The sequence below is a fragment of the Cyprinodon tularosa genome, unplaced genomic scaffold (genome assembly GCF_016077235.1).
Source record: "Cyprinodon tularosa strain WSP-4 unplaced genomic scaffold, ASM1607723v1 ctg94, whole genome shotgun sequence".
NCBI classification, from domain to species: Eukaryota; Metazoa; Chordata; class Actinopteri; order Cyprinodontiformes; family Cyprinodontidae; genus Cyprinodon; species Cyprinodon tularosa.
Window position 1 is genome coordinate 4,990 of NW_024039718.1, and position 288,358 is coordinate 293,347.

At 37.6% G+C, this 288,358-nt stretch overlaps 4 protein-coding genes across 11 annotated transcripts; 2 read left to right on the forward strand and 2 right to left on the reverse strand.

Moving 5' to 3' along the window:
* The first annotated feature begins 2,781 nt into the window (after nucleotides 1-2,781).
* On the forward strand, nucleotides 2,782-8,456 carry dolpp1 (dolichyldiphosphatase 1). Its single transcript, XM_038275077.1, has 8 exons — nucleotides 2,782-2,922; nucleotides 3,568-3,668; nucleotides 3,773-3,857; nucleotides 5,361-5,460; nucleotides 5,710-5,808; nucleotides 6,693-6,821; nucleotides 6,906-6,995; nucleotides 7,072-8,456. Exons 1-8 carry the CDS (start codon nucleotides 2,847-2,849, stop codon nucleotides 7,106-7,108), a joined length of 717 nt encoding a protein of 238 aa, XP_038131005.1. The 5' UTR covers nucleotides 2,782-2,846; the 3' UTR covers nucleotides 7,109-8,456.
* Nucleotides 8,457-48,497: 40,041 nt separating this feature from the next.
* Nucleotides 48,498-170,908, reverse strand: LOC119776539 (filaggrin-2). 2 transcript variants are annotated; one of them, XM_038274988.1, is made up of 43 exons: nucleotides 170,556-170,908; nucleotides 168,928-169,674; nucleotides 142,633-143,276; nucleotides 107,906-108,078; nucleotides 101,764-101,793; nucleotides 100,226-100,342; nucleotides 92,018-92,104; nucleotides 88,482-88,841; nucleotides 85,228-85,335; nucleotides 83,129-83,236; nucleotides 82,938-83,036; nucleotides 82,681-82,782; nucleotides 81,757-81,837; nucleotides 81,482-81,562; nucleotides 81,287-81,367; nucleotides 81,086-81,160; nucleotides 80,913-80,993; nucleotides 79,539-79,640; nucleotides 79,072-79,158; nucleotides 78,516-78,578; nucleotides 78,101-78,202; nucleotides 76,766-76,840; nucleotides 76,549-76,665; nucleotides 76,330-76,428; nucleotides 75,244-75,351; nucleotides 74,990-75,091; nucleotides 74,768-74,863; nucleotides 74,550-74,651; nucleotides 74,327-74,428; nucleotides 74,084-74,185; nucleotides 73,850-73,951; nucleotides 73,610-73,711; nucleotides 73,064-73,165; nucleotides 72,834-72,941; nucleotides 72,608-72,709; nucleotides 70,912-70,983; nucleotides 70,716-70,814; nucleotides 70,514-70,630; nucleotides 67,373-67,480; nucleotides 66,440-66,514; nucleotides 63,276-63,443; nucleotides 54,234-54,368; nucleotides 48,498-49,835 (listed from the first exon to the last, which is right to left on the reverse strand). In XM_038274988.1, the coding sequence occupies exons 2-43, from the start codon at nucleotides 169,150-169,152 to the stop codon at nucleotides 49,615-49,617; spliced, it is 5,220 nt and encodes a 1,739-aa protein (XP_038130916.1). In that variant the 5' UTR covers nucleotides 169,153-169,674; nucleotides 170,556-170,908; the 3' UTR covers nucleotides 48,498-49,614. The 2 variants fall into 2 exon arrangements, with proteins under 2 accessions (XP_038130916.1, XP_038130917.1); XM_038274989.1 differs by lacking the exon at nucleotides 83,129-83,236 and having other exon boundaries at nucleotides 170,556-170,907.
* LOC119776540 (piggyBac transposable element-derived protein 3-like) lies at nucleotides 158,278-163,597 on the forward strand. Of its 7 annotated transcripts, none has more exons than XM_038274990.1 (6): nucleotides 159,361-160,122; nucleotides 160,231-161,064; nucleotides 161,321-161,371; nucleotides 162,803-162,872; nucleotides 162,956-163,068; nucleotides 163,141-163,596. In XM_038274990.1, the coding sequence occupies exons 1-4, from the start codon at nucleotides 159,930-159,932 to the stop codon at nucleotides 162,856-162,858; spliced, it is 1,134 nt and encodes a 377-aa protein (XP_038130918.1). In that variant the 5' UTR covers nucleotides 159,361-159,929; the 3' UTR covers nucleotides 162,859-162,872; nucleotides 162,956-163,068; nucleotides 163,141-163,596. The 7 variants fall into 7 exon arrangements, 6 of the variants coding, with proteins under 6 accessions (XP_038130918.1, XP_038130919.1, XP_038130920.1 ...); XM_038274991.1 differs by having other exon boundaries at nucleotides 163,144-163,596; XM_038274992.1 differs by having other exon boundaries at nucleotides 163,011-163,068.
* Nucleotides 170,909-238,857: 67,949 nt separating the features above from the next.
* Nucleotides 238,858-244,611, reverse strand: tmem50a (transmembrane protein 50A). Its single transcript, XM_038274914.1, has 7 exons — nucleotides 244,497-244,611; nucleotides 243,908-244,013; nucleotides 243,622-243,734; nucleotides 240,908-240,975; nucleotides 239,527-239,619; nucleotides 239,321-239,381; nucleotides 238,858-239,236 (listed from the first exon to the last, which is right to left on the reverse strand). The coding sequence occupies exons 2-7, from the start codon at nucleotides 244,007-244,009 to the stop codon at nucleotides 239,191-239,193; spliced, it is 483 nt and encodes a 160-aa protein (XP_038130842.1). The 5' UTR covers nucleotides 244,010-244,013; nucleotides 244,497-244,611; the 3' UTR covers nucleotides 238,858-239,190.
* Nucleotides 244,612-288,358: the final 43,747 nt, after the last annotated feature.

Sequence of the window (288,358 nt, forward strand, 5' to 3'; positions counted from 1 at the left end):
AGGTTTTCTCTGTAAGATGTTTTTTGGGTTGCAGATCCCCGACGGGGCAAAAAGATGCCAAACTAAATGTACCTGTCTTGTGTAATCCTATGGAAAGCATTCCCACTATAGACATTTTAATTGTATTTCAGATATTCACTTGCTTCTTTAAATTTCTTATTTGTATCAGATCAGATCAGCATCTTTTTTACATTAATACATATTAATAAATGTTTGTGAAAATGACTCGACGGTCTGTATTGTTGGATTTATTGGATGATTGAGCCAAAGCTGTGAATAGGCAGGGCAGTTCTACGGGACATGATTTGGTCTGCAGCTTTGTGTTTCTGATTTGCACTTTAGCAAATTTTATTTTAATAATCTGTGTCAGAGTACACATATACAAATTGTCAGATTATTTATTGCAACATGTGACTGTTGCATGTATAAAACTGAACATATAACTGCTGTAAAATCTAAAAACTGTTGTAAAGAAAACTTTATTATGAGAATAGTTTGTTCAATCACAGGGTTTTGTTTAAGTGTCCATCTCTAGAACTTGTTTTACTTTCTTCGCGTGTGTGAATTGATCTGACATCAGATTGTTTTTCTGTCCTGTATGCATTGTAAAGTTTTTTTGTTCTTCTAGACTCAACCTGATTTTGATCCTTTATAATTAAAAGTTATAATTAGATATGGTCTTTAAAAAACAACCTGTATGAATTAGTACAATTTAAGCATGGACCTAAATTGCAGTGATATTTAGATGATTAAAGGTTTTCAAAAAGGCCACAAATGTTTATTATCTTTTTCTGCTGTAATACTGTAAGCCACATTACAAGTGTCCTACTCATGTCTTTTTCCCCCCCTTTATATTTTAATAATGCACTTTGTCAAATGATTTACATCCTCCATAATAAATCTTATTTTTTGTTATTAAAGCTGTCTTCATTTTATTTAGTCTTTTTTTAATGGTTTGGCTGTACTTCTGTTCAACCTGAATTCAACACTTACTGACTGGCCTTTGCATTTAGGAAGAATTGTGGGATTAAAGTTTAATGTTTTAATACATTTGGATGGTGATCAGTGCCCAGCAGATTTTAGCTAAATTGTCTGGGTTGTGTGAATGTATATTTACTCTGTTTGTCCCTTAATAATCAGCTTTCACAATCATATTCTGAAGCTTAATGTTGAGCAGCTTTGATTCAGATGCTAGTTTTAGCATCATTTTGAATGATTTCACATTTGAGCCCAAACTTGTATTTACACGTTCCCCCCTATAGACGTTTTAGAGTAAATTCTGAGCTCTTAATACTTTTTCTTAAGGATTTTATTAAAAAGACCATCTTTTTATTAGATGACTGTGATGTAAATGCTGTAAATATTTTGAAACAGGTTACTATTCTTTACTAGGTTTTTCTTAACAGTATGTTAAACTAGTATAGGCAGAGAAAAATTAAAGATTTGTTTGTTTGCAATAAAAAAATTCAAGATAAGTTTCTGAAAGGCAAAGATTACAATTATAAAAAGACCTTTTGTCAAAATCCCTTGACTATCCCAAACAAGTCTTTCATAATTAACTTAATAGGTAATGAGGGTGAAGTTCTTTGCACAAGGGCACAACTGTGACGGATGAGTTTGGATTCAGACTAGCAACCCTGGTTTGTACTGAATCACCTTTAAAATGGGAAAAAGAAACAGAAAAGCAACTTGACAACTCATATTGGTTTACTTAAATGTTTTTTTTGAGTCCTTGAAAAGTAGACAACTTTTATCAGCTTGCTTGGAAACAGAGACTCTGGAACATATGTATCGAAAACGTATCATTCTCTCTGGTTTCTGCTTAACTTTTTGATATTTACTGGCATTTTATTTCTGTTTGCTCTTATTGCTTTAAGTAGCTATAAATATAAGATTTCAGAAAACTTTCCCCTTCTATTATCAGTTATTAAGATTATTAATTTTCCCTCCCATAAAGTGTGAAGATTTTGTAGGGAATTTTTTTATTAGGCTGCGTTTTTTCTGAACGCCTCTGCGTGTTAGTATCAGAATCACATGCTCTCTGTATCAGTGCAGCATTCTTATCTCTTTCTGTTTCTTATTTCCTTTTTGTATCCATCTGTTGATTTGTGCTCTATTGTGTTCTTTATGCTCGAGCCTCAAATGTGTAAAAAAAAAAAATCAAAATCAAATAAAAGCTCAGTGTGACTGAGACTAACTTGATATTTTCAGGGTTTGGAGTGGATAGCCATTTTCCTTCCAGGTGATGTTTATCCCCTTTAAGACAATCATATTTTATTATTTTTAGGAAAGGTATTCTGATTTTGTTAGGATATTTGAGAGATAAGGTGATGTTTGTTTTTGCATCAGTAGTTTTTTTGCAGTATAATTTGTTTTTTTTAGGTAGTGCATTGTGTTTTTCTCTTTTCTGAGATCATTTTTCTTTTATGATATGCAGTTTAACTTAGCTGTAAGAGTAAGAATTGTGTTCTTTTGATATTATTTGCTTACTTGCTTTGCAACTGACCCACCTTTGTTTTTTTCACTAGTGGAACAAAAAATAATATTTCTACCTTCAAAAAATATGTCCTAAAATTATTTATATGACAATGAATGAGGGCATCTAGTTGCTTCGATTATAAGTGGATTCTTATTTATATGTTTGTTATAGTTTTATATATTTTTTTATCACTTATTTTCATTCAATAATTCTCCTCTATGGACAGAATCTCTCTTAAAGAGAGCGCGGCTCTGATTGGACGGCTCCTCTGCTGCCGGGGTCTCTTTGAATAAACAACACGATCCCTCAGTGGCTGGAATCGTTTTGGGGGCGTGGCACCGAGCTGCCCCGGTTGTGTCCGGGTAAGATGGCGTTGGAAGAGCAGTGCTCGGCACCACCTCGATGGCAGGCCATATCAGTGACACACGTAGAGTTTCCCGAGGGTATGTAAAACTCTGTAATGTTTGCGTACCGACTGTAACGCTGTTAACCGTTCGTCGCGGTTGAAAATATCCAAAGCACTGTGAACGGGTATGATTGGTACTGAATGGACACAGACGTTAGTGGCTGCCAAATAGTGAGCCATTGAGCAACACATTGCACGCAGTGGGCTGCCAAATTGTGAGACAGTTCCGCATGCGCAGTTTGTAACAGCGTTCACAATGACGGCTAGCCTGCTAGCTAGCTGTTTCTACATGAGCTTTGCAGTCCCCCTCATAAAATAATATATATATATATATATGACAAATGTCTTGTTATAAACATGTGACAGTACTGCAATGCTTATTATTTTAGCGCATAACGTAGAGTTTTGCTATGAACTTATTCCCATGTATAAGATTATTACCAAGACTGGTGCTAACGTATAAAGCTCAATGGCCTTGTGTTAAAAGCTCCAACAGCCACACTTCACCTGAATTATCAACTTATAATATTTGCTGTGCTGGCTTGTTCAACAGCCAACGTTTATGAGTTTTTTTTTTTTTTTTTTGCTCTGTGTCTTTGTTTGCCATCCAGTTTCTGGTTCTGCTGATGAAGGTTAGGATTGTTTTTAATTGTCTTCAACATAAGTTCTTTTTATGTTTCAGGGGATCTCACGGGAAAACTGCTGGCCTACATTAGTCTCCTTCCCGTAGCTATTCTTGTGGGCTTTGTCACACTCATAGTGTTTAAACGGGAACTGCACACAGTGAGTAGTGTTCATGAGAAAGTCCTCTTTGATATCTGAGCAGATATTTTAAGAAGCATCTGTGAACCTTCATATATTTTTCTTTTTTTTGTCTCCTTTTCTAGATCTCATTCTTCACTGGAGTGCTCCTAAATGAAGGAGTGAACTGGCTGCTCAAGCACATTCTTAGAGAGCCGCGCCCTTGTGCAGGTGAGAGAACAAGTTCTTTGGTTTAATTAATTTGCAAGACCGGGGAAAATATTATGTCAGACATACAAGTCGGATGTAATTGTTTGGAATGTGTTCAATTAACAATGAATTCAAACATGACACTGAATCTTGAGTTATTGTATTGATACTATTAGAATATGGTATTCTTGGATAAGGATTTATGTCTTGGGCTTTTTTTGTAGTTTTTCTAGTCAAAAACTATAGCGATGGTGAATATCTGAAGTGAAAGAAGACAAATTCTTACAAAATCCTATCTTAAGTGTAATACAAAACCAGTTTTTGTGTTATTTAAAAAGAACAAAAAAGTTGCACAGTTTGGATGGGAATTGTGCCTGGAAACATCACTCTTCATGATTTTACATTGATTATCTGTTGGTTTTCGGTGTGGACTTTGACTGGGACATTCTAACACACCACCTTGATCTATATCTGGCTATTGTAACTGTGTGTTTACAGTCACTGTCCTGCAAAAAGGAAAACCTCTGCCCCAGGTTCTTAACATGTCTAACAGGATCGTCCTGTATTTAGCTTCTTGCTTCTTCCCATCCAATCTAATCAGCCTGATGATGCCACTGTGATGCCATTCTGCAGCAAACCTCTTCATAGAATGTTGTACTTACATTTTCAAAGTGCGCTCTTTTAACTGATTGGTTTACGTCTGAAGTTAGTTGGATGCAAAACTATTATTATGGAACATCGGTGTAAAGTAGGTTGTCACATTTGTTTCAGATTTAAAATGGGTTTTGAAAAGCATATAGGATTTCCTCTCCATATGAACATATTTTATCAGCTGGTGGCTGTAATGTGACAAAATATGACAGTTTTCAAAGGAAATTAACTTGAGCATGTTGTTTTTTTTTGCTAGACAGTATAAAACTATAACTCTTAACAGGATCTAGTTTACTTGTTTATGGTTTAGCTCTAATATATTTACTTTTTCAGTACCTCATTTGATTAGAATGCCATCTAAAGTTTACCGATGGCGTCCTTTTACTCTTAATCCCCAGCCAGTTCCCTTTTCAAATTCCACTGCTGAAAACTAAAAATACAACTTTTCATATAATCTGCGAAAGAATCCGTCCCTTTCTAACTTTTATACAAGTTTTCACACTACTCTTCTCTTTAGTTGGTGTTGGGGCATTCCTGCCTCAAAGCCTAAAAAAAAAAATACAATTTTTTTGTTTTTTGGGGGTCTTATAAAGAACCCCCAAATTTTTTTTTAGAAGTTTTGAATCATATTAACTGTTTTAACTGCGATTTGCTACAATCTTATTTACATGTTACAAGTAAGATGTTTGCTTATGTCTATAGTTACAAACAAATACAAACTTTTAAACCTAGTATTTTGTTTTATGGTCTATAGCACAAAACTTAAAATCCAAATTGGATATATTTTCTGCCACACTATGTTGAAGGACCTTTGTGACGCAAATGTCAATTGTTAGATTATTGAGCTTGTTTTTCTTTTTTTTTTCTCTGTAGGCTCCCACACAACTGTGTATGCTGAGTACGGCATGCCTTCGAACCATTCCCAGCTTATCTGGTTCTTTGTTGTTTACTTCTTTCTTTTTCTTTATTTAAGGTGAGTTTTTTCCCCCAGCATTTTTACTGGAGGTTAAAGGTTGAGTTATGAAACTTTTAGGAGCAGAATAACCTGCTAAAATCAATAGTCAACACAGTTACTTTTTTTTTTTTACCTTCAATTTCTTTTTCTTTGTTGTTTTTACACTCTAAAGAATATATGCCATTATATGAAGCACAATAAAGTCTTTGGAATCAGTTATTTTTTTTACATGAGGAACACTGTGTGATCTCTGCTGATCATTTACAGAATGCATCAGACAAATAATGCTCGATGTGTGGATCTGCTGTGGAGGCACGTCTTGTCCATCATCCTGCTGGGCCTGGCCTCATCCGTCTCATACAGCAGGTTAGCATGTCATCCCATCTTTTCCTGAAATCAGAAAGGTGTTCTGAAATGCAACTGTAATATAGATGCTTTTAATATAGATGCTATTTATTGTTTTAATTATTGTTAGTTAAAAGCAGATGCTTTGATTGGTTTAAAAATGGAAGCCTAGATGCATATTATTCAGCTTTTAGATCTGCTGAGACCGTTCACTGACATAGATTTCATCATTTCCCCAAGGACGGATTTGGCAGATGTTCATGTGCAGCCAAAAATGAGCAACCGTGTGGGCTGTGCAGTGACAATGTGGTAGAAAGCTAAATGGATCCCTTGTTTTTATGCTTCATAGATTAACTCGAGAAATAATTTTTAGTGGTATACCAGCTCTAAATGGAGGATTTAAATTGAGGAATAGTTTTGGAATTTTTTTTTTTTTAGTACCTCTGTGTCATGATTTTTTTTTTGTTTATTTTTCACAATGTTAAATTTTTTTCAATGTTTTTTTTACCTTCAGAGTAACTATATTTCTATAAATCTGCCTAAAACTAGTTGAGTTTTGTAGAGCTGAAAAGAGATATTTTGATACTGAATCAGTGTTATAGTAAGGCATGTGCTCCCACATAAAATATATTTTATGACACATGTATGATCTTAAAAGTGACAGAATTACTGTTTTGATATTCTAGCAGTTTTGAAGTCTCATTGTAAATACATTTTCTTGATCCATTCAACAGTTAAGGTATTAATATCATAGGAGGATGTTTTCAAAAGCCAAAAACAACCTCTTATATAGCAGAAAGGATTAATTAGCTGTTGGAAAATAAGTTTAGATATAATGTAATTTACCTATTTATTTATTTTTATGATTATTTATTGAACTCCTTTTGCCATGTCTCTTATTTCAGGGTCTATCTGTTGTATCACACCTGGAGTCAGGTTTTCTATGGGGCTGTGGCCGGCAGTACGATGGCCATCATCTGGTTCTTTTTCACACAGGAGGTGTTAACACCTCTGTTCCCCAAAATTGCTGCATGGTGAGTAAATAACTCTTCCCCATGATATCAAGCTTTTGGAAATGTAATGTCTTTTGATTTTCATTGTACCAATTTGTTCAACAGGCCCATATCAGAGTACTTCCTGGTTCGAGACACAAGTTTGATTCCCAATATCTTATGGTTTGAGTATACAGTGACCAGATCAGAGGCTAGGTAAGATTCTGTCCCCGTGAAATCTTGCTACACTACATCTGCCAAATTCAAATGTATTTATTTTCTGTACTTTCAGGAACAGACAACGAAAGCTGGGAACAAAACTTCAGTGATCTGCAGATCAGCAGCACTGTGAAAACTGAGTCCAGGCCCACACTTAGCACACACAGATACTTTCATTCACTAACATAAACAGAAGCTCAAACGAAAAAAAAAAACACACTGGGGAATCATATTTTGGACTGACTTGGCTGCAAGAAATGTTGGGCTGAAAGCATTTACCAGGTGGAGAAAGAGTTGGTGGCGCCTACAGCCTGGGCTTGTCCGTCCACACGCCTTTCTCTCTTGTACAGCTTGCCCCAAATGCTCTTCAGTGCATGCAAGACTGTGCAAGAGGCATTCTATTTAATGATAGATTAATATATATTTTAACTATAAACGCACGCTGACAGTAGGCAGTTTACTGTAAGAGATTCAAAAGAGCCGCAATGGAGGCTTTGATCAAGTTTCAAACAAATGATGGGCGTCATAAAAGCATGAATTTAATGTTTTTTTTGTTTGTTTTTTCTTTTTTACTTTTTTTGTACTTTTAATTTGGATAACAGATGAGTGAGTGGGGAAGGGTTGTTGGTGACATCTTTGTTGGTATTTTGTGGAATTAACCCTTTTTCATTGTTATATAATACAAAATGAACAATTTCTGAAATTGGTCATGATGTAATGTAAATACAAAAAACTGCACTTTGTGAAATTTGCAAGTTAAAAAAAGACTAACACTAGTTAAATGTTAAGATCCTCCCCTTCTTTTTCTTCACAAGTCCTTGCTTTGTGTCTTTGACTCAGTCCTAATATCTGATCTGTAGGCACTGTAAATCTTAACATACCATCTGTAACCTTGATTATCACGGTTCTAATTTCTGTTCAATTTTTTATTTTATTTTTTTTGTCTGAGGGTGATGAGACTGAATCACAGCTGTGAGTTTGTTATTCCAGGAGATACAGTGCTGATGTGCTGCAAAGTTCTTTTTGTTATTGCCTCGTACATAGTAGCAACCTGGGAACAGCGTTCCCGGGAATGGTTTTATTTTGAAAATTCCATCTCTTATCTTGTTTTCTGTTTTTGCAGAGAAGTTTTCTTTTCATCTGCATTTCCAAAGTAACATTCCTTATCATTTAGTGTTTAAACATCATAACTGTTGGGGGGGGGGGGGGTATGTTTTGTGTTCTGTATTGTTTTTTTTTTTTTGAAGAAAGATTGAAAAACACGCCTCAGGTCAGTTGTAGCATGTGATTATGCTTTTTCCTCGCAGCCTACGGCAGCTAATGTTGAAAGCTGTCAAGTGGGGATTTGAAGCTGATTAAAATGGTCATATCATTAGCTTCACAAAGGGAAGTATTTCTCTTAGTTTTTTTTTCTGTGTGTATCCTCTATCAGGCTGAATAAAATGTGTTTATGTACAAGAAGTGAGTTCAGTGTGGTATTTTGACATATATTTGGTTTTCCTTCTGCATTAACAGATGTTACATTTAAAAGAAAAGCAACCCTGATGCAAAATTGTTGGTTTCCAAGTAGTAGATTTGGAGCGGGACCACAGCTGTACATTGATGTGAAAGACCTTCCTTTGGCAATTAAGCAAGTTTGCCATTTTTACATTTGCCAAATATTCCTCAGACTTTATTTTTTGACTATATGGTCTTAAAACCTGAAACAGCCTTTTTGAATTAAATCTCCATTTGTTAGTTTTTTAATTGTATCAACAAAGATATGAAAACTTTTTCAATACTTTGTAGCGATGCTAAATCTGAGTCAGCAACACATCAACCACAGTTGTTTGCATGTGTAAACATATCTTTGCATATAGATAATTGTGAACTATCTTTAAACTCCTTGTCAACCACAGTTTTTACTAGGCTTTTTCCCCCCCTCCAGCCCATAGACATGCATATAAGAGTAGACCCAGCATCCACCGCTTTCGCCTGTGGGCACTAATGTGATTGGTAGCGCCATCTTGGGGCGGTCGACAGCTCCGCTCAGTTTAATGTGTTGAGAAGGCACGGAATCTATTTTAATCAACTTTTAATATTGAATATTGAACAAATTGTCATGGTTTTGTTGATGAAAACAAATGTTTCAGTGTATTTAAATATTCTTAGCGGTAAACCTGTACCTTTCAGAGTGGCCTTTTATTGTGGGCAGTCTACAGTGCAACCCTATGCAGTAATTACATGCTCACTTTCACTGATTCATACTGCTTTGTGAACAATATTTGTGGAAAATTATGAAATGGGCGCAAAACCAAAAGTTGCGTTTATATTTTTGAGTCTGTGTGTGTATTTATATATATGTGTGTGTATGTGTGTATGTATCTCTGTCAAACATGGCCAAACAGCCTACACAAATGGAAACAAGGCAGGACACTGAAGAAAAATAACTTGCTACTTTGCGTGTCCAATAACGCGTTCTTTTTATATACATATGTTGCTGCTGATTTTTAGGAGAACAAGGTTGGGTCTCTCTCCTGTCCTATTTAAATGATCCACTTCATGTCAGACGTGTCATGTATTTGATATAAGTGCACCAGTCTTTAATGCAGCAGAAAAAGCCTATAACATTATACTACCAAGCCTGTGCTTCATAGTTTAGATGGTTTTTCATAGTTTGGTCTTTCTGCCACAATATTATTTGAAGAGTTCAAACTGAATCGCCCCTGGAATTCAGTTCCTTAGGTGATCGTTTTGCTGGATGATAGAGGAGCAAAAGAGCAAAGAAAAAAACTGAAGAACTGTTTTGTTTCATATTTTCCAAAATTTTTTTGCATGCTAAATCCAATTGTACTTTGGTATTCTTCTTCAAAGATCTTGTGTTTTGCTCTTTACCACATAGCCCAGAATATGGGCAGATTGTTGCCTGATAAACCATACATCCAGACATGCCTGCATCTACTTTAATGTTGCTGTGATTCTCTTGGCAGCCTCTGTTCTTCTCTATTCATCCATTTTACAGGGATGCTTAATTTTGGGACTGTTACTGTCCATCCATACGTTTCCTCTTAATCATGAAAATCTTCAATTTATTTAATGTATTGCAAATTCTTTTTGTCTTTCTGTGGTTTAGCTCATTGAGTAGGGAGCGTGAATATAATCATTCATCTCAAAAGAAAATATGCGTTATACTGAATCAGCTTCCAAGTAAATGTTCATCTACGGTCCCTCCTATAAGCTTTAGAGGCTCTTCTTGGATCATAGCACACTTAATGGAACCATGTTTTTTTATACATTTATAAATATTTTATTATGAGATTTCAGTACTTTTTGTTTAAAATAAAATTTAAAGACAGGTTAAACGTTGAAAACCTGAAAACATTGAAAAAGATTTGACTTAGTCTTTTAGCATCACAAATATCTGGGATTTTGACATCTAATCATTTGTTAATGAATAACAAAGAATAGCTGGACTAGTATATATTATAAAATGACTTAGATTTATTTTGTATACATGAGTGTATGGTTTTGTGGTTTTAAGTAAAAAAAAAAAAAAAAAAAAGGAACAATGAATAATTCACTCCCTGGTGAGTTGGCCATTTATGCCGCTGATTGGTAGTAAACACCACAGCAGCAGCAGAGCTAGAATATTTGCATACAGAACAGCTGAATACAAACTGTGATTGATGTAAATAATATAGTAAAAACAAGGTTTAGTGGAAAGACTAGACTGCATGAGTGGAGGACGGCAACCATTACAAAATATCAGACATTCTGTGTACAGTGTGATAATGGCAGCATCAGATTTTGGGTGTAAGTCTGATTGAGGGGAGAAAAACCTCTGCAGCAGAGAAGCACAATAAATAAGAGTTTATGTTGAAAGTTTGGTAATTGAGGAAACAACGGATGTTTCAGCAAGTTTGTTACCATTGTTTAATAGAGAGATGAACTAACATAACGCCTTACAAATCTCAAATGGGAAAAAGTTATTATACATCAGTAGCAAGATTGTCAAATTAACATGGCAAATGAATATTGTAAATGTCTAAAATATGTTTTTTCCTTAACTGAAAGCTGGCTTGTATAAGTCTTAAATTGGAGTTTGTGACTGGAAAGATGGCAGAAGCAAGAGAAGTAAGCTCAATGAAAAGGTCAAGTTCTGGTTGTTATAAAACATAAAGGTCACCGTTTGTCAGATCAGCAAAAAAACTATTTTGTTCTGCACACCAGACTATATTCATACAGTTCAAAAACTTGTTACTAAGAAAGAAACCCAGAACAAAAACAGTGGGTAAAAAACAAGACTCCTGTTGCATTTAATGGTGATTGCTGGTTGCTTTTACAAATAAATGGAGCTTGCAATCCATCAATCAGACAAGTTTGCGATTCCTCTATAAAGAGGATAATTTGAGGGTCCTCGTTGGGTAATAATACTTTACTCTAAAATTTAAGAATAAGTTTAGAAACTAAAGAATAAGACCTAAAAATCAATCAAAGGAAATTCTGAAGGGCATTTCAAAGCTTTAGTTACATTGAATCCAGAGTTGAATAACATACATAAATAAACTGCTCCCTTTATTGTTTAGATTATATTGAGCTTTAATGAGGGAAGACAGGAAATTAAAATATCTTAAATTGACAAAAGCAAATCTGTTTTCTTTAATGACATTGTATTGTTAAAAACCCTACATGTTAATGTGAAATATGCTTTTCTAAATGTTTCAAAGACGGCGAGCGAAGAATGTAGCTTCTGATGGAATAAGGTTTAAGAATGTAGATTCTAACTTGTATAACTGAATAACTATTGCACAGTTCCTTAAATGACGCCATCAATACTAGACAACTTACCGTTCCCTGCTGAAAAAATGGTCCCCTCAGCATTATGCTATCCCCACCACTTTTTTTTATACTTCTTGAAAACAAAAACTTTCTTTTCACAGCGACTTTCTTTATGACACTTCTCCATAAGCACCACATTTGTAGAGGTCATCATTTATAGCTGTCGTGTCAATAGTTTCTACCACCTGAGGGGTGGATCTTTGCAGCTACTCTAAAGTTATAACATAATCTCAGTGATGTGTAACATCTTTGTGTCTCTAAACTTGTGGAATCTGTTTGTTCATTTATGCTCTCTAACAAATCTCTGATATCCCACTGAATCGCTCAGACATAATCAGACAAAAAGGGAGTCTGCTTACTAATCAAGTGACCTTTAAATCCAGCGGGTTACATTAAATTTGATTATGGCTGGGAGAGTAAATCAGGGCCACATTAAGTTTTTTTTTTTTAGAAGGTATTACTGAAAACAATTGTTACTTTTCCTTCAGTTTCACTGTGATTATTGATCAAATAGGTTTGTTACTTTTATAGAAAGTTTTAATTGAATGGAAACATAAAAACCTTCAGTATTTTTTGTACTCCACTGCAGATACAGAGTGTGGGTGAGGGATCAAAGTAGAATGTGAATCCTTCAATGATTAAAGGTGTTTATAGCTTGCCATATGTTCATCAGTTTAAGAAAAAAAATTAAACCAAGTATTATTATTTTTAATAATACTTAAGCGGGAAAAGGCTTTTAGAGTTGCTTACAAAATGGAATAATCAGGAATCCATCACAAAATTCGGCTGTGGATTATCATCTTTCCCACAAATTTGAATAGATTTTTCTCTGATCAATTACATATTTTGTATCACGGTATGTTAAAGATAATACATTAGGGTAACAAAAAAGTATTTAAGTATTTCAGAAAAAAAAAGTAAGATACAACATAGCTGTAATGATAAATGAGTACCACTAGATGACCCCCTTCTTATATTTTTGGTCCAGCATTTAATGACGCAAACATCATTAAATAATACTCATTATAAAGCAGATATTAAATGTTGTGCATTATCATCAGTAAACATAGAATTATTAGTATAAAACAACCAGTTTGTCTTCATGATGGATTAAACTATTTTCAACCTTTATTATTGCCCATAGATTTGAAGAAAAAAAAAAGGTGAAAAACTTGTGATACCATTTTAAAATACATAATAAATGGATTTTATTGAATTATTTTTGTATACATGGCAAAGATTGTGAATCTTTATCTTTGACTGAAATGAAGAAGCGTGAGTCTTGTGTCGCTCAGGCTTCACACTGTGGGTCAAACACTTATGTGAATAGAAAGAAAGTTGATGCATCCACTAATTAGGACTAAAATAAATGAAATAATGTGTGAACAGTTCAATTATGTAATTGTATCTAATGAAGCAATTTGTATCCTTGGTGCCAACAAAATGCGAAACACTGAGGAAAGTGTTATAATTAGAGGCTGTGGAGGCACAATTTTCACCCCAAACAAAATGTTTGCACAGATTGTGCTGTTGCTTAACAAATGCATGAGCTGTGCCACAATACGTGCTCAAATGCCGCCTTCACTTTTCTTTTTTTGGGTTCCCTGAAACATAAAAAACACCAACTTCAAGAGTCTCCATATAACTATCTATCCACAGTATCACACATCCTCATTAAGTTGTGCAATATCCTTAAAATTAACAGTTTTTGTGGACACAAAAACAACCACTTCACAACGTTTCTGGATAAATAGTTGGATCTTGACTTGAGGTTTCAGTTAAGTTTGTAAGATAATATAAAAAAGAAAACTCACAACAAATCTTTCCACATTTGAGATAAATGTGTCTTGATTATGCATGCATTAAGCCCTTCTAGAGAAATGATCTTTGATACCTGAGAGACAGTTTCATCATTATATCTTGAACAAGCTCACATGGAAAGACATTCCCTCAACACTCAAGCACTGATGAGGGAAGAATATTTTTTGACTAATGGACTAAATCTATGTGTTGGAAAAACACATTGATTCTGTTCTCTGAAGTTTTATTTAGTTTATCATTATTCCATTAACTAAGTTCTCCTGCAACCCACAAAAGCCCATTTTTTTCCCCAACCTGCAAATCAGTGTTTCAGTGTGAATTTGATTAGCTATTGCAGAAGCATTCTGCAGAAGCTGTCAGTGATAAAGGAAAATGTGCTACAACAGTTTAGCCATTTATATTTTACTAGTTATAATTCAATTCAATTCAGTTTATTTATATAGCGCCAAATTCACAACACATGTAATCTCAAGGCACTTTACAGTTCAACCAGATCATACAGTCAAATTGATACAAAGTTTTCTATCTAAGGAAAACCAGTTGATTGCATTGACTCATTGACTCAAATACAATCCCCCACACTAAGCATGCTTGTAGCGACAGTGGAGAGGAAAAACTCCCTTTTAACAGGAAGAAACCTCCAGCAGAACCAGGCTCAGTGTGAGCGGCCATCTGCCGAGGCCGACTGGGGTTCAAGGAGACAGAAGCAGAGATACAAAAAGCAGCTGTAAAAGGCGGCCCCGTCCAGGAAACACACAGCCAGGCAGACGAGCTCCAAGGCAGCTCCCATGCCAGAGGACGAAGAGAGCACATCCACTCAGTCACGGTCAGAGAAACAGGACCACACTGGAAAACAGGCTGATCTCCAACATCTATTAACAAGGGTGTTGATAGAAGCAGCACAGCTGATGTTTCTTTCCAGGATGACGTCACAGCCAAACAGGAACAGACGAGGCAAAGCTACTCTGAGGAAAAGCAGAGAGAGCAGAAGGTTAGAGATTGAACTAACAGATTCTGCAGAATAGGAGAACAGAGAGAGAATGAAGCAGAATGATGAAATGGGGGTGAAAAGTAAAGCGGACCACATTCAGCTTTCTAACATGGATTTGCAAACTTTGCTGCAACTGAAAATATAAATCTCCTTATTTCTTGATGCATTTGTTTTTAAACTGTAAAAAAAAAAACCTACCGGTAAATTGTTTGCTTATCTTGAGAAAAAAAAACTATTTAAGAATTATTTTTATTTTTATTTTATTGCCTGGGAATATTTTATATTTTTGTTATGCTTTAACTTTTAGTGATGTTATAACTATAGTATATATTGCCTTCTTGCTAAACCCAGCACTCGCACTGGTATTCCTGTATTTTAACATAACTGGGGAAAGCTTGGATCATGGCATAGTTTTACAAGCTCTGATAAATGAATGCACAACATTTGAATTAATCTGAGGCACACTTCTCATGTGGCATAATGGAAAAATCAAAAGGCTTAACTGACTTAATTGGTACAATTTCCAGACTCCAGAAATTCTGACATCACTCTTTTTAGAAATGATGCACTAGTTTAAACTCCCTTGGGAATTCCCACCCAATATAACATTAGACGGAAAACAGGTTCAGGTCACTGAGCAATTAGTGGAGATCAACCCCAGGAAAGAAGAAGAGGTCTTGAAGACTGAAGCTAGTAGGAGAAGGTCAGTATTGAGACAAAACAAAACTTCAGTCTTACCAGAAGAAATAATTAAAAAGTAAAGATATCTCAAAGACAAAGCTACTCAGGAAACATGACTCATTGTTAGAGTCATGCCTTCTGCTCTGGTAAAACCACATCAGATTTATTTGCCACAATGAAGACTGTGGCACTTTAAGAAAAAGAACAGAATAGAATTAAAAATTTATTATAATTACTTTGTCACAAGTACAAAGCAACAAAAAGTAGTTTCCATCTATCCAGAAGTGCTATACAGGATATACATATATTTTTAGACTATGTATGTATTTACTATAAATGGTACATGTACTGTAAACAGAGAGTAATTGTAAGAGGCTATAAAAGAAATGAATATGAAAAGTATATACAGATTAGATCTGTGGGGTCACAAATTATGACAGATAATTACAGATAAAGGATTTGCAGAGCAAAAAGATAGAGCTCTTAAGGCAATACCTATCAAAACCATCCCAAATGTATAGCAGGGGGATGGAGGCATCATATTTATGGATGTTTAGGGGCAGGAGAAGACCTGGACTTCGAAATAAAAAAGGCATCACTATGTAAAAAGAACAGTTCTTCCAAATGAGCAATGTAAATGATCATATAGCTATATTAATCACCAAGTGGCCCTAACAACAGCAACAGTAATGTTTTAGCGAGGCTATCACAAAGCCCTGATCTTAGTTGCATTATAAAATTGTTGTGCAGAGTTGAAAAAATGCATGGTAGCAAGCAGGTCTATCAACCTGACTCAGATATACCAGCTCTGTTGAAAGCAATGACCCAAGCTTGTGGATTGATCACCAAAAAAATTCAAAGCATGGTAAATAGTTTAAAGGCAATGCTGCTAAATACAACTGAAATGTAAAAAAATAAATACACTAGGAACAATGACATACATTACTGACTGTGGATCATGTTTGGGAAAATAAAAAGGAAAGGGGTGCTTGTTTGGAGGGGGGTGCAGTTTCTTGACAAAAGTCAGTTTGTGATTTAATTACCTAAATATTGTTTTAGACTACATCAGGAACATATCAGAAATAACACAAAAACCGTCTTCATTTTCTACAAAAATAGAAAAATTGGTCTTCTTCGCTTGCCTGGAATCGTTTAACAAATAATCTAATATTTTCTTTGGACAGGCTTGTGTGCCATTTAGACATAAACAAAACCATCAAAGTTTTGTCTGACAGGATCAACACAGCCTGAGCTGTTAGCAGCTAGACACGCAGTTAAAAGGACAGAAATGCCTTTTAAAAGTCCAAACTGAGGAAAAGAAGGATCTTTTTTTATGACATTGTTATAATTTTGGTGTATTTTTAGGGAGAACTTGGGCGCATTCCTTTTCTCTGCAATGTATGACTCAATCGGAGAATAATGTATAACTTATCCCCCTACCTACCCAGGAGAAGTGTTAATAAATAAAGAGAGAAAAAATCAATACATATGCAAAGTAAGGACATTTTATGACCCCAAAACGCATGCAGATGTACCTGCACCTAGTTTTACAGTGATACACAACAAAGTCTTGTTTATAAAATAAAACGTGTCATAAGTTTGAATTTTTCTGAAACATCACCTATAGTTTCCTCAACAGACTCCTATTCTGATAATAACTCCTGTTAAATTAGAGAGGTGTATTCCACAGATAATCACTGTTGGATCTAAAATATTTGATTCTTAAAAAAAAAATGGTTCGGTCTTTTTTAGATGCAAAAGCACAGGAAAAAAAACACACAGTGTGGAAACTGTCGTCTTTTTCTTGGCAGAGTTAGGTCCTGATCCCAGCCCAGTGGGTGAATATGCTTTTCTATTTTTACACAGAGCATTTTGAGCTCATTTTAATATTGCAAAGGAATAAACAAAGAGTGCTTTCATGCTGTTCTGCATGGCCTGGGACTATTTATACTATAACCGTGAACAGCAACATCTGCTTTCAAACACATAAACCTGTCTGTGGACCTCATTGTCTTAGGAGTTTTCAAGTATTACTATAGATTTTTTAATTTAAAAACAAAACCCTGGAACTTCACATTTTTTTCTTTTCATTCTTTTTTTGAAATGGAGGTGTGTTTGTGAGCTTTTACATTATTATCACAAGGGTAGACTTTGATCAATTATTAAAACTAGGTCTGAAACAATTAATTGCATTAATCGTAATTAATTGATTATGGAAATAATTGTCAAATAATTTAGTGATCGATTAATTGTTAACTGGAGTATAGAGACTCTAAAACATGCCTTTAGCTGACAGAGCGACCCACTTAGAGCAGTAAATATGACAAACATGAACATTTTGCATTGAAAAAAGATTAGATAAAATTTTGTCTTTAAACATGTTCTATCTAGAACTCCTCAACTGGAAAAGTTTGAGTTTCACCTGGTTTCATTTCGCAAAGTCTTTGGCTATCAGATTATGAATAAATAAATCAAAAAAACTATTGACAGATGAATCAATATGCAAAATAATCGATAGTTGCAGCCCTTTCCTCTATTGGAGTGTGGCATGAAGAACGGTTCTGTTGAAACGGTGCTATTATTGATTATCAGTGTCCCAGTATCAGCTTTCCCTCTGTTCCATATGGTGGACACGGCACATACGTAGAAGAGGAGACCAAAACTGAACTTCCAGGTCTCTATGTAAAATGTGTGGCAAAGAAAGGATTCTGCAGATTACCCTGAACACGCATACCCCACAATGAAGCAAGGGGGTGGCAGCATCATCCTGTGAGGAGGCTTTCCTTTAGTGGGGCTTGGTAAGCTGGTGGAAGATAATGAGAGGATGGATGATGTGAAATGCAGGACAGTCTTAGAAAGAAACTAGTTTGAAACGTCAATATTCTTGAGACAAACGTAGTCATCTTACAGGAGCAGCTAAAGTATAATTAAATGATGGTATGGATCAGAGAACATGTACTCTATAGCCCAGTTAAAGTCCAGAGACACTTGAAATTATAAATCTTTGGCGTGACTTGAAACCTTCAAATACTTTTTTATCACCTGTTTGAGCTAATTTAAGTGGAACAAGCAAAATGTTCAGTCTCTAGATATACAAAGCAAAAAGCGCAAATCTAGGAAAACACAGAAGGGGCTTTTTTGCAAAATATAAATATGAAGGTTAAACATTCATGCTTCATCTCTGAATTGTGTTTCTAAAAACCTCTAATGTATAATTTTCCTGCTACAAACACACCCTACTTTCTCTTAATCTATCATTTCAAATTCCAGGTTAAACATTCATGTTTCATCTCTGAATTGTGTTTCTAAAAACCTCTAATGCAGGCACGTGCAGAGGGGGGGGCTAAGGGGGCTTGAGCACCTGCCCCTTTTGCTCCATGATCCCAATGTGCCCTTTTGGTCCCTTTTTTTTTTTTTTTTTTTTTATTGATTGTATGTCTCACAATTTTGTAATTTATCATTGTTCATTAAACTCTGAAAGCTATGTGACTTTGTTAATATTCTGTCCTAAAATGCGATAAGATGTGCCCTTTTTTTTTTTGAGCACCTGCCCCTTTAGTGGTCTCTGCACGGCCCTGCTCTAATGTATAATTTTCCTGCTACAAACACACCCTACTTTCTCTTAATCTATCATTTCAAATTCCAGGTTAAACATTCATGCTTCATCTCTGAATTGTGTTTCTAAAAACCTCTAATGTATAATTTTCCTGCTACAAACACACCCTACTTTCTCTTAATCTATCATTTCAAATTCCAATAGAATATCTCAAATTGTCTATGTAAAGTGCCTTGAGATGACGTTTTGTGAATTGACGCTATGTAAATAAACTGAATAAAAATTGAATGTTAAAGATATGAAGCAAAATATAAATGTTTAGGAAGGGAAAATACTTTTTCTTAACAAGTAAATAAATTTTTTTTGGACTAGTAATGTTTGTTAAAAGTAATTATGATTATGATGGAAATGAACAAGATTCTCTTGCTTAATTTATGAAAAACTGCATCATGACAGTTTGCTGCAGATAATTCTGGCTGCTCGACCTCTAAACAAGCGATTTTTAAGTCTTAATCTAATCAAACAAACAATAGTTAGAACCCGCTTCTCTAAGCATCTCTAAACATCATTTGAAAGGAGAGGTAAATACAGCTGAACAAACACCAAAGTTTAAAGGACCTGCAAGATTTTTTTGCGTAATCTGCACTCTTACTGTAAAATCCATCATAAAGTGTATTTCGGCAGTGATGTAATTTTTTTTTTACCTAAAGCAGGAAGCTGAATGGTGTCAAACATGCTGCTGCTTTCACATATTTCTGAGATCAAGCTGCATTTCATCACTACAGGCTAAGCAATAACTCCTTACTGACCGTGGATCCATAAAGCAAAATGGAGCATAGAGATGCAACACATCTCTACACATTCGTTGTCCTTATTTTGCTGCTTTAAACTTCACTTAACATTTATGCCTTAAAATGTATCTACCATCCTTTTGCTTCACGGCATTTACTTTTAAATCCTTTCTCATCTCATTATTTATTTTTTACATGTCACAATACACTATTTCGCTTTGGAAAAATATAAAAAATGTGCACATTTTGCCATGACACAGCCATAAAACTTTATTGTGCTTCTTGGAATAACTGATTCTACATAATAAATAAAGCATACATACGGTAATATAAAACAGCTTTAAACATCTTAAAAATCATTGTTTAGTGTTTTTGATATAGAAAGATTATGGCACAACTTCAAACCTGACAGGACATGACCTCTTAACAGAATTTTTATGCTCAAGGACACCATTAATAAGAGATATTGCTTTACGGACAATTGTAAAAGAAGGTGCAACAAGTCATGCAGAAGAAACAACAAATTCAACTGTGTTGGCCTAAACTCTCTGTGGGAAGAACACTTTAAAATTTCCTTAAATTATCCAAAAAGTACTGTGATGACCGCAAAATTGAAAGTAGATGTTCACAAACTCCCTTCCTCCAGAGTTTCTGAGTTTATTATGGAAATTGGCAAAGCTGATAGAGAACCTCAAAAACTGTACAGCTGTAATTATATTAAAAAGTAAGTGCACGAAAATAAACTCATAACACGTGTGTCTGTTTTCTTCATAGGAAAAAACAAGATTAAATCAGCAAATAAAAACCCAAAACATTGCCGGCACAACCAATAACTTATATAACGTATCAGGATACACTTTTATTTTGATCATTTATTTCAATTTTATTTCTGGTCATGTAACTCCGCCTCCCAGCTCAGTGCGACAGTGGGCTGCTGTGACAAGAAATCCCATGATGCTTTCTGTTCGTCTAGTGACCATGGATGATCACTACTTTTCAAGGTGCATTGTGGGAAATTTTGAGTCCTGTACATCTTCATCCACTAGGCCATTGGTACAAATTTATTTCATTTTATGGCTTAATGAGAGAAGTGGGCTTTACGCTGCCCTGGAAAGCTTTTAAACCTGGGTTTGAATGGAGACAAATTCATTCTCAAGCACGTATCAAGGTGCTCATTCGTGAGCCTGGATCGATATTTATTTTTCATTATGGTCAGGGTGGGAAATCCTGCTTCACAGCAGTATTTTGAGCCAAACATACCGTATTTTCACGACCATAAGGCGCACCGTACTAAAAGGCGCACTCTCAGTTATGTGTCCCATTTCTGTATTTAACACACACATAAGGCGCACCGGACTATAGGGCGCGTTTTTTATATACCGGTACATGTCCTCTACTATCTTTAAATACCTCTACTGCGTATTTAAAAATACAGCGGGGGCAAAACTGAATATGACTGTGCTTTATTCATGTATTTATTACAAAGTATTAATCAAACCTGGGTGCTGGCCGTGAGACAGACACATCGCAGATGACACAGCGCTGTGATTACTCCTAAATTAACTTAAAATCCTGAAACCTGCCGACGGAATATGTTCGCTTTTATTGCCGGTATCCTGGTGCCTGCAGTTTAAATTATTTAGATGAAAAACACCTGCCAGCAGCCGCGGTGAACCTGGAGGCTACCCAGTCTAGAGGCTGCTGATGAAGGGATTTCTGCTGTCGGTGCACCGCTGGTATGTGGGGGTCTGAGCGCCTCCGACAGAAATAGATAATCTGGATGAACTGACTGCAATTATGAAGTTTTCAGGTGGACTTTCTCACTTAAAAACATATTAAAACTACTTTATTCCCACTGATCACAGCAAATATAGCTGCAAGATTTAGATTATTTAGATGAGAAAACACCTGCCAGCCACCGCGGTGAAGAGGAGGAGACCCGCCCAGAGGCTGCTGTTGAATTAAGTTTTCAGGGAGAAAAATACAGCGGGAGCAAAACTGAGTATGATTGTGCTTTATTCATGTATTTATTACAAAGTATTAATCAAACCCATCAAAGTCATCATCCTCTGTTTCTGAATTAAACAGCTGCGCTAAATCAGACATGCCAATTTCCCATTCTTCGCTGTCAGAGTCACTTTCCGTGCAGCGCGGCTCCTCAGAAATAATGCCGGCTTTTGCGAAAGCTTGAACAACAGAGCCAGCAGACATGTTAGTCCAAGCATCTACAATCCATCCGCAAACGGTGGCGTAACTTGCCCGGCGCTGCCTTCCACTTATCCTGAAACTGTGGTCTCCATCTGTCATTCATCGCTCCCACGCCGCTCGCAGCCTTACTTTGAAAGGCCGCTTCACACCGACGTCGAGCGGTTGAAGTTCCTTTGTCAGACCTCCCGGGATAACGGTGAGCACAGCATCCATTTGATTCACCATGTTTTTCTCATCAGCTGTGAGATGGGCACGCATGGAGTCACAGATTAACAGCGATGGTGATGCGTGGAAAAAAACACCTGTTCTCCTCACATACACCTGCCTCAGCCATGATTTCATCATCTCCTCATCCATCCAGCCCGTTTCATTTGCGTTAATATCATATGTCATCAGAGCGCTGTGTCTGTCTCGCTGTCAGCTCCCAGATCAGCTTCTCTGATTGGTTGATGCGGCGCGTCCAGCAGCAAAACTTCAATTTTTCCATCTCGAGCAGCAGCAGCGCGTTGGCGGTGCATCAGATGCTTAAACGCTCCTGCTGCTCAAAACGCGCTGCGGGACCTTTTGCTGCGCCTATACGCGCGTCAACCATTGACTTTGCATGTAAACTCGCTGCTTCTGCTGCACCTGCTGGGTCCTGTTCACACCGATGTCGAGCGGTTGAACAGCGAGCACAGCGTTAATTTGTTTCACCATGTTTTTCACATCAGCTGTGAGATGGGCACGCATGGAGTCACATATTAACAGCGATGGTGATGAGTGGAAAAAAAACACCTGGTCTCCTTACATTCAGCCACTCTTTCATCATCTCCTCAATGAGGTGGTCTCAAAAGTCGCAGTTACAACACACATAAGGCGCACCGCACCAAAGGGCGCACCGCACATTTTGAGGAAAAAAAAAGACGTTTAAGTGCGCCTTATAGTCGTGAAAATACGGTACTCAAAATGTCCAGGGTCATCTTTGAGCACACATTTCCCTTGTTTTCACTAGTTCGTCACGGTTCTTCCAGCGCTCCACACTACCTCTGCTTTCAATTTCTTATCGCCCGGCTTGTCACAGGTTTGCCTGCTGTGTCTAAAAGTGGTTCGCCACAGAGATACAAGCTGACGCGGCTTATTGGCTAATTTGTATCACCTGTAGCCTGGTCCTGGAAGCTCTGGAAGGCTTTACCATATTACCAGGAGAAGCGGCGCAAGTGAAGTTAGACAGTGTCGTCGGACAACATGCGGTAATGTATACATGTTTTAAATCAGGTTGGGTCCGGATTAGCCAACAGGTGGGTCCGGATCAGGACCCCGTCCTGTTAATCCGTGACCTCTGCACTAGACCGTCGGACAGTCATTTAAAATGGTGTAACCACTTTATAGTGACCTATATAGACAAACAAACTGCTATATGAATCTATTAGTTTTGCAATGAAACTTTGACTGTGACCTAATGTTCCCAGTTCTTCTCCTATGTCAACACTAACTCAGCAGTGGACTAGAAGCAAATTGGGGAGAATGGTGCATATCAATTAAAGCAACATCAGTCTATGCAGTATACCCAAAATCTATAGAATTGATATTAATTAATTCATTCAGGCTGCCTTTTAATAGCAAGAAGCACATCGACATCCGCTTGTCTTTAATGACTATTCTCAAGATTGCATAATAAGGGAAAAGCACATTGTTCATATTACATGTTTCATGATCTGAGTAATTAATTCCCTGACTGACATCGAGTTTAAGAAATTGTGAGCTGACCCTATTTCTCGTTTATCTAACCTGAGATAACTGGGTGTTTTAGTGGCAGTTTTGGAAATATAAATAACCAATGTTTAACTTACACTGAAATGTCTAAAAAGATGCTTTTTACTGATGATGTTGTTGCATTTTTTCCAATTGCTTCTTCTGTAATTTATACCACTCAGATAAAAATGAAAACAAAACACCCTGTTTTCCATTTTCACCTTATCAATTTTCTTTTGGGTTCAAAGATTACATTCACACATTTATCACTGCACAGAATCTAAATCCTACTATAAATATTAAAGAAGGCATAATTCCTGCTAGAGGATTAAAGATGTCTGAACAGCTTCACATACAAATGTGTGCATGTTTTAAGTTGGTACCTTTGTGGCTGAGGGGACAGCTATATGGAGGATTTAGTAGGCAGCACCATTGGATTTTTACCACCAAGAACTAAAAGAAATTGGAAGATGTATTTTGTTGCAGACATTTTTATTTAAAAAAAATGTTTAATATGTCCTTTTCAGGTAAAAAAAATATATACTTTTTGCATATTCCATTTGTATATGCCCTTTGTCACACTTAAAAATTTCAGATTATTAAGAAATGTTTAATAAAAGACAAAGATAACTGTAGCTAATAGGGAAAGCTCTTCAGATGAGAATTTCACTTATAAAGAAGGAAAGAGAGAAAATACAGGTTAATGACCATGTAAATCTAATGGAGAAAGATTATGAACGTGAGCCACTAACCTGATTTACAAGTTCAGTCCATAGCCAGATAACGAGGTAGGATCCAACAAGATGCGGTGGGCGCCGCCTAGAGTGTCCCAGATGCTGAAGCCCCAAAGAACAAGCAGGAGTCCAAAGCTCAGGCAAACAGATCAGAATAGATAAGAAGCTCAGAGGTACATAAGTCTGAAGCCAGGTCAAGCTAACATTTCAGATGGTAACAGGCGGGCTCAGTGGTTGAGAGGCAGAACAGGTCAGGGTCAGGAAATCAGAAACAAAACACTCTCACCACTGTCACAAGAGAACAAGAATACTCTGTCCCTGATGACTGGATGCAAGCAGCTTAAATGTGAACTGGAACAGGTGGATCAGTGGAAAACAAATGAAAACTAGGCAGAGCTAAGCAGGTGGAAGAAATGAACTAATAATCCAGTCATCAGTGCCAAGATCATGACAAAAGAATGAATTTGAAACTAAGTACACATAAGTAATCTGAATTGTATCATTGCACTAATTTGGGAACAGTTTAGAATGAATTTTGCGTTGACTTTGCAGGTAACTAAAGCTAGAATCAAATGCTCATCATCTCTGTGTTTGCTGATTTGGACACCTAAAATCAGCGGGACACCAGGCTGTGGATTACAGCTTGGATCTCTTGATGTTTTCAGCCCTCTCTTGTCTTTCTAATCCTCCCAGTCTGAATGAATGCTTATAAGCCTCCTTAATGTTTTTATATTTTGTCACCTGTTCGATCTTCTGTTGAGTCTTAGCAGAGATGCTGATGCTTCACGCTCAGACCTTATTATACTGAAGAAAAAGCTTCCACAGTTTGTCTTGCTTTGTAGCAATAGAGTGTGAGCATCAAAAAAAGCACTCAAGCAATTTCTTGTTAATTACAGTTTAATGACTTTTTGATAAACATCCTGTGCAATATTTTTGCCACAGACATCCCTAAGTCATTTTGATTGATATTGTAGAAGCTGAAAACAACTGCTCTGAGATCAGTATTATGAAAAAATATTTACATCCCTTTCTGTTTTTGTCACATTAATATTGCTTCCTGATTAATGCAATTTTACCCAATGATTTAACCCAATCCATCCATCCATCCATCCATCCATCCATCCATCCATCCATCCATCCATCCATCCATCCATCCATCCATCCATCCATCCATCCATCCATCCATCCATCCATCCATCCATCCATCCATCCATCCATCCATCCATCCATCCATCCATCCATCCATCCATCTAAAGTTTTATTTAATCAGACAACAGTCTTGCATTATGCACGTAGAGCCTTTTGGTGCCTTTCTGCAAACTCGAAGCTGCTGTCTTCTGCCATCTGGCCACTCTCCCACACATTGCAGATCTGTGAAGCGTTTCACTGACTGTAGTCTTTCCAGAAAAAATACCCCATTACAGCCAAGAGATCCTAAAGTCTAGCTAAAAAGGTCCTTGAACCTCTTTCACCTTGACAACAAAGAATATCGAGTTTTAAGAAAAACTGTCCTCTTTTTACAGATGCTGTCCCTTCAACATTCCACAACACTCTTTCCTGAAATGTATTAATCTTGTGGATAATACACAGTATGTGTTTTAAGTGTCTTGCAGCACATTTCTCCTGTCATTTCATACAGTTTCACAGAACACATCACTGAGTTAAACAGTGAAGATTTACTGCAAAGCTTCTTGTCAGGCTTTGTGTTTAGCTGATGGAACATGTTGCAAAGCGTGCAGTGATGGACAGCATTGATCCTTGTGAGAGCAGCAGGGAGCTCAGTCCACATGCTTTCCTGATTTCTTCAGCTGACAGCAACATTAATGTTGGCTGGTACACTTCTCTGTTGTGACTTTTATCCATTTCTTTTAACTTTACAGTAATTATCACAGCGGTGTCTGGCCCCAATAGGAAAATATATGAAACGTTATAATTATATGAAGTTTTTATGTTGTTGTGAGTTATTATTAAAGGAAAAGTCAGGTCAGCAAGAGATAATCAATTGATTATTATCTATACCTAAAACTAATATGTTCGCGTTGATTTAATGAATTTAGTGTTACAATGCCCACATGCATGGCAGTTGGATGTTGTAATACGTCGGATAAAAGTAAAACAAAGATGTGTTATTTCACCCTTCCGATTCATGATCCTCCATGGACGGGTTTGTCGTTGGATCGCCAACTTGAAGAGGGAAGATTTGCTATAACTTCTGACCAGAGAAAAAAAACCTAATATGTAGCCAACATTTTGAAAAAGAATATTTTCAAGATGACTTGGATAATAGCGCGTTGGGATAAACACCAGATACAGCCTTGGGACTTGATCAACAGACGATACCCCACCATGATGTCACAAACTGGTAGGTGGCAGTAGCGTTCTTTGACAAACATGGATGCCTGCGGTAAAACACATTCAAATGAAAATTACTCCTCATTAAAACAGGATTTCTCAAAACAGATAGTTAACATTCTAGAGCTAGGATAATGTTTTAGAAAACTGCTCCACCTAAAACTATGATTATCAGAAGAAATGAACAGTTTGTGTCGAATAAAATATATCCTTAGTTTCATGTTACATACTAGGGTTTTGTGCAATAGAGCAAAGCAGTGCTTCAACATGAATCCGTCACTCTGACTCTAGACTTTGTAGATTTGCCACAAATTTCTAATAGAAATTAGGTCTGGACTTTGACTAGACCACTCTGATAATTAAAGTCACTTTAGCTCAGTCGATAGGTCATTTGACAGGGAAATACCTCCTTGTCCTTGTTTTAAGGGAAAACATTTCCACAGTGTGATGCTTCCCAATGGTTCAGTGCAGGCTTTTGTAATCAGACTCAGGATTCATTTTAGCTTTCTGTCGACCATAAAAGCTAAACATAAAATGGTAATTTCATCTTGTCGCTTTTTGTTTAACATTTGTTATTCTCTACATCTGTGTTTCCTAACCTTTTTGACTTGTGTACACAAATTAAAGCATTTCTTAAAATATAAGTGGGTCCAAAGTTCTTTAATACAATGTGGTCATTTCCACACACACTTGACGGTCAGGGTGGCACAACCAATTATTTGGTTTACTGGGAAGTTATTTAGCTTTAAATAGTTGGTTTTTCAGTTGGTCTTTGCCTTAGCTTTAAACTGGTTTGACTACAAAAAGACTTCGAAGAATGAAACCAAAAAAGTAGCAAAAATAGATGAATTAGAATATATGCATGTTCATGGCACACTGTAAAAAGTCAAAAAGTGTGTTAAATTTACAATCAGGTGCAGCAATCTCTACTCTTCTTTAAGGTTTTTGTCAGAACATGAAGGAGCATTAATGCATGAAACTTGGCAGGACTTCTTAATCCTCTGTGTGGCCTGAACATGCTGAGCTCAGCAGTTACTGATGTTGAGAAATGAAATTATGTTTATAAAGTGAAACCAGATGGGGGGGTGGGAGGTCAGAAATGATCTGCAAATGATGCTGCATTAAAAAGTAAAATGCTCAGCAGGAACTATTAGTTTAGGTTTTTTTTGGTTTTTTTTCCCAATGAGCTACAGACAGAAAAACAAATGACGCCACTTCCTTTCATCTCCTCTAACTACTGCGCTCTGGCAGGGAAAGCATTAAGTCATTCGCTCAAACACGTCCTCCTCATCCGTGGCAGTGGTACAAGGTGTGATAGCACGGCAGACCTGGTCACAGATGGTACACTTAGGCGACCCAGAGGCTGCCTGCTGGCAGGACACACACATTACACAAGAAACACTGTCATCCTCTGTTTCCGCTTTAGACACATTTACCAAACACTTCCGCCAGGTTCTCATCAGAAGTCACTGATTTGCTCTATGGGTATCTGGCGGGCTTTTCAGGTATTTTGCTTTCCCTTAAGAAGAACGCTGTTATATAAGAACGCTTACAGCTGTGGTATTGTACATCGTAGGAAAAAAGAAGGCAAAAGAGGAGGAAGAAGAGAAGCAATACCTCTGAGGATCCGTGTTAGATAGTAAACAGGAGTAAAATACACACCGAACCCATTCTCTTTAAATGAAACTATTTTCAAATACAGAAGTCAGACATCAGAGCTGTGTGGTATTCAAGTTTTATGATAAATTTCGGCCATAAGGAGCCATATAAAGAGAAATGAGTAGGCAGGAAATAGGAAAATAAGCTTACCTTCCCTGGGTCAGTGCATTGGTCTATATTTGTCTTTTTTCCATGAGTTAAACAATTGATGAATATATTACAAACATCATGGGCTGCTTAGTGGTGCAGTGGGTAGCACTGCTGCCTTGCAACAAGAAGATCAGGGTTGTATTCTCTTTCTGCACTCAGCGGGGACTCAGCGGCCAATTCTGTTCATGCCTGGTTTGAACGTTTCACCAACTGACATTGCATGACCTATTCACTACGACTATTGAGTAAAAGATGCTCAGAGGGCCTGGTGGTGCCAGTGTACGGCAGTAGTTTGCCACCATCAGTGTGTGAGTATGTGCGTTAAAGGATGAATGACTGAATGTAGTGTGATGCGCTTTGGTCAAGTCTCCTCACTTGAAAAACTGCTAATTTAGTTTGTAGAACAGGCTCCTATCATTATAGTGGTGTTAAAACTTTGATTGATTTACCGGTATATAAGTACAGGCCAAAAGAAAGTAGGACAACTAATTTCTCTTTGTTTTATTTATTAGTTTTTAACCAACTCTCAAGCATTGCATTTCTAAATACAAACTGTGCCAAAGTAATAGTATCAAAAATTAAAACGTTCACAAAACTTAGAATTATTTGTTTATTAATACATACTGGGGTGGACCCAGTGAAAGATGTTATGTTATGTCGCCATCTTTGAATACCAAGACATATTACGTGTTGGATTCATAATAGGCCAGGCAATGCGACATGGTATTCATTTTTTATAAAAGCAAAAAATGCTTTGATCGGTTGTTTTGAGTCGATTGGTTTGGTTTGTGCTTATCTGGTTTTATTTCCCATGGTCCTTTGAGGACAAATTCAGAGAATTTATTTGGTGTTGCTTTGAATAGTGTCATATTCAGATCGGCACCTTCTGTCTTCAGTGATCTGAGGTGAATTGTACTAAGAACTCTTTTATGCTTTGCCATTAAATCGGTCCAGAAATCTGTGTCCTTGTCAAAATGAACAATGGTTAACAATATTTCCAAGTCAGATTAGAATGCAAATCAGAGGTCTTCCTTCACATTGGCACTTTGAAAACTGTTGTTGCATCAGTATCTGGCAAATACACAACTGCAGCTTTCATATGGACGTTTAGATGTATGACAGAAGCTGACAGTGCTCTGCCATCCATGAAGAAACTGTAAGCTGACTGCTGCATACCAGAGCAGAGACTCCAAAAGAGATGGAAATGTGCTGCTTAACAGAGTGTGCTAAAAAAAAGAAAAAAGAAAAAAAAGAAAACAGAGCAACTTGTGGAGACTTTTTGAAATATTCAAAGCAAAATAAATAAAACAAAATTGAATCATTTTTTACCAGGAAATGTTTTGATCTTTTCTGGGGTTGCTGAGTGTGCATGGGAGCTGTTAAATATTGTAAATGACAAAAGATGCATCCAGCAACACATAAGTGAGCTAATTGCATTGTAGGCCATTTTTAAAGGCTTTATGGTACTTTTCAATTTTTTTTTTTTGCAGAAAGAAGTCTGTTAATGTGCTGGCAATTATTTAGTATGATTTGTAACATTTTCCATGCAGAACACCCAGTGTATCTGCTTATTCATCATTCCCTCAGTTTACTTTAACAATGCCTTCCAAATGTATTTTTTTGCTTTTGTTTATTGCCACATGACAACCACAAACAATATTGTTATTTGACTTTGTGCAATAAACCAAGTCAAAGCAGTGGTAAGAACATTCTTTACCTATAGAAATCTAAAAAAGTGTATAGAATGTATGTATTAAGCCTCTACAATCTTTGGACTGAAATATTTGATCAATTTCTTTTTTCAAAACAACTCAAGCTCAGTTAGATTGAGCAAAAGGATTTTGGTGTGGATTGTGACTGGGCCACTTTCTACACTATAATGCTTCACCATGGTTCACTGTGAGGTTTTGTTCCCTTTCAGTTTCTGCTAAAGAGTAAAATCTAAAACCTTATGTCTCTTTTGCTCTGTTCTGTGTATGGCTTGTTGCAAACTACAAATAGAATTTATTATGGGTTTCTTTAAACAACATCTTCCTCCTTGCTCCTCTTCCATAACCCTAACCCTAACCTAACCTTCCATTTGTGAAGTAACATTTTCCATGCAGAACACCCAGTGTATCTGCTTATTCATCATTCCCTCAGTTTACTTTAACAATGCCTTCCAAATGTATTTTTTTGCTTTTGTTTATTGCCACATGACAACCACAAACAATATTGTTATTTGACTTTGTGCAATAAACCAAGTCAAAGCAGTGGTAAGAACATTCTTTACCTATAGAAATCTAAAAAAGTGTATAGAATGTATGTATTAAGCCTCTACAATCTTTGGACTGAAATATTTGATCAATTTCTTTTTTCAAAACAACTCAAGCTCAGTTAGATTGAGCAAAATGATTTTGGTGTGGATTGTGACTGGGCCACTTTCTACACTATAATGCTTCACCATGGTTCACTGTGAGGTTTTGTTCCATTTCAGTTTCTGCTAAAGAGTAAAATCTAAAACCTTATGTCTCTTTTGCTCTGTTCTGTGTATGGCTTGTTGCAAACTACAAATAGAATTTATTACGGGTTTCTTTAAACAACATCTTCCTCCTTGCTCCTCTTCCATAACCCTAACCCTAACCTAACCTTCCATTTGTGAAGTAACAAGAATCTCTTGACTTCTTCTATGAAAAATTCTGTCTTCACATAGCCTGTTAGTTTAGCCTGGCAGTAATGGTGGTAGTGGGTTTGCAGTTGTGACATTTTTTTTTTTTTTGTGGGTGTTATTGATTAAGCAATATTTTCTAACATGTAGAACGCTTGAGAAATGATATAGCTTTTTTCTTGAGTACCTCTTAACAGGACAGCTCCTTCAACACTAAAATTAAAATATTCTCACGTTTACTCTTTTCCGCCAGATTTGATTTCTAAAGGCAAGTGGTTGCACTCAATTTTATTTAGGAGACTAAAAGAAAAAAGGAGTTAAATAAAAAATGGATATTTAATTTTCATATGTGAGGCTGCCCAGTGGAGCAGTGGATAGCTCTGCTGCACTGCAGCAAGAAAGTTCTGGGTTTGTTTTAGGGGTTATAATGATATTGGTATTTCTTTTTAAATAGCTTTTTTCTTTCTTCTGTATCTTATGGGTGCCAAGTACCACTTTCATTCACTATTTCATAATGCCAAATGTTAATCTTGTCTTAATTTGTTTAACTGTTTTAGGCTTTTTTTTCTTGCAAGTGGAAACAGGTAAAAAATATCCAACAGATTAATTGCAGTGTTACTTGTAAAATAGAGTAAATTTCTTAAGATTTCTTTAAAGACTCTCTTAAATAAGAATAACTGATTTCTTGCTTAGATTTTAATGTTATTCTTCAAGTTAAAATGTAGGTCCAAAATGGTTTGCTTGTAAAAGCCATCTGGATTTGCAGTGACTGCTGGAGGTGACGGTAATATTTTTCCTATGAATAAAACTGTTGAATTTGCAGGTGGAATCACCTTGCACCTGTGGTTTTGGCCTTTTGCAAATAGACACACCAGATGTATAATTGATTCAATGCAAAATATTCATGTCTAACTTTTCATGCAAGGCCAGATATGACAGCCCTGAAAGCTTTCCTTTCTAGCTTTTTTTTGTTACTTTAGTGAGACAGAAAGATAACGGAATAAAACCAATTTCAAGTTTTAAACTTTACATGATGAACAGAATAGTTTTTGTACCATTTAAATTTTTCAATTTGTGTTTGGACTGGAAGATAATGAAGACTGCTGTTTTTAAAGAGTTTTTAAAGAAGAATAAGTGAAAACCTAATAAGTCTCATGAAGAAAGCAAAATAAAATGAAAGTTAAAAGATCAGGGGCTTTAAATTTGGGTAGAAATGAATGGAAATAAATTTGTTAGAAGAGGAAAATAATAATAAAAATTCTTGTTGATTTAAAAAAACCCCAGAACAAACTAAAAATAGTTCAGTGTGTCATGATCTTGGCATTGATCAGTGAATTATTAGTAAATTTTTTCCACCTACTTAACTCCACCCAATTTTCATTTGCTCTCATCTGATCCACCATTTCAAGTTCCTGATTAAGTTGCCTGTTTCCCACCATCAGTGCCAGATTATTCGAGCCAAGTGTGAGAGTTATCTAGCGTACCCTGTAGTGTGATAAGCTGATCCTGACTTGTTTCTGTCTCCGCACTCTTTAGCTTGGCTTGCCCCTGTTCCGGTCTGTTTCTGCCTGTTCCTGTTTTCGGACTGCTGTTTGGATTATGGAGCCTAGGCGGAGTTCAATTGAAGAAACTGATTGCTCGCCTTCATCCGCCTAAGACACAGCAAATCAGCTTTGAACCACACCTCCATGAAAGCCTATTGGCATCCAAAGTTCATCTTAAAAGGCGTCTGATTTGCAACTTGTCTGCTACCTTGTGCACAGGTGGTGGTTGCGCTGTGTGACTTCATTCAGATAACCCCATTTCAACCCACCTCCAGCCCCTCCTCCACCATCGTAGCTAAAACTTCATCAGAGTGTCATTACCCCCGGCTGCTTACTGCATTCTGCATCTCATTTCAACTGGTCCAGCAGAAGACCGCCCTGTGTAGCCTGGTTCTGGCAGAGGTTACTTCCCAATGGGGAGTTTTTCCTCTCCACTGTCGCTTCATGCTTGCTCATCATTGACAGGTTCCTCAGCCTGTGTTATCTGTGTTAACTGGACTTCCATCTTCCAGGTCCCTGAGTGAAGCTCTAGTATCAGCTCACGCAGTCCACTGGATCTCCTCATAAAGCTCAGCATATCGTCTTGCTAAACAGCAGTCTACAGACCGACCAATTTCATCTATCTCCACTCCACCACCAGTTTCAGGCCTGGGGGGAAACAGCCCTGTTCTTTACTACTGTTCATGCATATCTATCAAAATGCAGTGCTATGTTTCCTGCTGAGGTCTGAGGGCCAAAGATAAAGTAATTACCGGTATCAATAAATTTCTTCTAAATGTCCTTTCTCTTTGTGTGAGTTTTTCAGATTAAACTGTCTGTTAATGACCTTGGATCTGTCCCCTGACCCCAGCTTGGATTCCCCTTCAGTACCTCTTCGTCTCTCTGATCTTCTGGTCTGGACATCTGCTTCTGGTTCGTCACCTGCTCTGGATGCTCCCTTCAGATTCTTCTGCTTTTCCTCGTCTGCTGTCTTCCACTCATCAGTCTGCTTTGCCTCACTTCTGGAACTCTCTGGGCAGCTCTGCTGCGTGCTTTTGGAGAAATCATGCCACTGGTTTCCACTAGTTCTTCTGGGCATGGACAGATCTTAAAAGCCAGGTGAGTGACTCACATGCTCGCTATCATTCCCTGTCTAAGTTTTGTGGTCACTAAACTGAGTATCCATCTCTACAGAGATTCCAGTAAGCCAGTCCCAACTGACGAGCCCAAGTGCTCAGAGCAGTGAATAAAGCTTTTAATTTTAAAATGAAGACAGAGTTGGCCAAGTGGTTAGAGCAGTGCACTTGTGGTCTGAGAAGGTTGCAAGTACCTGGTTCGATTCCCACAGTCTGCACTCTGGATCCCTGAGCAAGACCTACTTTCTGAGCCCTGACACAGTATATTTGTTTTATTAGCAAAGAATATGGAATCGATTTAGCAACCTTAACGATAAAAGCAGCATACTGGCCTGGATCTTCAAAACTAACACGGTACCAAGTTGGAAGGAGATCGGCAATTATTTTAGAGAAGCACTTATTGCTTCATGGTAATTATGGTACAAATTTAAGGCCAATATGGAGGCCATCATTCTAGTGTGAGAGATTGCTCATAAGTAACATCCATCCATCCATCCATCCATCCATCCATCCATCCATCCATCCATCCATCCATCCATCCATCCATCCATCCATCCATCCATCCATCCATCCATCCATCCATCCATCCATCCTGGGATTGAAGCCAGGACTTTCTTACTGCAAGAAAACAGTAATACAAATACAAACTACCTCATTGAGCAGCCTCTTACCATTTCCTTGTTTATGTTCTTGCCATATCCAATGTTCTTTCTTGCCTGATAGATGTTGCATTATTAGGTAATTCCTTTGTGCTAAGGTCAGTTTATTTCCTTACTTACTGCTTCAATCTTGTTATCCGGTCTTCTCAGTTCCTCAGCTTTTCTGCCGCTTGCTCTGTCTCGTTTGTACAGTACCTCATTCATTATAAAAAGCTCAGCTAGTTTACTTCTCATATTCCCTCTTTACCTTCATATTTATGCTCCTGACATTATTCTGTTTACTGCTCAATTCTTCTGTCTTTCCACAACGCGTTTCTGTTCTTCCTGTTTCTCTACCCACAGTCATGACTCTTTTCTGCTTGTGTTGTTCCATTTGTAACTTTGTTTTGTTCTGATTAAATTCCTGATTTTGCTGAGCCGTTCCTGGATCCCTCTTTACATTCTTGGTCTGTACAAACCTCACTATTCACTGCAATGCCAGGCATTGCTGTTATTTGTGAAACAGCAAAACTATGAAGATTTTACATGTACAACTCTGCAGGCCGTAGTTCAATTCAATTCAGTTTATTTATATAGCGCCAATTCACAACACGTCATATCAAGGCACTCCCCAGAACCTACAGTCAAATTGATCCAAAGTTTTCTATCTAAGGAAACCAGGTGATTGCATTGACCCATTGACTTGAATGCAATCCCTCACACTAAGCATGCTTGTAGCGACAGTGGAGAGGAAAAACTCCCTTTTAACAGGAAGAAACCTCCAGCAGAACCAGGCTCAGTGTGATCGGCCACCTGCTGAGGTCGACTGGGGTTCAAGAAGACAGAAGCAGAGATACAAAAAGCAACTGTAAAAGGCGGCCCCGTCCAGGAAACACACAGCCAGGCAGACGAGCTCCGAGCCAACTCCCATGTCAGAGGATGAATAGAGCAAATCCACTCAGTCACGGTCAGAGAAACAGGACTACGCTGGTAAAACAGGCTGATCTCCAACATCTATAAACAAAGGTGTTGATGGCAGCAGCACAGCTGATATTGCCCCGAAATGACCGACCTACTTGCGCACACCCGAACAGCCTCTCTCTCTTCCTTTGTCACGTGAACTCGCTCGGTCGCCCGCAGGGCATGCCAGATGCGCAGCATCATAGCAGTTTTCAGATAGCAGAAACGGTCGCTGACAGGCTGCTTCTCCCGTGCCCCCTTAGGCAGGTAATATACAGATCAAGCAGAATCATTTTGTTGTGCATTAAAATGTCTCATTCAGCAGCACCAAACACGCATTTTGCCGACTGGTCACCAGATAAACTAGTTGTCTCCTTGTAAGATGCTATTTTACTTTTTATATTTTGTATCCATATTTTTTATCTTAAGTGTATACATTAGTCTATTTTATTGCATGACGTATACCCACAGTTTTTAGATATTTTTATAATTTTATTTACCTATTCCATATTATATGTTTCATGTTGCACGATTGTACCACAAAAAATTCCTAGTTTGTGAACTCCTTCACTAACAATGGCAATAAACCTGATTCTGATTCTGAAAGTTTTACACTGTAGCCCAAGTCAATGACAGATAACGTGAGGACGACCACATAGGCTACAAATAATTTTGGTAGAGTTTGCAATTGCAAATCTACGGAAGAGGATTAGGGCTACTGAAAAAAAAATAAGTTAACTGATTTTTAAATTTTATTTCAGTTTAGTATGGGAAAAAAGTCAGAATGCTGACTTTAATCTCATAATTCTAACTTTTTTCTCATAATTCTGACTTTTTGCTGAGAATTCTGACTTTTTGCTCAGTATTCTGACTTTAATCTCAGAATTCTGACAATAAAAAAGTCAGAATTCTGACTTTTTTCCCATGTTAAACTGAAATAAAATTTAAAAATCAGTTAACTTTTTTTTTTTTCAGTGGCCCTAATCCTCTTCTGTACAAATCTATGTGTTAAGACAAACGTTTTCTGTTGTATAGGTTTTGTTAGGCAACATAAATTAACACATTTTGGTCTCTTTATTGTCTTAATTGTATATTGATTTAGTAATTGCAGCACAATGCCAAGAAAGGAGGGTTAATAATATTGAAAAATCTTAAAAGCTGTTCACATTTTATTTTTAAGTGGTTTGTGAAGCAGGTATTAAAATAGCTATTATTTTGTAGGCTACCATAAGTCATATCCACGTGACAAGACTTCCAGTCATGTTGCCCTAATAGCCCATTATTTAAACTAATGTGGCATATTTGTTAAAGCTATTATTATTATTATTATTATTATTATTATTATTATTATTATTATTATTATTATTATTATTATTATTATTATTATTATTATTATTATTATTATTATCATCAATATTATTATTATTATTATTGTCATGATGGTTATTATTAATATATTGTAGCCAGTCACAGCAGGGAAGCTCTATACCATCAACATATAACAGGACAGGAGATGAGGAAGAGTTCAGGGAAGACACAGAGACAGAAAAAGACCAGGATGTGGGAGAACAGATGGGTGAGGGAAAACAGGGAGATGAGCCAGATGAAAGAAGTATGCTTTAGTCTGTTCTGTTGGTGATGTGACTTTTTTCCATTGAAAACTCACGTTTAGAGAATGTTACAAATAAAAGTCAAATTTCATTCAACATGCGTTTATTTTTTTTTATAATTAAGTGTTACACGTGCGCTAAAAAGTGCCCTCCCCCCCCTCCTGAGCACCTGCCCCCCAAAATGTCTGTGCACGCCTCTGAAGCCTATAGCAGCATAACTATAGAGTTAGCTCATGATAACCTGAGCCCCTCTAAATATAAGCTTTATCAAAAAGGAAAGTTTTAAGCCTGCTTTTAAAAGTAGACAGGGTGTCCTGATAACTAAAAGATCTGCCTCCCATTCTACTTTAAGAAAATCTAGGAACCACTAGTAAACCTGCAGATTGAAAGCAAAGTGCTCTGTTTTTTGTAGTTAGCATACAAAGGACAAGGAATTACTCTCTTTTTAAAAAATTAAATATATGCAGAGGTGGGTAATAACTAGTTACATTTACTCGCATAACATTACTCTAATAGAAGTACTTTTAGGAGTAGTTTTACTGACTAAACATTTTAATTTTACTTGAGAAAATATATAATAAAGTACCACTAGTCTTACTTGAATGCACTCAATGAAGAAAAATATTGTTTTTGAGAAAAATGCACCAAAGAGACACATGCTGGTTTTACATTTTTTATTAAAAAAATCTTTTAAATGTTTTTTACCACCCGAAAGTACTGTATGTAATTACTGTCAGTTTTCTTTTCAACTCATTCTTTGAAACACCAGAATTTGCATATAACAATACATTTTGTATCTTTACATCAGTTATAGAATATTTAATTAGATGTTATGATCATTAGCAATGAGCATATCAGTTACTCAGTACCTAAGTAGCCCCTTTACCATATACTTTTTAAACTCTTGAGTCAATTGTTGAATGGCTATTTGCTTTTGCTTTAGTAAAAATACAATGAAGTAGTGCGAGTCTCACTTAAATACAATTTTTGGGTACTCTGCCTACCTCTGGATACAAGGTCTTGACTACACAGACAGTTGTTTGTTATGTGTTATTTCCACATGCATCTGGGATTTTTAGGGAACATAAACAATCCTCTTTTTAAAATAGGTCTTCAAGTAGAAAGATTTCAAAGCTTTGTTTTGCATTTCACGTGAGCCTTGCCTTTCACAAAAAAAGGATGTTGCTCTGTTCAACCTACATGAGTTGTCTGCAAATACCTTTTTTTTTTTTTCAGTTTTCAAGTTTGTTTATTTGTATCTGTACATAAATTAGGTTGGTGTACAAGAGAGGAATATACACAAACAACTCCCAAAAAATGTCAACATACAAATAACAAAATAGTAAAAAGAGCCGCTGGCGGGGTGAGGCATAGTAAAAAAAAAAAAGACAATTACTGCTGGGATAACACTGATCCTGTATCTCTTGGTTCCAAATTTTGGGACCAACAACCTCCATCACGATGGGGCCCCCATAGGGAGTGGCCCTGTGTATATACTACAGTTTTCAGGGGCGCTGCCTGCAGTCGAGCTAAACAAAATCAAAAAGATACTCTGTTCATTCTTAGCATTAAACTCCTCCAGTAATTGAAGGATAATATTGCTAATCCTGAAAATATGTGTGAGTAAAATTTGACCCCTGCAACATTGAAAATTGTCTCTCAGATAATGACTTCATAACTAAATGGCACCAACAGCTTATTTTTTGTTCTTATTCTATTCTTATTCTAGTGTTTAATATGTCAGTTTTTTTTAAATCAAATTATGGTTTTCGAAATCCTTTACAAGCTACTATCCTGTTTATTTAATAGGTATGAATGCGATGTGCTTTGTTTTGCTTAAAAAAAGCACACAATAGAAAAAAACGATTGATTTGCATCCCAATGTTTTCTGTACAGTAGCTAACTTTGTAAAATGCTATATTTGCTTAAAAATGTTATCAGTGGTGGAATGTGATGCTTTGACTCTTTTATTCTGAAATCTTTGTGAAATGCTTAAACAGATTATAGTAAAATATGAAAAAGGTTTCTTGTCTTTTCGCCTTCTCGTCGTGTTTGAGAACTAGGTAAAATATTTATACAGAGTACAGTAGATGACAGGAGCATTCAGAAACAAACTGAGTTTACCACTTGAAACCTAAAAGCACTCTAGAATATTTCATAACAAACACAAGAAAGAGAATCCAAGCCTTCCACCAGGGCACCAACTGTGAGACTCAAATTGGTCCTGGGGATACAAAATCTGAATAAGACATTAAAGCACTTAGATAATTAACATTAAATGCGATTTTTTTAACCATGAGTTGAAGAAAGGTGGAGTCTGACACACAGAGGTGTCAGAGGGGACAGCCAACCCAGCTGCTCTGATCCCACAACCTTTCTGTAGCACTAAAGCCGGCATGCTATGCAGATTACCCCAGGTCATCTTTTTTCCCCCCGAAGGGCAGGTATTTCGAGGGTTACATGTTGCACAGTGGCAGCTGTTTTTCATATGTTAGAAATTTGGAGCGCAGGTGCTTTAAAATTGTGTTTTTAAGGCATAGCAACACAAGGAAAAGGAAGATAGAGGCTGATTGCAGGCATTTTTCACCTGCTTATTGAGTAAACAGTGTAGAAATCATAAAAATCCTGTCACTCTTGAATCTTGAGCAGAATGTGATGACATAAAGGAAGAGATGAGGAATAAACTTAAAAGATCAAATATTTTCTTCTGACTCAAATGTCAATTCAGGTTGGATTTCGTTGTGTTTGTAAAGGGAATTAACTCATTAATTTAAATTGTATCAGGACTGGCAGTTTGGTAGGGAAGAATTTCAGTTGCTGGTGACAAAAATGTAGCATATTTTACAATAAATTCAGGTGTTATAAGAAGAGTGGTAGTTAGCTTTCTTAACTATGCTTTTGGGGAATGAGCGTGCTTAAGTGTTATTAGCTATGTGGGAAAACAAGGAATCAGTGCTATAATAAATCTAGATTAGAAAAACTAATCTGCACCAAAATCTTACAAAGACAGTTGTCTTTTTTTTTTATTTAGATGATACTTTTTTGTGTTCATTGCTTTCTTGTTTTATGGAAGTCATCCGGACTCACTGCATTATTTCATAGATAACTCATTGATCTCTGAGATGAACAAAAAATTAGTAACTTCCCAGGCTAAAAAGTCGATGAAACAGGGGTTTAGTCAAGCTGACATCAGATCGTTCTGTTCATGATAAAAAAATAAAGGTACTTCAACAGTCCGATGAGCCTTCTTGAAATAATTTTTCTGTAAATTTTGACTTCTATTAATTAATTTCAACTCAATGTTGGAGTAATATTTTAATATTATATTTTAATGTTGTTATTCTTTTTCTATGCGATTTATTTCATTTGTATCCAATTTTTAAAGAACAAAATATCATAATTGATTGATTGGTTGACTTTATTGATATCACAGTGGAGAAATTTACTCATTACATCATCAAAGGGTATTAAAGATAATTGCAAGTTATTGCCTTTGTAATGTCGCATTGTTGAATCTGATGGCACCAGGGATAAATGACCTGCAGTAGCCGCTCTGTGCTGCCTGGTGCCCAGAAGACCTCAGGATAGAGGAAGGCCTATGCCACCAAAGAGTCATAGAAGGTTTTAAGCACGGGTCTACTCACTCAAAGGACCTCAGCTCTGACCCTTCTTGTACAGGGCGTTGGTGTTGGTGTTCCACAATTTCTATGTCCTGCCCCTGGTATGTAGTTTTTTTTTTTTTTGTGACAAATTTTGCCTTGTTTTATTCCAGCATTCTGGGAACACAAGGTCCCTTAAGAGTGTTTGTTCCGGTTGAAGTTCTTCACATCACCTCCACCACATTTCTCTATCTAAGTGGGGTTTCTATAATAAATCCCTGAATAGTCTATAAATATAAGGTAGCATTAAATGATACCTAATTCACTTACTTTGGATTTCTTTATGGACACTTATGAAAAGGTCCAGCATGTCGTTGAGTTAATATATGTGTAGATAGCACCAACCAAACACTGCCAAACATTTAATACTAACTGTTGCATACACATAGGTAGTGCCCTAGGGATTCGTAAATTATTAATGCGTGTTCTCACACTCTTAAGCAGCAATTTTCACAAGTTCACAGGCTTCGCTACCAGATTCAGATTGGCAATCTGGAAATTCAGTTTAGAGCCAGATGGGCTGTTTGCACAGTGGGCCAAAAGGTTATGAGAGATGTGACAAGAAATGTGGAGCTAAATATTTTCTAACCAAAAGGAATTAAGCTATACAAGAAGCATCTTCACTCATATCAGATCTTTGAGTGAATTTTTTTCAAGATGATGTTAAAAAGGAAAGCAATGTTTTCTACAAGTTTTTCCACTTTATATATTAAGTGAAAACATTCCAGGAGAGAAAGTGGGATGAAGGAGAACCAAAGGTAAAATAAAATGCTTTTTAACTAGTTAAATAGGTTTTAAAATGAAATTTCGTTTAGTACAGCTTTGCTGTCTGAAAGCTGTTCTAAACGGAATGTTGTTTTGTATACACTCTGTGAAACCAAAATGACAATAAAAGTTGTCTTAGTCTAAGTAAGTCTAAGTTAAAGAAGCATTTATGAAAGAAACAAGCTCACTCTACTGTGATGCAGATGAAAAGTGAACCAAGGTGGATATTCAATACGTTTAAGAAATAAGGGAGAAATTAAAGCAAATTCCAAACAGCAGTAATGCTTAGTGTGAGCAATCTGACAAATTTAAAAGTGACACTGCAAACGCCTCCCAAAGTTTTCTACTAAGGATCTCATATTTTTCCCTTTGGGAAATATAAAAGAAGATAGTGTACTTTGGAATGTGGCAGCCATCCAGCACCATGTATAATATCCTGTCTATCTGTACACATGCTTTATTGTCATAAGGGACTTTTAGTTGGCTTACCAACACTATTACAGTGCCTTACGAAAGAATTCAGCCCCCTTGATCTTTTTTCAACCTTTTTCCACATTTCAGGCATCAAACATAAAGATATAAGATTGTAATGCTTTGTGAAGAATCAACAAGTGGTACACAATCCAAACTTTATTGGATATTTTAAACTTAAACAAGTTAAAAACTTGGGGTGTGTCTCTATCAGTGAGAGAGTGATTTTTTTTAAATTTTTATTCTTCCTTGCAAAACAGCAGGAGCTCAGTGAGATTGGATGGAGAGCGTTTGTTAACAGCAGTTCTTTCCACAGATTCTCAATTGGATTCAGGTGTGGACTTTGACTTGGCCATTCTAACACCTGGATATATTTATTTGAGAACTATTCCTTTGTAGATTTTGCTTTATGTTTTAGATTGTTGGAAAATAAATGTCCTTCCCAGTCTCAGGTATTTTTGCAGACCCCAACAGGTTTTCTTTCAGAATCATTCTGCATTTGGCTCCATCCATCTTTCCATCAATTTTAACCATCTTGCCTGTCCCTGCTGAAGAAAAGTATGCCCAGATCATTATGCTACCACCCCCATGTGCTTTTGAACCCCTACAAAAAAAGAAAACACAATTGCATATACTAGTATCACTCATGAGGCACAGTGGTGCGGAAATAAACTTGCAAAGTGAAAAGCAATGCTTCCCAAATATTTGGTGAGACATTTGAACAATAACTGGACTGCTTTACCAGTAACACAGAAAGGTGACCAAGGGGATGAGAGTGAGAGAGAAGGAGACTACAGAGAAAGTGAAGCAGCTGACATGGGAGAATGAAAGGAATTTGACAGGGAGTCGGGTGACCAAAGAGAGGGAGAGAGAATGCAGGGAAAGACAGTGCAGGAGATATAGATGACCAGGTAATATCTAAAAAAAACCAAAAACTTTCTTTGCTTGTAATCACTGTCAGAACACAGATCTTACTTAATAAGATGAAGCAAGCTCAGTGTTATGATCTTGGCACAGATAACTGTCCTGATTACTCATATCTTTCACCTGCATAACTCCACCCAGTTCTCATTACTGCTCATCTGATCCACCTGCTTCAGCCTCTATTTAACCAGCCTTCAACCAGTCATCAGTACCAGATTATTCTAGCTTTTTGTGAGAGTTCTCTAGCATACCTGAGTGTTTCTAATTGCCTGATCCTTAACCGTTCTGCCTCTGGACCTCTGAGCCTGCCTGTTCTTGGTCTGATCTGTTGGCCTGACCTGTCTTCGGACTCCTGCTCTATTCTGCCAGTGAACCGAACCCGGAAATTTCCTGAGCCATCCTGAATTTCCCTTCGGTACCTCTTCGTATCTCAGATCTCCTGACTCTTACTACCGAGCACGTCCTTAACACCAGCTTTGGCTTCATCCTCTAGATTATCCTGCCTTCATTCATCTGCTAGGTTCTGGTCTCCTGCCTGTCCTCCGACCTCTGGGACTTCAGCGTCTGGGACTCTCTGGGCAGCGCGCACCGCATCTTTTTGGCAGCTGCAACCAGCACCATCCTCTGGGCACAGACTGAACTTTAAGACCAGGTTAGTGACTCATATGTTCATACTGTAATCATCCTCCATCAGATAGAGATGGTCACTAACCTGTGTTCTCCTCCTGCAGAGATTCCTGCCTTAGACGCCAATGCTGTTCGCTGCAGTTCCATCTTAAATAAAAATTTTGTGAAACCTAACTGTCTCTCCACAAAGCCTGGTCCTCTTGTTCAGAGTCTGACAGACAGTTGTTAAAAGTGGTCTTTTATGGAGTGCAAACTGCTACTGCTGTGTGTGGGTGTGTAGTTAAAGCCTGGAGATTGATGAGGAATACGGATAAAATGTAACATGACTGTTCAGACAGTCAGTGCTTAGAAAATTATCTGATACGTATCTGACTTAGTAACACATATGGAAGGGGCACAACTGGATGTTTTGGGGATTAATAGATCCAAATCGGGTCATTCACACTGCAATTAAAAATAGGGATATTGCCTGTATTTCCCTGAAAGGTGAATGCAGCAAAAGTTGTATAAAAATTATACAATCCCCCCACCCCTCCACACCCCCGCGATAAAGAATACTATCTAAGCCTCTGCTTTAGGTCCTCTTTTTTCTAAGATGAGGCATTTTACTTTCTCACTGTTAGACAAAGACACTGAGCTGACTCGGCTGATTGCTGCTTTTCGTGGCATTTACCGTCTAAGAGCTTGTATTTCTCACAGTGTTTCAAAGCTGTTTTCGCTTCACTTTTACCTAAACATACAAAGTACTCTGGGATCATTGGATTAGCTCCTTGGATTTGTTGTGTCTTCTTTGACCAAACTCTCAGTTGTTCATAGCTGATGGCTGTTCACCACAACGCTTTATCAATTGGTGTTTCTTTTCACTATAGCCACATACATGCTGAGTGTGAGGTTTCCCGCAAATTCAACAACTTGATTTAATCAGCTTTCAAAATTACCTACCGTACATCTATCCATGTGGTATTGGTACATAATTAGTCGTTCAATGCAATCATACAGATTTTTTCCTTTTTTTTGTTCGCCATTTAGCATTACAAACTAAACTTGACTGCAGTGAATAAGAATGCATGTTTGAATGTCTTTGCAAATTAAACTGATCATGGAAAGTTCCATTTAAACTGTGTTTTTGTATAAATAAACTCTATGAAATTGTTTAAAAATTCCCCCCAGACTCAGTTAATTCGCAGTTGTAACATAATAAAATGCAAAAAACCTCTGCATTCTGATGAAAACGAATTGTGTGATTCTGCAACATATAGTACTAAAATGGGTTATGATGCCTTTCTTATATGTATTAAAATATCTCACAGCAACAATTGCAACAAAGAAAAGATGCACTGAACAAACTTGGAAACCTCTAAAGCTTTTTCTAATGAAGTTACAGGTAAATCTTAAAAAGTACAGTTTTTTTTTCGAGCAATTTTTCCTGGTAAAATGTCAAAGATTAATTAACTTATTGAAAATGTCACTTTAATGTTCTCTGAAATGATAGTTGATATCTGCATACAAAGAGGTATTCAAATAATATCAGAAGTTGAATGTCAGATGATATACCCAAGGGTCAAGGCACTGATATTTAAGTTTAGATGAAGGAAAACATAAAAAAGAAGAAGAATACATATCTGAAATTTTCCATTAAAGTGAATCTATCCTAAATTAGAATTAGATGTTTAACAAAAACTCTCTGCAACAAATAGGTGATGCCTGCAGTCAATTATGTACCCACAAGAAAATATTTTAAATCTGTATTAAATAAAAATGACCCATTTGCTGTTGTCTGATTCTACATTTTATATAAATATAGCTCCTTGTCCTAAACAAATATTTAACATTTATCTTGTGTGATACAAGCTGGGGGTAATGATTAATGTAAAGATCTGTAACTAATTTGATAAGACAGGGCTTTTTTTCATTGTATATATATATCCTCCTTTCTAAACAACATATGATACTCTGTCTGCCTTTTTTTCCACAGATATTATGTCAAGGTAAGTGCTTTTTTCAAGAGGATAAAATACAAGACCAGCTCCAGTAAAAACCCAGGGAAATTCATACTCTGGAAGAGAAATCAGGTCATGTAAGGAGATGGTATGCTGCACAAAGTATTACTGACAGAACCCCCTTGGCATAATATGAGGCGGCTACCTGGTGTTTGCCTCTTGAAAACAAAGGGATGTATGGTGGGGTGATAAATTTAGGGAAATCAGATGGTAGAGGCCTTTTGGACTCATGTGAAATCTCCGAATAATCCAAACAGCAGGGACAGGCACAGCTGGGGAAACGGTACAAAGACGACATGGACAAATAGAGACATTATTTTCCCAAACTTGGAGTCACATTGAGACAGCTGCTGGAACACGAAGAAAAAACTTTGGTCGCTAACATACTGTATCTCCTCCAAGTACTTTAATATTAGCAGCACTTTGTGTCCAGTACTTTCATTAGAATACAAATAATGTTACCAACAGAAGTCTGTTTGGTTTCTTATCCTTTTACTTAAAAGAATGGCTGGATGTATTAACCTGATAAAGGTTGAATTTATTTTGGAATAAGGTAGATTTCTATAATGGTATGTTATTCTTAATTTTTTTTTTGATACACATGTCTAAAATTGTCTAATTTGATATAAGAAGAAGGCTAACTTTGGATTACGGAGCTTATCCTCATTCGTTCTTTAATGTTTTTTCTTGCTCATCTTAAAGTGGAAATACAATGCATCCTCACTTTTAATGAATGAATGCCATAAATACAAACTGCTACACAGTTTGTTGCTTTGTCTTAAATAAACTCATATTTTTAATTTTTATTTCCAGATATAATAAAAAGAGATCTCCAAAACTCCCCTTTTAATTCAAATAAAAAAGTATTGTGGAATATATCTACTTCATTAACTAAAGGTTTGATTTATCATACTACAAACCATGATTGTTATACTCCCTACCATTTGCTTTTGGCCTTTGTTTTATATAATTTTGTTATACAAACCTTTGCCTGCAATAGTTGCCTAGAACAGGACCCAAGCACTTGAGAAACATCTTTCCTAAAGAGAAGGAAGAAGTCATAAAAAGATACAAAATAGTTAAAGTGGCAAGGAACAAAGAAATTATTGATTCTATATCATAGGATCAATATCGTTTGCAATTAACAACCTTTTTCTAAGGAAGTCCTCTCCTTAATCTTATTTTTTCACAACAAAAAACACAATATAACTATATTATTTAATTTTATTTTTCAGTCATGCCCTTTTTTAAATGACTATTGTGTACATATCAGCAGCACTTTCTTGCTTTCGTGCTGATTTTGATTCAGATTTTTCCTAACAAATTATTTTTTTTTGTGCCAGCATCCACATCCACCGGGTTGTTTTACTTAGCCTATTGAGAAATACCAATAATAGTTCTCTTAAACAGAATATAATGGCACCAGTGAGGTCATACTCTAAACTATAGTGCCTGTAAACTTGCGGTGAAGTAAAACAAAATTTCAGCAGGAGGCTGCATCTTTGCAAGCTTTTGTTTACTGTAAATTCTGTTCAAACATGTTGCTTGCTAAACAGTTTTATATTAGTGGACCATTTTAGCAGATGTTGTAGGTTCAGGTGTCACCAGATCTTTGGACTCTCTTTTTATTGTGAATTTAGATAATTCCCAGGCTCATAAGCTATTTGCTCCCATAAATTTGTTCTTGCAATCAGAGGGGGTAAGGCCAAAACACAGAACTCCTAACACAGCCACTCAGAAATAGGTGTTTTACCCAAATCCCGGAACAAAGGACAGAAGAAAGGAAAGAAGGAGGGAAGGATCGAATGAGGGAGGGAATGAAAAAAATCACAGAAGGAAGGAAGAAAGGAAGGAAGGAGGAAAGAAAGGAAGGATGGGGTAAGGATGAAAAGAAGAATGGAAGGAGGGATGGAGTAGGAAAGGAAGGAAGGAGGTAAAGAAGAAAGGAAGGAGGGAAGAAAAGAAGCAAGGAAGGAAGGAAGGAAATGTTGCACTATAAATGCTTACTCTGAATGATTGAATGATTAAATGATTAAAATGATAAAATGCTCTGCCAATGATTAGAAAAGAAGGGCGACAGAATAAAATAAAATTTTAATCTTAGCCCACTGGTGAGTTGTGCTGTTTTCAGAAGATGACCCCATGAGGCCCCTCAGGGCCGATTGATGCCTGTGGGCACCACGTAGGTGACATCTGCTTTAAAAGATTTTGTTGATATTTTACAAAATTAATTCACAGACACATCTTTTAATGTTATTTTAAGGTAAAATGGCCTAAAATGGCACTATAAGTCACCCAACTTTCACTCTGATACCTCTAAATAAAACAGAGTTTAAATCTGCATCTGTCTGTCTAAACTTGGTTGAGGAGAGAGCCATTATTCCCATCCAGAAGTGAGTGGTAATTAAATACACAGCCTTTATTTACTTAAAAAAACAACAACTTTAAAGTACTGTTACTTTAGTGCACTTTTAATTGTTTTGTTTAGCCTAATGTTTGCAGTTATATTGGTTTTATATGGCAGGGTAGACCGTCAAAAGGATTAAAGAAAATCAGCTGATTTAATTTGTGCTTTTTCAAGTGTTTCAAAAACATTTTTGGTGTGGCCAGTAAACAAGCAACGGTCTTGCATGAGTATTAATACTCATACTTCAGTGAATTTTCTGGCTACTTCATTTACCAGGAGAAAATAGTATACTAGACAGTTAATATTGTCAGTGAAAGTTATTTATCCCCATGGTTAAGCACAGTGGTGGCAGCATCATTCTGGAGGATGAAGTATTAAATACTGAAGAAGAGACATGGTATTTTTATTCTTTTCTTGCTGTATTTCAAGACATAAATCTCCCTTTAAGAACTCCAAAACTCAAGTTTAAACCTGCTGTTACTGTTGGAGAGTTAGAGACAGATTTCATATTGAACCTTGTCTTTCAAAAGAAGTAACTTCATTCGGAATTGGTAGAACCTGTGAAAAAAATCCCAAAGAACAGGATCAACATGTTACTAATATCGACTTTTGAGGGAATGAAATAAAGTACAAGAAAGAATGGCAAATAACAGTCATATTTACTTTAAGCTTTACAATCAGTGTAATAAAATGCACATAAGGAATAGTTGTAAATTTATTTTTTTTTTATAATTTATTGTAACTTCAAACAAAAATAATTTCTACAAAAAATATTCAAATAATGTCATATAATTGATACGTGGTTTACATCTTTCCTTCTCTTCTTTAGACATCTGATTAGTTGAAAGTTGGTAAACTCTGCTTTCTGAATACAGTGTGAGGATTAAATCTCGTTAAGCGTGGCAACAATCACTCATTCCTACAACAACCATAATAGTGACTAATTTCCTCTTTGTCTTTTTTTATTTATTCATAACCCCCTCCCCCCGTATATGATATAATATATATAATCTCAGCGACTGCTAGTGGGCTGAAGGTACATCTCAAAATAAAAATGCAGCAGAAAAAGAACAAATGTCAAATCAAGTCTCATCTTCTTGGGGAGAAATGAAACTTGGATAATATACTATGTAGGCCGTAGCAGCAGAATTAAACAAGCTCATTTGGATCCGCCGGTCTGACCACACACACGCGCACACCTTCACACAAACGTCAGCTGTCAGTCTAACAGATGAGACATCTTTAACTCAACCAAGAAGAAGGGAAACAGAAAAAAAGTAGATCCTGGTGGTTTTCTTTCTTTTCTTTTTTTTTAACAGCCATTCCCTTTGAAGTGAGACAGTGGTGATTTAAGTGTTTTCTTTTATGCTTTTTGGTTTGATGCACATTGCTCCAGCTGAGAAATAAAGGGAACAGTGGTTGGTATGATTTTCTTCCCCTTCGACTGCATCTCTTCTCTCTGAGGCGTTTATTTCTCTGCTTGTCCTTCTCACACCTGAGAACACACTCGGTGTCATAACAGTCCTGTGAGGTGTATAGGTGTGAGCTTGCCGGGGCTTAGGTAGTGTTTGGTGAGAGTGTGTGCTTGTTGGAGTGCTGTTGCAGGGGTCCATGACTCGACAGGCTCTCCCCTCATGTTCTTTGTCGTCTCCCCCCGTTCCCCTTTTAGTGTGTTTATACACACTTATATGCGCACTCTTCTAGTGTCTTAAAGGTGGACAGGAGGGGGGGGGGGGGGGGGGCGGCTTTTTCGTGGCTCAGTGGTGTGATAACGTGGCCAGCAGGTAGCTTAGAGTGCAGAGCAGAAGGGTGGCCGTGGAGAGGTGCGGCGAAGTGGCAAGGTTGCAGTCCTTGCCCGCTTCGCAGCGGGTCTGTTGGCACAATACCCCTTTAAACTCTGGAGGGCAGATGCACTTCTGGTTCATGTAGCACGTTCCCCCGTTCTGGCAAAGGAGCATCTCCTCATCACAAACGTTAGCTGTGAGCAGAGGTGAAGAGAGGGAGGGAAAGATGAAGGGAAAGAGGGTCAGTTAGATGAGAAACAAGATACAGAGCGGGGAGGGCAGAGTTCAGAGCGGAGAGAACAAAGCAGGAAGGATAGTGGGGGGAAGGAAGAGGGACAAGATAAATGCTCTAGTTTTTTCCTTGGGGACAAAAAAAAGTAACACCTGGTTGTTCATGTTTTTTTTTTTGCAGTCCTTTTCCAGTTTTTCTTAAGATTGCACTTTCCCGGTTTTGAGCAAAAAACCCTTTGTAACATCCAGCAAAATATATAAAAAGTGCATGTGTGGAACTTGCTAAAATATGATCTATGGAACGTGGAGTATCATTAAAGTGATATTAAAAAGAATTAATTGGATACATAAAAACTCTTCTTTTTGTCAACAGTCATGTTTCCATGGCCAGAAATGAAGCTTAAGTGAAAATTCAATCTGGAAGACTCTTATCAGTTTCACCTGAACAACCTGCTATTTTCCTTATTTAACTTCAGCCAATCAGCATCAGGACAACACCTCCTTTGAAGCCAATCATCTTGCAAGATCTTCTTCATTAAGCTCCCGCCCTAGCTTCTCTCTCCCACAGGCAAGCAAACTTTCACCCACCTCCACCTCATCTCATCCCTCACTCTCAGACTATTCTCAGGGGAAAGACTACTCTAATCCTGTTCTAGGTTACTCATCCAAGCTGTTGGGAGCTGGAGAAGATCCCATCTTTCTCCAGCAGAGTCCGCCGTGGATCCTCTGAGGGAGCCTCCTGCACAGCTGCAGCTCATCTAGATCATCAGAGGATCCACTATATAAGCTGTCTTCAGACCTTGCCTCAACGCCGCAGTGTTGTTCCAGTTGGTCAGCGCTAAAGCCTTGATCTTTGTTGAATCTTCATGACTTTGAATCCAGATTGGATTCTAATCACTGTCTCTGTGTTTCCAGGAAATCCGTGTCTCCTCCGTGAAAGCTCAGGAAGAGCTAACCTGCCGACCCGACCCTCTGAGCCAAACCCTGAAGATTCTCTGAGAACCTCCAAGCAGCTCTGGACTAGAGCTGGGAAACCAAAGCCAAGGTCTGTTCATTGTAGACGTGAGACGCTGAAGCAGCTAGCGGACTCTGCTGATGAACCCCTCTCCAGAACCAACAGTGACTCTCCCAAAGAGAACCACAAGAACCCTCAAGGTACAATCAGTGCACCTTTGGAATTCAAATCCTGTCAGCAGTCCATAACAACGCTGTCTCTCACGCAGTCGCCAGTGAACCAGTTTTCCCAGGCCCCGAACCTGAACCAGGACTTTCTGTGTGCTTGTGCTAAATAAACTCTGTTTACCCTTTACTCCTGTTTCCGCCTCAGTGGTGTTCTGCATAATTGGGGTCCTCCTTGAGAACCATTCATGACAGAACACTGCGGCCAACAAGATTACCCAGCGGAACCCCTCTGGAGGCTTCTGAAGGATCTCCCGACCCGGGTTCAGAACCTTGAGGTCTCCCTCCGTGCTAGCCAAGATGATTTGGCTAGAAGGATTGAGAGAGCCATTCGTGATGTCCTGGACCAGCTTATGGACAGATTCACCGGTGAGCTCAACACTCAACTTAATAAGTTTTTCCAGGAGTTAGCCGTTTTTCACAGTCAAACAATTCCTAGGACGGAGCCTGTTAAACTTCCTGTTCCGGAGCCAGATCCGCCTCCGATGCCAGAGCCTGTCACGTCACTTCCGGAATTCCGCCCTAGCCTCCCTGAAAAGTTTTCGGGTAATATGAAGGACTGTAGGGGATTTTTGTTTCAGTGCCAACTAATTTTTCAGAACTCTCCTGGCAGTTTCCCAACTGACCAAAAAAAGATTACGTTTATTCTGTCCCAGTTAACCGGACGGGCCCTAGAGTGGGCGGAGGCAAGGTTTCCCTCCGAAGACAGCCTTAGTTGTGACTATTCCGATTTTGTTTCAGAGTTTTCTCAAGTGTTTAATCAAGAGTCTGACCGAACAATTGATTCTCGAGCCCTGTTAGACTTGAGACAGGGTAATTCAACCATGGCCGAGTTCTCCATTGCCTTCCGGGTTAAGGCTGCAGCTTCAGGCTGGAATGAGTGCGCGCTCAAGAGCGCTTTCTACAAGGCTTTAAATGAAAACATTAAAGATGAGCTCGCCGCGCTCGAGGAACCCGAGACCCTGGAGGAACTCATCAGGTTGTCAATTAGCTTAGATAACCGTCTACGAACCAGATCCAGATCAAAGTTTAAGGGTCATATTTTTCCTGTTTCAGTTTCTACAGCTAGGAGAAGGGACACCTCTTCTTTTGCTCCTCCTGAAGTGGAGTTCAAAACTGAGAGGCGTGCCCAGCCAGTATCTGAACCTGTGTCTAGTACTCATTTTGCTTCTCCAGCCTTTGATTCACCGGAGGGGGAGCCTATGCAGATAGGTCACACTAGGCTCACACCCGAGGAGAAGAAGAGAAGGTTTAGGAAGAAGCTTTGCTTCTATTGTGGTAAGCCTGGACATTTTGTTCCTTCCTGTCCTGCGAAGAAAAGGCTTCGGGGGTCATCCGGAATTAAGAGGAGTCTGGTGAAGCATGATTTAAATAGAAGGTCTCCTCATCTTTTGTTACCTGCCACTCTGTTTTGTTCTGATCAGACTCTCACTCTGTCGGCTTTCATTGACTCTGGTTGTGAGAGAAACCTGATTGACCCTAATCTAGTTCAACAGCTGAACATTGAGACCATCCCTCTGAGGAGGCCGTTTAAGGTCTCAGCCATCGATGGAAGGAGTCTACACCAAGTTACCCACAAGACTCAGCCTCTCCTACTTCAAGTTTCTGGTAGTCACCGAGAGACCAGAACCTTTTTGGTTTACCCTTCAGCCTGTTCTCCTTTGGTTCTGGGATACGAGTGGTTGGAGCGACACAACCCTCATATAGATTGGGCTCGTAGACACGTTGAATCGTGGTCTCCCTCCTGCCATGCCTTCAGTCAGTCAACCAGTGCCTGCTCCGCAGAACCTTCTCGAGTCCCTCTTCGGCCGACCCGAGCATCCAGGGGCCCTCGGTGGGCGCCACAGGACACCTCGGAGGCTGCACCGGAGTCGTCGTGGGCGGCTCTCTCCATGTTACAGCCTGAGCTGCAGACGGCGGTCCTCTCTGAGTCTGCTCCGGTGCCGCAGTGGGCGGCCCCGCCCTGCACCTTTTTCTGAGCTGCTACCGGGTGTCTCCCGGTAAGATTTCTGAGACTTTCTTTGTTGACGTCCACCTTTTGTGGATTGTTTTTTGTTCTGGGACTCAGTTTGTTTTTTCCTTTTTCCCTCCGTCCACCCTGGGTGGGTTGGCTTTTTGTTATGGACTCAGCTTCTTGCCTACCTAGTTTGGTGCCCCCTGCGCCCACCCTTGGTGGGATGTTTTTTGTTGTTTCCTTTTGTTTTCCCTAGGTCTTGTCTGAAGCGTCTGGAATCCGCCCTTGGGGGGGGGGTACTGAACCCTGAAGATTCTCTGAGAACCTCCAAGCAGCTCTGGACTAGAGCTGGGAAACCAAAGCCAAGGTCTGTTCATTGTAGACGTGAGACGCTGAAGCAGCTAGCGGACTCTGCTGATGAACCCCTCTCCAGAACCAACAGTGACTCTCCCAAAGAGAACCACAAGAACCCTCAAGGTACAATCAGTGCACCTTTGGAATTCAAATCCTGTCAGCAGTCCATAACAACGCTGTCTCTCACGCAGTTGCCAGTGAACCAGTTTTCCCAGGCCCCGAACCTGAACCAGGACTTTCTGTGTGCTTGTGCTAAATAAACTCTGTTTACCCTTTACTCCTGTTTCCGCCTCAGTGGTGTTCTGCATAATTGGGGTCCTCCTTGAGAACCAATCATGACACAAGCGAATGTTGATTCACAGCTTCAAAGTTTTCTGCCTGGGCCTAAGCACCAAAGAACTTATTTCCTTTATTTTAGAAAAACTTTTTAATTGCAGCTTTTCTCTGTGTGCTTCCTTCCAGGTTGAAATGTAATTTATTTCATTTGCAACATAAACTATTTAATGGATGATGGATTGATGAGCTGTTTGACATCAATCCCTAAAAAAACTGCACATTTCTAATTACACTGTTCTTGATCTTTGTTCCCCACAAACAAATACAAACCAAACTGCATTAATTTCAGCTTTTTAGTATATATGTAAGACTGAAGCACCTGACTAGATGGTATATGAGAGAGGAAGGCGATTCTCTGTAATGGGGTTAAGGTGTGACAGGGTCATCAATTTAAAGAGCAGCTGATGCCTCTAATGAGCTACATGATCTATTCCCCTGTGTATGAAGAAAACATTGGGAGCGGCCATGAGTTAAGTGGCCGGTGCAGTCGAAAATGTCCTGGAAAGGCTGCAACATCCTTCGTCCTGCTTGCACTCACCGTAACAGCCTTGTTTCCAGTAGTATCCTGGCAGGCAGTCGTCACATTTGGCCCCCGTGGCTCCATCTTTACACTGGCAAAAGCCTGTGCCGTTACAGCGGTCATGCACGGAGCCTAGCTGGTTGCAGTTACACTCTGCAGGAAGAGAAACAAAACAAAAAACACTATTCCAACTTTTACGTTGTTGATTATTATTTATGACTTTAATAACTAACATTTCTGCTGCATGTGATCCCCTGCTTTGCGTATCTTGGGTGAGCATGGAAGGAAAAAGCCTCATGAGTTGTTTTCTTATTAATATAAATTTAAAAAAGGAAAAAATCAGTGTGTTAACTTAGATTGTTTTTCTATGTCATGAGACTGAATATCTAAGTGTCCTCCACCTCACAATATAGTTGTTGACATGGTAATGTATTTCACAAATAAAAAATTGATTATTGATTTAAAGGTGACTGTAAAAAACGTAAATCTCTTTTTGAAGTTTTATTTACAGCCATCTTGAAAATTATTAATTCCCCTTCAACTTTTCCATATTCTTTATATGTAAAAAAATTTGATTTATTAACTCATGATTTTGATGGATAGGTGAACACAAAACAGTGCGTGCTTGTGAAGTATAGGGAATAGTAGTTATGATTTTCCTATCCAAAATATATATATATATATATATATATATATATATATATATATATATATATATATATATATATATATATATATATATATATATATATATACATATATATATTGAAAAAAACTAAAGTGCCATCATTTTTTTTCTTTTAACTATTTTGAGTCTCCCTGAATCAAAACTTGTTTAAACCACCATAGGCTGCAATAACAGCTGCAAGTCTTTTGAGAATTGCCTCCACCTGCTTTCTCCATCCATCTTTTAGCATGTATGTCCACAGCAGGATGATTCGACCTTTCAGAGTTGACGCCTGGCATTTTATCTCTGTGTCCCCAGACCAACACACCTGAATCCCCTTAATTATCTCCTCAGCATGCAGTCATATTATACAGGCTTCTGCTAATGACCTCATTGTCTTAGGTCTGTTGAAACAGAGATGCTTTTAAAAGTTGCTGGATTTTGAGGCTGCTGGTGTAGATGGAGCGTTCGAGGGAGTTTGCAGGGTTATCTTTGTGTCTGCTGTTATGACACTGATGTTTGGTCTCATCTGACTAGAGAATCCTCTTTCATATGTTCACTGTGTGACCTACATGCAGTAGTTTATTGGATTGAAGTACTTATGCTTTCTTTGGGCTACATTCTTATAGGCCAGATTTGCAGACTGAATGACAATAGATCTCTCCAGCTCCTGCAATATTACCTTTGGACTGTTGGCTCCCTCTGGCTTGTATTCCATGGCCATTAAGTTGTGCAGCCATTTTTAACTTTGCAACCTCTTTTTTTTTTGGGGGGGGGGGGGGGGGGGGGGGGGGGGGGGGATAACAGCACTCCTTAAAAAAAGTCAGAACATTAATATATAACCTAATCATGCTCTAAAAAACTCTTGTCTGTCTTAATCTCTGCCAAGCCCCGTGTTTTCCTTAGACTGTTCAACAATGAGGTGACTCCTGCCAGCTAAGTCAGTTAGCTCCAGCTGTGCTGCAGCTTCACAAGGGACCTTCCTCACACTTTCCAGAATATATCAAACATACTCTAATGATTTAGGTGGTCTATTTAAGCTCCAAAACCTCCAGATACAATTTGAATTTCATCCACATCCTGCTAAATTGTGTTTTGCGACAAAGTAAAAGAATGCTTAAAATTCTTTTAAAAGGCTTTGAGGTTATGGAAGATTTTTGCTTTAATCATGCTTTGGATTTTTCTTCAGTAAAATGAAGCTTCATCAGATCTACAGCTTTGCGAGGAGTAGGGTGGCCATTTCTATAGCACCAAAAAGGAGGACATTGTGCGGCATATCAATAAATTACTAAGGTGTACATAAGAATCGGGTAAAGTCACATTTATAGCACAATTCTTAGTAGTTTAAAGAGGATGCTTGTGTAGCTGAATAGAACAAAATATTAAAGAAATGTAAAAAAGAATTGGTTCCCAGCATTTGTATTTATTTAATACATTGTGGTGTTTAAAAAGTGACAATTTTTTAACACGATTAATTTGTGCAGAACTGCTGCAATTGATCATAAAGCAGTTGTTTGGAAAAGAAGCTCGAGAAAAAGCTAGAGAATAGGACGATGCAAACTGCAAAAAGTGGCTGGAAAAGAGGAATTCATGACATGGCTGCAGCCTGTCGAGAGTAAAGATGATTTCACCATGTTCTCTATCTATCTATCTATCTATCTATCTATCTATCTATCTATCTATCTATCTATCTATCTATCTATCTATCTATCTATCTATCTATCTATCTATCTATCTATCTATCTATCTATCTATCTATCTATCTATCTATCTATCTATCTATCTATCTATCTATCTATCTATCTATATATATATATATATATATATATATATATATATATATATATATATATATAAACTTGAGTCATGGAACTGTGCTTACAGCTCCTTATTTCATGTAAACTAATAACTTGTGTACATGATACTTGTTGATGGCATTAAAATTATTTCTAATAAAAGAGCATTAAATTAGAGTTCCTCATTCCTGTATAAAACCTGTGAACGCTTAATTTAATCTGACATATTTAAAAAATCCCCATCATCATCCAGCAGATGTTCATTTTCAGCTCAAATATTTTCTTTCTGTTGTGGATTTTTGTAACAGGGATAACTAGGATCATACATACTTTGTATGAACTCTGTTTATTCTCTGCTTCCAAACTCATCATCTCTTCATCCATTCCTGCAATAAGAATTTTCTTTTAAAGTTGTGAGATGCGCTCTAGAATCTCACAACTTCTTCCTGGTCTGTTGAAGCACCAATAGTCTGCATCCAATTATTTAATTAACTGCTCTTAGTTTTTGGGAATATATACAAACTATGCTGTAATTTCTGGATACCGATCTGTTTTTACTATAATTTAATTTGACAAACCGGGTCTTCTCTACATTCTTTTTTCTGTTTGGTGCGATTGCAATAGCGGGTCTTGATCTGGACGGACCGGAGGGGAGCAAAAAATAGCTCAGCTCCGTATTTTGACGGTGAAGGACGGAGAAGACGTACGTGGGCGGGTGACGAGCGGAGGATGTGGAACAGCTCTCATTGATTTACATGACAGACAAGTACTCCGTACGTGAGCGGGGCGGAGCGCTGACGGAGTATGTGGAATCTGGGGGTAAAGGAGGACAAATACACGTCCGGCTGGGTGCAGCGCCGGACGCCGGACAGTGCAATGAAAATCCGGACTGTCCGCCCTAAAGCCGGACATCTGGCCACCCTAGCGAGGAGAGGAGAATGACTTTACAGTGCAGATATGCTGGATAGAATTGCAGAGATTCACAGCTGAAATGTAATTCTTTTCTCTCCTCAATTATCCCTTTGCTTCACTCTTTTCTTGTCTGAAGTCTGACATTTTTAGTATTTACAGGTATTTTTAGTCATCTGAACCAAATCAAGTGTCACTGAACATATTTTTTAATACCTTTTTTCTTTTCAGTGTGTGCAACATTAGTACACAAACTGTCTTCAGGTCTTCTAGAGGTTAAGCTAAGAGTCTTTCTACAAACTGTCGCATGCTTCCAAAAAAATAGCACACATCTCGGCTCCTTGAAGACTTTGCTTTGACTTTCTTCACATTCAGGGCGAATGAAAAAAGCCACAGTATGACAGCTGTCCTTTCATGTCTGAAGGTATTTATCTCTCGATGTTGATGACAACCGTTCAGACACGTAGAGGTGGATGTTTTTTTGATGGCGTGATGTCTGAATTCAAAAATAAGAGTTGAGTATATGGTGTTTCAAAAACAGAGATGCAAACGTACTTCTTTTTATTTAACATTTTTAACCTGATTTTTTTGAAAATCTGATTCAGACATTTTTGTTTTTTTCAAGGGCTCAAAGATATTATATTTAGATGAAAAACAAGTTAAAAACTAATATATTCTGCAAAATATATTATATATGATAGATTATAGTAGGCTAATGAGAATGATATGAATCATGATTATTTTAGAAAGAACTCAGAATTTTTTTTTTGCTGACAGATTAGCATTTTTTTTAATCATTTCAGTTCAGCCCTCTTTAGTCCATACATTGATGTTCCTGCTGTGATTCTGGCCTGACTGATCACCAGTGTTTACATGTTTTATCTTCTCCTCACTGCCAAGCCGAGTGCTCATTCTTTCCACCTGTGCCAAAATCACCCACTCCCAATTAACTTTCCCTAATCCCAAACTGGCGCCTAAGCGCTAACCATGAGAACTAACCCTCCATTTACGCGTTTCTGCGGAGGGTCCGCCACATTAAGTGCCATCCGAAACCACATAGTGGGTAGGGCCAGTGGACCGTTCAGCCCTTAAATAGAGAGTCTGCATCAGTTGCAGACCTGCTGAAATCCGACAGCAGGTGTAACAGCGGCCTGGCGGCAGAAGAAACATGTTCCGCCAAATGTAAATTCTGCTGGTTTGCAGCATTTTCGTCACATTGACATAAAATAAAAAGTTAGTATATGAAAAAATTTTGACTAATTCCAAAATGGAAGGTCTTCTTTGAAATAGTTTTATTTGACATTTGTTTTAAGAAAGGGGCAAATGTTTAATGTTATGATAACTTGCTCCGCATAGCTACAGCCACGCACATAGGGCGTCACTCTGTTGCCGTAGCAACAACTGCTTTCCTTTTTCCGTTGGAGGGAAGAAGCCGTCCCATTCTCGTTTATATTACCCCCTCCTACAATTAACATGCCTTCAACTGCTGTGAGTGAGACTTCATTGGGAGTGACACTTGATAGTTAAGGGTTAGTTGTTAGGGACCAGTTGGGGATTGGGCCCTCGTCAGCTGACTTTATAAGCCTCCACCATTGATCCACTCAGTGCCAGATTTTTTGAAAAGTTTTGTGTCAGTATATTATCCAGTATGCTTTCCTTGCCTGCCTGTTCTGTTCCTGGGTGTCCCGCTCTCTCTTTGCCCTGACTGGATTCCCTTGAAGGCATATTCTGTACCATGACCCTGTTTCTGATCATGACTAGTCGCCCTAAGTTTCAGCCCTTTGGATGTGTTTGCCTGGATCAGCCTCCATGGTTGTGACCCATACTTCAGTTGATTTCGAGCTTTGTCCTTGGATCTGTTTGCCCATTCTGCCAGTAGCTTTTGCTTTACAGAGAGCCTTTCTCTCTCGCCTCCTCTTGACCTGCGGTGATGTTTCCACCAGATTTTTGAGGTTGGCGTTACCCCCCCCCCCCCCCCCCCCCCCCCCCCCCCCCCCCCCGAGCTGAAGGCTCGCTGTTATCTAGTAGATTTATCTATTATTGTTTTTTTTTTCTAAAATCTTTCATTCAACATTCATGTTTGTGTCCGTCTGATTTCTCAGGTCCACTGTCTATCTGGTCATTACAGTTCAAACCCTTAACACTTCTAAGGTAATCCTAAACTATATAAGTTTTAAATTTTAGATTTTGAAATACAGTAAAGACTCCTCAAAACCTTTTAAAGCAGCCCTTAGCTTTGTTTACAGGCAGATGGAGAGAAATGCATTATTTGCTTGTAATATTAATAGTAGGTAGACTGGACTGTCTGCACAACAACTTGCATATCTGAACAGATTTAATGGTGCAGAGCTCAGTTAATGTCTTTTCTGGGTTTTGAATTGATAATTTCAAAAAAGCTTAATTTGCCAAAAATGCACGTCCGGCTGGGATTCCAGGAGCAAAAACAATAAAAGGGAAAGATGTTGAGGCTTCTATTTCTGGGTCACTTGCAGCGCGTACTGACATAGAGCCTGTATGAGCAAATGTGTTTTTTAAAGCCAAGCTGTTTCAAACATGTTTCTTGCTCCAGAGGCTCTTGATTTCTTTGGCCCGCTGAGTGTGCCACCGTGCAGGCAGATGAGCTGATGGGGCCTTATTTGTGCTGACTCCAAGGCCAGGCCCTGTGTGTGCACCGACTGTGGTGAGTTTACCCTCCAGCATCCTGCAGTTCACCTACAGATGGCTCAAAATCAGCACCAGATTTCACCTCCACTGATATACAAACAAAGACGATGAATGTAAATAAACTGAAAACTGCGTCAAAATTTCAGCAAATATCAAACCAGTCGTGTCCTTGGTTGCTCAGGTTCTGCCCTTCAGAATAGTGGATATGATGCAGATTTAAGGTATTGACTTTCAGCTTTAAGGGTGCCTGAGGGCGTTTGCATCATTCATATTGTTGTCCATCTAGCTTCAGGGCACCAGAGCAAATGCCCTAAAACACAAAGTTTTACATCAAGACAATAAAAAGCTCTTGGAGTTTTGTCAGATTGTGTTCATGCTGTTGTGATGAGCTATGATCTGACTGAATGAGAAGGAAAGAAAAGTTAAAATTCTATATTCTTTACCACAGGCTAAGAAACACCAACTATAACTTATCTTCAGCTTTGAACTCTTCTAATCATATACTCTTTTTGAATATATATAGTCCACAATATCTTTTCCCTTCAACTTTTTTGTTATTTTAATGGAAAACATCCCTATAATATAACACTGCCATGACCATTTTGTTTTTATTTTATTATTTTTTTTGTGGAGAAGTGTTTTTTAGGGTGTTTTGCCAAAAATAACATTTTTGCAAGTAGGAGAAAAGAAATATTTTTGTCCACATCTGAGCAGAGCACCTTCTTTCATGTTTGCTTTGTTCCAAGATAGTTTTGCTTTCTAGTGTAATTATATTCATTTGATTTTTTTTTTTTGTTTAATTAGCTTTTAGGATTAATTTATTTTACTAATACTTAGATTTACATTATTTTCATAGTTATAGGACTAGTTGTAGATTGTATTCATACTTATGTTAGTTTTTAGGCACAGGATTCAAAAAGTTCAGAGCATTAAGAAACAAAGGCTATGTTCACACTGCATCCTGAAGTGACCCAACTCTAATTTTTTTGGCCCATATGCGTCCTATATCTGATCTTTTCATGGCTGTCGAAACAACACAGATCCGATTTTTTCCAATGCGACCCAGGCAACCTGGTTATGTGGTCCTAAATCTGATACGAATCTGATGTTTAAAAATGCAACCTGTGTCTGAACGGCCAGGTCGCATTCATCCGACCTGAACGTCATTAGTAACCAACAAAGGTCACTATTCTGGGTCTTGCTATGAAGAAGGCAAGAAAACAACCATGGTGGACAATGATGCGGAGGGCAGTATTTTTGTTTAACCATCTTGAAAAGATTGTGTTTTTATGGTTGGGGAAGATTGCTAGATGCGCGCCGGCACTAGGGTTGTCACAATTCTAAACTTTTCAACTCGATACCGATACTAAGGAAAATATTCGATACCCGATACCATTTTCGATACCACAAGAATAAAAACTCCAAATTTCAACATAAATTTTTTGATTAATAATCAAAATACAATAAATAAATACAATAAACAATACGAACAATATTTTGAGGTTGTTTGCTGTGCACAGTATTAAGCAAGCTTGAAAAAAAAAATGTAAATTAAGTTTTCCTTACTTGGATATGCTTTGCACACATAGCAATGACACTAGCCAAACCGGTTAAGAAACAAAAAGTGAAAAGTGCACAGAATTTTTCAATCCCACAGTTTTCAAAAAGTGCATTTTCCTCTATTCTGCACTTGAGATGGGTGACTGCTTAGGTGGCACTGGTGGTAGCACTGTATCGATACTTCTGAAAATGAGTATTGTATCCGGATACAACGTTTCAGTATCGATACTTTTTTTAATAATCGATACTTTTGACAACCCTAGCCGGCACCATGTTTACTTCCGTAAGCACAGAGCAGGCTGGCATGTGATGTCATTGCATCCTCTACTGCACATGTGGGACACTTGAGTTGTATGACTGCAGTTTACACAGGAGATCACATACAAGTTGCATATATTTGGAAATGTGAATGGCATTGTAGAAAAAATCGGATTTCACAAAAAAAATCGGAATTGAGCATCAAGGCCTGCAGTGTGAAAGTAGCCTATGTAATTCAACACAATATATCTTTTCCAAAAAGTGGTTCATTTGCACCTGATTTTGAGTCCTATGGGTGTGTGTGTGGAGGGAGGGAGGAACTAAACATTTCATATTAATTTGTGAGGCTTATCCAAAAAATTATACGAAAACACAAAGTTGTATCAACAATTTTTGTATACTGTATCTGTCAGTTTTATATAGTACAGTTTCAGTTATAGTTATAGTTTTTTTCCCTTCTAATTGAAGTTGCAATTGTCTTTTTTGTTTGTTTACTTAACCGATAACTCTGCAGTTCCCTGTATAACTTGCAGTTATTGGCAGTTTCCTTTTTGATTAATTTAAAATAACTAAATAAACTCCCCTTTCTTATGTAATGGCTAGACTTTGAGTCAAATGGTTATCCAATAATTAAATATTTGCTCAACTCCAGCATTTAGAAATATGCAGAACACATCCATCCATCCATCCATCCATCCATCCATCCATCCATCCATCCATCCATCCATCCATCCATCCATCCATCCATCCATCCATCCATCCATCCATCCATCCATCCATCCATCCATCCATACACACTCACATAGTCATAGCTAATTAGAGACACTGATTAAGATGCAGAGCACACAAACTACAAACTCTGAAAAACAAAAAATATTTAAAACATGTAAAGTTCATGTGAATATTGGAAAGCATGTCTTAATGGAGGTAATTTCAAACTATTTTTAAAAGAAGGGTTTAATTTGTTAAAGTATGCAATGAAAATGTAACTTATCCCTCGCTTTACTGATCAGGTTTTCCTCCATCCAAAAACAACAAACAAAAAACACAACATATGAGTAATTGCCTTAATTTTAAAAGAAGCTCTGCCAACCCTTTATCTGCCTCTGTGTCCGAGAAAGAGAAAAATTGCACTGTGCTGTTATACTGACACAAACACATGGATCATCCCCTCCCCATGCTCTCACTGCCTCCCAGCAGACTGACCAACACAGACGTTCTCATCATCCAGTTCGGCAGAGGCGTTGCGGAAGTATCCCAGTCTGCAGTGTTGGCAGTTCTGGCCTCTGGTGTTGTGCTTGCAGCTGACACAAGTGACGATGTTCAGGTAGTCGATGTAGCTGCAGCGGTTGGAGTGGCCATAGCACTCACAGTCTGAATGAAAAGAGACATTACAATTTAGTTCTCTAAAAGAAGAGGCTTATGTTTTGACCTTACTTTAAAGTGTAAATGATGGGAACAGGGAAGGAAATTTATTTCAGGTGACAGTAAGAAGTGTAAATTGATTTGTTCTAACAAATCTATCAGACAGGTTTAAACATCAGTTTAAAGAATAAATGGCTCTGTTTGCGTTTTATGGGGCAGCGCTCTCAGCTCTATATTGGGTCCATAAAGACAAACCACTCCCTCTCCATTAGTGCACTCACAGGTTTGCTGAGTCTGCTTTGGTGTGCTGCACTGATTACTGAAGGGAATTCCTTCATCCTCTGTGATTCTGAGGGCACGTATTTGTGTTCATGCATTTAATCTTGTGTAGGTTCAAGCATGTTAATTCTTCCTGGGAATTTAATTACATTACCAGATGACTCGATTATACGCTGCAAAATCATAAACAAGGGAATTGGAGGCGAGGAGGACAGTCAATGTTTCTGTAGCCAAAGCTGACACTGCGAAATCAGCCTCACATGATGAGTCCAGTTTGGAGAAGGGAAATAGATTGATCCAGATCTGTTTTTAGAGATTTACACAATAGAAATGAGATGCATTCAGGGCAGTTTTCCTTTCATAGTTTTTTCTCGTTAAAGTCAAACCCAGGGGTCTGTTGTGCATGAAATAACTTGCAATCAATTTTAGGAATATGAGAGCTCCAGTGGTAATTAAAGGTTGTGAATGCTAAAAATTGGTTTATTTATTACCTTAATTGGAATGTGGTGGAGTTAATATAATGTAGTTTAGATTTAACTCTAACTTTTTTTTTAATCCTGATCCAAGTATAATCACCGTTAGATCAGCAGATTGAAAATCTTCTTGCAAATTTCTGGAGTTAGGGTTAGGGGTACTAATAATATAATTTATTACATTATTTAGCTAAATCTTTCGCTGTTATTGGTGATATAACTGGCTGCTTTCTTGATTGGCAGCACAAACTTTAAGGCTTAGTTTACTTTTTCAATTAGAGTGTTTTTTGATGCAATACAAAAAATTAAGCCTAAATATCTTACTGGTAAATATGAATTTGAAATTAAGCTTGTTAAAAGGGAATCTTGCCACACACTTTTATCAGTGTAATTATTATAAGTGAGAGTTTTTGGACCTTTTTTTTTTTTTTTTATCAAAACACAAGTTCTTAACTTCCTTTCTGAAATCCATTATGAAAGCAGAGCCAAAGACATATTGTTGGTTTTCCATTTTTTTTGTATTGGATGTTTTGGATGACCATGCAAGCTGATCAAATTCATCAAAAGTAATTAGAAAAGCGCTTGAACCCTTCAATCTTTAACAGAATTGACAGAATCGTTCAGTAATGTAAAAAGTGACTTTGCTCCCAGTGCAAAGCTTGCTTAGCAGAGATATTTGCTGGAGGTGATGAGGTACAGAGAGGATGCTAGTTTTTTGTCCGAATAAATCCGATACAGGCTTAAATTCCATTGAATATAAAAATAAATATGATCTCTGACAGAAACAGCATAAAAAAAATAGATTTTATAAAACATTTACCATATTTATTTCAGACAAAATATTTTTTCTAGGAGCAGGAAATATTACCTCTACATCACTGTTTTTTCATGCCAGGAGTGAACACTTGGCTTATATATTTATATTTTGTCACAGACAAAAAAATATGTAAAAAAGCAGAGAAATATTTTATATAATCTTAATAGTGACTTAGTTTTAGAAGAATTTCTATCCAAAATAATAAATTAAAAAGACAAAAATGTTTTTCTTCATTTTCATATGGTTTTACCTTTTTCAGTTTTCTGTTATTGTTCATTGTATGTATGGGCTTTATTTTTATATCTGCATTTAAAGAACCTGTGAGCTGCATTTTAAATGTAATTGTAAACAGATATAAATGCAAAATCATATTTTATTCAGTTGTTGTATTTTTCTACATTTTAAAATAAATATTTTTTAAGTATTGGAAAGTAAAGGCCCAAAGAGTTTAATCTCCTTCTACATTAAAACTCTGATGGAAGTTTTATTTGATATGTAAGCAGCCTCTCTGATTTTTTTAATTTTTTTTAGCAAAACACAAAAAAGTAAATTTGCATAATGATTTAAAGAATTTCTCTTCAGAGACAGATTAATGTGCAGCAACAGAGGTCTCCATGTTGTGCAGAGGCGGTGCAGCCACCAGTGGAGCGATGCTGTCCCACATTCGCTCCGTGATTATCTTGGCTGGGGCTGCTCCCTAATTACGCTTTTATTAAGCTTTAGAAGTTGGCTGCAATAGTGTGCTGCAAGGCATCACTGTCCTCTAAAGAGGCGTTTACCGGGCATGTTTATGCAAATACACATTTAAATGCACATTAAAAAGTCGGAGTTTAGCTGTTTAATCAGCCGTCACATTATTATTTTATTATTGTTCGGCTGATGATGCCAGCTAAAATATTAATGAGCCGGAGAACCATAAAGTGCCTTTCTCAGCACTGAGGGAACCATGCAAGCAGTAGGGGAGACCAGCCTAATTAAATATAAATGGCCAATTACTTTGCAGACTGGAAAGGCAATGGGACATTCTTCCTCAAATTAGCACAATGAGTCAAGATGCTGGTTTATTGGTATTTATCAGTTGTAGATGGTTAACAGTGAAATGTTATTTAGGGAAAGGACGGAGGACTAAGCTGACAAAACAATAATTGGATTTTTTTTTCCTAACAAGCATCCTTTTCAGAGGAAAAAAAGAAATGTAAACAGCAGTTAGATGTTTGAACAGGAATATTGACAAAAAGTGTTGCGTCTTACCTTAATCAAGGACATAAAGTGAACACAACCATGAGAGGGGAGAAGACAGAGTGAAAATAATGCATAAATGGAACATGAAGGAATTTTTCCACACACTTTATACTTTAGAGGATCCAGAGGGTGTATAAAGCCTAATCGACCTGTGCAGCTCTTCAGACCTCATGCTAAAATTATTGGTCTCTTACCTTTAAAATTGTCGTAAATGATCCCCAGTAACTGTTCGACCTGGGGCTCTCCTGAGATCAAAAGTTTCAGAAGTCCTTTGGGGAATGAAGGAATCTGTATTTAACATTCATGTTATTCAGTGTGCTATAGTCTTTTATAGCACTTTACATTCTCACAGCTGGAGTCTGTACAGCCTGGAGGGCTGTGTTAGAATGACACAGGAGTCTAAACAGGAATATAATTGATGTTTGGTGTTTGGGTTCGAAACTAGTTTACCAGATGAAATGGAAGTTTACCTTTAAAGCTGACAAATTATAACTATACAGTGATCTCGACTGGTTAGATATACAAAGCTGGAAAGGATTTATATTAAGTAAATATCTAGTCCTGCCCTCTATATTATAATGAGTAGGATTTGATTGATTTGGCTGAAAAGACAGAAGGTTGTCAAACTCCCAGGAACAGAACAGTTTTTTTATTTTTCAAACTTAAACTTCCATTACACTTAACAGGATACTCAACTTTAAATAAATAAAGCATAAATACTGAAGCATATCTAGTTTGATCCTGAGGAGCTGAAAGGTTTTATAGCCATGGATTTCTTCAGTCAGAAGTTTACATACACAAAAATTAGTGTTCACTTCAACAAGCTGGTAAGGCACAGACAAATAGTTTCTTTTTGGGTGGTGGGGAGGGGGGGGGGGGTGTCTAAAAACCTACAATTTATATGAAATACTAGAGAAATTCTATCCTTAAATGCTGTGGTGATCATTAACTATGGGGATGGGGTGGGAGGGGTGGGGGTGGAATCAGTTAAAAACATTACGATATACCAGCAAAGATTGAAAGATAAGAAACTATAATCTAAGTGGCACAAATAGTTGCAAAATTAAAAAAAAAATAATCCTATGTGTAATAAACCACTGTGTGAGTGTATTAGTATGAGATTCTACCTTTCTTTTTCCCTTTTCCTTTTTCCTCGTCACCCTCTTTCCAGGCACCGTGTCTTGTGGTTCCATGACCACTTCTTCCTCTCTCAGGGTTTTCAAAGAAACTGTGCTCTAAAAAAGAGCCCCAACTCAAAAATCTATTTATATTTTCTCAATATTGATTAAATTCTACTGTTTTACCAAGCGACATACTCTAAAAAGTATTTGGCCACTTACACATTTCTACATTTTCTTGCTTTTTGACATAGTCATGAACTCTACAAACCAGAGTAAACACCAAAAGCAGTTTTCAAAGCTATCCAAACCAACAATGTTTCTATATATAAAATATAATTATTCCACTTGTTGTAAATCATAACTGCTATTGGGCAAACCCATTATTATTGCCTTTCCTGCAGAAAACCCAAATTCCTTAAACAAAACGTGTTTGTCATAAGCTGAATAAAAGTTTGTGTGAAATTTTTCATGCTCTGATATAGAGTAATCCAATGATATATGTAAAAATAAAGTCACTGAGATCCATCAGCCTGAAAGAGGTTGCAAAACTATTCTGTCTTTGTTCTGCAAGCAAACCACAATAAGAACCATTATTTATAAAGAGAGATATTTATGGGGCAATGGATCCTCTAAAGAAGTCAACATTACTCCAAAAGAAGCCATAACTTATCCAGCAGGCCAATAAGAAAACCGAAAAAAAATAAAATAAAATTAAGCACTGCAGATCTCCCTTTCTTTTGCAGAAGTTAGTGTTGATGATTTAACAATAAGAAACTGAGCAAATATGGCATCCACGGGAGAGTTTAAAGGCCAGAACCACTGCAAAAAACAACATTGCATCTCAGGACTTTCGGAACTTATGGGTCGAAGATGAAACTTTAGGAAGAAGTGTGCTGTTCCATCTGTTGGAATGCTACTACAGGATTTCTTGAAGAAATATTTGTAATGTTAACACAAGATAATGTTGCTGTTCCCTCCGCCTTTCACTTGTCTGCCTGGAAGACAAGTGGAGAAGCAGCTGGAGAGACTGAATCATAATAAGTCACCAGGTTCTGTTTGTATCAGCCCGAGTATGGCAAGCCATTTATCATAAAATCAGCTTTACCACATTTACATTAGAGAAATCTTTCATTGGTTTTTGACTAGACATAGTAGTTCATTAAGATATCTGTATTTATATTTAGAGTAGGCAAAATACAAATTTCAGATATTCTAATTCAATTCTGACTAGACTGAATGACGTCAGATTTACCATTAATTTGTAAAGGCTCTTCAGTTTAAGGTATCTTCAAAACATTGCTGACGATCTGAAAGGTATATTTCAGATTTCAACAATTGAATTATGACTAGTCATAAATTAAATTTGAGATATCTCGTTTTTGTTCTGACTAGTCATAAATCAAATTAAAGATATCTCAAATTACCTTGTTATTCAAGGTATCCTGAATGTATTTAAAGAGACAGTATGAGAAAGAATTTCCTGCAAGTCCGCACCCATTTGAGAACGAGCTGCAGCACTAAAAGTTGTGTTAAAAACCGGAGACCAAGCACTTTGTGTTTGGTCAGGCAATTGACGAATGATCTGAAAGACACTGATGATCTGAAAGTCCTCCTTTGAATGGCTTAAAACAAAAAGAAATCTGGTAAGCCCCAATGTGGCATAAGCTTAAATAGATTAATTAAGTACAGAATAATGCAAATACCATTAAATTAAAACATAGCTGTAGTGAGCTACAGCTTTGTAAAGTAAAAGACTCATTGGCAGTTATCACAATCAGCTGATTGCACCTATTGCCACCAAAGCAGGGGCAAGTAGTGAACGTACCATACTTTCCTACATCATAGAGTAGGCAAAATACAAATTTCAGATATTCTAATTCAATTCTGACTAGACTGAATGACGTCAGATTTACCATTAATTTGTAAAGGCTCTTCAGTTTAAGGTATCTTCAAAACATTGCTGACGATCTGAAAGGTATATTTCAGATTTCAACAATTGAATTATGACTAGTCATAAATTAAATTTGAGATATCTCGTTTTTGTTCTGACTAGTCATAAATCAAATTAAAGATATCTCAAATTACCTTGTTATTCAAGGTATCCTGAATGTATTTAAAGAGACAGTATGAGAAAGAATTTCCTGCAAGTCCGCACCCATTTGAGAACGAGCTGCAGCACTAAAAGTTGTGTTAAAAACCGGAGACCAAGCACTTTGTGTTTGGTCAGGCAATTGACGAATGATCTGAAAGACACTGATGATCTGAAAGTCCTCCTTTGAATGGCTTAAAACAAAAAGAAATCTGGTAAGCCCCAATGTGGCATAAGCTTAAATAGATTAATTAAGTACAGAATAATGCAAATACCATTAAATTAAAACATAGCTGTAGTGAGCTACAGCTTTGTAAAGTAAAAGACTCATTGGCAGTTATCACAATCAGCTGATTGCACCTATTGCCACCAAAGCAGGGGCAAGTAGTGAACGTACCATACTTTCCTACATCAGGGCAAGGTGGTTTAGATAGCTTTCACTGCTGATTCACCAAAAAAAGATTTAAATATAGCATTTTGGATTTACTCAAATTTTCTCAGTTTGAAGACCTGAAGCATTTAAGAAATCTGCAAATGGGCCAAAACTTTTCAAGGCACTCTAGTACAAACACCACTACAAAGCCAGCATCATTCACAGATTGTGAGTAAAAACTGCCAATACACTTTCCAAAATATATAGGCCAAACTCACAATAAAGTTGGTGATTTTCTAATTGGGCATGAAGGCAGTGTGAAGAAAATATGAGTGCATGACATTAACAAATGTTTACAAGACTCTGTTTAGAGTAAAGCTGCAATTTCCTCTTTTCCCCTTTTTTACAAACTCACCTTCAACATCACTAAAGATCTTTCAAAAAATGAGATGCACTAATACTACAAGATCAAGATTTAGCACTACAGCTCATATAGACTGGCAGATAATTATTTAGTTGAATGGATATGTTTGGATGCATTTTCCAATCTTACTGTGAGCTGCCAAGCCTAATTTGCTGTAAATGTTTATCTACTCTGCTTTTTCTACGTCGCAGGCAGTTTAGTGTTTATAGCTATTTTAAATCTACAAGCGTCTTACAATGATGGCATAAAAAAACGAAGTACCTTCATTTCCAGCCTTACTATGGCTGTGGGTATCCCCCCCATCCTCCCCGTGCCCTAATGAGATGGCTGACTGGTGTCCATGAGTGCTGTGAGTGTGTTCCTCAAAAACATGAGAGACTGAGAAGCCAGCATTGACAGCAAAATGAATAAAAAAAATTTCATTTATAAGTAGGTCACTTTTGCAGCCTGTAAAAACAGATACCTGTCCTCTTGCTTTCTCCATTAACTCCACTTTTCAGGTTATGTTCTGATGAAGTTATTGATTTGTGGCCATGTTCTTCAGACTTATGAGGAGCTGGGACTTTACAAGCAAGAACAAAATTGTATGACTAACTAATGATAAATGACTATGTACTCTCTATATGGTGAATGCATATTCAGTATTAAACAAGTGTTACCTTGGGTATGCCTCTCCACTCCATGCTCTGATCTGTGCCCATGACTCCCATGTACATGAGACCTGGTAGGGTCTGAAACAAACACTCTCTCTGAGATCTTAGATAAATCAATACTTGTTTTGTGAAATGTAGTTTTTTTTTAGATAGATTTTCATTTTAACATTTTTGTTTGGTATTTTAAGTTTTTTAACTAATTTGTGTCATTTTTTTTTTTTCAACCCAAACTTTTCTGATTCTAATTCAGAGCTGGGTAGAAACCAGTTACAGTCACTCAGTTGCATTTTCTAAACTAACTTAATGAGGGCAATCTTATTTTTAGAGGTAATTTCACTGCACTCCACAGTACTTTTACTTGAGTGAAGATAGGATAAAGTAGTGCAGCTCTTACTTAAGTAAAAGGTAAAGTTACTCTTTACATTTGTAATAACTTTCCTCAAGGAAGAACAGGATGCCTTAAACAAAAATGCACCAGAGAAAAACAGAAACCTCCAGTTTAGGATTGAGACTAATTTTCTGTACCTTAGCTTCATTATTTTCTTCAATGTTATTTTCTATATGTTGATCCTGCTTAGTCATTTGAAGGTTAAGTTAACATGCAGTAAACGCTATGCTATAGGTGTCTACTGGAAGTTAATAAAAGTCACAAAATAAAAAAAAAATTCTTTTGAAGTTTTCTTTGACCCGAAATTGCTAACGTGTAATTGTGTTATATATGATTTTATATTTTAAAACTAAAATTTGTATACAACTATATTTAGTCAAACTTTACATAATTTTTAAAAAGGTTAAATCAGATGTTAACATCAGCTACTTTGTACTTGAGTTGTCCTTTTACCACATTTTTATTAAGAATTTCAATAAATGATTCTTAAGCCATTTATTGGAAGCCTACTTTTTACTTAAACTTGAGTAAAAGTATAAAGAAATACTGCTACTCCTTCTTGATTATAATTTTATTCAGATTGTGTAGATCAGAAAGTAAAACAGTGACTGTGTCCGGATGTCTGCCTTAATCACTATATAGTGCACTATATAGTAGTTGCACTATATGAAATGAGTGTCTGAACATCTAGGGGATGAAAAAGTAGTGGACTCCAAATTTCCCCCAATGCACCTTGAAAAGTAGTGATCGTCCATGGTCACTAGACGAGCAGATATATCCCATGATGCTTTGCCAGGAGAGCTCTCCTGGCAAAGCATCATAGGGTTCGTTGTCACAGCGGTGCTCTGTTGCCATAGGGTGCCGCTACCCGACAGCGGCAACAAATAAAAAGATGACAGGCACCGTTCGGGGAGGCGGAGTCACATGATCAAAAAGGAGCAAAAAGTAGTGATCGTTTGTCTGAACGGTAAGTTAACTGATTTAACTATATCCGCTATATACTACCCGCTCAATATAGTGATTGAAGGATTTAGGGGTTAGGGTGGACGTTCGGACACAGCCAGTGGCTTTCCTCTTATACATGGCAATATGGTAACTTCTGATAGCAGTTGTTTGTACAGAATTTTATTTTAGATTTCATTATGAAAGCCAGATTTACTAGCTAAACATTTCATAAATGGCACAAAGCATTGGCCTATCACATTTAAATAAGCCCGCCCAAACCAATAAAATTTTGGGGGATGAATTTAGCAAATCTTAAAAACTTCTCTGTGTCTGGAACCTTTACCAATGAGCTGTGTCAAACAGATATACCTGTCCTTTCAGTATTTCTGGGTGCGTGCGCCTCTGCTCCATGCCCATGTGAGGCTGTTGATCGGTGAGCATGACTTTCATGTCCATGGGAGTTACCAGGCTCTGAAATTATCATTTTTTTAAAGCTTTTTAAGATTCTTGCCATCGATTCAGTATTTTATTTTATTCATTTTCTAAATGAATGGTTCCGCAGCAGCTCAGCTTTGACTAAATCTAACTAAGATACCTTTCACTTCAACTTTTCTGTGTGAATGCCCCTCCTCTCCGTGGCCATGTGAGGCTGCTGAATTGTGACCATGATTTTCATGTGCATGTCCATGAGACTCCACAGGATCTGAAATAACCATGGTCAACAAAGTTACTTGTCATACTACTGCTCTTCTTTTCTTCTATCTTTAATTTTCAGGGCGGTCAGGGCTGTAGATCTAGCATTTTTTTAGTTTTGAATAGGTATACCTGTCCTTTCAGCTTTATGGTGTGAATGTTCTGCATTTCCGTACGCTTGTGAAGATGGAGATTTGTGACCATGATGTAGATGAGAGTGAGACATATGAGCATCTGAAATAACAGGTAAATCATACAGCATAAGCTAATTGTATCCTCTAACTCTGAAGGGGACATTTTGTCAATCTATATATACTTTTAAAGGGGGCATCTCATGCTCCTTCCTTTTCCCTTTTAAATCATTCAGTTGTGGTCTACATAAAATGGAAGTGGATTGCTTGGTCTGAATTCCTTGTTATTGTTGCTCTTTGGGAGGTACGTCTGAGAGCAAGTCGTTTAGGTGCAGTCCCTTTAAAAGCATAAAAGGCCACTTCACACCCCATCCCCCTGCAGGTACAGAGTGTTCCACTCAACCCCATGCAGCCATTTTTCTAAATTCAACTTTTCTGTACCCATTGAGACTTCAGCTGAAATAAAAAAAAATCTATTTTACACTGTATTTTCCATTTTCTGTAAAAACTCTAATATTGTAGCTATACTGTGTATCTAAAGGTTTACCTGTGCTTTCAACTTTTCTGACTGTATGCTTTGTCTCTCCGTGTCCATGTGAGGTAGTTGATTTGTGACCATGATGTAAATTATTTTGAGAATCATGAGCATCTGTTGAACAATTGTAGAATAATAAGTAAATAATAGCAACTCTTTGGAGCTTTTAACTCTTTAAAGGTTGCATTTTGTTAATTTATGCAATCCTAAAATTATTGACATTTTTTAAAGATCTTTTAGCTAAATGTTTACCTGTGCTTTCATCTTTTTTGACTGTGTGCTCCGTTTCTCCGTGTCCATGTGAGGTAGTTGGTCCGTGGCCATGATGTACTTGATTATGAGACACATGAGCATCTGAAATATTAATTGTTAAAGTAACGTAAATGATGGCAACACTTCGGAGCTTTCGCTTTAAGGGATGTAAGTCTTTAATCTGTGTAATCTTAATTTTGAAAGCTTTCTAACAACTTCTAACTGAGTGTTTACCTGTGCTTTCATCTTTCCTGACTGTATGCTCCGTTTCTCTGTGTCCATGTGAGGCAGTTGATGTATGACCATGATGTACTTGATTATGAGACACATGAGCGTCTGAAATATTAATTGTCAAAAAAAACAACAACTAAATGATGGCAACTCTTCAGATGTTTCAACTCCTTAAGGGATGTATGTTTTTAATCTGTGTAATCTTAATTTTTAAAGGTTTCTAAGAACTTCTAACTGAATGTTTACCTGTGCTTTCATCTTTCCTGACTGTGTGCTCCATTTCTCCATGTCCATGTGAGGTAGTTGATGTATGACCATGATGTACTTGATTATGAGACACATGAGCGTCTGAAATATTAATTGTCAATAAAGTAAGGTAAATGATGGCAACTCTTCAAAGGTTTCCTTAAGGGATGTATGTTTGTAATCTTTTTGAAAGGTTTTTAAGAACTTCTAACTGAATGTTTACCTGTGCTTTCATCTTTCCTGACTGTGTGCTCCATTCCTCCATGTCCATGTGAGGTAGTTGATGTATGACCATGATGTGCTTGATTATGAGACACATGAGCATCTGAAATATCAATTGTTAATAAAATAACAGATAATGAGAGCAAACTTTTGGAACTTTTAACTCCTTAGGGTAATAATCTAGGAAGGTTTCTAAAAACATCTAACTGAATGTTGTACCTGTGTTTTCAACTTTCCTGACTGTATGCTCCATTCCTCCATGTCCATGTGAGGTAGTTGATTCGTGGCCATGATGTACTTGATTATGAGACACATCTGAAATATTAATTGTCAATAAAGTAAGGTAAATGATGGCAACTCTTCAAAGGTTTCAACTCCTTATCTGAATTTGTGTAATCTTAATTTTGAAAGGTTTCATAGAACATCTAACTGGATGTTTACCTGTGTTTTCAACCTTCCTGACTGTATGCTCCGTTTCTCCGTGTCCATGTGGTGTAGTTGATGTGTGACCATGATGTACTTTGGTCTCAGACTCTTGAGGATCTGAAGTATATATATATTTATATATACATTTCCTTTTAGCTTACACGTAAAGGCTCACTCTCTGTGCATTTCGTTTTCTTAAATTGTTTCAGTAAATTAATATATTTAACTAAGAGTTTTGGACTAATACCTAGTTGTTTAGAAACATATACCTGTCATCTCAGTGTTTGTGTTTTTATGTCCCTCTTCTCCGTGTCCATGTGGGGTTACTGATTCGTGACCATGAGAAGCATGTACATGTCCGCTAGAATGATGGGGATCTGAGATAAAATGTTTGCCGTTAAGGATACAAGCAAAGTTTTCTGCTTCTCAAAAGTTTTCAGTTGCTCATTTTGTACATTTTCTTTTTAAAAGATATAAAACATGCTTATTTCTAGAGTTTTTATTTTTATAAATTCTAAGTATCTTGAAAAATCCCTCTCAGCTTTTTCGGATTTTGTTACAAGCACAACCTTCAGTTAAAATTTCAAGATTTTGTTTTTGGGATCTTCACAAAGTAGCAGACAAATGTTAAGTTAAAGGAAAAGAATGGATGATTGACCGTTTTACCTGACAGGAGGGGCAAGGAGTGGGATAGCAGGTCTACAGCTAAGGTGGACTTAGGGAACTACCATAAGCACAGTGAAATACGGCTGCACCACTGTTTTGCTGCTGGGTTGCATTTCTACATCCCTGCTGTGCAAGCAGAGACCGTGAAGCTTCACAGAGCTGATGGAAAGATGAATGCTGTGTAATAATGGGTAAATCCTAGATGGAACCCTATTAGATTCTTCATAAAACCTGAGAGGAGTTGGAGCTTCCCGAACAGGACAGCAGCTCTAAATATAGTTAGATCTATGATGTTTCTGTGTTACAATTTAGAAAAGAATCTTTGCCAATTCTTAGAAAATTTGTTTATATATGTACTTTAATCTGACTAAGAATATACTTTTTGCAAAGAAAATTAAGCTAATATTTCAATCTCTATGTATAAAGCTGATAAAGACATGGGCTGAAACACTTTAAGTTTTAGCTGCTTCGAAAAGCATTCTACAAACTTGAGTTAGGAATTCTATATTGTAAACAAGAGGCTTCATTCTTCAAATTCATATTTTTATTTAAAAATGTGCTTCAACTCAAATAAGATTTGTGGTTCTGACATAACAAAATGTGACAAAGATGCAGAAATGTTCTCTCCATTGGAAACTACCATGATTCTGACCTCACATCACTGCTATAATTACATCCATACTATATACCTGTCCTTTCTACTTTATTGTGTCCATGCCTCTCCTCCCCATGTCCATGTGAGGCTGTTGTTTTGTGCCCTTGTCCGTGGCCCTCATGCATCTGGGAGACTGATGCAATAATGTTCATTAATATAAGGGGCAAACATTCACATCCACCTATGCTGTTTCTAGTAGACATGCACAGTAATATAAAAAGACCACTACAACCAACACAGATTAAATAGGTACCTGTCTTCTGGGTGTTACTATGCCCTCCCTCATCTGTTTCATGCTCAGACAAAGTTGCAGCTTTATGGCCATGAGCTTCATGAGCATGTCCATCAGATGTGTGGGAGACTGAAACAGCTTAACGAATATAACCAGAATTTGAAAGACTAGTTATTATATTTTTTTGCAACACAAATTAGCAAACAATGTTATGCTCGGAATAGTATAGGTGATTTACCTTTTCTCTCCTCAACATGATGGGATGATGTTTGACTTGGAATTACATGTGTGCGGTCCACAGATGTGTGCTGGTCTGGCACAACAAGGTTGTTGTTAATACAAAAAAAAAGATTGTTTTACCTTCATATATTTTTACAATGTGCAACTGGTGGGCAAATCTATCAAATCCTTGAAAGACAAGCATTTTTTCTCTGTTATCTTTCAGGGACTCATTTTTTAAGAATGAATATTTACTTTTCTTTTGGACTTCATAACTTCTGAGAAACTGAAAAATATTTAACTACATAATACTTCGATACTCTGCAGTAAAGATCATAACCTTGGAAATCAATACAGTTAAAAAATTAAAACCATTTATTGGTATTTTAAAATATATATAAATTCTTGTCTTGCTTTGAAAGCAATATAGCATGGTTGTTCATCCCTAATGCAATTAAAAAATGAAGGCATGCATTTGGTCTCCAAGTACAGGATTCCTGTTTTTAATCGAGCATTTTCATTAGAAATCTGAATTTACTTAAAGGTGAAAATTCTAGGTAAAATGTATTTATCTTTATCTTTTAACTTTATTTGTATTTTTTTTAATGGTAAGTTTACCTATAAAATCCAAGGACCTGTTTTCAATAAGACATGGCTACACAACTTTGTTATCATTGGCTAAACACAGCAAGACAAATAGTTATCTGTTTCTTGTTCTTATTGCTCAACAACAAAATAACTACAATCTTCTTCAGACTACTTTCTTCACTTCTGAAAAAATCTGTATTCAGTTGATGATTAAATGGTAGTAATACACAATTTGAGGATAACTTAATAAAATAAGAAGATTTAATACATACAGTACAACATGAAGATCCTGACCCATGTGGCAAAAAGCTTTAACACTGCCCCAATAAAGCAACGCATTAAGAGGAGTTTTCAACCAATAAAATTCATGGAAATAACTTTGTTTTATTGACTGTATTTTCTGTTTTCTTTATTTTTCCCACCACCAACTAATATATTTTGTATTGTGCAGATGTCAGCGAGGAAAGACTTCCATTAACATTATCTATTTATTGCTGTAGAGTAATGTCCCAGAATTGGCTATTTTTTAACTATTGCATTTGAGCAAAAAGAAAACCCTAAGAAAGGCATGGAAAAAGAAGATTTATAAGATGAGAATAAAAAAAAAAGATCTCACAAACTAAAAATCTCACAGGTCATTTCATCAGGAATAAAAACTCCATCTTATAAAACATTCATTTTGCACCACATGCATTTAAAGTCTTCCATACAGAGTTATCCTACCCACTCTCTACAGTCTCTGCATCACTACACCTAAAAGCAGTACCTTTCCTTTCAGCTTGTCTTTCTATGTGCTCCTCAGACCCATGATGTGATGATGTCTGATGGTTATGAGTCCCATGTGCATGCTCCTCAGATGTGTGGTGGCCTAACACATCACATGTTTTTATTATTATTCTAACATCATCCAAAACAACATTGTTTGCCTTTTAATTTAATTATTTTCTTGTTTACTTCTTAGAGACAAAACTAATATAACTGGGCAATTATGGGTATTTTATGATGATAAAGAAAGATTGCAATCACTGGGTAAATATAAAAAACTAGAGCGGAGATGAGAAAAAGGCAACTATAGGGATAAGCCAGTTTATGTTGGGAAACTCTTCAAACTATTCTACATCTGGATCTACCACGCCTACAGAAAGCTAAATCAAGGTTCTTTTTTATTAAATTCACCTCACCTTGTTCAGAGGAAGCTTTGTGGCCATGAGTTCCATGAAGCTGTTGCTCAGGCATATGGGACACTGATAAACATAGCAACATACAGCATTTATACCAAGAAAAAAAAACACCTTTTATTCCTGCACTGCAAAAACTGAAAACTCAATATGTAATATTTTCTTAAAATAAGGTTGTTGTTTTTTTTAAATTAATGAGGTAAGAGAGACACTTCACCAAAGGAACAAGCCAATTTAGATTTAAAAGAAGAAAGAACATTTGCACTGTCTATTTCAGGTGCATATTATCTAATTGTCTGTTTTAAGAGTAAATATACTCATTCCATTGGCAAGTCATCTTATTTACCTACTCAAATTGAGGTTTAATACACTTAATTTAACAATTTTTTAAAACCTATTTCTAGATTGTTTTTGCAGTTTGCCATGATATACCACAGGAGTAACTTCCATATTACTTAAGTTATGCAAATGTAGTTTGTTATTGATTTCCTACTGAAAGATAAAAAGGCAAACGTGCAGCTTTAACCCTTAAACTTACAACTGTACGCTAAATTAATACCTTTAATTTCAGCTGTCCTGTCTGGAGGTTCCTCGTGTCCGTGACCATCTGCTTTAATGTGTCCATGAGTTGCCTGCCTATGCACGTCTGACATGAATGGGCATGAATGTAAAGGAAAAAAAAGCAAAATAAATCGCTTTGTATATTTCTTGAGGAAATGTGATTCATCCTCAGACCCAGTTTCCACGGTGCTTAAGAGAATTTATGTTCATGTTTATATCATTTGAGAAAAGAAAATTGAAATCCTAATAACTTTTAGCTTTAACGAAGTAAGAAGAAACCTGTCCTGCTTGTATCATCCTGTTTATTCACCCCCCCCACCCCCACCCCCCCACTAAAAAGATCTTGTGAGATAATTTTAGAAACGTTCTGCTTCCTTTGTTTTTCCTAAAGCTGACTGATTGACAAAAAATGTATATTTCAAGTATAAAATATATACTATATTTTTGTTACAGCTGGTAAGATACCTTGCATCTTTGCATTTTTTCCAGTCTCCTTTGCTCCATGTACAGATGGTGTTGCTTCATGGCCATGAGCCTGATGTACATTTTCTCCATAATTACTGTGAGCTGAAACATCACAGTTTTCATTACTATAAAAGCCAGACATTTGTTGAAATTTACTCACCTGCTTCTAACTTTAACATTTTCTGCTATTCCACTATAGCATATGCTCTAAAGGCATGTGTCTATCACACAATTTCTTTTGGGGAACTGGGGATCTTAGCTACAGTTACCAGACAGGAAAGCGGGTTAAGAGGGATGCCTTGAAGCAATGGTCCTCAGGTTGGAAGTCAAACCTCCCAACAACCATGTGCAGGACTAACAGCTTCACAATAGGGAATAATAAGCTCTGCTAAGCTCTACAGCTACACCATACTCCACCTGCTACTGAGCATTTTTATAGCAAAGAAAACATGAAAATAAATAATTTACTATTTCAGCACTGTCAGTTTCTAAATGTTATTCTATAGGATGCCTGATGCAATCTACAGCTACTATTTCAGACATGGCAAAATATTAAGGGGCGTCAGAGCAATAAAAAAGTTGGCAGTGCTATGCATCAGCCTGATAACAGTATCACCTCATCTATGCTAAACCTTTTTCCTAATGAACACTCACTCATCTCAGCATGCTGAATGCTTGAAGTCTCTGATATGGCATGGGGACATTTTAACTGTAATTATGCAAAAAAAAACTGGTCCACCTGGGTGTGCCTATAGGCTCTGTATGGTAGACTAACCTTTAGCCCAAGGTTTAGGTAGTTATGTATGCAGAGGGAAAAATAAAACCTAACTTCAGTTGGTAGCTTATTATGGTAGTCATACACACTGTAAATTGTAAAGCCTTCATCCAAGTTCCCACTGAACTTCTAAGTTTGGCCTACATAAAAAAATTATAAAGCCACTAAATAAATAGGAAACTGATTATTTTCCACTTTAAAATCATGTATTAGTAATTTCAACAGGCAGAGCAAGATAAACAGTGTGGGAGCTGCTTTGAACTAGGGTAAAATCTAAAAGCAGAAATATACCTTCTATTTCTCCATGGCTCTGCTTATGGCTTTTCTCCCTGTGTGGCTGGGATAAGGTGGTTGTTTTGTGGTCATGTGGTTGATATTCAAGTCCATCGAACATGTGGGAAACTGTCATATCACAGTTGCCGTTGTCATAAGCAAAGCCAGGAAGAACTAAGATGCATCCCTGTCTTTTTTCTGCCAGGGGGTCATTTGCTGCTGTTAGATGTCAAGTTCAACTGTTGTTCATTTCCTTCAACCTATCTCAACTTCTACTGTAGAGTTTATGTACCAAGGGAGTACTACAATGCTTCTGCATTAAATACCTGTTTCAGTCTTTGTGTTTGTTCCCTCTTGGTGTTCAGGTGAAGGTGGTCTGTGACCATGTATTACAGGCCCGTGTCCCTCTGATTTATTGGAAAACAATCAGAAATAGATTGGTATTGACACAGGGAGAAAAAAAAATTTGAGCAAACTAAATCTTAACAGTTCAAGGTACCTGTTTCTTCCTTTTTTTCATTCCCCTCTTTGTGTTCAGATAAAGGTGTTCTGTGACCATGTATCTCATGTCCCTCTGATTCATTGGAAAAAATCACAACATGATTGACATTGACAGAAGGAGGGAAAAAAAACTAAACTTCAAAACCTATTTTCATAAAAATCAATAGGTTTTCAGTTTTTTAAGAGTTGGCCATGTTACCTGTTTGAGTGTTTGTGCTTTTTTCCTCCACATGTTCAGGTAAAGTTATTCTACGCCCATGTGTCTCATGACCGTGTCCCTCTGATTTGTTAGAAACAATGAAAACATTTAATATTGTCAAAAGGAGACAATAACTATGAATATAAACTTCAAACTTTTAATACACTGTGGCCTCTTTAAGGTTGGCCTTGGTACCTGTTTGAGTCTTTGTGTTTTTTTCTTCTTCACTTTCAGGCAAAGCTGTTCTCTGACCATGTGTCTCATGTCCATGACCCTCTAATTAAAAAAATCAAAAAAATCAATACATAGCTTTATTATTTTATTCTTTTCTGTTACCATGTGTCTCATGTGCATGTCCCACTAATTCATTAGAAACAATCAAAATTCTATTGGTATTTGCGAAAAAAAAGCAAAATTTTAACTTTCAGTAACTGCTCATGCTTTAAGTTATTTAAAATTCGCCATGGTACCTGTTTGAGTCTTTGTTTTTTTCCCCTCTTCATGTTCAGGGAAAGTCGTTTTGTGACCATGTGTCTCATGTCCAAGTCTTTCTAATTTGTGGGGGACAAAATAATCAAGACACAACTGTCATTGTCCAAAGAAGACAAGGAAATTTTAGATTTTAAAATGTAGTAAAGCTTTGCTACTGCGCTCATATTGGAGTCAGGTTGCAGGACAACAACGCTCGAGGACTGGAGTTTAACTGATTGAAAACAACCAAAATATGTTCGGTACTCACAGAAGAAGAAAATACTCTGATACTAAACTTGACCAGCACTTTTAGCATATTTCTATATTTACAAATTAAACAAAAAAATGGCAATGTTTTTCTTAAGCCACAGTTTGGTAAGTTTATTAGATTTTTTTAACCTAATTTTACTGGTAATTAACAAACAACTGACCATACAGTGCTGTGAAAAACTTTTCATTTTTTTCTCACACTGGAATATTTCAAATATTTTAAAAGTTGTTGCTTACAAAGTGAAACCCAGCTAGTTTTGGAGAGCATTTTTTTTTTACTTGTGGAAGAATCAGTGAATGGATGAATTAATAACATACTTTAACATCAGACAATAATATTTTGATAATCTGGAAAATCTAAGTGTGAGAAAAGTAAGAAAAAAACCTGAAAATAATGAGTAAGGAGGTAAATATTTTTCTCAGCTCTGACTCTATCTGACTACACTAGAAGAAAAATACACTTTTCTTTTCCAGATCACTCTCTGTACCCATATCTGGTGTATGCTTGTTATTCTATCCAACCATTTACCACTCTAGGATAAACTACAACTGTTTCACCGAAGGACTGTTGTTTCAAAGGAGCATCTTTTTCCCTCACAAGGCTATTCTTAGAACAATGACTGGTCAGTACATCTAAAAAGAGTTGCTGTTACCTGTCTTGTGGTCGTTTATCTTTGTGTGCTGCTCCTCACCATGACCAGATGAGACAGGTGACCTGGGAACCTCAGATACATGCCCTTCTGACATATAGGAAACTGACAAACCACCGTTTTTAGCAAATTATTTGCAAAATCTAAAACACTTTCTACTGTCTGTCAGTAAAAATATGAATCCATGGTTCTCTACTGGGGTCATCACTACAGGTCAACCATCAAATCAGCTAAATGATGATTCTAAGAATAAAGAATACCTGTCCTCTCAGTCTCATTGCTGTCCTCGCCGTGCCCAGAGGGGACTTTTGTTTTATGTTCATGACTCTCGAGTATGTGTCCTATAGATCTATGATGGTCTGACAAATCACAATAAATATAAGAAACAAAAATGATTTAAAAGGTTTTGCAAATTTACTTTCAAAGAAATAACTTCCCCAAATGTAAAGACCTGTCATTTCATTGTGACTTTCTATTTGCTTCCCTGCCTCTCCATGCTCAGAAAAAGGCACTTTGTGGCCATGAGTTACATGTCTGTACTCTTCAGATCTGTGGTTGTCTGAAAAATGAGAAGATTAACTTGAATAGCAAAAATAAATGTCAGTTATAAACTGTTTTTTTAGGGCACCCCTCAGCAGTAAGAGGTGAAACCTAACATTGTGCATGTATTAATTTATTAAAAGTTTGCCCCCTGAACATTGCATGATTGGTAAAAACAAAAAGTGAGAGATCACTGTTTGAAAAATTATAATTTATGCAATAAGCCTAAGTAATTGTTTTGAGAATCAGCTAATATGTTAAGACTTTTCCTATTAGACACTGAGAACAGAATGCCTGGATGTGTAGATTATATCTTCATAACTGCAGCAATGAATTGGTGGTGACAGTTGAAGATACTGTTGTGAAAGCTGATGTGCCTCATCTGAGCTTCAGCTAATGCATGGAGCTGTGTATAGCCAGCTCTAATATCATATAAAGCAACAAACACAATTTACGCCTCCACTTAAGTGTTCAGTTATGGATCCCCCACATCAGTCTACATAAACGACTCAGAAATCTGTAAGCAGAGCAGATCAAATAAACCAGAGACATTTTTATATTCTCTGTAATTAATCAGAATCAGCAAACTTCTTTCCCTTGATAAAAAAAAAAAAAGAAACATTGTGGTTTAAAGAGATATTTTTGGTTTTCAGCTAATAAAATAGAAGTCACAGACTCTGTCCTTTCTGTTTTGGTTCATTGTAGAATCTACGCTTGCTTTCAAATGACGTCTTTACAGCCATAGTTGCATGATGTAATGGTGAGGGAGACAGCGTCTTTGAAAATAGCTGTTGTTGAACAGCAGGGAAGTGTTAAATTGTGTCTCTTGATCTCTCATTTCAGTCCTCAAAGACATTTTTTACCTCAAAATAGAGCTCACCTGGGCCCCTGGTATGACAAGTTAACATTTCTCATCTGGAAATGCTGCAGTTTTTGAGTTTCTGGATTTGTTTGTGTATTTTTTGATTATTATTTTTGTTTTGTTTTGTCCAAAAGCATCTACAACAAAGAGATAAAGAGATACATACAACATTTACTCTCTACTGCCATGTGCATGTCTTTTCACTCATTGTCAGTCTGATATTATATGATAATGATTATATATATATACATATATATATATATATATATATATATATATATATATATATATATATATATATATATATATATATATATATATATATATATATATATATATATATATATATATATATATAAATTGCAACATATATATATATATGTTGCAATTTAGTTATGACCAATCAGAAGCTTATTAGCTGCATCAGGTGTAGTTAGGTGGAATAAATAGGAATAAATATTTTGCTCTTATGCCTAAGACACCAGAATTGTCTAAGCAGGTTTCTGAAGAGACAAAAAACAAATGACGTACAAAAAGTCCCTTAATGTTCCTGGAGAAAGAAGGCATAGTAGAAATATTATAAGTCAGAAGGAAAGAAGATACATTATTTGGATTTTATAGAATGAGGAAGCTATCAATGGCTGAAACCAGATTCCTGAGCTGGTAAAAAAAACACAGACTAGACTAGGTGGCAGCAGGCACCGAGGTTTCAGTTTCCAGAAAAAAGGCACATGATAAATGCTAAAGGGATCCATACCTAAACCCCAAGACATACTACACTAATACTGGAAAGCACAAATAATCTGATCCATATGGTTCCCTACACACAAAGAGAAAGTGGTTGGTACCCATCGTTTGATAAAATAAAAACCCACAATAGTAACAGACAGAACTTGAATCTGTAAAAATTAATTAATTAAAATTTGTGGATCCATGTAGAGTGCGGTACACACCATTTCAAAATACATCACAGTGACTACCAGTAGCCCTATATATACACACCCACTGACTGATTACAGGATTGTAGGAATTTGTGATGCTCAACTGATGCCAATTTGTATAATTTGTTTATAAACATACATTTCAGTTAATATTCAGCCACTTTAACTACAAATGTCTACACAAAACTACTTTAAATGTCAGCTGACCTTTTGCCACTGCATTTCCCTCCTCCTCCCCCCTTTCTTCATGCCCAGACGAAGGTTTTGGTTTGTGGCCACCAGTCTCATCTCGGGGTTCCCCAGACCTGTGGGCACCTATTACAAAGCAATAACCTTTACACCAAAAGAGTTTCAATTCATTTGCCACTTTTCTCCCAAAAGCCTGTTGCTCAGCTGTTTTTCATTTTAAACCCATCAGTTTCTGTCGCTGTCTAAGTGAATCTGTCACAATACTCTTCGTGTCAAAAATGTTCAGAAAGACAGACTGTTTTGTCAGTGAAAAGATTAATTTATATAGAGTTGACCTTGATTTTTTATAGGGCCATTTTTTACCACAAGCTTTCTCCTTGCATGATAAAATTTTTATCTAGAATACTGTTCAAACTCAGAGCAAAACCTACTGCTACATTTACGTGAAATGTGTGTCATTTCAGATGTCTCTTTTTCCCTCTTCTGCCCTGTCTTGCTTGTGCTCAGAGGAGCTTGTTTTGCATCCATGAATCTCATGTACAACCTTGACAGAGACTGAGAAACCACAATCACAATCCTCTAAACAAAACATAGACCTTTTATGGTATTTTACCAGCTATTTCTTCAGGAAAAGGAACTTTATAGCTACTTCGATACTAAAGTAGGTAAAGATTACTGATCTCCTGTCATAAGCTGAAACCTAGTTTTCTTTCTGTCTATCTTTCTCTCTCTGTCATTTAACAGACTGGTCCATCGGGGCCTCAGCCCTTGGCTTGGAAGAAAAGGCTGTGGGAGTCAGAGGGGTAAGAGAAGCTCCTTCATCACTATATTTTCACTCTGGGTGTGAAAGGTAAGACATGATCTTGCTTTTATGTGAATGTCATATGTCTGAATGTTTATTCCCTTTTCTTCATCCAAAATATGCTGATCTAAACCACCAAAGAACTGTCTTATGACCCAGTAATGTCTTCACAACATTGTCATTTTCTTTGTTGAGATGAGCAAAAAACAACTGTAATCAATATGAGCAGACCTAGCATGCACAAACCAATTATAATGCATTTTTAATTGCATAAAATGCCTTTTTCTCCTTCAGGGTTTTATCTTATTCCCACGATCCTCTGCTGTATGCTTTTTGGGCTAACACACTAAGCCCAAGTGAGAGAGGAGAGATGTGAAACTGAATTAGTTTATACAGAGCAGATCAGAAGTTTGTGTACATTTATCACTGAAAATAATTGCTCACTATTTAATCATTTTATATTTATTTCGTAACACTATTATATTTCCAATTACAATTTAATTAACTGGTACAACTTTAAAAACAGAAATTAGATAAAATATATTTTTTTAATCTTGAGGAAGAGTACACACTTTGTTAGCATTAACATAATCCCTGCATCTGTCTAACTGGGTATTTCACTATTAGTCTCTACATAAATAATACAAAGTTGACAAGTGAGGTCTTTTGCTCACGGGAAAAGGGCTGAGGTTAACTATCACTGAGGCTTGATTTTAGCCGTTTTCCCCCCAAACTAGTTTTCTGTGTGTTTAGATCACCTAACCTTGGTGATCTTTGGTGGAACTTGACATACTTCAAGTAAGTAGAACGTGTTTTGCTGCAACTGGTATTGGTGCATTAAACAAAAGGATAGCAGGTAAAATAATATAGAAAAAAATACCTCTACGGTCTGAACTTCAGCTCAAATCACCAGCCAAACTTCTGAAGATTGAACACAACAGTATTTTCCAAAATCCCAATGATTTCAAACAAAGAATTGGAGAACTATACCAAAAAGCTGGGTCAGTGTTGGGTCAGTGTTGCATTTCTGGTAAGAGGAAATGTTAAGTGTTCTGCCAGATTTATCCCAGGAGCTTGTTTATGGAAAAAAGCTCATAAGAAACTACAGAATAAATGTAAACGCTTTAAATTGCCATAACCAACAGTGTAAACACTTGACCAGCATTATAGATCAAGAATCTTGCTAAACAGAGGCATTATTTACTGACTTAAAACACTATAGCCTTGCTCAAAGAGATGGTTTCTATTAGAAAAACTGAATAACCAATCAAACTGAGTGACCACACTTTGAACATCATTAAGGGACTAATGATTGCTGGACAGCAAGAGACTGGAGAGCCGCATGGTTCCATCTGTGTTCCTCCCATTGGGTGTTTAGAGCATGCAAAGTGCATCTTCTTCATAGAGGGGATTCAGCAAGCATCCTGCTCCCATGCGGTGCATCCCCCTTCAGGCTACCTCCCATCCACTCGCTCTTATTCATGCCTCCCTCCCCTACCTTCCCCGGGGCTCCTGTGAGACAGGACGTCAGCAGCTGTTCTCACAGCTCCCAGGACCGTTTCACACAACTGGCATCATGCCATTTCTGCATCTCATCAAAGTTTACCCTGCCTACGTCTCTACTTGTGTCCTCCTCTGGCCCCACCAGACCCGCCTTCTCACACATCTGTCAACACTCGCTCGCTGTAGTGAAGCAGGATTCTGAATCACGGTTGTTTTGGGGGCTGCTCTTGCTCAGCGAAGAGCGTAAATGAATTTGATCTTGGTAACCTGCGCTGCCTTGGGGGCAGGATGATTCTCCACATTAATCTCAGTCAGCTCAGCCCAAACAGTCTAACATCAGACATTGGCAGCTGAAGCATCCCGGGTTCTTGATCGTTCTGCAGCTAGTAAAAGCGAAGGGGTGGGTGAGAGTCGGGTAGGCTTTGTAAGGAAAGACAGTGATGAAAGTCTTCATCTGCCCCCTTGCTGGCAAGCTGACACCATGGCTAAACCAACAGACAGTTACCTCTAACAACACAAGATGGCTTTATTCCTACATTCAGGCTTTGTACATTAATACTACAAATGCCGTAGTTTGTAATCTGCTGCAGCTGGGTGAGGTTAAGTCGGGCTTTGCCCTGATTCTGTCTACATTGCCTCTGCGTCTTTTCTTCACTCTGATCATGTGGCTGATATTCCTAAGTCCCCTCAATGTCTCTAAATGATGCAAACACAATGCCAACTGAAGTCATTCCCTCATAGACTCCCGCATATGCACAATAATCTTTCTCTCACCAGACCTCTCACTCAAACACGCACCAGGGAGATGTCAGTACTCAACAAGAATGGATGACATGATAGGATGCAGATCAGCTTTAATGATAACAGCTTGTGAAGAAAAAACATGTGAGGGGTTCCCTTTCATTATGCCATCAGTCAGCATAGTAAATTTGACTTCTCTTTGTAATCCTCTAAGGATTTGTCTTACCTGCTTCAGTTGACCTTGAGTGATGCTGAACTTGGACAGCGGACTCTTCTATGGCTTTATGGTGATGATGAATATTTTTGACAGAGTGATGGGAAGAAACTTCTGGGACAGGGTGAGGCAGATGTGAGTGTTCATGGACTGTTTCTGAATGAATTAACTCCCGTGGTGTAGGGGAAACTCTGTGTTCCCCCAGCAGAGAGGACGAGGGAGGAGGATGAACCTCTGTTCTGACAGGAAGTGTGTCAGATTGTCCCACTGGTATCAGTGGAGGCTCAGAGGAAATGCTGGTGGATAAAGCATGGTGCGTTTGAGGCACTGAGTTCTCTGTAAATCTGCTTTCTGCTGCCGGAGCTCTGCTGTCTGTTGAATCAGGTGCAGGAAGACAGAGAATGTAAATGCAATGAGGAATGAGCAAGCTAAAGAATTAGCATAAGAGATGCTGCCTCAGATTGCTTATCTGAAGAAAGCCAAGCTTTTGTTTTCCCAATCCAAACACACACATACACCTATGCAAGCACACTCATAAGTGAGAACGCACAATGAAAGTGTGATTTCACACTGCTGAGATAGGCTAAACTGAAAAGCTGTTCCACAACCCTTTCACTGCTAGAAACTGTATTCTGAATAAAAACACTGTGCATATTATGGACCGAATTATGGACCATTGTTGTTGTGGTTCTAAAGTAAAAATATATAATTTCTTTCACTGCTTGTTACCATTTTGCAAACTTTTTATTCTGTATATGGTTAGATTTTGTCTTTGATCATTTAATACTTTCAGAAAAGCAGTGTATGATACCTTTATCTACAACAACACAATGCCAAGAACCACTTGAGGACATCATCTATATTCATAAATTATCCTCTGAAAAGTTATTACAACTTTTGCTTTTATATACATTTTCCAATTTCTATGTTAAATAGAGACATGTGTTATAGTTCATTTACACCCTCTTAAAAGCATTCCTATTTTATCTGTATTTTTTTTATATACACTGAGTATGACAAGTTTCATTGATAAAACCTGGCGCATGTTTTCTGCGACCTATCATCTACTCTGAACATTTTTTCTGCCTGTTGTAACTTTGATCTACAGTAAAACTTTGATTTTAGGAACTGGTAAATTTCACAGAGTTTTAACAACCACAGCCTAGAATCGGTGTTCCAAAGGAGTACGGAGCACCCCGACACTCAGATAACCTGCAGTAGCGGCAGCAGCAGGGATCCTTGTTTATCAAAAAAATGTTAATAAGCAACTTGCTGATTTTTGGCTTGTTGATTTGAATTATATTGCATTTAAAGTTAACAGAAAGTATGAGCATTAAAGTATTTTAAACTGAGGTGTAGAAAGATTTAACTGGCTAAAACCTTTCCCACAGAACTCCATATAAATATTCCTTCTCTTCTCTTTTATTTTATTATTATTTTTTTAAACTATTTTTCAAGGTTGCACTTTTAAATAAGATAAAATTGTCCAGAGATGTTCCAAACGAAATTTCTTTTCGTTTTACACTTGTGTAAAGAAAATGACAAATAAAATCTGTCTAAGTCTCTCTAAATCTTCTCCTTAAATCCAGCTCACTAACAGATGCTCTTTCTTGTCCATTTCTACCATAAAGATATATTATGAAAACACAATGTGTTTAGTTACAGAATGTTCAGGTTTAATTAATGTATCTGTTTATTTCCACCTGTGTGAGATGTCTGATTAAAACATTGAGAGGAATGGAAGTTTGTATTTAGAGTAAATATTATTTAGAGTAATCCTGAAAACTGGAAATTTCAGCAAATAACTCTTAAATGAAATGTGCCCCGAGCAAACCACTCCATCGGCTGCCCCTGAAATTGTTCAGTTATTAGGAGATTCTGGGTTAGGATGATATCCGCTGCAGTCCACCATGAAGCGTGAAAGCTAATCTTGCTATTCTTAACAGTAAGAAAGGGACGTGTACTTTCCCACTTACTGCTTACTATCACTTATGCAAAAGCAATAACGAAAAATTGTTTGGCACAAATTATCAATGACTGCCACTGATTCTTTGGCAATAAAGAAATTATTCAAACGAAAGATAATCTTCCATCATTTTACAATACTTTACTTGAAACTCTAAACTAAGTCTTAATAGTATCTCCATATATGTGACAGCAGCATCACGTTGTCAGCATACTGTTTACCTCTGTCCATGCTTCCCTGTATTATATATACATGCATTGTACTGTTGAAATATTGTAATTCTTTAAGAAAATAATGACGATTTACAACAATTACAATTAACAATTAAACAGTGAAAATTGTGCTTCCTCTTTTTTAAGCTGTTATGGCTAACACACAGCTAATAGTACAATGGATAGTAAAAATCTGATCCAGAACAAGTTATCCCTATAATTCCTGAGATTTTTTTAATTTTGTCTGCAGCTTTACTTTTTTTGGATGGTGGGGATTGCTGTTGCTCATAAGGTATCCTATCAGCACCCGGCAGATGGATAAAGCATTTCCTCTATTCACACCGTGTTACTTAAGTTGTTTTAGGATAATGGCATCTGTGAAAGGATCTAATTTAATAATGGCTCTCGTTTTCCAACACGGGTCTGACATAATAAAGATTTATCCTAGATTACTATCACATTCTCCTTAGTGTCTCATTAGATTTGTTCCTTTAGATACACTGTGAGGTTTGAAAGCAACCATGGAGCAAATAAAGTCAGTATTATTTGCAGGTCATAAGAATGTTTGTTGATAAAAAAAATGTTTAAGGAAATTTTTCTTCCTGAAAGAATTGTGGAACATCTGGTTCTATATAAGTTTTCTAAATACAAAGCATGAAAGCACAACTGCTAAACTAGGGAGCACAAAAGAAACACAAACAAACAAAAGAGCAAACAAATTACAGAAGGCCACTAAAGACATACTCATTAAAAAATAGGAAAAAAAAACTGCTGGTTTAAATATTCAAACTATTCTTTTTAATATAGTCAGAATGGAAGCTGTTAAATTTAATTCAAACAATGGAGCAAAAGTCTGCGTGCTCACCTGTTGAATAAGAGGGCACAACCTTATTTGTTTAATTTTTTAACCAGATAGCAGATCTGACCTCAATGAACCTTTTCTGTAAGTTTCAAACAATAACAAAAAGATAAGTTGTAAAACTGATCTTTGAAACAATAATGTTAAATAGCTACAGTACAGGCTAAAACCTTTAAAGATGGGGGGATGCTTGCATTGAAACTAATCTTTCCCAGACTCTTTGTCAAATCAAGTCTGGACTTTGGCTGGGATGTTAGACACATTCATTTTATTTCTAGACGGATAAACCTTTATCTAAATTAAAAGGTTAGTTTAAGCCTGACTCTAGCAGGTGTCATTTTAACACAAATGGTGTCAAATCAACTCAGGCTTAACAACAACCGCATTGAATTTTTGTTAATTTTAATCCAGCAATTTTCAGATGGTAAATTTATCTAACGTAGTAGAAGGATGCTAAATACTATGGACACTAAATTAGCTAGCAGGTCTGATACTACAGTGTAGTGCCTACCTTCACCTATATCAACATGGTGAGAGTTAACAGAACTGACAAGTGAGTTTCCACGTTCATCAGCAGGGATGGTGAGTTCCGAGTTGTCTGTGTGTAAATAGAAATATAAAATACAAGTTTCATTTTCCAGCCATTCTGCACAGCATCAACAGTCTGAGTTTATATCAATCATAATCCCTCCAAAATGCACCCGTCTGTTCAAATGGACTCTCTAGCTGCCCCATGGTGACACACTCCCCTGGCACAAACTCAAACACCTACTATTCACACACAAACCCGAGGAACATCATCTTTTTTTGGCCTTCTCACACAAATGCATTCGCATATAATGAGATCATTTGTCACTCTGCTAAAATAATCCAAGAAAGTGTAAATAATAATGTCTAAATGTCACATGTCAGTCTCAGCATTCTCATCATTTGTTACAAGAGTGTGAGACACTGATTTGTCTTTGCACTAATGCAGTCATTGTGATTCAAGATCTGTTAACATCTGCACAAAATCTTAATAGCGTTAAACGGCATGGATGTTGTTAATATGTCACATGATTTTCTAGCCATGATCCAATCACTTGATAACTGAAGCCAAGTATAGTTTTTCAAAAAAAAAAAAAAAAATTGAGGATTTGAGCAGAGAAGCATGTCACCAGCGAGTGTTGGCACACTCTTCTGCATGTGCTTGACCATGTGACTGTGTATTTCCAAGCTCCTCTGAAGTTTCAGAGTTTGGATGAAAAATAAACTGGTCACATGGGAGTCATGCAGTCAGGTTGGTAGATTTATGACAGGGTTTAAGGATTGGGTCTCTATGACCTGCAACCCTCCCCCCATGCTAACACCCATCTGTCCAGACTGACCAATGAGCTGCATGCTCAGTGGATCAGACTCTCTTGCCAATAGATTGCTAATCCTCTGCGCATGCCTGTTGACTTAACTGGGGCAGGAAAGAGACAAAGGATGAAACTACTATGACATATAACTGTCTAGCACGTTCTGGACATCTGATGTAAGGATTTCATAGATACACCTGCTTAGATGGGAGCCATAATATAAAAAAAAATCTCTTTGCTTTCTTTGACTTTAGCTTGAAATTATAATCCCATGTCCAAGAAGAAAGCATTGAAATAAAAAATAAAATCCCTCCATGTATTGATGTTGCAATTATTTACTTGTTTCAGACACATTTAAGCCATTAAGACAGTTGAGACAATTAAGTTTTTTAAAATGATTTTAAACAATTAATGGTGTAAAGTGGACTACTTGTAGACATGATAAGGCTGTTACTACACCGCAGCATAAAAGCATGGTGTGTCAGTGGGTTTGTGAGTTTTAGTGTGTGCTTGTGCAAACAGTCGTGGCGGCCGCTTGGTGAGAATGGGACCTAAGACCTCAGAGCCCCAGGAGGAACTAGAGGGGATGAAGATGATTTATGGGATCCAGTGAACGGCACCATATGCTTGCAATAAATCTAAACATCTACCTATACGTTTTTACAAACACACACAGAAAACGGGAGGAGGGCTTACATACAACAGGGTCAGTTTAAGACCTAAATACACTTCTCTAATCATACGATTAGAAAAAAGTTAGAAATGATTATTCATTATGGTGTCCCAGAATTACAACTGATCACTTTGTGCTACTTTAACTAAACTTAACTGCTTAGCAGCATGTCTGTTTTTAGAATCTAATGTTTTTTTTATTTGTATGAACATATATATATATATATATATATATATATATATATATATATATATATATATATATATATATATATATATATATATATATATATATATATAAATATATATACATTTATTTTTGTAACCACAGAGCCCCTTTAGAGTCATGGAATAGAGGCTGATAACTATCTCCATACAAGACACTGAACCATCACAGGGCAGCAAAGATACACACAGGAAAACCAACCTAACACTCATGCTTGTTGCGCCTTACAAAAGAATTCACATTGTGTTTTGAGAAAAATGTGGTGCAGTTCAATTCATTTAAAAAGGACTGTATATGACAGTTGGTAATAACTGTTAAGTCGAAGAAAAAATTATCCATACATATTGGTATAAATAGAACTAGCGGTGAGTTATGGTCAAAATGTAGAAATGCACAGCAAATAGATTAATGCTTAGCAAATAACAAACTATAGCAACTTCTGCAGTGTAAAAAACTAGACAATTCACATGCATATAAAAAATGCTGCTCAAGAAAAATTGTGCACTTGCAGTGAACAGAAAGCAGCGACATGCAAGCACCTTGCAAATACAAAACCTACTACTAACATATAAAGTATGCTAACAAACTAAACAAATACAAAGGAAAAAATGCTAAAAGTACAGGTAGTTATAAGATCTAATAGTAAATAGAAAGCTACAAGCAATTTCTGGATAGTATAAATGTTCCAGACCCTTATTAAAGACATAAACGGGAAGCTCACAGAGCTTATGTTTTAAAATAGCTTAAAATGAGTACTTATGTTCCTTGGGGAGACATCCTGTTTATGTCTATGCTAGGGGTCTGATCCATATACATTAATTCATAGCATTGTCTATGATCTGGTCCCATATGAATCTATGATTGTTTCCCCCTGTAGTCTGAAGCAATTCCATCAAACAGAGCGGGTTTGCAGGATCTCTTTAACTGCAGCTGGTTTTGCTACAAGCAGCGTTTTTATTTGCAAGCGGTAAATTAGTTTGTTTTCGTCTCATTTTAGTGTTTGCAGGCTTTACTTTTGTCTTTGCAGTACTTTTTGTATTTGCTGCGCATTTATGTGTTCGCAGTGTGTTTGCATTTGTATTCACGCTACATGACTCCATGCCCTTAAAGGTCCTTACTTTTTTTGTCAAAAGCATTTTTTCCCCCTCAAAATTATTACAGTTATAGAACCTTTAGAGTGGTTGAGAATACAAGTGTTAATTCTACTGGAAAAAAATAATGTAAAAAAAGTTTATGCAGTTTTACCGGTCTTCTGACTGCTTCTTTTATCAATGAAATCCTTTCCAAATCTTTCAGTTTAAATGGATGGTCATGGTTTGGTGGATTTGCAGTTATGCCATACTTGGACATTTTTTGGATGTTTTTGATTTTTTTTGAAGACCTAACCCCTCTTTAAACTTCCTCACAACTTTCTTCCTGTCAGTTGTGTTCCTGTGTCCTAGGAATGCTGTTTCTACACTAATGGTCTCTAACACACCTGTAAGGCTTACACAGAACAGCTGGATTAATATTGTGATTAAATTAGCCAGACGATGAGATGCTGTAATCATTAATAATTTACTTCTTAATTAATCAGTTGCCCTGGATTCTATTTTGACTAATTAAAATGAAAGAGAAGGAATACAAATATATTACAACTTTTCTGGCTTTTAAAAACATGCATAATTTCCCTCCCTAATCACAATACCATACTGTATGTGCTACATTGAGCAGATGACAATAATTCCTCCAAAATCCAATGAATTTTGCTGTTGAAATGTAAAACAATTCTTTTTGGCTTTGGAAGGTAGCTAGTGTACTTGGTCAAAACCCATGCACGGATACATAGTACATGTGTCTGGCTAGGATTTAACTCCAAGATCTATAATAAATGTAGTGTTTTGGAGTTAAAGCTGCAAAGGTAAATGAAAAAAAAAAAAAAGTTTTTATTAACTTTTTACAGTCCTAAAGGAAACGCTTCTGTTAGACGTATATTTAACAGAAACATTAATGTTATTTTTACAAAATATCTGTGCCCTTCATGTCGAGCTTTCAAAGGCTTACAAAGTCCTTTAGTGTAAGCGTCTGTCAGACTCTCTTGAGTCATTGCTAATCATCAAACTCTTTTGAGTTTTTCTCCTGATGTCAGCCAAACAACAAAAGTGCTGTGCCGTGCAAAAGCCCACATTTAATGGATTCCTTCAAGACCGGTTGACATCACACTCATGGAAATCCAAGCATCTACCATGTTTTTAGTTTTGGCACAACATTAAAAGTACTGCTGCTTACCAAGATGGCAGGTTTTAATTCAGTATGAAGGCAAACTGGGCTTTAAGGACCACTTCACTGTACATCAAGGCAGCTGACATCTTTCCCATCTACCCGGCCTGGTTTAAGATCAGTCAGTCAGAACAAATAAAGTCTGAATGTCACAACACTTTGACAACCCAGCTTTCAAGACAGAACAATCCACATCTAACATTAATGTCCGCAATATAAATAGCCTGAGAAATGGTCAATGTTCAGCTGAAGACCTCCAGTAAGTTGGAGGATGAATTATGTATGATTTCTACACTGACACAAACACCCTGCCTGTCAGAGTCTATAAGCACATCCACAGGAGCGCACAGTGGATTTGTCACAAGTGTGTAGGAAGTTCCTGCTACAATGTGATGGCATTATTTAAACATTCAGGCAAAGAAAAACTCATATCACTTATTAAAGTATCCAGAATTTTCCAAAAGATGGAGGGAAAAAGGCTTCTTAAGTTTGCAGCAGCAGCAGGCCTCTTTTTGGGGGTTAAAAGATTGCTTAAAATCTCCTACTCTGCTATATTCAAATATATTTTTAAACTTCAAAGTAAATATTAACTTTTCCAATTTAGAGTACCTTCTTACTCTTTTATCCCCCTGCAAACTTGAATGAAAAAAATATTTCAATTTATTTGACTTGTAATATTTACTATAAAAACCCAGCAGTAAACATAATCATCTCAATATTATTACTCTTGACTGCCTTACAACTCTGGTTTGCAGATCAGACACTACATGTTCATGTTTTTAGCCTGAATCAAATTAAAATTTAACATTCCATGCATGTGTAAAATTGTGCTTTCTTCTCAGTAAATGTGTACGCTTTTAGAGGAGCAGTAATAAACAGTTGTTTCTATCGACTCCTCTAGAGTCACTGCTTTGTGTTCTGATGTACGGCCTCTGCTGTATTTTTTTTTATTTTTAACTGATAGCAAATTGAAGTACTGGCGGACTAATTGACAAATTGTCCTGGGCATGAATATTACATTCTGGATTTTTAAAGAAAGAGTTAAACTTTTCTTTTTATGGCGGAAGGATTACACAAAAAAAAAAAAACCCAGTTAACTAAACACTGGCCGAAAAACCCTTTAAACCCAGGAACAATTGGCTTTTTTTGGCAGTGGGAACAGCTCACTGTGATGTGTCTACTACTCGGCAAGCGACCGTTAAAATCGCTTTGGATCTGATCGGCATACAGTGGGAACACCAGACCCGGGTTGGCACGTTAAATTATGTAATGACTTTGAGTTCAACATATGTACGTCACAACACTGCATCGGTCGCGTGTTAAATAAGAAGCTCGAACAACTCTGCTTGTATTTGAGAAACATGGATGAAACATGGCAAGATAGAGAGGTTTGTGAGCTCCTTATGATCTGCCGAAGAAGAGGAGCTTCATTGCCAGGTTTAAGGAACCGTTCCAGTATTTGCAGTTTATTTGTCGTACTGTCGACATTAGCAACGCTCACCCAGCGTGGTGCTGTCATCAAAAACGCAGTGGTGAGGGACAGTGGCCACGCAGCTTGCCAGCAGGGGGTTAGACCTGGCTTATCAGTTCAATGGGAATAGAGCCAAAAGCCGAATGTTAGCGGGACAAGCTAGTTTTGAAAAACCCAGGATTTCAGTGTGAAAGCGTCTTTATTGTAAACATTTTCTGAACTTCTCAGTTGAAAAAAGTAAAGTAAGCTAAAATACACACATTCAGTCCTGCTAATACTGAGTTAAACAAACACATACCATTTCATTTAGCTATCATCAAGGTCTTGGCATTAGTCTGACTCTAAGTTGATTTCTTTACATTTCAGAGCATGCATGGAACCATGGTTTCGTGGTTTGGCACTGGCTTTAAAGCATAGTTTCAAACTTTAATAGTGTTGAGATCAGGATTTATCCAGAAGCTTGATAATTTCCTACTTTATCCATTAAAATGTTGTGATGTTTGTCAGGGATCATTATCCTGTTGGAACACCAACAGTGTAAAGGTTTTAACAATCTAGCTATTGAAACGAAGAGAAATTCTTGCATCTTTATTATTCCATTACCTTTTTGCAGTAACAATAACAGGTATTACCAGCATCATGCTGAGGTATGTTCAGTTGGTTATGTTACTGGTAATAACAGGTATTACCAGTAACATAACCAACTGAACATACCTCAACATGATGCTGCCACCACCATGTTTAACAGTTAGTACAGTGCTCTTACGCTTTAATATGTCACCTTGACTCCTCAAAGCATAATTGTTCTTTTGACCACATATGTAGCTCAATCTTTGTTAGACTGGCCTTATTTCTAACAGGACCTAATTTCAGGTTTGTAATTCTTTCAGTTCAAATAGATGTATAAATCCCTTCTTTATGAACGTTGACACTCAGGTTAAGAGCCAGTGTCCTAAAATTCCAAGGTGCTACCCTCGCTCAGTATATTCCTGGGCATACACTGTGCAACATTTTCAAGTGTTGCACGCAGCTACAGCTGAAACAGTACAACGAAACCGCAGGGTTTCACAGCTCACGATGTATGTTTTAACACTGTGCGCCCCGACACTCGGATGCGACCTTACGCCGGCCGACTGAATTTCAAACAGGTTTCATTGTCTCCCGACCTTACCATTCCTGATCGGGAGATCGGTGGTTGTGAGAGGCTGACCCCCCTTGCTAACCGCTGTATACTACACGACGCAAGTCGGCCTGATCGAAACATTCTCGCATGACTGGATAATCAGCCCGAAAATGGCAAATATGCCCGACATGAGGGGGTTAACTCTTGTTTCTGTAGAAGCTGAGGAGGATGTATTTAAGCCTTTGTTTTGGAGTATAAAGACATGATAAATATAAAAGATTCCAAATCTTTAGGCCTGGAGTTGAATGGTTGTTCCACCATCTTCTAGTTGGGTATGAGTATTCATTTTCTGAATTTTCTTGAACATCCAAGCCAATATTTTCTATTGTGTATGTGTGTTTGTGTGTGTGTGTGAGTTTTTTGTCACACATGCCTAAAACAGATTTAAACAGGGGTATTCAAACACAAAATGATCCAAATACAGATCAAAGCTGGTTGGGAAAAGCAGGTAAGCCATAAATATTAAGAACAAGCCCAAATCCACAAACAGTTGAAGACATATGGATTGTTCTTGAAAGCCAGGTCTTTACCAGGAAATCAAACAATTCAAATGATTTCCAAAAAATGCCAGAAGCTTGCTGATAGCTTCAACAGATCATATATTTTTATGTAACTTTCTTAGAGATGTATAACAAAAGGCAAGCAGGAAGTGTGTATAAATGTTGGCCTGTATGCATAATTTGGACCCTGGGTGAAATAGAGAGACTTTTACAACAAATTCTACTCATGCAGCCAGTCCTTGTTTTATGTTCTGTGACAAATGTACAAACCATAATTTAAATGCATCCAAGTTTGATATTCATGTATTTCTCATTGGCAATGTAGCTTATATAACATTGAGAGCATATTTCTTTGTAAACTAATCATCAAGCCAGTTTAGCTTACGACCAACCACTGAAACGGACTATTTAGAACCTCGAAAGCTCACATATTAGTTTGGTTTTATTTAGCTTTAATAATCTCTGCAGAAATCTCTGTAAACTGTGCTCCTAGGGGTTGTTCTGCTTCAAAAGATTCTCCATGATTTTACAGAGCCAAGCCCATAAACACATCCTTATGTTTTCCACAGTATATATCATACAGACTGCAAAACAACGAAAGGTGAACTTATGGCGTAAGCTCTAGAGGTGATGTCTGTCGTTCAGGGCAGGATTGTTGTTTTATGTTGTTTATTATACCCTGGATGAGTTAAACAACTGCTGTCTGCAGCATCATCTCTGAGAAACAGACATGACAGCTTTGTCAATCATCTGTTCCAGCTCCCTGAAGGGAAGACAAATATTTCCCATAATACTGAACAATTTCTTTAAAAAAAAAATAGCCTTAGGTATTTTTTTTTGTTGAGAATCCACAAAACCACTTAGCTTCTGATTGTGTTTTAGGATAGAAAGAGATTTTTCTGCAGTGTATGCAACTGTTGGTGTAACTAGAACTTCCTGTCTCCTGGTGTTTACTAGACAGGACTGAAGTGACATTATGAGGTTAGGCTTCTGCTGGATTTCTACAAAAGAAGGAAAATCTATTTTTTTTTAACTCTATCTATAACTAAACTAAACTACGTTTCGCACCTTTCACAGAAGCACCAAACGGATTATGTGCAACAGCCTGCGACCCATCAGCCTCAGAGATGATTATTGTATCAGTTCCGGGTTCAGCTTCAACTTCATCTTCAGCTCCTTTCCTGTCTTCATTTACAGAAAAAGGAAACAAACCGTCTTTAGGTAGTTTTCAAAGTAATACCAATGAATCTTTCATTGACAAATCTGAACCTGTCCACAGCAGGGCGAATAACCTTCATGACTGAGATGTTTTTCTCTGGTTAGTTAAAAAATTATATAGGTTTTTAAAAACTGCTTGAGGCATATTTGTGTGAATTGGATATCTAGTGATTATTGAATATGATGACAGAGAGGCCCACTTTATACTTTGAACTCTCACTTTCCTGTTAAAATGGAAAATTATTTATTTTCCCTTTACTTTAAGGAACATTAAAATTGAGTTCCAATAAAATAAAATAAAGATACTGTTTTGAATGAACTATTAGTGAATTACTGCTTTAGCTATACCCAGGATCTTCTTGTTTTGAACTATGTTGCTGTTAATGCAGATGTTTTTTTTTACTTTCTGGTTGAACAGAAGTGTGAAACTATTTTGAGTCCCAAAGTCAAATTTCTTTCAAGGCCATAAGAAAGATATCACATTGAAAAATCCTCAGAGCAGTGATTTAAAATTGAAATTGTGCGAGTTTAACAACACAGAAGATTTCAGCTATAACCACACCATCGATACACTATATTTCTTTGACTGATTAGTTATTATTTGCCTCCCCCCCCAAAAAAAAAAAAAAAATCAATCAGTTGTTTTGGTATCAAACAAGCTTTTAAAGAGCAGTCATCTGTCCTCCTGCAGTATAACCCAATTGTTAGGTTTATCCATGCATGGATCAGTCCTTTACAGTACTGGGCCATGTGGGGAAAAGCCCGGCGCTGTCAGGGTAGATGTTGCCACTTTGCCGATCGTTTTTGTCTAACAGCTCGGAGGCTGAGAGCCTCTCCACAGAGAGAATCCCTAATCAAATTCCCTTTTATTCCTGGCTTCCCTCACTCCTCACCCAGAATCACGCTGCATTACAACAAACTAACATATGCCCACATCCTTATCTCCAGTTGCTCCTTCTGTTGTCCCTCAGTTCTGTGTGCTGCTCCATCCAGGACATACGCAAAACCCCCTCTGATCCCCATTCCTTCAATCCATCAACAACAACTGTCATTAGTCTAAATATTAAAAAGCAGATATGTGGAAGAATTCCTTCTGTGCAGGTTAGTGAGATGTTCTGTGATGAAAGGATGTGGCGACGGAGAGATTTATTAATAATGAAGCTCTGAGGGCTCACCAAGTGTAGGGATGCGGGGGAAAAGAAATGAGCAACTGGAGAGAGCCAGCTGAACATCACAGGGGAGAGAGGTGGAGTTTAGCAGCAATACAGATGGAAAAATAGATGGGTAACAAAAAAAATTCAGTGCAACAGAAAGAGATAAGAAGCGAGCTGGGACAAGAAATAGAAATGAGAACCAAATCTTCTGCTTTGCTTTGCATTATTACTTACTAGAACCGGAGGGCGAACCAGCAATTGCACCTGAAAGAGAATAAGAAAGGGAAGAGGAGATGAGAACTTGTTTATTTATGCATTCAATTTGCCTAAAGACTTGACTCTGCCTCATTTATCAGACTCAGGTGGCAGAAGGCTGTTAAGAAAAATAAGGGTTGCAGAGGACCACCACTCATCGTCCCTGAGTAATAAAAGGATTTGAACTGCCTCCCTCTTGTCCCAAATCTGACTGTCTCACTGTATCTTCGGTTTATGCTTTCTTGCAAAGTGCATATCCACTTAAGTTTTTTCAAATAAAGCTTATTTTTTGATTAACATAAATGTAGTCCTACACTATAGAGTATTATGATTTCTGTCTTAACCAAGCTTTGGCTGTTTTATTTCATGATACAACCTGGAGAAGGCCGCAAGCATTTTAATGCTTAAAAGCCACAAATTGAATCCAGAAGTTTAAAAAAGCAGGGATGAGGTCTGAAGGTGTGTGTCAGTCCTGATATAAGTGAGATAGCAACAACAGCATAACGGGGAAAAAAGGCAGACAGCTTTAAGCAGTAAGGGCACACACAGAAGCATCTCTGCTGGTGTTTTTGGCTGTCTCTTTAAGTGCATAAAGAGTGTGTCAGTGTTAAGGCAGAAAACTGGGGAGGGGCTGCCCTAGATTATTATTTTATCATAGCTAGCTCCTGAGGCTGGTTACTCCCTCCAAAAGGATTTCCTGCCCACACACCACTGTGCTGTCGCACAGCCCTGCTCTCTGCAAGGAGGTCAAAGAAACTCTTTGAGCTTTGTATCCTCATCATCTTTTATACTCTTCTTTTTTTTAAATCTTCTCTTTTGCTGGGGGTTATGCATATACCTCTTAATTTATTAAAGGTCATTTAAAAAAGTTAATCTCAATCTTTCCAAAAATCATTTTAGAGAAAAGACACTGCATGTCAGCTGTTGTTAGATAAGAAAATTTGAGCAGCAAATTAGCTGTGGAAATACAATAAAAGAATCCTTTACACCACAGCAAGACATCAGTGTTCCAGCTGTCTGCAGACAGTTACTGCCAACAAATGAAACAAAGTACACAGGAACAAAGTTTGTCTAAGGTTTGATTTACAGACGATTCATCTAATCTTTTTTGGTAACAATCCCTAATTGGTACAAAACCAACAAAATGCATCATGTAAGCAGTTCATTTCATCTGTGGAAAAACATAGAGACTTGATATAATGTATTAGCCTGTCACAGCCATAGCACGTAAACCACAAGTGACTCCGGCCATATTTGGCGAGACCAATCAAAGGCGGGGCTGTATGATGTGTCACTCTCAGTAGCTTTCTTCTTTTCTGCTAGCATAGCAGCAAGATGGAGGCGACAATGAGCAATGCTTTAATAATCCCGTTTCTGTTACCCTAAGTGAGACGGATCTCACTTAGGGTAACTGACAGCTTTAGTGTCACTACTTTTTAAAAAGTAGTCCATGGCATGATTCATGGACAACAAAATTACAAAAATAGTGCGCCACGCTTGGAGTTTTTTTTGCATCTCATCCGTAATTATCTAATTGGTTTTAACCTGATAACACTCACCCTGTTAATCCCGTCTTTGAAATTGAGCTCTACCAGCTCCTTACCAGATGGACACGCTGCATATAGGACGTATCAGCATGGCTGGCCAGCATAATAATCTATAGACTTAACAAACTAATCAATCTTTCTCCATTTTAGCTCTTTTAGAAAGCAGTTAGAGGGTAGGCTGTAAATTACAAATTGTGCATCTCTGATAGTGGCCAATTGCTAGGATGTGGGAAAAAAACTCTCAATATTAATATTATATTAAAACAGTCTGACCTAAATTGGTGTAACTTATAAAAAAATTGTATTGTAAACAATCCTACATTTTTTTAAATTGAAAACTCACAGGAGTTTGAAGAGGCTATATTTCTACCTTCCTCTAGCACCTAGTTGTGCAACAATGCTAATGCTAGTTTTTGCAGTAAAAAGAATTTAAACAGAAACTACAGGAGAGGGAAAGGTGTATAAAAGGAGCATGGGATTGCCATATTTGAAAGCTGACACAAACACATTATAAGCATGCAGTTCATGCCCACTGCCTGGCCAAAAAAAAAAAAAATTACTCCTCTTGTTTGCTGCTTTAGCTTTTTTTTTTTTTTTTTTTAGCTCTTTGTTCACTTTTTTGTGTAAACTTGAGCATCAACGACTGAAAAGAGTCCTTTTAAATCTAACCGGAAAAGAAAGCCTTTGTTCAAGGAGTTGAAAAGAGTATAAAAAGTGGGAGCGAATAGTATATGCTGTCAGATTGCCGTATGCTCAGGTTTTTATCTAACCCAAATTATTTCTGACTCAGAATTTGTTTTCAATGTTTTCTATGATTTCAAACATAAAAACAAAATGTAACAAAAATGAAATTCCTGAACACATGTTTTTCAATACTAAAGTAACTTGATTTAAATTAATATTGACTAATATCGTTTTAACTATTGGGGCTTCTTCTGTCAACATCCTGGAAACTTCAATCATGTCCGGCCATTTCTGCATCCAAGAAATAACAATATAATCGCTGATTTTCTTTTTTCAAAGATAAGATAAATGTGTTTTTCCTGGTCCGGACACTACTGCTAAAATTCAATGTGGGAATAATTCTGTGTTGCACATGTGCACGCATGCGTATTAGAACAATGTATGCTGATCTAACAACATATGCTGTTCTGACAGAACAACTGCTAAGTGTGTATTTAGGAGATTCTTTTCAGAGATGGCGAGCCCTAAAGGGGCAAAAGGGTCTGAAATAGGATGCTTTGGTTGCAAAACGTCTGCTGGACAGGTAAATTATGTCTAATTCTGTAGTAAGTACTCTATTTTTTAAATGAGGAAACATGTATAGTTGAAAATATGTAATGTGATATGTTGGCAACAAAGGATGCGTTCCAGCAAACAGTCGAGAGCAGGGCGATTCTGACAACAAGTTATTTAATCCCAACTGTTGCAATAAGTTGATTCTAATTTCTTAATGAGAGGCAACTGGGTTTAGCCGCAGTGTAGCGGCCAGAAAAAACACATTTATGTGGGTTAGAGCAGTGAACTTGGGCTCTGAGAAGGTTGCATGTAGCTGGTTTAAAGCCCATTGCCTCCACTCTGGGTTCCTGAGCAAAACCCTTAACTCCAAACTGCTCCCGGGCGCCACAAAGATGGCAGCCCACTGCTTCACAAGGGGATGGGTTAAATGCAGAGATAACTTTCTCCAATGTGAGCTCAATAAGTTTCCATTAACAAACAATAATGTCAAATGACACAAAAAGTCAGTCTGTTTCAGAAGGGTCCAATCATGGGAATACAGAGAAAACATCTAAGGAGATTAAAGAAACTAACAAAATTAGGCCAAGAACTGCCCAATAATATTTTTTTTTTAATTAATTTAATGCCCAACACATTATCATAAACTGAAAGTATAGTGGGGACCCATTGTCTTTAATGAAAAAAATGGTCCAGAAAAAAAATTCAGAATGCTCGTAATCTGGGATCACTTAAGTGTGTGACCTTTTTTTTTTGGTGGCAACAGTTTTTGGCGGGGCAGGCAATGTATTTTTCTAAAAAAAAATTTTTCTACTACATTTTTTAACATAATATAAATCAACATTTTATTTTACTTAACTCTTATTTAGTATTTTTTTTATGTATTATTTTTTTCAGTTTTGTGTTATTTGAATTATTAGTGTGAATTAATTAATAATTTTCCCATCGAGGGTATGTAAACTAGGGCTGCAACAACGAATCGATAAAATTGATAAAAATCGACTTTTAAAAGCGTTGGCAACGAATTTAATCATCGATTAGTTGTGTCGCGCGATTAATGCGTCATCCGCCGCCGCCGTCATCCAGGGAAGGAAAAAAAATATGGCGGAGCGAGTCAGCGCCGCATTAGCAGTGTTGCCAACTCAGCGACATTTCAGACCCCTCCAGCGACTATTTTTCAAAAAAGCGACTAGCGACAAATCTGGCGACTTTTTACGGTGTCACTGGCGGGGAGTGTGGCCGTGGGGCGCCTCCCCCATCCCAACCCCTTTCTCCCTCTTCCACAGGAATCCCTCTCAGCGCTGCAGTCAGAGCCGCAGGAATTTAGTGAGGAGTTTACCCTCAGCGTCCAGACTGCAAATGAAGCGCGCATGCGCCAGGATTGACGGCGCAAATTGATCACAATAATTAAAATAGCCTGCGCTTTGTAAAGTAAAAAAAGTCGTAACATGCAACTTTTGTAAAAACAAATGAACATGGCACGGAAGCACCACTGTTATGACGCAGCACCTGAAAAGAAAACACGTTGGAGCCTTCAATGGCAGTGAAGAGAGCTGATCAGCAGGATGAGTAACCGTGTTTGTTTGGTTTTAAAGTGGGGAAACGTTACGTTAGTTTCTCAGGTAGCTCATCTGATGCTTTCCTTACCTTGTTAGTAGGTTACAGACAGTGATAAGGTTGGCTACTTATTTTACTTTTAATTTCATTTGAATTAGCTTAAGCAGCGTTTATATTTTCTTTATAAATAAATTAACTTGCAAATTATGAGGGCAAGGCTTTTAAAGTTTAAATCTTCTGGCAAAGATAAAGAAGATCCTGCAATTTATGGAAGTAAAGCAGAATAAAATCCAGCAAGATCAGTAATATGTCAATTAATTATATGCCACATTCCCATGTAAATATCTGTCTTTGGAGGATGTGTTTTTTAGCACCCCTAGTTCTCTCATTTTTATTCCAAATACGATTTATGATTTGAATCACAGGGCTATTTTTATCTCTATGGTTCAGTATTTTCTCAAGCAACAACCTTAACTGCTATACTTTCCTGTCTTAAAAGGCAGAACTCTTCTAGTCTAAAAAAACTAATTTGTTGAAATGGGGGGACCTATTGTTTGAACCCCTTAGGGGCTTTAAAAACAAAAATGCCTGTCTCTTTTTGCGCTTTATGAAACAAAGTACCCTATATTTTGTGGATGTACAGCTACATTTCTCATGTAAGTTTGCGTAGTTTTAACACAAACATTTATTTTTCATATTGCACCAGTACAGTTAATGAGCAACCTGTACTTGTGTGCTTGTTTGTTCTGTCTAAAATGTTTATTTTGGAATAAAGAGGTTAATATAAAAAATATTTTTTGTCCGATTCATCGATTAATCGAAAAAATAATCGGCCGATTCATCGATTTTTAAAATAATCGTTAGTTGCAGCCCTAATGTAAACCTTTAGGCACAACTGCTTATGTGCATCTCTGAGATCTGCTGCGAGTGCAGGCACATGTGCACACTTGACCTCAGCAGAGGGTAGGGCCCAGGTGTGCTGATCCACACACTGCAGTTCTGCCATGAAGGAAATTAGAATCTTAAGGACACTCTGCAAGTACAACTTGAAATTACAGCCTTTTCTTTAAATTTACAGTTACATGCAAAGCCAATATCTAACTTCCCATTAATGATCACCATTGAGTACAGCTGGTCATTTCTCTTTAGCAGCATCAAGATACTGTTATTCTCTGGCAGCACTCATCCAACTGTCCGACTTTTATAACAATGGAGAAGTTGGAATTGTACCATCAGTTCAAATATTTAAGTGAGTTAATCTGATATCTCTTTGCTTCGGTCATGCTCAAGACCCAAATGCATCCTACAGATAAAAGAAAAAGTCAGATGTGAAAGATCTGACTCTTAAGCTTTAACAACAATACATTTTTTTTGGAAGGATTAGGAACACTGAATCAATCATCAAGCTTGATAGTGGTAAAATAATGCTTTGGGGCATTTTTACACTCAGTGGTTCTGCTGCAGGAGTGGTCAAATATTTAACAAGAATTGCTCCAGGGGTTTGAAGGAGGCTACAGAAAGCATAAAGTTAGGTTGACACATTTCATTTACTTAACTGCTAGTGGAAAACTTTGCATGTTTTGAGTCCATGTTTAGAACTTTGACCATTTATTATGCATTTTTATTATTTAAAATCTGTAATTTCGAAAAACTACATATATATTTTGTCTTATCCGGCAGTGAATATGAGGAAAGTTCTAACCAGAACTACTTCCGCAGCACATGTCTCAACATATGGATTAAGATAATTTCAGTGGTAGGATGCAGAAGGCGGTACGTACAGGTGTTGGGGGTTCCAGTTGGCGGAGGCAGGTAGGAACCTGCTTTCCAGGACTTGGCTTTGAAGCCTTTCTTGCATCGCTGGCAATCTTGCCCGGTGGTGTTGTGTTCACACTGGCACTGGAGGTTCCCTTCAATCAGCAGGCACTGGGAGGCATGGAGGTTACACTTACACCTGTAAGAAGAACCAGAAAAAACAGTCAGCATGTGGAAATGTACACTATGATCCACTAATGCAGCATGTGGGAATGCTATAAATACATCGGTGATTTAAATGGAAATAAAGAATATATATTAAAAATGTACCGACATCTGTTTCAAAAACAGATTGCTGAAACTGCATTTAGAAAAAAACAAACCCTACAAAACTGACTGATTTATGCAATATCTTAAGAAATGTTTCTTTGATGCGATGGTTTATTGTGTTAACAGTCATATTTCCATTTCTAATATATTCATTTCTGCCTCAGAAGTCAGTGACAGAACCACAGCATCCTTTTCCTGTTTTGATGTTTGCTCACACAGTTTGTACAGCTGCCATCCCATCTGATTCTGTTATTTGATTTCACTTGCAGCATTACTTCCTCTACCCACTGAGGGAAGTGAAAAAATTATAGATTTTCTCTTAATTAGTTTATTTAGTAATGGATTGTGAAAATTACACATTTTGCAAATACATATATTGGTCACTTGACAGTAAATCAATATGTACAGTAAAGATTTCAATAGCATCTTTGATTTATTTTAGCATCCAAAAATAATCCAATAAAAGAGTAGCATTTATTTTTTTTCTTTACACCGAGGATCCTCAACCTTTACTGAATGGCACAGATCTGATTTTTACATTCTACATTTTCAACAGAAAGTGAACACCACATCCTTTTTATTATATTGGCTCAGAGATTAAATACAAAATAACTAAATATGTATGCAAAATTGTAAACACAATCAATTACTGTTCCTAAATTACAGCTTTTAAAACCCAAGATTGCACAACTCGAGTAAAATATGACAGGAAACAGATTCATCAAAACAGCAGAGATTATACCTGTTCAGAGATGGAGAGATTAGAAAGCAACCTTGAGTGAACAGTCTATTTTTCCTACCATCTTTCTTTTTTGTCACATTCACTTTATTACATGTAACTTAATTTCTGGACATCTATGGTTTGATTTTTTTGCATGTGTGGATTGCATGGATTGTTACATGCATGTTACTTGATACATCTGGTGAAAAATATGGACCTATATACATATATATATATGTTATTGAGAAAAATGGTGGCATGTTCAAAACTTATTTCACCTGCTACACACACACACACACACACACACACACACACACACACACACACACACACACACACAAACACACACACACATATATATATATATATATATATATATATATATATATATATATATATATATATATATATATATATATATATATATATATATATATATATATATATGAAAAAAATAACCTGCCAGTTATTTTTATTACGTTGGTTGGTTAGTAAACAAGTCTTATGAGGCTCCTGAACTAAGGTGTTTTCTGTAATGTTCAGGAAATATTCAGTCATAATTTTATTTAATGGGAAGGTATGTAAACTTTCAGGCACAGCTGCTTATGTGCATCTCTGAGATCTGCTGCGAGTGCAGGCACATGTGCACACTTGACCTCAGCAGAGGGTAGGGCCCAGGTGTGCTGATCCACACACTGCAGTTCTGCCATGAAGGAAATTAGAATCTTAAGGACACTCTGCAAGTACAACTTGAAATTACAGCCTTTTCCAGTTGAGTGACTGGACTCCAATCCAGTTTGTTCCACTGGAGTGAACACCTATCCGTCTGCATCAAATATTCAAAGAATTGCCTCTGTATTCTAGTCAAGATGACTGCTTCAATTTTCTTTTCTCACACTAATCTTCGACACTGCCATCTTTCTTTTTTTTAAGCAGAAGTAGTGAGTATTCATCAAGTACAGATCTAATTTTGCAACAACAAATGATAACAAATATTAATCATTAAATGTGGAGAGACTATAATAATGAAAACAGTGTTGATAGAAATATTGTGTCTCAGATCAACAGCTTGATGGTGGTCCCATGAATTACCCCCATCTCATTCTGACAGGACATGCCACAGAAAATCCATCGACCAACAAAGCCTCATTTCCTGCCGGCCTTCTGAAGGACAAGCGCTGTCCACTTAGGGAAGACTGAAATTGGAAATCTCTTTTTTCATGACGAAAACAGTCCGTATGAGATAGTGAATGTGTGTCAAATGAGACAGGTGTGTGTATGTGCGGTTCTACTTCATGAGTTGCATTGGTTTGTGGGTGTAGAAGACAGACAACGGTTCAGGAAAAAACAGACACATTGTGACTGACAGCGTTGAACATATCACTGCTTTTCATCTCCTGAATCTTTGCTGATAAATCTCATCTGTCTCATCTTGAAAGCAGAAGCATTGCTCAGCACACATTCTAAGAGTTGCAGCTTAAATCAATAGTGAAGAATAGAGGTGTTGTGCGAGGCAGTTTGTGTCTTGCAGGTCTAATAAGCGGTCTCATTCAGCGGTCCTGCCTGTTAAATTGAAGACAAGCACACTTCAGGCTGACATTAACATTAAAAGGCAAAGGGGTCTGGAATTTTGTTACAAACCCTCAAAACTCATCAACAAAAATCATACTCATTTAATTTTTTCATATTTTGTTATGTTATAAACACATTATACCTATAGTGAAACATGGTGGTGGAAACATCATGCTGTGAGGATGCTTTCCTGTAGCATTGACAGGAGAGCTATTAAGGTGGATGAATGAGTATGTATGAATGACACACTTTTCATATATCTATTTGTAAAAGTATACCAAAAAAAAAAAGGTTAAATTTTCTCTTACTTCTCAATTATGCAGTATGTTCTACCGGAGAAAGGGTTCAAGGAGAATGAATAATTTTGCAAGGCCGAGTTAGTAATTAGAAACATGTAAGTCGCACTTGGTCATATCCCCTTGACCTGATTTTCTGACCTTAACCTAACAAATACTGCCGATGAAGACCACAAGTACTTTCAGCCTTGCACTCCTTCCGCATGAATGATGTGACACTCTGACTTCTCGAGTTATATATCTCTCTGCTCTCACTCTTGCATTTGACAGGTTGCTCTGGGATTTTCCCATCCCTCTTTTCAGTCCCTTCACACACAAATAATACATGGGAACAATCATATGATAATGCGCAAGATGTCTGCCTTTGCTGCAAAGTCATCAAAGCAGGAAAGCAGCAACGAGATGAAGGAAGTTAAGATGGGACGGCTGGATCCATCAGAATTGTTTTTAGTTACTTAGTGAGGGAGGAAGCAGATGAAGACAGAGGAGACCAAATGGAGACAGAGTTTTTTTTTCTTTATTATTCAGAGCAGACAGAGTACTCACTCCCCTTTACATTAGAACCCACTCATAAAATAGAGTTTTAATTAGCTGCAGTAATTACAGGACAATGTTTCTGCTCATCAATCTGCTCAGAGCATTTTCTGCCATCAGGGAAGCTGGTTTTTTTAGTTTGTCATGTTTTTTTTTTTTTGCATGAATGCGCATGCACACATGTAGAGGATATTGGTGAGACAATGAATACATGATAGGAAGTGGTCAGAAGCCAAATCAGAAAACAGAGTCAATTATATATATATTTCAGTCCAAAATGATAATAAAAGGAGAGCACATCCAATACATTGATTAAACATGGGCCATATGCTGTATGCTTCAGTGCTCTATAGCTGCTACTTACTAAATACTTATTACGGAAAGGAAAATCAAACAATCAGAGCTCTTACTTTAGGTTGATTAAAGGTATAAAGGAAAATCTTTTATTTCCGGGTGGATCATCTAAATAAGTGGTCCTCCTAATTGTCAATCATTCTGATGATATGTTTACGTAAGGCCATCCTACATGCTCGTCCCGTTAGCTATCTTTTTCTGCGTATGCGCACGTTCAGGCGTATATCTGTGGTGAGCTACGGTTTCAGACAGTCACTGAAGCTCACCTTTCTCCCCGCGGTTCTTTGAAAATGGAGGATGCAGATATATCCCAGAATGCTTTGCGGAGAGAGCTCTCCTCCCAAAGCTTTATTATTTGCTGTCACAGCGGCCTGTCACTTCACACATCGAGTGGAGAGGGCGGGTCTTTAAAAAAACTTGTGAAAATCCTCCACAATACCTTTAATGTGTGTAATCCACAGGTGTGTGTAATTTCTATCAATTAGACCAAGCTGTAAGGAAAAATCTGGAATGTTTTCAGCATCCCTTTAAAATGAAGAACAATGAGGATTCAGTGGTCTACTGCATCATTACCAGGTGTGCTACCTTTCCATGATCACACGATCAGAATATAAAATCAGCATTCTTTCGTTGTTACTTCACTCAAACTAAATGGTAATGGTATCTGTTTTTATTTTTTTTTTTTATGTGGATTGATGCTCCTAAATAGAGCAGGTTCAGCAGGGATTGCTAGCATATTTTTGTTTTGCAGAAAGTGATGAGGGCTTTTATTTTTTCATAGGAGTCTGATGCCGCTTTATTCTGTGCATTAAAAGGAAGATAAGAAATTCTTTAGTCTAATTAAATGCAGATACCAGTAAACAGTGTGGATTATGCTCTCAAATTTAAGGAGCAAAAAAAAAAGAAAAGAAATAGTAATATTCATGGATGATTTCAATTCAGGACTTGAATATATGTACTGTTAAAGAATTGTGTTATCGCCATAGTTATTTACAATAATAGCCTTTATAATGGTACAATACATGTTATTTCTCTTGCAAATCTTGCTGTTTGTCTGAGTCAGTCCCCCATATACTGCATTTTCTAAGTCAGGTTGCCCTAACTGTTTAATGATTTGAAAATGCCTGATTTAGACAGCAGAGAAGCAGCAATTATGGGAATAAATAAGAAGAAAGATAAACAAACATCAAGAGGGAGTCATGTGGTGACGGAGTCTAAAAAAACAGCTGGAAGCATCAGTTAATGGCACTTTATTTGTCTCTTTGCTGCAGCCTATGAGCATTCCTCCATTGCTCACCAGGGACACAGCTATCACTCACTTTTTTCTTGCAACAATTCCTGCTGACTTTTGTCCAAAATTCGTTCTTCTGAAACCGTCCTATGCACATTGGCTTTCCGTTTATCCTTCATTTTCTTCTTAGACTCACACGTATCAGTTTGTGTGGCCACAGCCTTTTAGCTCTTGCTTCTTCGCTGCACAAGTGTTCTCTGAGCAGTGCATTGGGTAAATTGGGTTGTGGATGTGTGCTTGAGAAGAGAGGTCTGACGAGAGAATAGAGGGGATTTAGATGATACGGAGGGCTGAGCAGTCAGTACAGCAGAGATTAGGGCAGCTGTGTCAAAGCCATGACAGTCTGCCTGCCTCCGTGCTTGTAGTGATGAAACTCAGAGGTAGAACAGGGGAAGGATCTGTGTTTGTGTGCTCTAACCTGCAATGACAGATTGTATGGAAGCGGCTCTGACCCAACAGGAGGTCTCCCTCCTCAACTCCATTTAATCAACCGTGTGGAAAAAGTGTGGAATGGAAGGACGATTCCACACTTTTTACAGCTCCTTCCTCTGGAAATAAAGAAACTCACAATAGGCTCTACAGCCTCCTGTAGTAACACAAGGCGTTGAGTCTAATGAGCACAAAGTCCTATGGCCTTTGTAAGGGAAAGGAAGGCTTAGAACCAAACTAGGGCTTGCTGATGACACACTGGCCAACTTGTCTTTGTGTTCATCCATCCATTTTCTAAGTCCATTCTTTCATATCCAGGGTTGAGAGGAATTACACTGGGTTCAAATGAAGAAAAATTAACATTGAGCCCCCTGGTGAAGATATAAGCTTGAAATAGTGGTTGTTATAAAACCATGGAGACTCCGTTCTTCACTGAAGACCTCTAAAATCAATGTTTAGAGATGTCCTTTGTTATCTTGAACAGTGTACATCGTGTCAAGTATAACAGGTTTTAGTCAAGACTAGACTTTGAAACGCTATTTTGTTGGGGACTTTTTAATATTTGGTTTGATTTTAGGTTAGGCCAAGTTTAGGTGCTTCACTTGAAGAGAAAGCGGCCACTGGATGTCAACATATTTATCTCTCATAGAAACAGCAATCCATGCATAACAATCTCTAAATTCCCAGACAAACTAGTGTGGAGTTAGGAAGCTGAGGTAGAGGCAAATTTAGCAAAAAACAGATTTATTTGACATCCACAGACGGAGAGAAAAGCTCGAACTTGGGCAAGCTCAGCACACACATTTATTCTGCACAAATCCCAACACACACACTCTCCCTTGGAACTATCCAACCCCTGCATAAAGAACTTTCTCACACACGAACATTGTTTATTCCCCAAAACAACTTCAGTTAATCAAGAACATTCCCTGTTAGGATAATATGTCTTTCACTGGCCAGATAAACATTTTACAACAGCTACCTTCCATTCACGGCACAAAGCAGGGTGAGGAAACTTATCTTTTATCACTCCCAGCTTTCCTTTCACCCCAATTAGGCCAAGGAAAAAACATGCTTTCATACTAGTCAAATAATAAATTGTTCATGATAAAATATTTCTGTAAATCTAAGATTATATAATGGAAATTAAGCATCAGCGCTTCACCTGAACCACCTGTGGTGTCCCTCGTTCAGCTCCAGGCAGATAACTTTCACCCACCTCAATGCCATCTTCCCACTCCTTCTGATATTACTCTCAGTCCAACTCATCATCTGGCTTATTCCAAAGACTACTCTCATCCTTTTCTAGGTTGTTCATGTAAGAAAATCTTGTTTCACAGCATTGAAGTCTTCTGCCAGCACCCGAGTGTCAAAGAATCTATTCTATTTCTTTATCTGCTTCTGTCTCCTTGAACTCCAGTCGGCCACAGTAGAAGGCCGCTCACACTGAGCCTGGTTCTGCTGGAGGTTTCTTCCTGTTAAAAGAGAGTTTTTCTCTCCACTGTCACTACATGCATGCTCAGTTTGAGGAATTGCAGAAAATCAATGAGTCCTCGCAATCAGCTGGTTTTCCTTCAATAGAAATACGTTGAAGAATATGATTGTGCTACCTGTATAAATAAACTGAATATTTTTCTAATTGTAGCTTTTCTCTGCGTGAGTCTCTCCAGGTTGAAATACCAGTTACTGCAACATCAGATTATACAAGTCAAGTAAAAGATACCTTTTCATATTATTTTTGAAAATAATAACTTGTGTAACTGATTTCCTGTGATAAAATGTCCCCTTGATTATATGTAGAATTGCGTTTCTAACCAGTAAATTGTGTTTTTTTTGTGTTCAAAATGTCATAAACCCACTAAGGATGTCCCAGTGTAATATTAAAATCAGGAAGTGGTCCTGCATCAGCCAATAATTAAAAAGCAGAATAAGGAATATTTGAACTTGCATGTAATATCTCTAATATAGGCATGCTGATGAAATCACTTTGTTCTGTTTTCTAGTTAAAGGTGTCTTATTTCATCTAGTACAACTACCTCTATAACTATGTGTTTTTCTGCAGCTGTTCTGTAAGATTTATCTGATAAAGGCCTTTTTTTTTCTATAATACTGAATCAAAGTCAAACATCCAATTAAACTGTTTGTGGGAGATTTGTTTTTAACTTTTAAAATACTGATCAAGACAAAATGATTTCAAGCTCATTCATTATTTTACAAAACCCATCAACAGTGATCTAGAAGTCTGCCCATGAATTAGTTGGTCACGTTAGCCTGGAAGAAAAAGGAAGAATTACCACAGACTCTGTACTTAAACGCGGTAGAGGGAGTTTATATGAAGTAGAGATCAATGATCAGCTCCACGCCTTATTGGCTTAAACTGAGGTCTTTATCACCATGTCTCCTCCTACTTCCTTTCCGCTGCCTTACCTCATAAATTCAGAGCAGCTAATTGGACATGACTGCGTTTATGTTCCAGCCTCATAAATTTCTTTCTCTGAAAGGGAGAAGATCGATTTTCCTCGAGCGCAGCAGTCCGTAGCTGAACGGGGCCTCTTCAAACGTTCGCTCCGCTCTTTACCACCCCTCACCTCTTTTTTTTTTTTTTCAGCACTATCCATCCCCTCATCTGTGCTTCCACTCTCTCTCTCAAGACTAAACAGATAATCTATAACTGACCTGCTCGGCAGGAGTGTGGGGAGCAGGGATTACAGTGCACTGCTTTCCAATACTTTTCTCACTTTCTTCTCAGATTGTTCCAGACTTCCACTTTAGTTTAAACCGAGTTAGAGATTCTCAGCCCTGTAGCAGTCATTCTTTATTGTGGGTAACTAAAAACACAAATGCCTTAGATAAACCTCCCTTTCTTCCCATAATTGATCATTTTTTTCTGTCTTTTTTTTCCTGAGAAAACTCACTTCTCATGGGGAGAAGAAGGCTGTTGGCCAAACAGAGTTTGTGACTGCAGTACCTACTGCACAACAACAGTATTATTTGCAACATTTGGAAGTCAAACTCTAGTAAAAGGTATGTGCAATATATATAAACTGCTGCTATTACAAAACTGTAAGTGACAGTAAAAAAAAAATAAAAAAGATGTTGGACATTTTTTTTAGTCTATGATTAGGATCACTTTCATTTAAAAATGTGAGCCTTATAAAGCACAGAATAAACAACAGGATATAAGTAGTATTTACAAATATGAGTGTCTTATTGTAAATAAATAATAGAGGGAAGGAAGCGTGTAATAGCTTAGTCATCGACTACCCTTGCAGTGAGGTTTTCATCGAGGTCAACAGAGAGACAGGCTGGAGTAAGAAACTGCCTCTGTGTCAGTTTGCTTTTGCCATTAGCGCTCTGTGGCGCCGACCTGAAGGTCAAAGTTTGAACAACATCTAACCAGAATGTGTGGCGTCTGTAGTGATTGTAAGTGCTCTTTCTTTTTACCCCTAGACATCTATAGATCATTAAATGAGGGTGGGTTAGCCTCTTACAACCAAAAATTGCTATTTTTACATGAAGAACTGATCAGATCAGAAATGTTTAATGTAAACATGTCAGACCGAAGATTCTAGTCCGATTCAGTCAGATGGGAAAGAAATTTAATTCCGATTTTGAGAGGTGTTTTTTTCTGATCGCCATTCTGATTGTCATCCATGTACACCCCATTTGGATCTTTGGAGTAATATCACCTCCTCTGCACATGTGTGCAACATCAGCATGACGTTTTTCTTTACTATTGCTACTTTACTAACCTTCATTTTTGGCTCCTGCTCCTCCTTGGTGGAGGAGGTGGCTCTAAATGTAATTAGCAGATGCCATCCTGCCCTCTACCCCTGTAGTAAAGCAGTGTTAGCATATGGTACCGCTGACCGCTGAGGCCTTAACTTAACTAAAATGAAAACCAAAAACAAAAGCATGATGCAACGTAGGTCAATATTGTAAAAAAAAAAAGACCCAAATGAAGAGAAACGTGGGTTTAGCACCATGTTTCCTACCAGCCGGGGCTGGCACAAACGGTAGCTAAAGTCTGATTGAACGCTTGGTACATGTACAGTATACACATGTCATGATCGGATAATTTTAGTGTCCATGGAAACAGAGATTTTGAACTTCCAATCCAGATTTAGATCGGATTGGGGAAATTTTGTGCATGTAAACGTATCTAGAGATGGAGATTGGACCTGTTATGTTTTCTAGATGAATCAAACCACAGAATGATAATTGTGCACAAAACAGACTAAAGGGTGGTGTAGAAAATTACCAGCAGCTTGTTTGGAAGGTTGTTATACAGTCAACAGAGCCTTAGTCTTAGGAACACCTAACACAAAGATTTAACACTGGTTTATGTAGGAGATTACTTAAAAGGATGGCTCCAAGGACCAGAAGTGGTTTGCAGTTAACACAGTGTTGTTGACAATGATGAGAGGAGGCACAGACGGGGTGTTTTCTGGAAGTTTTCCCTAATTCCTGCCATTTTTAGCAGGAGTGATTCAGTGGAACAACCAATCCATCAGTGTATTCTCATTATCAGTTCGTATGAAATTGTACAAAAAGTTATGCACAGTATTTCGTACGTTTTTGACGTTTTTTTCGTCGTAATATGTTGAATCCATCTCCGGTTCGTATGCATATTTATCATTATTCCAGATTCTGCACTAATGTCAGTAGGCGTGTTCACATGGATATAGGTATTTGGGTGATTGGAATAAAAATGTGTTACGTAATTACAATAATGGAAATATTGAGATTGGATTGAGATTAATGATAATAAAATTAGGTAAATATATTCTGATTAAGAGGGTAGTTTGTTCCAATCCAAAATCCAAACATCATCCATCAAAAACACTTCTTCCAGGAAACTTCGTTAAATTAAAGCTTTCCAGAAAGTATCCTACAATTTACAGGACCAGTTTTAAGATTTCTAAGTAATTGTTATTGTGCAACATTAAACTCTAAACTGATGACATTTGGGAGAATGCCATCCCTCCTGCCATCGTTACTCTTATAGTTGTGATATTAAGTTACCCAAGGAGTTCCAGAAGGTCAGTCTTTGTTGCCCAAGTTCTAGATCAACCAGATTGCATTTAAGTTAGAACGGCTTTAGTAAGCCCCAAATGTGTAACATTATTATATTATTATGGTGGGACAGTAAGGCAAAAAGCAGCTGTTCTGATATGACTCTTTGATTGTTTGACTCTTGGCATTTCACCATTCCATTTAAAGTGACGATTTATTGACAAAACCTAAAGGAAATCAAATCTTTTGTCATTCATAATTCACTGTGGAAGTATTTTTTACAGTGAAGAATACCTGTTGTTAGGTAAATCCCATACTTGTCAGATGAATAAAAATAATGCGATAGGGGCTTAAAGACAGTTTTACCAGGTGTGCAATCCAAAAAGAAAAAGTTTTTTTTTTAAATGTGTCAACAAAAAATCAGCTGAAGAACTGACTGGCAAAAGAAGTTATCCAAACTTAAAAGAAAAAAGCCAAAAGTAGCCCAAAGATTGTGCGTCTGTAAAATATTTTGGCTTTAAAGAGGATAAAGATAATGAATAAAATATGTAGTTACGTAAAAACTCAGGTACCTGAACAGTCTTAAATAAACATAGGTCTTTAAACCAATTACTGATTAAAGTACCAGTGAAATGTCATAGTGTATTGGTGCATCACATATAGCAAATGCAGTTTAACATCAAACAGTGGTGCTTTACTGCTGATCAGTTATAGTTCAGCTGTCCAAACTGAAAGTAACAGTGAATGTGTTAACAAAGCCCGCTCACAAGCCCCACCTTGCTCTTTTAATCATACTATCCGTTCCGAGTTTTCCATCCGATGTCGTTTCTTTTCTTCCTGTCTCTAGGTGCCTCGGTTTGGTTATTGGTTTTATCATGAGACCAAAACAATATCATAGCTGAAAAAATGACCATTATTTACTCTGTGGTTTGAAAATTGTCTTTTTTGCTCTGCTTTTGAAGGTACAGATCTTAGAGTGCAGCTCTGTCTGTATTGTTTTTGATCTGAAAGCCTGATAACTGGGTTAGCCAAACTGATACCAAGACTTTGTTTTTAATTTTCTTTTTTTGGATTGATACCAAGACTATACTCAAACCGTCCCAACCCTACGCCACACAGAAATTTAATTGTTTTGTTTAAAGGACCCTTCAGAATAAATTTAAAACTGACTCTGGTCAAAGTTTGACTTTTTTATTAAATGTTCAATATTGTGGTCACATTGTTATGACTGATGAACACAAATTTGAGTTAATTTGTATTCATTTTACAGCAGGACAAAACTTTTATTTATGTTCCAAAATATTTTAATCTTTTATCAATTTGTTAGGTTTTGCATTGCACCTACAGCTCTCCATCAGTAGGGGTCCTTACAACCAGTGAACCTTTCTTTTCAAAGACTTTCTTTAAGACTGTTAACATGAAAATAAGAGGCCAAAAAAAGTGTGTGTGTCCTGTTCCTATAAATACAACACACACAAAACCAGTGGTTTTACTTGTTAAATACATTTAATGTCAAGGGGAGCTGGTGGATGTCTTTGGCGTCAGATAAAACATTGAGAGATGCGTCAAGCAAAAAGATGTCTTAAATTATTCAGATTGGAGGGATGACCTTGACTGTCTTTGCAATCCACACCTTGTGTGTCTTTGTAGCCTGTGTGTGCAGTACGGATGCTGGACGATGAATGTGTGAACTCCCTGGTGTGTTTTGGGGATAATTCTTTATTTTAGCACAGCATGCACTCAGTAAGGAAGTGCCTCAGTCTGTGACCGTGCACTTTAATGTGGGATAGATGGAGGGACAAGGAGAGACTTTGTGGGACTAAGCTTACAGGTAAATTATTTACACAGCATAAAATAAATGGCTATTGCGTGCCATACTTGTGCTCCAAACTGAGAGCAGCCATGTGATTGGTTGTTTGGGTCATGTAATAGACCAGCAGGCAAACCAGGCCTTGCTTTGAGGTACCCATTCTCTGAAGTAAGCCATGTATGCACAAGACCAAACAGGTAAATAATGGAGCCGGGGCACGTCCTGTTCTGCTATCCAGACCTCAGAGGACTACTCTCATGATTGCAGCAGAGTCTGCTGAGAGTGAGAGAGCTATATATTGAAGCAGTTCAGGTGTGGGTTACATGCCAGCTGTGTACTGTTTTTGCTGGCCTTTGAAAACAACAGGGCAAAGTAATATGCTGCTTTCGGAGAGAAGAATTTCTTTCTTTTTTTGACACCTCCTCTGCATGAAGGTAGGACTTTAATTTAAAGACCACATATAACCATTCTTCTGAAGATTGGTATAAATTTAAATACGAAATGGATTAAACTCTGTTTGGGTTTTTTTTGTACAGAAAAGCAAAGCAAGCTGTAAAGCTTGACTTTGATGATCTAAGACTTTTTCTTAAAGAAGGATTACAGAGTTTTCTAACGATACTGACACTTGTGGACAAAACATAGAACTGCAGTGCTCTTCTGCTCATTCTCGTAACTCACGTTGAAATTGAAAAGGTTTTTTTTCACCTTCTATGGAGTTGCTATTGGTGTCTGAGTTGAGCTGGATGTTAGTCGCTTCTAAGGATCCACAAAATCTATATTGAATGGAACACTTCGTTTGTTTACTGAGTTGGAACCATTTAACATGGACGCTCTTCACGTCACATCTGCAGAAACAGCGCTGGAACTTCTTACCTTAAATACATTCAGGAAAAAATAGGCTACATGCTTACAGAGGTGTTGTTGCTGAACTACTGAGGTGTCGATCTGCTATTTTAAAAATATTGTTCAGTTAAAATTTACATAATTCCTCTTTTAAGATTTTAATGAGAGGCTGCATGGGCTACTAAGGCTCTCAGTTTGTGCATTGCATTGTGGGTTGCTGTGGTATTTGCCAATTTATGAGCAGTTGCATTGGATGCTTAGGTCAAATCAAACCAAGACAACTTTTTTTGTTCTTCCTTTTTATTCCATTTGCAATAACGTTTATGATTTAAGTAAAGGCTTTTGGATGTAAATGGGATTAATTTGAGAGTGTGTCACCTTGTGTTTAAATTTTGATAAATTGATAGTAACTAATTCGTAAACATAATAACTAGCACCAAAGGTGTGTGTTAATATATAAGTACAGGTTCATCCTACATTTTTACAAGCATGTAGATTCTTAGTATAGAAATACTGTAACCTTATCTCATTTATTTTAATAAGCCAACATATGCATCACCAAAATCCCATACTGTTAGATCATCTCCTTCTATATATAAATAACACCAGTAAGGACATTTTAAGGTTGAAAACATCCAACAAAAGGATCCAATGTTCATCACACCTGCCTTAGTCTATGTTTAGGCTAATGGGGGAATGTGGGATGCTGAGTAAAAGCACCATATCAGCAACTCCACCCCATGATACTAATGAAAAGCTGTACTTAGAATATTTCCTCACTGAAATGTATCACCCATTAATGAAGGCACCATCTGAAGTGAATGACCACTGAGAAGGCTCACCCTGCAATGGGACGGGGTTGATAATTACAGATCTCACATAAACTGTAATAGTGATGCAAGGGGAGTAATGACACAGACATTGTCTTACTGAGGCAGACATGTCGATGCATTTCAATGCCACTTCCACTGAGGACGGTCCCAGCCCTGGTCTGTCTAACCCTGAATGTCCTGAAATCACCATAAAACTGCGCTTGATATTAAAGTGTAACCTCCCTGCAGACTACTTACTGCTGCTGAATTTGTTTTAATGAACACTCTTACAAAGAGTAACACCTGGGGTGAGAGGAAATTGGGTGTGAGATGGAGGGAGAGGGGTTGTTATAAGTTCTCTTATTTAAGATATGAACAAGGAGAAAGTAGTAATGGGAGAAGGGAGGCAATGGGAGGAATAAAAAAGTGATGAAGAGGCAGAAATGCTAGGACGGGATGGGATTTGTTGGGAGATCCTTCCTGTTCTCTGTTCCCCCACAGAGCTTCGAAACCCCCTAAGGGTGTTATAACTCTGCGGGATATCTGTATCAGCTTCTTGTTTATGTAGAAGACTAAAAAAAGCAGCGATTATAGATAAGAACCAGAGTCCATGCAGGATTTCTGCGCCTCTCAGATCTCTCAATTAACAAATGCATGTTTGAAAGCAAGGCTATTTATTTAAATTGCTTAGGGGGCAAAAATTACAGAAACTAAGCACTCATGGGCTGGTCATCCAGCAGTTTTAATCATCATGTGAACAGAAACAAAAAAAAAAAAAAAAAAACACACACACGAATTAAAGAGATCTTTTACAGTTTAAATTTGTTTATTTACCTACTTGAATCGTAAATGAAATAAGGCAGAAATTATAGTGTAATTAAAAATTGCTTTTCTCTGCAGCAGCAGTAAAGGTATTCCAGTGTGACACAATATTTATTTGGAGCATATTACAATAATATTCTGGTGATTTGCAAAACCCTTCCAACTTCTAACTTTTATTGAATCTGTTTTGTTAATACTGGAGAGAAATGCACTGCTGTTCTGCCTAATTTTAATGACAACGTTATTGAAACTGGATTTAGGTTTGTGAGAAAATAAACTTTCAAGTGAGAACCAGAAGCAGGCCTCTCTCAGATGATCATTTTTTCACTGCAGTCATTTGTGGTCTGGACTAAAGACATCCTCAGTTCCTAAGTGTCTTGGGCTCCACCAGTTTAATACTGCTACTCTGATGTCTAATATTTTTACAGATTTAAAGATGCAGACTCAAACAAACCTACAACTGTTGGCTTGACAGAACCACCTTCAAATTTTTGTACAAATTAAATTCTTTGTTTGAATAACTTGTGTGAAATGATCTCTAAGCTCTAAAACACACACAGAAATACAAGCTGAGAGAAAACACCCAATACTGTTCAGGGCTCTTTACTCCCATTGTTTAATATTAAAGCTTAATTCCCAAGAGAACTTCGAGGGGAGAATGCCCGGGGAGGAGGAGCCAACTTGGGATCATCCAGAGGACAAGGGTTAATATAATTATCCTACCAAAACCTTGAGACTGAGAGAACATCATTAGTCATAGCGGGTGAAAAGCTACCTGCAGGCCAGGGGAGAGGCAAAGAAAGGAGGAGGGAGGAACAGGGGAAGGGAAAGCATAAAGGAGAGCATCAAAACCCACTTGTGCACTTAGCAAGACAATTAGCACAAGGACTTAAACTTGGGGGTCTTAGTTAGGGAAAAAAGAAAAGAACAATGGCTGTTTTTAGCTACACTGTGAAGGAAAACAAAAACTTACTCATTAAGTAGGAGATGTTCCTAGAAAAGCCAAATAATTACTATATTATTGATAAATGGTTAATAGGTTGAACTAAGCTCTATTTTGAGGCATATGTGTGAAACTGAATTTCCATGTTCATGAAATGAACTAGGGCTGCAATTAATGATTATTTTGCAAATTGATTAATCTGTCAATAATTTTTTCGATTAATCGATAACTAACCTTGAGCCAAAGGTTACTTAAAGAGGGCTTTTAGGTTGTTGCAGTCGTCCCCAAACTGGAAAGCTACTCAAAATTCAGGGAAGTGTGGCTGCGGTGTTTGATATGGAAGTCTTACGCATATAAAGATTGTTGGATGTAATTTCTACACAACTGTAAATCTGACTATGAGGGAAGGAGGTGGTGTTAGATTATTATTATTTCAATTTCTGCATGACAAATTGTATAAGTGTTTAAGGTGTCTAATAATTAAGTTTTTTTTTTCCTCTTTGAGACTGGCTTTTGGGAAGTCATGAATATCTAAATAAGCTTATAAACATGTTTAAAAATATCATTAATTCTTTTTGCAGAAATTTTTGTCAGTTTGCAGTTTAAGTTTCATTAAAAAAAAATTCCATATAACAGGCTCAGTGAGACAAATAAACAAAAGCAGATTTGTGAAATTGGATGGATTTATGACATGTTGCCGGTATCTAAGCAGTGGGATCAGTTGCAACTGTGGATTTTTTTTTAGATAAACATTGTGAAAATTCTGTCCCATTTAATCATAATAATTATACGGGCAATTAGCATACAGATGTAAGTTTAATGTATAAATCAATGGTTGGTTTAGTAACTTATCTTAAAACTAAATACCCACTGCATACCTATACTACAGCTAAATGTTAACGTTTTATTCCAAATAGAAAAAAAGTAGTAAGAATGCCAAAGCATTTTATAAAAGCAGAAGTAAAGTTCTATAAATCCTAAATTGGTCTTTAGGGAATCCATATTCAGTAGGCGGTAAAGATAAACTTAAATCTCAGTTCAGTTGATACCTTGGTTTTTAGATCACCTTTCGGTACGATTTTGGCTCATTTGATCAAGAGAGGCATTTTTTTTATGACTTTATTTAGTCTTAGATAAAGGCAATAATAAGGTTTAAAAACAGTTTGATTTCAAGTGTTATGTACTTCAAATGTAGGCTAAGTTGGAAGTGACTGGAGATTTGAAATGATTAATTGATTACAGATAATAAAGCCAATCCCTAGATAATTAGCCAACAATACAAACGCATGAAAATGGACAAGGATTTTATTAATAAATTTTTAAACAGGAATGCATTCATATGAGAATAAAAAATATTACATTAATCTGCATTTATTGTGATATGTACTGTAGATAATTCATTGAATCAGTTGTTGCTGAATTCACAAGATCAGCTGATGTGATATCCTGTCTCTTCAGAGGAAAGATGTGCCGCAGATATAGGTAAAGACTCAATTCTAAAATGGTTATGTATTTAGTGTAAAGCTATTGGTTTTTAATGTGATTCATTTTTTTTTTATTATTGCTGAACTTGCCCTTGTCTAACTCTGTAAAGATCAGAAACTGAAATAGTTCACTTCATTCACCCCTGCAGCTGTTGTTTAAATGAATGTCATTGGACTTTTATCTATATTCAGTCTAAATAAAAAAAAAAAGAATTTCATTACACCTTGTATCTCATATACTCAGCAGTATCTTAATCATGAAGAGATTGTCCTCTCTGCTGAGGAGTCGTGGCCTAGTTGTTAGGGCGTTGCGCTTGGGTCCCAAGGACTGCCACTGGGTTTCTGAGCAAGACCCTTGACCCCACACTGCTCCCCGGGTGACACACAATGGCATCCCACTGCTCCTCCAGGGAATGGGTTAAATGCAGAGATTAAATTTTGTTGCTTTGTAGTTGTGACAGTGTAATCACAATAAAGTTGAATTCTATTGTGTTCTATTCTATTTATTCTGCATTTGCAATAACCCTATCAGACAACAGCAGAATAACATATTTTGCTGATGCCACAGATAAGCATTCCTTAAAGGAGAATTCGGGTTTTTAACACTTTTAGCCCATTTTCTGTAGTGTCCAGGATGAAATCGAATGATCGACACCAAAATTTTGACAATTGGTCCTGTCTCTGCTTTTTGGCTCATTTAGAATCCACCCCTGGCTGCTTCAGAATGGCTTCCATTGTGCATGTCCGATAATGTCCTTAAAACAACCTTAAACGTTCTTTTTTTAAAATATGCTACTCACCGGGTCGTCAGCGCTGTTCAATGACGTTCCAAAAAAAGTTTCGTAAAGAAAAAACGTTCCTGTAGTGTTTTATTTAGCATTTTGTAAATCCCATTGAGTTCTGTAGGAATAGTCAATATTCCCCTGCCACCGGAAACGGAAATGGGGCCTGTTTACACAGTTGTAGTCTTTTCGCTTCACTCTGTGTACTCCGACGTCGAGGTGCTAACGTCTCTGTTAAACACTTTAAAAAACTCTGAAAATGGAATACGAAAGGTGGATTCTTGATTCTCGACGTCGGAGTACACAGTCAGTTTGTTAATGACATCCTCTGCAGATCTGTTTGGTTCACCTCGAACGCTGCTGTCTGTCATCAAGGTCCACGATGGGACCAGATTTTGGTTAAAGTGAAAGTCTGTGAAATCAAACTCTGATTGCTGACTCTAGGGGACAGAACCTTTCTCGATAAAACACATGAGCGTTTATTTTCTCTCTCTCGCACATTGAGCCTTCAGCTGATGAGTTGTTAATCGGTACCCATCAACATGGCTGTAATTACACAGATAGTTCAACAGTAGAGATGGCAGTGTGTTTTTGATCACACTATAACTGTAATAATGCTATGCTAATGAATGTGGCTGACTGAGAACAAGCTATCTCTTCAAGGACACCTCATGTTCTCCAACTTACAATTCCCAGAGTGCTTTTCAGCTTCAGAGCATGCTTACGGTGTCAAGAGATTCCCCTTCTCACCAGATGTAAAGTAAGGCACAGTGCAAATGCTTTATTCTTTTTTATCCGGTTTTGTTTTAAAAAGGATGTTTATGGGTAAGACATGGGAGAGAAGAAATCTACTGAAGGGGGTGGGGAGGCAAAAAAATACTCATCTGTGAGAGAAAAGAAATGAAAGGAAAACAGGCAGAATCGCTGACTATAACTTTCTTCCTTTGTGAGAGGGAATAAACTGTGATTATCAAATCAGTTACAACCGTCGCGTCATAAATCATTGCATATGAGAGGAATGATGACACCTCACTGTTCCACAGCTTTCCGCATGCCATTCTTTTCCAGGGAGCACTCATGAATGATTTAAAAAGTGGTCTGTTTCTAAGACTTGGGTACCTCTAAGGGAGATAACTCAGGTAGGAGGAGTCGCTGTAAGGTAGGAGGGGCTCAAAGTAAAGGTGTGCTGTGAAGGAACCGGAATGTCAGGCATTGCGTTTTGTTATGTCTTTCAAAAATATTCAAAAATATAAAACTTTTTAATGTTTCCACCATCTAATCCTTTAATGTATGAGACAACTAAAGTATGGCTGCCTAAAATGTGAATACCAGGAAACAATATTAAGTGATACACTGCTTTTAAAGATGTTTCTTATAGTCTAAAATTTGAAATGTATTTGGGTGCTATTTTTATCCTGCACACATCAGACAAAACTTACTTTCAGTTAAGGCTGGAAAATCTTTGTGATTTCTTATGTGCTTTTCTTTGGCAACTTGTACTTCTTTCCCACTCGCCAAAAAAACATTTAAACCCGGGAACAATAATCTTTTAGTGGCAGTGGAAATAGCTCATTAAACCGTGTCAAACGATTTGGCAATTGACCCAGGCTAAAATGGCCTTCAAACAGCAATGCTACATACTGTGGGAACAGCAGACATGGGTCAGCCTGCTAATCTATGTGACACCACTGAACACAACGAACGTGCATCACAAGTTTGCGCCAGTCACTTCTGACCTAACAAGCTAAAACAGCTCTGTTTACATTCAATAAACATGGAGAAGCCCTGGTTAGAGGGTTTTGGACAGACAAAAGGAAAAAACACTTACTACGCCCTGGCTTCTTTACCTGTTGCTCTCCATTGTTTACTTTCCTTATTTCTTTTGCACTGGTGACTCTCTTAAGAAAAATTAAGGGGAATAAATCCCTCATGCAACAAGTTTCAGGCTCCATCCCAAATGTCAAGACATTTTTGTGTGTGAGTTTGCAAACTTTTAGAAGATGGTGTTTTGCATGAATGCCTCCAAAGCACCACTTTGTCCCATTCATGACTTCTAACAAAATGTATAATTTGTTTATTTAAAAAATAATTTTCATTTGCCAGTCTCTTGTGAAGGCCAGATTTTCAGGGTACATCACAAAAAAAAAATCTGTCAGTACATTCTCCTACATGAGTAGCTGTTCTCTAAAGCTCATTGGGCTTGCTGTGCTTCTCTTTGCTGGGTCCTGGGTTAAAGTTCAGTCAATTAAAAATGCTCACATACGTTTTTTGGCAATCGTGAACCATAAGGCATCTGAGGCTTTCAGGGAGCTGTATTTACAGCTTAATACTGAAATTCAAAGTAAATAGAGATGTACTTTAATTACCAGTTTAATGCTTTCTGATGGCGATTTTATTTTGGGGTATCTAGGTAAAAATAGCTTAATATAAAAGAAAATGTTAAAAGAAAATATGTTATTTTCAGTTTTACTTCTACCAGATGAAATCATGTGACAGAAAATAGCTGACAATAATTTCAGCGCAAAGTGGTGTTTTATTCCAACACTACACACGGAAGTTTTCAGCGGTGTGCATGGATAAATGGTGGCCGTGTTAACTGGTGAATAATATTTACAGAGCTTCACACCGTACATCATTCATCACAAAATCCCGCTCCCCGACTAGTCCCCTGAAACTAGGAATTAATCCATCATCTGCCTGCATCTCTTTTCTCTCCTTTATCCTGGCTTACACTTCCCATCCGCTCACCTTTCGTCTGCTAAGGACGGGAAAAGAAAACTTATGAGTAATTCAAAAATAGAGTGGCAGTCTCCAAAGTCAAAGTCGCTCTAACAAGCTCATTGAGACACTGGAAAAAAGAATGAAGTGCCCTAAAGAACAGGGAGTGGGGGCAGAGGGTAAGCATCTGTTCCTTCCTCGTTCTCTTGTGGAGTGGAGGGGCAAGCCCAGAAACAAAGACTCTCCACTATCTGCCCTGTCGTCCTCATTCACGCTTCCACTGAAACAAAAACCTTTGTACAAGTAGGATTAGCAGCAGAAAGCCATTAAGGGTCTAATTAGTCCTTCCCTTTGGATACAGTGTTGCAGCACGAGGGTTATATAATGGGTGATTTGCAAGTTTAAATGAGCATGTTTCCGCAGCAGTTTATCTTTATTTTTTATAAATGGTCATAAACTTTAAGCTTTTACGTTTAAGGCGTTTATTCTGCTAAATAGAGGAACTTTGATCACTCATTTCTCTGAATAATATAGTCAATCAAGATAAAGTATAAAGGTGAGTTAAAACTAAAACCTTTAACTAGTGGCTAAGGGGTGCAAATTCCGTACAAATAAATGATTGAACTGCCAATTAAGAAAGTCATGCAAATACAAAATTGAGACTGGCAAACTCAAAAAAAATAGATGAACACACACACACACACCACCCACCCCACACACACACAATAAGACAGACATGGAAAAAAACTGCTGCAAAAGAGAACAGCTACAATCAGAAGCAGGAAAGGAGACATGGAATGCAAAAACCAAACCCACTGGAACAATATAACTGATGCTAACATACAAAAACAAATGAAAAGTAAAAATGCTGCCAGTGGCAAAAAAACTGCAAGTTAAGAAAAGCTGCAAACTAACCCCATATATTGGAAATACTCCAACCTATAGGGTGAGACAATAATCAACTCATGTGGGTCCAGATTCTTAGTAAAGTCGTAGACAGGATCTTAACAGAGATTAGGTGTCTTAAAAAGATTTAAAGAAAAAAATTGACTTTTCTTTCTTTCCTCCAGATATCCTCTGGACATTTTTTGCATTTGCAGGTTCTGTCCCATTCAGCATTTCTTGTTTGCAAGTTTTTTTTAATTTATCTGATTTTTGAGTTTGCCTGCTTCCTTTATTGTGTTTGCAGTACTTTTTGAATTTGCTGTGAAATTATGAATTTACACTGCGTTTGCACCCCTTGGCCAGTGTAGCATATACTGGGCTGTAGGGTTGTCAAAAGTATCGAAACTCAAAAAAGTATCGATACTGAAATGTTGTATCCGGATACAATACTCGTTTTTAAAAGTATCGATACAGTGCCGTCACCAGTGGCACCTAAGCAGTCATTCATCTAAAGTGCAGAATAGAGGACAATGCACTTTCAGAACACTGTGTAATTGAATAGTTCTGTGCTCTTTTCAGTTTCTGACTTTTTTTTGTAAGAGGTGCAGCTGCTGAGAATTATTTTTGTTTCTTAACTGGTTTGGCTAGTGTCATTGTTATGTGTGCAAAGCATAGCCAAGGAAGGAACACTTAATTTGATTTTTATGAGTTTTTTATCAAGCTTGCTTAATATTATGCACAGCATACAAGTTTATTTATTGTATTTTATTTATTAATGAAAATATTTCTGTTGAATTTTGGAGTCTTTGTTTTAATCCCTGTGGTATCGAAAATGGTATCGAGTATCGAATATTTTCCTTAGTATCGTTATCGAGTTGAAAAGTTTAGTATCGTGACAACCCTACTGGGCTGTATTGAATGGTTTAGTAAAAATATTCTTTTGTATTTAATCTTTTTTCAAAAAACCTTTTAATCAGCAAACTGTTATTTCTTGTTGTTCTGTGAAAATATAACGTGTGGCTAATATCTTTAAAAAAAAGTGAAAGACAAGAGTACGTGGTATTTAAATCAACTTAATGTCTTTTAAACATCGCAAGTCAGGGTTCATGAAAATTGACTAATATATTTGTCTAACTTTGGCAAGACAGAACTGTAACAAAAATCAAGAATATTCTATGTTTATCTTGTCACCAAGCACATTAATGAAGATTCTGAAAAAAGGCAAATAAGTTTCTGAAGCATTCTTATGATTACTTGCAGCAAAAAGTGGCATTATTATGTAAACCAAATCTAAAAACAAATAAACAAATGCTTTTAGAACATATTGAAGGAAAGGAAAGAAGTTTTAGAGTTTTATAGTGTTTGTTAACTGAAATGTTTTAACAATAAACAACTTAAATGAATTGTGGATGATTTTTGCATATTTTTTAAAAGACCCACCCTCACTGAGCCCATTTCTCCTCCTAGACGCTCGGTTTAAAAGTTGCTGTTCTCATAGCTCATAGAAGCTTCCTGTGCCCGAAAGTCCACCCTAACCTCTAAATTCCTCAATCACTATATAGAGCAGGGACTATATAGTGGACTTTATAGCAAACTCATTTAAATGACCATTCGGACAGATGATCATTGCTTTTTGCTCCATTAAAACATAACTCCTCATTCACTGTGCGGTGCCTGCACCATCTTTGTTATTAGTCGCCACTGTCAGGTAGCGGCAGCCTATGGCGACAGCGAGCCGCTGTGACAGCAAATCCCATAATGCTTTGTGAGGAGAAGCATTCCTGGACATATCTGCCTCTTCCGAGGTCTTTCTTTTTTTCTCATACACTTCGTAGACACTTGTTCTCTCATGACCCTCGGTCACTTCTAAAGAAGTGGCCGCTGTGAGAAAGGTGTGAGAAAGGTGAGCTTCAATGGATGTCTGAAACCGTAGCTCACCACAGATATACACCTGAATGTGTGCATGCGCAGAAAAATACAGCTACTGGGATGAGCATGTAGGACGGCCTTACGTAAACATATCACCAGAATGATTGACAATTAGGAAGACCACTTATTTAGATGATCCACCTGGAAATAAAAGATCATCCTCTAAACCTTTAAGGGGAGTCAAATGTGAATCAAAAGATAAATATTCAGAAAACCACATAATATCCACTATTAAGTTTGACGTAGGACCTGTGATGCTGTGGGTCGGTTTCTCTTTTCAGTGACCTTGGGAATGTTGTGACACATGGCATCGTGGACTACTTCTGAAAAGTTCTAATTTTATTGCAGTCATTACACTGCCACAAGTAGAGAGCAACGAAATGAACTATCTGCATTTGACCCATCCCCTTGGAGAGCAGTGGGCTGCCATTGTGCAGTGCCCAGAGAGCAGTGTGGGTTTAAAGGCACACTATGCAACATTTTTCAGTTAATTAATGTGTTCCATAACGTTATGGATGATTAAATGATTCATTTCAGGTTGAACAAAGGTATTCTCGGCCGCCCTGGTGGTCTGTGGGGGAAATACCGCACTTGCAATTGCAGGAGCACCGACCCGCACCCACAGGCTCAGAAGTCTTGTGAGAGTCAGTCTTGCTTTACGGCGAGAACTGCTACACGCCCCCAGTTAAAAGCATTCTCGTTGCTAGCACAGTAGCGATCTTTGTGCAGTTATGCTACGTTCACATCGGACGCAGCAAAATCGTGTCTGCTGCTTCATTTTTGCTGCTTGTACCAGTTAGTTCTGACGCGTGGCTGAAGCAGCTTTGCTGCTCTGGCTGCGCGGTGCAAAAGTGTGTCTGACGCGCTTTGGGCGGAGCTTCACTATCCTTTCTCTGCCTTGCAGCTATATTTGCTGTGATCAGTGGGAATAAAGTAGTTTTAATATGTGTTTAAGTGAGAAAATACACCTGAAAACGTAATCAGTGCCGTCAGTTCATTCAGATTATTATCCTGCCTTCAATATTTTTTCTGCCGGAGCCGCTCAGACCCCCACATACCAGCAGTGCGCCGACAGTAGGGATCCCTTCATCAGCAGCCTCTGGCCTGGTCGCCTCCTCGCGGTTCACCACGGCAGCTGGTAGGTGTTTTTCATCTAAATAATCCAAACTGCATATTCTGCCGGCAGATTTCTGCATTTTAAGTTAATTTAGGCGTCAATAAACTGTTTAAGAGGAGTGATCAGCGCTGTGTCTCTCTCCCTGCGTCAAATGCTTAAACGCGCCCAATGCGCTGCTTCAGCTGCTCAGACGTGCTGCGCCTGCTGCTCAAAACGCGCCGCGGGACCTTTTGCTGCGCCTTGACGTTACATTGCATGTAGACTCGCTGCTTCTGTCGCGCCAGCTGCGGTGTGAACGCAGCATTAGTCATTCGTTGCGTTCGCCTGTCTGCTAAGCTCAAAACAACCGCGCCTGGCTTGACGGAGAAACTAGGAGAACAGCTGTGCATATTTACGACAGTGCACTTTTACTTTTGCCCTCTGGGGGGAGCCTCGCTGGAAAATCAACACCGGTTGCATAGTGTACCTTTAAGGATCTTTGCTCAGGGACAGTCTGTGGGAGTGGGGCTTGAACTCAGAACCTCTTGATTCCAAGCGCAATGCCTTAACCACTAGACCGCCATTCCCCCGCTGGTGGCTCATACAGTCATGTCAAGACAGAGTAGGTACACCTCCGACACAATAAATTAAACCTTCGGCTTCCATCACACTTCAAAGATTTACCCTAATTAGATGAAGAGTGAGGAGCAAGAGAGAGGACCCATAACTTTGGATGACATAGAGAGATTTTTCAAAGAGGAATAAACAAAAATCCCTTTCTCTGTGTGCTCAAACTGGATCAACGTTTTGCATTTAAAGGTCACAACATGCTGTGTAAACAAAACGTACAAAGCAGAATCCGAAACATACAGTATAATGAGAGGAACAGATTAATTATTCAAAAAAGGTCTGTACAAGTGTACCTTAAATTTAAAAAGAGTATTTTTAAAATGAGTTCAGAGACCCATAAGTATTGTTAAGGACGGAACCTGACAGACGATTTTTTTTTTACTCTAACTGGTTTTACTACAATACACAGATATGCTTAATCAGTTTGGTTTCCTTTTCATTTTTACAGTGAGCTGCATGTGAACATGTGAGTTGTGATAAAAAGGAGGTGAACCTGGCAGATTCACTCATGCATAAGTCTCCAGAGAAGCAGCTGTTTCTACAGGTTCGTTTGAACAGAGCAGGCTTCATTCATCCTTGTGGGCTGGCATAAAAGCAGCCTCTACAGGAAACTTGTGGACTACTTTCTATTGTTTTTAACCAGATTTAGTGTTTTATTTCTACCTGTGGTCTTGAGTTTGTCACAAATACTTTTTGAAATGACCTCTTTGAATCCCCTGTAGTTGGTCACATAGGAGTTGGCCCCTGGGTTGCCATCTTAGAGAACACTGGAAACCAGTGATGAAGACAACCAGGAACAAGGGAAAATGGCATACGCAACATTACACTTTTATTTCTCTGTTCACAGTTTACTTTTCCAAGATGAAAGATGATGATTATTTTACACATTATTGTTGAGCTCAATCTTTTCGCCAGTTTGGTGTCGTGTAAAAATACAGGGAGAATGAGGAAAATCTCCACAGTTCTTCCTCTGTGGTGGCAGTCAGATGTCTTTAAATCTGTTGGTGTTTTATGTTTTTGTGTGAATAGATTATTTGTCCCTCAGTGGAAGAAATTTCCATGAATGACCAACGAAGATACCCAGAAATAAAAGCAACTGAATGCAAATGTGTAATAAAGAGTAAACACCAAATGAGCGAAGAAATACATTGTAAAAAAGTTTTATAGTTATGAATAAATATCTGACTTAGACCCCAATATACACAGTTGTATTTAGAAAAAACTCAGCTAATTGTTTTCCTGTGTATGTAAAAGTAATGGGATATATACAGAAATAAGAAGTTCTTTGCAGAGAATAGCAATTAGAGTTTTGTGGTTTCTGGGGAGGAATCATGACTATAGAGACACTTTCAGGAGTAGAGGAACTCATTTATTTTAGAAAAATAATTCCTTCAAGGTTCTGTAATCAGCTCAATTAAATGAGATTAATTTCTTGTTTAACGATTAGCAATAGCAGTTGGCAAATAATAACTGAATCAAGAAAATACATATATGTGAACTTTAACAGATCCATCATCAGGTCTGTGATTGACCAATATCCTTTTTTTTTAGAGTGTCCTGTCTGGCAATGTGGCAATAAGAATAATTTTACCAGATTTTACATTCACAAGTGGAGCAGTATGGCTATCGCCATAGCGTTCCGCTTGATTTATGCATATATTTATACATGCGGGGAGTATTACAGATTATATGGACACTGTAATGTAAGTAGAACAGGAAAGGAAAAACAGAAAAAAGGAAAAGAGATGGAGGAGATAAAAGGGAGATAACAATAAAAAAATTATTGACCATTATCCAAAACATGAACTTTGGTGTCATTTTAATAATCTGTATTTAAATTATTGTGCCTCTGGTACTCAACCTACCCTGTGCTGCTTCTTTGCATCATGCAAACTCACCTCAACAGAGCTACAGTGTGTCCATCAGTGTTAACAGATTAGGGGATAGTCTACTGATTTATCTTCTGTAATGAATTAGTTAAAAATTAATAAGGTAAAATCCCAGCTCGAATTTTTACAAAAGAGTTTTACACCATGAGAATCTTGCAATGATTTCATTTTGTATGCGCTATTATTAAATGAAAGAGTGTCAAAGTTGTTGAAAAATTTACAAGCGTGAAGTGCATCTTCTGTGACACATAATCTAAACTGCTGTAATTTGCCGCATTAGACATTATTTTCCCACATGGGTGAGTTTTTTGGGGGTACCTTGCATCTACCAATTGTCAAAGATGATGTGGCATCTGATCATGTGCAGGCAATGCAGGGTTACTTTCCAATGTGCCTTTATATTATCTGCTAATTGGTTGTAAATCTATGCATGCTATACCCTTCCTTCGGCCCTCTGTTAGATGTAGAAAAGAACTAACATCGCTTTCCCCAGCAAAAAAAATTTTCTTTTTTCTTTTCATCTCTAAGTTTGGTACATTTAAAAACACATATTACCACTTCATGAAGGAAAAATTCAGTGTCTGGCTGATAATAAGCCCCCAAAACAAAGAGAAACATGAAAGCTGTTGTAAAAAAAAAAAAAAAACTTGCTGGTGCTTTAAACATGTACACCAATGGAAAGTTTCCTGTGCCAGTTTGTGAGGAGATGGAGAGCTTAAACCTCTCAGCACATTAGCTCGATCAGCGGGGGTGCCAGAATAGCACAGAGAGAAACACAGACACACGGCTGATAAACGAGTCAAGCAGGCATAGAACAACATGACCACGTAAAGAATAAAAAAAATTTCTGAAGGCGTAATATTTGAATACCTTTTTTTTTTGCCAGTTCAACTCTTAACAAATTCACACCACTGGAAAACAATTATTTGTTGCTTTCAGACAAGACTGAACCTACTCAATGTAATTAGGGATTAAGTCTACAGAGTCTAGTCAGTACACTGTATTGTACTATTAGTTACCATGGTGCAAAGGAAGATATTTAGACTATTTCAAATTTTACTGGTTCTTATAATTGGGAGGAAATGAAAAAGAAAATCTCAACTGTTTTTCCCAAAAAACAGCAACACTATTTTTAAAGAAAATGACCTGAGTTGAATGGACACAAATCAGTTAAATATGTTGCTCTATAAAACCAAATCAAAGTTTGAGTAGTTAGATTCTCCTGTATGAGTTTTCTTAATGAGTGTTTAACAATGACTGTGCCACTTAAGCTGACCTGATACTGCTCTCTAAATCTGAGATTACACTGGAATCAAATCTCTTTTCAGAGACACTCTCTATTGAAGCTCCCTACCCCAACTTTTATCTTAAGAAAGTCTGTGCGCAACTCACAAATTAATAAACACCAACAAAAAAGTATTATTCCAACAGCTAAATTGTTGAAAGCTGTGCAAAAAAATTATACTTCATCTGCTATGAATATTTTCATGAACTTTGTCTGACTTGCAGCTGACTGGCATGATGCTGTAATGGAAGAATGATCAGTGGTGTAATGTGGCACATTTGCTGACTGTTGCTCTTTACACCTGATTCAGCTTACTGCCATAACACAGTAAGAGACACTCAGACTACTTGACTTCTCTTAAATGTCATCTTCTCCAATCAAATCAAATTTAGAAGTCAAGGAGAAGAGAACCTGATGCTGCAGCGATTACAAGCCCTGAGAGGCAGGGGTGAAAAAAACAACAACGCAGACTTTGTCTAGCCCCTCATCCTGCTCCATCTCCTTTCCTCTCTCTTGGCCTTAATCCACTTAGTTGGCTCTTCCTGAGCTTGGAGCCTTTGCTTTATTCCATTATAAAGACCCACCATATGATTTGTTGTTTATTTCATTAGAAAAAGGCCCAATCCATGACCCTATGTCTAATCCATAATGCAGACCTGTGGGCTGCTGTTGTCTGCGCCACGGTCCGGACAGATGGGACAGAACGGTGCAGGCATGGAGAGATGGAGGTCGAATGGATGAGGGAGAATTTGAGAGCCCTATTTATGAGTGAGCCTTCCTGGCGAATATCATTTCACTGATCTAAATGATGATAGAGCTGAGATTTTGCTACTCTGTCTTTTGATGGTCAGAGATAGCTTTCATACGGTCCACCAGTGATATGGAAATACCCTCATCTGCAGTTTGAATCCAGCCTGCAAAATGAACATAAATCCCTGGGCTTTTCAAATCTAAAACACCTTTACTTAGAGTTTATACTGGAGCCAGTTCCTTAGCACATCCCATTTAACCTTGAGAGAGACGAGTGATGCTGAATCATATTCTGTTGACTCGGTCCAATCTGAATCGGTCTCTGTTTGACCTTTCTTCTGTCTTTGTCAGCTTCCAAACACTTGCTCCACCTTTGGCTGTCCTCTCACATGCAGCCAGCTCAACCTTTTTATCTTGTCAACAAATCGCTCTTTCATCAAACTTAACTTGCCTAGGTTTGCACCTAATACATTATTGGGTTCTATATACAGTATATTGATTAAACAGCAGTATTTATCCCTGAGCACCTGAGGCTTGTTAGACCTTGGCCAATCACTGTAACAGCACACATATAAGGGACTCATCCAGCAGAAGGAACTGATTGATGGAAAAGGGCTTGTTTTGCTGTCTCTGTGCAGCCTCAATTCAAATCATTAAGAACAGTCAACTAATAATAATTACTTTTAACTGGGTTCAGTCCAAGAGCCTCAACAAGAAGCCAGAGGACAGACAATACAGCCAGGAAGTGACTACAACCCTCTCTCCATCGATAATGCTGGCAGATCTCATTACTGAGGCGACCTGCGGTACACTGCCACTCGGTCCTGATCATATAAAACCCATTTCAGTGTGCCGTCCACGATGGAGCGCCAGCGTAGTGGGATATTCATTATTCAAATTTTAAGCATTGGAAATCCCAATATGTTACAGAGGCCAGATGAGACGAGATGAAATAGCTTAGCCTTTTGTCCAGAGAGCATTGACTAATAGTCTTGCTCCCCAGAATCAATTTCCCAGCCGTAAGAATCAGAATCTCCTGATTGTACTGTACTGTTGAGGACCCCCCCCCCCTCCCACTGCTACCACCTAATACCCCTCCTGGCTGCCCAGAATAACTTATTGATCGGTGATAATGTTACGGGAGGTGCGGGTGGCCAGGGCGGAAGACGGACTGGCCTCAGTCATTCTCAGCAGGGCTAAATTTGGGTCCTCACTGCATGCTGACACAACCTGCCACCAGCCAAATTTCTGGCTGAGAATTAAAAAAACATATTTAAGGAGAGATGCAGGACTGGATCGATTTTTATACACAATTCTAACCTGCTAACGCAAATTTGAGCAAAACTGGATTCCAATTTCAGAACAATTAAGTTAGAGTAGATGTGAACAACACTCAAAGTTTTTTTTTATGGTCTTCCTGTTGTCAGTTAATAATTAATGTTTGGAACAGAAGCTGTGTCTTATTTTCATGCAATGAAAAAAGAAGGATGTTGTTAGCTCTCAACTCTGAGAATGTTTTAAACATTTGCAAAACAAGAATAGAAGGTAAAAGTGAACTTCTCTGTGCAGCTCTCAGCCTTCCTATTAGTTGCTGATAACCTCTCTTTCTTGAATCCGGAATGAACTGCAGCACAGTTTCCCCTTAAATAGCTTATAGGTTTCTGGTTTACTTAAAAAAACACACCACTGATACTGAAATTAGTTTCTGGATGCAGTTACCTCGCTAATCTAGCGAAATCCAATGTTTGAGTTTCTGGGTGGTTGATCACAAGAAAGATTCAACAGCAAAAAGCCAGATTGCTGTGACCTTTTTGTCTCTCATTGCATCTCTATATACTTAAATAAGTCAAGCTCAGGGGTATTTAAAAAAAAAAGATTTGAATATTATGTAAGTCTACAGCGTCTACGCAAGTCCAAACCTGCACTGTTTAGAAGCATTCCTTTTCCAACTCTGCTAAATCTAATGAGAGGCTCGTTACAGGGCCTATACTGAACTGAATCACACACTGAAGGAATCCCACAATTAGATTTAGGCATTTTGGAGAAGAGATGCATCTAAAAGATGCAGAATGGTAGCTCTTAAGGACTAGATTTAGGCACCCAGGGTTTAGAAGATACAGCCAAGAAGAAAGAAAACATATTCTTTATGTATTAGCCAGTTTTGATGACTAGTCATTAGATTTACTGACTTTGGTTTAGGGTCAGCCTAAGGTGATAAGTGTGTCAGAAAATAGATGGATGGATGATCAGGCTAAGAGATGGTCTAAATATTGGGCTGGTAGCCCTTCTCTGTTTGATCCTGTGCTGAGGCTGAAAAGTGGTTGTGATCAATACCTGCAGGCCCTCTGCCAAAGGGCTGCAGGTGTGTGTGTGTATGTGTATGTGTGCTGTGTCAGCATACACTCAGGACTTCATCAAACACTCCCAACACCTTTTCCTCACACGCCGACATGCATTTACAGACACCCACATCGGTCAACGCCCCACTCAGACGCTCATTTTCACTTTCCCCTTTCTTTGCTCAGCAACCTGAACATCTTGCACACACAAATGGACTTGCATACACAAATTTGTCCCAATCCACACCCATCCCAACAATGATGTTAAATACCATTAAAATGTCAGCCTCGTTGTATTGATTGGAATAATAACTCTGAAAGGAAGAAGAGATGGCTTGTTGATGCTAAGCAGGTGCATGATCGCTGGAACATCGTTCACTGTCACAGAGTTGCAACGTCAGGGTTTCACGATCCTCTGGCAGAATGTGGATCACGGTTTACGTTCGACCACCGACTCCTTTTATTTCTGTCATCAATCATTGTCCAGTGACAGGCACACCACGATTCATGCTGAGAGTGGGGTCATTCTGAGAAGCCCTCTGATCACAGCTGCTGTGCATGCATGTCAAAACCAGAGCGTATGTTCATCACCAGGGGAGTTTTGCTGTCTGTCACATATGATCGTGGAAAAGGATCTATTATATAATTTACAGGTTCTAGAGTTTGAATGTAGCCAACAGTATTTTCATTAAAATTAGTCTCTGAAGCACTTAAGTGCAAAATTGTAAGGCAAGACTCTTAAAATTTCAATCTTTGAATCATATAATGCACTCTACCACAGAAGAACTCCCCTGAATTTATGTAGGAGCTTTAAATACCACTTCCATAAATGTATGAAAAGCTTATTTAACCGTTTGTAGTACAATTTTAAAGATTAAAATAGAATGAGATGTGAGGCTCTGTGACAACTGCTTTTGTGTTTTGTTCTTCACTTGCGCTATCTTTAACTTTTTTCTTTTAGATCAATTTCAGTAATACATAGGTTATTACTGTTCTTACTTCTTACTTTACTTACTCCTTGACAAAGAATAACATTGCAGAGAACATCCATTCATCCATTTATTTTCTGTACCCTGTTAATCTACCTAACAGATAACAGGAAAATAAACTAATTTATCAAAAAGCCAACAGAGACACCGTGCACAGACTCACACAACAGAGGTTTAGACGGACCAGTTAGCCTAACATGCATGTTTGGGGGCTGCTGATGGGGTGGGAAAAATTAGACATTTTGAGGTAAAACATTCAAAGCATACACGGAAAGACCAAAAACTGAATATAAATTGGTGGCTGTCTATTTGGGAGGGAAAAGCGCAGCTTTATTTTAACAATAAATCAGCGCTAATCAAGGTGCTGCATAGTCAGAACATGATCTTAAACAACTAATAAAGCAGCAAACTGAGGCTGTACCTCAGAAATTATGTTTGAGACAAAGAATCTATCAAAAAATAAATACATCTATTCAGATAGAATATATAAGGCATTAATATCAAAGAGGTTTCAGAATGGAACTTGATATCTGCATATTCCCTATTTTTAAAATGATCAGTTTTAATTAAAAAGAAAAAAAATGTCCCGACTCTCACATCAATGCTTCTGCTTTGTAAGGTCAAATATTTCTCCAGCACTGTTGTTGCCTGTTAGGTAAAGAAGTAAAGCCTTTTTATACCTTCACATCTGAGAGTTTCACAGATGATCCTGGTTTTAGTCTGCAGAAACACAGAGGTATCTCAAACAACAAATCTCTTATTGAACTATTTAAAGCGTGAGCTAAAAGAGTCTGAAAAGACTCTACATCTAGCAGCAAGAAACTGCTAAGTCTGCAACAGTGTAACCTTATAAGCCTTCTTTCTCGACTTAATCAAGTATTAACATGGTGTGTGCATGTGTGCCTGTTGTGGGTGTGTGTGCGTTCCTGTTTCTGCATCAGGGTAAGAATCATTTCTCAGATTTCACCAGTAAACTGCAAACAGTTTGAAGCAAAGTGAGGACATTTTGCTGGTCCTCATTTCCCTTTTGCTAATGGTTGGGTTTAGGACTAGGGAGTGGATTGAGTTTAGGTTAAGGCTGGGTATGCACTGCTAGGTTTGGGGTTATTGTCAGGGTTATAATATAAAAAGAGTGGAAATTACAGAAAAGCAGTGGGAGCCAATGAGAGTGACATAGTTCCCATTATATATATTCAGCAGGACTAGAATGTGTCTCTGTGAGACAGAAATAAAGATAACAGAGTGTATGGAATGGATTCAGCTGATTTTCTTTAAAAAAAAAAAAGAAAAGAAAAAGTGACAAAAACAATTATATATGAGCAGGTTTGCAAAACGCTGACAAAGCAAGAATTCTTTTGTTGAAAAAACTTAGATAGAAATTGGCAGGTACCGTTATATCATTTTTTCAGGCAACCAACTTCAAAGTGTTGCATTCTGCAGAGGTGCAACTCTAATGTCCCTTTTATAATTTAGTAGATACTATTCAATAAATTACATAGATATCTTAATTTCTCTGAGTATTGAATGGGTCAAACAAGATCTCTACTAAATACTGAAACTCAATTATTTTTTCTAAATCCATCAGTAATAGCACCTGAAGACAGATATGACTGAATGAATGAATGACTACATGAAATTTCCTTTCTACCTATTAAAAAAGTACATTTCTTCTGATAATCATACATTTTAGGACAATTTGCATGTTGACTAATACCCATTTCTACCCAACCAATGCCATTTTATCTTTTCGCGCTATCATTATTAACTTATATCATTTCATCCATATACTGTAAGTGTAAGTGTTTGCATTGTATTCTCTAGACAATTCTGTATTTATGATTGTAATAAATACCTATCGTATCTATAAAAATTAACTTTGTTATTGTTTTTATGTATTTTTTTTAAATAAAAACATACTTATTTCTGTGCTTATTGATTTCTACAGCGATTACTGTAGTTTATCTTGTAACTACGGGTAGAGGCAATATACAGAAATCTTTTTTACATATTTATGGGAGTAATTTCCAACAATTATGAAAAAAAACTACAGGAATTCAAAAGGCATGGGTAACAATGTCTTCCTTTTTTCCTTTTTTATCAATATATATTATGAGGTATTGAGTTTCTGCTGTCTTTCTTACATAATTAGTCTCTTTTCAACAAACGTGTAAACCAGTGAAAAATAGAAAACAGTTATTCCATACCTTGCAGGAACCTCAATATTGGAGATTGCGTAGAAGTACTTTAGCAGATTATCTCTCTGGACGTAGGTGCCTCCGAGCGCAGGCCGCAGCAACCTCAACCTTAGGTTGGTGAAGGTAAAGAAGTCCCTCAGTCCCTTCATACTTTCCATGCGGGTGTACAGGCTGTCCATATTCTGCAGCCGAGGGCCAGCAAACACAGCAAAGCGGTCCCTCACCTCAAACTTCACGTTCTTATCATTCTTGGAGCCAACCCAGCGCGAGTACTGCTCAGTACAAATGACCCGAGTGAGGTTTGTGGGAGAGAAGTCACGCACTTGTTTGGCCTGCATGTTAAAGGCGTCTTGGCAGTCATCAGCATAGAACTGGTACGGTTGCCAGGACTTTCCGTGGTCCATGGACTTATCCAGAACCATGATTGTGGGACGGCCGTATTCAAACGTGATCTGGATGTCATCGGTGAGCTCCAGACTCTTGTTCCAAGACATGGTGATGTTGGCTAGCAGAGGCTCAGGGTGTCGACCCCAGGTTACTGTCTGCCAATAGGTGATTAGGCCGTTGCGTTCACGGTCCTGCATCAGCTGAGGAGGGTGGGCCAAGTCTGGGTTGGAGGCATCACATTCATCGCTGCACAAGTATGGGTTCTCCTACGAAAGAGATAAAGACGAAGTAGCAAGGTCAGTAAATAACCAAAACATTTGGATCATAATTGGAGTTTGGTCATCTACATCACAATAGTACAGAAAAGCTTTAAATGTAGTAGAGTAAGTATCAGTGAAGGAAAAAAAGCTTTAGTAGTATTAGATACAATCCTTTAATCCAAAGCAATATAATCTCTTACTAATAAATTTGCTCCAAAATGTCCAAAAGTCAGTCGTTAGTTTATAGAGTTTGGAATCCTGAGGTTCTGAGTTTGAGCTCCACTCCCACAGACTGCCACTCTAGGTCTCTGACCAAGACCCTTAACCCCACAGTGCTCCCCGGGTGCCGCACAATGGCAGCCACTGCTCCCCAAGGGGATCGGTTTAATGCAGAGAATTCATTTTCATTGCTTTGTGCTTGTGACAGTGTAACAGCAATAAAACCTGAAAGAAAAAGATTATAAGATAATTTAATCCAAATCAAGCACTATAAGCGGGGTAGAGTCTGCCAAGCAACTGAACTGGTCTTAAAGGTTAAGATACTAAACAACTGAAGATGGAGTGTGAAGGTCAGGGGGACTGCATGGACAGCAGAGTGTTGCAACACTTTAACTCTAAAGAACTGATCCTCCACTTCAACTAACGCCAAGACTTTGAAACTACTGCCCCAGTACAAACATAAAAAAATCATCAGGATTATTACCAGATCCACACAAGCCTCCTTTCATCTGCACAAAGAGATGACTTTTGTTATCATTCTAAAATGTTTATACACCATAAATAAGAATTTTATTTCCCTTCTAATGCAACTGGAAGTTAAAAAGATGTGTTTAAGGATTGGTCTGTCTATGAAGCTTCATGTGGTTTCTGTTTTACTGGGAGAGTATATCGACAGTCACGACTTAGTTAATTTAATTATTGTACTTGGTAAAAGGTTTATCTTTAAAGCCAAAAATAGATTTTCATTTAGTATTAATTTCTTTAAAACATTTATTCAGCATTTTTTTACTTTAGAAAGTTACATGGTTGAAATGAATAATATAAAAACCGATGGGAAGTTCTCATATGTTTATTCTGAAAATGTAATTTGTGGACGAATGAATGGGTGAATGAATATGAATGAATGTGAGGGGGTGAGGGGAGGGAGTGTGGGAGGGAGGCTTTTGGGTTGGTATATTATCTCTGTAAATGCATCCTGTGTTGTCATTTATGTTGATTTACTGTAATAATAATAAAAAATAAAATTACCTGCATATTCCACAATACATCAGGTCTGTTTAAATTATCAAATAAAATAAAAGATACTAATTTCGCTGTGGTCACAAATACAGTGTATAATCACCGAATAGATAGTATTCAAAACAACTTTATTTTGTAAATGAAGCCTGACATGTTCCAAAGTGGTGTTACAGACAGGTGGCTGGAAGACTCACAAAGCTTAGATTAGCTGCAGAGTTCACATAGCTGACTTTTATCTGCCAGTTTTCTGACAGCCCATTCAAAACAGAAGTCAAAATATTGGCTCAAAGAATTCCCAGAGATCTGTGCTCATCTCTCTTGGTGCTTAATTTGCTAAACTCAGCTCTGGTGCTGTTTGGATTGTATCAGATACAGAAGGCTCATTGTGTGCCCCCAGGAAGTGCTAATTACTTTGATAAGGGTTATTATTTTTTTCCACTATTTATTAAAGTCATACAGTCTGTCAAATGAGCCAGTTCCTTGTATCTCCCACTGTAAATTATTAGCTTTAAATCCTCTTAAAGTTTCTTGTAATCATTAATTACTGCACACATTTATGTCCTACTTCAATCATTCAATAACACAATAATTTATTTTTCCTAATTAACAACAAAGCAAATACCTTCCTCGACTAAATATTTTCTTATGTTCAAATTTGTCTTCTTGACATTTATACAGTTGCAGTAGCTCAGTTTTCTCTTTTATTTTATGATAAATAAAAGGACAATGTTAATTGTTTTACAGTAGGGTTAAAAGGGTGAACATTGCATAGAAAGTGCATTTTTTCATTAGCTTGCTCATTATTTTTCTTTTTTTTTTTCTCTTCCTTTTATTTGTATAGGAATTATGATAGCACCTGATTGCAGTCTTTAAAAATGTCACAGGCCCATTTTAAAAAGCTGTTCTTGATGCGGTAGGATATTTGCCCTAAACAAAATGCCCAGACGAGTAATCAAGTAAACAAATAAATATGCTGCTCCAAGGAAAGTTTTTTTTAAGCAAGATAATTTTTGAAAAATAATTGATGAAATGGAGAAAGTGAAAACATTTTCTTGCTTACATTAAAATAAATATATCAGCTTTGACACAAGTTAAGGCAAAGAGGTATGCTCCCATTTCTTTAAATTGTGTCTCACGTTGTGAATTTCTGAAAGACTGCATGTAAGTTTTTGGCATCCCCTAGAGATGTTTCTTCCATATATTACCTTAAAGGCCACTATGTTTTTGATAGAAATAGGAAAATCTGTGATGATTGGTTGAGGATTCCCGCTGCATGGATGAGGATGCACAGAATGCAGTTTGATCGAAGAAAGAAACAAAACAACAAAGTGGCCATCTGCTCATTAGGGACAGTATAAAGCTGATACAGGAAACAAAATTCCTTTTTTCTGACACTCTATAGTTGTGTGCAGTCATATTCAATGTGCTTGTTTTCTTATTATCATTCAGTCAATTTACTTGCATTTTATAGATTAATTACACTGAAATTTATGTTTTCGAGCCTTTGGTCGCATTAATTATGATCATTTTGTGCGTGAAAGAAATAAAGCAATGGTTTTGCTGCTGAACCTGAATATGCTGTTTGATATACAGTAATTAATTTAAAACTCAAAAAGTATAAGACAGCGGAATCATTGCCACCCATTGCTTTTCTACAGCTGCAGACCACAACTGGGACCAGATGCAGGCTGTTTGAAATATACTGTTGATCGAGGAGTCGCAGCGATCAACAGGATCGGTAAGTCTTCCCGCTGTTTTGGCATCAAAAAGTTTGGACTGATGATGCGCCTTTCTGAAGTGCTTCTTGATCTCCAAAATCTGAAAAATTATGGATTAAGCCTGACAAGAGATGTGCAATTTATTTAGATAATAAATCAATATTACAGCAAAATATTATCGATATATATTGTGGTATATATCATCAATCACCTAATAAATCCAACTCATTCAGTTGGTAAGATTTCAGTTGATGTCTTTCTTAGCAAATCTGAGATATTTAAACTGATGGCTCTCGTTCACATTGTAAGTTACTAAGCACTTGCGCCTCAGCTAACTGCCACAGTAAGTTATATAATTAGCAGTTGATCATTTCAGACACAAACCCTACTTAAAATCCTTACTACACCCTATTATTTTATCAGCTTACGCATATTAAACTTTTTCTAACAAATGCATAAATACTGGATCACTAACCTTTAGATAATTAAAAGAAACTTAAAAAGAAACGTTTTACTTTACTTAAGCAGTTTTTTATTGCCTAATTTTTTTAAAGTGATTTCATCTGTAATTAGATCTTTTTACCAGCAAACTCAAAGCCCCTGCCAGCATTAAAGGGTTAATGTAAATAGTTTACTTGCAAATCCTCGATGAAAAATGGCGGCAGAAATCAGTAGGGTGCTTTAACATGTTCAAACCAAAGCACGCTCTAATGAGCCTCCCAGAGGTCTGTTTGCAGAGCAGCTTTTGCATAGAAATATGAGTATTGCAACATGCTGAGCATACAAATGAAGAAATGCTGGGGGAGTGGCCAAAAAAGTGAAAACTTTGTCTTTCTGCAACTATTGTGAATTTGAACTCTTTATCGCCTCCTTCTAGTTCTATAAAGGCTGAGCGGTCAATTTTCAAAAGATCTGGGGTGGAGTATCACAGGAAGCAGCAGTTTCTTCTTTATGATGTAAGCTCTAACCTGAAAGCAATACTGCGTTATATTGATGTACTGTGCAAGCATAGATCATGTGTCACTGCTTCTTTGCAGACGTTTTCTTTTTCACATCCCGAGCCAATGAGGAGTGAGCTGTTCGGCGGGAAAGTGAGCAGTCACTCAAAGCCACTCTTGCAGAGTAATACCAAGAGGAAAAAGTTGGAATCCTATGAGGCTGAGATTATAAATCATCTGATTTATGGTGACAGTGCAGAGGGGGAAAACGCTAAACAAAAGCTCACGCTGAGGTGGTGCTGAGGAAAGCTGGCTTTATAATGTATTTGAAGACACAGCTGTGGAGCGACAGTATCTACACACCGCAAACTATAGATGATACATCTTGCTTCACACTGAACCCACATAGCAGTATTGTTTACTACCTGATAACCCAATTACTTCCATTGCAGCGACTCAGATAGAGATCACTGTCAGCACAAACACACTTAGGATGATAATCTACCTTGCTCGTAAACAACTGCAAACAGACAAGGTAATTAGAATCAGATGAGGAGGGTTGTTGCAGTTGTCGGCAGTGAAAGTAGCTGCCCTGTTGGAGGTCCAGCTGCTTCTGCACCCTCGGTTACCCTGCCTCCTGATCCTGCTCCAGGAACGTTTTCCTACACTGTTGTTTTGGACATGACCCTTGACCCACTAAGTTGATTAAAGGTGACCATTTTGTCATCTTTTACCAGATAAAGAGAAACCTCTCTCCAGGTTAAAACATGTGCTTTAATAGAGGAAACTACAGATGGCCCATGTGGAGGCTTGGTGTACAATGAAGTCACATGCAGCAATAGAAATGATTGATGCAATATTTCTTTTTCATTGCACTCAGTTGGAGCTGTTTTAAGAGCTGTGTCAAACAGCTGCATGTTGCTGCTCATCAGTTTGCTCTGACCCCACAGAGCCCTTGGGGATTAGCTACAGTAGAGGTGATATGTACTGTACAATAATAGAGGCTGGAAGATTTTCATCCCCCACAAGAGCCTTACGCAAGGTTATGTTTAAGCCCTTTGTGCACCTTGTCCTCCTTATCCCACTCCGCTGCCTGCCACTGCTTTGTCCCTGCTCCTGGCATATCTGCACCAGGATACTCCAGCAACACACTGTCTCTGTGATCCAGGCCTAATGCTGCAGCAGGTGGCCCATGTCGCTAAGCCCCTCCAGCAATTATCCTCACTGGGCTCTTGCCTCCACCACAACAGCTGCTGTGATGCCCCAGTGATGAGCGGATTCCTTGTTTTTGACTTGCAGGATGACAATGGCCACCTAAACAACAGCTACAGAGCCAAGCAACGCTTTTCATGCTGTGTTTAACTTTTTCAGTCGCTGTTATGATATAAACACAAATGTTACAGTATTTTGTTAAGATTTGATATGTTTGACCAATATCCAAATCGAGCATAACTGTGAAAAAAAGGCAAAATGCTTCAAAGTTTGTTTTTTTAAATTTTTGGTATGGTATGAGTTTAGCTCCCCTGAATCAATACTTTGCAAACCCACCTTCTGCTATGATTTAAAATGTTGAATTCTTGCCACAGAGTCTGTTTTGTATTCTGGTCTGGGCAGAGGGTGTACAATGCACACATGCATGTGCTTTTATCTGTACCGATACTTTGGATGTGTGCTCATCAGGGAGACCAAATCTTCCCTGATCCACCAAACTTCAACTCAGTTTGAGCCAAAGAGTATTACTTTATTATCCTATGATTTATTTTATTTGATCAAACATTCAAGTGATTTTAGACTTTTCTTTTTTCACAGTAGTGTTTAATGTTTTGTCTGCTTTGTTGCCATTTTCAGCCTTCCTGTTTTAGGTGCTTTTCATAAAGATTGTGTTAAGCCTGAGGAAGCAATTTATCCTTTCTGGAAAATGAAAATGAAATCCCCACAGCATTAAACTGCCATCACTATAGCGTATTGTTATTTTTGATGTAACATTAGTTTTCCAATATGCAATGTGGAGTTTAAACTGTTTATCTTGTTCTCATCCAACCAAAGAACCATTTCTTTAAATGTTTGGTATATCCTCAAACCAATGATTTGTTTTTAGATAAAGTAGCACACAGGTGGACTCTATTTAACTAGTGTGCACATTGATACCAATTAGTTGACCTGGTTTTTATTTAAGGGAATGGCATTGAGGGGGTTGAAAATAATAGATGGGAATCTTCTCTTTGGTAAGTCTGAGTTAAAAACCTGATATTAAGATTTGCGGCTTTAATTTAAAAAACGAAAAACATTTAACAATAGTGACTCCTTATATTTAACTCAGTTACTTTAACGAGGGTTAAAACATAATTATTTTGGCTGATATCTATTTAGAAATTACTGAATGCTCGTTACATGCCTATTCATTTTCCATATCTCCTATCTTCCCTCATAACATTTTGCTGTGCTCCTCTGCTGTGTTAACTCCTTCCACTTTCAGAAGTTTCTATGTTATATTGGTGGCAAGGGGAATAAAGGCAGGCACACACAACACAATTTATTATGTTTTGAGAAAACATCAAACAGAACGACCTTCCCATTAAAAAGGCCACAGATGGGACGAGAAAGGGATATTGCTTTTTCACTTATGATGGCTTTCCATCATGCTGGGGGTTCTTTTTGAGATGAATGTGGAATTTACCTGGCAAATCTGTACATAATATAGGGAAATCCCTCCCACCAACACACCCCAAAAAAGAAAAAAGCACAATACTTTACTTATTTAAGTAAGATAAGTGGATTGCTGCAAACATTTGGCACTCAAAAAGGCACATTAACCTGTAAGGAATAGGAACATGTGGAATTTTACCAGAAAGACAGTTGTAGGCTGAAACTAAACAAAAGTCAAAACAGTTTAAAAGATCATTTAGAGATCATTCGTGAGAGCATTCTTTGTTAATGCATACCGTAATAACAGCCAACATAGAGTGAGAGGGGCGGGGCAGCCTTGAGGTTAGGGCATAGTGCTTGGAATCCTGAGGTTTTGGGCTTGAGACCCACTCCCACAGACTGCCACTCTGGGTGTCTGAGCAAGAGCCTAAATCCCACGCGATTTCCCGGGCGCTCCACAATGGCAGAGGTAACGGTAAATTTCTCCAATGTGAGATCAATAAAGTTCAATTATTAGCCTGCTCCAAGGGTACAATTGGTCAGTACGCATTACTTATATGACAGAAGCCTGCAAAGTGATGCAGAGGTTGTGAGTTCAACCCTCATTTGACGCAGCTATGCTTTTCTTGAAGGGGAGTGGCGGCCTGGTGGTTAGGGCACAGGGCCTGGAATCCATAGGTTCTAAGTTTGAACCCCACTCCCACAGTCTGCCACTCTGTGTGCCTGAGCAAAGAGTCTTAACCCCACATCCCCTCATCCCCTCTGCTCCCCAAGAGGATGGGTTAAAAGCAGAGAGTTCAATTCTTTGCTCTGTACTTGTGTAATGAGAATAAAAGCTGGTAGAAAACAAGGGACAACTCTGAAGATGTTTGGATGGAGTTCAGGACGACTTTTCATATAAAGCCTGAACAACCTTAGTTATTGTCGAAATACTAGGATTTAATGGGAATAGAGGGAGAGGTATGCAAATGCATGCATAAAATGGCAGAATGACTGAACATAGTCTAAAGTGCTTTGGGGCCTTGGACTCTATAAAGTGCTATATAACTATCGGCCCTTTAATATTACAGTGTGAGTACACATACAAACACTGAAATTAAGTAAAAATATTCTGTGTCAGAGCATTTGATTTTCAACAGCTGCCATTGATAACTTATCATGGAGAGCTGTTTCTAGTGCTTAGTCCTGTTTATCTCCTAGAACCAGCATAGGATCAACTTCTGCTGTGACTAACTGTATGTGCTCTCTTTGATCCTTTTTGACATAAAAACTGACTCAGGAAACACACCCTTTTCCTATTTCAATATAGAAAATATTTATGGATCAATGCTTTTATGTTCCTTTTGTATCTCTGCTTCTGTCTTGTTGAACCCCCAATCAGCCTTGACAGGAGGTCGCTCACACTGAGCTCTGTTCTGCTGGAGGTTTCTTCATGTTAGAAAGGGAGGTTTTCCTCTCCACTGTCGCTACATGCATGTTAAGCATGAAGGATTGCTGAACAGTTAAATAGATATGAAACTTTTAACTAATCTGACTGAATGATTTGACTGAATTGTCCATGTAAGGTGCCTTGAGATGACATGTATTGCCACTATGTAAATAAACTGAATTCTATCATAATGGCTGGAACCAATATTATTGTTTTCCATTGGTCTAGCTAGCGTCTCTTATGATAAGGATGATGGCAAAGAGGGCTTCCAACCTCAAAGACCAGAAGCTCATCACCAAAGATAAATAGCAAAGAAATACCAGAAGAAATGAGCAAAAAACTGGTCAGCATTTATAAGAAGGGTTGACTACTTTATTGTCAATTAAGGTTTTTTCATTTATTTTAAAAAAGTGTAATCAGTTATATGCAACATGACCTATTTCATTGAAATATAAGCTAGAACAGTTTCTTAAATGTATGCTAATCACTAATTTCTTGGACAAGTGTCTGTCTTGTTAAAAACTAATTTCTTAGAAGACTAAAAATTTTTTTAAATCTGTATCTACCAAGGTTTTGCATTAGTGCAGACTTAACTGGACACTGGACTGGACAATGCATCCGTCTATTTTCCATAGAATCTCTTGTAATATAGAATACTTATAATGGAGAAAGTGTATAACTGTAAAGATCAGTGATTAAATGGTAGTTCGGTGTCATGCGCAGGACAATAAATGCAGAAAATTAAATAATTTTAAAATGAATCCCTTACAGGGAAACATCACCACAGACCTCATGGCAACTTAGATCTGTCAGTTAACTTTAAATACATGTTTTTTTTTATGTGGCAGAGTGTGATATTACCAAGAGAAAACCCCTTCATGCATACAGAGAACATACAAAATTCCAAGCAGAGAGTCCTGCTGGGAAATTGGAGCCAATAGCTGTCTCCCTGGGAGGCAACTGTGCGTGCAACTGCACAGCCAATGATCTCAAAAAGTACATTTATAATAAAGGTTTTGAAATGCAGTCATGTAATTAGATTCTAAAAAAAACTGATTTGAATTCTAGACGAGCAAATGTACAAAAGAAGAATCACAGATGGATGAGGTCAGAAGTTCCAGACAAGTGTCTTAATAAGGAGTAAATTTAACAGTTGATCACAACTTTGTAGGAATTACACAGATACATGCAAAAAAAATTACATTTAAAAGATGTAGCAAAATGATTTTTTTGCCTTCAGTATCACTTTTCAATTTATTATTACTTTTAAATCAAAAAAAGAATGAAATTACATTTTATTTTTATTTTTTTCTGGACTAGACCAAAGCTCTCTGAGTTTTAAGACTCTGGCAAATGATTAGCAGTGAAAATCCATCAAATAAAAACTGAGAGCCCAGCAGGGAAAGGTAATCACAGTCCTGTAAGGTGCTAAGTCCTTTGATAAAAAAAAACCTAACCAGGCAGTTCGCTAAAAGCCAGGCTTTAGTCCCTCTTTCATTGAAACTATGAAATATGTAAAAAAAAAAAAAAAACAACTTTTGAGTAAAAGAATGAACAAAATCTTTATATCTATTTAACCTGAGAATCTCCATTGACTCCATATATGTCAGCAGAGAAAATTATATCCTGATACATCTAAACTCTTGCAGGACACAGGAATATTTATGAATAAAACCACATATAATATCCAAGAATTTTGCTTTAATTACCTGAAAAACTGTGAATCAGTTTCTTGTGAAATGCCTTCACCGCACCAAACAGCTCTCGGCCCGTGTAAATGTATCTAAGGTGTGCGTTTGCGTGGGCAGGTGTTGTTTATGTCTCTCTGTGTGTGTCTCTGCGTGTGTGTGCAATGAAAGAAATGTTTACCGTAGGCATGTGTGACTGTGCTAGAGGAGGAGGAGAGAAGGACAGAGCAGAGACATCATGCTGCTCCAAAGCAGCAGCAGCTGAGCTCATCCTGCTAAAGTCCCCACAGTTGGACCTGGATATGATATTTAAAGAAACTTAACTTAGTCTGCACGTATAGCAGACGCGCTTCAATGGGAGAACCACATTTTCAGTACAGTTGCTGTTTTTTAAAGAAACGCTCAGGAGCTGTATTAGGAAAAGGCTGCTAGATTTTATAGATGTTTTTCAGTTTAGACCAACCATAAAAGGAGGAGCAAGAAAAGGGTTTTAGGGGTTTAAATCAACTGAGCTGTGGATTGTGTAAAGCAGTATGTAATTATTTTTTTATTGTGTGGATTTTAAAAGTGAAGCACACTCACAGTATTTCACTTTTTATTAGAAGGCATTATTCCTCTTGGTAATACGTAGCAGCCTCTGTAGAGGATGCCACTGAATTGCCATCAGGTTTAATTAAAGTACCTTACAGTACAGCCTTTAGTTTGACATTGCTTCACCTTGAGATTTACACCTTATTTCTTTGCCACTCTGACCCTTGAGAATTTTTTTTTACTTTGTCTTTTGATTCAAACTAAAACTGATTAAAACAATTTCATATCCGCATTAATATAATGTTACCTTTCATTATTAATTTTGAGTCCTGTAATCATTTCTCTGTCATTACATTAAAGCAGGCATCCCCATAGTTGGTATTTGAGGCCGATGTCCTGCAGGTTTTAGAGAAATCTCTGCTTTAGCACCAACTAGCATGGTTTGATATTAGTTTATATCGGTATTGGCTTATATCGAAAATCGGAACTTCAGTGTTTGGAATATCAGCATATGGGATATAAGGTAATATCGTGCATCCCTACACATTACTAATCTTTAACTTCTCTGAGGAGAAGGACGGACAGTCAGCAGAACACTTGAGCTTAATGGGCAAAGCGACACCATATATTTATCAAAGTTTGTTTATCAAAGTTTAATTTGCTAAGAAATGAAATATCAGCAGACACCACAAAAAAACCCCAACAACTTTAGCCTTGATGCTACTGCCGTTCAGTTTTTAAAGATAAAATCATGGAATATGACAAAACAGAAGTGGGTGTAATCTTGCATGGCAATGTTTATTATGGCTCAACTGTGGGTTCAGATCATCCTCCTTTTGTCACAGTTACACATCCTAACTAAACCCAAAATACTGAAACATGATCAAAACCATTTTAATCATGTCGATCGAAATGGTTAAAGCAGCAGTAGGATAAGATGGATTCCTTATGTTTGTGAGCGCACAAATGCAGAGAGAATTTGGCTTGCAGGCAGGGTTTCTAGATCAAGATTCATACATCCAATTAATTGGTAACGTCTGCTTAGGATTTTTTTTCCGGTGTTGTAGTGTTACTGACAACAAGAGGTTGGCGCTGTTCATTCGTAAGTAGAGCCTCAGTCATATTTGGAGACAAGTAATGCTATATTGGAAGCATGCTAGAGCAGAATCATAAATTTAGTTTAGGATTATTTACACAGTTTAATGGCGACAAGGATGCAGAATTCAATTTTTGCGCATATGATTGTAAATATGAACAACCTAAATCACCTAAGTAGCGCCTGTTTCATAGTGCTGCATAGCAATGCAGCATCGACCTCCTTGCTACGTTCGTGTGGCACAGCCGCGTGTCAGAGTGACTTAACACACTTGACTTTACATTGGAAATAAGGCTTTATAAATTTTCTTTTTTTCTTTTTTTATTCAGTAAATGAATAGGTTCCTGCGATGGACTGGCGACCTGTTCAGGGTGTACCCCGCCTCTCACCCATTGACAGCTGGAGATAGACACCAGCACCCCTCGCGACCCCAAATGGGACAAGCGTGTCAGATAATGGATGGATGAATAGGTTCCTCTTTTGTTATATCTTAAATGTCTAATAATGTGTAAAAAACATATTTTGCTTATTCAGTATTATAAACAGCTGGGATAATAAAATGTTAGTTGTATGTTTTAAAAGAAAATTACTGCTTATCAATTAATCGTTACTCAATCGATAAGATCATTTACTTTAGATTATTTATTTTGTTGATTAATAAATTGCATCCCTAGTCCCAAACTTTAATCCTAAGGAAACAATACAGTGCAATTATAGATTTGTATTTGCTTAAAAACACTTGATCACATAACAGTGATTATGAGAGCACTGGGCAAATTGATTAAATCGTGAGAAGTTACACAGCACAACAATAGGGGAAATTAAAATAAAAAAAATGCAACTTTCTGAGTCACTTGTATGAATAAATCATTGTTATATGTGAGCATTTGACTACAGAAATTTTTGTCCAAGACAAGTGGTGACTATTTGATTTGCTTTTTAATGGTCTCACAACAATTTCTTCACATTTTAAAGTCTCCCCTAGATCTGAAGGTTGGGGGTCTTTAAAAGGTACAGCTACAAAAACAGTCAAGTCTGTCTTAGCAGATCCAGATAGTTTTCTGGAAAAACAAAAACAAAAAAAACGTGTGCTTAGCAGCTGTTAATCTTAAATTTCATGACAATATTTGGTGTGAATAAGTGTCAAAAACCCAACTTTACATGCAGTGTCAATTCAGCATTAGATCAAGCGGGTGTGGATATTTTAGATGTAGGACTCTGGCTCTTAAGGATTAGAATTTAAGGACCCCTTAAACAGTGTGCACAGTAAAGGAGCAGTTGGAGTATAACTTTTTTATTTCTGCAGCTCCCTTTGAGTCTTTGCTCAGTGCAGAATTAATCCAAACAAAATCCAGCTTTCAATATGGGAAATTGCATCCACAACACAAAGAGCAGCTTAAATACCTCTTTCAAGGGTTAAATACCTCATTTATGAAGCAGGATAACAATTTCTGTCATTTTTTCTAGTACAGCATGACATAGAATCATGCAAAGAAGCACATTTTAAAAACAAAAGAGGACATAACCCTAATATTAGTTCACCTCTTTAGAAAACTGTCCCACAGCAGCATCATTAGCAGAAATTAGATGGGTGTTCATTTAAGGCTGACGTGCTGAAAGACATTTAACCTCGTGCTGAAGCCAAGAAAAGTGGCCAGCAGGTATTCCATGAGTAAGAAAATTATATTAGAAAGTTTAGAAAAGAAGAAGTGCACAAGGGCATCTACATATAAGTAGGGTGAATAGTAAGTTTCGATCTAGTTTGTATTTATCATGTAAGTTTCTAAATGATTTTATTTTCCTCACTTAAAACAAAATGACATAAATGGTCAACAGGTAAATTAAATCCATAATTATACACAACCCATATTGTACAAATTGGAAAAAGAAGTTCAAGAAGAAGTTCAGCTAATGTTTATTTCTTTGATAAGGTAGTTTGAGAATTATTTAAACACCCTCATCAGACATTTCAAAATAAATACATTCATCTTTATCATTTAAATATATTTAAACTTTACAGAGTCTTCAGAAAAATGTTAAAATCTCCTCACATCCCTAATTTGCTGTTGCACACTTCACTGTAAAAAAAGTCAGTAAATTTACGGTAAAAAAAGGTAAAAAACCAACAGTTTTTGACCGTCGTATCCAAAAACATTGCATTACCCTAGAAATTACATGGAACTACCGTAAGTCGAAACTGCAAAGAAAGTCAGTAAATTTACGGTAAGAAATGGTAAAAGACCAACAGTTTTTGACCGTCGTACCCAAAAACGTTGCATTACCGTAGAATTACATGGAACTACCGTAAGTCGAAACTGCAAAGAAAGTCAGTAAATTTACGGTAAGAAGTGGTAAAAGACCAACAGTTTTTGACCGTCGTATCCAAAAACATTGCATTACCGTAGAAATTACATGGAACTACCGTAAGTCGAAACTGCAAAGAAAGTCAGTAAATTTACGGTAAGAAATGGTAAAAGACCAACAGTTTTTGACCGTCGTATCCAAAAACATTGCATTACCGTAGAAATTACATGGAACTACCGTAAGTCGAAACTGCAAAGAAAGTCAGTAAATTTACGGTAAGAAATGGTAAAAGACCAACAGTTTTTGACCGTCGTATCCAAAAACATTGCATTACCGTAGAAATTACATGGAACTACCGTAAGTCGAAACTGCAAAGAAAGTCAGTAAATTTACGGTAAAAAATTGTAAAATGCCAGCAGTTACTGACCAGAATATTCACAGCATTATACTGCCGTAGAAAATACATGGCATTATCATAACTGAATAAATATATATCCTAAATAATTGTGACAGTCACAAATGTAGAAAATACAGAAATATAGTGTAAAAATATAAGTAATTGTAAAGTTCTTAAAAAATTGTAATATTGCCAGCAGTTAATTACCCTAAACTTAACAGTAGCAATCAGCCAAAATTACAAATTTTGCTGATGTTTAGATCTACAATGTAAAAGCGTAAACAAGACTGCAAAATAATTTTTTACAAAGAACAGAATGCTGGTGTGATATTCTGGTTTCTTTTTTAATAATGCCTTTAATACACCAAACTGAAATCTCAGCAGTAGACCAGGCATCGATCTGGCGATCCACCGATTGCAAAGCAAACTCCTACAGCCAACGCCACCATCACTTATGAGAGTATTTGATCATTAACATTAAGAGAACTGTATGTTAGCCCCTCTTGCTTGAATGAAGCTGAAGTTGGTTTCCAATTGCTGCTTCCAATTTGGGAAATGGCTAAAGGGCAATTCCACCTAATTTTTCACTACAATCAGCATCTTTAATTTACTCTAGCTAAAAAACTACAACACCTAGACTCTTCAAATCTGGACTAGATTATTCTCAACTCATATCAGAATATTTAAAACCAAGTGTGGGGTTTGTAAAACCTTTATCTGATTTGTGAAACTTCAATAAAGAACAATTCTAGTGTTATCCAAAATCATACAAGTTGTAAAGTCACCCATCATTGAAGTTTCACAAATCCCACACTTGGTTTTAAATATTGTGCTATTAGTAGAGAATAGTCTAGAGCAGGGGTCCCCAAACTTTTTCCTGCGAGGGCCACATAGCTGTTCCTTTCTCTGCTTGGGGGCCGGTCTTAGTTTTTGGAGAAAGATACCTTAGAAAGTTATTGTCGGCGGGGGGGGGGGGTGCTGTTCTGTCTTTGAAACTGTCGACGGGGGGGGGGGGGGGGTATTGCTGACTACGACACATTCGCGGTCGCTTTTAGATAGATTTTTACCCAGAATGGAAATGGAAAAAACCGTGAGTGAAACGGTGACTGGGACTGACTAGTATATATTTGAGGGAAAGTTAGTTTAACATCTGCTCAAGAGCCCCCTGGTGGTTGAAGAAAAATCCACAAACCAGAAAATACAATATATGAAAAAAATACACTGAATGCTCTCTGGTATGAGGAGGCAGGCCGGATCCAGCATTGCCAGACCAAATGACACAGGCTGTAGTTTGGGGACCCCTTGTCTAGAGAGTTTTTCATTTTGTTATTGTGATAAATAGCAGGGTTTACAGTAAATGGAGACTGTTATTTGTCATGTAAACAAATAATTATCTAGTTTGCATTGCTGCTTGATCCTTCAGCATCAGCAGCAAGATTCTTTTAACTCTGTTCCTGTAGTGGTGTCCTGAACTCAACACAGTAAAGTCACTGTGCTAACTAAGGTTGCTAACTAGGGTGCTGAGAGCCCAGTAGGCCTGGTCCTTGTCAAGATGCTGCTACTGTCTTTGAAATCAAATTTCTGCTATTTTTGCACGTTCAGGAGGAGAAGGGCAACACATCACAGGTGAGTCCCTTTCACGGTTTTAACCAACTGACAAAGAAATGTGTAGTTTCTGAGCCATGCTGTTTATGTATATGCACTGCAGCTATATATTTTTACTATACGGAACATTTAATCTTCACAGATGCAACACTTCCATTAATGTTTCTGTAGGAACGGCTGCATAGATTGTATTTCTGGTCTACTTTAGACTACATGTGCTTAAAGTTATTGTTAATGGCAGAAGCAACTTTTTCCAAGTTTGGTTCAATAATTAATTTGAATTACTTTGAGTGTGAAATGTTCATGCATGCAAGTTAAATCTCTGAAGAACATGTTAGCTTTTGTTTCAATACTTTGGTAATACTTAGAAGTATAAAGCTTGGCATCAGAGATATTATTTAATATTTTCCTTTGACGTCTTGACTCTCACCCCCAAAATACTTGCACTAAAGTCACTGGGTCCATGACAGTTGAAGGATTTTAAAAAAAGGGAATTTAAATATTAATATTTTACAGCTTTTCTCAGTTTGGGTGCATCTCTCAGAACAGAATTGAAATTCCTAAAACTACCTGTTCAATCTTCAAATTACTGTGTCACTTCTGCACATCAAAAAATTAGTTTTGCAAGTTTTGCTTTTGTACATCATGTAGCTGGTTATGTACACTTCTATGCTTTTATAATTGTAATTTGCTTTTATCGTCTTGATCAAAATATGTTAACCCTCCTGTTGTCCTCGGGTCAAAATGACCCGCCACTGTGTTAACCCCCCCCCCCCCCAAAATCCCCTAAATGTAATTTTTTTAACTTGAGATTTTAAGACTTTTCCTAGATTGGCCCAGACAATAGAAAAAGTTCAGTGTTGCTTTTAGTCTCATTTCCATGTAAGCTGTACAAAAAAAGGTACAAAGATGGTCTTCAGGTCAAAATGACCCGTGAGGCAAATGGAGTTGAAATCAAGGTCACAGAGTTATTTACAAACCATAAAATGTTACAAAGTTTTAGTTGTGTCTCAGATCAATCAGTAGCAGAAGTAAGCAGAGAGTGGAAGGCCAATTTTCCGAGCCACAATGCCACTCAAACTCTTTCACACCTACTCAAGACTGGTGCGATTTGATGACCGTGAATCAAGACCAGCAAGATGTATGACAGACAAACTTGCAGCCATAAGACAGGTATGGGACAAGTGGGTGGAGCGGTTACCCTACCTCTACAATCCAGAGCCTGATGTAACAGTGGATGAGCAACTGGTTCCATTTAGAGGTAATCTGTTTTCATATTTGTAATAAAAGTGATTTTCACTATTGATTTCTTTGACTGTTTTCTGTGACACTGATACTAATCACTGATGCTAATGTCTTTTGTCCAAAGGTTGTTGTCCTTTCCAGCAGTATATGCCCAGCAAGCCAGCAAAATATGGGATCAAGTCATGGGTGGCTTCCGAATCAAGCTATGCTTGGAAAATGCAAGTCTATACTGGGAAGTCAACCAGTGGATGCCCAGAGAAGAACCAGGGGTTGCGAGTTGTGCTTGATGTGACAGAGGGACTGAGGGGTCACAATGTGACATGTGACAATTTCTTCAACTCTTATGAACTCGGACAGCAGCTCCTGAAGAGGAAGATCACCATGGTTGGTACAGTTCGAAAGAACAAGCCTGAGCTCCCACCTGCACTGCTTGGGTCAAAGGAGAGAGAGGTCTTCTCCTCAAAGTTTGCCTTCACACCCACCACCACTCTAGTTTCCTACCTCCCAAAGAAAAACAAGAATGTAGTTCTTCTGAGCACACTGCACAAAGACGGCGACACTAGTGACCGTGAGGACAGGAAGCCAATCATTATCCTGGAATTCAACCGAAACAAAGGAGGTGTGGACAACCTAGATAAGGTGATTGGAGCATATAGCTGCAGAAGAATGACTGCCCGCTGGCCCCTGGTCATCTTCCACAACATCATTGATGTGTCCTCCTACAATGCCTTTGTGATTTGGATAGAGATCAACCCAACCTGGATGTCTCATAAGCACAACAAGAGGAGGGTGTTCCTGGAGCAGCTAGGAAAGGCACTTGTAACTCCACTCATTGAAAGAAGGAAGCATGTCCCCCGCACAGAAGCCTCAGCAGCAGTTGTGAAAGCTATTCAGAGTGCAGCAGCTCCTGATCAACCTGAGGATCCATCTACCACAGCCACTTCCCCAGCTAAGCCAAGTAAGAGGAAGAGATGTCAGTTCTGCCCTCAGACTGTAAAACACATACTGTGTGCTGCAGGTGTAAGAAATATATCTGCAAAGACTGTGCACTTGCATACTGCCCTACATGTGCCAATTAGATGAATGGGTTATGTTATTTTTCATATTTTTGTATTGTACATCCTCTTGTTCACTGGAGAAAAGTAAAAGAAAATTAGTCACTGTGATGAATAAAAATGCATTCGAAACTCATTTTGCACATTTTTTTTCTTAAGCTATAGAAATTCAAGTGGAGAGGGAAAACTCAAGTATTCACACATTTTGTGGTGAGTGACAATATACAAGATAGAATTTGGTGTTTAAAATTCAATTAAGCTGCTTATATTGGGGGTTTAGTGAAGACGGGTCATTTTGACCCGGAGGATAAAGGGTGTATACAGAAAATGAGGACAACAGGACAACAACGTGTCTGTGTTGAATTCTCAACTTCCAAAATAGCATCAGTTCATTGTGTAAGTCTTAACATGCATAAGTCTTAAAGTTGTCATAATGTGAATCATATATTAATTAATTTATATTCTATTATTTTCTAAATCTGTCCTGAATTGGTAAATTGCTCCCAAGTGAGTCCTGACTTTCTCTAACAGGTCAGTGTATGAACCATTAGCTCAACCAACGATCAACCAGTTTTCTGAAACAGATTGGAGGTGCATCTTGTGAACCATCAGTTGGCAACATTATGCTCTATATAGTCAGAACACAACACAATGTTACATGTCTGAGAACTGATGAACAAGTATCTGGACAGAGTGAACAGCCAGAGAGAAGAAGAGGAGTGAGGCTGAGGAGGAAATAGTTGGGAGGAAAGCAGAAGAAGAGTCAGAAGAGGCTGAGGACATCTGCCAGTTTCCATCAGTCCAACATCAGGACATGGCTGAGACCCACAACATGACGCTGATGAAGGTCCTCCCACCCTACTGTTCATTCCTTAACCCCACTGAGGAAAAAAGATCCTCAGTGGAGTTAAGGAACAAAGTGACTATGGAAATTAAAATGTAATGTAATTTCTACAGCACTGTACAGTTTTCCTTGAGGAGATTGTCCTGTGGCTCCTTTTCTACTTTTTTTGTTCTCTGCATTTCTGTCTTTTTCTTTCTGAATCACCAAGGCATGGTCCATGAATAAATTATAGCAAAAGCGTAAATCAGTGTTTCTCAATCCTGGTCTTCAGCGTCACCCTGTCCTGCAGGCTTAGGTATTTCCCTTCTGCCACACACCTGAATTGTATCTCTGGATGATTAACAAGCTTCTGCAGTACTTGATTGTCATCCAATCATTTGAATCAGCTGTTCTGGAGTAGAGGCACATCTAAAACATGCAGAGCAGGGGGTGGTGAGGAGCAGGGTTGAGAAACACTGGCGTAAATGATCCTTTTGTAGTCTCTTCTCATGACTAATCAATTTGACTGTCTTATCTGTACATAGAGAGACTATAACTTATTATTTTGAGTCACTGATATGTTAACAGACAGAATTTTAAGAGCTGAACTAAGGATTTTGAAAGCAAACAAATGCTATTTTTCCTGTTTCTACAAATTGTTTTGAGAAATGCGCTTACTGTTTTGTAAATGCCAACAATGACTTGAGAAATGCACCAAAAGTGACTGAGAAAAACTAACCTAGCATAAATTGTCTCAGCTGTATCAATTTGTTTGCCTGTATGAAAAGTGTTCACATTTACAGCTTTGTTTCTGCTAGCTTGCAGGAAATGTAACTTACATAAATGGTTGAAGACAACCTATTGGCCTTCATGAGACTCAGATAAATGGTGAGTATCTATTTCATAAATTGCCTAAAACAGTTATATTTGTTTTTATTTGTTTTTTGTTTGTGTATTTTGTCTGGTTGCAGACCAGAGGATCACACCTGTTGACAACAAACAAAGGTTTAACTACTGAATTTTCAGTCAGAAATGATCGCACCACCTGGTTGAAGTACCTGTGTCCATATGCAAGTCAACAAAGGTGAAACAAACATTTAAGCGAATAAGATGTTCATGTAGTGCATCTTTCTAACTTTTTCTTTTTGTTTTCCAGCAGAGAGGAAACACCCGATTGACAACATGCGAGTCTCAATTTCAACCTGTGACTGGGAAGACTACAACCATCCTGAGCAACGTCTGATCTCAGCGACTTGTGACTCTCAACCCAGAACAAGAATCCTTTTATCACCATTTTGTCTTCTACAATATGTTATCTCTTATGTGGACACATACTGTTTGTTTTGTTTCTGTTTTCCAGATCTCAGTAATACCGTGAGGAAACTGGACAGAAAATAGAATCAGTTCTTTTTTTAACTTGACTTTTTAAATAGAAATTGTTTCTTTAAGTGGATTACTCGTAATCTGTATTTTTGTTTAATTAGAAATTATTTTCTTTATAACTTTCTGTATAGAAATGCTTGACAAGTTACACTTCCTTGTGTGTTGTACTATAATTTGTATGGTAAAATTCTGGTAGGAACAGAGACCAGTAATTTACCATATGTTTTTTTGGGGGGGGAGGGTTTACAATAAAATGTCAATATATCATCCAGTCTGGATGTGTTTTTCACTCATGGAGATATTATGCCTCAGTCAGCATGACCGTATTTACTACGGCAAAACCACATTTTATTTTTTTTTTTATATTTTAGGAAGTACGGTATTTTACCGTATTTTAAAAATACGGTAGAATCCTGCATTTACAAAATACGGTAATAAACTGGCAGCTGTGGTTGCCAGAATTTTACCGTATATTAAAAATACGGTAAAATCCTGCATTTAGCAAATACGGTAAAAAACTGGCAGCTGTGGTTGCCAGAATTTTACCGTATATTAAAAATACGGTAAAATCCTGCATTTAGCAAATACGGTAAAAAACTGGCAGCTGTGGTTGCCAGAATTTTACCGTATTTTAAAAATACGGTAAAATCCTGCATTTAGCAAATACGGTAAAAAACTGGCAGCTGTGGTTGCCAGAATTTTACCGTATTTTAAAAATACGGTAAAATCCTGCATTTAGCAAATACGGTAAAAAAACTGGCAGCTGTGGTTGCCAGAATTTTACCGTATATTAAAAATACGGTAAAATCCTGCATTTAGCAAATACGGTAAAAAACTGGCAGCTGTGGTTGCCAGAATTTTACCGTATATTAAAAATACGGTAAAATCCTGCATTTAGCAAATACGGTAAAAAACTGGCAGCTGTGGTTGCCAGAATTTTACCGTATTTTAAAAATACGGTAAAATCCTGCATTTAGCAAATACGGTAAAAAACTGGCAGCTGTGGTTGCCAGAATTTTACCGTATATTAAAAATACGGTAAAATCCTGCATTTAGCAAATACGGTAAAAAACTGGCAGCTGTGGTTGCCAGAATTTTACCGTATTTTAAAAATACGGTGAAATCCTGCATTTAGCAAATACGGTAAAAAACTGGCAGCTGTGGTTGCCAGAATTTTACCGTATTTTAGAAATACGGTAAAAAACTGGCAGCTTTGGTTGCCAGAATTTTACCGTATTTTAGAAATACGGTAAAAAACTGGCAGTTTTGGTTGCCAGAATTTTACCGTATAAAGACGGTAAACTTCTGGCAACTCAGCTGCCAGTTTTTTACCGTAAAATGAGGCCGTTTTTTTTTACAGTGTTCATTTTCAAGTTTATGATTAAACATGTTTGTCTGGGATCATATCTAAAGTAACCTGAACTAAATCAAATATGCAATTGTTTGTTTTGCATAACAGGGGTCATTCTGGAATTTAGTGAAATTCTTTAAATGCTTTTAAAAAGATTAATACAAGTACATTATTTCTTTGTTAATGTTTCAGCGGACTGCTCATGTGGAATCTTTTAAAATGAGTCATACTGTATATGAATCAGAACAACAAATAAGACTTTTCAAAAGCTTTTGATCACTTCCATTAAAGAAAAAAGTTTAAAGAAGCAATGTTATATTTATATCCTAACTATGTACATCTATATGTGTGAGCAGAAAAAAAAGGACTGAGTGGTCAAAATAAACTTCAAAACATCTTTTAACTTGTCATCCATCTTAATAGTTGCAGTTGTAATCATACGCAAACTCCCGCAGCCTTTCTGCACGTTTTCTCCTCCTCAAACAGCTATCTTTCGAGAGATCCTGATTGGTTGATAAGATGGTTTGCTAAGTCCACCTCAGGCTGTTTAAGCGCCTGCGGCCAATCCCTCTAAGAATCACCTCAGTGAAGGATAAATCTCACTTAAAACTATCCTCCCGTTCTGCCAACACATCTAAACACTCTCAGATCACTTTCAACTGTGTCCTAATGGGAAAGCGAGCCACACCATTACATCACTGCACCCTCCCCCACGTCCGTTGTTTGTACATTTACTCTCCCTGCCTACTCTCCGCAACTATCTGTTCGCCAATTACTGTACGCCTTGCAGCGTGAAACCCGCTCATGCTGCGCTGAAATTCACCCCCAGCTAAGGCTTAACAGAGCACTGGCCACCTGGGCAATCATTTACACCAAGTAGGTGCATCTAGATTTGGCCCACTGCTGGATTTAGATGATCCCCCGCCACACCCACCCCCTTCCTGTGGCCTTGATGGGACCACTGCTGGCCAGGGCAGGCCATCCGGGTCTGGCAAGGCTTCACCAGGCAGTGAGTCTGAAATATGGCCATAGGCCCAGTCTGAGATGCACTGATCCACACTACCAGCTGCCATCTTTCTCCCCTTCCTGCATGCTCCCCTTCCGCTGCTGCGCGGCTCCTCTCTCCTCTCATGTCTATTTTTAGAGCTGGATGATTTCTAGCTTCTAAAATGGGCAAATCTGTTGTAGAACAGCAAGTTGTGTGTATGTGTGTGTTTGTTTTCCTTAAGCATACTAATGCACAACCACATCCAACTTGCCCAAGTGTTACACAAATTCTGACTGGTCCCTGTTAAAGCCACATTCCAACACACATGCATATTCCCATTAGCATTCGACTGCTCTCTGTTCTCCACCCAAGGGAGATGGTTGATGGAAGGTTTGGTTTCAAAACCAAAAAGCACAGCAACAACAGCCAACCCCATCTAAATGCAGCATTTTTTAAGACAGGCACAGTGAGTGCCTCTGCGGGACAGTAGTAAGGTTTCATCTTTGTGCTTCACTTTGATCTGGCTCACCTCTTTCTCATCATTAGCTGCCTATCTGCAGGATTCTGCCTCGAAAATCTTCACTCCATCACCTCTTTCAAGCCCTATAGCAGATATTATACTACAAAACTACAAAAAAAACTACTGAAGCTCCTCACGCAGCACTGGTGACAGTAGCATCTTTTTCAAAGTGCTGGAAGCGTGTCACATTGAAAGAAGCCGACACGATGCTGGCCTCGTTGGCTGTGCCGACACGAAGCTGCATTCCCAAGAAACGAGTGAGATGAATGGAGTAGAAAAAATAGATCCCTAAAGAGGAGGGCGCAAAATGTACTGTAGAAAGCAATGGAAGTATTGGAAGCCACTATGCTTCAAAAGTGAATTCTCCCAGTGTGTAGTAACACTCATACTGTAGGGTGAGAGATGGAGGGAAAAGCTACTTTGCATCTCCCGCAGTCAATCTCCGTCTTTTTATAGGCCAACAACTCAGAAAATCAGGATATGCAGACTTTTGGGATTTTATTCTATTCCCAAGGGTTATGATTTTAAAAAAAAATTTATTTGTGGGATTGCTGAATGAGGAAGTAAGCCAATTAGATAAAACCCTGACTTTGTATGTTACTGCTGAAACTAGGAATAGTTTAAAGTGCCACTTTCCTGGAAAAAAACATTATGTGCATATCTAAACTACATTGTCAATTGCACTGAATATATCAGATTTATTGTGTTCTTAAATTGCTTTTAAAAAGCAAGCCTTATTTCTTTCATTGTTTTTAAAACAGAAAATCAGCAATATTTATAGAAATATATAAAATATATATATGTGGATATCCTAAATTATAGACTACAAAATAAAGATTCAAAAGAAAAATCCTGTCTAATTACACAGATAACCCTACCTTTTTACCTTTCTGCTTTTTATACAGGAGCATACACACTACTGGCATGGAAATCTTTCCAAATGCATCTTTCTTGTAGGTTTAACAGAAAGGAATGAAGTTTTTAAAAAGTTATGCTTCCAAAATTACAGTCAAGACATCTTTTGCCATGCCATTCTGACATTTTGAACTTTCTTTAATGGGATGCCACAAAAAGTGTACTCAAAAGTTATAGTGCTGCCCCTATGGCACCTGAAAATGCACACTGCTTGGCAGTTTACTAAATTAGGGCTATCCTTTTAGTTACAGTTATTAAGGCATAATGTACACCACGGTAATATTTTATGCTAAATATTTCTCACTGTCAATATTTTTTATTTTTGGCCAAATGAATGTAGAAATCTGCTTTCAACCAGCTAAATGGCAGTACATTGCAGGTAGGCAATGGGTTAAAGGAACCCTCAGATGTTAAATAAACTTTTTTTTTTCCAGAAAAACAGCACATCTTAGAAGAGTAATTTTTCCTGTAAACATAACGATCTAAGCTCCTGATCAGTGCACTCTGAGAGCTGTTTAAATCTCCACAACCGCAAACTGCCTGACAGGAACCAGAACTTTCCACTGTAAAGCTCCCGTCCGATGGGAAAGTGCTGACTAAGGTTAGACTCCTTCCTGTCCCGCCCTACATCACCCTTATTTCTTTCTGTCTCATCAGCTGTGCAGCATACTCAGGATCCTTGAGATGAAGCGTCGCCAGCCAACCCCTTGTAAGAAAGCCCATTAAGGAGTACATCAATATTTCATCATTGCTCACTCAGAAACATAGTTATAGAAGTTTCCAGGCCTGAGCCATTAGGGGGCAGACGTCAATATGTTATGGCAGCAGGCATCCCTTCACCTCTTGCCTCACTCTGGTCCATCTAATCTCTTAAGCCAAGAGGTTTCACTCAAGTCAACGCTGGTTTCCTCTGCTAAAACAAGTTATTAACCATTAAGATCCCAAGGTGTGCATCATCGTTTCCTGTTTAAAGGGATAACTTCACATGATAATATCTGGTCTATCCCAGAAGATGTTTTTTACTTGTTTCTGCAACAAGAAGGAAATCCCTAATTTGGAAAGCAAACAAATAATTAATAGAATTACATGGTTATATAAAAGGAAACTGACAGGCCTACAATTCTAGCACAGGGGGACTTTGAGTCATATCTGTGGACACAAGTCTGGCGCCTTCAGCAGCAGTTATGACCAATGAGTGGACATTCAGTGACAGTGGGTCGATCGTCAAGAAAAAAATCTTGTCTCACACCCATAGTGAGTCAAGCCCTGAGTCAAAGCTCAGATGGAAAACTTTTCATTCCGTCATGGAAAATGAATAAAAGCCTAATTGCAGCATTATGATGGAGATTTGATTACCCTTATTTCAGACTATTAGAATTTCATTAGTAGCCTGGACCGGCCTGCAGACTTTTGGACATTTAAAAGTGTTTTTTTTTCAAAGCTTATCCTTTAGTGTCCTTGGGAGTGGAAGGTCCTGAAGTCTGCATGACATAAAAAGACTTTAAAGCTCCAAAAGATGTTATATTCGTATCATAATCATATAAATGCAAACATCAATATTTATGGATGTAAACTATTATCAATTTTGCTTCAAATTTCTGCTTTTCATTTTTAGCAGTCTGGATCTGATATGTCTAGTTCTAAAACACCACAAACTCTCTGACAAAGTGTTGCATTTTTAAGAGCACAATTCTTCATTTATTATATAAATATATTGGAGAACGATAGTAAAAATTATACAAAAAAATAACAAAACATGTATCATCGGTCCCCAGGATGAACTTACCAGAGTGCAGAACCTCTCGGGAGGATTTCCACATGTGATTCCGGGCGGATCCACCTTGATGCGCATGTAGTCTTTCATGGACGCGGGACTGGGCTGGCATGCGTAATGCTCCCACACCGAGCCTTCGTCCGTGCTCACCAGGGACTTGCACATGTTGTACTGGCCAAGGGCGGAGGCCAAACATTGCAGCAGCAGCAACAGCAACAACGTAGCCCGGAGGAGCATGGCAGGTCTGGGGAGGGGTGTATGGAACAGGGTCCGACACAGGGTGTGGGGGCCAGAGAGCTCAGATAAGGGGTAAAGCGCATGGAGCGGTGATCACAAAGAGAAAGTGAGCATCATGACCATGCGACTTTAGAAAAAAGACTTGCCTCGTAGCTTTTTAATGAAATCCCTTGGGTGAACGGAGACAACTGAATCTGGAGCTTTCACTGAGTGTCACCTGACAGATACTGACAGATACTGACGTCCCCCAGGGGAACACAGTTTTTTGCCTGGGACGGGTGATTTCCAAAGGAAAAGATGGGCGGATACTGTTACATAGACGAATCTAGGCGTTTACTTTTACTATAATGTTGCATTGAGTTGGGTGGGAGATGCTCGCGGGGATCCATGTTTCAGAGCGCCGGGTCCTGTAGCTCAACAGAGGTTCCGGTTGGGAAAGATGAAAAAGGATCCACTGCGTCGTCGGGTAGATCCATTGAAGGGTTCAGATCGCTTTGGCTCCCGTTATAGATCAAAAGCACTCTGAGGACGGAAGAAAGAAAAGTTAATAAACGATTATTATACCTGTAAGTTTCTCATTTTAAGGTCTAAAACTTTTCATGGAGGAAATGCAGGAGTTGCAACACCAGTATTTCTTCTGAAACATTTAAAACCAACTAAAAGCGCTTGTCTGCATGCTTTAATCTTGTGCGTAAAAACACGTGCTCCTGCCCGGTGCCTGTGATTCCTGCTGTTCTGCAGAGTGGGATACAGATGTTGCATGACAGATTACGCTGTAAAAAAATATCAGTCAAACAATATAGGCTTTCAGGTTCTGCAGAACCGTATTTAAAAATAATATTTTTGCAGCTTTCTATGAGCCAAGTGAGTGTTTACTAACTTCACCGACCCGATCAATGTTCTTACCGCAACCAGGGGGGAAAAGGGAAGCATAAAAGTTTTATAGCCTAATTAATCACTTAATCCAACTATATATTTACTTTCAAATCTACTGCTTTCATGACGAGATAAAGTTTTTCCCCCTCCCCATCGTTAATATAAAAACTTTAAACTAACCTTCATCCTGTCAGTAATAAAAGTCCGGTCCGTGCAGCCTGCCCCGAACCTTTCAGACTTGTTCACTTAGAAGCTGAAACACTTTACCGGACCAGATCAGGGGTGTGTCCGCTTTGACGCTTCTGCACCCAACCGTGCAGCATCGCTTACAGTAGGCTACTCGCTGCACAAACATTATTATTTTATTTATTCAGCTGTTTTGCCTCAGTTGAAAAAAATCAAGACGTTAGACCCGTCTGCCCACTCCGGCTATCCCGAGCGGTGCGTTTCATGTGGATCAGTCAGATATGTGGAGCGAAATGGACGCAAAGGTGTTGCAAATTTGCTTGATCAGATAAAACACTTACTTCTTTCACGGGTCTCTGTGCGGCCGGTCAGTACTATAAATCCTCTCCGACCATCCACTGTACTCCTTCCCCGCCACCGTCCTCACTGGACTCCCGACATCAATCTGACCTGCGCGCTGTTTGTTGGTTTATTTGCAGTCCGCCGGATACTTTTTTTTTTTTAATCACACCGTAGATGGTTGTGCTCTGATAGCTCAGCGGTGTCCTAGATCTGGGATCGGCCGGGAAAAGAGGAATGAATTCCACCGTCAGGGTGTATCAAAAGTATAAAATATTGAGTTTGAAGAAAGGCTTGAGCCCGCCCCGATCAGCCCCCCTCTCCTCCTCCCCTCCTCCTCCTCTTCCCACTTTACAAGCCTCGGGTTTACCCGGGATGCTCAAGGGCAGAAAGAGAGGGAGGGGGGGAAAGGCTTTATGGAAAATATCACCCTCCCTCCTCTTCTTCCTCCCTCCCTCTCTCTGTTTGCTATCTCTCTCCCTCCCTCTTCCTCACTCTGTCTCTCTCTCTCTGTTAATGCCAAGGCTAAATCCTTTTACCATCACTTTCAATCACTATCTCAGCTTTTATCTGCTCCAGCTCAGCTTCCTGAACCGGGCAGGTGTAACTTCCTGTGTCCAATGCTGCTCTCAGCTGACCCCGACTGGAATGTCAACTGGACCGCGCGGGACACGGAGGGGAATCCGATGTCATTGTAGTTTCGAACAAGTTCCTAAGGACTTAGATTTTGATTTGTAACGAGGAATTACAACACCTGTTTATGCAGTAGATGATTTCAATAAAGTAGCATAAATTGCTGAGTTTATGAAATTCAATACGAGCACAAATATGGCGTTTGATATCAAGTTATATTGACTGTTTTCAACTGTGTTAAACCTTTACTGTACATTAAACAGCGTGTTTCTGGAGAACGTAGGTGCTTTCCATGGTGCTGAAGATGGGGCATATGATTTCGCCCTTTTGCAAATACGGATTTTAAGGAGGTGGCTTGGAGTTTTGTTGCTGTTTTGTTTAGGTCTTGATCAGGGGTCAAACTAGTCATCTTTAAAATTTCCAACGACAATACAGTACCTAAATAGATTTGAATGCTGTAATGTAAGTCAATAATTTTACAAGAAATTATCAAATATGCAATAGTTTGGGAGCATTGCTCCAAAAAAGTTTAGTTCTGGAAGTTAAAGTATGGGTTGAAAAGAAAGAAAGAAAGAAAGAAAGAAAGAAAGAAAGAAAGAAAGAAAGAAAGAAAGAAAGAAAGAAAGAAAGAAAGAAAGAAAGAAAGAAAGAAAGAAAGAAAGAAAGAAAGAAAGAAAGAAAGAAAGAAAATCACAGCACAGCAAAAAAAAAAAAAAAGCAGTTTCAAACATAGATTTAACCTTATAATTAAAAATGTGTTCAAAGGACATGGCCTATAAGGAAAAGTGTGTCTTTTCAAATCCTTGTCGCAAGTGTATTATTAGCATTATTTGTAGTTACTAGAAATTAGTCTTTAATCACACTTAATCTTAAGGTAAAAAAAAAAATAATTTTTTAGAAATTCTCGAGATAAATTCCTGTTTTTATACATTACATTACCTTTTACATCTGTGCATTATTGCACAGCATTTCCTGGGCACTTTCACCATTCAGACACCGTAAGAATGAGGGGCTCACCAATATAACTTTGTTCCTTAAACTTGACTTAAATCATGTTATACCAAGCCATAGCACCTAATTAAAATTCAAGTTGTATTTAATTGTGCTTGATTTTAAAGTAAAAAAAAAAAAATAGAATTTTAGAAATTCTGGTTCTGAGAGCTGAATTCCTTTTTTTTTCATACATATTGATAAGTTACCCAGGTCCTAAACCAGTAAAGCATAGATCCCTAAATGATGATTTAGGGATCTATGCTTGATTATGCTTGACCATGATGATTATCCTTTTCTGAAATGAAAGGGATTCTTTCAGATTTTCCCATTTATATTCACAGTCATCCAGATCATGGCAAATACAAAACAAGCTTAATTTTGAAGGTAACTGGATTTTTGCTCAGTTTTTTTCCAAGGACACCTTTGTCACTTCTGTCAGTTCGCACCGGAGCAGAATTTTTTCAGATTCTTACTCTCTAACCTTGCCTGTCGGCAAAATAAATAAATCAAATAGATAAATAAATTGATAAATATACAAATAAATTAATTAAATTATCTTGAATGAAGGACATTGACCCTAGTTGAGGCAGCTATTGTTATTCATGTTTTGAAATGCCTTGATAGGTCATCAGTATACAGCTGGAACAACATTGAAAGGCAGGTCACTATTGTTCAAAAATAGTATATTTTATCTATTTGTGCGTAATGAATCCTTTGTGTGGTTACTTACGAGTCACATGTCCTTATTAAAGGGCAACACCGTTTTTTTTACATTGGCCCCTTGATTTTACGTTATTACATTATGTTCTAGTCACCCATATGAGTTTTGTGTCATTTGGAGCCGTTCTGAAGATATTCCGTTACAGTATATCCAGTATATACAGTATATCCAAGTAACTTCTTCCTATGGGCAACGACTTGAAGGCACAAACTAAACTGTTCATGATATATTATTTATGGTACGCCAGCATTCATAAAATGTAGGCTAATCACTGTCCCCCAGACATCCACGGTTATATTATTTATATTTATAATTTTTTAAAACAAAGCACAGTGTGTCTGACGTCATCCGCACACTGGCTACAGTTCATTCTTCCTGTACGATGAACTGCTGCTAGTTTTACTCACATGCCTGGAAGATGTCTAGTGCTTCTACCACAGATGATCTTGCTCTGGAAATGTAATTGAATGATTCAGATTAGCTAGCCGAATGAATAGAAGGGGTAGAGCGGAGCCACCTGTGGCCCGGGTTGCCTGTCACAACTCCAGTCCGGCACGCGGATGACGTCATACACATTCTGCTTTGTATTCAAAAAACATAAATATAAAAAAGTATAACCGCGGATGTCTGGGGGACAGTGATTTGCCTACATTTTATGAATGCTGGCGTACAGTTTAGCTTGTGCCTTGAACTCGTTGCCCATAGGAAGACGTTACTTGGATAACAAGGTCGAATATCTTCAGAACAGCTCAAAATGACGCAAAACTACAGTAATATGGGTGAGTAGAACATGATGTAATAACGTAAAATCATGTAGCCAATGTAAAAAAAACGGTGTTCTCCTTTAAGTATGGAGTATAACGGCTTCCTTTTCAAAATCTTTTTTTCCTACATTTCTCCGTCAGAAATGTTCTACTTAAATGTTTTCCTAAATCCACAGGTGTGGCAGTAATTAAGATGGAAGAAGCAAAATTCACCTTTCCAAAATGTTTAATTAAACAAAAAGAATATAGGGATTATGACATGGAGCAAAAATTACATTATTATATTTTATAATTTAGCTGGTTTATTGTAAATCTGAGTTTAAGAATAGAATAGAATAGAATAAATAGAATGTTGTTTCTTTCAGCTGCTTACAGAAATTATTCTTTAATCGATCTCATCAACAAGCATTCCCACACAATAACACAAACTAATTTAAAACACAGAAAACTGTTCTAAAAACAAATCCATTTACGTGTGTGTGTGTGTCTTAATAGAAGAATTGCATCTCCTTTAAAGGTTTGTGAATACTTAAGAGTTTCAAAGGAGAATTTAAAATAGAATATTTATATTTAAGTAAGAATAATTAATTTGTATTTGACAATGCTTGACTAATCAAGGGGCAACAGTCTTATAATTTTAAAGTTAAGCGGCTTTGAAAGCAGTTGGCAACAGTGCACTGCTGCAAAATAAAACAGTCTACCCCTGTGTTTTGGAACCTTAACTTATATTATATGTTTCCTTCTGTTTGCAAGTATCATATTTGTGCTTCCTTTGTACTTTTTGAATTTGCTGCAGGTTAATGTATTTGCAGTGTGTTTCCATTCATGGAAGAATTGTTCTGAAAATCTGGTTCTTTCAACATTGATCTTGTCAAAATCCTGTAAAACCGAGAGTGCTTACTTGAAATTCTATTTAACTCTATACGTCTAAATTTAAATCAAATTTGAAGGACACAGAAAAAAATAATTGATATAAACACACTGAGTTAGAAAAAATATTTGAAACAAATGTCCTTACACTAGCCGGACAAACAAGCTGAGTTATCCTTTTAGCAAGTCTTTCTCTAGATAAATTTGAACCATTTTTCACAATTGACAGTTTGACTCAATTTCTGTCATCACAGAGAGCAAGGCCAGACGAAAATGCCCCCCTCTCCAAACTGGCATCTCTAAGGATCAATAGAGCATTGAATATATGACATTAGCTTCCATAATAAGCCATTGATATATTGTAACACTGGCCTGTAATTGACATTACACTCAAAAAGGCAAAAAGGGCCATTTTGAACTTATCAAATAGCCTATGAGCCCTAAGACCTCCTGTATCATTTCGGAGTCTTAGAAAAACGATTTAGCACTGTTCATCATTGCTTGAAACTTAAAAAAGGGGCTTTAGGATTTACTCATTTACAGAATCTGAAACCTTTGCAGCAAATTGTCACATTTCCTACTCAGTAGCTTGGTGCTCATGATTTAAACCAAATGTTTATCACTGATTCACCGGGGGTTCAGGGAGAGTCAGCAGGGCTTGAAACGTGACTTAGTATGATTAAGCTCTGAAAAATTTTTTCCCCCTCAAATGTCTGCACGTTACACGTGTAGGCTGTGAGGCTGTTAGCATGTTGGATAACTTGTATTGTAGACTGCTCTGTGTTTTTCTGACATTTTTTTATTTTTATTTTCAGTCAACAGCAACCTATCTACATCTGTGTATGATTTTACACTTTACTAAATTCACTTGACTCTGCATCAATAAGCCTGATAGAAATGTCAGCCCTCAACATGATGAATGAGTGATATTGTTTCATGGAATTAAATTATGTCCACCCAAATAAGAGCATCAATAACAATAGAACAACTTGTCCAGGCTTATAGGCATTACTGTATGCTGCCAAACAATGCATCACTGCATTCATTTCCTTTGTCAGGGTTGGTCTTTTACTGTGCAAAGTCCAGATCAGCAGGGTGAAGATTTAAAAATCAGAATTTTGTTTTTGTACTATACATGTCATATAGATATGTTTGATGTTACCAAATAAGTTTCATCCTTAGTAATTTGTCAGAACTGTGTAAAAGACATTAAAAAACCAGATGAATATATTCTTAAACTCTGTGTTTCGCATTTCTATTTTTTTCCCTCTCTTTCTCTCTTTGTATTTTGGCAGATGATAGGACTGTCCATGTAGTCTAGCTGGCAGACCTTGATAAAAAATATACCCTTCATTGTGGAAACCTGCAGAGTTTGGAGAAGGTTCAGGACAGGACTCAAATCTCTTTTCCTCCCTATGTTTCCAAAAATGATAACACTGGAGTGACGTAGTGCAAGAGTCTCTGTTTAGTCTTGAAGTCCCTGAGGGTCCTTAACAAGTAGAGTAGGACCACAAATTTATCACCAAGTTGTGTCCGTAGTGAATCGGTGTTGAACAGATTGTAGGCCAATAACAACACCCTAAAAACATACATACATAATATGTATTTCTAGCTTTACAAGGACTGTGTATTCCACTTCGTTTTGCATTGATTTACAACCCTGAACCTAAACGTAACTCTTGTCATAACAACCTCATACCTAACACTTACTTAAAACTTCAGACCTACTATATTTCCTTAACCTAACCTCCAACCCCAAAACAGCACAGTGTTTTACTGTGCCCCCATTTTGGTTTTCCATAATGAATGGTGGTTCCTCAGAACATAGTATGTGTACAATAATCTGGAATATAATGTACCAAATACAATTACACACACACACATAAGCTGTAAAAAGATTTTTTTTTAACGCTTATCATTTAGTGTCCAATGATCCTTTCGTGTTAGCTTTTTGGGTTTCATCCTGTTGGGATGTTCTTGTTCCTGTTTAGTACTGAACTTCAGTTAAATGCTGTTAAATTAAGTTCATTAGAACTTAATTGAACCCCTCGCGACCCCAATTGGGACAAGCGTGTAAGATAATGGATGGATGGATGGAGAACTTAATTGAATTAATGCAAAAATGTTCTAACATCAACATTTTAACATCCGAAAGGGCAACCACATTGTGAGGTACAACAAATAGATCTTAAATATCTCATGGAGGTTTTCTTTTTTTTAGCCTCACACCATAACAACTGTTATAATAATGTTCTATGCAGAAAAAAGCACCTATTTCAATGAAGCATTTTAATGTGTCTTTGCAAAACTTCTGCTGAAGAACTGATATGTGTGCATTTTGGAATACACAAGAAAAACGTGCGATAGGTGTTATATCAGTGCATAATAAAATAAAAATACACACACACACACACACACATATATATATATATATATAATGATATATATAATGATAATATAATAATGATGTTTTGCTGTTAAATGAAACTTGAGTGATCAGGAGTAATGCTGGTTCAAAAATCAACAAATCACAAATCAAGGAGGCAGAATTTTAAGTTAAAGCTAAATCATAGTAACTTTAGTGTGATTCAGTCAAATAAAAAACAAACAATGATTTATTGAGTTACTGAGTCATTTGATTATTATTGACTTTAAGCAAGGCTGTCTGATACTAACGAACTTCACAGTTGAGATGTTTTTGTTAAATAATCAAATGAGGATATCTGTTTAGATTAACAGACATTTCTTCAACTTTCTCTCCCTTTTTTTGCCATTTTGGCACACCCACGACCTTACAGAAGAACATTATGGACCTGTAATCGTTTTTGGTGAAGCACGGCTCAGAATGAATTGATAGAAAAACGAAAAAAAAAAAAAAAAAAAAAACACAACGAAGAGGAATGACCACCCATAAAACATCTTTACATTGTGGTAGCTTTTATCTTTTGCAAGGTATCTGACATGTAGGTTGTCAGTAATATTAAAATCAGAATAACATTATGATACCAGTGTGAAGTGCTTGATTGTCATCTCACTTTTGGCCAGACTCTGGCTCAAACATGTGCGATTGGATAAAAAAAAACAGGCCTTCACTTAAAAACAAACTTCCTGCACCCGTAGATAAGAATACATTTGAACATCAAGTTCTAAAGGTCCTGCGAACTCAAAAGTTAGACTAACAAAAGCAAGACACAAGACTAAAAAACACATTTATGACTGAAACTTAATCTCATAAAACACGTGCAAAGGATAAGATGTTACATATAGCAAGAAGAGCTGCATGTTAAGAAAAGCTGCAAACACAGAAAATAGATAGCTGCAAAGTGGAATCATGCTGCAAATAAAAAAGCCAGCTGCACGTACATAAATGATGCTAACACACAAAACACATGCCAAGGAAGAACTCTGCAAAAACACTCCAAGTAGGTTTGCACTTGCAGGGACCAGAACCTGAACATTGCCACAAATTAATGTCTTTGGACCAGAAACTTAGCAAAATATTTACACAAGATGCCACCCAGATGACATCTGGAGGGAGTGAGAAAATTTACATTTTCTTTTAAATCTTTTTTAACACATTTGATTTCTCTTCTTCCAGTTATGCCTTTACTGAGGATGTGGTCCCATTTTATGTTTGTGTTTTTGCATCATTGATGTATTTGGAGAAAAGTTTGTGTTTGCTGCTCCCTATTTTCTCTTATTGCAGCTTTTCTCCTTTGCACAGCTTCCTCTTTTTCCATGTGTTTTTTGTGTACATGTTGCACAATGTGTGTTATCCCTACTATCTGCTGACAATATTACCAAACATACCTTGCATCTACAACAAATCACAAAACAATAAAGACAGAACTCAGATCTATCCTTACAGAGGGGGTGCGTTCATTATGCCTGATAACATGTCTAATAGGAAAACACTTGGTCAGAATACAAATTAAAAGCCAAATAACTGCCTTTTTTTCCTTTCTTACATCAACCCTTATTTTAGCTGTATGTTATGGGGTTTAATGAGAGAAAAGCTTTACAAATGTGCTTACATGAGCAGAAATGTCACACAAGGATTTATGGTTCCACAATGCTTCACATATCAGTCACTTTGTAATGTGGGATGACAAGTTGCTAGATCTGAGATTACCAACATTTGTGCAGAACCCAGTTGGGGTCCTGTACCACACTGGGTCCACAGAGGAAAGTATCCGCTGTGGTTGGTGTATCTGTCTGTTCACTGCGTAAACAGGCTGAGTTTGTATTCCTTTTATGTTTCACCACAGATGTGTTTGTTGTGAATCTACGGGTGAGATGCACTGCAGATGTGTGTATTTGTTCAGGTGTGGTACAGAGGCGGTCTTCTTTCTTCTCCAGTTTGGCTGCGCCTTCTCTCAGTCCTGGTTTGAAGTGATGTGATCGATGAGAACCTCTGAAGGTGCCTTTTACACAAATGCATGCCCATTTCACTCACAAAGGTTACACCCAACATCTCACTCATCCACTTCACTCCATGAATCATTCGAACACTCAAACCTTCATCCCCCTTTAATTACTCATATACTAATTCATCTGAAACTCTCAAAAAATAAAGTAAAAAAAATATTTTCTCATTGACTAACACAAACGCAGATGGTTTTTTTTAACAGTGATAATTTCCATCATTGATGCATTTGTTGAGTAAATGCATTCAAAGATCACTGACAGACTTTCTTTCCTGATGTGCACACGGAACAATGTAGACTTACAGCTGCATTGTTAGCAAAGGAGAATTAATAAAAACGAAATGAAAATAGTGACCAAAGAATAGCAGAACACAATTTCATATTAAACATTTCCAGTATCAGTCTATTTGTATAAAAAGACATTTTAAACTATATATCATTTGTTTCCTGTGAATGCCATTTAACTTCGCATTGCCAGAGCCCTGCTGCCGTGAAAGGCCTAAGTTACGTTTGATTTCAGAGGCTGCATCCTCCAAGGACCCACTATACCTGGATGGGGTCTTTCAAGGATGGTGAAAAGAAGGAGTCTTGAAGAGTTTTGGCTCTGGATTAAAACAAGTACAGCCTTCTCTGGTTTTAACCCCCCATGCGCTTTGTCCCCTAGCAACCAACCGACAGTTGACACGAAAAGGAGGCAAAGAATTGATACCGAAATTCTCACATTAAGTTTCATCAGCAGCACTATCTTTGCCAAATATCGTACTTATTGTCCCCGCACTGCATAGGTTGAATCTGAGATTAAATTTCAGCCAAACCCGTTTGCGTACCCATTTGTGTAGGAGGACAAACAAACATTCTTTATGTTTTCCATTGCTGTAAAAATTAGTATAATAAGTACATTTAATAAATAATTCTAAACATTTCTACCAACATATTATATATTTGCGTCATAGCCTGTGACACATAATTTAAAACTGAAATACAATTTCGGTTTTTATACATCCAATGTTATACATTGAATTAAAAAAGTATATATATATATAAAAACAAAATACCGGTAGAACATTTTTCCATTTTAAAATCTAAAGTGTTTTTTGAAGTAGAGAAAATCGTTCAGTTTTGTATATAGACAATTTCCTTACTCTCATATTTTATAAAACACCTGACGTGACCGTTTTTTTTTGTTTTTCTGGCTTAATGAGAGCAGTGGGCTTTAGGCTGCCCTTCAAGGCTTTAAACCTGGCTTTGAATGGCGACAAAGCCATTCTCAAGCCATTCCAGACTCATTTGTGAGCTTATATATTCCCAAAAACTTAGACTGTTTAATTAAAAGATTGGATAAAAACTATTGGTACTTCTACATACCAGGAAGCAGATTTCTCACCTCGATCAAAATATTTATTTTTTTACTAAGAGGCTTAAAAGTGTCATCTAGTCTAGTCAAAACGCCCAAGAGCGCCTCTCAAACCTTAAAAAAAAAAGAGATCCTGAGTTTGGGAGCCGAGAATTCCGTAAAAATTCAACAAATATCCACTGGACTTGGTTTTCAAGATTTGAAGAAGTTTCGCCACCTCTCCAGGAAGCTTTCTCAATTCAAATGTCTGGATCCGCAGTGAGTTTGAGTCTTATATAGACAACGCCTTGTATCGCTTGGAAACATGCAATGGAAACCGATGAATGGGTCGTTAGTTCCATCGTTAGCCTGTAATATCTGAACCTGTCTATGATTCTAGGGGTCGGTCGTTAAAGGGGGGATTGTCATTAAGGGGGGGATTGTCTCCTGTAATACCTGAAACCTGTCTATGATTGTTGGTCGTTAAGGAGGTATTGGTCAGAATACAAATTAAAAGCCAAATAACTGCCTTTTTTTCCTTTCTTACATCAACCCTTATTTTAGCTGTATGTTATGGGGTTTAATGAGAGAAAAGCTTTACAAATGTGCTTACATGAGCAGAAATGTCACACAAGGATTTATGGTTCCACAATGCTGTACATATCAGTCACTTTGTAATGTGGGATGACAAGCAGAGGCGCACCTTGTCAACAGGCAAACCAAGCAACTGCTTGAAGCCCCGAGCCGCTGGGGGGCCCCCCAGAGCCAGCTACTGTACACCCGGTAGATACAGCAACAGGCGACCATGAAGTGGCAACGCTATAGTGACTGAGGAGATGCACAACTGCATATAAAAATTCCGATTGGATGGAATGTTGATTGACATTGGCTTTGCCCAGTCAAAATCCAGCCTTGCCCAGCCCAGGTGGATGACTTCCCTTAATGAAAATGAACGTAGCCTAGCGAATGGGTGACGTTGTAGGCCTATCGTTCAGTAAATTGGAAAGCAATTATGTAACTAAGCTGAAGGAAAATGATTCATTTTCCATGTCTCAAGAGAGACTTTCAGGACTGGCGCTTATTTCTATAGAGTATAGCGTGCGAAGGTCTTTGGATCTGGAGGACTTAGGCCCCGTCCACACGAAGTCAAAACGAACACGAAACGCTAATATTTTCCAGAACGTTTATCGTTAAGACGGAGACGTAAAATAAATGTGATCGACCACACGAATGCATGAAAACGCTGCAAAATGTATACCAGGCCTGTAAGTGGCGCTGTGGTGCCAAAGAAAAAATAGGCAACGAAATGTTGGGCATGCGTACTTATATTTATACATGGTTGCCCTGCGGGTCCATTTCTGTGGTTCAGTCAAATTCAGGTGCTGAACTATGTCGTCGATATTGCTCTGTTCTTCCTGGAGATATTCCAGAAGAAGAAACTTCTGTTGTATGCCCGACAGCAGGGTGAGTAGCATGAGCAGCAACCATTCAACACAGTACGGCACCATTGTTGTTGTGATACTGTGTTGCGCATGCGTGTTTAGAGGCGACGCTACAGTATGACGCATGCGTGTAAAAAAAAAAATGCAGTTAGAGCTTAAAGATGGAAACACGAAAACGGCGTTTCAAAATCTTCGCACTCTGAAGGCTTAATAAAAAAAAGATCGTTTACAGACCCCCGAAACGCCGGCTTCGAATTGATGAGAGGCTGGTTTGGTAAAAAATTTGTGCATTTAGGCCAGGGTTTGACTTCGTGTGGACGGGGCCTCAGTGTCTGCATTTGCACAAGCCAAGGCCCATAAGCAACAATTCTGGAAGCAGTATAGGACCCCGATAATTTCACTACACTTACTATACTTTATATTTTGTACAACGTTTATATTGGGTTTTTAAAGTAATTTACTGTTTTTTTTTTATTTTATTATACATTTATTTTAATGTATTAGTTTATTCTTTACTTTTATTCTTTTATATTTTCCAAAATAACAAGGTTGTTCATGTTTAGAACATTTGGAATAAAAAAAGTTTTATTTAATACATTTTTCTTTGGTGTCAGATTATTTATAGCCTAACATAATGGTGATGAACACTCGTCAGTAGGGCCCCCTAGAATTTTTTGCTTGGGGCCCCCACAGACTCTAGAATCGCCTCTGATGACAAGTTGCTAGATCTGAGATTACCAACATTTGTGCAGAACCCAGTTGGGGTCCTGTACCACACTGGGTCCACAGAGGAAAGTATCCGCTGGGGTTGTGGAGCGGGTAGGTCCCTCGTTCCTCTGTGATGGGGTGGGGGGTTTGGTGATATCTGGAAGGGATCATGTCTATGATTGAATTGTATGTTTTTGGAAGCTGGAATCTGAGTCCACCAGCTCTGTTTAAAGTTGGTTTTTCTCTCTTAACATAGATGGCTTCCTTCACGCCCCTCTCAAACCAAAGCAGAGAACAAACATAGTTCATACATGTATGATCCGAATTATCCCTGTTACAAAAATCCACAATGAAACGAAAATATTTGGGCAGAAACTGAACATATGATGGCTGGATGATGGTGGGGATTTTATTTATATGTCATATTAAATGAAGCGTTCATTTCCGCATGTTTTGCTCCTTAATTTAATAATAATATAGCGCATGCTCTTCTTGTGCTCAGAGTAAGTTGGAGCAGAGCAAGACGGGAGGAGCAGCGGAGGCTGTAGGTGCTGCTTTGCACAAGCGGTCTGGAGCACCGCGGGACCGAGCGGAGACTGAGGATGTGGGATTTTGGGTTTAGACACTGTCGTCAGACTGCATGTGGTAATTTATAAATGTTTTAAATTAGGTTGGGTCTGGATTAGCCAGCAGGTGGTTCCGGATCTGGACTGTGGTCCGCTAATCTGTGACCACTGACCTAAAGCAATTAGGTTGTAGGTGAATCATATTTAAATTTCAAAACATTCTGGCTTAAACATGTATATAAATGTTCTCCTTATCAGACCATATTGTCCCCAAAGTTAGAAAATTTCTATAAAAAAAAAAATCCCTGTGTCTTCAGCAGGCGTAGAGCTAACAGAAGTGGCAGCGTTGTGAGGCAAGGACTCAAATATGTACGGCTGTAAGCCTTCTACACCAAACAAAGCTTCTGCCGCCCTGGCGTCCTCTTCCACAACAACTTCGTCCCCGCTTTCCTCTTCTACATAAAAAATGTATGATGGAGGAGACTCATCCACGTCCTCCAACACAAAACTCTCCTCCTCTTGTTTGTTTCCGCTGTCCATAGTGTTATTTGACAGTGTTGTTGCTAAGTCACCAATTTATTGCTACTTAGTCTTAATGTAATTTCCCATTGGGAACCTACTAGCACAGTCTAACTGGTTAGCAAGATGCTTCCGACAAACCGGCCTACCCAAACATGCTTGCAAACCTTCCGCCTCAACAATCCCGCCCCCTTGATAAATGACCAATCACGTTCACTTTATTAACTCGTATGAAGTCGGGCACCACTTGGGAGAATTCGGAAATGCAACGTTTGGAACAGCCGCTTCCCTACGATTTTAAATGTTTGTGGTTCAGGACAGATCTGTTTTTTGTTTTTTTGGTCCGATATTGCTCTTTGTACATCTTGGGTTGCAGAACCCTTGCCTAGATAAATGCTTCTCAGCTGAAAGCTATGCTAACTAGCTGATCGTAATGACCATAATTTCCTGCGATTTAGAAGGAGCTGATCATAGTGACCGTCCTTTCCTACCATTCAGAAGGAGCTGATCGTAGTGACCGTCCTTTCCTACGATTGCATTTTATATATTTGCATCAGGGTTTATTCCACATTTATCTGCTCCTACCTTAAAGGACACTTTCAATACATTAAGCCTTAAAACTTCAACATTTCTCAGAGAATCTTAAACAGACTTTTAAAACCCTCTTCCCCTTTTATTCGTTATATTCATTGTGTTTATTTTCAGTAGTATTTAGTTTCTGCATAGTTATTAGATATAGTAATACATAAAGGTACCATTATATTTTTAATCTATGGTCTTTTATGTTTATTTTATACAGTGAACAATTTATCACTCAGGCTGGATTCACTTTTCTTTCAGTAACATCCGAATTAACAGAAATACATTTATTTGGTTGGTGATTAATAACTCTGCTGATAGCCATAGTCTAAATTACTAAATTGGTGAAGACAACTGGATTTAAAATAGCCGGTCCAGGAGTCCATTCTTTAACGTAAGAGACCAAGAACCCTGGTCAGTAAGTAAATTACAGGTATAATCATTAAACTAATAATAATGGATTGGTTTCACTCTTGATTTGATAGATCTATGAATCAACTATAACTTCTGGTTATTTAATATAAACATGATCTTCTGGTAAACTTGCACAACAGATGATGAGAAAAAAAAAGAAAAAAAAACTTGGTTGGGCTGTTGGTGACAGCAACCGAACACATCATATAAACAAAATGTTAAAAGGGAAAGTGATTAGGAAAGGGCTGGAAATAATAAGGTTTTGCCTGGCAGAAAGGGAATAAAGAATTTCAGATAAAGAAACAAATTCTATTTTTCATTTTGACAGTCCCTTGATTTATGGCCGTTTTTTCTTGAGATTACGTTGGACTTAAAAGTTCACTGTAAAATCTGTACTGTTTGCTTTTTAAGATGTTTTAAAACCTCTATGTTTCAGCCTGACTTTTCTCTTATTGCATTTGTTCCAAAGCTATACAGGAGTTAAACCTCCGCATGAATTCAAACAATGTGCATGTTCAAAAAATGAGTAGCTCTGTTTGACAGCTTTTAACAGGACTGTAACACTAATTTAGAGCAGGCTTTGTGGCGTTAGAGCTGATTACATTGGATACACTCAATATAACCCAATATTTCAGTTTGCTTTAGACCATAATTATATCAAACAAGAGAAGGTTGACTAATACTGATATAACTCTTTGAGCTTTTATTGACTCATTCCATTTTATGGTGCTGTTTATTGATTTCTAAGTCACTACATCAGCACCTAATTAACAGATTTCACTCTTCAGCAGGAGAGCAACACCAGAAAAGCTGAATCTCAAAATGAGCTGTAACTGAAGGATAAACATGCAATTTCTCTTATATGAGCACATTTTCAGATTTACAAAGGAGATTTTGCTGCATAATAAAGTCAGAGGGATAACAGATATACAGTCTGCTCACCAAAATGGTCTGCTAACAGTCGTTCAGCCCACTCACACCATTATATCCTTCATTAAATGAGCAGTAGAAGAGAGAATGAGATTTATCCCACTGCTCCTCGAGCAAACGGGGCATAGCCTCTTCATCTGACTGATGCTAGTCGTTGACATTGAGGGGGATAAATCCAGCAGGATCAATAACAACTTTTCGTCTCATTGATTCACTCATACAACCTTGCCCTTGTTCCATCCCGGAGGTGCTTCCACCATGTTGACCCCTCCTGTCACCTGTGGCTGCAGTTCATTTGTCTATCTTCATGTAGTGCCTATCCCATTACACACACAGAGGACAGAGAAACAGTGACAGAAGGTCTCAGAGGTCTCATAATGTCAACCTCTAAAATGGTAAGCAAAGCGTTTATAGAAATAATTGCTAATGTTGTACCTATATAATCAGTATGGTGGACAGAGGAAATAATTTTGTAATATTGTTTGTAGTTTAGATTTTTTTAAACAGTGTTTTGCAGAAAGTAAGTTCCTGATCCAGCAGGAATGTCTGCTGTTAGCTCCTGTTTTTGCAAATTGTTTGTTCCATTGCATCGCGTCATCCAGATTTTCACAAGAAAACATGCTTAGGTGAGACCAATTTGCACCCTTACATCAGATCACAGTTGTCCCTGCTTCTCAGAAAAGGAAATCACACAAAAAAATACTATTTGACACGTGTTGTTTACATGCAAGTAGTAGGAACTTAGAGCTACTCACACATTTTACACCAGGGTTATTTTCCTCCACTTAGAAAAAGCTTAAAATACATCTCAAACCATGGCAGTATTAACATTTGCTTATTCTTGAAATAAACAAACCCATTAGAGAACAGTATTTAACAGAGATCTATTGCAGTAACTTTTTATATATTATAAAAATGATATGTGCTGTACTTCACTGGGATTCTATCTGACTGACAATCAAAAAGTAGTGCATAACTGTGAAATAAATGTTTGGTTTGCATTCAGGTGCAGCATCCCTTAATCAGAAGTTGAGAAATTTTTGTTTTGGACTAATTTTAGTTTTAGCTCGTGATGCAGGCACCCTGTCTTCCTTTGACTCTCCTTTTTGATCAAGCTTATAGTTAGAGTTGCTCAGGTTATCCTGAGCTATCTCTATAGTTATGCTGCTCTAGGCTTAGACTGCTGGAGGACACAAAGACCCCTTTTCATCATTCTGTTTCATTCTATCTCTATTCTCCCATTCGGCAGTATGTGTTAGTTCAAAGTTATCCTCTCTCTGCTTTACTCATATAGCATCCTGGAAAGAAATAACAGCTGTGCTGCTGCCATCAACACCTTTGTTTACAGATGTTGCAGCTGGGTCTGTTTTTCAATGTAGTCCTGTTTCTCTGACTGTGACTAACTGTGCTCTCTTCATCCTCTGACATGGGAGCTGCCTTGGAGCCCATCTGCCTCCCTATGTATTTCCTAAACTGGGCCGCCTGTGGAGCTGGTTAAATCGTTGCCTTTTGCATCTCTTCATTCTGTATATCTGCTTCTGTCTCCTTGAACCGAACAGATGACCGCTTACACTAATCCTGGTTCTGCTGGAGGTTTCTTCCTGTTAAAAGGGTGTTTTTCCTCTCCACTGACGCTAGGAAGCATGCTTGGTATGAGGGATTGCCTTTGAGTCAATAAGTCGATGCAATCAACTGGTTTTCCTTAGATAGAAAACTTTGAACCAATATAACTATATGATCTGGTTGAATTATCTCTTTAAAGTGCCTCAAGATGACATGTGTTGCGAATTGGCGCTATATAAGTAAACTGAATTTTAATTCAATTGGATTTTTTTTATCTGTTATCCTAGCTATTAGGCTTTTGAATTCAGTCTGCTTTGCAAATATAAGAAAAGAGATTTCCTCTTCACAAAATAGCCCAAGGTGAGTCAGATTAAATTAAAAGCATGTTTACAACAATACTCAGATCCTACCACTGTTTAACAATGGGATTCAAGTATTTAGACTTTAGACATATTTAATATATACAGTATATATATATATATATATATATATATATATATATATATATATATATTTTTTTTTTTTTTTTTTTTTTTTTTTTTTTTGCCCTTGGTGTATATTTAAGATTTTCATCATGTCAACAGGTCAACCTTCAATCCAATCTTAATCTTAGTGTTAAGCAGTTTGTTAACACTGCCAAGAGCTTTCTTGTCTGATTTGTGGGCATCTGGAACCATTTTATTAATTTCTAGGATGAATGTCTGTTTCATTTCACAGAGCAGTTGGAGGTAAGTATTGTCTTTGTAAAGAAAGATATGGGGATGGGGACTTTGTAGAGATAGATATTTCACTCATCTCAACACACTTTTTGTTCATTCAGTAATTTTCAACATAAGCAACATCTTGGGGAATTTTAGTGATATATAAAATTGTAAATTGTATTTAAGTGTTGCTTAAATGATTGAGATATTTTAAAATGTATATATATTTATCTAAACTATCTGATAATTTTACACTGCTCTCCAAGCACTTAGTAACTAAATGACCTAATCCTCAAGTGTATAGCTGTTTTATGGTGACATTTGTTGCTTAAGAGAGACATTGTCACAGATGATTAGAAGTTTTTTTTTTTATGACTGAAAGGCAGCAGCCACTGAAAGGGAAAATAGTGACTGTAACCTTTTCCTGCCACGGTGTTGTGTTTCCATCTCTCAATCAGTGGTAGTCTTTGTTTATTTCTGTCCTTCCTCGGGGGTATAAAAGACCTGGCTCAGCCAAAGAGAAGCCTGGGTAATGAGGCCGGTGTCTTTGGAAGCTCTACATCTGACAGGTCATGGGTCAGTTTGGAGATACAGGGGAAATGGATATGATGTTGGAGGAATCTATTTATATTACATTACATTTTTATGTGTGCACATAATTTTCTGTCTATGCTGTAATATAATCTATGCTTGCCATTATCTTTCCCAATGTCCAACATGTCATTAAAAAAACACATAGATAAACGTGACAAAAAAAGCACTCAAAAAATTGTTTACTGAACTTTCAATTTAATTTAACCATTATAATAAAGCAAAAAAACAATTAGAGTTTATTTAAAATATACGTGTTTTTGACTGTTGGAGTTAAGGAAAGGGTCTAAATTATAATATTATACTCAGACTTATGTTTATATTTACTAATTCTAAAGGCATTAAACACTAATTTAAGATTTTTAAACTCAACTCTTTTCTCTTTCTTATAGCAACATATTTTTCCCGGTCAGGCCAAATGAGTAGAAAAGGGGATTGTGAAAGCTGTTAAATATAGTTCTTTTATGTTGAATATTTATCAGCGGTTAAAATCTTTCAGAAAAAACAGATTGCAGTTTGACTACAAAACTGTGCATCAAAATCAGGTCATCTTTCATTATTAACTTAATTAGAAACAAGAACAAAAAGCTTCCAAATCAGATGAATAGCTAGACTGAAACTCTGATGTTACAGTGTTTTGATACAGGTTTTACTACAACTTTTCCCCTGGTCCATTTTAAGAAATGGAAATGAAGAAACACATTCACACCATCCTTTTATCAGCAAATAACCATGGGAATAATAGACTGGTTTCTGTTATCTTTCAAAAGGAGCTTCATATCCATATCTGGCACAGGTCTTCCTCTTCTTCACTGTAAGTCAGGGTTTCAGCAGCGCAGAATGCAAACGTGTGTGGGCCATTCGCATCTTATGTGATGTTGGGTTTGATGCATCCTACGAACAGGGCTTGTTGAAGTGGAGATGATTGGTTGCTGCTGCGACATTTTTATAGCATTATCACAGAAACAGAGGTGTGCCACAGGGGACTTAAAAGCGATGTGGAGTCTGTTGGATCTGCCAGCCTCGTACCTTCACAAAAGATTCATTGAAGTTCAGTTATTGATAGTGAGGAGAACTGATGTAATGAAAACTGCTTAAAGAAGTATAAAATGTTAAAAAATTATATAACAGACACACAAAGAGGATTAAATGAAGAAAAAACATTTTGCAAGAACTATCAAATTTAGTTTAAATCTGTTGGTGTGCAAAAATATTAGGTCTGGAATCATCGCCTTAGAGATTGAAAGGGAGGAGATCTGTTTTCCTCAGGGATCTTTTATGATCAATGAACCGTATATTTGTATGTATGCTATAAATCCCACTTCATTTATTGATTTCTATTTAAAACAGTTCAATTTAATGTAATAGCTTTCATTAGAAAAAAAAAATAATTTGTGTGTTTACACCATCTGGGATTTTTGTCTTTTAATGTATGAATTTATGAACTAATGTTAAGGTAACACATAGGATAAACGGCTTAGCAGCTTCTTAATTTGTTGTTCATGACCGGCTGGTGGATACAAGTGCTTTTCAGTCCTGATGTTATTCTATTTAGCACAAATATGGAGTCTTTCACTTTGAGGCAAACCTTACATGCTGTCATGCCAAAACTGTCATATCTTCCAAACTTTTTAACAAATTGTCACATTAAAATCACAAACTTCAACTGATTTAGTAGTTCATACTTGTATAATGGAGGGAACATGGAATAGGTTTTACTAAGAAAGTCTGACCCGTTACACACACTCAGACTCTTCAAGGTTTTCACATGTTCTGATTAAAATGTTACAGATAAGGCCAAAGACTCTCATGAAGATGTAGATCTGGGCAGTTTAAAGACATAAATGTGCTTTGATTAAAACCCTTCCTCTGTTGATCTGACTGTTTGTGAAGAGCAGAGGTCTTCAGCATGGGGTTGCGACCCTGTCATGGGTCAGTGAGGTTCCCAGAGGGGTTGTAAAATGTTCTTAGGAAAGAAAACAATCATATATGTTACCTTTACACGTGTAACAAAAGCTTACGTTAAAACTTAATAACTGTGGAGTTATTCTCAAATTATTTTGTTGTGTGTTTTCACCTGGACATGAGGTCAACCCTTACACTCCTGGGTCGGAAATAGTAAGGGAGGTCTAACTCTGTCTCTTCACCAACCTGCAACCCCTGAATAAAAAAAAAAAAAAAAAAAAACATTAAGCAAATTTACCTAAGAAGCACTTTTCTGCTGGAAGCTGATCCTCTATCCAACTCCCAAGCCTTTCTCAGCCTCAGACACAGAGCCCGTTTCTCAATTCACTAGAACGCGAGAACAGACTCCTGTTCTCGCCAAGTATGTTCTTGAGAAGAACACAGGAAAGTATGGACTTGGTGAGAATGGGAGCACGCAGAATAAATATGATTTGCCGAGAGAGGGCTGCTATAGACGGGCTAACGTTAGCCCTGGCTGCCGTTAGCCGCAGAGGTCCGCTGGTTGCCGCTGTCCTCTCAACTTCGGACATTCTTTTTTTAAATTACGCATTAAATTGGTAAATGGACCATATAGTGACGCTTTAAAGTATAATATTCTTGCCACAAATGATCCTAAAACTTACTTTTATTTAACAACAGCAACAAAAAGAGAACTTTTAACTTTCAATGGAGCGCTCCATTGAAAGCTGCTGCTGCCGCAGTGCATGCTGGGACAACTGTCAATCTCAAGAACAGACAAATCTGCTCTGGTGCATGCTCGATAAAGAGGGCGGGGTGAGAACAACATCCGGGGATTTCGTGTGTTCTCGGTCTGGCGTTCTCTGCAATTGGAACAGTGCTCGGGCTGAGGCTGATGATGTATCACGAGCACGCGAGAACGCTCAAGAACGCATATTGAGAAACGGCCATACTGTTTGCCATATTTACAGTAGAACACCAAGTCATCTATATCCCTAGTTGACCTGGGTTATAAATAATCTTTGAATGAGGTTTTCAGAGCTCTGCAAGGAGAGATTAATTACAGAGAAGCTCTGGAGGGAGCTAAAGATTAGGGTGATGGTAAGGAGGCCCTCCTATCTTAAAAGATATGGACGCCTGACCAATGATGCAATGCAAAAAGAAACACAAAACAGTAAAAGCAGCAAAAAGCTTGCTGGTAAAGAAGATCAAAAATTTTTATTTTTCTATTTATTCTATAAAGTTATGAATATTTTTTGACAGGTTTTTTGTTCCCAAAATGGCAAGAAAAAATATGCTTGTTTTTCTTTCTGAACTGATATCCCATTTGCATTGCTGTATCATCCTTTGGGAGATAATTGTCCCTTTTCTTATTAAAAACAAACCTCTTGGTTCACTGCAAATAATTTTTCATCAAAATATGACAGTAGCTCCATCCATCTTCCCATCATACGAGATTCCAGGTCTTTCTAGTCTCTCCCTCTGTCCCTGAAGAAGAAATGCATAACCAAATCCCTACCATTTTCTCTAAAACCACCATTTTACGCTGCAGCAATATTCAGGGTGATAATTTTCTGATACACAAACCGTTTCATGGATCAGGTGAAACGTTTTGGTCTCATAAAATCAGAGCACCTTCTTATACAAGTTTGTTGTATCACTTACATAGCTTTCGATAAAAGTTTAATAAAACTTCCTTAGACTTTTTTTCAACAGTGGTTTTCTTCTTTCCACCCTTCTATAAAGGTCAGATATGTGGAATGCACTGCAAATGTTTTGATGACAGATTATCTTACCTAAGTTGCTCTGCAGCTCATCCAGAGCTACCCTCAGCCTCTTGGGTTTTATTTAGGAGCAAAAAGGGTCTTGATACCAATGAATGCATACTGTATTTACAGTTGTTACTTAACTAAATGAATTATTCTGAATAGTATTTATTTAAATATCCAAAAGAAAAATTTATGCATTTTTAACTCTCTTGCTCCTGTGATCATAATAATCTACCATCACAAAATAAGTTTACAAATAATTGGGTATGTTTTTGTTATTGGCCAAAACCATGCTTTTTATTTCAAAGTTTTGCTCAAAGTTATGTTTTTAGTTAGTTGGCCACCACACATCAAAACCTTTGACCATGTTTTGATTTTTGGCCTTTATGTTTCCCTCCTTGAATCAAAAGACTTAAAAGATCTGTGTGAACATGGCTGCGGCTCATCAGGAACCCACACCATCACTGAATGAAAACTGTTAATTATTATCTGATCCCACACCCTATGGTGACTGCACACTGCGGGGGGTTTAGTGTATGCCTTCAGCGTGGACCCAAGGTCTGTTGGACTTAAAAGCATTTCTTCTTCCACTCCCTGATATCGCCCTTATTAGGCCCCAACAACGAGCATTGATTCTTGTGCAATTATTTTTCCTGCTCTACCACAACTGGATGATTTTCTTGATGCTTTTAAGTCTGTCTGCTGGGGTTTGCCTTGTCAGAATTTGAACAGGGAGTGTTTGTAATCTTTTTTCAGGTAAGTACATTTGCACTTTTGTGTATTCACCGTGAATATGTTTGTGCATTGATTCTTCTGAGACCTTTCTGTAGGGCTACAGGAGGATTTTCCCACTATGTGTCTACTTGGGGTGAGGAGGTAAAGGTGATGAGTTTTAACACTGGTGTATCATTAGCATCCATGTAGCATGGAAATGAAACAAGCTCTAAGTGGAGGTCTGGCTAAAGATTAGCCCTCCTGTTTGACTGATTCTAGGACTGCAGTAAAGCCAGGGCGGGCTTCTCCACTGCAGCTCCCAAAGTACCCGTTAATGTAAACACGATCAATACGTTTGTTGTGAGACCTGCAAGACTAAAAGGAGAGAGCCAGTTCACAGAACCTGAAATCTAGCCTTACTTTGAGTCCTTCTAAACATTTGATTCATAATATGCCTCTTGTAAAAAAAAATATATATATATCTGGTTGCCTAGAGTTTCTATAATCTCTATTCCAAGTAAGCCATACTTTGACATTCAGTCAAATCTCTCATAATTATCATATATATACCATTATACACAGTTAATAAACACAGCTGAGAACAGATATTTACATACACTATATAAAAAGACCCATGACCTTTTAGCATATGGTCTAACATAAGATTAAACCTTTCCCCAAGTTTCTTACTGTCATTTTGGCTAAACTCACCAGAAAGAAAAGGTGTAGTTGTCAAGGTTGGATGGAGGTTGATTGAGGACTCAAATGTAAAGATGAGGAGGCAGAGATGAGTTCTTGATTTAATTTAGAAAATAAATGGCAAAATAAGCATAAATCTAAAAACAATAAACAGGAAACCAAAAATCAGGAGACGCCAGGGAGAAACAAACAGGAAAAGCACTGAAAAACTGCACAGGAGGAGTATGTATGGGAGACAGAACAGAGACTGGGCTAGTCTTCATATAGGGAGCAGACACAACAAAACACAACATGGCCACAAAACAACTACAATGACACAAAATGGAAAATAAACCAATGACCAAGAAAGCACAAGCTCACAGTGTAACTTAAAACCCCAAAAGCAACTCAAATAAAAGTCCATAAAGGGCAGAACCATGACCGTTGTTCTCACACTTACTTTTTCAACTGTGATTTTGATTGCAGTCCTATAAATACTGACTTTTGCTCTTTGTTTTTATTTTTTTAATAATAAATCAATTAAGCAAGCAATCACAGATACTGTAGCTCCTTGAGAGATTCAAGGATGCTTAACGTCCTTGCATGGACGTCAAACAATAAAGGCTACGTTTGGTATGCAGCCTAAACCGACCCAAATCCGATTTTTTTTGCCCATATGCGACCTGGATCTGATCTTTTCATGGCTGTCTGAACAACACAGATCCGATTTTTTCCAATCCAACCCAGGTAACTTGGCTATGTGTTACATTCATCCGACCAGAACGTCATTAATACCTGACAAAGGTCACTATTCTGGGTCTTGCTACGCAGAAGCGGCAAGAAAAACAACAACTATGGCAGATGATGATGCGGAAAGCAGTATTTGTCCTTAACCAGGTGAAAAATTTGAGTTTTTATGGTTGGAAAAGACCGCTAGATGCGCGCTGGCAATACCATCCATGTTTACTTCCGTAAACATAGAGCACGCTGGCCTGTGACGTCATTTTGTCCTCTACTGCGCATGCGTTCTACGACTGCAGTTCACACAGGAGATCACATACAAGTCGCATATATTTGGAAATATGAACGGCAACGCAAAAAAAATCAGATTTCACAAAAAAAACAGAATTGAGCATCAAGGCCTGCAGTGTGAACACAGCGAAAGTTTCAGTTTGCTCAGAGCCACTATATTAACTGAGAAGCCTACCTTGGAGTAGACATTTTCCTATGGATAAAATGAGTTGTGCATCAACCATCAAAAGCATACAAGGTAATGCATCATCAGTCAGGCTTTCCTAAGTTACTCAATAATGGCATATTTATCTCAGTGTATGGAAATCTTGAACTTTCTTATAAAGTTCATTCTATTTAAAGTATTCATTTAACTAACCCACTTTTACGCATCACTTGTGGTCCTACACTCCAATTGCGCAAACACTCAAGTTTTCGACTTTCTTCCTAATGGAGGCTAAGAACCAACCAAAGTCTGCACCAGGATGCCTGATGCTCAGCAATCGTAGGTGCTGCTCTCAGCAAAATATAGAAAAGCCTTACTCATTGCAACCCTGAAGGCTGAAGCTCATTTAAATCAAAGCTATGATTTAAGAGCCTAAAATGTGTATACACCAATAAAATGTCTTATATGTGTTTTACTTTTTGTGTTTGACCTTCCTACAGTCTTCCAGCAAGAAAAAAAAAATTAATATACATTTCACGGTGTGGTACTATAGATATTCAGAAAGAACAAAGATCATGTATAAACATGACTCTAGTCCTGTTAGATTTGGTCATTTCAAGGGGTCCTCACCCATAAATTTGACTTTTTCAAGTAAAAACGTGTGTGTTAGTGTTTAGTTAATTGCTGTCAGTCAACTCAGAGTGTGAAAGTGGCTTTTTTTCTGTGAGCTCTTTGTTCAAACCAAAAAACCCACAAGAGTGCTCTCTCTACAAAGTTCATTTGTGGAAGGATGCTACATCTGCCTGCCTTGCTATCACCATGTCCAACTCTTTTCCACCTAAAGGAGTGACTCCAACAATTAGGGACTCACCTGAAACCTGCAGACAGTCTCTAGGTGTTGATGCTTGTGTAGGTTTTTACCTATTGTGTAAGAGAACCGTAAACAATTTCAAACCAGGAGCACGTAGGAAGGCCTTGTGTAAACATATGACCAGAATGAGGGACAATTAGGAGGACCACTTATTAAGATGATCCACCAGGAAAAAGAACATCATCTACTATACCTTGACGTTGTAAAGATTCAGGGTCAACTTTATAATATGTAAAATAAATTATTGTTGGTGATATAAATAAAATAATAATAAATAAAGAACCATTCAGTTGTAAAAATCTATAATTGCAAACCTAGCTGGTGTGTGTTTGCAGAGAAACATCCCCTCATCTGTTAAAACATTCGGATTAGCTAAAACTGGGTTTTTCGATGTATTCCTCAAAAAATAAATGTCTTAGGAACTGAAAGAACAAAGTGAACATGTCCCCTGTAAGGGTGAATGCCTCTTGAATGTGTAAAATATAAAAAGCAAAGAAAAAAAAAAAGTTAAACATAGTTTGAGATTAGATACATTTGCAATAATTATTTTAAATTCAAAAACTCTTTAAACTCTAGTAAGTGTTTTTATTTAAGGAAATCAAATCTATTTTTTTTTCAAGAAGATTATCTTTTTAACTGTAAACAGGTGCTGTAAACCTCTGGCTACTTCTATTGTTGTTATATTTTCCTACGAAGGTTTACTGCAGTGTTTCTCTTCTCCTATTACTTTGTGGCCTTGATTTTTTTCTAAAGGGTCCATACTGACCACAAATACAGAATTTTTCAGTTAATGAAGCACTTAGCAGGCCCCCAATGGCAGGAAACTCTGAAATACTCTATTCTTTTATCAGGCAGTGAAAGCACCATATGGAAAAATTTAAACACACGTAGTGATCCAATGTGAAAGTTGTTGAGAAAAGAAGGCTTAGGCTGATTTTAAATGGGTCTAATTTAGCTCTGATCTTCTCTTCCTTCAACAGTAAGAACACTATCATAGGTATAAAAGGAACTCTGGACTGCTGTGCTGAATCTGGACAGCCTCAGCCCATACAAATATCATTATGGGATGGAAACACACATGAATTATTGTCAATACCAAAACAAATTGTTAAATATTTGTTTTTCTTTTAAATTAGCAGAGAAATAGCAGCCAAATTCTCTAAGACATATAACTATAGAGGCCATAGGCGGATCTACTGGGGTGGCATAGGGTGGCAAATGCCACCCTAAATGACAGCCTTGCCACCCCTGCTGCCACCCCAGTTGGCGGTAGGGGTGGCGAGGCTTATAAATTATGGATAATTTGAGAATTACAACCGCTAATTTCCAATGTCGGACTGCAGTGAATGCACGAGATCACGCGAGAAATAATGAAAGCACAATGTTGCTAGCATAGCTGCAATGTTGATTTTGAGATGATAAAAATCAGGTTGCAGAACGTTATTTCTCTTACTATGATGTTAGTTAGGCCTGACGTCTCAGGCTCATAAAGACATATTTGCGGTCAACTATGACAGAAAAGAGAGGATCAAGTTTGATTGTACTCAAATCAAAACGCACAAAGGCATTGGATCCATGGGCGTAGGTTTGCATAGGGACCAACCTAATTGTCCCCACCAATAATTGGATGTGAGCAACATATTTATAATTTCCAGCAGTAGTTGTTGCAGCAGTGGCTTCTTTTCCTCTCTCAGCTCCTCTGCCTGGTCTCTCCTGTCCCTTTCATGTAGCAGCGCATGGAACTGTGCTGCGCTGTTTAACTCCACTCTCATTGGTTGTTCTGCCTTAGGTCCCGCCTTCTCTCTCCTTGATAGGCTGTTTTCCGTGCTTGGAGCACAACATTGAACATTTATTTACACTAAAATGCCGCGGTTACTGCAATTAATATTAGGCTGCAAAACTAGTCCCAATTTAAAAAAAAATGAATATCATGTGCACTAAAAAACAAAAACCTTTTTTTTTTCTTTTATAAAACGAAATATTCTGAGTCGGCCAGGAGTTCTGAAGACTGCTGGAAAAATGGGCAAATAAAGGCTGTAAGCCATCAACATTTCTGATTCTTAGCCACAGCCAACTAAGAAAGAAAATGTGAGGGTTTCCTTTTTACCGATATTTAGTTGCTATTACTGTTTTCATTTTTTGATGACTCTTTCAGGTATAATTATTAGCAGATGTTATTTCTTCTATAAAGTAGCCTATAACAACAAAAAAAGGCGTCTAAACATCTGCTATTTTTCGTTTAAAGGCATAATTAGGGTTCCACATAATAATAATAGTAATTTAATTGACTATTTATACTTCTAGAAATAGGATAAAGACAAGAACAAACAGAGGAAGAATATCAACATTCATTTTATCTTACATAGATTTCCACACAGTCTATAAGTAAATTAGTACAAACATTAATGTCTGGTAAAAATACTTGAATCTGGCTGTTTATTTTGGATATTATTAAATTACAGATAAGATAATGTTATATTGTCTTTTATAATTGTTAAAAGTGATTTTATATTTTAATACACTTAGGCTCATTCTTAGTGTTGTGTTTGTAGATGATGCCACTAAAAAAGAAAATAGACATAAGGAGCTATTTAAACAGTCAGACAGTAAGCAATATAGGATGATGATAAAATATTGTGTTACATTTAATCCTTTACTATTAAAAATGCACTTTATATGATTATAGGAAACACAGATATCCAGTAATAATGATGCAGGGCAGCTTGTAGGTGAAGCAGCTGCCCTTCAGTGCTTCAGGTGATGTCTAAATAAACCAGGTGAAACTAAAATATTTCCACATAAGGAGTTCTGGATGGAGAATATTGACAGACAAAAACATTTTTTTTTTTCTTATATATTATATATATATATGTTGTATTTTTAAAATTTTGGTATAATTACTGATCTAAGTGGGTTGCTCTGTCGGAGAAAGGCATATTTTACATTTTTATTATGTTTTAGAGTCTCTATTCTCCAGTTAATGATGAATCAATCACTAAATTAGTTGACGATTATTGAAATAATCAATTAATATGATTCATTTTTTTCAGTCCCAGATAAAATACATGAAATGGGCTACACAGAGTAACTACAGCCCAGATGTTCAACTTTTATAGTGAAGTTAATATTTTAATGAATGTATTATTTTGCTTGATACAGAGAGAGCATAGTGGGTAAAAATATAACAGTGGGGTTTACCTCTGCACAATTCTATATCTTCAAAAGAAAATACTGTATTTACCTTCTCTCTTAGTCGTTCAAATGAAACCTTTTTCAAAGTGGAAAACAGTCCTAATTCCACATTCATCGGAGCCGATGATACTTCAAACATTCATAAACAGCATCTAATGAGTGTAGTGCTTATACAATTTTTATTAATGTAGCAAAATGCTGCTTTTCTCTTTTAACAATGAATTCCTCTTATCAGTACGGATCCTCACACCGTGCATAAAAAAGGACATGCATATTGCATAGCACCAATGACAACCGACTGATAGTGTCCCTACCAAAGTTCAAATCAAACCAACGCCCTTGATTGGATCTAAATAAATTTGTGAAGCGTTTTGCTGAGCAACATGGAAATCGCCGCATTAAGCTGTTATACTGTAGTCATGTCAACTTTATGTTATGCTCTCTGGTGAGCCTTTACAGAGCTGTTACATTTTGTTTTGGCACCTGAGAAAATCTGATATTTCCTTTAATAAAACCAAAAGTGTTCAAATTAAAGTTAAAATGTGATACTGGTGTAAATCCTGCTTAATATGAAGCAGTGTTGTTGTTTCCTTTTTTGTATATATAGTATGAATCTATCCAGGAAGGACCTGTATGAACATACTCACAAAATGTTTTGTACTTTTTCAGACTGGAAGCAAAATTTATTTTTATGTTGCTTCTATTCAGATTTGTGGAGATTTTGATGTAACATACAGTACCTGCCTTTTTGTTGATTTGTTGATACAGCAGCTCTATCTACAGCATATTTACATGCATGAAATGTCCCTTTCATGTTGCCTTAACTGCTATGTCAAGTTACTGAGGAATAAATGGGGTAAATGTGTGTTCAGAGTAAACATTACATAGATGTCCAGTACCTTGTTCGGGTGCCTTGACCCATTTATTTCTACTGTGTAGTTCTGCTCACTTTAGTCCAGCTCAGTCCATAGATCTCTGATGGGGAACTTTTTCTTTCTATAGTTTCTTCTTGTGCAAATGCTGCAAAGCTGGCTCTCTGACAGTCAATCTCACACATCTACTACTCAGCACCTGTGTCTTACCTTAATACCTTTCCTGTCATAAGGCCCCTCTAGAAGTAGTGTTATCATTCTTCTATCTCCTATTAAGTGAGATCACATTGTACGATGTATTTCTAATATAAACTGCTTCACATGAAACACATACTCTACATACTATTCTCACCAAACTGTGATAACTATGATTAAATTCAGTGTAAACAAATGCCATATGTTGCCACCCCTGTAAAATTCCTGCCCCCCTCTCGCCACCCCATAAATATTTTTCTAGATCCGCCCCTGATAGAGGCTGAGTTTTAGATGATAAAAATGATTAAATTAAAAGAAAAACTTAAAATTTCGACTCTTAAATCATTTAATTTTCTTTTAAAATAATGGTAAAACACAGGCATATTTTGATGTTACTTCTTCTATTAACATAGATGATTAATTCTAACAACAATGCTGGAAAAATAGATATATTGAATGCTTTGGGTATTGTTCCTAATTTCAAATTCAATGTCAAATGCTCAGAACATTGGACCCAAATCTTAGGCAGGCTGAACAGTTTGAGAAAAAAGCATTTATCAATCGAAGCATGCGGCTTCTCGTCTGCTGCAGCCACATTCACTGGAAACTCTGGCAAAGTTCAGTCTGTGCCTGGAACAAGGAGGGTAATCCAGAGGAGCGGAACTCCGTTGTTTGTAACTTAGCCTGAACCAGTGATCCAGGAGAGAGGAGGAGCTGCGTATTGCAGCAGTTGTTGCACGCAGAAGAACCAAACCATCTAACAGGGTAATCCATGCCGTGGTCAGAAGATTGGTCCAAGACCGAAAACAGGGGGAATCCAGGTAACAGCCCAGAAACACAGAACACGCAAAACAGAGCAAAACAGGCGAGGCCAAAATTCAGAGGTCCGGGGCAGAAACAGGACAGAAACAAGCAGCACTATCACATGAAGGAAACACTTGAAAAGTCTTGCCCAAAGCTTGAATAATCTGGCACAAATGGTTGGGAACCGGTGTCATAAATAGTAGCAGGAACAGGTGGATCTGATAAGAGCTAACGAGCGTGGGGTGAAGCAAAACAGAATGAAACAGTGAAACAGAAGTGAAACAGAAGAAAAACCCAGCCTATGGTGCCAAGATCATGACATTTATACCCAATACAATTAATATCACCATGTCAAACGTCATGATCAGTAATTGGTTTCTGATGTGTATTATCTTTTAGATTTTGTCAAATCATAAAATAGTACAGTTTGTTTTTTAATCTCATATTTTTATGGTAATTTCTTTCCCATGCTAGTCTCTAAAAAAATGCAATGAAGCCACCATTGCATTCCAGGTAATTATGGGATGTAGTTTGGATTTTTTTTGCAAACCCCTTTTTAAAAAAATAGTCAATTATTTTACAGTACAGACAGACAAAACATTATTTTCTAATAATTTCAGCAAAGGTGTGATGCAAAACATATTTTTTTAATATTTTTTGGATTGATTGTGAGTTTCTAACTACAGACACATTTTAAGTTGTGTTATTTTTTGGTAAGAAAAGTTTTCCAGTATAAGTCCTGGAGTAGAAGCTGCACATCTGAACATCTTGCTTAAAAGCATAAAGTGCAAAAACTTCACAGCTCAAGGGGCCCAGTGTAGACTATCTTCTTTTGATATCAGGTCGGTTTGTTTGCTTTAAAGAATTTTGGGGGGGCATTTTGCTTTTAAAGTATTTGGCCAATGCTTGTGTAGATGATTTATGTCTTATTTGAAAATACTCTTTAAATTTGCCTCAAATTAGGGGGCACAAATGACATTAGCCAACATTTAAAATGGAAATCTGTAACTCCACTTGCTTTCACTTGGGCAAGTCCTACAGGGAATATCAATCTCCCTGTGCCGGGAAAGTTAACTTTAAGAAGTAACTAAGCAGACAAAAGTTTGACCTTGTTCTGAATGCAGTGCATTCCTGAGAACGTTTGCAACTATCCTACATGTTTTGCACCAGTAAATCATTAACCTTACTGTAGAATAATGGCCTTCAATTTTTAGGGCTGCATAATCCCCTCTTCCAAATGTTTTCAGCAGGAATGTATTTTTAAAGGACCTTTGTGATATATTTCTGTAAGCTGTGGTGATGCAGACCAAGAAAGAAAAACTAGCTCTAATCTCAGCGTTTGTGTTTTTTAGCTGAAAATATGTGCAAATGTAAAGACAAATGCTTTTTTTCCCCCTCCAAAATGAGCCCCAAGTAGTTTTAATTGCACCTGTTAAGATTTTTTTCTGCCAAGATGAAATGTATACTGGTTTTGAACTGTAAGACTCAGTAGACTTGGACTCCAATCAATTCTCATCTCTCCACTCATGTCCCACCATCCCAATGCAACCTCAGAGAAAGAAGGGACAGATTTTCCAAAGGTTGGTCTGCTTATAAAGCTTGTTTTCATAGAGTCTAAAGGGAATTGCACACCAACAATAGAAGCACTGTGGAGCAGAAATGTGGCACAACCCACTCTTTGTTCCCTGACATGTGGGCCCAGAAAACATTTGTTCATCCCTTAATAAGAGTGGGTTGAACTGATCAGCCCCTAGGGAGCCCCTAGTGTTGGCTTGCTCTTTACTTTAGATATCTCTTGTTCTTAGTAAAGTGAGCAAAATGGCAATGAAACCACTAGCAAGTGACAGATAGTGATACGGTGGAGATCCTGAGCCAGTTCTTGTTTATCCATACAGTATATACCATCTAAAAAAACAGGCTTTGGTATAACTATAAAGAGGTGATCTGTTAAATGAAAGTCCACTTCCTTTAGTATTGTTTCAATGGATTCATTTAAATTTCAAGTTATATCTTAGGGTTTTTTAGCACAACATGCATGGATAGTTTAAGGATATATTTTTTATATTTAAACTGTTTAATGATGCTTGTCCAGAAGATCTACAGCTGAAGTAGTGGTTCCCAAAGGGGATGCTCGGCTTAAATGAAATGAATAAATAAGAAGTAATTTAAAGGTGTAATGAAGGATTTTCACAAGTTTTTGAAAAGGGGATGAGAATGTAGGATGGCCTTACTTAAACATATCACCAGAATGTTTGACAATTATGAGGACCACTTATTGTGATGATCCACCTGGAAAAAGAACATCCTCCACTATACCTTTAAGTTTTGAGAAGTAATTTATTTAATAATAGCAATGTTAGACAGTGTCACACAATAAAATGAACAGTTCAAATTAAAATATTTACACTTAAATAAAAATAGGTTTGTGTTTTAAAGAGTATGTTAGGTTATCTAGTTGTGGTATGGTTTACTGCAGTTAACTAAGCCAAAGTAATGTTTTCTTAGCTAATAACACCATCCCTGAGCCTTACACTGTTTCAACACAGGAGATCTGCACTAATCAGAGGCTGCTGCATCCTAAATGCACAAAGGAGTATGGATGTAGGTCGTTCCTCCCAGCAGCTGTTAGACTTTATAATCATTGCTGTTAATAACAAACTCAGTGAGCAGTTTACATTTCAACTAGTGTCTGCACAGGTTTCTATATTCAGTTATTTAGCTGTTTTTGCACAAAATCATGTAATTTTCATGATATTATTACACTTACATATTTTGTTAAATCCACTTTTTTTCTGGACTGAATATTTTTCTTACTATTTAAATCTTTTATTACCATAAAGTATTTTATTTTTCCTTTCATTACTTGCCAACGTTTTGATCTTCCTGTTTCATCGAATTCCATTTGTCTGCCACAATTTGGCAATTAACTAATTTGCTTTGTTAAGGAATTGTTATGATTTATATTTCTCCATGCCAGGTTCCCTTCTTCAAGTTGTAACCTCATTGATTTAGTCAACTTGTGCCCTGCCTGTTTGTCTCCTTGTACTTTGTACTATTTAAGCCCTGCAAGAGCAGTTTGCAAGAGGACATCTGGTGTCATTTTATATATTTATTTTTTTGACTTTTTGCTATGGCCTACAGTTCTTGTCCCAGGATTTGACCTTACCTAGAAGGATTCTCTTTAAAGCCAGCATCTGTCCCGAGCCGGTAACATCATCAATGACCCTTCACACCCCCACCAAGGACTCCCTGATGCACTTTGGGAAGAGGCTTTGCAGCATTCGATGAAGGACCAGCAGGTTCTGCAGCAGCTTTTCTCCGCTGCCATAAGACCCTGGCACTGTTGAGACTCTACATTAAACTTGTAAACATCATATTTGCACTACATGTCGAATTTTCAAATTCCTTTAAATAGATCTCAACTCAGTGTGCTATTGCAGTTTGCACAATATTTATTTATTTATTTTGCACTGCTCTGAAATCCATATCAGTGGCTTTTGCATTTAAACTGGTTTCCTTTTCTCCTACACTGCTTACACTTGATCACTGCTGTACTTTATAAATGGGAATGTTCATTTCACTGCTAAGCCGCTCATTAACTGGTGAAAAGCTGTATGCATCCAATTTTCTTTTTGTATAAACTTTGTGTATACAAAATTACAATAAAGTTAGTCAAAGTCTAAGAGCAATGGGGTTTTATTTTGTTTTGTTTCTGTACTCCACAGTTTCTCCTTCTGAGACACAACTGAAACCTCTGAAGTCAAGCTTAAATGTCTGGGCCTTCATTATTAATCCTCAAAGTAAGATACTTTTCACTACTTAAAAAAAAAGTGAAAGAATCTTGTGTAATGGAGGTTTTAAGAGTAATTTGGTAATCAATGTACTCTTTAAGTAAAGGTAAAATAAAATTCCAGTATTTTGCTAAAGTACGTATTCTCCCTTTTCCTCTTTTACATAATCCAAAAAACATTGATTAGGATGTTCCTGTCTTGACATTAGAGTGAGAGCTATTTTTCTGACTTTACTGTCAAATTGAGGACTGGTTGTTGTAAAGTAAAGACATTTTCCTGGTCTTCACTAGCTATTTTGCAAACAGTTTAGGGCTAATGGGAAAAGTGTCAGAAGCTCAAAACATAGGACAAAGAATTCAGGCAAGACAGACAGTGGAATACTCAGAGTGCGTTTATTCAAACCAAGACAGAAAGGATGCTGCTGCAGCAGCTAGGGCATCTGCAGGAAAGTCTATTAGAGAGATACACAGGTTACTGACCACCGTAATCTGACGGAGGATGATTATGAGTGTGCTAGTCACTAACCTTGTTTGAAAGTTCAGTCCATGCCCAGAGAACAAGGATGATTTCAGCCAGTCGGCTGACAAGCACACAGCGGACATTGCCAGAGAGTTCCAGATGAGGAAGCCTAGAAGGCTGCAGAGCTGACAGGAGATCACATCCGAGCTGAAGAAGGAAGGCAGGATAATCCACAGGGCGAAGTCAAGAAGCAGATCCAGGTTCAGTCCACAGAATAATCCAACAGGAGTCAAGAGGTCCTCACTACATATAACAAGAATGTGGATTTGTGGTCAAGTATTGAACTGGTGAGAACAATTTCTCTCAAATATGCTACATTTTGGGGACTTATAGGTACTTATGGGGAACAACCATTGGTCACATTGAGAAGAACTGAAAAGTGATTTCAAGATTGCTTTAGGGTTAGGTCTGTGTTGGTAATGGTTTGGGTTAGGGTCAGGATCTCTTCTGTAAAACCTCAAGAGATGGTCAACGACACTACTGAACACAAGGTCGTCAGACCAAGGAACTAGGCAGATACAGTTGTGGAGAAACCTGAAATTGTCATGTTGGGTATGGGGATCAAACCCAAATGCAGAACACACCACGGAGACAGGGGTAAAAAGTTCAACAGTTTATTTAGAATCACACAGAATAAATCACAGATACTGATTCTGGTCCGGGATGACTTCACAAGGGTTTCTCTGTAGAGAAGGGATAGTTAGGTTAGCCAGAGGTCTGGGGATTCTTGACACAGTCAGATACTGATCTGTACCCGGAGAGATTCAGATTGACGCAGTGAGAGAGGGAACCAGTTGGGTCCAGAGTTTGAGGGTTCAGCAGAGAGCTAGCAGCGGCAGAGCTTGACTTCAGACTTGAGCTTAGACTTTGAATGGTCAGCCAAGGTTCTCTCCTGAGAACTGGAACAGACTCAGCTTGAGGTTCTTCAGGTTTGGCTGTCAGGGCAGGCAGGCAGGTCTAGGAAGCAGAGAAGACAAAAACAGGTTAGGATCAGATTACTCTTCAGAGTATCAGATCAGCAGGCTTGGCTCAGGTTCTGCTAACCATAACTGGCAACACTCTGGCACTGAAGACAGGTCTGGCCGCTGCTTAAGTAGTTGGTCTCCTGATGAGAGGATGAGCATCAGGTGTGCAGGTGGCTCGGCTCAGGAGACCCAGGACGCCCTCTGCTGGAGAAAAGTGGCAGAACTCCAGATCCCAACAGAAATAAAGTTTTGTACTAAAACTGTATTCAACATTTTGAATATTACATGATGAGCTGTTGAAATACCTGTACAACTGCAAACATACCTAGATGTGACTTTTCCTCTCAACGGTCCAGTCAAGTTTCACACAATTGTGCCAAAATGTAAATAAAAGCAATAAAAATGGATTTCCTTGCCCTGCCTAAAGAAAAAGGTCAGTTTTTAAAATCGCTATTGGGTGAATACTGGACTCCAAAATGTCCTCTTCTGAATTTGCTAAAGATGTTCAAAGCACCCAAATGAACACCCTTGATCAACAACATATTTCTAGCCTAACATTGTGATTATCATGGTGACCAAAATGTAGGAATAAACAAGCTTGAAAACAACAAACAGACTGGATAATGTAAGTGAGATGAACAAGCAAAGTATAAAATCTTGTTGTTTTTTTCTGTCGTTGAATTTTTGGTATATCACCATACAGATTTTTTTGGGATGCTTTGCTGTTATTTACCACTTTGCAAAATCAGAAAGACTTGCATACCTCCCTATTTCCCCCCTCATTGTCCTCATCGGCTAATGCATATAGGGTCACTGACGGGCTGCTTGTACAGCCAAAAAATACTGGGTGGGGTAGACCCTAGAAAGGTTCCCAGCAGATCACAGGGTAATACATAGAAAAGCAGGGCATGCATGCAGACATTAAGTGCAAAGCGAAATTTAGAAATACCAATAAAACCAAAACCTATCATTCATATGTTTAGGAATTTTGTAGGAAGGAAAGATACCCAGAGAGATACCACACATATAGTCCTAGAAGACTAAACTAAATGCAGAAAGAAACTTTATAGGGATTCCAACACAGGACCTTCATGTCACAAGGCACGGCAATGAAAAGTTAAAAAATGATCTTAAATCAGGCTTATTACAATTATTAATGCTTAGGGAGAAAATTACTTCCAAACAGAATCTTGATCTCTAAACTTTGCCTGCAGTTGCAGCCTAAGACACACACACATCTATTTACAAAGGCAGTGGCAATCCTCTGTGCAGCGGGTTTCGCTCCATAGTCACTAGATCACTGTCAGATTAGCCCCCCATTTCCCTGCAGGCATTTGTGGTGCCCCTAGTGTGCCTCTGCATGTCCCTAGGTTTGTGTGAGTGTGGGCGGGTGTGTGTTTATATGCGTGTGCACAGGCGTGCTCATCAGAAGAGAACATGGTGATTAACACTGGATGTGTGGTTGCTCACGGTGCCAGAACGACTGCAGAGAACTACTGATCCTTGTAAGCACCATCCTTTTACCCCCTAAAGTCAGACAGCACAATACAGACATCAGGAGTGTATTTGGCAGAACAGTCTATGGAGCCCCCTTTTTTTTTTACACTAGCACATATATTTTTATAAACCATGGGAATTCTTTACAGCTGCTTCTAAGTGTGGCTGAATTTGTCCTCTTTTTCAGGCTTTTTCTCTTGGCCTTGGCACAACACTACAACACATCGAGACACTGTGACACAATCCTGTTAGTTTAAGAAGTTTGTTTATATCAGTTTGTGAATCAATAAGTGTGGGTCAAATGTCTGTGTACCCATTCTAAGAATATCAGTGTCTGAAAGCTTTTCAATTTAGATTTTACAGAGTAAACTTCCACAATATGTTTAAGCCACATGTTGAATCCTGGTCACAAGTAACCACTCACTTTACCATTTTATTTAAGGACACATTGGTTTTAAAGCCACTGGTGTTTTGGGTTAAACAGACACTCAACCATCTACAACTGAGAGATACCTGAGAGTTGAGAAGTGACTTCTCAGGCCTACTGAGACTTAACCAATGGGATAGTTACCTTTAGTTTACAGTTCATACCCTGGTACTGCCATGCTGCCATACAGTTCAAACACATAATTGGTTTGTTTCACTGCAATTGAAAGGGGAGTGTTTGCATGCTAAGAGTTGGACTTTAAAGGGACCATTCTAAAACGTGAATATCTTTTGAAACAAATTATTAGTTTGGCAGCTTTAACCGAGGAACTGAATTAGTTATTCCAAAAAAGTAAAAAAAAAATAAATTCACTGGACTTTTCAAACCTGAAGCTTTCTTGAGTTTGCTGTGTTCCCTTTATGGCTTGAAGCAAACAGCAGAAGTTCTGACTTTCTATCAGCAATAACTTCCTGCCATCTCTAATAATTGTCATCTCTTATTATATCTGTCTTCTTCCACAGTTACAAACATTTCCTTGACTTCTCTGTTGAAAGCTTTTTCTTGACTGGCTTGTTGCTTGGGTGGATATATATATATATATATATATATATATATATATATATATATATATATATATATATATATATATATATATATATATATACTTTGTATATAGATGGAGAGCTTTGGATATTTTCTTTATCCTTTTTATTTTCATACATTTTATACCTGCCATGTTTGCTGTAATCATCTTTTTTTTTTATAGTTACTGCAGAGAAGCTGCGAGTTTGAGTTTGAATTGCAGGCAGCTGACTCGTGCGGTCACACCGGATTTTATTCAGGGCAATCAGATCAAGGGGCTGAACATAAATGAATTTATTAGTATCTCTCCACTTCAAAATTTTTGTTTATTTCATGGAAAACCATCACAAACACATGTAAAAATTTTATTTGTAATATGAACCTCACATGCTACAGTATACTCTATGTGATGATATATTCATTAGTCATTATTTGCTGGGATTTTCCCTTCATTTTTAACTTAAACAGTTAGTGTTTTTCAGTTCCTACTGTATCTTCAACCCTCCGTACACACACACCACATGTTTATGTACATGTTCAGTATTAGCTTATTCAGTAGATGGAGGAAGTAAATATATCTGAATAATAAACGGACAACGGGACTCCAAACTAAAATTACAAAACAATTCAGGAAAATATCTAAAACAATAAATATAATAGAGAGGCAATGGTTTTGCTATCCTAACTCCTTCTTTTAGGCTATCTTAATACTAGTTCTATAATGTAGTAACTCTTATGCCTAATATCCTTCAAAATAAAACAAATAACCAGTATTTCTTTCATTAATTATTGCTCTGTTTTAAAAACACAGCAATATTTATTATGAGTAAATTCAGTAAGCTGTAGCTTTAGATTCTGTTTAAGGTCTGTGAGGCTGTATAACAGCTGGTGCATGGGCTTTAAAGCACTGGTGGATCACTTAGTTGTTTACCTTTCTTTCTATTTGTCAGTCAGTCTGTCACCGAACTACATATTAGTTTATAATCTGTTTTTGGGGCATGCTGAGCAGTTCTCTGTGCAGAAAAGCTGACCCTGTCAAGTTCTAGCAATGGTACCAGGGCACCGGAGGTCTCTCAAGTGTCTCCAAGAACAATGGCTACATAATTTGATATAGCTGCAGTGGAGGAGGGAGTGAGGGCAAACACAACAGTGAAGCTTTAATTATGCACCTCTATCTCTCTGGATTTCCACCCAAATCCTTCAGGAGTTCAATTATTGGAGTAATTCCTGTGAGGGACCTGAAACCTAGTTTTTGATCACCCCTCTCCTGTGTGCCTCCCTGCTCTTTAATCACTCATCAGATCTTTCTTCACCTCAGCTCTTTTATGATGACATTTTTTTGCTAGGGTTAATTTGCCAACAACTATTACCAGACTTGTCACTCTTTAGTCAAATGATTTCTCTAACATAGAAGCAGAGCTCTGAGTTTGTTCCATCTACCCCGTCAATCACCGGCTGGCTGTATCAGATCAGAGTTTTGCCCACGCGAAGACCGTACTAGCTAAAGATCAGTGATCGGAGAATTCCCCCTGGCCTCTTTCCATCCCCAGAAGGTCACTTTGCCGCAGGCTCTTTTTTCCTTTCTTTTGGCTTAAAGTGTAGCAGGAAAGCTAATGTGCCCAGCTAATGAGAAAGACTGGCTCTCGCAAGGAGAGGGAGTCAAAAGAGAAGGAAAAAAAAAACAGCCTGTAGATTAGTTTCAGTTTCAGATTTTTTATTTAATATGTTAATCTGTGGTCTGAAGCTAAACTCCATTGTAAAAATTGTGACACGGCGCACATGACCTCTCTTCATTACTGAGGGGCAGAATAAGCCCTGCCACTGCAGATGTTTGTAATAGTAGCTTTATAGATACGTTTTTTTTCCCCCTGTAAGATGATTAAAAACTGCTACTTTGCTTCTGTGCACTTTGCAGTGTTGCTCTGCAGATTTTGTCTTCATCACAGCATGTCTTTGTTGAAGCGTGTTCAACGTGTGCATTTGTTCCCGCACACATGAATGTTGGTTTTTGTCACCACTAGCTTTAATCATCACAGGCATCAAGGCTATGGGCAAAAGTCAGTGGTGACCCACCCACGCTTCATTCAGTGTGTTTTGTTTGTGTGTGTGTGTGTGTGTGTGTGTGTGTGTGTGTGTGTGTGTGTGTGTGTGTAGTTCCCTGCTTGTGGTTCAGAGCTGCTCAGCTGCTAATGACCCGGCAAAGCACATTAATGACAAGGAACACATACTCCCTGCTGCTCTCTGAGCCACGGCTAATAAGTTGGTCAGTAAGACGCTGAAAGTATTATGAACCTTAACAAAACCAAAATCAATGAGAAACCCAGCGAAGCATGAGCTGCAATAAGCCTGTACAATTTCAAGGCTTTGAAACTGGGCAAGGAAAGCTCCCATCACTCAGATCAGTTGAGCTAGGGCCTTTGATTGGTTAAAGTAAGAGTGAATGGTAAATCGGAACATGTTTATCTTTTTCTTGCTAATTCCTCATTAAATCCCGTCAGAAGCAGCAGGAAGGCTTTGATATGAAGCAGCAAAGTATTTGCTTTAGTTCTCTGAGTGCTATTTTATTTTTATTTTTTTTGTTTATTATTATTTTTTTTTTTGGTAGGCCTCCTGTGTGGATTACCCTATTACAATGCCACATTTTCATGTTTTCGGGGTTATTGTGTGGATAATTTTTGTAGAGAGTTGTAAACTGGCAATGCAGAACATTTGTCTCTGATTGTGCTTAATAAAAAAAAAAAAGAAGCAGTATATTGTCCAATTTTATGTCTTACATGAAACCCAGTTCCCATAATTGCTTCAATGCTTGGCAGGTGCATGTGTGTGCGTAGGATTGCCTGAGTTTGTGCACAGCCCACACTCTTATTTCTGCATGTGTGGAGCAATGGCTTGTACTGTATTCAAAAGACAGGGCTATATTTCATAGGTCATTTCCCTCCGCTCCGCAAGAGCACACAACACGGACTGCGTCGGCCTAAAGCAGAGATTGAGTTCTGCTCATTTTTCTACTCTGTCTCATGTCCAGGTTTTAATAAAGCCGCTGGAAGAGTTTAGAGACTATGAAAGCTGCTGGGTGATGGGGGAGGAGGAGGCGAGGGTGTGAAAGGCGCTAATCCCAGCATCGCTTGGTGCTGGTTTGGGATCTCATTAGTGCCATGTTTTACTGTCACAAACATTCTCACACACACACCCAGACACACTCACACACACTTACACAATCATTCGGTAGAAAGGCATGTTAAAATCTTAAATTTGTTTCTGGTCCCACAAAGACATCCCATCTATCAAATCAAAAAGGCATTTATTTATGAATATTTATCACAGAAAACACCACAAGTTGTCCCCATTTCAAGCAAAGTAGCAGCTTTTTTTTTCCTAAAGGAGTCATAACCTTAAACTTTACATATACAACTCTTCCGAAATTCTCTTTCAATGATGTTTAAAAATAAATAAATAAAAAGAATCTTAAATATAGCATATTTGGACCCCTTTTGATACTTCACAAGGGTAAGCAAGATATTTTTATTTGTTTGTACATGCATAAGTGTCATATCTACATGTGAATGTAGAGTAAGCAACATTAGCAGTTTGCCATGCCTTGTTTATCACTGTTTCCTGATCTCTTCCAAAATAGGTAAAAAGCTACATAAGCAGCAACACTCATCAACTCCTGTTCGTCGGTCGATACGATGAGGACAAACAACGGTCGAACTGTTGGAAATTTCGTTTTGTATACACTGTATATATGTGTATACAGAGTGCGAAATACAGGGGGGGTCTGGGGGGGCTCGACCCCCCAGATTAACCCATGAGACCCCCCTGAAAGCCTCAAAAGCAGATAGAGGTGCATAAAGGGGGTCTTAAATTGTGTCAAAAAATTTTAAATAAAAGATTTTTTTGTCATTAATGGTCACTAAATGTTTTCAACATGTCCAGTATTAAATTTCAAAACCTTTATTCACAAATATGTTCTTTTTTTTTGCCAAGTGGAGCCAGCCAATCCTGTTCGCATATGCAAATCAGCCATGTGCTTTTCCGCAGTTAATAACACGAGCAACGCGGAACAGATTGCGTGAAGACAGCATGTTTTCACTCCCGTTTGAAGATCTCAACGGACCTCCTCTGAACAAATTCGACCCAGTTCCATTCGTCAAAAACTGGATTAAAGCAGGACGTGCGTGCATGAAAGAGAGAGACAGACAGTCTTTGTGCATGTCTGTGTTTTCATAGACTGTCTATTCAGGCTCTTGCCCGCTCCACCAGATTCACAGATAGCTTCATCCTCCAAGCTGTCAGGAAGCTGAGCCCCCCTCAAAAAAAAAATCACTCCAGACAAACTGTCTCCTGCACTACTATTATTACTATATTTATTTACTGTTCTTTTGCACTATTACTGTTACAAATCTTACATAATTGGTAATAATAATAATAATAATAATAATAATTTTTCTGCTGCCCTTACCATCTGCCTTTTTGCACTAGCATAAGAATTGCATATTTTATATTATTGTACATTTTATACTTTATTGTGAAATTGAATGTTTAAATTATAGTATTAGGAATTGATCTTATCTGTTGTGCCTGTGCACTTTATCTGATTCACTGTTGGTGAATGAGAAACGTCCTCTCGAGTCCTTGTATGTCTGGTGAATGTAAATAATTGACATTAAAGCAAAATTTGACTTTGAAATGTTATAGGCCTACTGCATATTGAGAAAATTTTGATCGGTATTGCGCAACAATCAGGAGATGGGGACTCCCCCCAAATATTGAAAGGTATGTCGTTCACTGTGTGTATACAATATGATAACAAAGGTTGTCTAAGTTTAAGTACGATAAAAGCCTGGAATACTTAGTAAGAGCAGCAAAGGAGGTGTGAAATTGGCTCTGAAAGGTTGCAGCCACAACCACCAGACAGACATAAGACACACCGCTAGCGCAACACTATGACCCACAAAGAGATAGATTGTCAATAGAGCCCACTTATGATACACCAGCTCTACCACTGATCCAAGTGACACCTCCAACTCCTTTGGGATTTACATTTCTTTTTTAAGAAAATGCCAGTCTTTATAATTTCCTACACAACAACACTGACTGTTTTCAAGTGGTTGTGTACTTTTATTAAATGCAATGCCTATAACAGATTATCCTGTTTCTCAGAGAAAAAAAAAATCACCTTTACTCTGATTCGGTTTGAGCAGATCTGAGTAATGTATTTGTTTAGTTTTTACTATATGTTGGAAATAAAAAAGAAAGATGACCACTCAAAGCTACAAAAAATGGATAAAATCTTTTAAAACTGTCCAACATACCAAACAGATATTGTATTTATTTGGAGAAAAGACTAAAATTAGCTTCTTTATTCTTCGCAGACTATTTTGATCAACCATCCTTAATAGAATTTACTGAAACTCTTACACAGGATAATATAGGATACAGTAAGATGCAAAAAGTACATTGAAGTTATTGTTATTGTGAATTGTCTGTTTTGTTCATTCTATTATAAACATTAAGAAAAAGTAAACCCTCTTAGATAACATAAGCTTGTTACCTGCTTAAAATAATTGCTTCAAATGGCAACAAGAAATTGATTTAGGTTTACCCTACCTAAATAATTTATGCTAGTTTAACTTAACAACTTCTAAAGTAGACAATCTAGGCAGGCTTAATTAAATTACCTGTTACAAATGAAAAACAATCAGTTTAAGTGGGAGCTGCATTATCTTTTTGGTTTGTAATGCAGGTTAGCGCTCATATTCAGCGTTAACAGTTTGAGCAAAACAAATTCCATAAAGTTAAACAAAAGAGGCAATATCTTATATTAGACTTCATAGACTAAATGGAATTCATAGATTCTGACATCATTACTGGACTTCTGTGCAAGTCAGGGATTGTCCATAAAGAACACCATGTTCAAGCATAAGGATGTCCATCTGGTTGACCCCCTCAGTCAGGGACGTGTTCAGCTCCCACCATCGGGAGAGCTTCTCCCAGATTCTGGGGAAAGCTGGAGACATGTATTCTGAGTGGACCATGTTCTTTACCTCCAATGTCAATGTGGCCACTGGTATTTGTGGTCATAAGGTCTACAGGACCTGCGTTTGAGGTAATTCCCAAAGCCAATGGTGGACGTCAGCAATAAGGGATGTTGTCAAGTTGAAGAGGGAGCCTTATCGAACCTGTTTGGCTTGTGGGACTCCTGAAGCAGCAAGCAGGTATTGTAAAGCCAAGCATTTCACCACCCAGGTGGTTGCTGAGGCAACAATTCCGCCTGGTGAAAGTTTGGAGAAAGACTGTTGGCTGGCCCCAAAGTGGCCAGATAGAAGAGACAGGGTACACTGGTTGGTGACGTCATTACCCAGGCTGAAGTCATCAAGGTGGTCAAAAACTCCATGGTGGAAAGGCGTCAGAGATAAACGGGATACACCCTGAGTACCTTAGAGCTCTGGATGTTGTTGGTTTGTCATGGCTGACACTCCTCTTCAGCATTTCTATAGTTTTGCTGTAATAGGGTTAGACTGCTGGAGGACATAGTGACCCCTTTCCATCATACTGCTTCATTCCGTCTCTATTCTCCTATTCTGCATTATTTGTTAAGTTCACCCACGTCTTTAAAAAAGTTGGTTGGCCCCCCTCAGGTTGGAGGAGAGTTCCTTCCTCAAATGGAAGAGTTCAAATATCTTGGGGTCCTGTTCAAAAGTGAGGAGAGAATAGAGCAGGAGAGCAATTGACAGATGACTGCTGCTGCTATAGATGCAAAAAAGGCAAAGCTCTAGATTTAATGGTCGGTCTACATTCATACCCTCACCTACTGTAGGGTGAGGGTAGGATATGTGGATCATGACCATAGAAAGAGATATAGAATACAAACGGGTGGCTCCTGGAGGGTGAGGATCTCTGTCATACATGAGAGGCTCAGAGTAGAGCTTCTCCTTTACATTGAGAGGAGTCAGATGAGGTGGCTCAGACATCTTTTTCGCATGAACCCTGGACACCTCCCTTTTGAGGTGTTCTTACAAGAAGGAGGGCTAGAGGACTACCCAGGACACGATGAAGGGGCTATGTCTCTCAGCTGGCTTAGGAGTGCATCAGGCTTCCTCCAGCAGAGCTGGAGGTGTCCAAGGAGAGGGAAATCTGTCAGTCTCTGCTGATACCGCTGCCCCTGTCACCGGACAAGTATAAAATTCTGAGCAAATTATTAAGGGATTTAGTATCCTGGTTATGGTTTTCAAACCGCTTTTTTGAGCCTTAACAGACATTAGTTAACCTATATTTTTGGTTATATTATCCGACCTGAAATTAGTTCATTTTCTACCCAGGAATGTATGAACCAATGGGATTGAAATTAGGGTGTAAAATGAATCAACATGATTGTTCAAACCTACTATAAGTAAAGACTTGCATAAACATAATGTATAAAGCTGTCCAGCAGCACCAATTTACAGCATGCTTCTTGTGAAAACAAATTTTATTTCAAGCCGACTCAGTGTCAAAGAAAATATCTCTCCCATTCAGCACAAGGTAGCTACTGGGAACATCAGCACCTTGTCACTATGATAACAAAAGCCTGTAACAGGCTGTCAAAAACATCACACCTGAGATTTCATCTGTGTACAGAAACATGCCACTCAAGGTGGGTTATAGTAGGCATTCGTCTTTTGATATTTTAAGGGGTCTTAAATAATAGTTCCCCGAACTTTCTGGATTTTTTTTTTCATTCTGGCTTCAGTTTTTTATAGATAAAGTAAAAGAAAAGTAAGAAAATTTACCATTTTAACAGGCTACCAAAAATTATATATCTAAAGATCTTTTTAGGATTTTTTATTTCCCTAATCCAGATTTGAGTCATTTGAGATCAAGTGCTGAGGAATATAGGGTCTCAATACAATACATGCATTTGTACCTCATAGTCTTGCTCTGCATACCACAACTGTAAATAACTTATTATAATATGTCCAATGGATATGATATAACATATGTTATCAAAGTAGCTCAATAGAAGTACCAACTAACTCCTCTCCATAGCCCCTGTTTATCGCTGGGTTTTTCGTAAAACTCTTAACACTCTGCAGTATTAGATCCGTGAAAATGTTGGGCCGCCTTTTGCTCAATGCAGAAGCTGTCCAGTTTGATATTAAGATGAACAAATCTTTCTATGTCACTATAACTTACAGGTCAAACTATCTCTCAGCTGACCCTGTCCACTGCAACAGTATGTATCTTCACTATCTAATTTCCATGTACCCCAAAATCCTCCAAATGCTCATTAAGACGTCTTACTATGCTCTAAATCCACCCAGGGTTTGATCATTAGGACATACAGGAGAAATCAATCCAAGAGTAAATTCACATCACATACACCTCCGGCTCTTTTCAAATGACCTTGACTGCTGCTGCCACCAGCAGCTCTAGGTTTTTGATGAGAGGTTGAATACGATAGTAAGATGTCTGATGTGCAGATGAAGTGTGCTATTGCGCATAAGTGTGTCAGATAGGGGTATGTATTCAGACAGGCTAATGAATATGCCATGCTCACTAATTTAATGTCCAACCCCTATGTAAAGGTAATGAGAGCCTCTGCACTTGTAGTGAGGCCAAGGCTTCTGATTTTCTGAGGTGAGACATCTGCAGTGTGCTCGAACAGACACGGAGGTGGTGAGCAGAGTCTCAAAGCTGTTCTTCAACCCTTTAGTTCACTGTACTTGGATTCCAGTGGTGATTACCTCATCAGTGTGACCCTGGATGTTCTCTGGAGTCATCTCCCAGATTGCAAAGGCCGCATCTCCCACCATATGGAGTTACAAATACATGCGACTTTTTGTACATGCACAGCACACAGACTGTGTGAAGTACCACAACCCTGTGCTGTTACCGACCTGAAAGCTCAGTTAACAACTGTGCTCCTTCTCTTTACGAGCAGCAGATCCAAGGGAATGCAATAAGTGTTTTCTGCGTGCAATCAAGTTATTGTTGTGTGGAAGGATCTAATAAACTAGCAGCTTTCAGGATGCAGTTGGTTTGGAGGCTGAGATGAACATGTTTCAGAGCGGAGGAAGTGTCCCCATTACAGCACCAAAGACTGGTACCTGCAACAAGGCCCGGTGTATCTGCTTTTCCTCTTCTATGCTGTTCTTTGCAGGAGACCAGATTTTCAAAGCCTTTTAGTTTCACTCTGACTTAGAAGAGAAAAGCAAAAAGTGTCTTTTTCCCACATGTATACATAAAATGGATTATCGTTTTGTCTGTATGTTAACTAAAGGGTTTTAGGAGCATTTACGAGCGCATATCGAGGACAATTTAGCTCCCTGTGTGTCACGCAGCCTATTAAAAAAATTTCTAAATGCAGTGAAATAAAGCACCTTAACAGACAACACCCCAGAACTTTTTTGTTTTGTTTTTCTTTTTATAACAAAAAATTATATGCGGGTCTGTTTTCCTGTTCGAGGCATTATTTGAACAATTTCCTGTACATTTGTTGCAATACTGCTTTTGTGTCTAAAGCAGTTTGTTTTGCAACCTAATCAGGTCTTAACAGGGTCACTGCATCTGATTATTCATGTTTAGTGTAGGAAGAAATTTAAAAGAAAAAAATTGTAGGACAATGCAATCCAGAAAAATAAGGAATGGGTATGATAAAAATAAAGTTTCTAAGCTGGTATAGATTACACTATAAACAAACTCTTAACATCTCTAATTTCTTCATCATTTGAAGAGAGTAGAGTAGAACTGCAAACCCTAGCAGCACATGGAGAGACACCTAAACTGACAATTGGCATGGGCAGCATTAAGCAAGTTCAAATGAAGGATCTCAAGAGGAGCTGGAAAGACCTAACTCCTCACAATGTAGAATCTGTGCCAAAAAAATAAATAAATAAATAAAATAAAATACCATTGTCTACATTAAACTGGACCTTAAGGCATAGCAGCCAGATGAAAAAGCCTCTGTTCATAAAAAGCCATATCACATCCTTTTGGCAGTTTGCCACAAGCCATGTAGGGGGGCCAGCAAACATGCAGAAGAATGTATGCTAATCAGATATGACAAAAGCTAGGCTTTTCGACCGACATGCAAAATGTTATATGGGAAGTTAAACTACAAATGAACTGCCCCCCCCCTAAAACAAACAAAAAACAAAAAACCAACTCCTGCAGGTTTTATCTGTGGGGGTGCTTCTCTTGAGCTGGGATGGAGCTGTTGTTAGAATTTATAGTAAGATGGATTAAACTGAAAATGCATAAAAGTCTAGCATAAAAACCTGTTAGGATTACAAATGACTTAAGACACAGACAAATGTTACCCTTCCAGCAGAATACCAAATCTAAACAAACTGCCAGAGCTATAACAGTATGAATTAAGATTAGTAAAGTGTTTGATAACGCATGTTAGGTCTATACTTAAATCAAATCTGGAATCAATGGGAATATTAGAAAGGGTCTGTTCATCACCTAGCTTGTACTGTTTTTAAAGATAATTAGCAAAAAATGTTCATATTTAGATTTTTAAAGCTGTTAGAAAATTGCCCATTAAAATCCAATGAATAATGTTGCATAAAAAAAATGACTCAGCAATATGGAAATCTTTCTTTTCATTTGATATCGCAAAACTATTCCCATCATTTCCGTGTTACATCTCATACATCCATAGTGTGTTGCACAAAGATCGGATGCAATGCTTTAATGCATAAGATCCGAGGTTCTCAGACACACAAACATGCTGCAGCAGGACGTTGGGTTAGTTTTAACTACGCTCATTAGCTGCAGAAGGCGGCACAGGTTAATTAAAATAATTCCCGGTTATCGTGCATGCTTCGGTCAGCCAAACGATACCAGGGGACTGCTATGCAGCACAGGCTGCTCTCACACAGTGAACAGCACTACTCGACCACAGCTAGCACCTAATTAGTGCTGGAGGAGGAATATTTTACAGCGAATTAACATGCCGCACTTCGGCCCAAGCACTAATTGACAAGCCTCATCTGAGAGCTGATAGAGGAGTGCAGTTATGCATCGGCTCAACTTGAGCGCACAAGGAAAACACGGATAGAATGTTTAACCATTTCATAATTAGCAGGAATCAAAAAGCTGCTTGTTTGGTGGCAGATTTAAGCAGATTTTTTATGGATGTTGCATACGGTCTCAAAGGGATGGCCTGCTTACATTCTCCAGTGACCTCCACTACATCTTTAAAGCAGAGAGGGATGTTACACAAATTACAGGGCAGCAGTGATAAATATGATAAATATCCTATAACATTTATTCAGACAAAAACTACAAAGACTCTCCACAAAAAGTGGATAAACCACAATCCACTGCATTAAGAAATGATCCAACAAGAAGTCCTCTCATCAAGCCACTCTGATGTGGCTTGATGAGCCATTTTAAAATCTAAGCCACATTAAAATCTAAAGAACCTTCAAAATACACATTCAAAACCCTGGAGTCAGCAGTAGCACACGGCACTATTTTGCAAAGTAAATTCATACTGCACTAATAATTTACTGAAGATTCTTGGAGGGCAGCGGGATTTCTCCAGGCTTTTAATAGGATGGAAGGATCAAACCTTATGATCAGGGTCAAGCCTTTCCTAAACCATCTTTCATATTCCCACACATGAAATATCAATGATGTGGTGTTTGAAAAGAGTTTAGAGTACCTGAGAATATATTTGCAAAAAAAAAAAATCTGTAACAGGCAAGGTAACACTGTATTCTGCAAAAACACAGGAATTCCAGCAATAAAAAAATATATATCTCTGAACTTTGCAAGCAGTTTGGAGGTTAAGTATTCTCATATGATTAAATTTGGTTGGAAATAAAGCTGTTATTTTGAGAAATACAAAAATCAATAAATTACAATTCAGCCTGATATACATATCCTATTATTAATAGACACACACCCTATTATTATTAAACAGTGTATTGAGTTAAATGTCAACAAGAAATAAGAAAAAATCTATATGTCATTTTTAATATTGATTTCAGATTACTGGTGATTATAACTATCAATGTTTTTTTTTAGCCAACTCTTTTTATTAACTCTATTTTAGTCTTACAAAGCACTACTTAGGTGAGATCTTAGAAATCAAACTTGTTTTAATCTATATTTCTGCAGTTTGGAATAATTTTGACTATGTAAGATTAAAGACGAAATCTAGAAATGATTAACATCCAAGCTTGTTTTAAAATAATTTCCCCACAACAAAAGTATAAAAATATATACAATCACTTTAAGTATCAATATAATCAAAAACCTTTAAGGAAACTGGTCAGCTGCCACTGTTTCAATAACGTCACCCTGGGCAAACCCCTCCTTCAGTGCCTCATGAAGAGTTTTGCTTTTTTTTGTTTTTCACAAATATATTCAAAAAAAGCTAAACGTTTCAAAAATAAACTTTCTGAAAAAGAAAATCAAGATAAAAAAAATTGAATGCACATGCACAACCCTGTATCTGCTTCTCAGAGGGACCGCCTATCAAATGCGTGCGAAAGCATACAACAGCCCATTTCTCCTTGTGCATGCGCTGTTTAAAAGTTGCTGTCTGCATCGCTCCTAGAAGCTTGCTTTCCAAAAGAAGATCTGCAATTTTTCCACTATGTCAGCCTAACCAGGATGGCCTTACATATCACCAGAATGATTGACAATTAGGAGGACCACTTATTTTGATGATCAGACAGGAAAAAGAACATTCTCCAATTATCTTTAACTTAGCGCCTAATATGATTCTATAAATCATATGCAAGTTATCAACAGACAACTTGTCCGCAGCCCTCATAGCTAGCTATTGTGACTGTTCATGCTTCCCCCTGGCAGTTTGTGTCCATAATATTGATCTATATCATCCATTGAAGAAAAAACTATTAAAAACTACCTCTGATGGATATATCATTGATACGTGTATGTGAACCTCTAACCAGTCTAGAATAAAAAAGATAATTTAATTAGATGCATTAATGCATTAAACAAAATCCTCTAAATTGAAGCAGCTTGTTTCTGACCTACTGAACCGCAATAAATCTCACAAAAAACTCAAAGTAGAGTGCAACTGAAATCTTCATGAGAAACTTTGTAATAATTGTATTAATCATATTTAAAAGCATAATACATTTAGCATATTTCCTATTTCACTAGGAAGTGTATCTGTTTTGCTGTTTTTTCTCTTTTTTTTGTTTTGCCTTAGAAACATTTTAAAGTACAGACCTTTGTTAAAAATGATAGTTCATCCATCTATTTGTATGGAGATATTTGTTTTAACACACTAATCCAGTAGCCATAGCTATGTATTTCATAGACCTGAGGATTTTTTGATCAGAGCTGTGCTTTCAGCAAAACGAGCCCCTCTGCAACCCCACAGAGACTTGGTTACAGCTGTAAAAACTGGTCGTCTGTGTAGATTAACTCACACTATCTCAAACTAGTACATATGCGTCCACACCTGAGTATTAACATGTCTGGAAAAGGAAATGTGTCTTTAGCAGCAGCTTTCCTTGCCCCTAAAGAGTGCCTTTTGTCTGTTTTTAGGGATTTCCCACATTCTTTCTACTCATGTGGAACCTTGTGATTTTTAAGCTGATGGGAGCTTTCCCAAAACCTTTAAATCTATCTTCTGGAGGGACTGCTCTGTGGATTTTGAAGTGTTTTGGATCATTATCCTTTTGTAGAAGCTCTACTGTTTTCCTGTTTAAAGACGCGTATGTGATTTCAGAATGTGCTGATGTTGAACTTAATTTGCTTTCTCTGTTACACAGGCAGTATATTTATATCCTTACTTTATCTCTACTCAATACCAAATCACAGCAAATGTGTTGTTGAGGTTTGATTTAAGGATGAATCTTCCATGAAGGTCTTCTTTGTTCAGGTGTTGCTCTACAGAGAAGTTGTCCAATAAAATTAATACATCTAGTATGCTTTGTATTTAACCTTTCAAATTTAAGGTATTAATCTAAATCTGGGACATTTGAAAGCTGCATTCATCCCTTTTTGAAGTGAAGAGAGAGAAATTTCAGCCCTGCTTGGATTTACATGCATTTAAAATCAGAGCATCTGCCACAACACAGAGCTGAGAACCTGCAGAGAGGAACTGACTGCCTCTTTCATTTATCTTTTGATAGACTGTAACGTTTTAGTACAGAAGCAAAAGGAAGACTTTAATATACTAAACTGAAAACAAAAAGTAATTGATAATAGTAATAAAAATATTGATTGTTCAATATATTATGTTACTTATGATGGAGATTCTCAGATCTTAAGTGATATTTTTTACTGTTACATATATAATGTTATATAATGTTTTGCTCCAGAAAATAACTGTAAATTTTGCAACACGCTCAGATTTGTGCAGAATATATTCATTTTTGATGCTCATGCCACAGAATATTTCAACATGTCATTAAAAAAGTGAGTTAGTGCCAGGCTTTGCTGGGTATTACATTATATAAAGTATGCTCATTATCAGAACAGTTGAAAGACGGTCGTAGAGCTGGAATAGTAAAGACAAAGGCTTCTAGATGTTTTACAGTTACAATATTACTTTTTGATTCTGTTGTTTTTCCATTTGAAACTGAGTTAAGGTTTTGATGTTTTAAGTCAGCTTTTAATGCTTGTGAAGATTCTCAGTCATCCGGGTCATAGTCATTCCAAAAGAGTAAAAAAAAAACAGTCCACTGGAATTTGTTTAAAGTTTGTAGATGTTTCGCTTCCCATTGAGGATGGGAAGCGAAATGTCTTCAAACTTGGAAACAGTGAATTGTTCTTTTTTTACTTTTTTGGTAAGTCAATTTTTCAACACATTTTTATTTTTCAATTTCATTCTATTTTCATCAGATGTTTGGTTAAAGTCTTTATAACAACAAAAAACGTATGTGCTAAATACTGTCAAAGATTTTCAGGTTCGGTTTTATTCATCACTACACTTGAAAAACTAGATTTTCTCTTGAATTAGAAGGAGTTTGATCAAACCACCACCATTTAGATTGCAATAGGCCACTACCTTTATCTATAAACCAAAAAGATTTTTAAAGATTTTTTAATTTACGATTTGGAAAAAATAGTTTTTACCTTACTATTAAAAAAACAGCCAAAAAAAAAGTGTCTCTATTAGGTTATTACTGAAAGATGGCTTTAATTTAGTATAAAAGGTAAACTACTGCTTGAAAAACCTATCAACAGTTGAAGTTATAATTCAAAAGCATGCACAGAGTTGGATCAAACTGAATGCTGCTTTGAAGATATATATTTTTTCAGTAGTACAGAAAATAATCAGAGTACGATTGTTTAATAAAAATTCTTCCCTGCTCCAGAGCTGTAACTGTTACTTTCAGGATTGTTTAAGCATTCAGTTGGTAGGTTTGTGGTGGTCAGCCAGTCTTTTCTGTGTTTTCCGAAGAAGCAGGCAGATAACGGAGTCATAGAGGCTTGAAATCATGAGCTGGACCTGATATTTTTTAGGGTTAAATTCTGACATGTAGCAGATTGGATTTTACAGAAAAAGAAAAATGACTACAAATGGAGATTTCAGATTTTTGTCCATCATTAATGGGACATATAAATATTCAGACATTGAGAATTAGCCTTAGCTAAAATGTTATAGTGTGTGACATGATGCATGAAACATACTTGTCCCTATCAAATAAACGAATAAATAAATAAATTCCATATTATATGAACCTTAAAGAGCAAGACAGTTAAGTATTTATTCAAACATATATCTTTAAATTAATTAATTAAGATAACGTTTGAGGGGTCAGGTATTTTTACATTCAAATAATATTTTAAGAAATTATTCAGAAAAGTAAAAAATTCTGAATTAGGTTTTATTTCCTTTTTGGAGCAGATCACACTTGAATTACAGAAAAATAAATATCATAGGTAAGTCTAGAACGGCTTTATCCGTGTTTGCATTTAGGAGACCACTTCTAGCAAATTTCATAAAAATGTATATAAATTTCAACTATTTATTTTTAGAAAGATGAAACTCATAAAAACTCAAAATTCAAGGTAATATATTAAGCATTTCTGTTATTAGTTTTAATATCAGGATAATGTTTTCAATATGACCTGCATCTAATATAGAATAAACACAGGGAGGACTGCTGCTTTGACTGTTTTTCAGCAAACAGTTGTGACATCCACCACAAGGAGCATAAATCACAACCTCTAATTACAAAAGAAGCTGTTTACAGAGCTCGGTATCCAAGCATATTAATGGAAAGCTGAATGGAATAGCAGTCTTGAGAGGATTTTGAAATTAAAGCGATTTTAGAGTGTCTGGTTTTTAGGTCAGGAAATGCAGCTGGAGTAACACACTCAGACATATGAACTTAAGACACAACTTTTGGTTTTATTTGGTTGAAAAACATTCTGAAACAGAGACTTAAAGAAATTAAATGTGCTACAAAGAGAAAGGTTTGAAGAATTTAACTGTTTAATACAGAAAATGTGCCTCCTCAACTGCTGAAGGAATAAGGTGCAAGTTTGATTTTGACCTCAATGGTCAACAAACTCCTTGACCTAATCCCCATGGAGTGTTTAACTGTACAGACACATTCATATTTTTGATGATACCCTAATTCATCGAGAATGATATTTTCAAGCTGTGGCCCTAATTTTTGCATCAAATCCTAAAGATATGGCATACATACCATGCTTAGATAAGAGAAAAGAAAGAATCATCATGCCCTCTTTGTGGGGTCGACAGCTGTACATGTGCTCACACAAACAATAGAGCCGACTCACTGACACATGAAAGCAGACCCAGAGACGAGCAGATCTCCATGGGCCTCACAGAGCTCTAATGGCCTTACAGAGTGCAGTCAGAGAGAGTGAGGGTGAAGAGCAGGGCAAGGTGAAGGCATACAGTTCCACGGCCTGGAAGAAAAAAAAAAACACACCAGAACATCTGTGTGCTAGAAGCTCAGACACTGGAACTGCGAACGGTAGAGGGAGCAGGGAAAGCCATAGTTCCCGTTGACGCCGAAGCAGGCAGAACTTAGCACATCACTTTCTCTCCTGTAAAAACTCATATAAACACACACTGCATTGCTACAGTGAAGCAGCCTTGTCCTGATGAAGCTGCTGTTTCTAAAAGGAGCAGAACATGAATAATGCAGGTTCGTCTTCACATGAGGGGGTTTTTCTCCTTCTTTGCCGCATTCCTCTCAGCCAACTGTTTTTTGTTTCTTCTCTGACTTTGCTCCACTCTTTGACTCTTTTAAACCAATTTTCCCATTCCAAACATTTCTGTCATTAGCTATAATTCATGCCTTCCAAAAATCTGCAAATTCCTCTCAGTTTGCCTGCATGCTGCCCCCAAGGCTCCCCATGCTTCCCCTTCTCTGCTCTCGGCTGCACCCACTAACCCTTTTCCATCTCTTTATCTCTGTCTTGATGTTACAGAAACGCACACACTCAGCCTCTTCTTCTCTCCCCCCCATGAATTTTTTTGCTGTATATCTGCTCGCTTATCCCTGTGGATGTAGTGCTAAGCAGAGGAAGAGAAAGAGGCCAGTGCTGCTCCTATGGTATTGGATTCTCATAAGTGTGTGAAATCAGAGAAGCAAAGTCTTCTGCTTTGTTTCCTGCCCCCCTGCTCAAGTTTCCCTTTTAAAGCGGCCTGTAAAAAATATTCAGTGTGGTCCAATGCCATCAAATTTTGCAGTGTTTGTTTGTGCAGAACAGCACAGGTTGCTAAAATAAAACTGTCAAATAAGGTCAAAAATGTTACATTCTAAACTTTGGGATGCAAGCACCTTGTGCAAGTGAGTTCATTTTTTTCCGAAAATAATAAATCTGTAAATCTCAACTTAAGGCCCCAAGCAAAAGTTTAAGTTACCTTGTAAAAAGAAACATCTTTAAGGTGCCTGGTCACGTACTAGAACACTATAACTGCAAGAACCATATAACTGTATTTATACCAAGTGTTTTCACTGATAGTGTTTGCATGGTCCTTATTGAGCCTGAAAAGAATTTTGCATATGGGGCATTCAGCAGAAAAAAAAAACATTACTGCACGCTTTTGCCATCTGCTGGCAGTGCTAACTCATGTCCATTAACTTCTATAGCAGATATGTCAAAAGTCAGTCCTCATTGGCCCACAGCTCCTTTACCCCACTGTGATGAAACAGGCAAACGTCTAAAAGGGATACTGGCCATTGAGGATCCACCTTAGAAATGCCTGTTCTATAGCTTTTGCTCCAGCTTTGGTGACCATCAGTGTTAATATTGAGCATGTCTTGATTCTCATCCCCCTTAGCCTCACATTTTTTTTTTTTTTTTACTTTTTCACACTTGATCTTGGATATTTTCTCTTTTCAAATCTCTACTGGGAAGTGCTTTGCTCCATTATCTCTGTAATCTAAGTATTTATTAGACAACTAAAAGGTATGCCTCCAGCTCTGGTTTGAAAACCACACAACTTTCTGCGCCATTGACCTGATGGTAGACTCATAGCACTGTTCTCCTTCTCAAGGTAAGAAAAACAGCTTTACGGCAGCCCAACATAAAGGCACTGGCTTTAGTAACCCAACGCCTCACTCTGCCCTCCCCACACATAATTATAGAAGCTTTTTAGAGTTACTTTTGAGGTTTAAGATATGTTACAAGAAACGAAAGAGAAAATTAGAATCAGATCTGGAAATGGCTTGCAGACAAGTGAACTTGAGCAAGGCATTTGCCTTGACCTCAGACCAAAAAAAATAGGATGCAAAAGCGATGCAGACCTGCTATTGGACTTGTAAGTAACGTAATAGATTTTTTTGTGTGCTGAATCACCTTATGAGAACAAATAAACTGTTTACTTGAGAGACATATTTACACCTAACTTGTATAAAACGTTCCAATTTACAGTAAAAAAGCTACATTACAATAGATAATGAACAGTTCTACCCACTTCCACAGACATTTGATCATGATGCATGTCTTACAGCTACAGACAGGGACCGCGCTGTAGCTGTGTGGTGCACTCTATGAGCAGTCATTGTTTAAACCAGTGCTATTTTCAAAAGGTCCTGCAGGGGTCCTGCATTGGATATTTTCTAGTGCTACTTTAAGTTTACTAACAAATAGAGGAAAAAATAAGTAAAACTTAGAAATTGAATATACAGTAGTACGCCAATGAGGTCCCATTATCTAATCAGAAATTGTTTGTATGCAACCTGAGTGAGCTACTGCTGAAGTTTGTAAGGTTATAATTCATAACCAAGCGCCTTAACATTTAATTAAATTCAACTCAGTTTTTCTATATACTGTAGCACCAGTTCACAACAATGTCCTCTCGAGTCTCTCTAGACTTTGTAGGAAATATTCCTCCTGGATCAGCATGTGGAAACAGTACATACTATGCTTGCACTTTTGCAAGTCATTGACTACAATAATCCATAGACATTAATACAGAGACACCCCATTGGCGTGGCTGACGTGCCTATAGGCCAGCCATCTTGGGTCAGACCATAGTTCAGACAGCCGCTATCAGAATGAATAGGAGGCACCTCAGAGTGTCTGAAGTTATAAAATAGGATTTAGTTAAATTGACGCTTATTCTCTCTGGCCACAGCTTGATCTGACCTAAGATAGCCGCTCTGTCGGCACACCTCTCACCCGCTGACATGGTCTATCAATGTCTATGCAGCAGTTCCTCACACTGAGCATGCATGCAGTGACAGTGGAGAGAAAAACAAAATTTAAAAGGAAGAAACCGCCAGCTGAACCTGGCAATTTGTGAACAGCCTTAACAGTGAAACAGTTAAGCAGATGAGCTCTGGGCCAGACTTCATGTCAAAGGGATGAAGGGAGCAAATAAAGTTATTCAAAGTAAAAGCTGAGCCAATAGTTGTGTCATGCAGAAAAACAGGACCAAACACAAAAAGGCCCAGCTCTGTCATCTATAATAAAACATGTTGATGATAGCAGCCCAGCTGATATCTCCAGGATGGTGTAACAGCCAACCAGTAACAGACCAGATGAAGCAACTATGACAAGAGAAAACAGAGAGAACATAGATTTAATGATTGAACTAACAATTACAGAGGAGTGGGAGAATAGAGATAGAATAAAGCACAAAGATGAAAAGTGTTCCCTATGCCCTCCAGTGCTCTAATCTTATAGCAGCATGACTATAGAATATAGCTCAGGATAACCTGAGCCACTCTAACTATAAGATATCTGTGAAGATTCTCAGTTATCCAGGTCATCGTCAAGTTTGTGTTGTGCCATAAGCCATGATGATAATTTTGAACATTCAGAACCAATGTCCATCTTTCATCTTAACAGGATCACTGGAGAAGAGGATGCAGTTTTGCTCATAAAACAGGCCTCTCTTCTCTGCAACCCCCTCTCAGTCAACTGGCTCCAAAGGACCCCTCCCAGAGGAGTGACTTTCTGACTCTGTGTTGAGAACAGTAAAAGACCACAGCACACAATCTCTTTCTGTGAAGCTGCATGGGGGGTTAACATCGGAAAAGGACAAAACCATGGCGCAAGACCCAAAAGGCCCAGATCTTCAGAATGATCAAGAATAAGTCATGATAGTTTACGTTTTCGAAACTGAACTGCTGCAAAACAGACTTTTTACAACACATTTCTCTTGAGTTTCAGAACTTACAGAGCCAGACTGGAGGAGAAAGTCTCCTGAAGATTGCTTGGTGTTAGCCTCATGGGACAAAGAAAACCACAATTTGCTAAGCTGCCGCTGGATGAAACTCAAACCTTCCAAAATGGACATAGATAGAGATTTGCCAGGTCTGGCGCAATTAGGGACAGAACAAACAATATGTCTTTTGATGATTTTGATAATTTCATGTGTCTACTGATGAGTAAAGACAAAGCTAACAGGATGGATTGCATGTTACACTATGCTACAGTAATATGTTTTAAGCTGTTGTTAAAGCTTGGACAAGCTTTCTTTCACAAAGGGTTAAACACTGATATAACATTAGTGTTCATGTGTTTTCTCAGATGCTCATTACATTTCCATTACCAAGTATGACCAAGAGTCATTTAATGGAATCATTTTAACTAAAGGTTATTGGTTCCTGATTAAGCAAATCGTTTAATAAAGCATTATTTGGCAAAATAATGTTTTATTAATCTCATGGATTTTCATTGTGAATTGGTTTGAAAACATTCCAATAGCTCTAAATTAGTGAAAAGCTAATTAAATCAGATCCCAAATTCTCCCAGATAAACTTTGCTTTCAAACACAAGATTCATCTTAAACTCTAATATGGTTTTCAACCATGCTTCCCCTTGCTTTGTGTACATAGTAGTTTAGTTGAGTTTTACTAGTTTTAGTCAAGAGTTTTTAACTGAAATTTGTTTGACTTGTAGCTGAATGATTTTTGTTAATAAACTCATATTTTGAACAAAAGTTGTGGTGAATTTATTGAATGTATGTGCAGAACTATCTGTTTAACCATGACTTGAGCTCAAATCACTCATTCATTTATTGCTCTAACACAAAGCTAGTAGGGCGTGTGTTCATAAACAATATATGACAGTCTGAATAATATCAGATTAAAAAAGATATTTGCCACCCCTATCGGAGAGGGCAATATTCATCTTAAAGTATCAGAACATAACATGGTGTCCCAGCTGGCTGGGCATTTGATATAATAGCTATTCACAAAATTTAAAAAGGTTCAGTTGCCTAGACTGAACCTTTTCAAGCTTCTAATTATAAGCTTTATGAAAAAGTGCCGTTTTAAGCCTCACCTTAGAAGTAAACAGGGTATCTGCCTCACCAACTAAAACTGGTAGTTGGTTCCACAGGAGAGGAGTCTCATAACTAAAAGATCTGACCCCCATTCTACTTTTAGAAATTCTAGGAACCACTAGTAAACCTGCAGACTGACAAGGAACAATCAGATTTCTGATCAAGTAAACAGGTTAGATATTTAGGGATTTGTAAGACAGAGGATTTCTAATTATATTCTGGATTTAACAGGATGCCTATAAAGGGAAGATAAGATAGACATTTCTTTTAAGTTTTGGATCAGCTGAAGCCTTTTAACTACAGTTTGTGGACTTACTGATAATAAGGAATTACAAGAGTCCAGCCCAGAAGTAATAAATGCAGGGACCAGTTTCTCAGCATCAACTCTGCATAAGATATTTCTTATTTTTGAAATATTCCGTAGATTAAAGAAAGAAATTATAGAAACCTCTTATGTATGTGATTTAAATGACGGGTCCTGATCAAAAATAACACCAAGGTTGTTTTTTTTTTATTATTATAATATAAGACCAATCAAAATGAAATGATCCACTAATTAGCATCTTTTACAGATATGCTGGGCCAAAGATAATAACTTTTGCTTTGTCTTTATTCAAAAGCAGAACGTTAAGAGTTACCCAGGTTTTGATGTCTTCAAAACATGCCTGTAATCTATGTAATTGGTTAGTTTCATCAGGATCTATAGATACATATAGCTGAGTATCATCAGCATAACACTGGAACTTAATCCTATGCTGTCTGATAATTCTACGAGTTGGGGGCCTAAATATATAGTAAAGACAATTGGCCTTAGCAATGATCCCTGTGGTACTCTGTAGTTAACCCTGGAGCAAACCAGCCTAGTGCAGTTCCATTAATTCAGAAGGTTCAAGTCTTTCTAAAATAATATTATGATCGGAATCAAATGCAGCACTAAGATCTAACAGACTTACTATAAATACAAGCCCATTATCTGAGGACATGAGAATATCATTAGTGACTTTCACCAGTGCTGTTTAACTCCTATTATGAGAGCTAAAACCTGAATGAGACTCTTTAGAAAAGTACTTACAGTCTGTTCTCAGATTTGTTTAGAATGCCAGGAACTTCTTTCCGGAAAAAAGTAATGATCTCAGAACGTTGGACCCAATATTCAAGTCGAGACAGGCAGTGGGAAAGTTCAAAGCGTTTTTTAAAAAACACTGACAGAAACGCGGGCAGGCTCACTGGATTCTGTGGCAAGGACAGAAACTCAGGTGAGTGACTTTGAATCTAAAACGGGCCACAACTATCAGCGTAAGTCACTGACCTGGTTCTGAGTTCAGTCTGATCCCATAGGAAGGAGTAGAATCCAAACGGGAGGTTTCTCCACAACTTGTGGCGGGAGCCACCCCAAAACATCAGTGCTAATTCCATGACAATATGTAGCTGCAGGAAGTTCAGACGGCCTTGTTTAGACTATTTCTTTATCATTTATACTTTACTGTATTTGAATTTAACCTAGAATATGATTTCAAGAAGTGCTCCAATTGTTTAGCATGGATTTTTTTTCAAACACCAGTCAACCAAATTAAACGAAATGTTGTGTTATTAGTAACATATTTCCTATGTTATACTTAAGGTCGTAGGGAAATAATATTTGAATGTCAAATCATTCTGGCTTAAAAATTATTTAAATGTACTTTTTATCAGACTATATTGTCCCAAAATTGAGATAATTTTTATTTAAAAAAAAATCCCATTCTTAAAATCTGTGGGGGTTTTTTTTTCATCATTTCATGCAGGCCAGTTAGTTATACGTCACCACCTAAATTCAGCCAATCATATATCAACATCATCTGTCAATCAAATTTTTTTGGTCATAGCATCTTGATTCATATGTTGCATCTAATATATGCAATGGTTGATATAAGAATCATTATTTACTTTACCATTATGTCCCAGTGTTCACGGGGACGTCTGCGTCTTCAGCAGGCGTAGAGTTAACAGAACTGGCAGCGTTGCGAGGCAAGGACTCAAACATGTACGGATGTAAGTCTACATCAAACCAAGCTTCTGCCGCCCTGGTTTCCTCTTCCACAACATTTTCGTCCCCACTTTCATCCTCTAAATAAAAAATGTATGATGGAGGAGACTCGTCAAAGACCTCCGACACAATACTCTCCTCCTCTTGCATGTTTCTGCTGTCCATAGCGTTCCTTGACAGTGTCTTTTCGAAGACACCAATTTAGTGCTACTTGGTCCCAATGGAATTTGCCATTGGGCCATTGAGAATTTGGTAATGCAACAGCTGGAACAGCCGTTTCCTTACGGATTTAACCATTTTGTTCAGATTGTACTTCCCAGTGTTTCTTGTTCATTTTAGTTTGTATGTCAGGTGTTTCTTTTGTAGTTAGAATTTTAATATAGAATTTGCAAAAAACCAGAATCATGAAGCACGAAGAACTAGGAATAAGTAAGGAAGAGTGCATGAAAGTAAGACAGGACAGAAGAAAGAAAGGAAAAACAAACAAAAGAAAATAGAATAAGATGGAAGAGATTATGGACATAATTGAGAAAGTACAAGTAGAGAAAATGGGACACGAAGAAGATAGTTGGAAGGAAATATGGACGCTAGCAAATATAGAAGGAAAAAAGAAAGGAATTGCAGAGGAAGTGGTTAACGGATAGTTTGTCAGTGTTTGATTAGCATTTATAAACATCATCTAAACTATTTATGAAATATTTCTCATATTTATGAAATATTTCCCTGCGATGTTGGTTTAGCCCTAACCCTAACATCAGTGGGCTTCATGCTGATTTATATTGTCCTGCCATTTCAGTTTACATTAACCCTAATATCAGTTGTGTTCTTGCCTAACCCTAATCTGACTTTGATTTATATCATCCTGCCATGTCAGTTTAGCCCTAACTCTAACATCAGTGGACTTGCTGTAAGATGTGAGCCTTAGCGTTTAATGTTAACTTGCCCTGTCAAGTTGGACTTATCCATACCCTAACATCATTGGGCTTAATACCTTAATAAATGATCTATTTACCTTTTATAAATGGTTTATATGCAGTTTATAAACAAATCAAACATTAATAAACTATCTGTTAATCAGTCTCTTTACCATTTATGAATGATGGTGCTTACTGTAACATGTAACCGAATGTATCAGATTTAGAAAAGACTGGATATGTTTAAAGGCAATTTTTATTGATCAATGTGTTTAAATATGGGTTGTCTAAAAGCATAAATAACACAAACATATGCTTAATTTTTTCCATGACCTGAAATTCTGCAGTACAAACAGTTCACCTGAACTGCAACAGGCTCAGAGGTAGAAGTTTTTTGAAAAGATGAAAGAAGCTGCTGGTGTACACAGAAACAACAAGGTCACCCCCCCACCCCCTCCCCAGCGCTGTGGTGGAAAGTCACCAGTGGGCCACTCAACAGGGCCATTTTCATCTCACTCTTAAAGCAGCTGCTGTGTCCTTGTGGGATCGATCTGCTATGCCACTGTCGGGTCGGTTGTGCTGTACTCCTGTCAGCAATGAATCCAGGCGTTCCTAACTGGAGTACGTCACATGGCACCTGGCCTCCCTTCAGGGTCCGCCTCCGACTAACTCCAGAGAACATGTGGTCTGACTTGTGGCCAACGCTGCAACAGCAGCAGAACATAAAGGATCGTGGTGATTTCCTTGGCTAGTGAGTTTGTGGACAGCATTGTAGAGCTTTGCTTAAACTGACAGAAGGTCTTTGTTACTGAAATAGCTTTAATTACATTATTATGTTTTTTTATAAGTTTTGTGGTGTATTTCCAGACTATGCTATGGCAGACTATGTACCACTAAAAACATACCTTAGTCTAAATTTAAGAAATATTCACTCATATTCACACTTTGCCCATAACTAAACATTCTAATAGGTGTAAAGGCTCAAAGAAGATGAAGTCCTTTTATAAACCAGATTAAACCTTCTGCTTAACTGCAAAATGTCTTGCTTTCTCTCCTTCTGTGACAGCCTGATTGCACAGCAGAAATGTATCCCAAGGTTGTAAAAACATACAGCTTATGCTTAAAGAGCCTCTTCAGGTTTTTTTTTTATTTTTTACTTTTTTTGTTTTTGTTTAGTAATAGTTCAAATTGAGCTAAAAATCTGTCACAAAAAGCCTTTGTTTTTACAACACAGACGTTATAATAATGAGTCATAAAGCGGTTTTGTGATTGTTATGCTTCTCCCTCAGATAGGAAGTGGGGAGGGTTAGATGAAAGGCTAACACTGATGGTGAAGGTGTCTGAAGCAGTAACCTCACAGCACCCCAGTCAACTCCACTGGGATTTAGACATTTCTGTTCCTTTCCTTTAGGTTCTACTGATGCTTAGTTGCCCTAACAATGCTCAACCACAAACCCTCCCTAATTTATCCAGCAGAATAAAGAGTTTTTTATGCTAGATGCAACTATTGGTGTACAAATCTTGTATTTAATCCCCTCCACATTTCACCTTGTTCTGCTTCTTTGCCTTTCTCTACTCTTTCCCCTCTCCCTAACCCACAGATAATCCCCACATAGGTACCTCGAGACCTGTTGCATAATGGACAGTAATTTCTTTTTTTTTTTTTTTTTTGCCCTCATTCAAACATCTTTTTGTGTTAATCATGGGAGATTGAAAGGATTAAGCTGGAGATTACATATGGCAGGATTACACTGACGATAGCAGGAGACCTGTGGGACAATTTGAGGGGGGAAAGAGATGTTGCGTGAGAGGTGGATAAGGGAGGGAAACATTTGACTTTCTGGGGAGTATGGAGATGGAGAAATGATGAGAAAGATGATGAAGAGGACGGGTGAGTCAAAGCCAAGACACAGTTAAGCTGTGAAGTAATAAAAGGTGGGACTACATCCACCGAAGAGAAGAAAAAGAATGAGAAGAAATAGAAGAACTCTCTACTTTGTAAAAGTTTGAACTAAAGAGTACAACCTTAAACCATTTAATTAATGTTTTTATCGTATCCAATCGAAAATCTTTTGTAGTCTTCCAGGGCTCCATGCATTGTCCAATCAACTCTGCCCAGCTTTGAAGTGTTTACTGGAGAAGAAGGATCATCTTCACAGACTGATGTTGCCACCACCACCATATATTCAGGAAAATTCTGATTTGTAAAGTGAATGAGTATTGGTTTTACTCTTAATATAATTTTCCACATGAGGGGTGGATCTCTTAAGTCCCTCCAGAGTCAACATGAGCCTCCTGCTCTATTTCAGGTGGACAGCCGTGCTTTAGCTCGTTAGCAGTTAAACTCACTCTTTAAATATGCACAGGCTTTATGTTTGCTGTTTGTCTTTGCAGGTCTTGTTCAGCTGTAACACTTGGCCCCCAGTCAGCCTGACTGGTAGCATTTGACCAGTCCTTCCAGGATCTGAAAGCTGACTGAAAACTGCTACAGACCTCTTTCCCACACAGAGCTAGAAGCAGGGTTACCAACCCCGATTCTTGCCAGAAAGCTGAGGTAACTGAAGACACACTTCATAATAATTTCATTAATTTTGTAAAACAAAAACCAAAAATATCTACTTGGATCAAACATCTGATCCTTTGCAAATGTTTAGAGCCAGTGGAAAGAAGAATTATAAAATACAGTATTGACAAAAAAAGACATGAAACATTCAAAATTATACAAAGCTGTTTTTATTTTGAACATTACATTAGATCTTGCAAAATCAGGTCTTTCCCCCCCAAGAATGAGGTGGGTCATTCTGGCCATAACAAATGCAAAATGTGAACCTCTACAGTAAAACACTGAAAAACCGCCAACCCTCCGCCCTACTAGAAGTGGGCCACTACTACAGCTCAATTGACTAGCGATGGGTAGCTTTCACACTCATACAGACAGACTCGACCAATTTGAAGAAACATTTGTTGTTTGGTTAAAAACTCTTAAATGTTTTAATTCTGCAACAGCATTTTATGTATTGGATGTTTGCTACATACATTATGCCGTGTGGTCTAGCTGAAATTGAGCTGTACATTTTTATTCATATGTATTTTGTTTTTTTATTAATTTTTTTTGTTTAGAGGGCTGTAGGTTGCACTGCTGCCTTGCATCAAGAAGGGTCCAGGTTCGATTCTGCGTGGAGTTTGTATGTTCTCTCTGAGCATGCGCGGGTTCTCTCCGGCTTCCTCCCACTGTCCGAACCTGTTAGGTTCATTGGCTTCTCCAAATGTATGTGTGCATAACTGTTTGTCATGTTTGTCTCTGTGTTGCCCTGCGATGGACTGGTAACCTGCCTCTCGTCCGTAGACAGCTGGAGATAGGCACCAGCACCCCTTGCGACCCTGCTTCAGATAAGCCTAATGGAAAATGGATGGATGGATATTAATTTGTTTTCTATGCAGTTATTCTAATATTGCTTTTTTTAAAATTTAGGCCTTTTTTCCACTGTTGCAACCAAAAAAGAACGAATAAAACAAGCTAATTATGTGAACATTCTTAAAGTCCTCTACTCACTAGTTGTTTTTTTTATCACAAAAGAGCTGTATCATAAAAACACATTTAATTCCATTAGAAATGCATAGAAGTACACATGTGGACTGAGCTCTAAAGGACTGTAACATTTTTTTTGCAGAGAACAGTTCTACAAGCAGGAAGTCTTATTTCCCTTACATTGTGTCTTTATTGTTTGCAATAAAGTGTATTTCGAAATGTTGACAGGAGTTATGCCTTAAAAGACTCTCTGTTATCACTTCCAGCAATAAAAAAACGTTAGTGTATAAAGTTGATGTAGTGAGCATACTGGAATAAATCAATAGACAAAACTGCTTTGAGTTTAACTCCAACTAACTAAGCAACCTTACCTAATGCCCTCACTGAAATCATTCATATGCAATAATACTTTGGTCTGGTTTGCCATTTTTTTTCAAACACTATTAAGAGAAACACACTTTTCCTTACTATAAGCTTTTCCTGTTGAAGTTAGTTAAGACTACCAGAATTATTTCTATTTGCTAAATTATAGAATTAATGTACGTTTTTGAAGAGTTTATGAATTGCATTACTTTCTCCAAAATAAAAGTTTGTTTTCATTGAGATTACTGCATCTTTAAACAATGTAAAAAAAATTATGAATCTCATTAGTGAGCAAAGTATAATGAGTTCTGCATACAATATAGTGTATTTACTTAGCCTAGGATATGACGAATTTAAAATAAACTATTAAATTATTATTGTTATGGGTTATTTAGTAAATGGTAGAAACGCTGATCTAATTTATTAGCTTGGGAATAGTAATTAAATAATTTTTTCTTCATGTCATCTCAAGGAACTCCACAAACAAAGCTGATTTCAATAAAAATTTTGTTGAATTTTACTTAAGTCAATCTAAGGTCACATTCAGATATCTCTAGTCAAAGTCTTGTCTTAGGTTGTGTTGCTGTTTGTAGCAGTCCCTCTCTATAGGTAAGCATGTTCAAACAGTGGAGAAAACCACTGCTTATAAAAAACTTCAGCAAATGTAATACTTTTTATCAAACATTTTATACCTTTTCCATATTAGAATGCTATTTTGTTATTTGTGTTGCTACTATACCACTGCGATGTACTTTTCTTTCTCCTCTCATGTGCTGTACAGCACTTTCACTTGTGATGCAACTGAAATGTTCTGCATAAATAAGCTTGCTTTGCCTTACAACAGGACTAGCAGTTGTCCAGTTATAATTTTCTGTTAATGGTGAAAAGATATCATTTCAAGGCAGCCAGAGTGACTGCATCTAGATTCTAGATGTTGAATAAGCAAAAACTGAAGGTCTACAAGGATTTTAGTCTAATTGTAAATTCAACTTTATAATGATTCAAAGTTAATTTTTCCTATTCTTAGCTATTTACTTGATTTGTATTAGGAAAATATTCCATATTTTAGATCTCACTTTCAAGCTAAACAAAATGTGTGATTTTATTCTTAATATTTAGAATTTTTAAGGACAAAAGTTTAAATGACTAAGAAAACCGTAATTGTATAATTGTAATAATTTACCGTCTGATTCTAATCAGCTACTAAGCCTGCTTTCCCTCGAAAGTAATGCAGGATAAAAAATGTAAATCATTTGTGCACAAATTTGCAAACTGTCAGTCACCAGCACCCTTCTGTGGAGGTTGCCAATGACTGTTGGACAGCACTCACATCAGTCTTCCTTTATAAAGGAGCTGGCAGCATCATAACATTTATGCATTTCCAATACTTTTTTTCTTTCATTTTTCCAGATAAACTGATTTTTCACTTTTCATTAGCTGTAAGCTATAGTTGACATTTTACCTTTTTAAACCACTTGAAATACATCAGCGTGGAATTGCTACGCACAATTTACAAATGATTTTGTATTACTTTTGAATATTTCTTGATTAACAACATTAAAACCTTAAAATTCATAAAACAAAGACAATGTTTAAATGAAGGTAAAGCATTTTACAAAGACTGACCAGAATAGTTCCTTTTAAAAAGCTTCTACAAAGAAATAAAAATATATCTTAGGAATATATATATATATATATATATATAATTATTTGTGATTAGCAGAAATTAGATGCATTTGAACTAAAAAAAATTAAAATAAGTAAAAAATCCAGATTAGATGCTGGATAAAAGTCAAATGCATTTACATCCCTGTGGTTTTGCTGCTGCATCTTTTTTTTTTTTTAACACAAAAATAAAATAAACTGAAATCAGGCAACTGTTAAAGCAACAGCTTACCGTTTTGACTTTGCTGATGTCTGCAATTTGGGGAAAAATCTATGTCAGCATTTAATCTCAGTCAGTTCAGAGCAGATTATTTACAAAAGATAAAAACAAAATATGCAATATGCATAAATTAAAACATCCACACAATCAGTTCAAATTAAAGAATGTTTTATTAAAGAAGTCTGACCCAAGCTCCACTATGTACATTTTGGTAACACAACCTGTAAACCACTAAAAGAACATGGATACAGTCTGAGTGCAAACACACATTTATAGATGTGCCACATTTGAAAGTGTTTAACATTTACATGAATACAGGAAACTTTGTGCTTAGTTATGATTTAGCTACAACAGAAAACATAAATTACACAATCTGATGTAAAAGGGAAAAAAGGGTTTAAATTTAAATGAATGACAGCTGAAGCAATATTGTTTCATACATTAAGAAAGCAGAGTGTTTAACCACAGACAGAAAGCCAGACTTCTACTGCCAAAGATCCTCGGTGCGCCCAAACTTGAAGACCAAACCTCTGAATTAGAGACAGTTAAGATATCATGAGTAACAAGTTATTTTTGCTAAATATGATCAAAGATGCAAACATTTATGAACTTACCCGAAGAAAATGAACGCATTTTGGAAAAATATGGCAATACCAGGATACACAGTGTCCTTCTCTGTAAAACACAAGTTATATTATCATGATTGCGCAATACAATTACTGCCTAATAGGCTTTTACATATTAAAGTGTCTGCTACGTACTTCCTGTAATTCAGTAAAAAAATAAAAAAATAAAAATAAAAAATAAAACACACACTTACTAGGCACTACGAACCCTCCGAAGAGAATCCACATGGAAGCAATGAGGGAGCCGAAAGCCAGCATGAAGCCAATGAAGAGCCAAACTCGAGCCCCTGCAAAAACAGATAAGGAAGGGCAGGTTACTATGAGAGTAACCTTGCGCAATACTTCATGGTTTGTTTGACATTAGAGTTGCAGTGAGAAGTTTGGACAGGAATGGGAAAAACAAAGCAGCCATGTCTAGGGCAACACATTGACGCCCCGTGTGCGTGGCTGTAGCTCTGTGGTGCAGTGTGACAAAATATAATTTTAACCCCTTTCTTAAAACAAATGTATATGGTCAAATAAAACTATTTTAAAGAGGACCTTCCATTTTGGAATTAATTACGTTTTCTTCTTATACCTAACTTTTGATTTCTCATCAGAGTGATCAAGATGCAGCAAAGCAAAGCCCGACAGTCCCTCGTTGTTTTTGCAAGGCTTGAAGAGAATCACCATTTTATGCTTTTACTATCTTCCTGAACTCCTATCATGGGTAAAGTATAGGATAAAGTATTTTTCATGTTTCATCGATCATTTATGCACAAGTCTGTTCTGCCTGCTACTGTATATATTCGCTGTGCGACTCCAAATTGTGTCAGAGGTGTTCATAATCATTTACTCTTAATAAGCGGTAAATGCCTCAACCAAAATCAATTGTTAAACCCCTTAGGTGGATGTTCTATTTAGTAAAGTGCCTTGAGACAACATAAGATGCAAATCATAATTACAAAAAATCTATTAATTTGTGGAAAAAATAAAAATCACAATAAGTCCTGATAATTACTTCACTGCTCTTGGGTGAATAATTAGAGTATCAGCAGTAAAAGTTTTAAAAATATGTAGAAATTCAGGTAAACCTTGAGTTTAAAAAAGGAGATCAGATATAAGCCAAAAATTTAATCTGGTACATTTTTAGTCAAAAATAGATTTTGAAATAGATTGAAAACAGCCTCTATTAAACATCTACATTTAAACTTTTAAAATCCTGGCCTAAGTTTTTATTGAAACACGAGAAATCAACACTAGTAAACTGTTACGTCTTAAGGAAAGATTGGACAATTATCTGATCAAAATTCTACCAGAGTACTTATTCTTTTATTTCCTTTCAGGGGTCAATAAAGTATTTCTGAATTGAAAATGCTTTTGTTAAGGATTAGCAGCACCAGTAAAAATGTACTGGTGCTGCTAAGATATTCTAAAATAGACACAATGATCAATGCCAACGACATGCTAACGGCTGTTTCCCCCTCACACATTTCTACTAAAAGTAAGTGACGAGAGAGTATGGAATGGATATTACTTGAATAGGAAAGAAAATGAGAAAACTAAGCTTTTGGAGAGAATTATCCATGTACACACCTGTTTGTCCAAGGCATCCTTCACTGTAGCTGTCTCCCCTCACTTGGCCATTAGACACAGCATTTATCCTACACAAGTCGAACGGGAAAAGAAAGTTGAGACCTTTATATCTCCTGACAACATGAACCTTTCAAACCAGACATAGCTGAAATTAAAGAATGTCATATTTGGGGAACAGCATTAGTTAGAAAGTTGTCCACATCCCTAATGAAAATAAGAACAGGGTGATACCAATAACTTTAATATTTTGCATCTAAAGGCTGAAACACACCGCCTGGTCTAGGTGCCACAAGACCAGAACCAAAGGGACGAGGAAGAAAATGAAGATTAAGTTTGAAAATTAAATCATGTCAGATTTAGTTAAAAGCTATGAGACGAAAGCTGTGATTCAACATATACAATTAATGATGCGATTCCTCAAAAATGCAATATGTAGCAGGCCATGCCTTTCCCATGGCAAATGATGCCACAGGAAATTATGCAAATAATTGATTATTGAAATAATCATCAACTAATTGCTGCTGGGGCCGTTGGACAGGATCGACGGCGCGATCAAACACAACCCTGTGACGGTTGCCTTACCGGGCAGGCGGGGGGAAGCACAGGGCCGCCGGTGTCCAGGCTATCGTCACCGGGTCAGGTTCGCGGTGTCCCCAGCCCCAGAGCTAACGGCTCGGTTCTGCTGCACTGTAGTCGACCGAAATCTCGGACGCTTTGAAATCGCAAAAACATGCATGCCGCTTCATTTTTGATGCTGTACAAGTTTAGTTCTGACTCGCGGCTGAAGAATCTTTGCTACTCCAGTTGGGCAGAGCTACCCCATCCTTTCTTTGCCTGCAACAATGGCAGCTATATATGCTGTTATCAGTGGGTAAAAAGTAGATTGAATCTATTTTGAAGTAAGAAAGTCCACCTGGAAAACATGGATCTGTGCAGTAAGTTCATCCAGATTACCATCCTGCCTTCAAATATCATTTCTGTCGGAGCCGCTAAGACCCCCACATACCGACGGTGGGCTGTCACTAAGAATCCCATTCAACAGCAGCCTATGGCCTGGTCGCCTCTGCGTGGTTTGCTGCTGCGGCAGGAAGGCCTTTTATATGTACGTAACATGGATAAGGATAATAAAAGTGAACATGTTTTGCTGGCAGATTTCGACATTTTAAGTTAAACTGTTTCAGAGGAGTGATCAATGTGTTTCTGCATCAGCAGTGCTGTCTGTCTCCCTGCTAGCTTGGAGATCAGCGATGCGCTGCTTCAGCTGCTCTGCAGACAGTAGGGCTGGGTGATACAGAAAAAAAGCTTATCGATAAAAAAAAATGCATATTGATCGATATCGATAATTATTGAAAAGATTTGAAACCATATTTTATGTGCAGCTCTGCCTGGACTTTTTATAATATTGCTAAATGATTGAATTTTAATAAAAAAACACTTCGACTTCGAATTAAATCTTTATTTAACCAACTTTTTTAACCATAACAGAAATGTTTTAAAGAAAAATAACTTAAGAGACCTGAGTTATGTTATTAAATACTGACAAAGAATAAACTTAAGTGACCAGAAAAGTGACCAAAATAAATATAACAAATAAATAAATGCCCCCCCACCGACGCCCCCGTTTCCTGCTTTAACCTGAGTTATTACTTTGAAGTTTCTGGCCCCTCAGCATTTTTATCTCAATTGTTAGAACTACGTGGGAAACTGCCCAGAACTGAAAATATATATATATTTTCCGAAGATTCCTCGGAGGAGAGCCGCGTCGGGGCCTACACAGCTCTTACTCCTGCGGCTGTGAGCGGCTGAGATGATAAAAAAAAAGTTGGTGTCGTTATCAGACTGGTTTTCACTGGTTCCCGACACATTTTCTAGATGACTGTGGTTTGTTTTTGGTCCGACTTGCCATGACCGAAATACTGCCAGACTGCCGAACTACAAAAACCTTTCTTTGAAACAATTTCCTCCGCCTCTCCTTGCTGCACAGCTTCATGTGCTCTGTGTTGAGGTTTGAGAGGGCGGCGCTTGGTGACATCGTGCCTGGGTCCGCGATTGTGATTGGTTGGGAGGAAGCAGTGACTAGCATAAACCTACATGCTAGGCTACAATGAGAAGGAAGGAAAACTGCGTTTCTTTTTTATCGACCCTCTTTTTTTCTATTGCGCCACACGTCTATCGATCGATATATATCGTTATTGAATTATCGCCCAGCCTTAGCAGACAGCATGCGCATTTATGTGATTCGAAGGCGTGGTTTAAGGGGTTCGAACAGAGAGACATGGTTATAGATGCTCAAAAATTTTGCTTGCTGGAACCGTTTTTTCCAAGATCTCCAACTGCACCTTTAATCAAAAAAAATAATCGCCAGATTTATCGATTTGCAAAATAATCGTTAGTTGCAGCCCTAAATCTGACTGCAATATCTGATCCAATTGTCTCTGGGAAATGCTTTCAGATGGTATGTGTTGTAAATTGGTGATATATAAATTATGTCAAATCAGATCTAGTATATGTGGCTTTAACACTGGGGGATCATAGCAACAAGAAAGTGGGAAATCTCCACCCCGGTGACCAAAACTGCAAAGTAACATGATCAAAGCTACCTCTGATCCATTAGTATCACACAAAGAAACTTCAAGCTCCAGAAAAAAACACCAGATAAATGAACTTTGAAAAATTAGCTTCCCCCTGTAGCGAGTTTGAAAGGCTGCACTTACATGAGAAAGGCGATTGTGGCTATAACTCCACATGTGTGATAGGCATGATGAAACTCTCCCTCAGAGGGATATTTTACTGCAGCATCGATGATGATCCACCATCCTGTGAAAAACTACATAAAAAATAAACATAGTTACCCTCAGTCGTTTGAAGATTGTTTACAAACATGTGAGGCTAAAAAGATGGATCTTTATTACAAACAGTTAAATCCGTGTTTAGTGCATTCAAACTAGCCTGAGGTTACAGTATATGTAGGATTTTAACAAATAGGACCATCTCAAATACCAGAACTCCAGCAGCTATGGATGCGATGCTATTTCTTCTCTCTCCCCAGTCCACATTGCAATCGCAGTCTCCGCAGCGGATCCCGTCCAGAAATCCTGACATAATTCTGGTAAAGGAACACAAAAGGCTCATTGAAGCGCTACATTTCCCAAATGGATAAATCAAAATGTTTAAAAGACAGAAATAGATGAAGCACCGGCAGTTACAGTTTACATTAGATAATTTTCTGCGCAGTCGCTGTACAGTACGTCTGATGCTATCCCTTTCTGTTTGCCAACAGCAATAGTACTGTGTCTTAAGATATTAAAACGTAGTTTAGCGGGTCTGTAACACCTAGTAAAGAACCAAACCGTATAAAATTAGATTTCAAACAACAGGAAATACATGTTTGTTAAAGGCAAACACGTAGGTCCCGACTGACTCCTTTGTTCGTGGCTTTGACGCTAGCAAACATTTACTTGAAGGTTTCTTGTTACAATGCTGCGAAAAATACTATGTCATGATTCGCACTGGTGAGGGTAAGGATTGGTGAAAACGTTTACAAACTCTGTACGATTGATTTATGAAGAGAGTTTCAAAGGAAATTTACCTTTTTAATGTTCGGTTGTTTGATGTCAAGCCTTTGGTTTAATCCGACTTGACTTCCGACAAGAAGCTCTCTTGCGCATGCGCAGTTCATCCACACCCTCTTCATTTGATAGGCCTTTGTTCATTATGTTGCCTTCAGGTTCTGTGCAGAAAAACGGATTTTTTGTCGATCCCCCTATAAGTGAAACAAAAGTTTTGACCCCAAGGAAAGCCGTTCCAATCTTTCGAGTAGATAAAGTGATTTCTTTTCTTTATTTTTTTTTATATTATAGCCGACAAAAGCATTTCTGTTTAATCATAATATGCATTAAACCTGTCAGATTTTAAATACAGAAACTGAGTTATAAAAAAAATATATTTTTTTATTGTTTGAGATTAACTTTAAAACCTAAAAATTATATTTCATCTTCATTAAAATAAGAACATGAAAGCGTATGTGTTTCCTTTTACTGTGTCACTGTTTGGCTGTATGTTGAATTTGAATAAAAAAATCCATGGCTGCAACCTAAAGTAATTCTGCAGTTGTAAATTTCTACCAATATTCACTGATTAAAGACTTTTATTAGTGTTTTTCCCTGAAATCTCACTACTTGGATAAACAACACTAAAAAATGAAAAAAACAAAAACAATAAAAGCATATAAGTAACTTTGTTGACTTCTGAGAAGCTGCTTAAAATTAAATGTTAAGCGAGGAAGTGTTTGCAATACACAATAAAGTGAGTAAATAACTGCAATTTGAATTATCTGTGCATAAAAGAACATGTAAAACTAAATGAGAATGTTGATAGCAAATTACAGTTGTTTTTCTCTCTTTGTGCTTTTAATAATGAATGTTACATAAGAGATTCACTGAAACAGCAGTTAAAAGATTATAATTTTAATTTAAAAGTATAATTTAGTGTTAGTAATAATACATACAACAATTACATGCACACAGACACACTCTTGCACAAACACAGGATGAAGCATTACAGATGCACATCCCAAATTGGAGGTTTTAGTCATCAAATGATGTGTCATTTCTGAACACACATTCTTCATTCATTTAGAACTGCCAGTTTCTTTTTAACAGGAAGTCAGAACAGAAATCTGTGAGCTTGATTATTATGTTTCAGAACAGAACAAGGGAGAATGTTTAGAGGACAGAGGTAAATGGATAGGCCATCAGCATTACTCACATCTGCCTTGTCATACTAAAGATATTGCACTATGAGCAACAATGAAGAAGAGTCCATTCATAAAAGAAATGGTTCGCTATAATGTTCTATTTCTAATGTAATGCAATGAAAAACACATATGCCAAAATATGCACTTTAGAATCTGAACTGACAACCATCACATTGGAGAGACAAAAAAAATGATCTCTAACCCCACCACTCCCAGCCTCTGCCTTGACTGTTTACTCTGAAGGCTCTGTTTTGCATTGGCTACAATACCTTTATGTCACCCATCGATTGTCAGCAGTTAGAAAGACATGCACTGTGCCCTGATTTGCATACAATTAGGACTGACCTGCCACCCCTGGGACTGGACTAAGTGAGGGATGGATGGAGGTCTTTTAAGGGAGTGAGAGAAGGAGAGCTGGACGAGCAGCCTGACACAGTGGCTTATTTTTCTGCTGACATTTGCAGGACTGTGGTGGGGTCTCAAAGGGCACAGTGAGCCAGGGTGTGCCAAACCTGTATTGACATCTGGGAGAGGTGTCTCGACCGTGCTGACGGACGCCACTGTGAGGGCTTAATGACTGCCCCCGTCAGGGAAAAAGATGTATAAATATGTGCTTGCTGCTTATATTCCTATAGGGAACTGTTAATCATTACTTTGTCCTCAATATGTAGAAGTTCAGCAAACAGTTCTTGTATATTCTCTGATTTACAATTAAAACCAGAGCTTTGCATGGACTTTACAACACGAGACATTATTTTTAAGTCAGCACCAATTTCCTCAATTAATTAATTTAATATTTGAATGACATGAGAAACAATTTGTAGGGCAATGTCTTTGTTTTCCTTTTTTTCTTTTTTGGCGGGGCTTTCTTTAATGTCAGAACTTAAACTACACCAAGATAACTGTCAGTTTAAAGAACATTTGGAAAAATGCTATGTCATGGCTTTTTAAACTATCAGAACATTCACTGAAAGAGGTCAGCTTAGGCACACCCATGGATGTAGACATGCCTCTAACGCATTGGTTTCCTGTGTGCAATGATTAAAAAAGAAAAAAACAAAAAACTGATAAGGCACAATGTCTGGAAGACAATTGTGGAAGTGGTTTATTCTTTGGCATTAATCTCTTCCCACTTATTCTGTCAGGGTCATGGTGGGGCCGGTGTCCATCTCCGGCCGTCTATGGGTGAGAGGCAGGGTACACCCTGGACAGTTCGTCAGTCTGTCGCCGGGCACTGAAGAGACACACAACAATGCACACACACACACACACACACACACATACTCGTTCTGCTATATCTAGTGAGGACTATGTGTTGACCTTCATTGACTTACATTGATTTTTGGTCATTTTCAACCCATTTTATGCCCTAGCCCTAAACTAACCCTAAACCTAACCATTACCAATGCATACCTCACCCTAACCAAATTGACACCTTAGCCCTAAACCTAACTGTTATCAAAATAGTTTGTGAAGACCAGCAAAATATCCTCACTTTACAACAACTGGTCCTCAGTCTGATGGTGAAATTGAAAAAGTGGTCTTCACTCTGATGGTTAGACAGGTACACACACACACCTAAGGACAATTTAGAGATGCAATCTAATTAACCTAACAGTCGTGTATTTTAGATTGTAGGAGGAAGCCGGAATATCCAGAGAGAACCCACAAACGCACGGGGAGAACATGCAAACTCCATGCAGAAACCCCAAGATTACTAAAAAGCCCTCATGCTATCTGCAGTTCCACCGTGTAGCCCATTTTTTTATATAACAGCTATATTTTCCTTTATCAATTACATAAATATAAACAACACATAAAAATAATCCACACTCATGGAAACATGGTCTTTGTCTGAATGATGAACATGCTTTACAGCAACATGAGTGTATGAATCCATCGAGGTAGATAGATATAGATAGATAGATGATAGATAGATAGATAGATAGATAGATAGATAGATAGATAGATAGATAGATAGATAGATAGATAGATAGATAGATAGATAGATAGATAGATAGATAGATAGATAGATAGATAGATAGATAGATAGATAGATAGATAGATAGATAGATAGATAGATAGATAGATAGATAGATAGATAGATAGATAGATAGATAGATAGATAGATAGATAGATAGATAGATAGATAGAAAGAAATGGTAAAAAAAAACTTTGCTAAATAGATGAAAATTAATTCTTGATTAATGCCCTCTAAAAAACTACAGTAATATTTTTAACCTGCAGGAAATGTGAAGTGAATCAACTGATGTTCATTAGCTTTTTACATGAATTTATATGAGCAGAGCCTTTTGAAATGTAAAAAACATTCCTCTAAAGAACTGCATTGCTCTGAATTAAAGAAATTCCCACTAGCCTCAAGACCTCACATGACTCCAGTTAACAGAGTTGCATACATTCTGAATGTGACCTTTTTTTTCTTTAAGGAATCTTTGTCATCTCACTCCATTATTTCATCTTCTTCTCTCCATACACAGCTACAGGGTCGATCAACCTCTGTACATAGCAGCACTGCAGCTTTAATCAGAGGTGCGTGTGTTCATTATATTGAACCCTGATGTCCCATGGTGTCTCTTCTGATTCATTGACGCACTATTGACATAAACAGCCTGGCCAGTTGTGACAAATTGAAATGTCAGCAAGGCAAAGGTGAGCCTCTCCTGGCCCCTCTGCCTCCTCAAGCCAGGGTGACAGGCCATCGGCAGAACAATTGCCGTTAAAAACGCTGACATCTAGCTCATACGCATACATACACACCAACAAGGACATCAGTGGCAAGGGGCCATGCCTGCTGGAAGAAAGTAAGCCAACTGAAAGGACAAGAGGATAAATAACAGTGGTGAAGTTGATTTATTTTTTAAATAAATTTGGTTAAAAGAGAGTATCCACTAAAAGCTACTGTTGGTTCACTAATTACACCATGTATCACCAATAAGCCATTAGCCACTACTTTGTAATACGATAAAAGAATGAAGCAGTGATTATGCAAAAAGTGAGCATTTTCCCAGGATTAGACATAGTATCCTACTTGTGAGGCATTGAGCATGAGTAGGCCTGATGCACATTGATTTTCTGCAGAGTGTTTGGAGGAGTGAGATAAAATCAGGGCACAGTGACGGAGGACATGAGCGCTACGCTAGGCATGCTGTCAACATTTAAATATCAGGTCTGTTGGTTCACTCTCACCCATCTACCCACACACAGAACACAAACAGTGAGACTATAGAATAATTTGAGCAAAAATCCCTGATGAAGCTATGCAAGAACTTAAGCCTCCATGCCCAATCTGGCTGTCCTTTGACTACTTTGACTACTTGTGTGCAAATAATTGTGGCCTGTCATAAGTTTACAAGGGGAGCACATTAATCTGTCACTGTCATTCTCCCAAAGTTCCAGCTGTTCTTTGATTTTAATGATGCTGCAGTGACGATGCCTTCAGTTTTGACAGCCAAATGTCCAGAAAACCCAAGACAGCCACCGCCGTCTGCCCTCAAGAGAATCCTCCTTAACCAACCGGGGTCAAGGACTCCTTCTGAAAGACAGCCTCATTTTAGTCTGATCCTCATTAAGTCTCTATGTTTACATGACTTGCATTCTAACTTTCAGGGAGTAATAAGGGCCTTAACTGTGTAGGTGTCTACTTTCCCAAAGCCTGAAGACTGTTCTACTATGTGTAATGGATGGTGGATCTGAGTGGGTGGGGGGGTTTGGTTCCGTATCAGGTTTGGTTTATTCATGTTCTCTGCTGCAATATTAAGCCTGATATCGAGCCATCCTTGACTGACCTGAGCTTACTGGTGCCTCAGCAAAGTGATCAAATAAACACCTCGTTCCTGCAGCCATGATTCCACCTGATCAGCTTGTGATGTAATCTAATTTATGCATCGACACACGTATTACACAACACAAATTTGCATTGCATCTACAAGCACACTCCTGTGCATCAAGGAAAAATGATTTAATATGCATCCATGTCAACCAACCTTTAACTTGTGAAATTAAAATGATTATACAGATTGGTTTACAGGAAGCCTTGTGCCATAAGAGGTATCCCCTTTTAAATTAAAATTCAAGCTGCTGTGCTTCTCTTCCCCTCTGAGTCTCCATTAGACAGACACATCAATTGTTCTGCCCTCTGTTGAAAGTCAGCTGTTAATGCAAGTTTGGCATCTTTCAAATTAATCAATAAAACAAATATGCCCGTAGTAATAAAATGGAATTAGGCATTAGTAATATACAAAGTAAAAATGCTCCCATGTAAGGCATTATGCTCTAAATTTGCTTTTTGAGTGTTTGGACATTTAAAGGTCAAACCTTAAAAGAACTGCAGATGACTTTGATTAATAGAGAATCATGTTCATAATTGGGTAGCCATCTTCTGCACTGTGTATGCATTCCTTGTGTGTATATTTATCAGATAAGCCCACAGCCCTGGCATTGCCATCTCATCTGTTACATGCACATAATTACCTGTGCACAGTGCCTTTTATAGCTCTGCCTAAGCTAGATAATTAAGTTGAGCCACAGGGTCTAAACATACAGATATTTATACAAAAGTATAAAAAGACGCACTTTCTTTCTTTTTGACAGTAAATCAAACTTTATCTCTTAAATCAATAAGGATACCCAAAAACCTTTCTGTTTGCTGAATGTTACAATAATGATGATGTTTTTTGTATAACTGTCTTAAAATCTGGAAGATTAAATTCAATTATGGCATTAAACAATCTGTAAAAACCCAGAAAAAGTTTAAAGCTCCGAATAGGTAAATTCAAAACAACTGAGTAAAAAGGCACACCCATGGATGTTACATATTGCAGCACCTCAAACAACAGCATCCTTGTGTATCTTTCATATGGTTTACTCCCAGTATGTGAACAAAATGTGAAAGGCCTTGTGAAGATGTTGGTGGAAGTTCCAACGGAAAAAGGTTTTGTACTGACATGGGCTGTAAATCTATTTAGAGTATAATAAGCTATTACTGTTTTATCACTGCAATATAACAAGCTACATATCAGTTTAGAAATCATCCAGAGAATACGGCATTCATTTATGAAAACATAGAACAGTGTCTGCAACATCATTTCTGGGAATTGTGCTGCTGGGGTACAGTCCACAATATGAAGGCATCATTAGCCTAAGAGAAAATTATGTAGACTCTGAAAAGTAAATGCTGCCTCAACTTAAATTATTTGCTTTAATTGGTAACTATTAATTGAATTAAGTTTGCTCAACTTAATTCATATAAGTTTTCAACTTATAAACTTACCAGTATCAAGTCGGACCAACTTGTTTCAATTACTTGTTACCAATTGAAGCGATTCATTTAAACTAGAGCAGCATTTTCTTTGTGGATATACTGAAGCAACAGCTTGAGATAGTCTGTGTCTGCGTGATAGTCTGTGTTTTGGATTGGCTTTCACAAATGACTGACCTCAGAGTCATAAATAAACGTGAAAAAAGCTGTAAAAGTGACAGTGAGAAAGGCCCAACAGCCTGACTCAGTTACAAATGTTCTGTCAGAAGGGGATGGTCCAAAGTTTCAGCAAACTATTGTGAGAAGTTTGCAGAGGGATACCAGGAAACTCAACCGAGACCTCAAAATACAGTAATTAGATATTCTTTTTCATTTGGAACCCAGCTGAAAGATGATGACTACAGTACGCCATGCTCATCTGCACTTTGTCATCAATGCAAAGGTAGGCATTCTCCATTGCAAGCTTAAGAACTTGGTCAAATAGACAATGTTTTCCTTTCATTTCATTTTCTAACGCTTTGATCGACAAGTTACCGTACTGTATCTAAAGTCTTCTCAATGTGATACGTTATTTGACACAGTTTTTAGGTCATGCATAAAATTAGTGGATTGTCCAGTCTAACTGCGTTGAGAGGATAAAAATGAGTTTTTGCTGTGATACTGTTTTAATAATATTTTCTTTTGGAAAATCAGTAGTTATCTTGCCTTGTGTTCTTCCAATCTCTGCAATTTTACATCCCATTTTTAATGCTCATCTGGTGGCGGAGACATTGTATTTCAAAGTGACATTCCGGGATAAATATAATGTTTCTAAAGGAGGGACTTGTTGACTAGTGAAACCCAAAAAGATTTTTGCAGGATAAATGAACAATCTGTACAGAATATATTCTGCCTAACACCATTTAAACCCCTGGCAACATTGATAGGATTGATTTAGTATGTTTTTTCTAGTAGTTTTGGGGGTAAAAAGCCTTAGTCTGATAATGCTAATCAAGTTAAAATAATTTTGTGTTGTTTCCTTCTTTAATCAAGCAGCAAACTGGAGCGGGAAGAAAAAGGAGCAAGTGAGTCATTGTTTTATAAGAGCTGCTTCTTCGTGCAGATTCCAATGTGTGGTTGCTTTTGGATTCTATCTACATATTTCTGTTCAATGTTTCTTAGATTTTTTTGGCTGTAATATTTGCTGGTTTTGTGCAATTTAAATAGATTAAAAAGACAAGCTTTAATAATCTGAGTATACATAGTGGCAGCAACAGTTCCCCCTCTATTGCATTTTATATATTCTATATTCCTTCTTCAGTTTTAGAGACATTATGGTGGTAAATATGATTGTGCTATCAAAGGGACAATAAACACCAAATCTCCAACAGATTTGCAGTCAACAGATGCTCAGCTCATTTTTCACAGAAGCTGTAGCTGTGATAAAGACAACTGTAATCTGTGTTTCTCTTGCTGTCCTTCATTCATTCTAACGCCATATTGAGAAAGTTTTATCATGTTATCTATCAGTAAAAGAAGCTGTTGAAGAAAATATATACTTTAAATCATTGCCATAAATCATAGATGTACATTATTTTCATGGTTTACCAGTTGGCTTCAGGAGCCTATCAGCATGTATTCATAGGCCTACATTTCTTTTCAACAATGATTTCCAGTTTCTAAGTTCCACTTATCCATTCTGGTTTTTAATTTTTGTGATTAAATGTCAATTAACAGAACTACAGAAAACAAAAGCAAAAAATGCTGTCGGTGCTTTTATAGGGCTAATAATTTTACATTCAACAATTATAAGTTTACCCAAATTTACTGTTTGCATAAAATCAATCAGATTTTTACAAATCTCAAAAAATTCATCAATGTTCATGTTTTCATCACAGTAAGTGTGTATATACAATAGATATGGAGGAAGCTATTAGGTTTGATGCATTTAATTAACACATACATTAACAAATAAACATTTAGACTCTTATCAATCTTTTAAAAAAGGTTCTCTTTTTCATCGATTTTTTAAATATTGTTATCGCACAACCATCTTAATTATTTTCAGAAGACAGCCCCTCCAGTTCAGTAAAACAGAATATTTCGTGCACACCTGAAATAGCTATTTTGTAACCATAATGCCAAGGCTCAGAGACTGGTGACATCAAAATGGCAGAAATGGATTGATGAATTGTTTTAAGTAGATCTGTCTCTTTATCAACTAATTCTAGGATCAACGGCCTCTTAAAGGTTGTATAGATCCACTGATTTTTAATAATAAGACAGCTGAAGAGTAACAAAAAAAAACCTAATGCCCAGTTAAAACAAATTTACTATTATTGTACATTTTATGTTTATTTTTTGAGACATTTTTTAAGACAACATTTCAATACTTACATTGCAAAAAATATTTTAAAATATTTCTACCTCAATTAAAAAAGAACATATGAATGAGCAACCTTAACATTATTTTCCCTGAACTACAGTATGTACACTCAGCAATGTTATTGGAAACATCTATGCAATTGCATGTTAGCGAAAAATAGTAAATGAGTAAATCACGCAACAGCAAAGCACTTCATGATCAGCATTTTCACAGTTTTACCTAGAACGGCTCTGCTAAAACGACAATATAGAGTGACCAACAGTTGTTTGGACAATGATGTCAGAGGTCTGATGAGAAAAGGCAGACTGTTTTGAAATGACTGAAAGGCGACAATATCTTAGATAAAAACTACTACATACAAACAAACAAGGTATGCTGAGTACGGAAACCTTAAAGGAAGTCAACTACAGCGGCTCAAATTTACAGCAGGCGCTAAAACATTACATAATAAGTCAAACTGAGGCAACAGATCGGTTGGCTAACCAAAATTAGAAAACAACCTGTTTGCTTGTTCAATCATTATCAATTTCAGCTGAAACTTTAAAACGGCTGGACCAGAAGTTTGTGTAAAAAATGTAGGCATATTAAATGCCTCAGGCAACTGGTGATGCTATAATGGTATCGGGGTACTAAGTTGGTCAACTTTGAGCCTCATATCACCAGTGCTTAAACAGGTGGTTATCAATCCTGCTCCTCAAGTACTGCTGCCCTGTATGAATGAAAAACTGTCTCTTCCAGCGCACCTACTTCAAATGATTACATATACTCCTTAGCAGCCATCAAGTGCTGTAGATGGCTATTAGTCCAAGTCAGGTCTGTGGCAGCACAGAGAGACCGAAAGCACACAGGGCAGTGGTACTTGAGGAATGAGATTGAGACTTTCAGTTCATAGGTGAAAATAAATAACATAAACAAATAATAAGATTAACCCAGTAAATCCCTGTAGGTATTACACACTGTACCTTTAAATTAACCTTCCATTACCTCATATTGTGCTCTTATGAATAAACAAATAATAATACAGCGCATGTTCTCCTTGAGCTCCAAGGAACTCCGAGTGGAGAAAGACAAGAGTGTTGGGAGCTGGAGAAATTCCACCTTTCTCCAGCAGAGTCCGCCGTGGATCCTCTGAGGGAGCCTCCTGCACAGCTGCAGCTCATCAAGATCATCAGAGGATCCACTACTTAAGCTGTCTTCAGACCTTGCCTCAACGCCGCAGTGTTGTTCCAGTTGGTCAGCTCTTAAGCCTAGATCCTCAGTGTAACTCTATGACTTTTGAATCCAGCTTGGATTCTAACCCTTGTCTCTGTCTTCCAGGAAACCTGTGCCTCCTCCGTGAAAGCTCAGGAAGAGCTAACCTGCCGAGCCGACCCTCAGAGCCAAACCTGAAGAATCACAGAGAACCTCCCAGCAGCTCTGGACTAGAGCTGGGAAACACTAAACCAAGGTCTGTTCATATTAGACGTGAGACGCTGAAGCAGCAAACGGACTCTGCTGATGAACTCTTCTCCAGATCCAACAGAGACAAAGCTAACCTCAAGAACCCTCAAGGTACAATCAGTAAACTTCAGGAAATCAAACCTCTGTTGGCAACGCTAACTGAACTGTCTCTCACGCAGACTCCGGTGAACCAGTATCCAGGCCCCGAACCTGAACCAGTATATTCTGTGTGCTTGTGCATCAATAAACTTGTTAAACTTTCATCCCTGTGTCCGTCAGTGGTGTTCTGCATTCTTGGGTCGCTTTTAGTGAACCCACCATGACAAAGAGGAACCATGGAGGCTGTAGGTGTTGCTTTGCTAAGGTGGTTTAGAACAGAGCGAAGAACTGCACAACGGGGTCACAGCGTTATGGAGGAATTGGGATTTCAGAGAAAAGCTTTTCGTTGCAGTGTGTTAGAGTGATAACTATCCTGTGTTTCAACCAGAAGGGTCATAAACTTTTATGACCTCCTGTAGGTCATGAGGCAGAATCACACGGCTGTGTGACTTACATCCAGCCAGTTGGTCAATTCACACTATCTTGTTACCTGCATCCTCCCAGACAATGATTACTGGCTCTTCTGTTTTAGGCCCGCCTGTTTGATGTTGTAAACTGTTAATAAAAGGCTTTGCCATGAAGGGATCGGTGGGAGAAGGTGATGGCTTTCCAAGCCAGGATCTTCTCTCCACCCGGCATACGCTGACGTCACAAAATCCTGTCTCTGTGTTGATCATTTTCCTTTTAATCTTTTAAACTCACATTTCTCTGGATTAAAAACCCAACATTTTTGGTGCTGAAAACCCGGGAGTCAAGATCCAATTGTCCAGGACCGTGCGGGACCAAGGCCAAGAAACTGACAACAGCCGTCCACCCTTTGCTGGACAGAGCCAATAGGTTGGTCCAGCCCTGCCCTGGACATCCTGGTGACGACTCAAGCTGAGGACTGATCTGCACAGAAACGGTACGCCTAAGGTTTTTTATTAAAAGCTGGTCTGGGACCATGTGAAAGCTATAACTAGTTGTAGTCGCTAGAATATTTGACAAACAGGGTTTGTTGTGGGAGATCTGGGATCGGTATTCTATGCGTTTTGGGTCAGGGACCCTCTGTGTGAAAGCTATAACTAGTTGTAGTCGCTAGAATATTTGACAAACAGGGTTTGTTGTGAGAGATCTGGGATCGGTATTCTATGCGTTTGGGTCTGGGACCCTTTGTGTGAAAGCTATAACTGGTTGTAGTTGCAAGAATATTTGACGAAACCAAGTTTTGTTTACAAGTCTGGGACCTGGGTATTCTGTGCGTTTGGGTCTGGGACCCTCTGTGTTCAAGGTATAACTGGTTGTAGTTGCAAGAATATTTGACGAAACCAAGTTTTGTTTACAAGTCTGGGACCTGGGTATTCTGTGCATTCGAGTCTGGGACTCTATGTTGGTTAAAAAATAAAAAATATTAGGCCTTAGGTGTGTGTGACTGTGTGAAAGTGTGTGAGGAAACAATCGAACCACTGTGTACTGGACTAAATTCTTTAAAAATGGGACAAGGCAGTAGTAAGAAGGAAATGCCAGATGATGTTAGATGGATGGTGGCGTGTTGTGGTGGTGACCCAGAGTTTGCCAGAAAGTGGATTGAGAAGGAGGGCTGGGATGGAAAGTTGAGAGTTGAGCCGCTGACAAAGATTCAGCAGAAGGTGGAGAAGAAGTTGGTGTATAAATCAAAAAGAAAACAAGCTAAATACAGAAAAGAATTAGAAGAGTTAAATAAGTGGATTATGCAAGCAAAAAATAGGGAAAGCCAAATACAACAGAAGAAGGATAGAAAGACAGCTACAATTGCTGCTGTAAAAGTTAAAGCTGATGAAGAAACTGTTGTATCCCGTATGCTTCCTCAATATCCTGACCCTAATCAAATTCAAGGGGGTGATGGGGTTCAAGCAGTGGCATCAGCTGCGCAGGAAGGTGGAGATAAACCCCATCACTGTGAATGTGAACACAGCCATGCCACTGTTCCTCCTCCAGTAGCCCCACCATCGTGTGGTGATATTGGAGGAGCAGGAGCAGGCCCCCTGTCCGTGTCGTCCTCTGTGGATGGTATGGAACTCAGTGCCTCTGACTCTTGTGAGCATGAGTTGGGAGGATCAGGGGGGGATGTGAAGCTTGATTCGAAGTGTTACAGGGATGATTATCAAGTGGAGGCTTGTGGAAGGGGCCCATCTGCCCCTATTTATCCAAGATTGGCTGAATTAAAAAAACAAGAACAGGACCAAGATCCTGGGGGGGGGGCATGTGCTTTTCCGGTGTTGGAGGTGGCCAACCCTCATTGTGGTCAACGCACGGGACCCCAAGATGGTGACCCACTGGATTGTGGACCCACTGTTCTTGTGTGTGGGCCATGGACAGATGCAGAGATGCGGACTGCCTGTCGAGGTTTACCTCCAGCCAGACAGAACCCAGTTAAATGGTTCGAGGATGTTAAAAATAGATTGAGAAAATTCATGGCAGAAACAGGAAAGCCATGGGCAGAAAAAGAACAAGATGACATTGACCCGCTAACTAAGTGGATGCTGAAGCTTTTCAGCAACAAAACTGTTCGGAAAACATGTAATCTGCCTAGTGCTCCTTTTGTTTCCCCACAGGAAGGCCTGAAGCCTGGAGACCGAGTGCTGATTAAAATCATCAAAAAGAAAACTTGGAAAGCTCTGAGGTGGGAAGGACCCTACAAAGTGCAACTAACAACCCCCACTGCCGTGAAAATCCAGGAGAGAAACACTTGGATCCACCAGAGTCATTGTAAACTGATTAAAAAATTTTCCTCAGCAAAAAAGCCCAGTTACTTTCACAGGGACCCCACGACTAAGTTATAGATCTGTGGTGAAGTCCAGCTTCAAAGGGGTTTGGTTTTTTTAGGACCACTCCTCTCAACGCTGGTGAAAAAAACAACCTAACCCAGTCTTTTAGAGTCCGGTTAGTGGGTGTTTCCTTGGACGGACTGGCAAAGATCTGAAAAACCAAAGTGGTTATGCTGCCCGGTGATGACTGTTGGACCGGTGTTCCTAGGAACTCAAACTGACTGTCTGAAACAAAGGAAGAGCAGGATGATTTTTGATGGATCCACAGCAAGTCATCCTACAGTGCCAAGATGTGGTGGCAACATGCAAAACATGTTGCTGAAGATTTGAACAAAACAGACTGTTATGTTTATACTCATATTCCTAATTCTATGAATACAATATGAATTGAAAGATGCTGATGTTTTTATGTATAAGAGGAGGGAAATGTTAGAGTGATAACTATCCTGTGTTTCAACCAGAAGGGTCATAAACTTTTATGACCTCCTGTAGGTCATGAGGCAGAATCACACGGCTGTGTGACTTCCATCCAGCCAGTTGGTCAATTCACACTATCTTGTTACCTGCATCCTCCCAGACAATGATTACTGGCTCTTCTGTTTTAGGCCCGCCTGTTTGATGTTGTAAACTGTTAATTAAAGGCTTTGCCATGAAGGGATCGGTGGGAGAAGGTGATGGCTTTCCAAGCCAGGATCTTCTCTCCACCCGGCATACGCTGACGTCACAAAATCCTGTCTCTGGGTTGATCATTTTCCTTTTAATCTTTTAAACTCACATTTCTCTGGATTAAAAACCCAACACAGTGCAAGCAAAAATAGTGGAAATATCAATGGGCATAAGGATTTTTGCAAGGTATACTGCACACAGCAAAATCTTAGTTTTAACAGCTTTTTATCATCGTGTATTTGGTTATAATTAGGATTATCTGTAAATATATGAGTACTTAATATCAAGCTGCACAGATTAACTTACGACACCATTTCATTTTGATTTTTTTCATTACGTTTTTTAATATTGACCAATTTCTCCCTCATCACCCTTTGTTTTAATCATTTCATGTCCATAACCATTGTTTTTCTCGTGTTTTCCTATCCTCTTATCTGTACTTTTGCTCTCTACCTGAAATTTTCTCCACTCCTCCTGGTGGGAGAGCTATGGGCCCTGGACCAGAGCCGTTGCAGGGTTCCAGATGGTCTGACTGGCATACGGTTCTGAACTGACCCCTCTGCAGCTGATGCTGTCCTACCTTAAACCCCAGGGGCTCTGAATGGGAACTTGCATTTCAAGCAAGATATGAGACAGAGGACATGAGTAGAACTGGGGGTGCTGGAGTGTCTGTGTGTGTGTGTGAGATGATGAGGGGGGTTTACATAACATTCGAAGCTGTCATTTATTGCAACTCATCCACAAACACTCCAAGACTGCCTCTTTGAAAGTGCCAGCCCTCCTAGGTTGTTTGAAGTGCAAGCATGCACACTTTGCTATCACTCAAGTGCTGTAATATAAAAAAAACAACTGTCATGAACCATAGAAAAAGGAAGAAAAGGCAGACATATCACATTACAGATAGAAATGTAAGGAAGAGTTCAAGATAACTGGAGGAGGAAGAATGAAACTAGAGACCCAGCGAAGCAGAGATGACAACTTGCGACGCCACATTAGTCATGGTATAAGAAGACAGAGGTGTCTACACGGCCTCTTTAGCTCTGTCTCCTCTAATGGCGGTGCCTCCTTGAGAAGGTGTGGTCTACGTGGTGCGTCCCAGACTGTGCTGTTTAGACAGAGGCTGCAGCAGTTTTGATAGAAGCACACAGGGGAAGGATATGGGGGAGGGGAGGGGGAACAGGGCAGTGCTAATTGGGACAGAAGATCGGGGTCAGAAAAAAAGAAGGAGAGGAGAGACGGGGAGTCCTCGAGCCCTTCGGTGATGCTCTCTGCTTAATGATGCATCTCTCTTGTAATTAGCAGATCGTAATTAACGGTCGGATCACCTGGGTCTCTGTGGGTCACACCCTCTCTCTCCAGCCACTCAGCATCCACTCCTCACGACAAACATACCCCTGCTACGTCCCTCTGGTCTGGACATATCCCCTCCCCTAAGACTTTGCTAATAAAAGCATCTCTTTTCCATATGGGATAAATCTATGACTCTGTCTAAACCAGCTTGTGTTTATTTGTCTGCTGCTGCCTCTGCGTGTCTATACTAAAGAGAGATTTTATGAGAGGCAGTCAGTGTTTTGTACACATGGTCTGTCAGCCTGTGTTGGATGGGGCCTCACCTCCAGGCTGGTTTAAATATTAAGACTGAATAGTGGCCCGACATGCATATTTCAATGCAAGCCTTGTACGGATGCAAGAAGTGGCACATGACAGATTATTTTGCACAACAAATGGTTTTCCTTTCATCCCTCTAAATGTTATTTCATTTAACCATCATCTAAAGTGGTCAAATTTTACCCCCTTACTGCACGTCAACTGGATAAACTTGATTGGCAGAAAGAGGCTCCCATAAACACACAGTTAATCATACACACAAACACATGCAAAGAAACATACACACAGATGGTGGCGCAATAGACAATATGCTTTTGCTGGCTCTCCCCTCCTCCGTTAATAAAACATGTACTTGCTGAGACATTCTTTCCAGTCGAGCCCATCTCTAAACAAAGCATTGAGCTTAATAATACAGATATGAGTTTTATCCTCTTCTCGTCTTTTTCATCATTTGTGTGCCCTGGGATTGGGTCATGATGAGGTTTGCCCCCCTCAGGAGGGTGAGGACAGCCCCCTGGGACGTTCGCTTTTTTATTAATTGAATTTTAAAGTGACCTTGCAGTGATATTGATCTGCATTTGATGAAACCTATAGTGACACACACCAAGAGAGACACATCAATCCTGCCTTATGCATCCTTCACAAGCTCAAGGTTAGCGTACTACCAAAGTACGCAGCAAGTCAGAGTGCTTACTTGTGTGGAGTATTTGTCAGAGTTGTAGCTGAAGTTCAGGACTTGTGCTGAGACATGCATTAAAAAGCAAGGGAAGGTCGGCTCAGGAGACAAGAGAGGAGGAAACTGGGAGAAGGGGAGGTACATTGAAAGTAAAGTGCAAAAGCCTGAATGACTTTGTGGTGGACAGGATGTGAAACTGAAAGAGAGGGGAAGGGGGATCCTCTATTTCCTTGGATTCCAAGTAAGCCTAAATAAAGCAAGCCAGGTGTAAGAAAGGAAGGAGGGTGCTTTGACCTATTTTTCTGAGGTTGGATGCTGCTTGCTTTCAAGCCCTCTACTGGCAGCTCCCTCTACTGGTTCAAACATGGCAGGACATCTGAAAATGATTTTCCATAAGTATTTTAATTCCTCATTAGCTGCAATGAAAGCCTTTTTTTTTTACAGATTACTTGAGCTGAAGCATACTTATCCATCCCTTTTCCTGTTAACAGCAGCTGCCAAAATGATTCTGCCTTTTAAAAGTGAAGCGGATGACAGCTGACTCTGACTGAAGGGAACAGCTCAGAGTTAAATCTGCATGAGCTCTGAGCTTCGAGATTTTTTCCCACTCATATCAACCTCAGTGCCACGATCATGTCAGAGCACATGAAGGAACACATATGGAGCAACTTTCTTGCATGCTTCAGCATCACAACCATGGCAGTAAGAAAAGGCAGCAACTGCATATGTCCATGAGTGGGAATGTACGCTGATGTCTGCATGGGACGGTGAGGGCAAGAAGGGGCAAAGACAAGGCAATAACTATTCTCTTTCTTATTTTGTTTTTTTGTACCTGTTTGCTTTGCATGCTGGTACAAGATCAACAAGTCTTATCATATTTTGGTTTGCTGCCTGCTCATAAAGATACAATCTGTTAAACCAAAGCCCCTGCAGCCAGAACACATGAGACTCTCTTTTGATTTTCTCTGCAAATCTTTAGAAAACTTTAGTTGGTTTTCATGCAACATTTCCATTTATTTAGCTCATTGCAGTCTTATAAATGTCCTTTTTCTCCCTATCATTTTTCTACAATTTCCCCGCTCTCTTGGATCTCTGCAGTTCCTCCAAAGTTACTTATTTGTTTAAGAAGTAACTTCAGTAATCTACTTCATCATAGAAGCAGATTAATTTCTCCTTCTATAAAGATCTCCCTGCTCGACATGTGGTTATCAGTGTGCATCAATGTCTTGGAAGATTTGCATTGTACCATGCACTCCTGATGTTCAAATCTTGGATTAAAAAGTGCCCTGTAAGATTATGGCATTTTAATATAGTGTTTCTATATCCCATGTCTGATTGGAATTGGAGGGGAATTGGTAATGTTCACCCTGACCTATAGGTAGTGTCACTTGGTTTTCATGAAAATTCTGTAATATTTTTGACAGCTGCTTTTATTCAGCACATTTATTTATACATAACAAATAACTGAATTGGTGCTACTTCCATAACTACTAAACCGAATTGAAACTGAATAATTCGATTTTCTTATGTAATACTAGTTGATTTTTAAAATGCAGTTTTAACATGGAGTATCACAAAAATGAAACTAAGTGCAAAAGCACACCAGATGTTTCCCATTTCCATGTGTATAAAATTTACAACATTGTGTGGTTTTCCTACAGTTATGTTCTATTTGGTGTTGGTTAATCATGGTTGAAATATGAGGAAAACCTCTAAGGTTTAATTTTTTTGGAGGAGGCAGTAGGTCAGATTTGGAAGCAGAGTTGAACAGTGTCAACTGCAGGTCTTAGCCTTCTGATGCTGACTTTTATGGAGACAGAAAATTGTTAAAGAGCCCCCAATAATTTCTGACATTCATTAGAGACTTATAGCTGCTGATTTTGTACTTCACTGCTACATGCAAGGGTTAATAGCCATTGATTGCCGGCCGTTAATCACCGTCGCTTGCGGTTACATGGCGGTGGCTTATCGATTTCCCATTGATTAGCGAGGCTTCACCACTTCCACCACTTTGCCTGTGAGCTCACTGTCATTTAGCACTTTGGTGCAATATTGTCACTAACATCCCAGGCATCTGCGCTTCTTCATCACTCCCTGATGGCACATGACAGTTGCATTACAGAAGCACCATGGGCAAATCTCCACAAATCTGATTTTCAAATAAATATGATGAAAAAACTAAGGAAAGTCAATGATAACTAGTAAATATCTTTAAGTGCAAATCCACTATGAAATTTGTCCTTAGCCACTTCCTTAGGGCTGAGGGTCTTACTGTGGGGATTTAACCGGGTAACATGCAGCCTTCCCAGAATGCAATTGTCCTGCTCTGATCACTTGGTCACCACTTTCCTAACAGCACCCTAATGTACCTGAGATGTGTTGAGTATTTGTTTGTGGCCTCCAGGCTCACCTCTACGAGCTTATGCACATAGTGGTTAAAGGCTTTGTTTCCTGACTTCTCAAAATTCAACTCTCCACCCAAGCAGACTAAAACATGATGTGAATTAAGAATAGAAGTTTACTTTCACCTCCCTCCCTCTCTACCTCTCTGCCTCCTTCTCTTTCTTCTCCATTTCTCAGTGTGGTTTGCTCTTGCCTCCATTAAAACCTTGTCCAAAGTAATGAGTTTAAAGTAAGGGTGCAGGTCTCAGGTGGTGTGTGTGTGTGTGTATCTTATACGTTATATGTGCACAGATTGGATCGTCTGAGTGTGTCTGTATTACTGGTAAGACTTTGAGGTATCCTTTGACAGCTGCGTATTTAATAGGCAAATTTTAAAGGTAGAAGCTGGGGGTGCTCTGGGCTTTGCTTATGAAATATAAATGACTGTATCTGCATCTTCTTCAGCAGGCCTGAGATCATCTCTGGTTTGCTTTTCCCCAGATTCTTGCTGAACAGCATGCAGATTCTTTTCAGCAGTGATGCTATACCCAATGCAAATATATTCTCTCAACTTGACTAAATGAGCTGCAAAGAGCTTTAGTAAGTTGCATCATGTGTTGGCAAAAAGCAATGATTCACTTTGGTTTCTGATTTTTTTCATTTAGTATGCAGAAAATAATGTAACGAAAAGACGACAGAGTCCATTAGATTGAAATCAGCCACCTTTTTTGTTTAAAGATTGCAATAAGATAATAAAAGCCTACTGTTAAAGATAAATTATATAAGTTTTTAACTCAAATATATCTTTAAAATAGCCTTTTATTTGACCCTTTACAATTAAACATAGTTTGATAAGCAGACTGAAACCTCTGTAGTTAAGCACCAATACATCAATCAAAACATTTTATTCAAGATGGATACTCAGAAGCGAGCAGCATCTAGCTCAACTCAGACATGAATGGTAATGAATGGTTAAAAAAAACAAAAAACAAAAAAACAATTTGTTAAGTATGAGTACGAGCTATGACAACAACCAGTAGAGTGCTGCAGTTCTGTGTTTTGGCCACTGGTTGCAGTACCATTATAAAACTCTGTAATGCCTCTTTCAAATTAACAAATAATGGTTGTTCTCCCTTCATAATTTTTTAACTTATATGTCTGTTAGCTCGTTTTAAATACATTTTCTGCACAAGATCAGTACAAATATAAACAGGTTGCAAGATTTTAATGTCTTCCTACTTTCTCGCAGGTATGGACACTAGAAAAGGAGTGATTTACGCTGATACTGGTTAATCTGGCTACAAATGCATTCATAATTAGGCTTTAAATAAGAAGATTACATTAATCCTTTCAAGATAACAATAAATACATGATGGTTAAAACAAAATGCATTGAAAGTTTTCTGTTGTGTTCATTAAAAATAAACCAAAGTTTTTAGTTTGTATGTATTTACTGATCAGAAGAAAAAGGTTATTTCTTCAAATATTTGACCTTCAGATGACAAATCATTAAAATTGAATGATTTAAATCTGACTAACTGCCTGGCCAAAGCAATTTTGCTATTGCAAACACTAAACTGTTTTACATTGTGCTGCCCTAGTACATCTTAACTAAAATCAATTGCCAGCTCATGATTTATGTATTTTTCATGTTAGTAAAATGCTGCATCTCCTGGGTTTTGTCTTTTTTTTCTAACCTAGATATATCATTTCTGTATCTTTTCAAAGTATGTACTGTATGCTCTTTCATAAGAAAATGTTTATTTAGACCCCCTAAAAAAATTGTAAACTTTTGTTAGCCTACCTTTTAGTATGTGGAAACCATGAAAATCTCCCTCCTTTTGTTTTTTTACAATGCAAATGTAGTTTGTGCTAGTTTTCACTAGCTTGCAATGGTCAAACACAAAAGCAGAATCATTATTTAAATTTTTTTGTTAATATTCTGTTATACCTCTGCATAATGATTCTTCCTAGCCACAAATAAACACCAAATGCAAACACACTCTCAAATATGTGTGTATAAAAAAGAGCAAGTCTTTGGCTTATATAATTGTACTGCATGAATAAAATGCCTGACAAATAAACGTGCTACCACAGCTAAATGTTTTCTAGAAATGTGGAAAATATTAGAGGGAAGCCAGTTTCAGTACAACTATTAACTGATCACTTTTATCTTAATGAGGTCTACTTTAGAAATTGTTTGGATAATTGCTTATTTCAAATTATTGTTTCAAGGAAGAAAAATTTGCTTTAAAATATGTGATGGGAGTATAGCATCTTAATAAGGGTTCAGCTACTTTTGATTCTTTTGCTTATGGTGTTCCTACTTCTTTTTTTTATAAGTCATTAATCGATCAGTGTAGATGATGGATGAAAAGATTTTAAAATAAGTGCTACTCACCTGTAGCTATCATTTACACTTTTAAAAAAAATTGTGCTTTGCAGGAATAGAGAGAGGTTCATTTAAAGTTTCCGATTTTCCTAATCAGATTCAGGAAAAGCAATTAGTCAGCTTTATATTTTTTTTATATATAAAAACTATTTATTTTTGAGAATGTGTTTATTTAAGAGCAACTATGCAAATTAACAAACATCTAGAAAAAGTACAATATATTATATTATTTTCTATGTGAATCCCAGATTGTTCATGCTTCTTTGCCTTTTCTAAAAGGGGATTTAAATCAGTCCAACCTGTCTTTATCCATGCTGGGTTAGATCCTGACCTTTGAAAAAGAAGGCAGACAGTCAAGGCAGCAGAATAAGGGCTTAGCCTTGCTGCGTGCAGTTAGCCAAGCCGATTTCGATCTGGTCCGAACGATTTCACCTCCAGCTTCTCTTTGCGTCCCTTCCTCAACTCAGCCTGTCAATCCCACTCACTACAACTATGATGACAATTCCTGTCACCTCAGGGTGTAGCTTTGGTGCGCCCAGAGCTCTCATATGCATCGGTATTGCAGACGAGCTACAACTTTCAACAAATCAATGAGCAAGCATTTTTGTGGCCTAGGGTGGAAATACGTCACAGTACAACGAAAAAAACGACACAGCTTTACTCATAATTAAAGATTAAATATTTATCTTGCACATATATCTAAAAAAATATATATATTAATATATTTCAAAATATTTTAATTTCATAATTTAATTTTCATTTGTTTTTTTTTCATGTCTTAATCAAGGTCTTTGGGTGGGAGGGGCGGCGTCCTAGCCCCCTCTATTGGCCAGCCGCCAATGATGTGTGTAGTTTTGGGGGTTTCACTGCTTTGATGGGAGACACTGCTGACAGTATCGCTGTTACAAATCTGACCATCAGAGGAGAACATGGACTTAAACCTTGGAGTTTTTTAACCTTTAACACGGCGCTCTCTTGAAACCTGAAAGAGACTTTTCAGAATACTGGAGGCAGGGTGGAGGTTCACCAATGGGCAACAGCCTCCAACGTACAGAAAGAGATGAAATTCAGTTTAGAATTACCACGTTCAATTTTTCACTTTCAATTATCACTTAAATCAAATTTGGGAATTTTTGCAGGATTTAAAAATTGATGGTCCTCAACACTCATCCTCCAGTCTGACTCAGCCTAGATTATTTTTAAATAACACAGGGAAAAATATGCTTGAATTAAAAAAGATTCTGATCATATTTTCCTTAAACAAGCCTGCAGCATAGTGGTGTTCTGTACAACGTGAGGTTATAATGATAAAGAGCCAAAACATTCATAAAAATGTATTTTCAGATAATGTGGAAAAAATCACCCAAAAGCTAAGAAGATCACAAGACTGATAATTTTCTTTTTTTTTCTGTTTCTAGCCCCTCACTCATAATGCATATTAATTCCATTCCATCTATGAGAAAATTTCCTCTTCTGTCCACAAAAAAGGAAGACAAAGGGAGGCTGCAACTCTAAAATAATGATTGGATGTGAAAGAAAGGGGGAAAGAACAAGGATCACATTCTGTGCATGGCCAAGCTGGAAAAAAAAGCTTGCTTTTATCTCTTCTCCTACATCGTGGTGGTCAGTGGTGTTCATTTTAACCCCCATCGCTACTCTTTTTTTTTCCTACCCTTGTTACACACATACACAGTGTTTTATTTTTCTTTTAATAACTCCCAATGTACCATAGAAATAGCTGCATGCTTACTAGGCTTTAACGGCCAAATCTGATAGTGTAACAGGCCCATAACAGCTCTTTTTGGCAGTAACCCACAGTAATATATAGATAAAAAGGCCCAGCAATGCAGTCAGTGCAGGATTTCTGTGAGATTGGGGTACGCATCCCGGTTCTGCTAAAACTTTGAGAAACATCCAGCAGTCTGCCTAGCACTAGTTTCAACATGCTTTATTGAAGGTTAAGAGCATTCCAGTCAGAGGAGGATAGCTTTCCTGTAGGACAGCCCTTAATGGACAACATAAATGAGAAACTGGATTAATGAATTCTTTCACTGTATTTATCACTGCATACTGAATTTTAGCGGGCAGATATTTATCTCAGTGTAGACATTTCTGTCTCCATCCTCTCAACATTGGAGTTTAACGAAGGCTTTGTGAAGCCAAATGGACATGAGTCTTACCAGCTCTAGCCACTTGCATGAGGGTGTTTACTTAGCAATCCCTGAATCCAATGCTACCGAGATGGCAGAGGACAGAAATACCAAATGTAGAGCTATGATGATAAAAAGCCTAATTTAAACCAATAGGTTAATTCCAACATAATAGCTATTTTTCAACCACTTTGAGCAGCACTAAGATGGTTTTGAGACACATTTAGCAAAACATAAAAATATCTTAAATTAAATGTAAAAAAAAATGCACAGTAAAATAGCACACATACATCCAGAGTGTACTGTTTATCTGCAAAAAGAATTAGATTATGCGGTGATTAAGACTTTAAGTACAATCTCTCCCACCGATTTCATTTTCAGAAAAGGATATTTGGTTGGAAGCTTTGACATTCAACACTAAAACAGCCCCAATTGCATGCCTCGGGGGATAAGTTTCATGATCTTGACACTGACATCTGGTCTGATTACTCATTTCACACACCTGCTTAGCTCTGCGCAGTTCTCATTACCTGGTTATCTGGTCCACCTGCATTAGTCCCTATATAACCAGGCCTCAAACCAGTCATCAGTGCCAGATTTTGAGCCATTGGCGAGGCATATTTTGGTGTTCCTTTATTTTGATTACCTGATCCTGACCTGTTCTGCCTCTGGACTTCTGAGCCTGCGTGTCCCAACTGATCTGTTCACCTGACCTTTCTTTTGACTTCTGCCGGATCCCTGCCTGTTTGGTACTGCACCTGGAACTGTGACCTGACTCCGACCTGGATTCTCTCTCGGCACCTCACCAGATCTCTGACCACCTAGCTCTAACTAAGGAGCATGTCACCAACATCCACTTTGGCTTCGCCCTCTTGATTATCTTGCCTATATTCATCTGCTAATTTCTGACCTCCTGCCTGTCCTCTGACCTCCGAGACATCAGTGTCTGGGACTCTCCGTGAAGCGACCACTGCACTGCATTGGTATACGGCCAGCTTGAACCATCCTCACCCTGTGGGCACTGACTGAACTATAAGACCAGGTTAGTGACTCACACATTCGTTATCATCCAATTCTAGAAAGACGTAGTCAGTAACCTGCCGTCTCCACCCACAGAGGTTCCTGACTTAGACGGTGATGCCACTCTCTCCGGTCTAGTCTTCAATAAACGCTTTAAGAAATCTAACTGTTTGTCAGCTTTGAATACTGGATCCTTCTGTTCTAAGCCTGACAATAAGTGCCAGGAGGACATTTCTTGGATAGTGAGAAGGCTTCTCAATCATATCACTGCTAAAGTGTGGGTAGTTGAAATCCTCAGAAAACGTCCATCCACTGGAGCCCCAACATTTATTTCAATGTCTATAAATAACTGCCCCCAAAAATTGTATTCAGATCAAGCCCTGATGTTCAATTCTGAATCTATTCATCAATACATGCTCTATTGTCCTTTTCAATGGCCAAGATAAATAACTTTTAAGGGGTATTTAGAGGCCAGTTAACTCTAGATGCATACCTTTAGACTCTGAGAGAAACCAAACAAAGAACAGAAAGAAACTTCTGTGCACTGAGAGACATACTAATTCCATGTAGAGAGATCAGATGTTGAATGTTTATAAGTTCTCCAGATGTTACCAAGAACCAAAATCATGAGGGGTTCAGCTCTGAATAATTCAATACTAAAATAGAACAGACCATGTTGTACTTAATCTCTGCCTTGGTAAAGTTTACAATGATTGTGAATTATTCTTCTTGGTTAAAATTTTTTTTTTCAATTGCCTGAACAGAAATATGAAATAGTATTGTTAGAATGACAAAATCCTTCTGCTTAATTGTGACATTCTGCATGGGAATAAATAAATCGTATTTATGCTCTTTTTTTTGTTAAAGATTAATATCAACTCTGAGACATCATTTTAATTTTGGGTGTAAGAAATTGGATGTATACTCATCCTCATAAATTACCTTTCTAGCTTGCATTTATATCACTATGTTCCTCTTCTCAGTCTCTATGTCCCTCATCTTGTAAATGTCTTCCAAACACTGCAGTCATGATATATATTTGTTATTTTCTTTAAATTTTGATGAAATTATTAGATACAAATTTCAAATTATTAATTAATTTAATTTTGTGTCATATCTAGAGCTGTGTGCAGAATATGTACATTTGTGGCTCTCCTCACCCCTTCTCTTTAACAGGTGTGCTCCTACTGCTGCAGCTCACCCAGTCTTTTCAGGAGCATTAAGAGGAAAAGATTCCCTGAGGCAGATGAATTTCTTTTTTTCTCTTAGGTGCGATAACCAGAGTAACCTCTCTCGTGTCTTTACCTACTTCAAGTTTAGACGCTCACTTTGCTGTCTCCTTCTCCACAAAAAGCAGCTTCTGCATTCATGTGTATCTTTTTTCAGTGCTCTGCTTCTTAAGTCATTGTGAATAATGCAGAAATGCACTGAAGATCGCCCCTTGTGACTCCTCACTGCTCTTCTGACCACGCTCCAGACATCTGCCTGGATTACCCCAACATCTTCCCGTTTGCTCACCTGCCTGTCCACCCTCCAGCATTTCTTCATTCCTTAGACTCAAAGACAACAAGCCATTAAAAGGTAACCATTCAATGCCACCTGTCAACCTCATTCTATGTCAGTATATCCAACTCTTCTTAGAAAGGCTCCTCAAAGAGTAAGAATTCACCCCTGACAATATTTCAACCTATTTCCTCATTTCAAGTTCCCAACTTTAACCACTTACATCCCCTCTTCAGGACCAACCTATAATCCTGCTGCAAACCCAGACTTATTTATAATTGTTTCAATACACCTTTCAGACTTTTCATGTCTGTCCGTAATTACTGTCATAATGAGAGTCACATTCCTGACAGACATTTATGATATACAAATGAGCTGGCAATGCTTAAATGGTGTAGAGTGGTCAGCTTCTTCACTACAAGAATCGGCAATGGTTCCTGATTTAAATATTCTCCACAAGAATCTATATGGTTTTTGGGATATATTCTGGCTTCCTCACACAGTCTGATTGGAGTTGTTACTAATTTCTGTTGTTTATTAATGGTGAACTACTGAATTCCTGGAAGGGGCCACCTGTGGGTTGACAGTTGACTTTAGTATCTCTGTTTCTTTTCATTTGTCCACTTCTGTCTCCTTCAACCCAGGTCGGCAGATGGCCGCACTGAGCCTTGTTCTGCTGGAGATTTCTGCCTGTTAAAAGGGAGTTTTCCTCTCCACTGTCTCTACAAGCATGCTAGGTGAACCAATCTAACTGTATGATCTGGTTGAATTGTCTCTATAAAGTGCCTTATATATATATATATATATATATATATATATATATATATATATATATATATATATATATATATATATATATATATATATATATATATATATATATATATATATATATATATATATATATATATATATATAAGGTACTTATATATATATATATATATATATATATATATATAGATATAAATTAGGTGTGATGGTATGAAATTAATTTAGTTAAAACACCTAACCCGCCACATATTTTCTTTTATTGATCAATCATCCATAAGAAAAGGATTTGCTTTATATTTACCAGTATGACCACTATTGTAAGTGTTACTCCAATGCACAACCTAAGTCCTTAGCTTAACCAGTCATTGGTTGCATGGTTTGAGGATGCAGTGGCACTGTGTGTGGTATGCCCTCCAGTTCATCTCTGCTTTCCTCCAGTTCAAATTGTTCTCCTTGGAGAATTTCCAAAAAAGGTGCTAAAAGCGACAATGGTTCTGACAGCTAACACTTCCTTTGTGAAAAAAGTGACCGCCCATTAAATCCATTGCATTGATGCATTGGCAGGTTGTTTTTTATCAAATCTTGAATAGGATGAGCATTTTACTGTGTCGTGTAAAACAAAATGGTGAAATAAACAGAAATCTTTTGATTAAGGTTTTATTAAATTACAAAAGAATTTTGGATTCTGAAACAATTATGAAGCAGACTCTTTAGGGAATTTTTTTTCAAAGGTTGAAGTGTAAGCGGACCACTGATTCAAAAGGGTTTTGAAATGACAGTTTGACAACACACTTTTGTTTTTCATAATTTTACAGCTGATGAAATATGTCAACAGTTTAGAACATAACAGCCTTCAATGTTTTTTGTCATGAGAAAGAAAGTTTACTCCTTTACTTTCAGGCAATTTAAGGATGTTTGACTTAACAGAAATTTAGTTTTCCCTAATTTGGACAAGAAAAGTTAAGACAAGCCTTTATTGAAACGATGAGTAGAATGTATGGAGAGAATTTGGAGCAGCTCATAAATCAAGGATGCAGCATCAGCAGTGAAAGTTGAAGATGCACTGTAATGAATACTAAATACATTTTCGAAACATAGGAATATTTACTGATTGTCAAATAAGAGACTTGTACATGTAGGATATTTCATCAGATCGAGGTCCCAGAGATATATATGTATATATAGATGGATGGATTTCTTGCATCCAAAAAAGCAAAAAATACTCAAGCTTGATGAGCAGTTGCTATATTGGCCCGTTATAAGGTTCTTAGTACTGGAAAATAAGAGCTATGCAGGAGTTTCTCTTGAAACTCCAGCAAAAGAGTTTCTCTTTAGTATGTGCTTCCTTTGACACTCCTTAGACATACTCTTAATCTCTCATTCAGCCTATCAGTACATGTTAAGTTAAATGGAGAAAAGGATAAGGACAAAATCTGATAAATACAGCTCAAAACCCCCCAAAACAACTCAAGTACTTTAGGTAAATAATTATGGGCACACACAATTTGGACATCTATGTTATCGTTCTCATAAAGACTGGTCCATGTTTTTGATGGTGCTTCATGGGGGCAAATTATTAAACTTGATGCACAGACAAAACCTTACCTCAAATAGCTTTACTAAGGAAGAAGTGTCTCTGTGCTGATGAACTTATTGTACGTTTAAATGAGTTAACATGCATTCATTTAATGTTTACCAATATTTATGGAATGTCTTTAAATTACACCCAGGGCAAAGTACATAACACTCTTCAGTACCAGAGCATCATGCAAGTACAGATATACAACCTGGTAAAAGCTGGTATTTGTTCTGGTACAGGGGGAGGAAAAATGAACAGCATGCTGGTAATAACTGCTTCACAATAACGCAGTACTTCTATGACATACATTTCTTATTCTATTTTCCTTTAATGTGCCAGAATTGTAAATAATTTAAATAATCTAGTGGATAATTTCTTCATATTTAAAATATATATTGAATTTTCTAATACATCATGCAAACATTATGTTCGTGGATCATTTCTATAGGTACTTCACCTACAATGGTTAATAAATGGAAGTAGAGTAAATATGTAAATAATCTGGTTCCATAAAGAATAATCTGCCTACTGTGCAAGAGGAGAGCATAGCAGAGATGGGGATATGACAGGGATTCGGGTTGGTGTTGATGGAGGAGCATGAAAAATTGTGTTTTTTATCTTTGTAAAAAGCAGTTTATAGATAATATATAAACACAAAGATTCTAAAATATTTTGATTCATTTTTACCTGGAATCACTGGCTTTTATCTCTGATTGAGTCAGCCTAATGTCAAGGCTCAGAACAGAGGACCCAATATTCAAAGAAAGACACACAGTTGGATAATTCAAAAGTTTTTAATTAAAAACAATGGATTGGCAGTGGGCAGCTAGGGAATCTAAGGAAGGAACATCTGTAGGAGGGAAACACAGGTTAGTGACCACGTTAATCTGGTGGAGGATGATTACAAACGCGTGATTCACTAACCTGGTCTTAAAGTTCAATCCATGCCCAAAGGAAGAGGGGGATTCTAGCCAAACGGCTGCCAACACCACTGGGCGAATTCTGCCCAGAGAGTTCCAGACACTGAAGCCTTTGATACTACAGAACGGGCAGGAGATCAGATCCAAGCAGAAGAAGTAAGGCAGGACAACCCAGAGGGCGAAGCCCAAGCAGGTGTCGAAGAGGTTCACATGAGTAGATCAGAAATCCAAAGGAGGTACCGAAGCTTAATCTTGGTCAAGCAGATCCAGGTTTGGTCAACAGGCAGAATCCAGCAGGAGTCCAAAGACAGGTCAGGCAAATAGATCAGAACAGGAACAGGCAGGGTCAGAGGTTCAAAGGATGAACTGGTCAGGATCAGGAAATCAGAACACAATCAGGTACTCTAGAGAACTCTCCCCATCTGGCACTGATGACTGGAAGCAGGCATATTAAATAGAGCCTGGAACAGGTGACACAGATGAACAGTGATGAGAAACTGGGAAGAGCTACAGTAGGCAGGTGAATGGAATGAACACTCAGAGCAGTCATCAGTGCCTAGATCATGACACATAAAGGGTGTATCACTGGTTAATTTAGAAGAAATTATTCCTCTTATCAGTACCCCGCCTCTCGCGCCTTGACAGCTGGAGATAGGCACCAGCACCCCTCACGTCCCCAATTGGGACAAGCGTGTCAGATGATGGATGGATGGATATTCCTCTTATCACATGTTGACAGGCTGAGGAATGTCTTGTTAGTTAAAGATGTGAAGTCTTCTCTTATTTAATATAATAATAATAAGTCTGTTAAGCCTGTTTGGCTACTGCATAAAAAGGTGTAAATTGCTGTTAATAAAATGATTGATGGCAGCTTTTGCTCATGTATGTATTTAATGAAATCCACTTTGAAAATTCAGTCTAGAAGAAAAGGAAATAGTAGCAGAGGAGTTAAGATTAAACAGAAGATTGCAGGTTTAAAAAAATATCCAATTGGAAAAGTGATCTTGTCAGGGTTCTGCCCTCTGTTTAAGTTTGTTTTTAGTTTCTTTTATATTGTGTCTTTGTAGTTGTTTTCTGTCAGTTTGGTATTTCTTAGCTCATCCTTTGTTCTGTTTCCCATATATACACCACCACTGCAGTTCCTGTTTGCTGGTTTCTTGTTGTTTTGTTGCTTCCTCATCTCTTATTCCCCAGGTGTACTCCCTGACATTTATTAGATTTTGTTTGGTTAACAGTATTTTTGCAGTTTTCTGAATTTTTGTCTCAGTCGCCGTTAGTCCTAAATTAAATCAGCAAAACTCATCTCTGCCTACTCATCTCTGCATTTGGGTCCTCAAAGCCTCCACCCAACCTGAAAGATCTTTTTTTTTTAAATATATTTCTGGTTAAAAAAATGTTGTTTTTTAGCTGAAAGTCTCTGCTTTTCAAGGTTTTAATGTTGGAGTTGATAGGGCCTTGGTCAAATATAGAAGTTATTAAAATTATTTCACTGTTCTTTACATGAAGTAACTCAGTGTGAAGAAAGTAAATAAGGACAAACATATCCCAAAAGGATTTTATTCAGTCACCTAAACACAGAGGAGAAATTTTTGCTTTTCAGTTTCTATCATTAAAAATGAAATCAATGCAAGGGATACAAATAAAAAAAAATTATTGTTCTAAATATTTACACAATCCTGAGGTTTTTCAATAAAACGGTAAATAGTTCTAGGATATCAGCACCAGCCTTCTCACAGGCATACAATAGTGAGAGGGGTGGAGACAACAGATGGAAGGACAGATGGATATAACCTTTTAGTTATGTTTATTCTACCTTTTTCAGTTAAAGAAGATTGAAATAAAATAAAATAAAAGTTCAAATTTCAAACAATCATGTGATCAAACCATTTCCCTGCTTCCTATAGGGAAAAAAACGTAAATCCTCAGAATCAAGCTTTAAAGCAATATTCAGTATAAAATATACATATATGTTTTACTAAGAAAACACATATAATTGAGATAGAGAGTAATTTCTATTCTATTCCCAGCGGGTTATATATTTTAAAGTTTTATCCATGTAGAAATTGACTGTTGGAATATTTTGAAAAAAAAAAAAATGTCCCTGTAAGTAGTTAGTCAGTGCTGCATGACACTGTTTGAGAGTGTTTTATATTTTGGGTCCCTTTCAAAGCCTCCTCTGGCTGTGGGTGGATGCCTCTTGATCTTCCCTTGTTCATATTAAATAAGTCAGATACAAGCCCCCACCTCCAAAACCTCAACTCGCAGTTACACTAGGGGCTTATTGAATGTGAGTATGAGCTTGTGTGTAGCTTTCCTTTCAGCTCAGGCCAGTGAGTTTGAATTCTTTTGAACAGGCAGTAACATGAGGCAACTATGACAGGCAGGACGACCCTTGATCACTGTTAATTACCTAAGTGGACGTGAAGCTCCCAAACCGCCAGAGTAACGCTGCTAGCAGAGTTTGTCAGGGAATGGTGTGCATATGAGTTTTAAATTCAGTGTGGGCAATGGTGCATAAGTGTATTCAAACATTTGGGCTCATCTGTGTATTTCCATCATTATAACCGTTTGACATTATGTCCTTCGAGGTGAAGGATAGAAGACAATCATGTTTTTCATCGTTTCTCCAAAGCAAAGGCGGGTTTGTCAAACTTGTCAAACATGGAGACACACAAAGCTCTTGAGCCGCACGTCTTTAATGAGACAGAGGGCATTTAAGATTTATGAAAGGAGTTTTAAAACCCAACTACAATGGACTGCCATTACACTTGAAATCAAAATAGTTGCATCATCTCTTAGGAAATGATTTGAGCAAGGATTAGGAGACAGACGTTCTGAAATTCTCAGGTGATTAAAAGAAGACGGGTGCTATATTGGTTTAAGTCCCGCTCAGAACTATTAAAACATGTTCAGATCTTGGAACATGAAAAGGAAACTTTAAAGTAATTGTGCAAAAAAAAAAAATAGTGAAACTTTAAGATAGTTCCCTGTTCCTGATTTACATTATGAGTCAATGTGTGGTGCTGGTGGGTCACTTTGGCCTATTCTGTGCTGCATCCTCTGAAGGAACGCAGATGCTAAATGTGTCCTTGGAACTATCGACTGGATTATGACACAGCGCTGACAGACAGCAGATGTAATCCGACTGTTTCCCATGGGAGGAAACCTATCAATAAGAGCTAATGGTCTGATTTGCACATGGAACCGAATGACCAGTAATTTATCCTTCAAATATGTGTCAAATAAGGAGAAAAACACACACATACAAAATCCTTTCTAATTCAAAATACTAAATAGGATTACATAACGGATATATATTGATTTATATCAATAGATGTATTAAATTAAGAAAAAGGAGCAGAGGAAAATCCCCTTTGTCAGCTATGTCAAGTTTCAGCTGTTCGTTCTTTAGAAAGCTTTGCTTTTTTCATCATTGTTTATATGTACCTGTAGTAGGGACCTTTCAGTTATTTTATCTTTGCATGACTTCTGGCATTTTCATTGAAAATAGCATAAAATGCTACCAGGATGCTTCCCATCACGATTCTCCGTCTCACTATCAGCAGAACTGTTAAGAACAGCAGGGAATCCCCCAGTACAGCTCACCCAAGCAACACAAAACAGACAGACACTCTTTACACTGTTAACTAATCTGAAATCATGTTAAATTTGTTTATGAACCATCTGCTGGAGCACTTAATAATTTTAGGGTTGGTATTTTGAATTAACAGATGAGGACCTATTTGCTGTGGCTTGGGTTTCTATAAATATGAGTCAGTATTCTCCAAAATAAATGCTTAGTCCTCATTTAAATGTGGACAAATTGCATCAGTGAAGAAAGAACCTGTTTGCTTAGCAGAGCTATGTTTAAGCCAAATCTGCTTCCTCAACTAATTTCAAGATTATGAGATCCTGCAAATTTAGGTTTGCAAATATTTAACATCCCCTAATACAGCTGTGTATCTGCCCTTCGCTTTTTATCTAAAATCTACTCTTTACTTTGATTCTGTATCAGTGGGGAAAAGGAAGCCAATCAAAAATTATTGTTTGTAATCACTAGGATAGTTTATTTACTCAGGGATATTGTGCATCCTGTTCTGAATACAATTAGACTTTAACAAAATAAAACTCCTGATATTTTTCACAGCCAGTTTTGTTTAAACTTGCTGCCGGTGATTCTTTTCACCTTTCCTTTTTTACAACTGGCTTAAAACCTGCATCAAAGCGCAGATTTTTGTAGCTGAGAGAATTATTACGAGAAATATACATTCAAGCAAACTAAAATTAAATCAAGAACATACACGATTATTATTTCCCCCCCTTTTCATTACAAAACAAATCAAATATGATTTGTTTCACATATGTGACCTTTTTTTAAAAGTCTGCACAATATTTCTTTAAGTTCTGGATTTGTGAGACATCTTTTGATCGAGTCTTTGATATAAAGATGGCAATGCTAACAGACAACCTTCTAAATTAATTTGAGACTTTTATCAACATAATTTCTCTTAAATCGAGTATTTTTTTATCATATCTTTTTATATTACCCATCACTCTGGTTCTACCCTTTTTCTTCATCCTTTCTTCAAGGAACAGTGCAAATTTGCAATTAACTTTGTTACTTAGAAATGACCTGAACTACAGATAAAAATGTTATTTAAAACACTGAGCAAATAGCATGGTGCAATAATCAGAAGTCATGAAACTTATTACAGTGTGTTGCATATCTAATAAGGTGACTGCAACTACCTGTCATTTCCACTTTTACCTGCAAATCTTTTCGATTTAGTTTTTTCAGAACACGTCCTATTTGTGGTGGAAGAATCAGGCTTAGCTGTCACTCTTGTAGCTCTTAACCAAATAACAGTCATTTGACAACTGTAACTTTAATCTCACTTTTCCTAAGAAGATAAATTCTCACATAAACTGCCAGGCTGTCTCCTGTAAAGAAGAAAATAACAAGGGAATTCCTTTACATTTATCCTCCTAGGATGTGCTTAGGGGAGGCAGAGTAAACAGAAATGATCTGTGACAACCACATCTGCAAGGACAATGTCAAAGGAAGTTGTGCAACAAAGCTTGGCAATGAGGAAGAATTGCATCACTATAATGGATGATCCGTCTGTCATTCCCGGGCTAAGAGGGTGAAGAAATTCTGCCATAGGCTATAATTTTGGTTTAAAGAGAACAATGATGCTAAACCTTGTTTTCTACCTTGCTATGTATGAAGACACGTCTACAAGCACATTTAAGCTAGGATGCAGGACGATGACCATCAACACAGGGAGTTTGGTACCACAGCAACACAACAGTCAATGAATGCTAAATAATTATTGGCTGAATTATTTATAAGGTTTAGTACAAATTAGAGTGCATCACTTAAAGACATTACCAGCATTCATCATGCCAGAGTGAATGCTTCATCATTACTGCAAACTGAAATCAAGCAATGCTGTTATTGAATGTTTGTTGATCGCTTCATTACAACACGTATTGAATCTGCAGTGGTGGTGGTGCACATGTGTGGTGTATATATATATATATATATACATATTGTTGGTCTACAGTAACTCTCCTGCACTGCAGCTGTTTAACATGTCCATGTCAATCCTGTTTTAACGTGATATCACACTGCATGCAATGTAGGTTGGTTAAGTAATTCCATAAAAATAGGACCATCATTTTAATTTGCTCATTATTGGAATCACAATTTGTGACAAATTTTATATGATTTGTCACAGAGTTAGGTTAATTAATTTCTTTATGGAACTTGAATAGTTCTGATAATTTGATTAAAAATGCAGGGTGTTTAAGATAAAATCTACAAACAACAATATTTGTCGTTTTTTCTGTAAGCCCTGGAAAATCAAATATGTCATTAAAAGTTAACGGCAAGACATTTGTTAAATCAAAGGTCAACTAAATAAAAACAAAATATGTTTTTAATAGGACAAAACAAGAAAACTGTCATGACAAAAAATAATCTACATTTCACGACAACTACTGGAAAATCCTATAAATCCCATGCAACTTTCTCATATTTATATAGATTAATGGTTTGGCAAACTGAACACAGTAGTAAATCTTTTCATTTGTGATTTTTTTGGGGGGTTTTTTCACAAGCTTCTGCGTTGTTTTCTTTTTCCCTCTGTTATTCTACTGTAGTTTTGATTTTTTTTTTTTTTTTAACTAAATTATTCTATTTAAAAAAATAAATAAATCAGCCCAAGCCGCAGTTTTGGGGAGTGGTGGTCTAGTGGTTAGGGCATTGAACTTGGATCCCAGAGGTTCCCACACTGCTCCCCGGGTGCCGCACAATGGCAGCTGTGACAATGTAATGACAATAAAGTTGAATTCTATTCTATTGTTACTGACCAAATCAAGTAGCTCTGAAAAAGCAAATAATTTTTATTTGATTAACCTCTGTATGACCTTTTTTTTTTATTAATTTCATTTTTTTAAATGATAACACCAACTGCACAAACCTGCACTGAAGCAACATTACGTTTTTTTCATGTGGGTGGGGTGTCAGCTTCACGCAGCTGAAGCTCCTCCAATTTGTAAACAGTACTTCTGAAATACAGTGCGATGAAATCCCCGTGGTGCTCATGGAAATCACCATGCTTGGACTGAATCCACCTTCAGAACCATATCTTTGTCCTAAAATCCAAAGTTTTTCCACACAGAAGAGCTAAATGTACTGTTCTATTTTATATGCCATTCATCTGCAGCTCTCACCATGAGTGTTGATCATTTTGCCACTCATCTTTGCTAACTAAAAACTTTATAGCGCAACACCATGAAAAGGATCAATTCATTTCAGCAAGTGAAATGAGCTCAGATTTAGATTTTAGTTTGAGAAACATGTTTCCTTTGATTGAAAATAATTTTGATTATTTGATTTGATAGTGACCCAATCAGATTCCTGAATAGAAACTAATAGATATTCTAGGGAGGGAGATAAAAATTAGGGTGAATGAAAGGAAGCCTTCAGACTTCAAAGACACCGAAGATCAATTGCTGCAGTCAAGTAAAAATCTGCAAAGCAGGTAAGCGTTTACAAGAGGGGATTGATTGCTCTATTTACACCTCTTGTTTTCTATCGATAATTGAGAACGGTCTCAACAATTTCCAGCACTTTTAAGATGAAGTGTGAATAAAAACAGAAAACCAAATACTTCTCTTTTTCTCAAAATAAGTGCATTTTTATTCTTTAACCCCTTGAACCCTACGGACCCGCCGGCGGGTCCAGCTGCTACATGACCTCGTAACTTTACCAAACCCCCAGTATTGATGTAAAAAACATATTTGGCACAGTTTGGTGACATTTATGGATAAATGTGCCAAACTGGCCTCTCCGCCTAAGAAATTTCTCACTAATACCATTCTAAAATAAATATGATTCATCTGATTGAGTCCACATTTTGTATATTTTTACACAACATTTAGATTTAAAAGTCTGTACTACTTTTTTGTGCTATACATAATATTTTGGTAGTGTTTTGCAATGTTTATTTCAAAGAAAATTTTGGCGAGGTTCAAAAAAATGCAAAATATTTTGTATTTTGTCCCTAATATTTCAGGCAGGGTCAAAGCTACAATGGTGCTGACACCAGAAAACCATTCTATGACATCTTACCTTTACAGACGTACCAAAAGTTTCTTCTTAAATCTAATAGCTTTGAGGCTATAAGTTATTTACTTTTGTGTGTTTTTGTCAGGCAGAAATTTATTTATACCCCCTTAGGGTGTAAGAGGTTAATTGAAGAGGTGAGTGAGACACTTTGCCTTTGAAAAAAGACAAATTATATTCAAAATAAGAAAATAAAAATTTTCATTGTCTTATTTAAAGTGCATATTGTCTAATTATCTTATTTTAAGAACAAAAAATTTCATTCAATTGGCAAGTCACCTTATTTACCTACTCAAATTAAGGGTAAATGCACTTAATTTAAGAAATTTGTACTTACTTTTAGATAGTTTCTGCAGTGTATAAGAACATTCTATAGTTTTAATGAAAATAATTAGAAATCTGTCGGGGGTATGAATAGATTTTGTTTTATCAATAACCCTGGAAGCTACATAAGATCTGTCTCTAGGACATACATACAGGATCAGTCTCATATTATTGGTCTTTCAGAAAAAAAAGGCATCTAAAATGTTTCTTTAATGCAAAATGGGAATTGTATGAAGTACAGATGTTGTGATCAGGGTGGAGTTTTTATTTCATATGTTCTGCTAAAGGTTCTTGGCCCATGGATAATAGAGAATGCCATGGTGTATAATGCTCCCATTAGGTGGATCAGATTTGTGTTTGTAAGCCGCAGAGTATTGTCCGTGGAAAGAAGGAAAAAGCAAGTGAGAAACAGAAGAAGATAGATGCTTGGGGAGCTCAGAAAACAACACTATCAAAGGAGGGCTTCAAAGACTATCAGCTACGTCTCCTGGGTAATTTGCGATCCTGCATTCTTTCAACTTCAAAGGGCCGCTGTGTGTTGGAATACTGCAAGTGGGAGTGAAGCGGTAGGGGAGGAGGGCTTGGACGAGGGGGGAATAAGATTTCTCTAATAAATGCTGACACCAGGCCTGTTTGATATTAGATTCAGGGAACGGTTTGATTTGTTATCGCCTTTGAAACTCTTCGGACGTCCTTCAGTGAGACATGCTGGCTACCGCGTTGCCCCGGGATCAAGCGGGCAGAGCAGAGAACACTGGGCTGGTAGGACAAGCAGGCAGCTATAAAGCTGACCATTAAGGTGTTATTGACCAGGAGTCTCTTTGTCTGAGTCTTTGCTTCTGTCTCTTGTGGGATTTATTTTGCACACCCCTTGACACCATCAACAGCTCAATAAAGCTAAATAAGAAACATTTTAACCAGCCAAGAGGCCTGAATTCGACTGGATCTGCACAACTCATTAGAGGTGACTCCAAATTTTTTTTTTTAGAAGTGATCTAAGTTGTTTTACAAACTTTCTGCAGAGGTTTTATGATATAGGAATTCACACAAATTAGAAAAATTATAATATCTAATAGAAATAGATTATCTGAAATAACCTTAAATAATTAAAAGAGCTGAACTTCAAGATTAAACTTAAGATATTTAGAGAACCCTTGTGGTTTATCATAAAAACAAAAATCTAAACTGATTGAATATTCAGTGGTTTTAAACTGTTGTTTTGACCATTCTGAAATGTTGAAGGATGAACAGCTGGGGTGGGGTATTTTCATACCCACTGATAACTGCAAGAGGAAGATGAATATCTGAAGAGATGTCTCAGGGGTTGTTAGGGAAGCACTTCTTACGGGGTAGTTCTCTGCTACAGTTTCTGCATCTGTCAGGGTTTTTCTTCTTGCGTGAGACTGCAGTTTTGGTGCATTGAAGGCTTAATGTCAATCACTCTATTTAGAATTGACTTTTTTTTAAAATTCCTTTTACAACTCAATCTAACTTATGACTAAGCTGAATGCATGGCAGAAGATGAACAGTAAATCTGTGTATTATTTCCTTTAAACATGTAGAACTGATTTGCAATCTGAACATTTTCTAACCCTTACCCATTAGGATGTTTATCTAACCATTGTCAGTACCAGCATACCCTTGCAGATGACTGGTGCCAGGAGTTTTGGATTTAGAAAAAAAGAAAAAACGTGCAAATAAATGATGTGCTGCTAGATGAACCAGAAAAAATAAGTTATAATAAATTTCAGTTTTGGTTGTGATGTGATAAAAATGCAAATGAGCATTTTTAGAGCTATTACTGCATGTGACACACTGTTTTTGTAAATAAACTTTAAATGTGATCAAATACTGGAAAGTAAAGGTCCAGTTAAACCCAATAATATACATATAAATATATTTTGTTAGATTTTTGCCTTTACATTTATTTAATTTTTATTTTTTTGTAAATTAATTGAAGTGTTGTGAGTCTCTACCCCCCCCCCCCCCCTTGTTTTTTAAAACCATTTTAACTAATTACACTAACTTAAGGCAACAGGCTGTGTTTCCAGGGCTTTTTGCTCTTCTTCTCAGGGGTTAGTAAAAGGCAGCCTGTCATGTAGGCAGATCCATCTGTGTGGACAAAACTACAAAAAAAAAAAGCATAATTCAAAAAAACCATCAAGTCACATGGGTTTCTAAGATGGTAAGGTAAATCATGCAGTGTTGGGTACTCTGCAGAGAGCAAACAAGAAACCCCTGTGAGTTATATTCGCATTGCCCTGCTTTCTTAACTGATCTTCTGTCTGTAAATACAGGGTTAACTCCTCTAATTTAAAATAAATCAGACTTTGTACTTTTTTACCTAGCAATGAATTTACATACATAAAAATAAACTGATCGTTTCACCTTTAGAGAAGCTACTGTTTAATGCAGCATTTTGGTAGCACGAGTCAAATCTAAACATAATATTATATTCAGCTATAAAGGAACAATACTTACAATGTTTTATGAAGAAAGAAAAGATGCAGCTTACAGTTGCAAATAGAACCTTTAATAATTGGGAAAACTTTATTGAAATGAAGCATTTCGACTTAAACTATTTCCATTTCCTCATACTACTAGTAATACATGCTATTTTTTCAGTTGCAATGGTTTTAACTCCTTTAACTAATGAATACCGGACATTTAAAATTAGTATGTTGCATCATCGATAACAAAATTATGCAGAAGTACGGGATTAACAAAAAATAGATTCACTACTTGGATGTGACAGACAATTCTGATATGAGAGATATTTTACATTATTATTTGAATAATACGATGACCTAACTAGATGAAAAAGTTCTTGCATGTTTGAGCAGAATTTACTGGCCCAAGAAATATTGTTTCTTTAGTTATCTGGTGCAGTGTTTGATATGTCACCTACTTGTTTTGGTTCCAAAAATCAAACAAACAAAAATATATATATATATTTCCCTTTGTGAATGAAATGATTCTTCCTGTAACAGTATAACAAGAAGAAACAATAGATTTTTTTTTTTGTTTTTTATTTTTTTTACAGATTATTAATGTAGTTTGTTCCTTTTAGGCCTTGGCATTGAATCACTATTCTTCTTTACACTGACAACATCATAGTTTAAGCTATTAGTAATTTTTCTCAAATGAACAAGTATTTACTAAAAAATTAAGAAAGGAACCCAATAGAGATTTATTGATTTATATAACTTTTTTGTCCTCGTCTTCATTCTGTCTATGATGTAGCAGTTATATAAAAATACATATACAGTCACAAAAGACATGGTCATAAAACAACCCTTGATCTACTAGACTTAAAATGCTTTCTTAAACAAACAGGTTTTCAGTTCACTCCTAAAAACATCAACAGAATTAAGTAAGCACAAGGAAAGCAGAATAAGACATCTTGAGATAATATAATTCACAAAATAAAAGTTTGTATTTGACAAGCTTGACCTAAACCTTCTCTTACCTAAACATTTGGATTTTCTGTTAACAAAATCCCCTTCATGTCCTCTGGAGGGGCATTATAATTACTGTAGTATTGGGGAGTCCTATATTAAGAAATGAACGAACAAAAGTGGTCTCCCTGTTCTTAAATGTATTTTCTGTTGTGCAGCTTAATTTATCTGTTATGTTCAACACTGCTACCATCTGTCTGTGGCTAGAGAGGATATTTATAATGACAAAAACACACTTTTAATGAGTCAGATTTTGTCTTTGCTAAGATTTTTAGCATCTCCAACCGCATATGGCTATGTACTACTAGCAGAAAATCAACCTACCGGTAGTTGATTTGTGTATTGGTCAAGGTAGGGCTCTGTTCTTTGCGGTGCTGAATTGTGGGACCCAGCAGTCTGGACAGATAATAGATGCGACCTTGAGAGAAGTAGTAACTGACATATAGGTAATTGTAGGGAACAATTCAAATGTGATCGTTTCTGTAATCCCACTTAACACAGTAATAGTCATGTTAAGATAACAGCTTTAAGATTATTAAAGTAGTTGACTATTTAACATATACATATTTAACATATACATATATATATATATATATATATATATATATATATATATATATATATATATATATATATATATATATATATATATATATGCACATACCGGTATATATATGCAAATATATATATATATATATATATATATATATATATATATATATATATATATATATATATATATATGTGCATATATATATACATAAACATATATATACAGATATGGTAATGGACTCACTGAAAAACAATTATTGAGTTTTGATAGGTGGCACCGCTGACTGAGCACATATTGCGCCAGAACTGAGTAAGTCTGATTGTTAGCCTGGTCAGGAGAAAGCTTAGCCTGACGTAGTCCGACTCAATTCTAGTCAGAATATGAGTCTGATACTGCTCCATAGAGCTGTGATTATGGGGCGTGTTTTGAACGAACCAGGAAAAAAATGCCTCTGCACTCAATTGGATAGACCTACAACCAATAAGAGCAACGGAGTGCGTGACGTATCTTAAGCGAGGCATAGTTGTTGTCCACAAAAATCAAAGCGTGCAGTTTCACGCCTAGAATAAGAAGATGAGACTTGATCGCGTTTCTCTGTTCCTCTTTTAAAATTAATTTGCTGTCGATATCTTCTAGAACAGACCTAATAGCAGAATCTACTCACCCAAACTCTCCAGCGGCAGCCATTATTGTTGTCACCCAAGCGCGCTTTGGTCACGTGGTTGATAACGTTACTCTTGATCATCTGTCCATCATCGTATAAAGCCCGCCCTGACAATTTGATTGGATCGCCTGACAGTGGGCTTTAATACTCGCGCTACTATGGAGCAGAGCCAGACCGAACTTCCCCGAACTCAAACCTTGTGGGCGGGACTAAGTTCGGACTGGCACCCAGGCTAGAGAAAGCTAGCTGCACAGAATAAATCAATGTTGATACTTATATGTTACTGCTTTTGTGAAACAGTGTTGAGGCTTGATTAGGCCAAGATATCTATAAAATCCAGACTTAATCCCTTATCTTGTATTCATAAAATAAACTTCAGGCTTGCTCTTCCACAATATTTCAGTTTCTGTCCACAATTTCTTTACAGGACCTTATAAAGGTCTTTGGGACTCCAAAACAAGTGTCACATTTCACCACAGCTTAACCAAAGGAAGTCAATCTATAAAATCCAGAACCCTGCCCTAAAGTGAATATAAACACCTGTGGTGTTTTTGCTTCGCCTATCTAGTGCAGCACTCACTGACCCCTAGAACCATCACACTTTTTGATTACTCTGCAGGGTGACTGATGTTTGGTACACCAATGTGGACCTTATGCACATTAAAACAAGCCTTACTATTGATCTATTGATACATAGCGATGTGTAATGAATATCCAAAGCTACAGTGATTCGCTGCCGATGACATCATCGCTGACTCACAGGTGTTTGATTCACAATATCTAGATAGGACTCAAGAGGCTTGTAAATGCAATGTTAGTGCAACACTACAACACTTCTGTGTCCATGCCAGCTGAAAAACACCCAATCATGCTACCCCAAATAGCTCACCCCCCTTCCCTGCCAGAGTCCCTTCCTTCCTTTTTCCATCTCTCTTTCAGCTCATTAGCGGCTGGTTTTCAACAAAGAGCCATCTGGGCAAGACTTCCTGCCAGCTCAGGTGGGCCTTTACACAGAAAACGACAGCTTCTCCTCAACATCTGTCTCCCTGGATCAAAGATATCTTTGTTTAACTGTCCTTGTTTTGTTCCTCCCTGTTTTTCCTCTCCCTTTAATCTTCTCTTATATCTCTTTGCCTAATTTCTAACACCCAACTTTCCATACATTAAACAGAAAGTTGACTATGTAAGCCATCCACCTCCCCTCTTTTGTCTCTCTCCACCTCTTTGCCATTTTGCAGCTATTCTCTTTGCCTTAAGGGTGCTGTAGATTCTTCTGCAGAGCTTTGTCATCCCAGTTCTTTAGATAATTGTTTCCCTGTATACATAATGAGAAAGATGATATTTTTGAGTTTTGCTTTTGCTTCCTTTTTCAGTAATCCTTTTACAAACACATTAGGTTTTTTCCAACTTAATCATCCCCTGGTTGCTTCAGGTATTAAGAGGGCCTTTGTAGCAAATAGTTCTTACAGACTCTTTATAATAGCATACACAGCTGTGCTCACAATTTTACATTCCCTGGAAGAATCCATGATTCTTTAGCCATTTCTTAGAGTACATGAAATATACTACAAAAACATCTTTCCTCTGTGCATGCTCTGTGGTTAGGTGAAAAGACTGTTTTCCCTTTTTAAATCATAATGACATTAGGAACTACCCAAATGATCAGAAGTTCACATACCCTGGAGTTTGTAGCCTGTTAACATGCAAAGAAGTTGAAACAAATTAGTTTTAATGGCTAATAAAGGTAACCGTCCTAACCTGTGAGCTATTTGCTTGCAATCGGTGTGTGTGCATAAAAGCTGAGTGAGTTTCTGGGATCCAGAAAGACTGTTTCATTCTTCATCCAGTCATTAACCTTTCTGATTCTGAGTTATGGGGAAATGGAAAGAGTTGTCAACAGATCTACGGGAAACTGTGGTTGAACTATATAAAACTGAAAATTATTACAAAAAAATACCCATAATGCCAGTCAGCAGTGTTCAAAGTGTAATTAACAAATAGAAAGTCATCGGCTCTGTTAACACCACAACAACAAATAACGATAGCTGAAGAGGACTGTCTGAAAACTAAGGGTGTGGCTGTTTCAACGGGTGCAAAAAAGAGGCTCTTAAAGAAAAACTGGCTGCGTTGTCAAGTCGCCAGAAGAGAGCCATTTCTGCACAAAGTCCAGAAAGTATCTTCCCTACAATATACCAAACAGCACAGAGACAAGCCTGAAACCTTCTGGAACAAGATCAGGAATGATGAGATCAAAGTTGAACTTTTTACCCACAACCATAAAAGTAACATTTTGAGAGGTGTCATTTTTACTTTCAGCATTGAGATGGATCATTGGTATTTTGGGATGTGTGAGCTACAATGGCACAGGAAACTTGGTCATAGTCAAAGATAAGATGAATAAAGCATATTATCAGCAAAGACTAGAAGCA

What these genes read in the sequence shown, in the direction of transcription:
- dolpp1 (XM_038275077.1), top strand. Translation starts at nt 2,847, where the DNA reads ATGGCGTTGGAAGAGCAGTGCTCGGCACCACCTCGATGGCAGGCCATA. An exon ending in AGAGCCGCGCCCTTGTGCAG is followed by an intron (nt 3,858 to 5,360) that starts GTGAGAGAACAA and finishes TTTTCTCTGTAG; the next exon opens with GCTCCCACACAACTGTGTAT. An exon ending in TTCCCCAAAATTGCTGCATG is followed by an intron (nt 6,822 to 6,905) that starts GTGAGTAAATAA and finishes TTTGTTCAACAG; the next exon opens with GCCCATATCAGAGTACTTCC.
- LOC119776540 (XM_038274990.1), top strand. Translation starts at nt 159,930, where the DNA reads ATGCCACTCAAACTCTTTCACACCTACTCAAGACTGGTGCGATTTGAT. An exon ending in GCAACTGGTTCCATTTAGAG is followed by an intron (nt 160,123 to 160,230) that starts GTAATCTGTTTT and finishes TTTTGTCCAAAG; the next exon opens with GTTGTTGTCCTTTCCAGCAG. An exon ending in AAGTATTCACACATTTTGTG is followed by an intron (nt 161,372 to 162,802) that starts GTGAGTGACAAT and finishes TGTTTCTGCTAG; the next exon opens with CTTGCAGGAAATGTAACTTA.
- LOC119776539 (XM_038274988.1), bottom strand. Translation starts at nt 169,152, where the DNA reads ATGCTCCTCCGGGCTACGTTGTTGCTGTTGCTGCTGCTGCAATGTTTG. An exon ending in AAGTCACAATGAAATGACAG is followed by an intron (nt 83,037 to 83,128) that starts GTCTTTACATTT and finishes GTGATTTGTCAG; the next exon opens with ACCATCATAGATCTATAGGA. An exon ending in CAATGAGACTGAGAGGACAG is followed by an intron (nt 82,783 to 82,937) that starts GTATTCTTTATT and finishes GTGGTTTGTCAG; the next exon opens with TTTCCTATATGTCAGAAGGG.
- tmem50a (XM_038274914.1), bottom strand. Translation starts at nt 244,009, where the DNA reads ATGTCAGGATTTCTGGACGGGATCCGCTGCGGAGACTGCGATTGCAAT. An exon ending in CCATAGCTGCTGGAGTTCTG is followed by an intron (nt 243,735 to 243,907) that starts GTATTTGAGATG and finishes TTTTTTATGTAG; the next exon opens with TTTTTCACAGGATGGTGGAT. An exon ending in CGGAGGGTTCGTAGTGCCTA is followed by an intron (nt 239,382 to 239,526) that starts GTAAGTGTGTGT and finishes TGTGTTTTACAG; the next exon opens with AGAAGGACACTGTGTATCCT.